The 288,358-nt window shown below is 39.9% G+C and overlaps 1 protein-coding gene across 1 annotated transcript; it reads right to left on the minus strand.

The window, feature by feature from the left end:
- Positions 1-23,505: 23,505 nt before the first annotated feature.
- DIAPH2 (diaphanous related formin 2) lies at positions 23,506-207,256 on the minus strand. Its single transcript, XM_082289626.1, has 27 exons — positions 207,006-207,256; positions 189,498-189,530; positions 186,940-187,116; positions 185,979-186,083; positions 178,043-178,182; positions 177,589-177,663; positions 177,438-177,507; positions 176,319-176,455; positions 175,412-175,523; positions 172,925-173,035; positions 170,968-171,086; positions 169,904-170,020; positions 169,228-169,346; positions 168,874-168,938; positions 167,973-168,077; positions 165,699-166,346; positions 162,583-162,697; positions 144,288-144,389; positions 142,779-142,873; positions 138,558-138,659; positions 132,961-133,200; positions 126,013-126,142; positions 115,327-115,452; positions 97,188-97,351; positions 87,625-87,760; positions 78,286-78,381; positions 23,506-28,036 (listed from the first exon to the last, which is right to left on the minus strand). The coding sequence occupies exons 1-27, from the start codon at positions 207,126-207,128 to the stop codon at positions 27,972-27,974; spliced, it is 3,627 nt and encodes a 1,208-aa protein (XP_082145752.1). The 5' UTR covers positions 207,129-207,256; the 3' UTR covers positions 23,506-27,971.
- Positions 207,257-288,358: the final 81,102 nt, after the last annotated feature.

A 288,358-nucleotide genomic window follows, 5' to 3' on the forward strand; every position in this document is an offset into this window, starting at 1 on the left:
GTAATTTAAGCGAGCTGAAAACCCCAGGTACTCAAACTCGACGCTTTCAGCGGGAGGAACTTTTTAAATGCTGTTTTTTCTCTCTTTCTCCAACAAAGCTGGCTTTGTAAGCTCTCTGATGACTATTCTCAGAACAGATTCCTCCGAAGAGATGCGATGCTTCCCTCCTGAAGAGTTTTGCTGATCACACCTTTAAACTCCCTCCGCTCGAGAGGAGAGACCGTGCCAGGGGAAGGAACTTTCCTCGTGTCCTTCGTGTCAGGATCTTCCTGCACAGGTACCACCAGTGGGATGAAATGGCACAAATTATTCCTTCCTGTTGTTGACCACCAGGCAGCTTTTCCAGGTGCCAATTCCTCGTCCCTCTGGAGGGCTGGGGGTTTTGTTGGCTTGGAATGACAAACTGGGTGATGCATCTTGGACGTCTCCAGAGCGTTCTGAGCACGGCCCTCCTTTCCTTGCCTTTCTTCCCATCTCTGTGTGCTGCAGAACTGGCTTTAAAAGCTCCCCACAACCCCAGAATTCAAAGAAAAGAAAATTTCATTTTGAGAAAGAACAGCCACCATTTTATACATGACACATAAAAACAAGTTCTACATGGAAAATATTGAGCAGAATTTTTATATTAACACCTTGGGCTTTCTTAAAGATTGATTCACTTCAGTGACTCAGTATATCAGGGTTTTCTCTTCATTTTTTTTCTCTGCTGTGAAATAAGCTTGGTTTATGTAGCAAAAACATTATGATTTCACATTTAGCAGCATAAAAATTGCCTTCTGTTCAAATTCATGCTTCTCTGGAAGAAGCAAGAATACCTTCCACTGAGCAGTATTTTATTATCAGAACAGAAAAATGTGTTCTGTGAGCAAACTGAGCTCTGCCATCACAAGCTGGGACGAGTTTGTATTGACAAGATGTCAGAACCTAAAGAAATTTTAGGTTTGTATTTGACATTTACTAAATCAAATTATGGCAATCAGCTGAGATCATATCTAAATGATTTTACAGTTTTGTTCAGTGATTACTAGAATTTTGCAACTTGGATTTATATGTAAGCAACCTCCAGGAAACCAAAGTCTTAAAGTACTTGCACAAAAAGTAGTCAATACCATCGCTCAAAGTAGTGTTTGTTGTGCATACAAAATTAAATTGTGAATGTGTTAATGAGGTTATATCACATATTGATTGAGTTTAATGGCAAAATGGAAAAATTCCAGTTAATATTTACTTCGGGTTAGAATGGAATTCAATGTCAGTTTTGCATTTTGAAAAAAAAGGGATGGAAATCTGAGAGAAATCCCAAAACCTTAATAATGTTGAGCTATTAAAAGGTTTCCATATTAATATTCAAGAGAAAATTCAATAATATTCAAATAGATCACAAAACAGAAAAAAAAAAAGATCAAAAAGGCACACAGAAAGCTGGATGAACCAAAAACCAAATATTTAAACATTATCAACATTCAAATAAAAATATAAATATCTACAACATTTGCTTTAGCTTGATTTAGTTAGTTAACAAAATGAGCATTCCTGTTTTCAGGGAGTTGCTTTTTTTGTAAAGAACTTGGCTTTTTAGACAAAGTTTTTAACAGTTCTATGCATAAGATTGACAGTTGTGTCTATATTATTTGTGATTACAACTGTGATACATGGATATAAAATGGTGAGTTCTGTCATATTGGAGTCAAATATGGAATCTTACTTAACCTATAAAATTAAAAAATAATTCCACCTTGGGGTTCCCCTCTTTGGATAGCATTTCTATAGTTACTACTTAATATTATTTCAGTTTTAAGAATGGCCTCCAAACATTCTGCTTCACTGTTATGAATGAAAAAAACCCCTAAACCATATCAGTGGATGAATGCTCAGAAGAAAGTTTGCTCTTTGTAACCTCTAAGACAAAAGGTAGAATTCAAATGGTGCATTCCAGCAACACAAACCCATTTCAGACTTTGGGAACCTTACCCGAAAACATGGGTCATATCTTCATGCCCATTAAAAATAACATCCTATTTCCACAGATTTCAGAAGAAGCAGAATAGTTTATTACAAGGGAAGCTAAATATAAAGCTTGTGCTAAAGTCCATTCATTAAAATTGCATTCTGGAAGTGAAGCCTTCAAAAGCTGGAGCTGTGCTTGGGAAACAGCAATGACTGAGGAGTACAAACCTCTCAGAAATGTCCCTGCCCTGGTGTCTGGAGGTACCAGAGTGAGCATTCCCAAGACATTTGCTCCTCTGCGTCACGGCACGATGATGAGCAGTTCCTTCAACACCTTCCTACAGGGATATTTGAGCATCCAGACGTTTCAAAACAGATGGGAAGGGGGAGAGGCAAAAGTCATAGTGTGACCAAAATAGTAATTTTTCTTAGGAGTTTCAAGAGTTCGGAACAATCCCTCTCCAGGTCTGACCTAATGGGCTTGAAATGACACCCAGCACTAGGCTGGGAAATAAACACATTTTGGGCTGCATGTTTGGGCTGGGATGCTCTGAGGAGAAAAATCACTGCCTGAATGAGTTTGCATGTGAGGTTTTATTTCTTTTCAGTGTAACCTTTACATATTACAAACCCTTCTGTAGGTGGCAAGCAGCTCACTTAAGATGTTTCTTCTACTTGATAGAAAAAGCCTTAAACCAAATACCAGCAAAGTGAATTCTTTGATTTATTGGTAATAATGTTCTGGCAGTATAGAAGGCATGTAAATAATGCTCTGCTTTTCCCCACTCATAATCTTCCACAGTATTTCAGTGTTGTTTAACAGCAAACAAATAAAAGGAACATTTAATATTGTCTTGGGGTGACCTATGACAAATATGAAAACAGCTACTGAACTGATAACCATGATTCTGTAATTGAAGAGTATTTTAACTGTTCTTTTTATTTGCCCCTTTTCTCATCTGCACCACAATGGCATTATGACCATCTTCAGTAGCGTGGGAGTGGGAAAATGCAGCAGAAGTGCACGGAAATTAAAGCAATTAGCAGGCACATGCTATCTCTGCCATTCCTATAGAAACCATATCCATTTATGCTGCGTGCTGGCATTTATTTAGTGCTGAATATGCAATTGCAAAAGTGGCCACTGCTAAAGTTCAACCTTTGGAGCATCCGAACTCGCTGAAGCCGAGTGCACAAGAAAGGCATTGGAAAGAATGAGGCAAGGACAGCATCCAGCCTTATATCCCAGGGAGTGAGAGCAGGACAGTGGGGAAGCTGCTCCTTGATCAAAGCCTCCTCTGCTGGGGACAGGCAGCAGCCCCTGCCCGGCTGGGTGAGCTCAGGGCAGGGCACAAACAGCCCCGCACCGGCCGCTGCTCTCCAGCACAGCCAGAGGCTGCAAGAGGCTCTCTGGTGTCAGCCTCACCGCAGCCAGAGTGGTTCTCAGGCAGAGCTGCAGCTCTTCCCAATGGCTCTGCAAACTTTCCCTCTCCATCTCTTTCCAGCTCTCCTGAGAGCGCTGCACAGAGCCACGCCCTCCTTCCCTGCCCTCGCTGATCAGTACCAGGAGGCAGAAATGAGCCTGGGCTGCACAGGAAATCCAACAGCAGGACCCAGCCCACCAAAGTACACACTCTGACTGGCACTGTTTTCACTTGGAATACAACACAGGCATCACACTAACCAGATCTTTATGTCTAGCTCGGATTTTACTGATTGCCAGAGTGGTAAATGCAATAGTTTGACAAATCCCCCCAAACTGTGTCAAGAGTCCTCTCAGCAATGCCTGAGCATTGTTTCAATGTCACTTGGGCAGCCTTTGCAGAAAAAGGACCATGACAAGGGAGTGTCTCACTCCTTCCTCCCAGCTGTAATGACATTCTATTAAAAAAAAATTACATCAGCATCCATCGTTAAAGCATCAGTCCCTGGCTTGATCTTTGATTTGATTAGTTTGAAATCCCAAAGGTTTAAACTGAATCCTGTACTTTTGCAAAAATAAAGCGATGCCTGATTGCTGTATCAAACACAGATGTTGCTGACTTGCACAAAGATCCTAAAATCACATTTTGTTTTCCTTGTTCAAAAATTAGTGTGGTCTTTAAATAGCTGCTTTGTTGAGTCCATAGGTAGCTGCACTTTATTGTGAGACAAATAATTCCTATATATATAGCATCCCTATGTTTCCTTCCTTTCAATGGCTTAGTGGAACTTAGGTAAACAAACAAAAAATCCTACTTCCAACTGCAATGTATAGGGCAGGCTCTGCTTCTGTAGAGTTGCCAGAAAGAATTCTGTAAAGACCACATCAAGTCCACGAGTGGCATGAAGGTGGTAACTGGGGTCAGAAATCTTTCCATCTACTGCTGACCCTTGGTTAAAGCCAACAGTGTTTGGCTGTGTTTAAACCCTGGCACCTGGAGAAGAACCTGCAATTTTGGGGCCTTCAGGTGGGAGTTCAGCTTTCCAATGTGTTCCCACATGAGCAGTGAAAATGTAGTAATGAATTGAAATAAGACTTTTACCTCATTCACATCTGCATTACAAAAATAACAACAGCTCCCAGACTGTGAACAACATGCATTTGAAGAAATGGGGTCAGGAATCTAATCACCCTGAGTTAGAGATCACCTTCTCTATTTTTCTCAGCACATTGCCACACATGCTGCCAGATAGTATTTATTTCATACTTACACAAGTACAAAAGAGGCTCCTATCAAATCCCTGCAGTTCAAGTTTCAGCTTCTACAGTATTGACTTGGTTTCTTGCATTACTTATTTACAATTTTTGCTTGATTTGATTCTTATATTTGTGCCTTGTCAGAATACTGTAAAATTCTCTTCAGTTTATGATACGGGCAAAAAAAACTTTGATTCCTCTGATGTTCAATCCCAGCTTAATTTGTAAGTGATAAGTTGGAAGGTTTAATCTCAGTGCCCACATGCCACATCTCAGAACCAGATCACACTTTGGCATGAATGGCAGGCTCGGCTTAGCAAAGCCCTGGATTGACAGACTGCAATGGGTCTGGGAGATGCTCCTAGGAAAAGCTTATTCATCTTTTATCACTGGTGGAAATATTCATGCTTCGGTTATCTCATATGGAAAAACAGCATTTTCAAATCAAAGGATTCTTATGGGCAACTATGAAATCAGATTTTTCTTGTAGCCACTGCTCTGTGTGTAAGAATCGTTTTTACCTGAGCCAGTGCTCTGAAGAACAGGGACTGTGTCCATCCAGCATTTCTGGGTCCCAGAGGTATGAAAACAGAATATGGAGAAGTGGGTGCAGACTTCCATGTAATTATTGGCATAATAAAATAGACACAGCATTAGTTATCTAATACATCCTCACCATCAGCACCCTTCACTGCAGACAAACCCGTCAGTGGCCTTTGTTTTCTATGTTAGGAGGTCAAAAGAACAGAAGTTCTTTAATTCCAGCTCTGCAGACAGAAGGGATCAAGGCACGACAGCTGGAAAGGGAGATGTTACAAGATCTGGTCTAATGGACCAAGATAAACTAGAAAGTGCCAATATGAAACACCTTCAAGGTTAAGAGAAATATACTTTAATAGAATTTTTTTCTCTGTCTTTTCTGCAAAGAATGAAGAGCTGTAATAGAAAAGTTATGAAAATTCAAAGGAGAGCCCACACACCATGGCTCACACGATTCCTGGCCAGTGTTACCTGGTGGCTGCTGGGTTCCCAGGCCAGGCAGTGCCCCTGCCCTCTGTGCAGCACTGCCACAGCCAACCACGGAAATGAGAGGTCTCCACACTGCACTGTGGGTGACTGCCACCATTTAAACCACAGCAGCCTCGATTTGTTCTGATATGCACTGGGATTGAAATTGGGGCTGAGATTTGTACAGTATTTACCATTCCAATTCTAACCTTTGCTCCAGTCCTGTGACACGTTCAGCATTTCACTCTGCTTTGCAGAGACTGAATTTCATTCTCTTCTTTTTTTCTTAAACCCTTCCCTTCTACTTCCTGCTGAATGAAATCTGATGCTGCCTTCTTGTTCCCTTAAGCCTGGTAAGGAACTGTGTCCAGCCACTGCAGAGCTTTCAGGGATTCTGTTCCAGCAGCTCCCAGCTCGGTACAAAAGCACTCACAGATGTAATTTTTCACCACTTCTCACGTGAGCTCAGCTCTGTGGAAGGAGATGGAGAAAAGTTATTCCCATGGAACGTGAAACAGCGACTGGCTGGAAGGAGCTGCCTCTGTGGATAATGATCATCCCTGATACTTCTTCATCATTCCTGAAGAGCACAGCTATCAATCCATGCCTAATCTAGACAATGTATTTCTAACATAAAGTCCCCATATAGCAGGGAATGACAACTGCAAAAGCTGATTTATCCAAGCTGCTCTGCTGCTCCTATTCCATGGCAGAGCAGATAATATGCTGACAGACAGACAGCTTAAAGCTGAGCTCTCACTTGATCTCATTATGTGCCAACTGATGCAAGTTAGGAACTAAAGTGGTAAATTGTCATGTAGCAAACAAAACTTTTGTAGCAGCTCACAGAAATCGTTTCCAGATAAAGCCAATAAACTTTCATTCTTTTGTATTCTTGAAAAGTAGCCTAGATGTTGACCTGTGACACTATAGCTTCTCATGGAATAATTCCAATAAAAGCTGCTCTATCAGAGAAATATTTGGAAAAACAGCAGTTTACTAGTTCTGATGTATGTTTAAATTGAAAGCAATTAGTGACTGATTAGAGCCAATTACATCTAGGTCAAAATGTTAAATACAGATGTAGCCATTTACCTGAGAAGTGGTAGGAGTGATGTTTATTCCTGTTTGTTGTGCTAACAACAAACAGGGTCTGACTTCATTCCCTTCCAGACAAACAAAGCAGAACTGGGTTTTCCTGCAGTAACACCACAGCCTGTCAAAGTCTGGGGGCTGATTCCACAGGAGCAGGGCTGTCTGACTTCATCCAGGAGACAGTCAGGTCTATCTGAAATGTGAAATCTGACAGAAGCAGAATAGTAGAAGAGCTCTCTATTTGAATAATATTGGGGGTTGCCTATATTTTTAAGCTTTCTCAACATGATACAGTTTCCAACAAAAATGTTTGGGTTTAGATGAGCCTGTTCTGCAGGCCTGAATTAACAAGAGTAAATAAAAAAATAAGGAATCCCAGAAAACCAATAAAATATTTACCATTTTATTTTTCCTTGTCCATTTCATTGACTTTGAAAGTCAGTCCTTTTTGCTGGCTTCATTTTGACACTTCATTAGCTGGTGGGTCACCACCTTTTGCTCCACTGAGTAGTGGTTATTTTTCATGCCAGCACAGATAGAGGATTCAGACCTGATTTGTCTTGCAGGTAATAAATGGCAATTATCTGCACCTTTTTTCTGATGTGAATCACTGTCTCTGTATTGGGGAACTAAATCTTTGTAACTTTGATGAAAGTGGATTAGAGGATAACCAGTCCTTCTCTGGTAACTTGCTGGGGCAAACGCTCAGAGGTCATGCATTCAATTTGGTGTAATTACTGTCAGTTTAATGATGAAGATGAAAGAAGATAGTGTATACTTAATCAAGCAGATAAGCATATGAAGCTTTTGCATTAAAGATTTAATGGAACAATAGACAGAGAACTGGAAAATGGACAGTGGCTAAGCATGGCCCTGCTGTGGCTGCTCTCCTTTACTCAGAGCGCTCAGGACAAACAGTAAACCCTTTCTTCTTTTTCCTCCATCCTTTTTCTAGAGATGCTATAACAAAAATCAGGGAAATAGGAGACCAAGCTCAACTTCAAAAAATGTGGCTAAATTTCACATTTTTCCCATAGATGACAAATCTGAAAGGTGCCAGAGTAAATGCACAAGAGTTTGAAATTCCCGGAATCACAGAGTGGGTGGGATTGGCAGGAACCTTAAAGGTCCCCTAGTGCAAACCCCCTTTTGTGGACACAGCCTCCTTCCACTACACCAGGCTGCTTAAGTCCCATCCAGCCTGGCCTTGAACACTTCCAGATTATTTCTAGAAGAGATACAGCACTGCCACAATGGCATAAGCTTTGTTTTCTCTGACTGTAACATCACCAGCAAATAAATCAGAAACAAATCTGTCATAGTCCATATACTTAAAATTCAAACTTTTATTTTATCTATCTTCAAAACACTGGTGCTCACTGGGATGTCTGCAGTGTGTAAAATTCTACATTTCCTCATCCTTGCAAGGAACTGGCACTCAAGGCTGCCTCTTTCTGGGCTGAGAGGCTCAGCACAGGCATCATATCCAAACCCATTCTGCTGTGTGTCCCTTGGATGCAGCACTTCCCAGTGGGCTTTTCCTGGCCATGCTTTACATGCATTATCATGCTCTGCAGGAAACTCAGCAAGCACAGCAGCTTGCCAGAGTAAAAGCAGTTAGTTGGGGCCTCTTGTAATACAGCAGTTCAACAGTTGAAAGGATTGTCTGTACATTTTGCAGCAAGGAAAAAAAAGGTGTTGAATAAATATATTCCATGGAGTGGGAAACACGAGCATGAGCCTGGAGTACTCTGAGGAATGCTAACACAGAGCCAGGATAATGCTACCTCCTGCTTCTGGGAAGATTATTTCCCCAGCCTGAGAAAACGATTGGGCCATGAGGTTATATGAAAGGAGATAGCAGGAAGCAGAAATACATCTTTGTTTAGATGGGTATTAAGAGAAAACAGTGATGATTAATGAGACATATGACACAGCAATTCAACTCCAAGGTCCTGGTCTAAAATATATAACCTCAAACCAGGATTAGGCTCCTAAAGTCACATGGAATTTAAGTTTTAATATACACCCTCCTCTTCATAATGTTCTATTGACTAATGTGGAAGTCCCTTCCTTGCACTACTGCAAATTCCATTTCCTAATTCCTCTCATGGCACAGGAGGGAATTTTCTCACCTCAGAGCTGTTGATCTCGCAGCACCAGGTTGCAGCACACCCAGACAGCCTCTGTACCCAGCTCTGAAGTCACAGATGAGGCTACAGAACCACAAATTGCATCCAGGTCTCTTGAATCTCAGGCTGTGTCTGCTTGCTGGCTTATTTATCCATCAGAAAGCAGCCCTGGCAGAGAGTGATGAGTCAGGATCTGACTGGATCCTCAAGGTTTTTATATTTTCTAGTTTGTACAGATCAGACCACTAAAGAGGTGATGGCAATTCTCAGCTATATTTGAATACATGAAGTGGAAATGCAAAGTTCTGTCACTCACTTCTCAAGCTTACGAAATTCCAGGGGGATACAGTTCTAATTACCTCTTGCATCCAACTTGCCAAGATAAGTAACAATTTCTACTCTTCTATGAAATGCAGATGCAAGGACCATGTCGAAGAGCTCAGCAGCCCAGTGCTCCCCAGATGTTTGCCATGAATCACTTCCTGTGTTCCACCAGTCCCGTTTACCAGGAGGTTCTGAACCACAGCTGAGCTCTGCCACCAGGGAAGGGCAGCCCTGAAAGATCCTTGTTACTTATTACCACTATTTACTCACGGTTTATTAATGGTCCACAGGCTCTACTCAGGATGTAGCTTGGCTAAACTTTATAGAAACACGTGGTGAACATCTCCTGCTGAACATGCTAGGAGAGAAACTGATGACAGAAATGTTATATATGGAATAATAATGAAAACTGGTTGACATCTGAGTTCCAGTTTCTCTGGAATTATCCCTACTTCTAGAGATTTATCCACAAACCCACATTTTAGGTTTTACTTCTGCTGACATTTAGGGTAAAATGAAGTTAAAAAACCAAAGGAAAAATACAGGGACCAGGATGACAGAGGGGAAGTTTGGTGAAAAAGTGATCTCAAGAGGGGAACTGCTTTGGACATTTTGCATCCTTTGGGAAGGAGCTCCTTCCCCTGTTTCTGATGAAGCTACACCAAACTGTGTTGACACATTTATTTATACAAATACAATGGATCCCTTGTCCTAGAATTAGGAACAGCTTCAGCTATAAATTCTCCCTGGATCTTAGATTTGTCAAGATCCCCATAGATTTAGCAGGCTTCAGATCTGATGTCAAGATTTGGAGTGGTCTTCTACAGAAGAGATTTAGTTGGATAAAGTCTGTATTAGACCAAAAGGTCAGGACTTTACAGTCACCATAATTCTGTTCAGACTGATGAACAGGAGGGCCTGATACACAGTTCTGCCCAGAGCAGTATTTAGAGCAGTATCAGTTACCTGCTGCATCTGCTTAGAGCCTCTAAAGGCAGTGGGACTGAAATCCCAGAGACAACTGAAGGCAAACAAAGGAAAGGGACACTGTAGTTTTTCTAAACCTCAGATAATTGTAAGATGAGCCTTAGTAAAACATCTCACTGTGTCATTTCTGTTTGGGAATGCAATTCTTCACCTTCTGCCACGACAGCTCTGTTTACCTGTGCAGCACCACTGGTTAAATATCTCCTGCCTGCAACATCTGTTAAGAACTGGAGGGGTTTCAGACTGTGAACTGTAAAACTCTGATAACAAGACAGAAAGCCTGGCCCAGTGACCCAAAACAAAGGAAGCAATGGATGTAAAAGGGTAATGCTGAGAGAAAGAAGGGAAGTTCTGAATTAACCTGGGATGATGATGTGTTCTGACAGAATGAAGTAACTCCTACTCGCAGTACTAAAGCTGCATGGCAGCAGAATGGAACAAAAACAGATGTAGACTTTGCAAGCAGTAGATAATAGAGTCTCTTCTCTCATACGTGAGTAAAGAGAGCTGCTGGAATAAATTCTGTCAACAGCCACTAAAAATACAAGTAATTAGACATATATTTAATATGCTAGATTTAATACATATTCATATGAAAAGTCCATAAAGCTATAGCATAAAATCACCAAGGACCATGCATGCTTTCTGTAAGATGTTTTGTTATGCTTATCCACAGGATATATTACCCCTATTACAGCAGCTCCTGGTGCAGCTCTGTTCCATCCACATATCACTTCCATTAAAAGCTCTGGAACAGCTGCATGAAGGGTTTTGTTTGCTTTAATCTCCCTGTGCTCCTGCTGGTTCTTCCAATCCATACCCCTCATAGTTGGAGGGTCCAACAGAAGCCATAACCCTCATATTCCTGGATTCCACTGGGCAGGGAACTCTTCCTTCTCCCAGAAGGATGATTACTTGTCTGCCTTAGATTTCTCACTTTCACTGGAGTCTCCTGGCACCATTAAACAATTTTATATTTCCTTTGTAGTGGTAGCAGCAACACTGAACTGTGAAAATACCCCCCAGTGCTCCCCAGCTCCCTCTCTCCCCTGGCCTCTGACCAACCTCACCCTGGTGAAATGGATTGCAAACAAAAACCTCTGCAAGCACCAGAAACACAGCTCCAGCGAGGGAGCCCAGCCCCTGGCTGCTCTTACAGCGAGTATTGTTGGTGCCACTGCTGCACAGACAACAGCTGTGCCTGAAAGCAAGGCTCAGACATCACAGGTTCAATGTCTGCACTGGGAAAGCCTTTTCTGTGCACTTAAAAGTGCATTAAAATCTTTTCAGGCGTGTACTGTCCTTCCAGACTGAGAGTATTCCATTCCCCTTTTCAATTTTCTAGTTAATTTTAGTTGTTAGCAGCTGTTGGACCCAGACAAATACGGTAACAATAGTTGTACCTTTTCGTGGGGAGAAAAAGCTCTGCAGCTTGTAAGATCTTTTTCTGTTCTATTCAGGAAATTATTAAAACTAATTTTGAACTATGAGAACCTTTTCTGGGTTCTAATTTGAGCCAAGTCTCCTAAAGGACTGGTCTGTGTCACGTACTAGTTTGGTTTGCACATTTGAGAAGAGGGAACTGATGCTTCCCCTGACACAACAGTCCTGTGTTGGTATTTCAAGATGATGGTTGAAATTCTGGCCATTACTGGATCCCAGAGAAATGATGCCTGAGAATGTCATGTTATTGATTGAATATGTGGATAGTCCCATCATGTTTTGAAAGTCACAGCAAGTGAAAACAAAAATAATAATTCCCCAAATGCCAGTGTAATAAATAACATTACAGGAGTCATTGAAAGAGATTGCAATGTATCCTCTGAAAATTTCCTCTTGTGACATTCAAGACATAGAAAGGTGCTTTTTCTAGGACTATTTTTACAAACACTTCTACATAAATATCCTCAATATGTAATACCTTCCTTTTCTCCCATCCCTCAAACTGCTATCATTCTGCTTCAGAATACTTTCTGTTACCAAGGAATTCCTGACGCTTGCTGGCTCCCTGTAATGGAAATTGGTTCCCAGGTTTGTGCCTGAAAGGGATCCCAACAAATCTGTCATGCAGATGAAAATCTGACAGTTGTCCCGTTATCAGTGTAATTACACTGCTGTGTTAATGTGGGAAGAAAAGCTGTGTTTACTTGTGTGAGGAGCTCCTTTGGTTCAGCAGCTGTCCTCTCCTGCTATTACTGCATCTCCCAATATCAAACGCATGAGCTGAGCCTTGGTTTTCAATACAAGTGCACTGCAGCAAGGTAAAATGTTAAGTTAGGCATACATAAATGTTTCTGATGTGAATCTAGTGGAGGATGTTTGACTGACAGGCAGACAGAGTAAGGTCTATTTACATAAAAACAGGCTGATGGAAGGTTCCTGCTCTGCTGCCATTTCTTCCCCAGTGCCTTGCCAGCATTTACGTTTAATTTGCATGGCCTATAATTGCAGACAACAGAGCAGCTCAGCCTCCAGTCCATTCAGACTTTAACATCTCTTACAAAACTGCAAACAAGCTTGCAGATGTCTCTGCAAGCCATTGGCTTCTCAAATTCTTCACTGAGGATTTTCCCCTAAGGCACCCAAGGTGTGTTTGAGTGCTGAGGATTTGACCACTGTCAGACAGAAGGATGGAGACCCTGGTGCCAGTCAGGGCAAGGCAACGATCAGGCCAAACATCACCTGTCCAGAGCTCAGGATTCTCTCCCTGCACTCAGCCTTGAGCAAAGAAAATCCCTTGCAATGGCCCTCAGCCTGAGGATTGGCACTGCTGTGCCCATGTTTCCCTCTCAACATTTGGACAGTGCTCTCAGGCACAGGGTGGGATTCCTGGGATGACTGTGGAGGGTCAGGAGTTGGACTTGATGGTCTCTGATTGATGCACTTGATGGATTCTGTGATTCTGTGACTGTTCTCCAGCTGACAGGACAAATGCAGCACAGAAACTGATAATCCACGCAGGGAAGGAGAACTGCTCCCCCACAGTGACAGACCTTGGGATTCCAGAGCCTTACCAGAGCAATTCAGAAGCCACTTAAGAAGAGGGGGACTAACATTAAGAATCTTACTTGAAATTTTATCCTCTCAATTTCCTAGGCAAGGAATGTACAATGCCAAATGAGTTATGTGTTAAAAATGAAAGTCCTTATGTGGAAAAGTAAATTAATATTACTGCCCAGCACACCAGGAACACACAAATGTAAAAGGTGTGGTTTACATCTCTGTATTGTCCTGAAATATGTGTCACTATCATTGCAACAAACAGAGCTGGAACACTGCAAAAATTAGAAAGTTGGTTTCCTCTATTTGACAATTCTTAGAGGTTCTGCCTGCCATGAGCCTTAATGTCTGCTGTTATTATGTGGTGCTTCTGTGTGTTGTACAAAATGTCTGGCTTGAAGCAAAATATTGCAGTATGCCAAATACAACACATTTAATACCAATCAGCTGCACTAATTGGAATGACAGTGACATTCTGCACTACACTTAAGAGTGGAAATACCTTACAGACAAGATCCTGACATTTGACTGAGATTCCCTGTTCAGGCTAATGACATTGTTTAGAAATGCAGCCCCTGCAATCACAGCACAGAACTCAAAATGTATTAACACAGTTACAGGATTTACAATATGTCTTAAGCCTTGACAGAAGAAATTCCGCTTATAGAAGGACAAAGTAGTTCTCTCTTAGTCTGTGAAAGAAGGATCTCCTTTTAATTTAATAATGTAAATGCAAAAAGAAAAAAAGCAACCACGCTACTGACTCAAAATTACGGGTTTCCTCTGATCCTGGGTTGAAATTCAGGGTTCTTCTCAAACACAGTTTCAAAAAATGGGGATTTTTTTTTTCCTTATTTTTTTTTCCTTTTTCTGAGCCCAAGCAAGAAATTCTTTGTGTCAGCCAGAAGAGAAAACTGGTAATCACCCACCTGCAGGAGGAGTCCTGGACAGTTTCCACACACCTATTTAACCTCCTCAGCTCAGGGAGATGAGCTTGGCACTGGGTATAGAATCCCAGTTTAGCTTGCATGGTACAATCAGTCTTCTGGTAAGACTGAACGTGTGGTGGGATTTGGATAGTGGAGACACTTGTTCACTAAAAAAATACCAGTCAACATGAGCAAGGAGAATTGCATAGGAAATAAATTATGTGATACATATCTTATTATTGCATAAGAAAGGATTAACAGCTGGTAATAACAATTAACTGGATTAAAAGCTGCTTTGGGATGGAGGTCGCTCCCTTTTCCAGGTAACACCCAACTCAGAAGGTCAATTTATGGTGACTCCCAAGCACTAGAAAACAACTCATTCTGGAAAAAAGAGTGTTTTCAAAAGTCAGGATTTTGGGAATAAAACTCTGGACTTCTTAATCATCTCTGGGCAGTAACCACAGAGCACACTTCCAAAGCAAGCTCTGGAACAGGCACCTTGATCGTGACACGACTGACGGGGATGAATAACTGCAACACCTCTGGCTTTCCAGAGGGATCTTGCAGGCTGAGATTCCCTGAAGCACCCAAAACTGAGAACAAAAATCAACACACCTAAAATGAGGATGTTTAAAATTCAGATCTCAATCTTTCTGCACTTTTTTCTTTTCCTATCAATTAAATAGGATAAACGTTTAATTAAGAAATGTTAAAAAAAGCACACTCCACAGAGCTAGGGACATGAAAAACTTAGAGTGACAAAGAAGCTCGGAGTACTTCTGCCATGTTGGTTCACTGATGATTAAATTGGTTTAAATATTAGCTATAGTTAGAGCTGTACAAAATAGACTTTGTTTTCCAGAAATTACACAGAACTTTTCAATTTCATAGAATTCTGCACTGCCTCAGTTATGGGCTCCATTTGCAGTGCCGATTAAGTAGATTTTTGCATCAAAAATGCAAATATATACACATATTTGATGCAAAACACTCTTTGCTTGAACACGGTTATGTCTGCTCTGATACTGGCTTGTTGGCGCTCAACAAATTTTTCTGTTCCTGGAACTTCACAGTACATTATGGGCTCAAAACAGACCCACTTGGGGATAAAGAAAACATCCTTAAAGTTATGCAAAACATTCATAACAAAATGCAAATACTGTTTACAGCTTTCAGCATCTCAGTATAGCAACTCATATTCTAAATTGCAACCAGCTACCAGCTACATGGAAAACTTTTTAATCAGCCTCTGTGCTGGATATCTGTGTTGTCATCTTGCAGGAAGGCTGGGCCCAGCTTTAGGTGTGAACCCAGCATCTCAGAGATGGTGGGTTTAGATCTCTTTAACTCTGACACCCACAGAACGAGATTCATTTCTGCTCAGAAGGTTCTCTGGGAAGGACATTCAGCCAGGCAGGGGCCTGTCTCCTCTGGGGGAGAGAAAACCAATAGTCAACAGATTGGATTTTAATTCCACCACTGTTAAAATGCACCAAAAATGAACTGGGGCCAAAATAATTATTCACATCACACACTGCTGGGGGTTATAGATTGATGTATTTACATTTTGCCAGGACAAGCAATGTCTTCTGAGGAATACAAACCTCTGCTTCTTTCACCCTTGCACCAGTGATGGATGCAATCCTTGTCATTGCTCCCTGACAGAGCAGCACACATCCCCTCATCCCTCCACACATATTTACCCTGCACTAAGGAAAAAGCCCTCCACATTCAGGACTCAATATTCCATTTCCTAGCATGCTGCATCAATAACCTAATGGCACTTCTGTCACTCTTTCCCGGTCAATGCTGCCTCCTCAAGAGATGTCCATAAAACTGCTTCTGTCCACTGGAACGAACTCACAAAATGATTCTGGAGAGTGAGGAAGAAAAAAAACCACTTGCACTGCAAAAGAACGTCAGCTCATAGAGAAAGAAACACAGGAAGGCACCTGGATGAGAAGTCCAGCAGAGAGGGAACCTTGTTCCAGTGGGTAGCTCAGGTAAGAGCCATTTTCCAAGGAGCAGAGAAATGCTCATCCTGGCACACAGGGCTTCCTTGGGTGACTCCTGCAGGAGTGAAGAGGCTGCTGCCATGAAAACTGGGAGAACCTCCCCTTTCTGTTTCAGTTTGCTGAATTTTGTGTCTTTAGAAAACTCTCTCACCCATTCTCTTGGACATTCCTTGCTTTTCCAGATGGAAAACACAGATGGCCACTGAGAACTTCAATTTTCTGCTCTGCAAAGGGCAGCCCCCACAATGGCAACTGAAATGGTGTGGAGAGGCACAAACCAGCTGAAAGAACACTGCACAAAACACACAGTGAAAGGAAAATTGGCTTCACAGGTGAAAAATATCTAAGGTTCAACAGAAACCTTTTGGTTTAAACCAGCCGTCAGATAGTATCTGATCTTTCACATCTGCTCCTTTCTAAACTCAGGCACCTGCAACTGATCCCCCGTGAAAGAAATCTGATTAAAATCAAAATGAAAGAAAATTATGACTGTGTTGGTACTGGATTGTAACAAAAATTGCAGGCTCTGCCTTCATTAGGAGCAAAACAGTATATTAATGTAGGAAAAGTAACATACTTTGCATGGAAAATATCTTCATGATCAAAGATCTATGTTTTATATAATTTGCTTCCTTGATTATACAAGGAACTACATGTAAAAATATAGTTTTGCTATAGAGAGGAATTTACATTAAAGGCTTCCCCTGCTCATCTCCTTCAGTCCCCATCCACCCTGATCAATGCACCTCTCCTCACTGCAACAGCCTTCATCAGTCTGGCTCAAACTGAAAGCCAGTAATGGGGCAATTAGTGAGCAACAGCAAAATCCTGGGTAGTGAATAATCCTAGCAGTTTGCAATGCCTAAAATTAAACTGGCATAACTTTTCTATCAGATATCTTAATGATATGCATAAATAAGTCCTATTCAAAGGCCACAATTTTCTAACATTCCAACCAGACCAAGACATCAGAGCTGGTGTTCAACAGATGCATTGTTGTCGCCCTCCAGGTTCTGTTTACTTTGCATTTGGTGTTTTAGATTTTGCTTCCCAGGAAGCCATGCCTGACCCTCAGACTGGAGCCTGTGTGGCTCACAGATAAGTAGCTGCAAGTCTGAATCACTTGTTGGGCCACACAGGGGAACAGATCAAGAGACCTTTTATCTCCTGTGTCAGTCCTTTGCCAAATGCAGGAATGAGGAACATTCAGATTTCACAGAGCAAAACACATGGTGAGCTCAAGGCAAACACAGGACTGAATGAATGGCAAAAGACAACACTTCCCTGACAGAGTTCACTGAAACCCAGAAAAATGAAGTTTATCCTTTTTAAATTGTTCCTTTGTGTAAAAGGGATTATACCACCTGTGATTTAGTGCTTCTTTAAATGGCTGCTGCTGTAAAAGTAAGATTACCAAAATGAAATGATTTAGGAAGAAAATAGGAAGGCAGATGCAAAAAGGCCCCAGAAGCACCTGAATGAGTTTCTGCTGAATTATTTAGCACAGCTATGTTCTTGTCCCCTCCTGTAACTCGTGTCTACTCCGGTTTATGACTATCATAGTCTGGAAAAACTCCAAGTGAAAAAAGCACTAAGCCCCCTCACTTCAGCAGGTATGGGACTCTTGCAATAAATACAGAAATATTGCACTGGCAAAACAGTTTCTTCTGATTCCAGATTTTTAAAAGTTAGGTATCTAATTCCACCTTATAGTTAAGAAACATCCTCTAAATTAACTCCATCTTTATATATGGTAAAGGAAAGCACTGCGTTAGATAAACTCGTTTTCTAAGCTTATGGCGGTTCCTAAGTGATCTCTGAAGAGAACACTCCACCTTAGAGGTGGGGACTGAATTTTGTTAGTGCAGTGCTGAGGATGGCCACCAAATCTCAGCAGGCAGGAAAAGAATGGTTACTGTTTGAAAAATGCAATTGAGACATTTGGAAGGCAGTTCTGGCTGAGTGAGTGAATTAACCCCTGCCCTTTTGCCCTCCCCACTGGCACCTCTCACAGGCTGTGCAGCAGCGTTAACCTCATGGACAAACATTCTGGCACTTCCCACTGCAGGCTGAAGGATGAGAGCTGAGCAACACCTTGTGTTGGATGATAAAACTCACCATATGCTCTGAGCCTGCTCCCTTCCTCCTTAACACAGCAGACTTTGCCTCTCTTGTGCCACCACTCCCATGTTTTCTCTTTGAGGCATTTCTGTATTTTCATTGCTTTGCGAAACACCAGCTTTCAGAAATCACTTTGTTACACTGTTTTGGATGCATTTTGTTCTTCCTCATTACTTCTTTCTGTCCTTCCTGGCATTATGTGTTATACCAAATGCTGCTTTCCAACAACATTTCCAAATGTGTAAATCATGAAGTTCCTTGAGATATTTTTGCCAGCGTGATTGAGAGCTCAGACTGACAGCTGATTATCACCATCCCGATTCCTCCTTTTGTTGATCCTTCACTATTCAAAAGTCAGATGCTTGTCTCCCACTCTCCTCAACTGGAGAGAGCTCTTTTCTACCAGTGTATGCTTTAAATATCCAATTGAGTAGGAATGCTGTAATAAAGTGATTATTAAGTTATGCTGTTATGAATGACTGCAGATTACTCACTGTTGTTATGTGCCTGTACTGTGCAAACAGAATGTGGATGATTCACAAGGCACTTCCATCATGTCTGGTTAAACTCACAGGAACGAGATACTTGGAAATGCTTTCTCCCAAACAGAATCCATGCCCAGTTTTGTGAAAAACAATTTCTAAAATAATTTTTAACCACCTGATACCACAATTAAGTGTCCTTTTAAGTTTCAGATTATGAGTATTTAAAGGCAGGGAATCAGCCAGCTACTTCCAGGAAATAATGAGATGAGAACATTAATGTCATAAACCAACAAATACTCTACCAGCATGCAAAGGGTGCTAAAGAAGCAAGGAAAATTTTAATATACACATACAATTGATACTACCCATTCTTTAAAAAAAACACAATAATGCTTCAAGGATCAAAGCTAACATAAATTTAAATATTTATGTGGGCACTTGCAGAAGGTTTGGGGGAAATTGTTGTATGAAATACCTTAGCTTTTGATGGACAACTTACCTCATTAAAGATGTAGATATGGGTAACTGTAATTCAGCAGAGAGATGGGTGTTGATCCTGAAGTCCACAGAAAAGCTGCCATTATTTCATTGACTTCGGAAGTGTCAGGCTGCAATCAGCAGAGCCAGGCTTAATGTGAATAACCTGCAGATGACTGACTCCAGCACACATAAACACGACTGTAAAAAGCCAGGTAACTGCTCTAATCATAAACTGAGGAGCATTTTGGATGTCTGGCTTAGCATATTAACAAGACCTAAAGACCCAAATATGAACTAATTAAGGCTCTGTATAAATTATACAAGCTACATTTTTTTATCTTATCACTATTTAACAAAAATTGATGTGCTTTTGTGTTTACCAGCTCGTGAGGTAGGGTTTTGTTTCATAACTCATTGTTTAAGCTGCTGGTTCCAGTAGGTCATAGGAGGCTACAAATTACCCTCATTACCTTATCAATTACAGCATTGCTGAATAAGCTGCATTCCATCATAACATAATCACATTTCAGCATTCAGGCTTCAGAGCTTCCTCCTGCTTTTGAGGAATGGTGGCCAGAGCCAATGAACACGGGAAGCATTAACGTGGTCCAACCTGTTGTGTGTGTGACAGACACTGGCAAATCATCACAGCAGCCCTGCCCCAGTGACAAACTTGTGCATCTAAAGGGAATCAACGAGGATTTTTACCTTAAATCACACATGAGGATCGTAGCAAAATGTGTGCTTGCTGTATTTCATCTGGGGTCTCAGTGCCCTGAGCTGAGAATGATCAACTTCCAGCCGACCCTGAAACTGTGCAGGATGTGCTGCTCCAGCTGGATCCCTACAAATCCATGGAGCCTGATGGGATTTATCCAAGAATCCTCAAAGAGCTGCTGATGTCATTGCAAAACTCAGTGATTTTTGAGCAGTCTTGGGAATCCAGGGAGGTCCCAGCTGACTGGAAGGTGGTGAATGTTGTCCATGTTTTCAAGAAGGGCAACGAGGAGGACCCCAGAAGCTACAGACCTGTCAGTGTCACCTCCTTCCACATCCTTCACATTTGCCACTTGGAGAGTTTTCCCCTGAATATTTCTCAGCTATAATAATTCATTGCCATTTTTTTTCCGCTTTTCATTTGATGGTGAGATGTCCTACATCAGCAATTTTTCTCAGAACAAAAGGAAAACTAAAAGGATACAGCTAAAAACATCTCAAGTCCTCTCTGACTACTTTGTGGGGGAAAAAATCTCAACAGCTTTATCAGAACTGTAGAAACTGTTTAACCCCACCAGCTGACACTTCTGAATTTCATCCTTTCATAAGCAGGGAGTAAAACATTTATTTAGACCTGATGATGCTGTGACTACTGGCTCGTATTGCAGTGCTGCTTTTATGCCTTAAGCTTTATTCCCAGCTGGCAACAAGATCCTGCGATGGGCTAAAACTCTAAAATTTAAAAAGTCGCCATCGCAATCATTATCAGCTTATTCTCATGTTCAAAAAGCTCTGCACCAAAGGCTGTTCAATTGGCAGAGAGCTCAGAGCAGGGCAAGCTCCTCTCTTTCCTGAAATATCATCAGCACTTCCACAGGTAGAGATTAAAAGTACAGCTTTTTGAAGAGATTCCAATTAGTTCCAGGTAAAATACATATTGCACTTACACATACATTGCCTATGATTAAATTAGATCTTTCTTGGCTTAACAGAATTTTGAAATATTTCTGGAGGCACCATTTTCGCTCGGCCATTCCATGTTACCACAGCTTTCAGAACCCCACAACTTCACTGCAGTGTGACAGACCAGTTCCAGAATCTGTTACACACAGTGCCAAATGTGCGTGGGCAAATTTGCCTCTCTTCTTTTCTGCTTGTTTTAGTACTCATTACATGAAGTGCAAAGGACTTTTTGCAGATTTGTCACTACTTTTTTGCCTTTGCTATCTCATTTTTCTTCCTGGCAGGGAATTCAGTCACTGAACTCCCATTAGGTGTTTTTATTTATTCTGTTGGGTTTTAATCTGCAGTTACCGCTGTTCTTTAAGCTGACCTGTCCCACACCACTTAGGTAAAAGAACTTCACGGAATGGGTGTGGAATCAAGCTGTGGTGCAGTTAAAATGCTATTTCTTTTATGTACAACATTATTAGTAGCTTATATTATATATACCTTTTGATGGCTCTTGGTTTTATCTCTTCAAAGTAGTAACTTTCTTTTTACTGCTCTAGAAGATAAATAATGTTAGAGAAAGTGTGATCACAAACAGCTTTTTCCACAAATGGAACAGTCCTCTGAGCCACATGAGGGTACTTGCATCACCAAAGTGTAAAACAGCAGCAGCCTGAAATGGATCTCCACCACCACTGAACTGCTGGTCTGGTAATTATTTATCAATAATAATAATACATAATAACAATATAATTATTATTTCTCAATGATAATATCCTTGTTCTCTCAAGGACTGTTAAAACACACACCCATTTCTGAGCGTGGCAGGACTCACTTCTCCAGGTCAGTGGCCTGACCACAGGGTCTGGTGTGAAGGCAGTGGAGAATTAGAATTAGGTTGCACCAAGCCTTCTCTGTTTCTTCTTTAGCACTCGGGCCCTTCTCAAGCAGATCAGCGCTCACAGGGCTCTTCAGTCATCTGTGCTGATTTGCCCCCTAAGACACAGAGATCAATTATTTCAATGGAGCAAAGTTGGGCACTCTGTCCTCATCAGACCTGGCCCCACAGTGAGCTCCCCCCCAGCAGGCAGGGACAGAGCCCAGAAGTGCTGATTTTGTTAGCATGGGGCCTGAGATAATATCCTCTGCCTCAGAAGGGTTTCTTGGTTGGCCTCGTTACTTCACTGACACAAATAAACACCTTTCAGCACCTGCTGAATTTACTGGACTAAATTAGTGTTTGCTCACAGGCTACAGGCGAAAAAAACCCCAACACTTTATTTGGATTTTACTTCTTAATCTTAGCTTCATATCTAATGAATGGGATTAATTAAGGCCATTAAGTGCTCATCAAATAACTCAGAGAGAATCAATTGAATGTTTCAATAATTTTGCTAGAGCCCAGCACTATTGACTTCTCTGCAAAAGTGTGGGAAGGCCAGTGTTGAGATGATGACTGGAGGAACTAACAGAGGGAGGAGTGCAGCTCAGATTTACAGAAAGCACCCAAAGGTGAGCAGGAAGTGTGTCCCTGAGGCAGAGCACCACACCCTGCCATGAACCTTAAGTTCACGAAGGATTTCTCAGGCAAGTGTGGGAGGAACAGAAACAATTTCCATCCAGGGAGGCACCTGCTGTTTGTTTCAGGACAAAGTCTGCCTGCAATCACCCAAAGGCAAAAAGCTTTAGGAGGATGATGGGAACCCCTGACTCCCACACTAGAAAGTCAAAAACATTTACCTAAAAAGAAAGAACAAGAATATGGTATATGTAGGACAGCATTACTACATTTTCCTTAATCAGGACAGAGAATTTACAAGCTGGTATTTAGAAGTTTTCATTTTTTTTCGTGTTGATCCCATAAGAAAATAAACCTCCACTGCTTCCTTGTGTATCAAATAGTGCATTCCAACTGTAATTCAGTTAATTAAAAATAAAATGGTGCCTTTGACCATCCCTGGGTACATCTTCTCCACATATAAAAAGTTACTTAAGGAGGGTTGTATCAACATGGCTGCTCATACTCATCAGGGTTATATCCAATTAGAATTTTAAGTAAGATTCAGTGCTCTCTCTCTATACTGTTGTGCAGTTCAGTCTGTTCTGGTGACATCATTAACTTGTTTAATGTGCAATACACAATTTTGAAGGCAAGAGTCTGTCAAGTTTCTGTTCTGATAAGACCATTCTAGGAATGAATTAAATAATTTGGAAAACATCAACAATAGCTGTCTGACTGTGTATCTGTCTTAAAAATTCTATACTGAAATCCAGCCTCTTAAAATAAATATGGACCCATCTGATTTGTTCAATGATTCCCCTTTATTGGCATTTTTGTAAGAATTAAATGGTATCACCATGATTTAATGTTGGTTTTTTTTTTTAAATTATGTATTTTTTTTGATTATTTGGTTTTTAAAGTCCCCCTTCATTGGAAAAGGCATCTTTTTCCCCAAATTCACAAGTCAAGTATAATTGACACCTCAGAGGAAAAAAAAGACAGAAACCCATGAAGTGACAGTAAGCTAAAATGGAATGTAATTTCAGCATGACAATTTTATACAGCAAACCCAGGCTTTGAGGTGATGGTACTCAACAGGAAATAATCATGATAATCAAGTAAAACATTGGTGCATCTACCAGAATCATGTTATGTATATCTTTATTACAGTTTTCAGAATACATGGATTAACAATGGCCAGGCTGTGATTTCATCAAATTCCTATTTTAAACATTACATACAAACACAGAGCTGTTTAAAAAATAGAAATGCATGAGTTTTGTCACCTTTTTTTAATCTTTTTTTTTTTTTTTTTTTGGCATCAGGAGTCCTATGACTTCCAAAAGGGAAATCAAATGGTGCATGACAGCAGACTGAATGACCTGTAATAGGTTATTGTTCACATTCTGTGGCATATGTATCACCTCAAACAGTGCTAAAAGCACTCCAAGAACAAATCCTTCTCCTTTCCCACTCTCCCAGTGACATCAGTGGGTGCTTGCAGGACTGCAGAATGCACAGGCTCACACAACTCCCCCCCTGGAGCACAAAAACAGCACTATGTGACCTGGACACACCTGAAGCTGAGGCATTTGGCTGCATCTGCTTTGATTTTTTTCTAAAAATTTTTTATTTACATTTTATGTGCATGCGTGGGCGTGTGTGGAGATACCGCGGAAGAAGAGGTTTCTTACAATACTTATTTAAAAATGAGTAACTTGCAAGTACAGTATGGCACATCAGAGGTGGGCTGGACATTGCTGAGCACTTGTCCTGCCCGACCTTGCAGCACTTGGAAGGCAAACAGCAAAGTAGAACTCAGCCAAGCCTTGGTTTAATGGAAAAGAAGCAATTTACATATATAGGTAAGTTTGCTCCCACAGAACTATTACCAGCTTTAAATATTTACTAGCTAGATCATTCATCAGGGTAGGAAGGACTAAAGTCACCCATCAAAGCAGGATTTGCCTGAGGGATGCAAAAGCTGAACGTTGCAAAGTTTCCTTAACAAAAGCTATAGGAGGATTTCCAGAGCCAAACCTAAAACTCAGCCGGATTCTCAGAGTTTTGGGTGTTGTGGGATGAATTTAAAGTAGGTTACTAATGAATTGTGGCTTGGATAGAAACCATGAAAATACTATGTTTTTTACAGCATTTGTCTGAGGTAGTACATATACCACACACAAAAATGCAAAAATATACAGATATTCATGATTATTTGCATATTACAGAAGGGAACTACGGGAACGCTCTTGTATCTGAATTCTCAAGAAGAACAGATAATTTTAGATCACGTTTCTCATACTGACCAGAGTCAGCTAAAACCAGAACAAACGACAACAGCGTTCCTGGGAATGCTCCCTGGAGCTGTCTGCCAGTGCACTGTGGGGCACTGACCCTGTTTTGGCTCTAGCTCTGCTCCCTGATGGGATTAACACAAACATCACCGGTGTGCTGGGACAGGCTCCCTGCTGAATCACAGACAAACATACATGACAGACCGTGTTGCACTTGATTTCTCAGTAAACTGCATAAAACTGGAGCAAAAGGAGCCCAGTGCCTTTACATTTCTGATCTGTACAGCCAGGAGTTCAGCAACAGATATGTATATTTGTGTATGATTGAAACATTTCGTTCCCATGACATTTGGAGATTTAGTTCAATTCATCGCAAAGGTAAAATTATCTTCCTCTTAAATAAGCTAAGAAATGTAAACAGTGTAACATCATTAAAAAAAACTCTCTCAGTACTTGTAACTGGTAAAATGTGAATGCAAACAGATGTGCTGGTATATTGTTAACGTAATGTCTCAGAGGACAGAGAGTGAAACATAATTAGCAAGAAATTTATGTATGAACCCTCCAGTGATTTTCTTTCTGGGATTACTTTGAATACAAATATAATTTAACTGATATATTTCATTTTTTAAAATTAGAAAATAAGGCAAGTGCATTTCTGAAAAAGGTGCTACTCTTCTACACTTCTAGATAAACATGTGACACCTCTGAAAATTAGATCAATAATAAAAACATTAAAAATATCTGCAATTTAATATAGACTGAAAAACTATCAAAAGACAAAGTGACCAGCATCAATTTCAGAAAATATTTTAGACTTCATAAATACGAGCACCCTATATTTACATAAATTATCTTCTAAACTAGTTTTCCTTTGAAAGACACTTTTGTTCTAACAGATATGTCCATTAAATTATATAAATGTTTCAAATATGAAAAAAATAGTAGTAAAATAGAAGCATCAGATGATGTTGTTATTTCGGATTTGCCTTTTTTTCCTAAGATTTGGTTGTTGAAAATCTGCAGCCAGCTTTCACAGAGCTTTCCAAACAAATATAACCCATGGAAATGAAAAAAACTTGTGCACTAATAATTACTGCTATCGTATAAAGATTCTGTGGAGAGCTTTTGAGTTTTCACTTACAAAGATTATACCAATACTTGTAAATCCCAGCAAAATGCTAATTTCAAAATCGGAATTCTAAGACACTATTGATTTATAGAGACATTATGAACCTAATCCTTTAAACTGGCTTTGTACATTAAGCACGTTTTTATAACTGTAAATTTAATAGTTCCATTTAAAGAAGCAATGCTTCAATACAAGGCTGAAGTTGACCTTGCACAAAACAGGATATAATTCTTTTTAGCTCTTACTAATAAACAAGGAGACAGAATCCTGTTGCATGCTTTTTTTTCCTTTTTGTTTTGTTTTGGTTTTTTTTGGTTGCTTTTTTTTTTTTTCCTGAAGTACCATACAACTCTTCAGTTTGTTACTAAAACCCCCAAACAGTTTAGGGAGAATATTTAGTTGACAGCAAGCATTTCACTAGGCTTCAGTGGTATTCCTATGTTTAGAGCTATGGGCAAACCCCCTGTATTCTTTGAAGACAAGTTCTGAAAAAAAAAAAAAAAAAAAATTCAATACTAGATTGAAAAGGAGCTGTATCTTTTCTTACAATAACTGGATATGTAGTTCGAAATTGTGAGAATTTATCCCAAACTAATCTGATAGTTTTAAGAGTATCTCACCAGAGAAGCAAAAAATCTACTGTACAAAGATGCTTGGCTCAAGCAGTAGTGCAAAGATCCACTGCCCCAGGAGCAAACCTCCAGAGCAAGCAGTGTGTGCACAGAAACCACGTGACACCTCACCTTCCAAACAGTCTTTACAGAACACTAAAAAAACCCCAAGTTCCCCACAACACCAGGCAACAAAAGTATTCATAATAATTTCACCAATCAGTGATACGCATTAATAATTTGAGAACAAGTGCCAGCTACTACAGAGCGTCCTGATTCTTTAAAAAACATCATAGCTCAGCAACTTATGCAGTAGATCCACTGGAATTCCACTTCAAAGCTTCCACCCCATCAAGGTGGACCTTCAGTGAACGGGGTGGTGCAGCCTGGCCTGACTCCAGCCAGGCTGGACATTCCCCTGGGGACAACGGGGACAGTGGCTCCCCAGGGAGTGGCAGAACAAAGTGCCAGCTGCTCAGCTGGCTGCTCACCTGAGGAACTGCAGTGCAAGGGCCTGGACACAAAGGGGAATGGGAGGAGCTTCCCAAAAATCAGCCTGCTGCAGTCATTGGTCACTGCTAGCCAGTGCTCCAGGTAGAAAATTTGTTGTTAGCTGCTAAACTCTCAGCACTAAAATCCACCAGTGGCGATCCCGCTACATATTTTACCTGAGAAACGGAGGAAAAACTCAGAGGCAGTTCTGAAAAACTTCATGATGTAGCTTGTCTCTAAAAATCTACACACAGGAATTTTAGCATCATCAAAACAGGACAATCATATTTTCCCCCAAATATCTTTATAAAGAATATATAAGTGCACAATTAGAAAAATCCCGCCTTAGATACAGTTAAAAACATATTCTGCCCTTGATATCATTTTGGAAAAAATCCTATGCTCTGTTTTATTTGATTTTTTTTTTCTTTTTAGCAGTGATAAGTAACTACACATCATCGTATCACTAAAAGTGTAGATATGTGGTATATCCTACTGGCAGCTAAAACAGCTGAATCCACCAGGCTTTACACTGAGATAAGGTTTTCAGCAACCTCACTGGGGCTATGTGTTGCTTTTTTATGGTTACAAAAAAGATTCTGATAATGTAGACCAGCTCATCTCTGAATTTATTAACATACAATTTTATTATTTTTTCCTTTCATGTTCAAATCAGAACTGCAAATGGAATCCACGGCTGTACTCTTCCAACAGAACTGTATTTTCTTACCCATATAAAACAGAACCTAGAAATCCCCAACTCCTTTCATGTGAGTTGCCAGCTTCAACAAAAAGGGGGGCAAAAAAAGAGAAAGAACGTAAGAAAATAAGATATATACCCTACTGTTTAACACTGTTTACAGATCTTGGTAGTTGGGGTAATAAGATACAGTATGTGGATTTTTTTAGCAACAGCTTTAAAATTACATATTTTTACACCGTCTCATTTAATCAATACCAGCATTCCTCTATGATCATTGCCAATTTGGATGATAAACTCTTCCCAAAGCATATCCATTTCATTGTAAATAAAACAATTCATTAATTCTTTGGCATCAGAAGAATCATACAGCTGCAATTGCTCCATTGTGTCGAGAACGAGACCTTTCCAAAGTTACTCGTTTGTTATCTGTAACAAAAAGAGAGGAAAAAACAAATCACCACGAGATTTGAAACACGGATAATGCAATGTCAAGAGGTTTTCAAACAGCCCTGAAAATCATTCCGAATGATATGTAAATAAGTAAGTAGGAGACTGGATCAGAGAAGTTTCACACTGCAGCTGCCAGACTGAGTTCAAGAGTTCTGCAATCAGCAATAAATTACTTTCTTGATCAGAGAAGCTGGTGATAAAAGCATTAGGAGAATCCTGAAACACAGTCCCCTTGGAAACAGCACACAATAAATAATATTCTGGGTAAAAATCTTTCAAATTTTATAAATAATTTATGCACAGAATCTCTGGAAAAATACATTTCAAGTTTCATGGGAATGCACTGACCAGTGCAGTGGTGAAAACCTGGGAGATGCTCCAAGTCTAAAAGCCCAAACACCGCTCACTGTAATTTGGTAGAGAGTTAAAAATAGAACAGTTAAATCAGCCACTTCCTAAGCATTTCCTGATTGTGCAATGTGAACAACTTTTAGTATAAAATATTACTTAATAATTACTGCAGTGAATAATAAATATGTCTCTATCACAGGAAAACAATCACCAAGTACCAGCCACGCTCCTAAATGCCTTCACAATAAAATTTTAAAGCAGTGAATACACACACACACAGGGACAGAAGATTAACCCCCACTTAGAGATCTGCAGGGTTGCATCTTTCTTTTTCACAATGAGTTCCTGCCATGCAAACTTTTTGGGGTTTTTTGGGTTTTTTTTGGTGGCTGCTTCCTTTTGACCTTGCCTTATCCTCTTCCCTCACGTCCCGTTCAGGTGCTGCTCTGCATCACTTCAGTCCCTACATTGCTGCAGCACCAGGACGTCCCAAAATCCACCTGGAACTTTTCCACAGGACTGGAATATCATAAAGAAGTCACTTCAGAAGCAAAACATCTGCCAGGCACACTGCAGGCACTCAGGTTTCCTCGGCTTCTCCCAAAGATTCAGCTCCCTCTGCTTGCCCAGCCCACCCCTGGCAGTGCCACGCTGAGGTTTGGGCACAGAGCTTGGGACCACAACACGTCTGGGGGTACAAACACAACCTGGAAACTCTTCCTGACTGGGAAGGGGACTGGGCACTGCAATGGGCTGCCCCAGGAGGTTGTGGAGTCTCCATCCTCAGAGATATCCACCCCTGTCCTGGGCAAGCCAACCAGCCCGAGCAGAGGGGGTGGCCAAGGTGACCTCCAGAGGTCCCTTCCAACCTCAGTCACTGCACACTCCGCTCCAACCCAGCAAAGCCAGAAACGGGCCAAGCAATTAAATAAGACAAAGAAAGTCATCTCTGTGATCTGTTTCTGGACAAAGAACAGAGGCTGCCCGTGGAGACTGCACGGGCCGGCAAAATCAGCCTCTCTTTCCCCTGCTCAATGGAAGTGTCTCCAATGCTATGGGGAATTAACGGCTCCTTTAGCAAGATTATTAGTTCTTTTTATAGTTCTGCCTTGCCTCCTTTTCCTAATGAATCTAGCCATGCATAAAGTATTCAAATTACCCTAAGTCAATCTGTTTTGCATGGGAATAAATCTCTCCACTGGTTGCAGTGTCACTAAGCACTGGCAATTACAGCACAAAAGAAGGGAAGTCATCAACTCAAATGTGCTGCCGCTCCTCCAAGACTAAAGAGTCCAGTGATACCTGCTCTCAGTGGGGACAAGTGCCTTCAACACCAGACTACTTCTTGATAAAATTTCAAGCCCATCAACTATACAGGTTAAAAACAGATTAAGAAAGTCTAAGAACTGTTGCTTTTTGGTGGGTTTTTTTTGTTGTCGTTGTCTGGTTTTTTGTTTTGTTTCTGGTTTGTTTTTTTTTTTTTAATTTATTTTCTCCTTTCAGTTTTTTTCCATCGTAGTAGAGACAAACATTTTCTGCAAGTGACAGTTCAACTTCTCCTGTAATTGCACAACTGGGCTGGGACCTTGGGAAAACACAAAACCACAAAACAAAATCATAAAACAGTATCATTTCCTTCTTCAGTAGTATTTCCTTAATACCTATGTGTTAAATTAGAACAAAGGGTTTCATATTAGATATGAAACTAGATTGGGCTGGCATTTCAAGTTACTTAAGCAAGAATTTTGAAAAACCATTAAATTTATATCACTTTCCACATGCACATTCAGTTATCTCCAACATCTGTATTCACCTTTTTTATGTAACAGACCACATTGAATACAACACAAAGCAAGTCTGGCTTCTAAACATGACTGACTATTCTGGCATAAAATTAACTATAACATCAATAAATGGTAAAACTATTTCCTTGTATTATGGGGGGGGGGGATGGAGAGGGAAAATAAGAGTAAGTTAAAAGTAGTTAAAATGAAGTAAAAAATCATTGTCCAAAGGCTCAGGTGTACACTGGAAACATGCAAACACGACTAGAAAACACAGTAATCAGTTCTGTGTGTACCAGCCAGGCCTTCTGGGTAACCCCACCCACAGGGGAGAAAATGTTATTTCTCACTTTAATCTTAGAAGTCCATTTCTTTTACAAGCAGGCACACCCACGCTGCTCCTGTTACAGACATTATAATCTATCTCTGAAGTGAACACACGACCTTAAAAGTGGCCTCTCAATCTGCTGAATGGATCTTTTCTTAGAGCAGCGAAAGGTAGAACAGTGAAGGATTAAAATGGAAAACAAAGCAGATTTTTGTATCACAAATTCATCTTTGTCTTTTAGCTAGCTGGATCAGATGAAAATGAAGTAAATATAAAATTAAATGCTGAGAAATCAAATCAGCAGTTCCTTTTTAGTACACATAACCCTGGAATGCAATGGCGACCATGCAAACTTTGCACCCCCACTGGAAGCAATAGATGGACTTTGTTATAAAAACAATTCCTTGCTCAAGTCTTGCACTCAGCATAGTACCAAGATGGGAATAAACCCTGCAAAATGTATTTCTCCTTTCCTTAATGCTCCTCCATTAGCTCTGTTATTAAACGAGAAGTCTCAATAGCTGCCACAGATTTATTAACTCAGTGGTTGTTACCAACATAGAACTCAGTTACATGAGGAGAAAAATAAATGGTACTTTGCAAACTGCAGTACTAAGATTAAGTCACTTTTTCATTTCATTTTCTTCTTATCCACTCTTCCAGGTAGTAAATTTATGCTCTCCTAATTATAAACCCTATTTTTTATGAGCAATCAATGCTAATAATAATATAGATGTTGTGCAGTCAAATGGACTGGTCATGACACTGAGATACCTGATAATGGAAAAGACAGAGTCTATAAAACCATACCTCAAAGGTACCTGATTGGAATTCACATTATCCTGTAACAAGAAATAAAGTTCTCTTACATCATTATCTCTCAGTCCTGATATTAAAATTATAAATGTATTACAAACTGCTGCCTTGGGCTTGGTACCTTACTTGGCTCCTTTTTCCCCTCCTGAATAACCTCCCCCAAGGTGAAAGAATTGACCTTTCCACAGCTGACAATAATAATAAAAGCTGTTTAGTGCTCAGAGAAAGGAGGTACTGGTTTGACTTGCCTTGAAAATTATCTCAGCAATTAATAATATATTTAAAATCTCATCTTTTTGAAACAGTTTTGACTATGCAGAAGAGACAGAAATGCACGCTGTAAGGGAATTTGTATGGCCCGTGCCTTTGGGAATCAATGAAAGCCTTTACATCAAACATTTATTTCTTCATTCATGTAAAATCTTGTTCACTAGGAAATCCTACTGAAACACATCTTGTTTTCATGAGCAACCAGAGGAAAAATACTCATGCAGTCCCAAGCACTGCAGCAAGTGCCATAGAAAACAGGGAAAACAGTCAGAAGAGCAAGACAATTTCCTACAGGTATGGAATGATTACAGAAGAAATGAGTAAATTACCAATTGAAGTAAGTTTAAATGGATGAACTGTCACAACAGATGGATTCCAAGGATCAAACAGTTCATCTGTAATAATGATGATGTTGGCATTTACTCTACAGGAAAAGGTGAAAACCTGAGCTTTACAAGTGCCACTTTTTTCTGATCAGGACAACTAAATATTTTCTCTCTAGTATCATTGATTAAAACTGTGACAAGTTAGGTTAAATTCAACTCACTTGAGCCTGGGTAGCCTCCAGTTTTCTGCCTGAGCTACCCAAGCACAGGGGAAACCAAAGCCAACTTCTCATGTGCTGTAACAGCACATTACGAACTCCTTGAAGGAACAACCCTGGACAAAACCCACCTTTATTACTATTACTATTATTATTACTATTATTACTACTATTATTATTACTGTTATTATTACGATTATTATTACGATTATTATTATTATTTTCCTTTATGGACTACAGGCACCTTCATCAGCTTTAGCTTCCCAAAAATGAAAGGTAAATCTTTTTGGAAAATGGAATTGATAGAACCTAAGGCAGAAGCAGAACTGGTCCAGAGTAAACCAGCAGGGAAGTCCATCCATACCCAGCACTCTTCAGACTCTGAGCACTGCCTGTGGTACTGCCTGGCCTGTCCCTCTGACATTATTGGGGATCCCAGCTGAGAAAAAGCCAGGAAAGGAAATTAAGAGCTTCAAAACTGCTGTTGCTGTCTGGAGCAAAACCCTTTTTGAGAGAAAATGGCTCTCCTAACCTCAATTCTGTTATGATTCAGTCCATCTCTGTGAGATCTGATTTCAAATTGATCTTTCAGAATGTATGGCCTATATAGAAAAAAAATAGCAATAAGGTAAGAATCAGTTATGGGAGAAATAGAGCCAAAATAGTTCAGAAATAGCTCTTTTCAAGAGATTGTTCTTGCCAAGAGATGAAACAAGCAAATAAAACACTTTTCTAACTGGGCTAAGGGAAACTGTACAGCTAATATGTTTTTTATTAATTGTTAAGTATTTAATCCACTCTTATTTCAACCTAAACAGGCACCCTACACATGCCTGGCAAAATCTGATCTACACAGACCCTTTATGACCATCACACTGGGGCATCTGGCATTCACTTGGATTTGATATTTGTGTAACCAAAAATGAGAGCAGATCGAGAGGTCCAACATTCCTGTTCTCAGCTTTCTTTTTTTGCTAAACAGTCTCAAATTCTTGACAATCAAACTTAAAAGGCAGCTAAAAAGGTTATTTTAGCATCAGTTTCAAAGAAAACATTGAGATTGCAAGCAAACCCTGGAGCTGTAAGGTCAAATTCTATAAATCCTGGTTTATTTTGGTTTAGGTCAAGACTTTCACGTGAAAGCTGAGTGATAACCTGGGTTTATAAATGTTATGATTGAGAAACAGAAACTTACCCTTAGGCCAAAGAAAGAGCAGGTTTTTGGTGTTTGCTTTTTTTTTTTTTTTTTAAAGCCCCCAAAATCAAGATAGCGCAGCTGAACACATTAATTATAAAGGCATAATTTGTTGACCTTATAATAATTTAAAAAATATGTTCCTGGCCTGGTTACTGGGATATTTACAGATATATTGACCTGCGAGGCATTAAGGAGTAGGAAAAGGTTTTAGAAGAAATAAGGAGGAGGAAAAAGCACAAAGGAGAACTGCAGCACTTAAAAGGACGTCTCTGAAGACTGAATGGTTCCTCCTCAGGTAAAAAGCAGCAACACACATCTCCTGAGTTATCTGCAGGAGTCAGGAGTGTCGTGTTCTGTTCAAAAATAGTGGCTACAAAGCTGTGAAGTCATTTAGGTAACACACAGCACCTTCATTTTAAGGTTTCCAGACTATTCTGCATGAACCCTTTCTCGTGGAGAAGATATGTGGCTGTTTGGATTCTCTTTAGCTTGCTAAATAGATTTGTTAATACCCACGAGCGCTGTACCACAGAAGCAGGTCTAAAATACAGAGTTAAAGAATTTAAGCCCTGACACAAAAGAGTTTTACTCAGATTAAAAGGGAACAAAGACACGTCTAATCTTTGTGCTGCCACTCAGACCCAGCTTGCTGGGCACTGTTAATTGTAGCCTTTGAGTCGTATGAAAATGCAGAACACCAGTAGAAAACCCATTTGTTTATGGCCTGTGTGCTAGACACAAAAATGCTTTAAAATGGAATATTGTGGGACATTTTAATGCTAAGTGGCATGTGTGATGACATTTACCAGCTCAGCGCAATCCAGCTGTGACCACAGTCGTTACAGCATGGCAGCACAATAAAAGTCACACTTCTGCAACCAGAATTGAGGATATTGGCCATCTGTATCATAATTCCAATAAAGAAATAAATACTTTCCCTATTTAGAGATGAAGTTTAGTATTTGTAGGATGAAAACGGATTTGTAAACCCTATTTTCAAGTAATCAGTTTAAAGTAAATTTTACAATTGCTTACTCTGGGCCTTAAGATTTCAAAACAACCCAAAAAACAAAGAAAGAATTGGCCCAGTAAGATAAGAATCCTTAAACCTTAAAATGATCTATTAAATATTTTAATTTGACTTTGCTTTCTTTGTTAATAGCACCACTTGGGATGTGCAGTGAAAGCTCTTCCACAAGAGTTGCAATGGAAAAGCCTTAGCAGGAGACAACACATGCCTGCCTCAGGGGTTACAAGACAAATCAATCTATTTTTCTCCTTTCCTCCAAGGGTAATTGGCCTTTAAAATTACAGAGAAAAATAGGCCTTCATGTCAGTACAATGCAGGCACATATACAGCCATTTCCCATTTCTTTTTCAGTTTGAATTCTCAGCTGAGAAGTAAACTTATAAAGGTGCGAAAATAAAAAGAAGATGAAGAGGAACGATTGCATCAGTTCAAATCCCCTCCAATAACAAGCACCACTGTGACCAGCATTTGAGGCTGGAATTGACTGAAACCTGCTAAGAATTGCTGCCGTTTTCCTAGGCAGTAATTTTTTATTCTTGATTGTGACAAAATTTCCTCAAATTTTTGTGACAGTCTGTACCACCGGCGTTCACGGAGATTTATCACGGAATTTAGCTAAACTGAGGAGTTATAATTATTGGTTCATTTCCCACAAAATCTTACAAAGTAATACTGATTTTTACCTCATTCTTATGAAATTGGATTTTTCAAGGAGCAATCATGGCTATGAATATCCCGACAATCCTTCTGCTGTGCTGTACACATAATCACGTAGAAACTCAGTTCCAGCCTTTGAATACTGTTAAATTGTATACAGTGCATTTAAATTGGCTAATAAATTGTTTCATAGCAGTGAAATCCCGATGACAGTCTTCTCAGTTTTCTGATTGCTATTAAATCTGATTTGCAATACATTAATCATATCATGCTTTTAATAAGAGATTGTCATGTGAAAATATTTCCCAGTGCATAAAGAGGAGTAATCAGCTAAGCTACAACTGATATATAAAAACAAGAACAAAGTTGAAAAAAGTCAAAACAACTTAGTGTTTTAAAAACAGAACTAATATTCCCTCGAAACAGAATATGGAAACCACTAAAGCTTTCATGTGAACTCGCTCACTGGGAGTGTGTGTACAGGTGTAAAGCAATTATTAGACTTGATATCTGAATGAACTCAGGTTCCCATTAGAGCCTGAATGCTTCAATGACCCTATTATTTTCCTTCCAATGCTCCCAGACCTGATCAACTTAATTATTCTGACTAGTGAAACATTTAGGACATGAACGTACGATTTGTTTTAAGCCAAATGAGACAAAAGAAAGTACTTCATAAAACAACTCAAAGAATAGAATAAGACACGTGATATGATGTCGAATCCAGCAAGGTCAGGACTAAATAACAGTAACAAAGAAAGAAAGATCCATGGCAATAAAACTACATTTATTCAGGTATGTTTTCCCTTGAACCTCTCATCTGTAACCTCCCCTGTATAGTGAAAAGATTTAGCTTATGAATCAGAAGGGTGAAGCAAATTTCAGAGAGTATATGCATTGTCTGCTTCAGCACTGAGAGAATCCAAATCTCGCAACACAGAAGTTGTGATTCTTCTTTCATGACTGCACACACACTTTTAGTAATTGTCCAAAAGTAAAAGTAGAGCCTCTACTATAAAAGACTTCACGTCAGAGAGGACAGATTTGCTGATGTGAAAGATGTGTTTCCCTGTTTTAATTGTCCCTACTATTTCACTGCTAAGGACAAGTGTGTGACACTGCGAGAAACACGTATTCACATTTTAAACAGATTTGTCAGATGCTAATACCCTGTATTCTTCATCAATAATGTAATTTAAAATGGCTTCCAAAATGTCCTATTCCCAGCTCCCCTATTAACACTTCCACTCCTACAATTTGTACTTGCTTTGAAAGTGAGTTGACTGTAAGGTTACAAACCAGGACAAGGAGATAAAGACAGTAATAGGTTCTGACCTCGAAGCACACAGGGAGCCCCGAAGTTCACATCCTCTCATCCCACTGCACTTGTCCTTAAAAGAATCAGGCTGACACCCAAGTGGTCCCCTGCCCCTCGCCTCCTCCCACTAACGAGCTGGAATGGCTGCTGAGCCTGCACTAAACGTGTTTCTGTCCAGCCACATTGCCATCACTTCCCCATCCAGTCTGATACTTTCAAGGAGGAAGGAAGTCGCCAGAGACCAGCACCAGCTTGTGCTGAAGGCACTTCTTGACATCAGCCTTCACTTCGCACTTCAAACGGAAGGATTCGATTTGACAAAACACACAAAGTCAGGAGAGAAGGCTCCTCACCTCCTCTCCGAAACTGCCTGATAGAAGCCAATACCAATTCCTTCCCAAAGTTACACTCAAAAGCTGACAGATCAAGTCAAAGGGGAAGCTTCCCACTATTCCTTCCAAGATTTTATTACAGAGCGGCGTAGGGACGCGCTCGCCTCGCCAGGATCAGCCCACCTGCACTGCTCGTTCCTCTGCCAGCAGCTCCAACACTGCAGCCACATCTCCCATGCACAGCTGCTTTGGTGTCTGCATAGAGCAAGAAAGTAATGAGCTCAAAGACAGTGAGGAAAGGGAAAGCTCTCCTTGCTCAAAAGGAAATTCTTCCAAAACAGGAGTTGGCTAACACTCCTGAAAAGCAAGTATTTCCTCCTGGTTCATGTAAACTAGTTTTTCTCCATGCCCAGACAATGACAATATTCCTTGTAGCCTGCAAAAGTCAGTCTCCTGTATTTTTTATGCATCAGAAAAAAGTTCTCTTTATCTATAAATGTATATATATATAAAACCCACTCTGCAATAACTTGTAGCCTACATGTAAAATGAAATATTTTAAATAATACAATAAAGGCAGAATATCCATAATTATTTTTTGATTAAATAAAATACCAGCATTTTTTATTCATGGCTAGGCTAACATTTACAATTCAGCAGTTTGCAATATTTAAATGGAATTGAATATGCTATGAGAAAACTTAAAACTACATCACTCCTGTATGACCGGCTGGCACAGGCCACGGTCTTCTGTGCCCATCTGCATTTTACCAGAGAACATGAAAGAAAAGCCCCTGTTCCAGCCTGGCAAGATGATCTCACCACCACCTGTTACCTCTCTGCACACCCCAGCTGAGAATAACTTGATCCTGAAAGTGACTTTTAATCTATATTATTTGCATGTGCAGGTTATGTGAATGTGAAGCTGTTACTTATTAAAATAATTCATACAAGAAAGTAATTTAGACTACACATGGCAGGCTCTGAGGTAAAATATATAACTTTGAAGAACTTAGGAGTCTAATTTCTTTCTTGGCTGAGCACGGACAACTCCATTATGATTCAACATGCGAACCCCGGGCTCACATAAAGCAGAATTTGACCCTTTATGTTCATATAAAGAATGAAAGTCCAGAGGCAGTTACTGCTGGGAGAGGGCAACAAGGTGTCCCTAAATAGCTCAGAATAGTTTTATTTATCAATGCTTGCATCTGAGGAGTGTTATTTAATGTGCTGCTCCAAATCCTGACCAACCACGAGTCAGACATTCACGGAGTCCTTCTCTCCTGGCACAGTGGGATGAAGCCAGGCCACTCCTTCAGCTCACACAACCCGTGGGAATGGAAAGCTTGAAGGATATTCCCATTCACCTGGGCTGCAGGGGAAGCAGCAACACCACCTCTCATAGAGATGCTCAGGAAGAGTTTGGAATTTAAACTCTGCTCTCCACTCTCCTCCAGACTGAAGTGAGATCAAAGGATAAGGCAAGGGGAGCTTGGCTGTGTCTGAGAGAGCAGAACAGGCTCAGAACAGGTCACTGCTGAGAGTGCAAAAATGAGCAAGTCATCTGGGGACAAACCCTGGCCTCGAGCATCTCCTGAACACACAGGACCTGACTGGCTAATCAGGATGAGGCTTGCTGGGTAATCTTTGTCACTGTCACATGGAAGAGACTTCACAATCCCCCATCACCTCTTAGGTGCCTTTAGACCCAAAAATAATGCTTTGTGCCACAAAATAAACATTATTTTTCTTTCAAATTTTGTTCCCATTTAGAGATCTAGTTTACAGCCCCACTCCAAAGCTAGTTCTACCATACAGACAGGGAAATTACGAATTTGAGTGAAAGAAAACAAACAGGAGTTTCTCTCTGGGGTAGGAGAGAGTAGGAACTTACACAAATTTTGCTGCTGGATGAAATGATTAGGAAAATACATCCTTAGTGCCACTAAAATCACATTAATCCATCAGATATTTTTTGCCTAAAGCTGGTAATGTCCTTTAGAATTACGTTTTGCTGTATATAAACACTCGTAACTACAAGCTCCTGCTATCTCATCTGAGGGAATATTTTTTCATGCCTGAACTAGTTTCATCTCCAGAAATAACAAAGTCAGTGTGTTAATAGTTTACACCTATTTGGGATTCACTGGGCACAGTGGCCTTTTAACCATCAGCCATCCCTTCCTTGTGCTTTCTCAGAACTCCCAAAGCCAAGGATCCTGTTTGCTTTTAAAGGCAAATCAATGAAACCATGAGCAGCTTGGCCATTGTGCACGGAGCTGAGTGACTCAGAGTGCAGAGCTCACAATGAAAAGCCCATTTTGTTGAATTAAACGTTTGATCAAAGGACATGGTACCTTTTCTGTTTGTATCCTCTTTAAATAGATGTTCTAGACAGAATTTTCTATAAAAGAGGGCTGAGACTTTGCTGCACTTTGATAACTCCTACTGCTGTCCAAGTACTTCTGCACTGGATACTCAAGGAAACAACTATGTAAACTTATAGCGGAAAATAAGACATTTTTGATGCTCTTGAAGTGCTTCATCAGCTGTTTATCAAAAAACCCAGAAAGAGGTCAGCAAACTTCTCCAATCTTCCAACCTAATATTTCAATAGAAAATAGCAAGAAGCTGCAATAGTAAATAAAAGAGAGGCTGTACTTCAGCTTAATGACTTGCATGTTTTCTAGGCCTTGGATGCAGAAAGCTGTCTCTAGAGACTTTTTTGGTGAGGATGGGAACTTTTTAAAATATGGGGTTGTTTTAATTCTATGAAATTCACATCTGTGATTTTGGAATTTCCTACTCAGCACTAGCAGAAAAGCAAACTGTAGATGAAACATTTTCAAAAGGTTTACTACAAAGTTTGTTACATAGACTTTTTTTTTCATAAACTATGCAAATCTGGTTACTTATATTCCAAGAGTTCTACTGACTCAGTTTAAGGCAAATAACTATTTCACAGAACAGCATGCTTGCAGAGGGCTGAAAATGATATCTCAGTACAGAAGGGAAAAAATGCAAGGAAGAGAAATACTCTTAAGTATGCAAAGTATTTTCAGATGCCTTTTAATTTTTTTTTTACAAGAATACAGTTAAATACTCTTGGAATGCCAGTATAAAAGAGTCAAAGTGCTAACTGCAATTTGATTTATTGGGTTTGAGTTATAATTCAAAGCCAAGCCTTATGCACTTCCAGTCCAGCACAGCATGAGAGAGCCACAATATCTGCAAAGTCCAGTGGGAAGGATTAGTAAATGTCACAACACCTTCAGGGCACAGCAGATCCTTAAAATAGGTGATGAGTCAAGAGTCTGAACGGGAAAAGTACAGCAGGGTGCCTTTAAAAAACCTGCATCAGGCTGGAAGGTCTGTAAACCTCACCTCTATAAAAAGATCATCCCTTTCCTTCTGCTTTCTCATCCACGTGAACAAACCTGGCCACAGAAGGGACCTCACAAAAGTTAAATAAAAATGCTTTGTACAATTTAAAATAAGTTTATATATGTGTACATAAATGTATATTTTAGAGGAACACCAACTTAGGCCTTTTACCAGGCAAAGTTTCACTGGAAAAATGACGAATAGCTGATTTCTGCTTTTTCTTTAACGTAGGTAATAACTGCTGGCATGGTGTCTGGAAAGTCAAAAGCTTTGCCATAACTCAGTCAAAACGGTTGTCACTCTATTCCTGGCCACATGTGGGGCTTTGAACATTGATTAGCAGCTGAAAACAATTCTGGTTTTGCAGTTTAAAGACACCACTTAAGACGTTACTAAATCCAGCAAATTTTAATATTTTAAACTCACTCTCAGAGCATTTCAAACGTCTTTGCCATCTCAAATCTGAATAGAAAGATAAAGGTAAAAAAATTCTCAAAACCCAATAAAATTAAATTATTAAATAAAGAATTAAATAAATAATAAAGAATTAAATTGATTTAAATGAATTAAAGTATCAGAATTGAAGTTATGATAAACTGAGTAAATGAAGAACCAAAACTTTTTTCCTTTAAAAAACAATGGAATGTAATACTGAACTACTTTCAGCACTTTCCCCAAAGCATTTTTGAAACAGAGAAGTCAGGTTTAGGGCAATTACATAGAGCAATATGGCTCCAGCACACTCTAAATTTTCTGAAAATACATTATGACACAAGTTATTTTTAAGTACTGACATAATTTTCATTTTTCCTGGATGCTCCCTGTCCAGGGCCATCCCCTGCAGACGAGGCAGGGGCGATCAGGGGAGCATTTTGTGCTGCTGACAACAGTAATTTCATCCTCATTTGCCTCCACTAGATCTCTCAACTTTAGTAAGGCATTACCAGCACACTGCAATATTTTATTATGAAATATCTATGTACATTTGCGGATTATTTTGACTTTGCACACTTCTGAGTTACTCTGGGTTTGTCTCAGTTTCTTCTGAGTTTGCTCATAATCAAATTATTTTTTCAAATAATTTTACCTCCAGTGATTATTTCTGCTTCACAAGGTGAAGTATAAAAGGTTCAATCTACTGCTAAGGGCCCAACTCTTTAGAGAGTAATAAGGAAATGTGATATAAAGTTTCAGAATCCTTGCAAAAAACAAAGCAAAGCAACAGTAACCATGAGGGGTTCACGATTTTTGTGTGTGAATGAGGATATTTAACAGGTTTATCCTAACTGCAGTTTGCCAAGAGCTGTCTGGTGAGATTCATGACAGAGAGAAGACTGTTTTGCATATTAAATTGTGTCACCAACAACCCCTCAGGTTTCTAAAAAAACAAAATAAAAAAGGGAGGATCTTCACACCAATTTGGTACCGAGAAAAGTAATTTACAGCCCACCAAGTCCCAATAATACATTTGGAAGCCTGGAAGAAATGCACTGCACTCTTATTTTTGTAAAGAAAACATTAGCTAACTTCACAGCTCACTTACAGAGCAGTAAAATCCACAGGTACAATCTGATTTTCCCCAAGCTGTTTTACAACAACCCAGCCACTCCAGAAAAAGAAAGGTGAATATATGGAAAAGTGAAAAATGGGAGAACCAAAGTGAGTGTTGCAGTGGATGGAAGGGTGGTACCACTGCTGGGAGCGGGGCAGAGAAGGCTGTTCTGAACAAGCAGGCATCCTTCCAAAAGCTCAAATCTTGTCTAAACTAACCCAGCCAAGCAGCATGATCTTTGCATCATGACTCCAACACCCAAAAATTCCCAAAGCCAACCCCTGACAAGAAGGAGCAATGCTATTTCCACTGCAGCACATGAGAATGGATAAGAGCATAAGGGTTTTTCAGTTCCCTCCCTCCCAGTGATAGATGTCTGGCAGAATTATTTCCTGGACATCTCAGTGGTGCTGAAAATCTCAGTAAGGATCTTTCAAAAAGCCACAGTCAAATACAGAGTCAGCATTTAAGCAAACCACTTAGCCCTGGATATGCTGGGTCTAATCCTCGTCGTTTAGCCACAAGTTTAAGCTGTCTTTCCCTCTTTCTCTCTGAAAATGGCTTAATCATCCAGCCTGGCTCTAGGCAATTAAAAAGCTCCCTGCCTGTAATTGACAACTGATGTAACCAGACATTAATTCTCACCCGACAGAATTTATATTTAATCTATAATACTAATATATTGCCCATATGCAGATAATTCACTAAAATCATTGATTCCTACATCTCAAATCCCCTGCCTTTGCAAAGATCTACTTTTCATACAAAACCCCCAAAGTAATTCATGTCATATAGGCTCTATCTGTAAGAAAGGAAGAAAATTCAGTCTATTAAGATGTTTTGTCCCACTTTCTTCTTTCAGGTGGCCTGTGAGGTGACTGTTCCTGTGAACTACAAAGAGGTTGAAGGACTTGGTCTTGTTGGCTCTTGTGAAGAGAAGGGCAGAGAAGGGATCTAACAACAACCTTCAGCTGCCTGAAGGTGCATCACAAAATCCCAGTCAGTGATCTTGGTCACAGCCAGAAGGTAAAACAAGAGCCAGCAGCCCAAAGCTGCAGCTTCAATGGTAGGAAAAAAAGTGTTCTACCCAAGGAATGCAGAGCTGGGATGGGGCAGCCAGGAGCTGGGCAGCTCTGCAGGAGCTGCTTTGACAAGTCCCAGCTGACTCCATCAGTGTGGTGCTAATCCTGCTGCAAGCAGGAGCTGCACAAGATGAATTCCAAAAGCCCCTTCAAACATTTCTCACACCCTATCAACTCACCGATTCTTGGCAAGCACATGTCAGGGATTCAGAAATAATAAGTATTAACATTTTTTATTTTTGGCCTGTCATTAGTATTTACATCCACACTCTTAGCAGTTCTAAATGCCAAGACTCCAGTTTCAGAGAGAAAAGGGCCTTTTTTTTTTTTGCCAATTTATCATTTCTAATCTGTTCAAAGCTTAAGCCAGAACTCTTCAGTGAGACTTCTTCATAAATAACTGTACAAAATTAAAATAAATTAACATCTATTATTTAGCTTCATTCTCAAAATAGTTAACATATGCCCACAGGCTACAGCATATATTGAAAAAATAAAGCAAAAACTCAGATAGGGGATCTTCACCCCTTTCTGAGGACTCAGAAGATATGGTACAAGTAGGATTCCCAAAACTACCAGTAATGACCCCAAATTTAATTGATGTGAAATAGTATTACTACTGTATCCACAACTACAACAGCCATAATCAGGTTTATAGAACCCCTAAATCAGCTCTCGAGATCATCTCCAGTGATCTTCAGCAGAACACCCAGAGAGGAAGCTGGGCAAGGGTAGGGAAGGAGGGGGGGGAAGCAAAGTGGAAGACTGGGAAAACGTAGTTATGCTTCCTTAATTTGAGTAATTAGATTGCTGATGGACTTCACCAAAGAAACACGAGGCTGACAGAATCTGCTCTGTAACAGCAAGTAAGGACATTCCAAGAAAAGCAGCAAGTTTTGACAAACCCTTGAGATGTCACTGATTTGTGAATGCGTGTACCGGAGGAAAACGACATGTAACTGAGAAAAGTCAGCACAGAAAGCAGAAGGAAATTCAGAAGTTAGAAGAAACCAAAAGAAAAAAAAAGCCCATCAGACTGCTTTGTGATGTGGTGGCTTTTTTTGTGTTGTTTCGTTACTTTTTGTGGCCCTTTTATAGCAAAGATGGTGTTTGCAAGGACTGAAGTGATTGACAGGTGTCATTCAAGTGTGCGTGCTCTGAAAACGCTACGCACAAGCAACTTTGGCTCTGCTTTTCATGACACTTGCTAAAATTGAAAACAAAATAAATTACAGGGCAGCTTCAAGGAAAGAATAAACTAGTTGGTGTACATTGTCCTAATCACCTTTTTGCTTCTTTGAGTTGTGGAGTAACTGAAAACTGCATCTGCCAAGGAAGCCCTTGTTCAGGGTAGAACCTTTGTCTGAGAGATATAATGGCAAAAAAACCTATAAATCAGTAAAAGATTATTAAAAATAGCTCTTATTCTAGAAAGTATAAAATTAATTTTTATGGAAAGACTATATATAACCAGCAGGAAAGCAGAATAAGATAAACTAACTTTCATGATAGCAAACAGGGCTGATTTTAACCTTCTGACTAAATAATTACCTCTAGCTTCTAAGGAAACCTGCTTGTTATTTACAAAAGGATTCATTGCCACCTAATTAATTAATTAATGTCATTAGATCTAGAATTTAAAACACTTATTCAGATTGAATTCGCAACACAACTTTGCTTTTAGTTCATGGCTTTTTGAAGCTGGACTAGAGAAACTCAAACATGACTTAGATTCAGAAAATCCCTGAGGGCTGAATATTGTGTCCTCAAGCTCGGGCTAAACACAGAAGGAACAACAAAATGCAGGCAAGCAATTTTATTTCTTTTCGAAGGACAGACGGGATGACATATGGGTTCAAAACACTGTAAAGGCTCCAAGCCTAAAGCTATAACCACGTCCATAATATGTGGAATATACGTACACTTCTGATGTGAGCACTGTGTGCATATCTGTACACAAATATCCATGGGATAAATCCGTGGCATTTAGAAGAGCTGATCAGAAATCTGTCACAGCAGGAAAAACTAGGCAGAGAAATTAATTAATTGGAATACCAGAGATGAGAAAAACATTTTCGCATATTCAGAGAAGACACTAAATGCTGAGCAGCAGCACGTGTAAGTGAAATAAAAAACCAGAATCAAGAAAGCAGAGAATGAAATGACCTCCTGTATCTGGTGAATACAAAGCCAGGCCACGAGAGGATGAATGTTCTGTGCCCACAAGAGCAGCCAGTAGAATAAAAGCTGTCATCAGAATAAAAGGTGTGGGACAATATGGCTCTATAGGCACTGATGCCTCAACCCAAAAATACACAAACCAAGGAACAGACCACAAGCACCTCTGAAATGTTTGTAGCTTCACTGATTTTCCTTTCAGAGGTCCTTGTGATCGAGAAGTGAAGCAATATCTAATTAATAAAACCACAGCCATTTACAGTAAACACAAAAGAGAGAATGACCAGAAGCACAGGCTCTCAAGTGGCAGTTCCAGTAAAGCAGTGCCACAATATGGAAGTCTTCCCTTTACTTAAATTTTCCTTATTTTGAAAGTTGACCAGTTCACCCAGAAACCAACTCTTACTTTATTCTACTCAGCTGATTTTTAAGATAGCCTTATATATGATGCATGCACATGGCTACATAAATTCTATGTTAGAATGTGCATGAAACTAGCATCTAAACACAGGACACTTGAGCAGCAATCCTCACCCAGCTGTGGGGGTAAAAACCAAAATATTAAAATGCAAAGAAGGATTTATGAATTGAATTTGTTTTTTATCTACCGGTAAGCCTAAGTTGAAATATGAATAACTGATTTAACACTGAAATGATATTCAAATATTTGACTCCAATCCCCTATTGCTTCTAAATTCATTCAGAAGTCAAGATTATTAATTCTTCCTGACAGAAAATCAAGATTTAATGATCATCTGATAACCCTTAGGAATTACAAAGTAAACTTAGATGATAATTCAGACAAAATAAAATGATTTTACATATATATATGGAAAACATCATGCAGAATATCCATTTAGGCATTTCCTATGGGGCAGTAACTAATTTTTAAGAAAACACAGAGCAAAAAACTGTGTCTTGGTATGTACAGTAAAAAATTTAGAAGCAAAAAGGGGACCTTCATTAAAATCTGCAGACCTTTAACCCTCTACTCTGATCAAACAAACTGAGCCCCTCAAGCACTCCTTCAAAAAAGCTCAGAATAGGAAAATGTATGGAAGAATTTTAACCCAGTGACCTTGTGGAAACAGTGCAGCTCACTTTAAGACAACATTGCTCTCAAGATCAAGCTATCTATTCACCCAGGCCCATCAGGCCAAAATAATACATTAAAATAATGTGCTTTGTGCAGTTAGATAGAGCAACTGATTTCAGCTTAGCAAAAATGATATGCTGTAAATGATTTTTAGGTAAATTTTTAGCTTTCAGGTCATGTCTGCAGGGAAGTAACATTAGAACTAACAGTGGTGTGAAAAATGGGGATGCAGAAGCTGTACAGCCTGTGCATTGATTTTTTTTTTTTCTTTTTTTTTTGCTCCAGAGCTCTCTCTGGCAGCAGGAACACTGTAAAACCAAGTACAAGCCAATGACAACCTATTTATACACAGAATCCTACAATATTTCAAGTTGGAAGGGACCAACAAGGATCAAAGTGTGACTCCCTGCTCCTTGCAGGATTACTGAACACTAAACCCCTGCGCTGAGAGCATGGTCCAGATGCTCTGTGAACTCTCACATTTGGAGCTGTGCCCATCCCCTGGGAGCCTCTTCCTGTGCCTGAGCACCCTCTGGGGGAAGGACCTCTCCCTGAGTTCCAGCCTGACTGCTCAGCATTTATTTTGTCTATTGTTTGTTGACATTTATACTTCAAGGCAATTAAAATTGTACCTGTCCAATTAATGTAACATTGCCTCTCCTCCATGCAAAGTTCCTGTTGGCACAAAGAACCCAACCAGGGCAGCAGCTCAGTCCAGCACTGAGTAAAAGATTACACCAGAACATCTGAGAGCCAAAGTGAGCTCCAAAGGCAGCTCCAGTGCATCCTGACTGTAATAAAAAACCCTGGCAGGTGCTTCCCCGAAATCCTTTAGTTGTAGAAACCTGAAATAGGTTTAGAGGTTGCTGCTAATCTGACCTCTGAAGAAAACTCTTGCTGATGCCAAAGCTGTTTGTTTTAGCCTGACCATCCCAGCAACACACACCCAGTGGAAGCAGGAGGAGTGGGAACATGCCCTGCCCTGCAACACCAGGTTATGTCTCAGGGGAGGAGACCAAAACAGCTGAGAAACCTTCCCTCAGCTCAGGTGCCAGCATGTAAGGGGCTAAGAGATGTTAAATGGTTGAACAAAAGCCCCAGCAGAATCTCAGATTTTTGCCTTCCATAAAATCTTAAAACCTATCCCTGGGGAATACAAAGAAACTTTTACAAAGCACAGTTTGATTTTATGTTGTTTGCCTTAACTCGCCTGTACAGCCATTGACAAAAGATTTTGGAGATCATCTTTCCATCTGCAGAAATGATGGGTGAAGATGAAAGGTAAGAACAGCATTTCCTTTCTTCCCACTGCAATTTTGACTCCTTCAGCATTTCTGCCCTGTCATCACGTATTCCACCTAAGAGCAGTTTTGTTTTTAGCAGTACACATCCACCACTGGCAAAGGGGTTCCATATACTTCTGTGACATTCTGCACACATTTACATGATGCATTTAATCCATGTAATTTTTTGATCTGTATCAAAGCAGTTCTTAATTTGCATACAGCACTCGTATTAAGTGGCTTGCAGAATGCACACCGAGTTAAAGGTGAATGACTTGTCCTTCATGCTAACTCTATATGACTTCTGGGCTCCCCAAAGATGCCATTCTTATCTCTAAAATCCATTTCTTTGCTATTTTCTACATAAAACTTAAAAGGTGCCGTGAAAAGTGCTGAATATCTTCAGTGGCATACGAGGAACTTGGGATTTGCAGGAAGTAATTAACCCTCTTCTGCCTTTAAACCCCTGCCCATCTCAATCTTCCCATTCTGCTTTGTCAGTTTAAAAAAGTATTGGGAGAAACCATCTCACTATTAAAGAGAGTGGAAGGAGGAACTTTAAAAGCAGCACAGCAATGATAAACCTCACACAGTCACCCAGGACCTGCCCCAAACCAGAATGGCCAAAATAATTCCTTGTTCAATGTGCCAGTGCCTTTTTTCTTCACTTAGGGCTGACAATAAAAGCGACATAAAAGCTGTTTCAAAAGTCCAGCTGGTATTTTTCTTTCATTTAGGTGGTTTTGGTAGGTTTTTCAGTTAGTATGAATTCCCAAAGTTCCATGTACTTGATCTCATCTTTGAAGTTTCCCCTGAAACTTCCTCCTCCCAACCCCAAAACAGTCAGACCTGGATTATGTTCTCTCACTGAGCATTAAGCAGTAGACTGAAACAAGACAAGATTTGGGTAATAAATTCTTATGAAAACTCACATAACAAAATGTCAATCAAAAAACTCCCAACAGAAAATCTTTTAGAATGATAATCTGAATGTATTTGCATACTAATCAAGTACCTCTTCAGTAATTACTACAAAAAGCAGAGATTCATGTGGGTTTATATAAAGATCACTATTACTGTTCTACTATGCCAGTTCTGATTAAGGACACAAATTCCATTAGACAAGTTTTAGTTGGGAAGGTGAACTTTTGAAAGGAAAGCAAATGTGTTCCAAAATAATACAAAAATAAGTTTCAGTGCTTTGTCATATGAGATATTCTAGCAAAAATAACCACTTTCCATATCTGTATTGAGCCATGAATTTCCTCTGTCATTTCGGCAGCAAAGTTCTTGATACTTTTCTCTATGAATTCCTCCGTCTCCAAAGTATTTTATTTGTTCACAGATCTATAAAATGCAAGGTAATTATTTTACCTGGAAAACTTTTGTCCAGGACACCTGAATTGAAATCCATATTCTGTTAACCACAGACCTGAGATGGAGAATATGTGAAGCAGAAATAACCAGGAAGTGTGTGGGGAGTTTAGTGAGGAATATAAAAACCCAGGAAGCTCAAACACACACTGAATCAGGCCTATAAAAGCAACCAATTTTATGACCCTCTACAGACACAGAACTTGATTTCAGCAGCACTACTGAATGGGGACCTGAGTTCCCAGGAAAACAACATCACTTGGTTAGATTTAAGACTGTTTTCACATTTTTCATACAGCTTCTTATACCATCCATGTGAGTGAGGAAAGGCAGGTAAAAATATAAAGATGGGAAGTGGCAACACAGGCAAAAAAAGAAAGAATCTGAAAATATATAGGTCAGAGTGAAAAACATGAAATAAATGCCAAGATTTCTTGAAGAGAATAAAGTAATCTCTGCTACTCAGCAGCAACACACAAGCATCATTTTATCATCAATATGCTCCAAATAACTCGCTTGGATAACATTTTCCCTTCAAAAAGGGTAAATATCAAACAGTTACAGAAGGAATTGGATAAGCTTAACCAAATACAGAAACTTAAAAACAACTTAATATTTATTCAAAAGCAGACATTTTCTTAAAGTGTTTTCACAAAATGCCAGTTTTCCCCTAGACACTTTCTCTATAGAAATAACAATCTATCCCAATTATGAAAAATATTTTTGGCTGGCAGTATATTTTCATCTTCTATATCCTTGAATATAGAAACAATTTCTTCATTAAATTTATCTTTGAATAGGGAGCAAGTTTACACCAGTTTTAATCACTGGATGATGTTGTTTTGCCTGCAAGCTGCTTTCAAGTATTTAATTTTCTTTTTTATTTTTAATGTAAAGCATAGAGAGTTCATATAGTGAAAACTTCATTTATTAAATCTAAGCTTTCGTGCAGAAATTGTTCATGAAGCCTCTGACTCTGCAACAGTTTGGACTAGAAACACAGCGGACAGATCCTTTCACATTCTTTGCCAGAACCTTTCTTGTTCCACCATAAATCTTTATGTGCTTTAACTTAAAATTGCTACCAGTTCACGTCAAGAGTACTGGAAAATGAGCAGGAAATAAGTTTTGATGTTTATTGTGCACTTTGGCAGCTGCTCAGGAGAGCTCAACCCATCCATGTGCACCCACGGGCAGGACCTTTTCTGGAGAAAGCACTGGTGGCACTGTCACCTCTGAGGGGACACAGCTCCTCCATGGTCACCTCTGAGGGGACACAGCTCCTTCACAGTCACCTCTGAGGGGACACAGCTCCTCCATGGTCACCTCTGAAGGGACACAGCTCCCTCATGGTCACCTCTGAGGGGACACAGCTCCCTCATGGTCACCTCTGAGGGACACAGCTCCTCCATGGTCACCTCTGAGGGGACACAGCTCCCTCATGGTCACCTCGGAGGGACACAGCTCCTCCATGGTCACCTCTGAAGGGACACAGCTCCCTCATGGTCACCTCGGAGGGACACAGCTCCTCCATGGTCACCTCTGAAGGGACACAGCTCCCTCATGGTCACCTCTGAGGGGACACAGCTCCCTCATGGTCACCTCTGAGGGGACACAGCTCCTCCATGGTCACCTCTGAGGGGACACAGCTCCTCCATGGTCACCTCTGAAGGGACACAGCTCCCTCATGGTCACCTCTGAGGGGACACAGCTCCCTCACGGTCACCTCTGAAGGGACACAGCTCCTTCACAGTCACCTCTGAGGGACACAGCTCCTCCAAGGTCACCTCTGAGGGACACAGCTCCCTCATGGTCACCTCTGAAGGGACACAGCTCCCTCACGGTCACCTCGGAGGGGACACAGCTCCCTCAGAGCTCCCTCAGCCCCTGCGCTGCCTCCCCAAGAGCTGCTGTCTGCAGTTTGAAATGCCAAAGTTGTAACAGGAATTACAGATGCCGGCATTTGTGGAATTGATGTCACTGCTGTCTCCCATGCGGTAAACAGAAGCGAGAATGATAAATGATGTCAACAATTATGCTGTTGTGGTTTTAAATGAACCGCACACCCTAAATTTCCCTTTGGATTAATGTTCCCTACAACTTTTATATGAGACTGGTCCAAATCTCCTAACATCGCGAATATTTTAATTAAAATGATTACTCTCCTATTTTCACTTTCTAGGAAATACATACACCTACTGCAAGAGCAAAGGCTGAGACCAACGTTCACAAAACATTTCTGCACATGATGAGAAAAAAACGGAACTTCTTTTCACTAGAAGCCTTTTCCCATCTCAGTAGAGTAGGTAAAATCCTTTGTTTTGAAGATTGTTAATGAAAACTTTGAATAACACTAACTCATACCAAGTAATACCTACAATACAGTCTTCAAACACGTTCCCTACCATTTCTTCATTAAACTCCTGCCCACACCTTCCCCTCTGTTCCTCCCCCCTTCCCCTCAGCTGTGCTGTGGTGCTGTTTCACTGGAACCTCCCATCCTTGTTTAAATCCATCCACCCCCACACAACATCAGCCCAAGCTGTCTGTGGCCAACAGGCCAATGTCCCATTTCAGAAGCCATTAATATTTTAAGGAAAGTACTAAATTATGGAATCTTCTGTTTCCAGAAGATCTGTGACCGAACTGCAGATTCCTGTTTTTCCAGCACTGTATGCACAGACACATTCTAGATCCACACATGCAAAAGTGGGGCTGCGTGCACATAAAAACTTCCTTTATTCTGCCAGACTTTATCCAACTGGTAACAAGCCGGTTTTAAACACACATCACTATTAAAAGATGCTGAAGTGACTTTTTTCTCCTTCAAAATACAGGCATACCCTTTGTTTCTAACAGTAAAATATATTTGACATTTAAAAATCAAGTTACCCTAATCTAGAGCTCTACCACAACAACACTGATAAAGCAATGAAGCTTTCCAGAGGAGAAACCCATTTTTTTAAAAAATTCAAGATAATTTTAGTTACGAGTAATTGAAAACGTAATTTAGAATTCATTACTTTGCGTGGTTAATTACAGCAGAAGAGTTTCAAATGATGATGATGATCCAATAAAGTAATAATTTTTTCTGAAACACGATATCAGAGTAAATAAAATAATAAAATGCAAATTAATGTGACTATTTGAATTATGTTGGAAACATTAAATGCATACCAATGTGTAACCCACTCCTGATGCTGAGGCGTTACACCTGCAATCATCTCCTCGGAATTTAGAGAATTGAACAATGTAGACAAGTCTCCAAAACTTCTAACAGGCAGTTCTTCATCTTAATTCACCCTAAGGACAAAATGGTTTTGTTCAGTGATGACTGTGCAATCAGTCCCCAGCTCCTCTGAAGCCCAGAATGGATTTCCCAAACTCCACACCTACAGGACACAGCAAAGCCAAGGCTTTGTCTCCATTCCACATGGATTCTGCACTTCTTTCTTCAAAGGGAAAATAGAGGGCACGTGTTTAACCAAAATACCTCATTTAGGGAGAGAATGAAAGTTCCTTTGCAGTGACTGTCTGCAATCCACCTGCAGCTATGTAGCAGCAGAAGAATCTGTGACCTTATTCCATTTTCATAAAGGGCACTTAAGCTAAATGAACTCCCTGCCCGTGTTCCTGAAAAACAAAAGTCTGGATTTGACCTCAGAATTCTTGCAGCAGTCCCTGAAGTCGGTATCTTTTCCCTGTGTAGCTCCAGCAGATTGGAAGGTCAGCGGTGGGTACACGCCTGATAAAATTACAGCTTTCTGAACATTTTTGTCTGGAGATCTTAGAATAATTTAAGTGGCTTGAGTATAACTGAGTGAAAAAGAACTGTCATGCATGAACCACTTAAGAAATTTCCCATGCTGAGGCACAGGGCTGATTTTAAACTGCTACCATAGCACCTGGAGTCCAATTGTCTATTTTGGTAATGCAGGATGTCTTACTCTGGCCTGAAACATGGATTTTCCTAAGAATTTTGAATCTCTAAGGCACAGATAATTTTCAACTCCCAATATCAGCCTCCCAAGGCTGCCTGTCCCTGTGGAAGGAGTGTGGTCCCTGTGGACTCTAAAGGGTTGTTTCCTGACAGGTCATACCTGACAGAGCTTAGTATCCCAAATATTGGCCAATAACGTGCAGAGCAAAGGCTGCAAATGTCAGGATCATACCAGAGGTATCACAACACTAAAGCAGAGTATCAGAAACATTTGCAGAGCCACTGCCACCACAGCAGCACCAGCAGAGCTTTCAGGAGAAGTTTATTAGGACGCCTGTAAGTACCCAGCTTTACAAAACGTAAATACCATGCCCCTGTCTTATTTTCATTTGTGCATAACCCAGCGAGGGGATGGCAAAGTCAGGCTGCTCCTGGGTTTTCTCTCCGAGTCACCTTGACTGGAGCAGCACATTCCTGCTGGAAGCAGGAGCAGGCAGTGCCACGGAATAGCCCCACCAGTGCCTCTCAGCACAGCCCAACTGCTCCTTTTCACCTCCCTCTCCCCCCAAAAAGCCTGAAACACTTCACTTCAGAACTGCAATATTCATTTCATTATGGCCACATTCATACTTTCCTTCTAAATAGCTCTTTCAAGAATCAGACTACATTTGAAGTTGCACGAAAAAAACCCAACCAAGGTATTTCCGTTAACTGATTTTGAGGTTATGTCTGAAAAAAATCAACACTGCCTTAAAGACAACTTGCTGCCCTTTAGAAAATGTGGATTCTGTTAGAATAAAAGGACACATATCACAAGGCCTCTATAGCTTTATCTGCATGGCAATCACTTCCAAACTGAACTTCCTCCAACAGTATCTAAAATCTGCACTAATTTGCTCTATATTTGGACTATGAATTACGCAACCAGCTGGGAAACTGGACACCACCTTATCATCACACCCTGCAGAGCCAAAAATGCAGCTTCAGATACTCTGAAAACAACAAAGTCTCTAAGATACAAGTAGTTTTCTTTGGTTGCTATCATGAACTCTGCTTTACTACTGGAAAGTATTATGTGAGGTAGTTTTTCTTTACAGATTGACAATCCAGTGGAACTACAGGGTTCTAACCACATCATCCAACAGCACTGCACACACTAGTGCAGAGCAAAACACAGGAAAGCATTGTCATGTTGTTTTGGCTATTTCTAAACCTTGGAGAAAGATGCAGAGTGACAAATGAAGGCTATCAGAAGAGGGAAATCACTTAAAATTATCCTTCATTAGTCATAAAATCTCTGTTTCAACTATGTTTGTGGGAGATACTGGTAACTTATGGTCAGAGATGTGAGCAACTATTACAAATTATTCTAACAAAGAAGCTTCAGGCTTTAGTGGATAAAAATATGTTTTTCAGATACAAATATGTGACTGTAAAGAGCAGATAATTAACAGTAAATAAAAAGATCTGTGAAGGCTAACAACTCAAATGGCCAACAGTCCTCCCCTGCCAGCCTTGGTACTCGTACAGGAATTTAAGCAGCAGAATTAGAAGTAGCAGAGCTATGCTGGATGTGAAAAGGTGTCTGGAGTTGCAAAAATCCTTATTTGCACCTGAGAAAAACTTATCCTTGGGAGAAACTGGGTTATGACAAGAAGTTTCTTGGAGCCATATTAGCACCAGAAACAAACACACAACACAAAAGTAATTTTCTATTCATCTGCCCTAGAAATTATCTTCAGTTTTGAGTTATATAATTTGATTGTTTTTAATTAATTTACTGTTTCTTGGTATTTAATATGCACACTATTCAGCAAAAAAAGTTGACAGCAAAGAGGATATTTAAAAAGTGAAAACATTTTAGATCTTTGCATCTTCTGATGAAGGGGAAAGGAGGGGTTACTGCTGTGGGAACTCCAATCAGGCTGCATTTTGTGAACTCTCATACCCTTTACCTCGTCAATGGAAGAGCTGAAGATAAATTGAAATTTAGATTGCTCTGCCACCCTTAAAAACTATAAGTAACACATTACTCAAGAAAGGTCACTAATTAAAGCTGTGTGAAATAAAACATTACAGTTTACACGATGATAAAAGCATTTTCTTACTTCAGGAGTATCTGTTTTTTCCCTGTGCTGTAAAAATAAATATCTCATTACTTTTATATTCAAACTTTTGAAGGGGTTAGTAGGATAATGATGATTCTTACCACTTTTAAAGGCAGAAGAAGGTGAAGAAAAACAACTTGGATTAACTATAAATAAAAAGCTGTTTACCTGATAACGCTCCTCAGCACAATCTCACCCATTTTGTAACAACTTGTCACCTGGAAGCTCATCACAGGAAAATAAACCTGAGCACTGAAAGGGTTGCTACCATGTGCAAAAGCCTTTTGTTAAAAACTGACTTCAGAGCTGGGAGCACAGGGTGTGATTCAGGAGCCCCAACAAGGTTCTAACAAGCAGATATTTAAAATTAATATTCATTCACAACTATTTGACCAAGCAATCATATTTCCATTGCTCATATAAATATTTCTTCTTAATGAGCACTGACTATTTAACAGTGACATGCCTGACACAGAAACAATTACCATCTTTGCACTAGGAATAAGACTGGCAAGCTCAGCGCACATATTTAATACACCTAACAGCACTTTATCTTGTACTTGTCCCAGGACATAAAGCCCTGCTTTTGTAAAAGAAATTAAAACATAGTTAAAAAGATAAATATTACAACTAGAAGATATTACAATTATCTTGTCCACTGTGTAGACAAATTAGAAATAAACTCAAAAGAAGAACAATATTTGTGAAGATATTTTCTTGGGGTTTGGTTTCTTTTTTTTTTTTTTAGGACACAGCCAAATCACTTCTGGACTCACCTAAGTCTGCCTGAAGTACACAAATAACCTGGAGATGAAGATGGAATCAGATTACCAAGCATGGGAAATCACTTGAATGGAAAATGTCACTCGATCACTTAATCTTTCACTAACAGCTGAGAAAACGCTCAGTTAAAAAACCTCAAATCAGAAATTCAGCGAGGTAAAATATCCTGAATTAGCTGCTGCTGGAGAGGAGTGCAGACAACTGAGGGACTGATCCCAGAGAACCGATGTGGGCTGAACACTTCCCTTGATCAGTCACTGACAGCATGGCAAATTCTTGATGCCTGCCTAAGTGACCAAACGTGGGGAACACGAGGAGACCCCTGTTCCCTTCCAGGTCCTGCCCCAGAGACAAAGGTTTAGATCCAGATGGAACTTCAGTCTTAAGGCACTCACAGACATTCTATGCACTATTCTGTGAAACTATTCAATAGAGTTTTCCCTTCCCTTGTCCCACTGGCATCTCCTGTCCTTAGCAGGAATAATTTGATCTCACTAATGCAACTACTCAGGAAAAAAAATGAAAAATTGGGAGGCAATCTGGCTAAACCACTCACCTTATGTTTAAAGATTCCTTAAAAAGTAATAATAATCCTGGTGCAACGAGAGAAGACAGCTCTCCAATAATCACAGACTACTGCAGCAACAGGTTCTATACATTACATAAAAACAAGTTATATTTTTTACTTCAATATGGGCTACTGCTTCAGATAAAAAAATGGGAATGAAAATGGTACAGAAACTTAAAAAGGGAAAAGTATACAAATTGAACATTGCTGCTTAATAAATTTTATAGCAAAAGAGAGAAATAGCATCAAGATCCTTTTTGCGTAAAAAGTGAGGAATAAAGACAAACTGAACTAATATTTAAAGACAATTATTCTGTAACTTAAACATTTTCTTCAAAGCACGATGAGAAGCAGAGGTAAATGGTGAAGGACACAAACTACAGGCAGTATGGATTATCTCAAAAGGAAAATCTACAAGTCAGCTAAAATAAGTTTATACACTGAAACTACATATTAGCTTTCTCACAGAAATTATTGGGCATCTTGGGTTATTTCTGCATGCAGAGTCAGTTTTGAGTCAGTATAAAATTTTATAGGTTCATGAAATATTTGTGCCAGCCCAGAACTTTTTACACACATACATAGGTGTCTGCATGGATTCACCCATGCACAGTATCTACACATACACAGAGCTTTTGGTCTCATTTTCTGCACAGCAAAAATAACTTCTAAGCTCTGCACGTTCCCCCTTATACAGCACCAAGAAGAAGTGACTGATAAAAAAGACACGGTGGTTTTTGAATGATAAAATGTTTTGACATTTACGTTAAAAGTGTTTTACCTCTCACATCTGTAATTTGCACCACAGACAGGTTGTCTAAAATATGTTCTTAAATACATCAGTCCTGCTCGTGGAGCATTTTACTCAGAGATTTGTCTGCTCCATTCAAATACTGTCTGAGGTACTCCTGTGTGTGACATGCCATGAAGCATTTCTTCATAATTCCTGCTGAAAATTGCTGGAATCAGGACAAGGGCACACTGACAAACATCACAAGGATCAGAGTCACTCTCTGTGATTCTGAGGTAGACACAAAAGAAAAGGCATCCAAAAATCCTAAATAATGAAACTGAAGTATAATAGAGAGGAGACGTGACATATGCTCCACGACAAGGTTGTGTTTCTTTTTGCATTACCACAAACCTCACAACACTCTGAACAAATGAATAAATTATTTCATGCTTGACACTATTTCTTCCATATACTTCAATTACAAACCATGAAGGCTTTCACTGTAAGCCAAACATCCTTTTAATTGATAAATATTCTGCACAGCTCTAGGGCCACACTGGGCTGGAGCTGTGGCTCTCAGGGTTAACAAACTCTCATCCTTGGACCTTGTTTGAGACCACAACTGCAATGTGCCCTTCCACCAGCACCATTCAACACAGGTCTGTGAGAATTACTCTGCTGGAAGGCCAAGGTTTAATATTGCCATTAAATGATGGTGTTTTTACATTGTTTTATAATGAATTTCAGGCTTGGGTTTTCTTGTTATTTGGTTTTTGTCATTTGTTTCCTCTTACTTGGTACTCTAATAGCCCCATCATCGTAGAAGCAGAGCATTTTATTTCTGGACAGCTCTGTTTATAAATTTCTAGAACAATGCATTTTTAAAGAGTAAGATAAGTACTGATTCATGAAGCAATTGGGGTAACACTTCTAAATAATTCACCACTGGGCAGAGGTAAAAAGTCAAATACTAACTCCTAACTTCATCTTCCTTTTCAGAGCTGGATTTTTTGACTCCATCAAGTGTTTTTGAAGCCTGTTGTATTTTTTTTTTTTTTTTTTTTTGAAACTTGACATTTGAGAAGCTAAATGCTCAATAGATTGGAATGTTCTACTAAAATACACCTAAATAATGCCCTGTGAATGACTGAGTCCTATAAAATTGTGCAGTTCCTCTGGAGTTCACATCTAAAGAGCAGTGCACTCCTCTTTAAACAACGTCTAAAGATACCACAAGAACTTTACTGCCATTCACTGAGTGTGTCTTGCTTTGATATATTTATTGTTGATAGATAATTCTGAGGTTGATTTGCTTTCTAAACCCACAGGTAATATACCACATGAATTAATTTAGTTTTATGTCAAGATGCACTCTGCTGTTGTAACAGATGTTTAAAACAGCTCACAGGTGAGAAATTCTGTAAGAGCTAAGTACGTCAAAACTAATAAAAAGTAAGTAAAAGTAAATTACATCTTCTAAATTTTGCCCACATAGCTTTGTAAAAGAAACACAGAGCTCTTTTTTCCCGTGAAAGTGAGTGCATTCACAAAACCAAGCATAAACCCATATAAAATATGAACAGAACAAGCCCATACTCTCCATTTGTTTTAAGAGATATGGCCCCAAATTTTCAGTGTACTCAAGTTTTATTTCTTGGCAAATGCTTAGAAAAATCCACCAGACCTGTGTGAGAACAAAAAGGCTGTATTTTCAGCTGCATTCCCTTGTAAAAAGGCAGGACTTTTAGAAGAGAAGGCTCCAGGGAGACCTCAGAGCCCTTTCCAGAGCCTAAAGGGGCTCCAGTGGAGCTGGAGTGGGACTCGTGACAAGGACATGGAGTGACAGGACACAGGGAGTGGCTTCAAGCTGACAGAGGGCACGGATAGACTGGATTTTAGGAAGAAATTCTTTGCTGTGAGGGTGGTGAGACACTGGCTCTAGTCGCCCTACGAGATGGTAGATGCCCCCCTCTCTCCACCTGGGAGTGCTCAAGGCCAGGTTAAAAAAAGTCTTTGAGCAAACTGGGCTGGTGGAAGGGGGGGCAGGGGTGTTGCAATGGTTTAGGGGATCTTTAAGTTCCCTTACAACCCAAAGCACCCCATAATTCTATGGCTGTCCCTTGAAATACGCAGGTTGCTGTTTTCAATATTGGTAATATATCGCAGTACCCAGCCCAGGAAGAAACTCGGTTTATGACTTAAGAGCTACTGACTTTAGTGTTTGCAATAGTGAATGTGTAAAAAACTCCTGTAAAATATTATTTCCACTTAAATCACCACTGCACTGTTAGCAAGCTAATAAATCCTTGTGAAGATCAGACATTGGGGAGGATGGATGATTATCTTTCTGATGGAAGGAAATGGCACGGTTAGGGAGGATGACTCTGTCTGCATCTTGAGGATGTGTAAAAAGAAAGTTTCTGCCTTAATTTATGCTGTTTGAAAGCCCTGAACTAGTTTTTTAAAACTTTATCCTTCAAAGGCATTCTTAATATTCAAAAAGACCTTGCTAATTAAACTCCTAAAACTACCTCAAGTCCAACCTGCTTTTCCTGCTCCTTAGAAAAGTTTTAATTACACAGCTTAAGCACTGGAATTCCAGCTGTCACCTTCCAACAGCTTCTTCCTTTTTAAATAAGGTGCTTTTGTGCTGATCTCTCCTCTGCTTTGAGCAGAGCTTTGGACGGGTTGTTTTTATGATGCAGCACTTCCCCATGACTATTAAAAATGATGTGACAGCACAGAAAGCACATTTAACCAGTTACAGGACATGTGGCAATCACGTTGGGCTTTGCCTAACACTGAGGAAGAGCTACCTGAATCCCTAAGTGGTGCTTGCAGGAAGACCAGGCACTGCCATCACAAGGGTGTGTGGTGGCAGGGTAAGGGACAAAAGGGCAGAGCTCCCTCAGGGCGAATTCCAGCTCCACCGTGGCAACCATTAAACATCACAGGCTTCCCAGACCAGTGCTGGAAGCTTTTTTACTAGCAATAGTCAGGACAGCTTGGCAGGAAAGCAGCCCCTGATCCCTGGCCCTTTTTTTGGCAGGAGGGTGGATGAGATGACCTCGAAGCCCCTTCCAGAACAGAGCTTTCCATGATCCTGTGAACACAGGCACAACATAAGTGACCACTGTGGGGAGGAAGATGGCCACAGGAAGAGTATTTCAAAGGATGGAAAGGGTTTTACCTGTGCTACCCTCACTCTATAAAGAAATTACAAAACAGAGTGGAAAACCCACTTAGTTGTGAGAAGGTCTCCTGGTTTCCTGTGCCAGGCTCCCCATTCCAGGCTCCACGGCAGGGCCAGCAGGCACACCAAGGTGCACATAGGGTCAGTGAGCTCCTGCAATATTCCATGTGCAGGCAGAGCTCTCCAGCCTGAACACCCAGCCTGGGCCATTCCCTGATGTCCTCTGGCCTCCTGCAGGTGATGACCAGATCTGCCTGAGAGGCACGAGCGTGCAGTTAGTGAGGCATGGAGATGCTGACCAATTTGAAAATAGAATAAAATTAATTACTAATCATTACTAACACACCACAATGGCTCACACAGAATTTGCAGTAAAAATTCTAAATGACTCAAATTATCTTTTAATCAAGGTCTGACAATATTTACTACAGTGTGCTCAACAGGAAGCACTTTCCTGGTTCCAGCTCAGACAAACTGACCAGGATCCATGTGCTTAGGAAATACAGTAATTTGTCACAAATGTCTTCAAAGCACCCTGAAAAGAATCACACACTTCCCCACAAACACGGGGGAGCATTTGCACGTTTCAGAGTAACAGAAAATTGACCTGTGGTGCAGATCCAGACTGACTCAGCAGCGATGTACCAGTGATCCAGAATCAGGTTAATCCAGGCATTCTCCTCTCAGCTGATCACTCTTCCTGCTGCCACCTTCCCGTGCTCTGCGTGAATTCCCACTGGATCAGAACTCTGCAACTCCCACCTGTCCCTCCTTCCTTGCAGCCCCACTGGAGCTCCCTGTGACCAAGACACGCGTCCCACCTGAATTTCAGCATCACTTCAAACCAAGGCTTCTCAGAGAAGTTTTCTTCTGCACAAACAGCATTTCCTTTAAGCATAAGCATCTGCCACGTGTGATGTTCCCTATCCATCAATTTAATGGAGTGTTTTGGTACTTAAAAAGAAATTTTACAGATAAGTAGATAGAAAGCAAGAAGAATTCAAAGGAATAATGGAGTACGGGGTTATATCACTTTCAGATGCTTAATGGCTTATGAAGCTCTGAACTTCTGCTTCCAATATATAAAAAAGGCATTCTAAAAATCCTAACATATAAACAAGAAAATTTGATATATTCTCTAATAAATTAGTATGCTTTTACAGAATCTTGTCTAAGTGTAGGATGTATTGTGTGCTTACACCAACTATCATCTCATGAAAGCAGGAAAGGTCCTTCCGAGCCCTGAAAATCGGAGAGAGCAATATTCATGTATGACCTGGAACAGCACACTTACAGCCTCCTGCTACTTCATCGAGCTCTTTTCAATCTCTATTGGTATACTTCAGTTACTTCTGCTTTGCCCTGGATAAAAGATTCAGGACTATGAATAAAGAGTTCAGCAAGTTGAAGGACCACACTGGTTTTGCAAGTAGATAAGCATCACTCAAAAGACAAACCAGTTCTGATTACAGTTTTGTGTTTCAATAGCACAAGTCTTATCTGGTTTTGTTTGGGTCTTTAAATCGATGAAAGGGTGCTGGCAGTTGTGATTAAGAGGTTAAGCACTGAATACAAAAGTTTTTTAATCTACTTTTTTCCTCAACTATCACTTCAGTGCCCTGAGTTACTCATATCAGCAGGAGGCTGAGGGTGAACAGTGCCCCATGGCCAGAAATACAGGGACAAGCCTCATTATCACCCATGCCTGAAGTAAATAAACCCAATGGGAGTTCACATAATCCAAGCACACATATTGCCTTTCAAATTCAATAATTGCATTTGTTTCCTTCTTCCGAACTATCAATTCCTCTTTGAAAAGCTTAAGAAAATTAAACATTGTTTTTTGGGTGCCTTTTTTTTGCATCTGTGTTTCTAGGAAAGGGAGCCTCTTTTGTTGTTACACAAAAAAAGAAGCAAGAAAGGTACTCCCTTGGACAGAGTCCGTTAAAAATCAGATTATTTCCACAGCATTCTCCTATTATTCACCTGCCAGTAAAATATGTACACTCATTGTCTCTCTCTGAATGCCTATTTTTATCTGACTGAGGCTATATGGTCATTTTTGTACTTACTACTGAGTTACTAAGTTTTGTTCTTCCTTCTTCTAAAGCATGTTTTTCTGTTCTCAAAAACTGGGCCACATGCCTCTGAGGAGAAAGTAGTGCATTATTTCATTCCCACCTTTTCTTCTTTTTTGGCATCTCTGAGGCCTGCTATGCCCAGAAGTGCTTCCACTCAAGCTGGACCATCAAATCAATTATCACAGCAGTCTGCTTCCTAAATATGAATGGCAATGAATGACAACAGGCAAGGCGAACTTTCAGCTTTGATTTGTCATTGGTAATGTAAATTTTTTTGGTTTGTTTTATAGATGTTTGTTGGAGTGGCAATTTGACCAAACTCTTCCCCCTGCTGTCTGCAGCTGCATTCTGTGGGTCCCCACGTGAAAAGCTTCCCCTTTGCTAAGCCAAAGACACAAGAGAAAATAAGACATAGGGAACTATTCTCACCATAAAAGTTCTCTTTCCTGCTTATCTTTTCTACAGTCACTGCTGCCAGTGAAAAATAAAGCACAATGACAAACTACCGTTCCCATTCCTAGATGTTCCCAGTTTCAAGGTGCCATTATTCTGACTGCTGTTGCATCATTTCACAACAGATCCCCACTTCCAGCAACGTGTCAGGGCTCTGCAGTTGGAGTGAGCACAGCCTTGTGACAGCACTAAAAGATTAGTTACTGTATGGAAGGACTCATGTATAAGAGCTACAATATAGGACAATGCAAGCAAACATAGGAAATTAGAAAAAAAAAAAAAAAAAGAAGTTTTATCCCTTACTCAACAGTCATATTTCAAATTCATGTTTTCCCTAATGAAAAACCATTTATTCTTTTGCTAAGAGAATTAAGGCATATAAATACAAAATGTGATTCTAAAAAATGTCTTTCTCGTGCTCTCCGTCACTGACACTACTCATTCAAAAACCTACAAAGGATTCAATTTATATTAAAGCTCAGCTTAATTTTTGGAGAACTGATTGTACACTATGAAAGGGGATTTTAGACAGGAACTGGGACACATACCCAAAAACTCTGGGGTGAGAACACTGCACAGTTTGCATCACTGCCAGTGTATATAATCACAGTGGTCATACAGAAAAGATTACAATGCCTATTTCAGTAAGAACTGTTTCAGCCACAGAGGGAGCAGTTTATTTCTTCCCTTGATGCCTTTTCCTGGTCTTAAAATCAGGAGTCATACATGGTTAGAAGGGGAAAAGGGATTTTACCTTGGTATTTATTTTAAGGATCCTTAGGTGCACACGTCCAGGTCGAATGCACCGAAATGCAGCCCCCAGAATGTCCACCCCAAAAGATCTGGTATATCATTATAGGTGTTACTAATTAGCAGATCTATCAAAGATTCCCCAATGAGAGGCTCGAGGGAGCCCCCCCTCCCCAAGGAGCCTTCCCCTGGATGGTTCTATCTGAGTTTACAGAATGTGTTCTGGAGAGGACCTTGGGCTCTGGGGCACACTGATCCCCAGCTACAAAGCTTCTAAAATGTTGAGTCTCTCAGCTTGACAAGCAAGGCCAAGAATGTAGGCAAAAAGCACTGAGAATACAGAAATTGTAAAAAGGTATAACAGGGGTAGAAAAGAAAAGGCAAAACTCTTCATGGCATCACCCTCACAGACGCACAAAATAATGCAAAAAATCTTTACTTACGTCCTTTCAAAAGATTCTTGAGTTGAGAGCGAGCTTTGATGCTGTCAGGAAGGGAGGGTTAATGGTTCCATCTAGTGGTGTCCATGGACACACGGGCCCAGTGGGCAGCACACGGACACCACTGGGAAAAGCTTCCCAGGCCCTTCTGCCCAGCCCCAGCACTTCTGGTGACATCACTTCAATCCATTACACTTTTCATGTGCTTACAGGTCCATCAAATATTTAAGGGATAAGCTTTCAGTTCGTACAAGTCAGTCAGTTCAGTTATTCATTTGTTGAATGTTAATTTTCATTGCAAACCAGAATCCAGGCAGTGCCATTTTCTCCTCAAACCATAAGGGCTCTTCCCAGGAGTGCCCTCCAATATATTTGTTTGCTAGAATGAAAGAATTTCTGCAATGGATTCTCAGAAAATTCTGTGTACAAGACGACATTTGTGGGTCCTTTTGTTGTTTTTGGGTTTTTTTTAAACGACTGCTTTTGTCTATGGCCAAGGAGCAAGTTCTTCCTGGGTCAGACTACTCGAGCAGCTGAGAGAAAACAGGGTTTTGCTGCTGGGGGCTTTGATGCTCTTTCATGAAAGCTGCTTTCATCCAGTGCCCAAGCTCACCCCGCAGCACAGGAACCTGAGGACCATCACCCTGCTCTCACTGACTTTTATCTCCCCGCTGACAGGGACAGTCTTTAGTAAATGATTGATTTAAACTCATCCTTCTGTACGCCTGGGACTACAACAGATCCTCAGAAACAACTCATTTTCCTGCCAATAAACTACCATCCAGAGATACTGTAGATTAGCTAAATAAGGTCTGGGGGTTTTCATTCGTCTGGTAAAGTGTGAACACCTCACTTGTGAAGACACTTCTGAAATTACCTTTTGGAATTACACAGTATCCCAAAAATGCAAAATGTTAAAAATGCTTGCAGAGTCTCATTTGTAACAGAGCATTTCTAAACACACATATTTCAGAATATGCAGGGCAAAGAGAGTTTACAGTAACCAAAACCCCAAAACACACGAAGGGGAGTTACAGCCACATCTACAAACGATTTCCTCCTGCATGAAAGAAGGAAAGGAAGGCTTGAAACATTTCCTTGGGTGCTCCCCACTTCCCAGCTGCCAGTTGTGAATTATGCTCCATAAGATAAATGACTAGTCAAGAGTGAAGAGCTGAGCTGCTCTGCAGCACATCCCCGGGCCTGACAGGCTGACTACCTGTCAGATAATGTTGAAAGTAGGATTATGTCTGAAAAGGTTGACAGATCACAGATTTATCTCTCTAAATCAAACACTGTATGTTTAGCTAAACTCAGTGAACTTTAACTAATTAGCCCATCATTACAGTAAATTCGTATTGAATAATTTTCAAAAGGCTAAAGCCAGAGCCCACAGTATTTACACTTAACCTGAGGTACTGATAGTAACAGCAAGCTATTGTGAGAGATTTCTTCGTAAAAAAATACCAAGTGCAACCTTTTTATGCCAATTGCTCAAGGTGAAGCCCCTTCGAAAACAGACGTTAAAATAAATAACTAAAAATATACATATATCTAAATAGAGATGAGCTCAGCTGGTGCTAAAACACCAAAGTTGTGGGTGCAATCCCTGTAAGTCCCATTCACTTAAGACTTGGACTTGATGATCCTTGTGGGTCCCTTCCAACTCAGAATATTCTGTGACTTCTGTGAGATATCTATGCACAGAAAAAAGGAGTTTAAAGTGGAATCAAAAGGCTACACAGTCCCATAAACATCGCATTTTCCAGTGCTTCTCTATTTTATATCATGTTTTAAAGAAAGGAAAAAAATACTAGGGAACAGGAGCTACACTTGAAGTCTATTATAAAGATATTCATACCTGTAAGAAAAATCTGGTAAAAAAATTAATCTAAAATCATAACTGCAGAAAGACTTTTAGAAAACAAACAAAAAAAAGAGATAATTTTAAATTTTAAAACCCCATGTTTATCATCCAGTTTGCAGCAGTGTGAAAGTGCTCTTGTTGGAATAGGTGATACATAACAAGGGCAAGCATCGTTAAGGGCGAAGAGGAATCTCCAGTGCCTGGAGAGTCAGGGCTGTGACTCTGCCTTTGACTCCTCGCACTGTTCTCCTTTGTCTGCACTGATTTGCAAATCAGGTTCTCAAAAAAGAGCAGGAAATGTAATACAGGAGAGGTGGAGCTGCTCTTGGCCACACAGGGAGAGTTTCCAAACTGGACTGGAAACAAAGAATGTGATGGGAGTCTTTGTCCAATTGACAAGTTCTGTTCCTGCTCCTCACTGATCAATATTTGTACAGAAAGGAGGAGGGTGAATTGCAGCCTCCTGCTCTCTCTGCATTGCAGAAAACCCCAAAAGCTTTCCAAGCTATGGAAAAGCTTCTCCTACAACACCACCAGCTCCAGGTGTGGGTCACCCAGCTCACAGTATCAGATTGACTCGTACTCATCCTCTCCAGGTGATGATGCACTCGCCTGACAACACTTACTGGGCTCTCAAACACCCAGAGCTGCTGTTCCTGTTTACTATCACTCCAGCTCACATCACTTCACCACCCACATCCATAAAACACACTGCTGAGCCCATTTTCAGTAAGATAAACCAGAGCCCTCTATGCATTTCAATTCCTGATACAATCTGCACTGAACACCAGCTGTTAATTTGATTTGTAGATAAGAGATTTTTTTTTTTAACAGAACTTCTGTTCAGATTCACTCTCTATTTGCCACTGCTTTTGTAATCAAATAATTGAGTTCATGTCTAAACATTCCTACAAGTGTTTCTGGTTTCCATATTAAATGCAACCTCTTAATAGCTGGAGCTGCAATTTTTATTTCTTTCTTTCATTCAGAGATTTCTGTTGAGATTAAAGTGCCTTTTGTTCACTTACAAGTAAAAAAAAAGATTTTAGGAAGGAATATATCTTCATGTGTTATAAATGGAATAATGGACCATTAAATACTTTGCTGGAGCAGAAGCAGATCCCAGCTTCCATCTGGGTTCATGGCACTCCTTAGAACATCAATGAAGTTAAACACAAGAACCTGGTAATGTGTTGTCACTTAAATTTAAAAGTATTGTATAGTTATTGTCTGAGGAAGTCTAATAAGAAGTTCATAATTCTGCTTTTTGACATTCATTCTACTGTATTCCTCCTTAATCCTTGGAAATAATAGGGAAAAAAAAAAAACCAAAACACTCTTTTTAAGAGCTCCTATTTTCATTTACAACAAGCTGTGCCATATTCCAATTCTCCAGTCCTAAACCCTACAGAAGTTATTTTATGCTAGAAAACAACCTGTTCAAACAATACTTTTCAAACGTACTCTACCCTCTATCCTTTTAATAGGTTCCTTTATGAGTTAATTTTTTTAAAGTCCTCAGCAATCTAAAGTTGCAGCCATCGTGTTTAAAGACGACAACACACATTTGAAATCCACAGATTCTCTTGCAGGGATGCACTTCTATACACGTAATTCTCAGAGTAACACTGCCTTATCATCAATATTTTGCAGAAACTTTTCTCTCAGATTAGTATTTCAGTGATCCTTTAAGACTCCTCTTGCATCATCTCTGAGATATTTTGATCTTGTGGCAGCTTTAGGATAATTTCTCCCTTTTTCCCATCATCCATGAGCCTCTTTGAAACAAAAGACATGAATATGCAAGCATGAATTTGGTCTCTTTGTTCTTCAATACACAAGAACTGCAAAGAATCTGCAGGGCATGGGAGATGTGCTTGGAAAAACTACCAAACACATCAAGGTTTGAACTATTTCTGTCCTGTTGTAACAATCCTCTTGGGTTTGCTACCAACTCAATTCATGACTACGTGAGTCAGAGGACACTTCCAGGAGCTGAAGGCCCTAAACAAAGATTATGGGTGGGTTTGTTGTTGTTTTTTTTTTGTTTGGGTTGTGAGGTTTTTTAAATAATTTTTTTAAACTAAAATTTTATCTCCAGTTATAGAGACTTTAAACAGATTAAACCTTTGCTTTCCTGAAAATGTCAACAGATTTTTTTGAAGTCAGGGATTCCCAGCCACACAGAAGAATTGAAAGTTGTCTGGAAGATGTTTCTGCTGACATCTGGAGGGCAAAATGTGCTCCAAAATCAGGCACTGGACAGCAAGCAAGAGAAGAACTGCCCCAGCACAGTAACTGTGGTGCTCCAAGGGGTTTCAAAAAGAACAATTGCTTAGTAAGAAACACAAGGTGCTTTTTTTTTTTATTACTCATCTCCCCTGCCCTATAATAATTTGTTTAATGTTAAGTCTTACTTTTATTTATGACAGCTTATTGTATTCATCCTGAAAGGAAATAACAGGGCAGGTGTGTAGACAAAGCAAGGCTGAAACCATCCCAGGAAATTGCAGAGCTGGAGCTCTGCAGGAGAAAAAAACCTCCCAAGGATGGCAGGCAATGAGCTGTATCTAGAAAACCATCAGTGATAATTCAAAAACAATCTTGATAGCATGTGAAGCTTCAGTGCCAAAGAGTCACAGACACCATTTCAGAGAGCTCTCTGAACATTAAATGTTCCTGGGAAACGCCAGCAAAGCAAAAACCCACAGCACCTCCCCCCAAGGCAGAGCAGCTCCTCTCCGGGCTGTGTTCCACTGCACTGCCTGGCCTCTGAATGCTTCATCCTTGACTTTCCTACCACTAAGGGCTTGAGCATAAATGCAATTCCAGCAAACTGCTCAAACAGCTTCTTAAAGGTTCACACATCTCCCTAAACCCTCCCCACTCGGTGCTACAGAACTTCCTGATTCTTTACCAACACATTTTAAGAGATTTTCCTAAGAAGTTTAGTTACAACTCAGAATTAGATTCAGATCTGCTCACTTAGATGATAAGTTGCTACTCCTTTAAAACAAAATCATGACTGCCTTCAGTGAAGAGAGAATTTTTTTTGAAATATATATTCCTTAAGTAATAGTGTCTTTATTATTTCAACAAAGTAAATATTCAAAAGACTCCATAAACATAATTCCAGCTTCCCTCTGAGTGGTTATCCATTAGGAGAAAAGAGTGAAACTTCTAATAAATCTCCCTTTAAGGTTTTCACTCTAGTAAAGTAGATTTAAAAATAAAATAAGCTTTTGTCAAATCCATCCTGCAACGAACAGATTTCACATGCAAAGAAATTGCGAGTCATCTTTGGAATGTCTGACAGGAGTGATAAAGGATTTTTTTCAGGAGTGAATCATCAGATCTAGGGTGGTTTTTCTTGTTTTGGTTTGAGTTTTTTTGTAAGGAAGTAATTAATTTCCAAATTGTTGATTCAACATCTTGCTGGTTTTAATCAGCCCCTACTAACAATGGAATTTGCTTTTGTTCTCAGACTCAAATTCTGCTCTATGAAGTCATAAGGACCTTTTGGGTCCTCCATCCCATTGTTTTGTACATAATTCTTACAGAGCTTAAAGCCAGGTGAGCTGACAGTGTAACCTGATCACAAAACAGAAAACCCTGTGTCCCTCAAAGTTGAATTATTTCTCCCTCTCCTGAGGGAATACTGGCAATAATGGCTTTTTTTGGCTATCATTTTAGAAATGTGTTCCTTCAAAATGAAAATAAAATCGCCCTCACAATGACTGAACATTTTCCCTATTTCAGTGTGGTATGTCTATTTTCATTTGTAATTTAAATTTGTAGGGAAAAATGCAGAAGGCTGACATTCCACTCCAGTAATATATTCATGGAATTACAGGCACATACAGTGTTGTAAAATTTTATATACTTGCCTTATAATTATTTAAATAGAATCTTCTTCAACAACAGAAGAAATACCCAATGCAATAAAAAAACAGAAGGAAAAAAACACAGAAATCACAGAGAAAATGAGAAGTGAATATAATACAGATCTAAAGAACTCCAGTAACTTTGTTATTTTTAAACATCCATCTGGAAGACACCGTACAGTATGTACAAGGATTTTAAATACCAATATTATGACATTATATACTTCCATGAGAGGGTAAAGGAGATGAGCTAATGCACACACTAATAGATAGATTAGTGATAATGTTCTTACAAAATCTTCTATCAAAGCCTTTTATATCACTTTTTCCTCCAAAAGAGAACTCAGGTGTGCAACATGCAGAGAACTTCTCCTGAGACAAGCACAACAAATCGTATCAAAGGTTCCCTTCTGCAGTGTGTTTTGAAGATGGCTAAATAAAACCAACTCGTTCAAGGCTGGTCTCTGGTTTTCACAGAATAGAGGCAATTCTAGGATTTGAAACTACTTACTGAAAATAAAGAGCTATTAGAGTTATTATTAATGTACATCATCAATATCTCACATCTGCTTTTAGTCATCATTAAAAATAACTTCACCCTAATTGCAGGACCCTTTAAAATATAACAGCATTCCAACTGAAACAACCAAGCAATGCAAATGTCCTACAATTAACCAGCGTGGATGTGAGAGCAATTTTGGAACTACACACATTACAAATGTAACAGCTCAGCTACATTATGGTGAGGCAATAATGTGCAATAATTAGATGAACCACCTGTGCTGCAGTTTCAGAAATGCAACAGAGATACTGACAGGAAATTGGGTTTGAAATGATGATTGACCAGGTCTCAACACGGCCAACCTGCCTGCAGCACAACACTGGATGCACCCTGACAAAGTGCATCGTCATGCAAAGTCAGGCCTGCAGGCTTTTAAGCCAAAGATATTGTGAATAAATGGCCAGAGATGCTTTGTAAAAAGATGCAAAAAATCATATTACAAAACCAGCCACCAACCCGCCAAGACACAAAATACCTCCCTAAAGTTACCTTCTCCAAAATTCATAGAAGCACAAAAGCAATCAAACTGAGGTCGAGGTGATGCTACAAAATCTATACCACAAAGCTGGTAATGTTTTCCACTGGTAATAAGCTGCAAAGATGAAGCTCTGGTTTTGGGCAGCACACCTCTCATGAGCACCACGATAACAGCAGAGCTCTAAGCACAGAGCACGGGCTGCATTGTCCAGGGCACGTGTGGTGTCCTCCTCTGCAGAGCTTCTCCAAAGGGACTGCTGACCCCAACCTGTCCCCCTGCCACGGGACACCTGTCTCAGATTAACTTACCCTCTCACAGGTGATTAAACTAAAAACAGCAGGAAAATAAAATTACTTGAGGCAACCGACTGAGGTCCTGGCTTCTCACGGAATGACACGAGAGCCTGACTATCGCTGTGTATCTACTGCTAAGATGGTGTCAGTGCTCTCCAGCTGAGCATTGTTATTTTGGGGGTGTTGAACAGAGAACCTTATTTTCTCCTGCTAATGCAACAAGAAAATTAGAAGTTTCATGATTTTCTCTGTTACCTCACAACCCACAGGGTAAATATTGTCTTTGCAGGAAGGAAACTAATTAAGTTCTTACAGTTCAGATGACAGCCACAATTAAGAACTCTGGGCCAGTCTCTCTGTGCTGAGGTTGGGGGACTGTCAATTCTACACCGTGTGCCCAGAGCAGGATGGAACAGGAAGCCTTCCTATCTACAAAATAACCATTTGGACCTAAGGTCACTCAAATTAATCCCCTCCTAAGTCACACACTGCAACAGTAATTTTCATCTCTTCCCTTTCCATTCATTATGTATATATTAAAATATTAAAGCCAATGTGCTTTACCTCAGTAAACAGTACTGTGGGAGGAAATTTTTCAAACAGAAGTGTTTCACAATAATTGCATGATAACAGTGTCAGCACTGACAAAGAAAATTCAAATGGCCAAATGCAAATTAAGTTAGCCTTGCATATCGTTCATTACTACTCATGTAGTTGGTAAATTAATGCATGAATATCCTTTCTCTGCATGTAAAAGAAATTCCTCTAACTTCAGCTACTGCATAAAGATGTAGCAAAAACTCAGCAATCAATCTTTGGAAATGGAGGCCTTCCCATCTAGCAGGACATAGCTCATTAAAATAGAACAGTTTTCAGATTCAGTGTGAATTAAAAAATAAATAAATTCACAACGGTGGGTGACTTCCAGCTCATACAAAATCCTCCCATGTCACCTTGGCAGCCTCCTCCTGGATCACTCTTTGAGAGGCTGCTTACTGTGCAGAATTCCCCAGTTCTCAGAAAAGCTTTGTTTTATTTCTAAAAATCTATTTCACAACACAAGACATTCAAAAAGGCTTTTGGAATTCTAAGGGATTTTAGAAGGTTCAGAAGCAACAGTGCCAAGTCAACTCCAAGAAAAAGAAGCTCCATAATAAACCCTCTCTGTGACTCTAGTGCTGTTCTGGGCATGAAGAGACACGTGCCCTGTGATGAAACAGACACAAACAACCCTAAAGAAAAAATATAAATAAATACAAACATGTATCAAAACTTAAAATGAAATATAACACTCAATTTCAAGGTCTGGAGCAACTGGCACAGTCCCACAATGGTCTGGCACAAGCTGAGCTGTTCTGTGGTACAGCCTGCAAATGCCACGAGGCTGCAGGAGAATCCTCAGTGCTTCCATGAACTCCCATCATCACTCATGGACAATGGGTTTTTACTTCAAAAAGCACAAAAATTTAGAATTATCTATTTTTGGATCTCAGGACAATTTGATGAGTAAAGTAACACCAGCGCTGATTTTTGAAAATGCTGAGATTTGAAAAAAATATTCTGATACTTTATAGGGAAAACTTTCCCATTACACTGAAATGCACTCTGAAGCACACTAATAAAAACAAGGGGTACAGAACTCTCCTCTGCCTGGGTAAGTGATTAAATGCTTTAGTCAAACAACAAACTCAGAGGTAATCAGCTCCAATTACATAGCACAGTAACTTTCTGAAGGACATTTTGCAGCACATGCACGGGGCTTTCCCATTGGATGGCCCATTTTCATATATTTGGGTAAAATTCTTGTCTTGGAAAAGAAGAATACATTAAATGGCAAACAACAACTTAGAGCAGCAGCAATAGATATGAAGTCCAGAGCTCACAGTCCCATTTTTCTGTGTCTGTCTAGTTCACCAAACATTTATAAACACTTTACATGCTCTAGGTCAACACACAATCTTGTGCATACCAAGATCAGAAAATCAATTTTAAAGACAACAAATCAATCCTCAGCACTTGCTTTGGAGAAGGGTAACACAGCAACAGAGGTGAAAGCAATTATGCAAATGCACAGAATTCTCAAATTTCTGTCTTTCTGTCCACCCAGTCAGTGGTCCTGAGGTGTTTCTAGAGCCTCTTCACTCCTTGCATGCTCAGAGGTGCTGTCCATCCAAAAACCTGGAGAATGCAGCCTGAGCAGGCTGAAGGCTGAAGCCTTCCTTAGTCCCTTTTTCACTTCTCCTCCATCCTGCTTGTAAGGAGAATTCCTCTGAAATCTCATAGAAGGGTTTGGGCTGCAAGGGACCTTAAAAATCATCTATTTCCAACCCCCCTGTCATGGGGAGGGACACCTCCCACCGTCAAGTGAAATCTCCACATAGTAAAGCTGTTTCTGTCATGCCGGGCCACCGGAAAAATGTATTATCTAACATTACTCCTTTAATTACAAAAGCCATAAGACAAAATGCAGAGACAGTAAAAATAGATTATACCACAAATACCCTATTTTTAAACAGCTTTGGGACTGTTTATGGAGCTCTCAGGACCCAGGTAATTTGCTGAGATTCGATTTGAATGGTGCCCATATTTATATTTAGAAATAAAAGCAAACTTAAATCCACAGTAATGCCGTGAAAGCAAAATGAGTAAATTTATTATTGGTGATCTTGTTTAGCTGTTGCTGTTATAGATGTGGTAATTTTGAAGCACTCGGATCATGTGTGAGTCTCATTAGTCCACATTACCTGACTGTAAGCATAAAACCTCCATTATACAACTGAATAGCAAACACATTTTTAAATATTCAGCTCCTAAAAGTAAAAATGTTTGAAAAGATGAAGAAATAAGTGTAAAATACAAACTGATTTTTAAACTTGAGACTAAATTTTTATAGTCCATTATGGATATTTCCAGCTTCATAACAGATATTTGATGTTAAGGATCATGGCACTCTGATAGATATTTTATTGAGCACAAATTCAGTGCACCTCCCACATCCTTGCATTCTAATATTTATCATATTCTCATCAATTCACAGGTGGAAACATATCAAAACCCAGCTGATTTAGACAACTGTCACATCCAGAATGACTGACAATGCTTTCAGGAAAGCAAATTTGCTTTGACTGAAGGTTTTTATTTGAATGTGGTTCAGGTAAATGAGGGTTGTGCACTCAAACTTAACTACCCCTCAAGATTTTATTTAATATAATCATTGCAAAGGTAAAATTAGTTTAGCCAGGTAGACAAGCAAGAGTGAGTCTTTAAGCATAGCTGTATGTCCAAGCAGAAGACACAATATTCCTAAAACTAAAACCTTTAATTAGAATTCTGATGCAATTTAAAATATGGACCTTCTTAAAGCTATATTTTAAATTAAAATGTCTGAATGCCATATGAAAATTAACAAAAATCATTAAAATCATTACCACAACTCCTTTTTCTCTTCAAAAAGTTAAAACAAGGAGTGGAAGCCCTTCAGATGGCTCCATCAAAGATTCAAATCAGATGCTGAAACTGAATCACGGAGGTTCTTTGTGTCCCTTTCACTCTCAAGGTGTACTCTTAGTTTGGAAATAATGACAGGGTAGCAACGGATTTGATTTTGATGCATAAATTAAAACCTAATCCAAAATGTGTACTAAGAGAGCACAGGAAATACTCGATAAATCCAGTGAGATCTAGTGCAGAAGATCCTGCTTCCCATGTCCCTTATAGCACTGCATTCCCAGGAGAGAAAGCCACAGAAATAACAGCCCAGAGCATCAGGGAGGTTGCCAGAGTTTGTATATAAGGGAGAGGGCACTGGTTATGAACATTTCTCAAAGAAATTAAATTCCATGGCAAAAAAACTTTGAAGCTGACTAGAAAGACCCCTAGCAGAACAGTTAGCTCTGTGCAGAATTTGCTTAATCTAATTTAGAGAAAAATTATTCCTGAATTGGTCTTTTAATAATTTCATACCCCAGGGCCAGGAAAAAGGGCAGTGATTATTGTGCAGCAGTAATGCTGGATGCAGATTTTCAGTGATACCCTGTGATAAATGCCACCTAACAGTGCTCTTTGTTACAACAATATTGGCAAACTTGCGAAATGCAAGTGGATTTTTGGAAGAGGAACCAACATTTCTAGAAACTGATTTCTAATTATTATTTTATAGCCTCTCTAAGCAAAGCAGTCTACTGAATGGACAATCTCTCCACCTAAAATCCAGTGGCTACAAACAATAACAACAGCTAATAAGCTCAGGAGAGAGAAACCACACAATGTTTTTGCACACTGAGAGGTCTGCAGAAGAAAGAACACATAAGAGCAGAATGAAATGAAAAACTAGAGGAGGAGGCAGGAATTTATTATTATTACTTCCATGACCTGGTAACAAAACCATTTTTACTGGAAAAGTCTCGGGTTGTAATGCAACCCATTAAAGTGTAGCTTTTCATTTACAGGCCCAGCAAACAAACAGAACGCAGCTCAACATATTTGAAATGAGCTTTATTTTTCTGAACCTGTGTGTACATTTCACCATTTGATTCTTCCCCAGCAGGAGAACTGCAATGCTGAGCAGTCCCCCTGTGCAGGGCGGCTGTTCTGCAGGAACAGAGCACCACTCCCTTCCCTTCTCCACCTCTCACCCAGGCTGAATCTGACTCTGGAAATATTTTAAAGACATGACCACGTAAGCACAAACATTATTCTACAAGGCACAGCAGCAAACTCTGTAAAAAAGGCAAACTAAAGACGTAGAATGACTGGTTGTAAGCCTGTAGTAATTGGAGCTCTGTTATCCAAATTAATTAATCCCTCCTAGGTCCAACCCACTCACCTAAAGCTAGCAGGGAACACACATGGGGATTTTTTGTCTTGTTTTCTTTTGCAACGTGGGGTTTTAGGCAAACTGATCAAAAATGCCACTAGTAGTGATACTACAGTTTGTTCCTTTTGAGTTAAATTTACTTTGTGAAACCACTGGAAGAAAATACAACAAAAGCCAAATTTCCATGATCTTCTGGTTGCAGCCATTGTGGGGGTGTGGAACCTGTCTAGTTTTAATTTTCACCATGAGAAGATGCAAACAAAGTAAGCAAGTTTGGAAAAAGACAGATCTAGAGCACGTACATGAAAAATGTACAAAAGTGAACTTAATGTATTGGTGAGTGCATTTGGGGGGCATTTTCTTTGTGGGTTTTTAAGGGGTTTGGAGAGGGTTTTTGCCTTTCTGTAGTGGCCACCTGTGACCAAGTAATTAGCAAAACTACAAAAAGCAAGCAAGCAGAAGTCGTTCTTTCTCCTTGCTAAACTACAACCACAACTGACACAGAAAAATGACATCTGTGTCCAAACAGGCAGAAAACAAGAGACTTTCCTCTCAGACCATGATGTGTAACCAAAACAAGTTCAAACCCAAAACTTTGCTGGATAAGTCTAACTTTGGAAATAGCAGCACCTTTCTCTTTTTTTTTTCCTTTCCATGAGTGTCCCAAATCCAGGCTGAGTGAGAGGAGTTCAGCTCTAAGCACGTACAGACAACTCCTGCACTGGGCACTGCCCACAGACTGCATTACTCCATTTGCTGCATGCCTGCCAATCACAACCACATGACCCAGCAAGCCCAGAAATCCCCCAACCTCTTCTTTCCATGGCTTTTATTTCCTTTTTTTTTTCCCCCTTCCACTGAACCAGAGGAGTCATGGAGTTCATTGTTTATTACAATGTCTCTGGATGGAACTCTGCAGGACAGAGAGGCACCAACTGAGGGAACTGTCACTGCTCCTTCTGTTTTTGAAGGAGAGATGTAGAAGTTTGTAAATAGGGTACCAGGTTTTTAATGCTGTAGTTCACTGCTTAGAAATGTCACAGCCACATTTTTGGGCACCTTTTGGTGTGTAGACAAGTTACTCACTATCATGTATGTTGCTAAACCACATGAGAAAATTTACATGAAAGTTTAAATTAGATATTTGACTGGGACTAATGTTTATTGCCTCCTATTCTCAATTTTTAGCTACCCCTGAAAATTTTACATCATGGTCTTCTCTTACAGACCACTTACAGCTGGCCAGAGTTTGGAAATGGAAGACCCAGCCCTTTTCTCACAGTGAGTTCCCCAAGGTCAATCAGCTCCTTAAACTTAAAAGCCAGACCCCACTGGAACATCAACTGAGCCAATGACATTTCAAACACAGAAGTCAAAGTAACTACATAAAACAACATCAGTAAAAGGGATTTTTAATTAGCTCTGTTCCCTGTTTTTGCTGAGGACTCCCTGGTTTTGACTCAGGTTCAATCATCTTCTTGGTTTCCTCAGCTGCAGCAGATTTTGTGCCATCTCCTCTGGTCCCTGGGAAGCTTTGCTTTGTCACCACTTGGGGACAAATGTCTCCTCAAGTCACAGCACAGATAAACCATCTCTCAAAATGATACTTCTCAAGATAGGGGAAAAATCAAATTTTGATCGAGGAGCTCTTTCACATCTGATCTGAGAGCAGAAACAAGCCCTGAATTAAGAATGGTACTGGAACTGTAGCAGAATTCACTTCATAGTGTGAACAAATTAAGTCACTTACTTTTAATTTTTTCATAAGATCATGTGTTCAGCAAATTAAAAATAGTTATGCACTATCTTTGCTATCTAAAGAGGGTAATAGAATTTGCCTTTACTCTAAAAAAATCATCAACCAACATGAACCTAACCACAGCTCACTGAGGATTAGGTGGATAAACATGGCTTATTTATGACTATTTTGCCAAACATATCCAAACCAAGCTTTTGATTTTATGTCAAATACCTTCAACTGTAGATTTTTTTTAAAGCTGTATTTTTTCCTGTAAGACATGTTTCAAATGAAAAATTGCAAGAGACAGTTACCATGAACTTTGATGAAAAGTAAAAGCAGAGTAAGTGCATTTCACAACCTGTGTACTATAGGCATATCATAAGCAGAGAAGTGAACAAAGCAAATGCTGCCACTGATTAACTTCTGAAATTTTCTCCAAATCAGCTTTGCAGGAAGAAGCAACTGCTCAATAAACCAGACTAAGTTCAGTCTGATACTATTGTCTTCCTCAGCAGAATGAAGCTACCTTCATGTATTTTTACTTTTGGAAGTACAAACACTGTAAGTTCCTACCAAAGCAGAACACAACCAAGAGCAGTGCTTGGAAACGATGATCAGCTGAACACTCAAATTCTTATTTGTTAAGAAGCTAGTATTCTTCATGGCACCACCTACAATAAATTAATTATACTTACAGTTGTAAAAATTAAGCATACTTAGTGCAGGGATGTTTAAATGCCATTTCGAACACAACAGGAGCCCTTAGAGCACACAGTTACCTGGAGACAGAGCTACAGGTTAAAAATGCATGATCACAAAGACCATGCTGGGTTTTCACAGGAGCTCAATGCCCAAGAGCAGCCCAATGGTTCCCAGTGAAAACTGTGGGTAAATCTTTGCCAAACAACTTCAGCCCGCTCGGTTCAGAACCCCAAGTTGACAGAAATTCTCTTACCTTGCGCTCGTGGCGTTCGTTTCCTGCGGTCTCTGAAAGCCGCTCCCGACTGCAGGGCCTCCAGCAGACTGTCCATCACTCCTGTCTCGTCACCCTCTGCAAGCAGCAGGGAAAGAACATTCCAATCAGTGCAACTGAAAGCAGACTTCAGAAAGAAAAAGCAGCAAAAGTGCTGTCACGTTTCCACAACGCCTCCGAGTCAGAGACTGCCACATCTCAATGCCATGGCTGCTGCCAGCGCTGCAGGTATCACTGCCTGATTTGGGGATGATGCTCCATTAGGCAAAATTGATGCCAATCCTACTGTTCTTTCACTTGGAGATGTTATCCTGTGCATTATTGATGACATCTTCAGCATGCAGACAGGCAGCTGCTGCTGAATGGCGGCTGCTTCACTGCTAAAATATTTGAAGGCTTTTCTGAAGTGGAAACAGGTCAATTTAATCAGTGCACAAGGAAAAGCTGATGACACTGAATGGCACAAAGTTCAATATTGCAGTCCAGAGAATATAAAATATGCTGCCTCCCGACTTCATGATTCACTAAATCTCTGGAAAAATTATCTATACCATCAGTAGCATGGATGCTCTTCAGGTAACATAAGGGAAGAATGAAGAGGGGATAATCATGCAGTGGAAGCAAATGGTGTAACATTTCCTAACAGCTGAATTTTACTTCTGCTAAATTTTTTATTTTGCTTTTTTCATATCCACGCTAACTTGCAGCCTTTAAATTGCTAGACTTTATGGTGCATTATGGAAATCTGGGTAGAAAAATTACTTTTTATATATTTGAGTCTTTACATTCCTTTGCATTTCAGTCTGCTAATAACAGTTGATAGCAGCATTCAGCAGCATGAGAAGTAGAGGTCAAAGTACTCCAAGGTTACAAAACTACTGATGAATGCCTTTTTCTGTTCCCATATCTATGTTATAACCCAAAACTAAAATATAGGTTAGACTCAGCAGGTAGGTGGACATTTTATTCACATCGCTCAGACGTCAAACTAATATAAATTTCCCCATCTGGGAATGGGAAGATCATTACTTTATGCAAAAAAATTACATTATGGTAAAAAACTTCTGACTCACACAAAGTGTAGGAGGTTAAATGCACATTCAAGCTCTCAAGTGTTCACGTTTAAAAGCAGCCTATTAATGAATAAGCTGTTCTGTCCTGGCTCTCTATTACATCCACACTTATTAGACTCAATCCAGACCTGATGTAAGAGCACAGCTAAAACAGTACCTGGTTCAGATTTCTACAAGGTGATCATTGGAGTAACTACTTGGTAACTTCAAATTATACATCAGCCTAAACTTCAAATTATACATCAGCCTAACGTAAACCATTATATACCCACTGTACAACACATCCATAAAGGTCTCTCCAGTGGAAGAGGAAAAGGAGCAGTGTGCAGAAACCAGCTCTGAAACACCAGTTTTAATTACATTCCCTCTAAAAGCCTTAAACAACTAAGCTCCTGCAAAATAAATAAGCAAATTAGCTTCTCTCAATTCCCACTCACATAAAGGCCAGAATTTTCTCTAAACTGTACAACATAATTGTTTTTCTTTGTGCTTCTTATCCTACCCCATGCTTACTCATTGATTTGTTGTTGGCTCTGTATTAAATTTACCTTCAAAATCAAAGGTCTGTGAATACACTTTGTCCAAATTAATACACATCAAGTTGGTCTGAAACATTCAATAGAAGTGACTGCAGACCCAGGACTAGTTAATATATCTTAGAATATTTAATGTGTAGGAAAACTACAATATTCTTCAATCTTCATTAAAAATAAGAGTTGGCAGAGTGTATTAAAAAAGACAAAATTCCTTCAATACTTCATGAATGTTTATGCAACCTTCCACTTCTTTTTTGCTGAGTGAGCTGCTCTACCTGCTAATTACTGCAACTGCCAAAACCCACCCTGCTTTTGGGATGCCAGAATATACAACATAAAACACATATTCAGAAAGCTGTAGGACACAGGGATGAGATTTTTAACTCCTCAGTAAAGCTCCTGGAAGGTCTGATCTCAGCACTGCATCTTAAACAAAGTCTTCAGGCGGTTAAGTAGGAGCTGGACAAAAAACTGCATTTTCAGGGAGCCTCAATTAAAACTGATAAATAAAATTCACCCAAAATTTCAGTATTTCCCTACAGTTCTTGCTGCAGTTCTTCACACAGTACCAGCTACCTCCTGCATTTGTCTTTTTTATACCACCCACAGCAATTTGTAGACACAAAGAAGAAACAAAAATTGCCAGAAGTTTCCAAACTAAGAAACTTATTTCCAACATTTCTGTCAGCAGAAATAAAATGCATAACCATTATTTCTCTTTTAGATATCTTTCTTTGTACATAAGGACAGGAGTTTCATCTGGAACAATCTTCTTCCTCATTGTTTCTTCTCCAAGTAGGCCCGACATATTTAAGAGAGAGCAAATGTGTGGAGACAGGCAAAAAAAAATTGACAATTTGCTTTGATTGGCCTTAGCAAAGAGTCAGATCCATGACAGGTATTAAAGAGGAGCACAAAGGCAAAAGGATGCTCCATCAGTAATTGATGTGTTAACTACAAGCCCCATTTGTTTTAACTTGGGTTTCACACTAAGGTTCTATTGCAGCTTTGGTTTAGACATCCAAACTGTGGGTGTGGGTGTTTTTAGGTTACAGAAATACTCATCCTCTTGCAGGTCCCATGGTTTAGGCCAGTGCTACTCAACAGATTTCGGCAGCTTTTAATGATAATAATAAAGAAAAAAAATCACTTTCTTCTTCCACAGAACAATATTATTGCTCCTTGCACTGCTGAAGAGACCCAACATGCCTAAGAGTTGGAATAATAAAATCCACTGAAATAATGGAACGAGGCCAGCCAGGAGCTCTTCCACAGGGAATGACCAAGAGCTCCAATCGAAAGAGCTGACCAAAGAAACTACAATGACCCAGCACAATAAACAATCAGGACACTCTGTTTCCAGGAGCAGTGATACACAAGCTTGATTACAGCATTCACAGAAGAGAAATCACAACTGGAAAAGCCTTTCATATAACCAGGGGAGTGGATTCCAACATGAAAAGCCTGAGGCAGCACAATTTCTTTAGACTACATAAAGCAGCCACTGAAAGGATGTAAGACAACCTCCTTCTGTGCTTTAGAGCCTGTGCAGTCCCAGCAGAGCAAACTCATCCAGCAGAAACCTTCCCAGGGGCCGGGACTGCTGAGGAACAGCAGCACAACATCGAGGCTCAGTCACTGCAAGCATCTTTGCAATCAAACCTGGGGATGCTGGGGTCTCTTTCTGAGGTTTAGATGAGATTTGTCAGAAAGCAATATTGACTAAAAGGATCTGAATCTAACTTGAGGATCATATTTCATAAGGTGCCAGCTGCTGGAGTAACTTGGGACTGCAGAAACTGCACTTCAGTTGAAGCCACAGAGCTCAGCCAAGCATCCAAAGCATGGCCCAAAGCATATCTGCTTTCCTCAGTTCAGATGCACAGCTCTTCAAGGCCCTTGGAACATGCTCTTGTTTCTGGAGCATTTTGCTGCCCTCCCTTGCTGTTGTCTGCACTGATTACTACAGGAACACCCATAAATTTTGCTGGCACACTTTCATTTTCTGTTATTTTCCACGTGCTCTTGCAGAACATCTCGTACTCATTATTACAAATATACTGATTGCAAACTGATATAAGTTAATACTAAGTGTAGATATTGCACAGCCATTTGGGCAAAGGTTTACAGGAATTCTACAGGAAATTTTTCATAAATTTGGGACCTTACTGGAAGAGTCCAGTCAAATACCACAGCAGGTAACACATGCTGCCTCCTGCTGCTCCAAAGGGTTGTTAAATTATGCTTCTATTCACATCTCACACTACCCTGTTTTGCTTTGAACTTTTAAGCACTTGTCAAAGTCTAATGTGTGTCCTGTAAAAACTTTTAAACAAGACTTTTTATTCATAACCATACCAGCATTTTTAATTGCAATATAGTCACTTAAAAAGGTCAGCTTTCAATGTCTTTGGGAAGGCGTGTTTTTGTGTTCTCCTCATAGATTTGCATTTTATTCATTTGCTAAATTCATTTTGCATGCATAATAAGTATCTCCAGGAAGCAGTCTTCCTCGGCAGTTTGCAGCAGAGTGGTGTCTCATGACTCTTATTTACTTTTTAATTAAAGGAGAACAAGTTAGGACAGTGTGACTGAGAAGTGAGCCCCTATCTCATGGCAGTTTACAACCCAAGGCAAATCCTTGCTTACACGCCAATTAGGAACATTGTTTACATTAACTTGATCCCAGCCTTACATGAAAATAATAGAAGGAGAAAAAAAATGTGCTTTGTTGTACTGGTAGGCTACTGAAAACAATGTTTGAAATGCACATTTTTTTCTTATTGGCAGAAAATGTCACAATGGTCAAGGTTTGCTGTGGCTTCACTGAGATGCAGCCACACAGCCCCTGGAGCCTCATCCTGCAAGGACCACTTGGAGCACACCTAAAATAGGCTGTAATGGGAATTACCTGGAACAAATGGGAAGAGATTGCCTCTGTGTGGGAAGGAAAAGATTGTGCAGCTCACCAAAAAAAAAAAACCAACCCAAAAAAAACCCTTATGATACCTGACTAATTACACCTGTAAATAAAGTTGTGCTGCAGCTTCAAGGCTACATTTAGGCTATGGTACTGAGCTACTTTTAATTGCTGTGATGAGCAGACACACAAGGCAGAGCAAAATCATCAATGCTTTTAGCACTGGTTAATAATTTCCTGTTAAAGGTTCCTTATAATTGAGCAACTGCTCCCACATTTTAGGGAAAATACCAGTTTTAGGAACTCATATTCAGGAAAGGGGAGTTCTTACATATTCTTGATGACTTTTGGGGGGGGGGGGGAGGGGGGGTTTGGTTTCTTTGTTTTGTTTTTTTTTTAATATTGGTGATGGCTTTGACTGGGATAGAGTCAATTTTCTTCACAGTAGCTGGTGTGGGGCTGTGTTTCAGAACTGGAAACAATGTTGATAATTCACTGTTGATAACTGCCCTTATACAGAGCCAAGGGTTTTTCTGCTCCTGACCCCATCCTACCCTGATTCTTGAATGAGCATTATACTAAAGTGGATTAACTAATTATTTCTGAAATGCTTTTTAACACTAAGTTCTACAAAATATCAACTGTTATACAGCAGTTACATTGAGCTAAACAAAATTACAGCTACTTTCAAAATTAATAACAGTACCTACTTTTTGAAACACAAATAATTTCTCTAAGGAAAAGCAAAGTTGAATTTGCACAGACAACTCCCCAAAGTTACTACTTGTTACTGTTCAGTAAATAGTCCCCAAGAAACCTACTTTCAAAATAAAAGAATCCAACTGTTCTGTCTTTCTTCCCTGCAATTATCCCAACCTCAGATTTGGCATCATCATAACAATTTTTCCCCCCTGATAAACTATCTCAATTGGAAGGTACCACATGGGCCATATTCATTATCAAAACCAAATTTTTCTGGAGCAAAACATTTAAAAGTGAGATTAAATTTCAAGCTGTATTTCTAATTTCCTGCCCATACTCACTTCTATGTGCATTTCTCTTGAGCTGCTTCTGACCCATTCAGCAGCAGTTCAGTAATTCTGACACTCATCCCATTCTCAAGACAGCTTCAAACTCCTGTATAAACAGGTCTTACAAAGTTTTTTAGCAACTCCTGCAGAATTGCTTTGAAGGAGAAAACTCAAAGCTCATCCTGGTTCTGTAGATGCTCATCTTTAAGCATAATGCAAAGTTCAATCTATTTTTTGTTCTGTGAATATTAGATTTCAGGTGGTGTGCAGCATACTCAGACCATCCACATCAATATGAAAAATAATGACTTCCCAAAGGAATTTGAACATTTGCCTCATTGACATCCAGCACCACAAACTAATAATCTTTAAAATGTAAATAAGACCCAAGTTTTACCACTCCAGGTACCCCATGCAATCACCAGCCAATAGATAAATTCAAAAGAACATTTACAAAATAACACGTAACTCGTAATAAGCTTAGTATGGATTTCTGTTTATGCTAAAGGACGTGGAAAGAAGACAAACCAACCAGAAAAGCACAGAATCATTGGAAAACTGCAGCAAAAGCAACCTCTGGAATTATATCCTGCACCAGTGGAAGTGAAACACCAGTTCAAGGAAACACAGCAGAATTATTGCTCGCACTAGAACACAGCAGTCTGAACAAAAAGCACATGAACTCTCATATAGGGGTTCCTGAAAAGGGAAAGGAGGAATATCCATCAACCACCAGCACAGAATGTCACTTGCATTATCTCCATCTGCATTAGGGGAGATAGTTAATACGTCTTCAAAACAATTAATTCAATACTAATTGGGACTGAGGAAGCTCATTCTATCTTTTATCCTAATACTGGTAGTTAAAAGGTGATTTTAATTGCCATAGTAATCAGATATAATGAAGAGCAAAACTGTTTCTGATTAAATAACATTTGCATCAGAATTGCTGTTAGACACTTTGCAGCTCCCAGAAAGCTGAATTCTCCAATTCCTTTTCTCTCTCTCTGCTTCAGACATGCCCACAGAAGCAATGCTGCAAGAATGCTGCAGATGTTAAATCAGGTGGAAGTCATGAAAGGCTTCTCCTCCAGAGTCATCTCCCATAAGGAGAAAGAACGGTTCACGACGTGAACTGTGATACCTCAGACCTGTAGGAATGTGCCTAAGGCACTTAAACCTTTCTGGGCCTCTGACCTTCACCAGGAACCCCAGACTTTTCACCTAATGCCAACAATTTTGATAATTTTTTTGAATTTTGATTTTTATAGCACCTTTCTTTATTTTTGTGTTCATCTTTCAATGTTTTGGAATGTTCAGCAGGTTTTTATCAGTTTACATGTGGTGCTTATGTGGCAGCTCAGTTATACAAAGCACAAAACCACCAAACTGAGTAAAGTGGTCTCCAAAATACTGGCAAGTGTGAGTTACTTCATCACGAGGAATTATTCACAACAAGTCTTGATTCTGGCCACACTGTGGTTTTCTACAGTTGCACAAGAAACAGATATTAATTTTAACAGTTAATTAATTAGAACTAATTTAATCCCAATTCTCCAGTGACCACTAAAAAGTTGCCACTGAACAGTCAGATAACAGGAAAAATACTTACTATAGAACTACACAAAAAGCTGGAAAATGCAGGAACCCAATTGCTCTGATCTCAAAGGCTTCAGCACTGAGTTCAAATTTGACTCTGGGAGATCCAGAGAAAGAGCTGAGAGAGGGTGAGGTTAAAACAAGCCTTTGGGTGAAAATCACCTTGTCAAAATGACAGCTTGAGAGGACATCTGCCTCCTTCCTCTGAGTCTTCTGTGTCACATTCACTTAGACAAATTTACAAACTATTTATATAAGCAGCAGTGAGCACACAGAAGTAGCTGCATCAAGAAAAAAATTAGTTATTTGGCAAAAAAAAAGTCAATTGACTATCAATGTCATGGTATCCAGGGGGGAAGGAGGTTTAGCCCTCCTCCTACCACAGCAGCAGAGTTGTAATATGTGAAATTGATATTTCAATATATTTAGAAATAGGAAAAAAGTATTTTAGAAGTATTAAACTAACTTTGTGTCTCAGGTTCACAAACATTAGTTATTTAAATGGCAGTTTTGGTGCATTGGGCCATGTAAAGACATCCATATATTTGCATTTTCATTAAGACAGGACTAAAATGCAAGATTAAACTTTAATTGTATCAGGAAAAGGTTTTCATGATGGAAAAAAAAATGCTGTCAGTGTAGTGAGGCATCTGTGCCACTGCTCAGAGTGGTCTCCCCTCAGCTGCTCGAAAACTGAAGGGCTGCAGAAACATGAAGGTGAGCTCTCAGGACTGAGCTGAGGCAATTTTAGAAGTTGTGACTTCAAACTGAGAGCTGCAGCCCTTAACCCAGCCCAAGTCACTGACAGCAGTGCCTAAGTGGGCTTTCCACACTTTTCAACAGCTCACAAAACATTTTGGCTTGCATTGGCTCGAGTGGTAGCTCAAATAAACTCTCTCTCAGTGTGTCTTCAAGCACTCTGGCAGAAGGAAGGCGATCAAGGGATATTTGGCTGGTTCTTTCCCACTCATACAAAAAAGCCTGTCCAGATTACTATGGACTTCTTTTTTTTGGGAGGTGGCAGATATTAAAAAAATATTAATCAAATGCTGAAAGAATGGATTAGAAAAGTCTCATTAGAAGCCTTCATTTAACCTCACAAAGGAAAATGTATTTATGCATCCCCTGTGTTTGAATTTTGTGTTTTGTTTATACTTATACTGAAACTAGATTAATCTTTATATGATCTGATATTAAAGTTTTTCATCTTCACAAAACAACAGATTTGTTCATTACAACTTCTGCTACAGAATGCTCCATGCAGTGACACTGCCAGCTCAAGCAAGGCCAAAGATAACAGGATTTGTGGTACCATTGCAGAACTCTCCAAAAAGCCAACAGCATTTTTCCCTGAGCAGGGCCTGGTGAATGGATAACAAGGACAGGTGTTTTTATAGCTGGGTCAGATTAGCAGATTAACACAAACTCATAGAAACTGAACAAAACCCGCAAGTAATCTCTTGTCTAAATCCAATTTTACCACCTCTACTTGCCTTCTGGAGCCAGACAGGTAGAGAATAAAGCCTGTATTTTACAACCTTCTGGAAACCTGCACAGCAACAATATCAAGCCCATGCCATTCCTTCCGCTTTCTTACCTTCCTCTTTCTCAGGGTGGCCTCATGTGAAATACAATATTCTCACAGCTGACAAGCTCAACACATTGCTTTTTATCGTGCTGAAATGCCACTCTGTACTCAGGCTCCAAGCTCAGCTAGGTTTTCCAGCTCCTAATAGGACTACTGGGAGAACATCCATTCTAACACAGACCCCCAAGCCCAAAAAGAAAGACATTAATTACCACACCACCTTGATTATAGAGACGTTTACAGAATGAAATTAACAACAACACAAGTGAGACACCACTTCTTGGAAGTCAATCCATAAGAAAAGAAAAATCAATTAAGTACTACAAATGCAAAAAAGCCAGTAATTCACACCAAAACACCTTGAAAGGAACTTTACACATAGAAGTGGCAGAGATGGAATGACATGATCAGGTGGCTGAAACAAACCAGAATTTTCCATTCTGAAAAGTGAATTTTTTCTGCTTTCAGAACAGTCAGCAAGTACTTCCCATATTGATCAGAAATAGCCTTCTGTTTGTTACTCCTGACCTGGCTTTGCCTTTAACAAATCTCTCTGCTAAAAACGCTGCCTTACCTTTGTTCATGTCAATCAGCTGCTGCTTCTTCTTCTGTCGCTCCAGCCTCTCTCGCTCTGCCTTCTCCTTGGCCAGCTTGGCTCTCTTCGTTTTCTCCTCCAATTCTCTTCTTTTGTTGTTTTCTTTTAATGCCTCCTGCATCAGATGAAATGAATGTGAGTGTCTATCCACCAAGGAAACCCGAAATAACCTGGTTTACACAGATCCTGTGTTTACATGCGATGAGAGGAAAAAAAAACCAGGGAGCTGACCCAATACTTGGAGCATCCTCAGAAATCTTGGAGGGAACATAACACACCACATTATTTGTACACATGAGCATTACTGATCAGAACAATGGAAACTGAAATAGCTTTGCATTTATGGTGAAGGAAAAATAGTAATTTGTTTCAGCAGCAACATGTCTGTGTTTTTCCCTATTAAGATTGCAAATCTGCCTTAAACCTGTGCCTTGCTCTTGGGAGGGATGAGTGGGGATGAAGCCAAACCTCTACTATGATGGAAATTCAATTACAAGTGGCTGAAACTCAGGTACTAGAATTTAAGTTACAATTTATCAAAATTTTTTGTTGACTAGCCAGTCTGGATCACTAAAATACAGAAAACACAGGAGAAGAAATGAAAAATAATTTAGTTTTTAGATTATGACTATAAAACTGAGACAGCAGGTTATACAAACTAGCAAATTACAAATCCAAGACTCCCAAATGCTTCCAAATGCAGAATATTCATTCAAGCAAGCATCTTTCAGTGTGCAAATGCCATTCCAGGAGCTTCCTGAGGTCCAACACCACATTTCAGCCCTTCCCTCACAGCTGACCCCATTTGGCAGTGTCCTGGGTTGCAGTGTATTCTATCACCATCCTCATGAGCTGTTGAAATCAGGTGGGGCAGTGTTTCCTTGCCTCCTCCCCCAGACTATCTTGCTGTTCATGGCCCATCATTGTCCTGCCAAATGACTCCCAGATAACTCCCTCCGGACCATCTTCTGTTAATGAGCCCAATCAACACTTGGCCTCATGACTCATTACCCCATTGTGAGATGCTCCACCCAGAGGGAGGAACCAAGCATCACCTCGTGGATATAAGCTGGGACTCTAAACACCAGAGACAAGGCCTTTCCACTGGATTTCCAGAGGACAGGAGCTACACAGGCACCACTGGACCTTCTGAGGAAGAGCAGACCCTTTTCCTACAGGATCACCGCTTCAGAGGACTGCAGCCACCATTCTAGCAGACTGCTACCACCACCCTGCCTAACAGGGACTCAGGTTGTACCTTGACTCTGTCAGTTTGAACCAGTGTTTTCTTTTAGTTTTTTTTCTTTCCTTCTCTTTAACTTCCCCATTAAATTGTTATTCTGACTTGGTGCCTCCCACTGGTTTGTTTTCAAACTAGTACAGGCAGGTACTGGTGATGGTGCCCATGGCCTCACTGCAAACTGCACCAAGAACTGCACTCAGTGCCCCATCACAGAGCCAGCTGCACCAGAAGCACCTTTTCTTTCAGAAAAAAATGGAACTACAGGGCAAAATCAATGTTGAATCCTTTTTGGTTTTGGACAGTTCTGTCGCTGCACATTCAATCACACTTGACAGAGATTTCATTTTCCTGCAACTTCCCAGGCTGTAATGGAAGTAAATGCCCCCAGTCGTGGGAGAGAAAGCAAATATGAAATGTCATGGTTGCCCTGGTAGCTCACTGCCATTGACACGCTGTGATTAGATCATAGATTCTGTCACATTTTCTACCAGGAAGACTACAGCAGACTGAACTAAACAAGCTCTGAAGTCATTTTATCTGGAAATTCTCTTTGAGCACAACTGTATGAGTTTTATCTGAAGGAAGATTCTGGGGAAATTCAGACTGCACTTCATAAAATACAATGGATATTGAACCAATGGTGATTAAGAAAACAAAAAGCCATTCAAAAGAAAGGTTTAATCTTCCTGAAGGACAGTAAGATAACAAAATACTGATAACTGTGTGAGAGTACCCCTTTTATCTATCTACACCCATCCACCACCTGGAATGTACTTGCTTGTTATTACCCTCCATCAGGCACTTGGACTCTTAACCATTTCATATTTGTTGTGTCATTTACTGCTCTACATTTAGTCAGAGTTAGATGAAAGCTGGAAAAAAATATCATTGGCAAGAACATACTCCCACCTGGTAGCGAATTCAGTGCAGAAAGCAAAATAAATCAGAAAGCAAAATAAATCTATATTCATCTATATTTATAAACATACTTGAATTAATGTCACTAACAAAATTGATCACAGCTTCTCAAAACTGACTGATGATGAATGTAAATCAAGAGAATTCTGACTCAGGTGTACACTGGCTTCTACAGCATTTGTGCTGCCCGAATTACACCACCAACCCTCTCAGTTTCATTTTCTACAGTTCCACTGCAAAGGGTTTTTTTTCTTTCTCATGTGGCTTTGGATACTTCATTATTCAGTATTCCTCATTCTCCACACTGTGGAAAAGCCCAACAATATCCAATACAAAGGGGATGTGATTCTGCCCCTGCCTTGCCACAGTGTCATTTGGGCCCCCCAATATGAACTTAAACATGAAATAAAATTTTAAAAAATCCCATGCTTTCACCTCTTCTTCCTCTGGCATGCTTTTATATTCCTCTAGACCTTTTCTCTTCTAAACATTTGAGTTGCAGTGAACTTCTTTTAATACAGAACAGTGCTATTCCAGATTAATTGGGTTTTTCTTAAGTATCAAATGCCAGTGATCCCCTTTCTGTGTAGTTTTGCAGGTTAAATTGGCTCAAAAGGTAAAGATCAGTTTGAAGACTGAAAAAAACAGCTCTGTAATCAGCCCTGCTTTTAAAAGAGGGAATAAAAATCAGCAGTTTTGTTACTGCAATATAGTTCCACGGTGACTCAGTACTTGCTACTGTTCGTAGGTATTTACTATACAACTAAATTTATTCTCTAATTAAACTAATCCACCAGTTATAAATCAGACAAAGAAGCAATCCATTGGTAAGAATAAAAGCCTTCTCAACAGCTTGAGAACACATTTTGAAAAGTGCTCATCTAGACACTGTCTTCTGAAAATATTTAAGTGCATGCAAAAAGGGAGATCATCTCCAAGTGAATCTCAGAGCTGACAAATATTTGACTGCATAAAACCCTTTTATTGATGTGCTGTTCATGACCCTCTTATTTTGGTTTCTGTGTAAGGGCAAGCAGTTTTGCTAATTCAACAGCAAATTAAAAGTTAGAGGAAGTTTGGGTGTGGGTTTGCTTTGTTATAATAAAAACAAAACCAAATTATTGTCTCTCCTAGCAGAGAAATAGATTCAGCAAGGAATATTATCTCTTTTTAAGTGAGTTAGTTGAAGAGGCACATAGTTTGATGTTCCCCCTTGTGTTTATTAGGATTCACTGAAGTGCAGCTCTTGTACTCAGGATTGCCAGTTTACAGCTTGGCTTCCTTAAGAAGCAAATAAAAAATTAATGCATCTCTTGCATTCTGTACATATCTTAAGTTTTGACAGACAAACATATTCACACATCGACACAGTTGTAAATAGACTCTCAAAGGTAAATTATTAAAAACAAGAAGAAAGAAAACAAACTAATGCACACATCTCCCTGGATATTAAAGATGCAGTTGGCTACAAAGCGGTCATGCACCAATGGTGAGGGCTGCCTTTGATCCCTCAGGCCTTCCCAAAATTTGCCTTGCAACTGCAGAATATGTCAACTGAAGTTCCAGCAAAATAATCTTCTTCAGTCATAAGTCATTTGGAACAACAAACTCAGATTAGCTGGAAGTTAATCTACAGAAATAGAATTGAAATACAGCAGACTGAGCAGTGGGTGTAAAAGAAAGATCTTTCATGGGTATTGCTTGGAGGGTAACACATTTAAATACACTGTTACCCCTATGAAAAGAAGGGAAAAGAGATGTAATGAGCTGACATTAAGCAAGAGCAGACAAACTGAATTTCCTGATGGGTGGCCATGAAAAGTAAGTAGAGAAGATGAGGTTTTGGACAGTGCCCCATGGCTCGTGCAGCATGGGCCAGTGGCACAAATGTCCTGGGCTTGCCAGGACAGATGAAGGGCTTGGCCAGTGGAGCTGCTGCTGCCTGGGCAGGCAGGGAGAGGGGTTTCCTGCTGCCTTTTCAGCTGGGATGCAAAAACACCTCCAACTGTCCAGTGATGGAAGGCAGAAGAGGTTTGCAGGGCTTGCTGAGCCAAAGTTAAGACTACCAGTGAAAAGGTGCATGGTGTCACTTAATTACTCAGCTGTGTAAGTTGGAATCATCACTAAATAGTCCCCGAGTGGACAGGTTTGGGACTGTTTTTCCACCTCCCTTCAATCAATATGTGGGTAACAGAAAAAAACCACCCCCACCCCCCCCCCCCCCCCATATACAGGTTATTCCTGAAAGAGACACAGAGCTGAAGTACACCCCCACACAAACTAAACTGTATCATTGTCTTTACCAAAAAAAAAAAAAAAAAATCACACAACAACTTGAAAACCCCAGGAAAACAAATGCTGGCTGTTTGGGTACAATCGTAAAAGAGAAACCAAGGCCCAGGGCAGACCAGTTATTGTTTTGTTCCAAAAGCAATCTTTCTGGATCAAGGAAGAGACAAATCAATATTCTGGCACACCACCACGTGAGCACAATCCTTTCATCTTCTTAACAAAAATTCACTCTAAGGTAAATCTGTAAGAACTGTTCATACAAGAGCCTGAACCCAGAAAAAAAAGTAAATTACTCTTTTTAACAGCAGGACCTTGAATGTGATGTGTTGAAAGGTTTCAAAGTTTCTGAGTAAAAATTCTTGACAGGTTTTAAAAGAGACTGTGAGAATTACACACAGTGTAGTATGTAAAGACACAATGTAATCAAATAACAAAATAAAACTGCCTGGGCTGGAAAGATTTTGCAGGCTTCCGTAGAGACCTGGTTGGTGGACTATGGAAGGAAGCATTCCAGAGGGTGTGTGTTGTTACTCCAAAGAAATAACAAATGTGAACAAACAACACTGAAGGCACACACTCCCACAGCTGCAATTCTTTTCTTGAGGTTTCTTACACCTTCCACTTGGTGCTTCACTCTGAGTTCTGCCAGGATTATCCAATTCCATTAGCTTGCCTGGATTTCTCTAAACGTGCTAAGCAAGCAAATATGAACTTAAGGAAGTGAATGAGCTGTAATTTACTCCAACATCAGCAAGCTAAATGAAGCTGCAATAATGCAGTGATCAATCTGAAATCACAATTAAGACAAATACGGATTCCAATTATCAAATTATCTTAATAAGATATAGGAACAAACAGAATGATGAGACGAAGGCTATATATGTGAAACAAAACTGTGGAGATTTTAGAGAGAAGTCAGGTTCATTCCAACACATGAGAGCTTTTCAGGAACAGTTAAGTGCAGGTGTTGGCATCTGTAGCCTGCACACATCACCTTGGAAGGGTCTCTGATGGACTTGGGATCAGGCCAAAGGGACTCAGGGCAGGTAATGAAGTCACTGCTTTACAGGAGCTTTTCAACAGCTTCAGCTCTGCCACAGTCAAAATCCCAAACTGCTTTGCTTTCAGAGTGCAATGAGGATTCAAAATCCTCATTTAAATATTATAAACTTCCAAGATAATGCCTGGAAATAATGACATTTCTCAGTTGGACTTACTGCTACCAGCATTGAATATAAAACAAAAGAAATCTAAAGAAAACTTTTTAACCTTGTTCCTTTCAAGATTAGGAAATTTAACTTCATGGTTTCCTTTAGACCATGTTTTCCCCTATTGCTTTTGAAAATATTCCTTAATCAATGCCATCTCCACCCTGAAATATGACATCCAGTGCTTTTACCCCATCCACAAAGGCAAGTACCTCAACAGAGAAATGGGTTAGACAGGTCAGAACAAAATCCCAACTCCATCTGTGCAGTTATTTCTACACTTGCCAACACAGTGTACTTGAACTCAGTTTGATTTCCTTTATTACTATTTATTTTTACATCTTTTGGGGAGCTTCCAAGAGAAATGTCATCCTTGTGTTTCACATCATGAATAAAGCACTTATCTAGCAGCACTTGTAAATAAAGCTGAATTACTGCTCCTACATGAATACTTTTGCTTCTGATTCTACCACCTATATCCTTTCCTAGCCTGGACCAAATTCCTGATTTGCTCAGTATAATGATTAAAACCTATTCTGCTCAGCACTAGGTGGATGTATGCACTCAGATGAGAATTTAGAGAGCTTATAAAAGGTTTGTATTTCGGGTTTGGGGCGCAGGGAGGAAGGGCTCACCATACACTGCCTGTTAATAAGGACAGGGTTTCGCTTTTGATATCACCTCTTGGGAAATTTCAGTGAAGAAAATACTTCTTGCTCATTATTCTTTATTCTTCCATAGCTTCCTGCTAGCTGGAAACTGTTCTCTTTCAGCCTGCATTAAAGAACTGTTACTTTTTAGGCAGAAGGGACGAAGTGTATTCCCAGACAAATAACCAGGGAGAACAATGAATAAATAGAGCTTTTCTTTTAAACCACTCCTGAATTACAAACTCAATTTATGAGTTTGAAAGCTGGGAATTTAGCCTGACTATGCATTGTATTTCACAGTAAATCAGATGTTTATTATGTATTTATTTATGTATTGTATATTCATTGATTTCTATTACTGTAGCAAATGACCTGCTGCATTCTAGGGACATTTCAAAAAAGCCACAAAAAAACCCATTCCTGAGTCACAGAGCTTGAAACTGACTTTGAAGCAAGTTATAAACAAACAAATACGAGGAAGAAGAAAAAGTCTCACAGGTACATTTATACTCAGGACACTGAATCCACTCTGGTAAAATCTGGTTTTTATGAAGGCAACATAACAGATGTTCTGTGTCCTGTCTGGTACAGGGCATCAATCTTACAAAATCTTAAAAGCCCCGAGTAGTGGTCACCAATAAGGAGTGTTCAGTTTGCTGATTATTTAATGTGTCCTCTCTTTCTGGGGAGATTTTCAGTTTGTGGATGTGGTACTGCAGGGCACACAGCAGCCATCAATCAATACCAGTGTTGATGCAAAAGGACAATTGATTTCACTGGTGTTTTACCAAACCCATCGCTCACTCTGCCAGCTGATGAGTTACTCACATCTGCCTAAACACTGACTGAGCTAGAATACAACCCTTCTTCCCTAGGTACATTTCTCATGTACTTGAAGATTTAATTCCTTATTCAAAGAGCTGTATTTACACAAATGTGAGGGAAGCAGTCAACACTGATAAAACTGCCTGCCAGATAAAAAAATATCACTGCACTGAACAAAACAGCCTCTCTGCATTTCATACAACTACACCCACAAATGCCTCTTCCTGCTTCAGAAACAACTTTGGTTTTTTTAGACCCTAAATTCACCTTTAAGACTATCTGCATTAAAAGGAAGCCCACAGAGCAAACAAATATAAAAACATTTAAAAACTCTGTAAGGGAAGAGAACTGTTCCTATCCAGTGCTGAGGTGCACATTCCATACAACTTCCACAACACAACCACACTGAAAGCAAGTTTATGTCTGCTTGCAAATGTAGGCATGACAGATTTGGTGGATGTTTTTAAATCCTCTACCACCACCAAAACCAGACATTCAGAAAGTGACAGCTTGAAAATATTACAGGTCACTCGATATAAAGTATGAGACAGCAAGTTAAAGAACACAAATGGAAAAGAACAAACTGGCATCTTGCTCCAGGCAACTGATTAATCACTATTTGATAAGAGCCTGATCCATTTGGGTTTGATGTTGTATTGGATTGCAATTGTCCTCAAGGACAATCGAAATCTGTGTTTACTTTCAATGGAATAAAGAACTAAAATCAATAAAAATAAAAAAAATATTTCTTCTTCAGAAGAGTCCTAAACATCCAAGGGATATTGTTATCCAGTGGATCTTTAACTGCAAAGAGGAAAAGAAAAAAATAAACATAACAAACCCCTTTTTGCTAGTTTTTATTCAATTTCTCTGCAGTTGTCAGCTCCTGGAGAATAATACACCTTTTTCTTTACTCTTCTCCAGGCTTGAATTTGACTTGTGTTCCACTGGCAAAGGAAAGTCCTGCTGAAATACTTCACTTAATTCCTGTGATGCTCCAGCAATCTGAAGAACCTTTGAGCCTCTAAACTAAACTGGCTCATGGCACAAGAAAGGAGCTCTACCAATAGACAGGCAATGGCAAGAACATAAAAGAATGATGAACATGAAGAAATGAGTTATCAAGATTTATGAAATATTTGGAATTATACTTCAGCCAATTACCAAAATACTAAAAGAAGTTAATGGGACCACTTAGAGAAAGCAGGAAGGTATTACAGCAATCTGAACTGGGCAAATTTAATACACATGCATGCTCTAGGGAATGTTTGAAGATGTTCTCTAGCCTCAGTCTTATCTGATTGCTCCTGAATTCTTATCAGCAGTTATTACTTTTTTAAAGTAAATCCCACAGATTAAAGGAGTTTCTGCATATTTTTCCTCCAGGGAAACTTCTTGCAAGCATCAAAATGTTGCTGAAAATCTTGATTCTTTTTTGTAATTTTTTTTTCCCTTATAGAAAAAAAAAGCTTTACTGTGAACTTTTGATGTTCGCCTTAGGCCTTCCTCAAGTGTCTGGAAAAAATCAGATCCCTGAACAAGAACCTTTGTGTCACTAAAGTCTACAGGGTTCTGCTCCAGTGAATAAAATAAGTCAAGAAATTCTCCCAAGACCTAATTACAATTACTGCCACTCCTGAGCAAGTGCAGTGACCGAAGCACAAGTGATGCTGTGCAAAAGGAGGTGTCTCCTCAAGCTACACAGGCCTTGGATTTCACCATTTTATACTGGAGCACTACAGGTTAAATATCCATCACACTTATGGTCCAAGTCCATTTCATTACAGAGTAACTTTTTTAAAAATAGGCTTAGAAGATAAAAGGACAGATAAAATGATAAAGACCATAGCATCAGAGGGATATAATTAACTATTTAGACTCAACAGGTAGCATTACAAGAGTATCCTGGGAAAGTATTTTGTCCACTTTCTAAAATTATAAAGGAATGTCAGAAACCAGCCCTACTTCTCTGGGAACTCAGAAAGACTATTGATGGTATGCATTTTTCTATTGAGAAAATCTTTTGTCTACCAGAAAGAAACCTTACACAGTTTGTCCACTGACAGCCCACGTATCCAAATTTTAAACCCCAAGAAAGTCCATTAAAACTGATTCATTCTATAGCTGAAACATAAAAGTTGAATTAAATTTGAAAATTTTAAAAATATTTTCTAACTACCCACATGTCTCAACCTCATCCACAGTTGAGTTGCCAAGTTACAAACTGGAGGACAATGTGTCATGACCACAATCTAATTAATTCTGGAAATGTTCACCCCATTTCCTGCCATGGAACAAACCACAAAATTAAGGATAACAGAAAAAAACAGAGAGACAAGGAAAGAATTAAAATTGGGAGAAAAAAAGATATAAGAAAATATGTAACATTTTGCAGGTATTACTCACCAAAAACAGAGTTCTGAAGTTGCTCAGATCACCAAAGAATTCTTCGATGCTTATTGCTTTGGGATCAAAGGTGAAGTATTCTCCCAGATTTTCATACAATTTCATCATGTTGTTGTGCATGTTGGACAGTTTCTCATATTGCTCTCGGGCACTCTCAGCAAAGCTGTGAGGTTTTGTTAAGGGAAATGACTCAAATGCACAATCTCACAGTACATGAAGGAAACAAAGCACACAAGTAAAGAGAGCTCAGCACAAAGGTCACAGCTGGTGCTGCTCTGTTTCCAAACAGGACATGTTTGTGCATTAATATTAACATGTCTGCAAGTGCATACCAACATTTCCATTGAATGGTCCCTTTCCAATGGTGAAGATTTGCCCCTGACAGAGAATACAACTTGCTCTATAAAGTTTAAAAATATCGTGGACATTTCTGAGATGAATAATTTTATAAAATGCATTCTACAAAAACACACGGTGAAATTTAGTTTGCTGTGAGAATCTGTGATCTCTCACTGCTCAGGTGATGTCCTGTCCCCCACCTCACATCTGTATATTTTATATGCAGAACGTGCAGACTATCAATGACAAAATCATACAGTATGACAGCTAATTTTCTTTGCCTTTTATTAGGAAATTCTTCTCTGTGGGTTCCTCCCTGCCCAGCCACACCGCTCGTGCCTCAGGCTGCCTGTATTAGGTTCACTTTTTTGAGGCACACTCTCAACTCTGTAATTTCACAGAACTTACAAAAATGAAATATCCACCCACCTGTCCCAGCAAACTGACAAACAGCTTTGAAAAATTATTAGTGAGAAAAACACCACGGCACAACAAAAGTCTTCTTTTTTTCTTTCCTTAGGAAGTGTGGAAGCCTAAAAATGAGACTGAGATTGACTTTCATCCCAGCAGCCATCATTAAAAGTTTCACATAATGCTTTCAAATAGAAAAATGTGGTGCTTTTTTCCCTACAAGGAAAAAAAAAAAAAAAAGAATTTTTTAACAATTATTTTGCAAATAGGGGAAGGGTGCAAGCTAGTAAGGGAAATATTAGTTTGCCTCAAAGCAAGTACATTTCACTCTGCTCTTTTCTTCTGTGGGGTTGTTTAGAGCCACAAAGTCACAAATCACTGGGAAAAAAACACAGCTGCTACAGGATTAAACCAGTTCTGCTGATAGTGAATTGAAGCTGATGAAAGTGCTTGCTGCACATATCAAACCCCAAGAATCAAAGGCGCGAGTTACTCCGTGCACCGCGGCAGCGCTGCAGCCCGGCTCCCCGCGGCTCTTCCCTGTAACAGCTCCCATCCACACGGGCTCTGATTGTTAACCCAGCAGAGCTCCAGCCTTCCCCAGACCTTCCCCCCTCATTGGAGAGCTGCCTGCTATCACATTTCTAATTACACAGCACTTCTGAGATCCCAGGCTCTCTGCAAAGCAACAAGCAGCCTGCAAACTGAACAGGGGACAGAGACACACTGAGAAATTGGGGAAAAAAATCCATTTCTTTTTGACACTAGACTAAACCCAAAAGTGATGCTCCAGGAAACAGTCAGCAAATTGCAGAATAAAGCATGGAAATGCAGGTGGATGTTCTATTGATAACGTTTCTGTAGCATCTGGATGCTGCTGAGTACCTAAAAAGCTGCCACTGCACAAGCTACAAGCAAGCACACAAAGCTGAAAAAAAACCTTCCACTGGAAAGAGACCTAATATTCCACCTGGATTTTCCCATTTTAACTAATGGGAGAGTACATAAATAATCATTTAAAACTTGGTTCCTAAAAGCATGATTGAAAACTTTATTAATACAAATTTTTCCAAGCAATCCTCTCTTCCTGCCTAAAGCCTCAGTGGCATAAGAGCAAAGCTGGCAGCTCGTAATGTTCATTTAGGGACAGAAACCAACACAGTGATGGATATTAATACCTAAAATCAAGATTTTGAAAGAGTAATACCTGCCTGTATAGTGCCACAGCAGTGGCAATACCTCATTCTCACTTTACTGAAAACAAGTTTAAGCTGCTTGATCAGAATTTCAAGCTTGGACTGTTGAGTCGCTCATCTCAACAAGATAAACCTGGTACGGTTCAGTCTTCAGTGACATTTAACTGCACCAAAGGAAATGAAAGTTTAATGGCAAGAATACATTAAATAGGTAATAATGGCACATTACTGAATTATTGAGCACAGTCTAAAAATTTCAGAAAAACATGAATTGCCTTAGAGTCAGCAGACTGCTGTCGTGAGCAACTCACCAAAAATACTAAAACCAAATACAAATACATATAAATGCACAAATTGATTTTGTGGATCCTTTGAAAACAATCTTACATAATATAATACAAAACCAAAAATGACCAAAAAGTCTGAAAAAAAGAAAAATACTTTGACAATTCCAGATTTGCTGCCAATTCTTGGAGACAAAGCTCCCAGTTTTCCACTCACGTTGCACATTCACATAAGAAATAACAACAGTAAGCACTAAAAAACCCCAATACTGCTACTGAAAGTAGAAGATATTTTAAAGCACCACTCTAGAAATACACACTGTGATTTCAACATTATTATTTTTTATCTATTCAGTACCAAACCACAAGTCAGAAATATCTTTAACACATGGCCTGCAAGACAAGGGGATGCCAGCAAGACAGATGAATGGGATGAGAGCAAGGAGAGTATTGAGTATTTCAACTATGCTTCATTTTGAAGAAGACAAGTCAGAGCTGTAAAGACAACAGTTCCCAGTCACAGACCATGCAATATGAACAAAGTTACTGTCACACTCCATCTGCTTCACCCAACCTTCCTTCTTATAAAGTATTAGTAGCTTAAACCATCCTCTTGAAATGCACTAATTCAGTCAACAGAGCAATTCCAGGGGAGCAGAGCCAGATATGTCTAAACTGTTTCAGGAAAAAATCAGTGAGGAATCAAAGGTATCTCGACTCTGTGTAATAGCAATACTTAATTCCAGCAGTTTTCCTGAACAGAGATTGAAGCTTTACTGCGTGTTCATTTAAAAACTCTAAACATGGTTTCTTTCTCACCTTTCCACACCAAACCAAAAATGACAGATTTTTTTCACTAACAAGTCTAAAGGTGCTTGTTCAATTAGTAGAAAGTACTTTATTGAGAAGCTGGTTTTTTCCACATAACCATATTTCTTAGTTTCTTTCATAACCTTAAGAGAATTCTATGCCAATACTTGACTGCAAAAGCTATCAGATACCCCGTGCAAAGCCTAAAATAATGTAAGCAATCAATGGATGAAAACCTTAATATGCTGCTGTGCTACCACTTAATGTCAGAGATGAAAAATCACTAATCACTAATTATAGGAGAAATTATTTAAGTCCACATGAGGACCCCTACCTTTACCCTTCCATGTTTTCTACTGTTTCTCTCCATTTTCATAGATGAAAAACGAGATCAGAGAAATCAAGGTTGAAGACCTCAGTTGAGCTGGGGGTTAAGTCATCACTTCTACTGTAATATCTGCTGTGGATTTCACATCAGTGTCTCAGTAACTTGAATAAAAGTTAATACAGCCACAGCTGTCAGCATGTGCAGGGCAAATGAGAGGCAGCACCAACAGCTGGGCACCCATCAGCAGTGCAGGAGCCACAGCAGGAGCCACACTGGTCACTTAGCCACAGTTCCAGGAACCCACTGCAGCACCTCCAGCAGCTCAGGAGACCCTCTCCAGGGCCACAGGCACTACACAGAAATGGAATTGAAGGGATGTTCACCACAGATGTGAAACAGCACAACAAAACCAGGCCACCCAGCTGATGCCTTTGATAGCTCCAGCAGATGGAAGAAACCCAGAGAGCTGCCAGAAAGTTCTGAGCACTCTGCAGGGAGGGACTGCAGGTTCTGTGTGCCACGGCCCTGCAGCTGCTGCTCACAGGAGAACGGGGAGCAGCATTCCAGGGGAACTCCATTTTCATGGAATGCTCAGTCCCCCAAAGTTTGTGTTGACACAAAAGAACTCATTTCCAAAGTAGGCACCTGGGATCATGCTCTAGGTGGGTTCACTCCTGGTGGAGGGCAAAACCACGAGAACAAAAGGAAACCAAGGCCCTCTGGGACTGCAGGGAGAAGTTGTTCTGATTTATAAACCTACTCAACCTAAAGGGAAGGAATCAGTGGATTTAGCATAATCTGCGCATTAACACTGTAACAAGGAGGTAAAAGATAATCAGCCTGGAATTTTCTACAAGTCTGGAAAGCAAAGGCACCTAAACTTTATTTATTTAAATATCTGATCTACTTATTTTCCAGTTAACTTCAGTTTTACTGAATGTCTCGAGGTTTCTTATTCTGCTCTGTACACTGAAGCTAATATTGATTACAAACCCTTCTCAAAGATAGCACAGCATCACTAGGAAAACAGAAACATGGCTTATCACCACTCTCCACATGATTTCCTTTACATTTGCTTTTTAGGTACATTTCTAACTGATTCTACAGATTTTATGACTCACCAGTTTAAAAAAAAAAAACAACCAAAAACCAACAATCACTTATAACTTACAATAAGAAAATTGGTAATTAATTTACTATTCCCAATATAAGTTCTTCTCTTAATGCATTTTTCAAAAATACAGAGTAAAAATATAGATATAGTAGAGAAGGCACACTTATCTACACTAATATAAAAGAAATATACTTCAACAAGGACTCAAATACTTTTTGAATGATTTTTAATGACAATTACCACCAAGTGTATAAATTTACTACAAGTATTTCAACCACACCAACTGCATTCCTGCACTTTAAAACTCTTGCAAATTGTTCAGAGCAGGACTCTGGCCTGAGGAACCATCCCTTTTAACCAGTTAGAAGAGAAAGTTTGATTCAATAGTGTCATCTTTAATGAAGGATGCACAAGAGCTCTTAGTTTCTCATCTCCCAGCTCATTCATAATACAGCATTCTTCAAATTGAACTGTGGAAATACAAACAGAACTTACTAACTGAAGACAGAAATTCAGCTTTAATAGCACTAAGTCATTTACACTGATGGCTCTATTTTCACCTGCTATCAGGATGTAAACACATGCTAACAATTTTATCACTCACACTACATCCATAATGCATCTCTGTGACTGCACAGCAGCCAAAACTTCTGGAGCATACACAGATAATTATGAATCACAATTATATCCCTAATCTTTTCTTCCTGTTGGACACCTTTGCAAAAACAAAACAAAAAAAACCCCAACAACAAAAAAAATAAATTGCAGAAATCTTCATTGCAATGCACTCCACTCTACCCAAATAAGAACCCAAAGAAACCAAGATCCATAGCAGGAGCCCCACTCCATCTGTGTACACAAAATCATGTACTTCTGAAAAGCTTAAAGATTCCCTAATAAAATACCCATAAAAAGCTCAGTGTGAGAATTTCTTTCTCATTATGGAGCAAATTACCTCATCATTCAGCATTTGACAGAACAGCTCAGAAAAAACCCCAAACAAACCAAAACACAGAAGAACAGTGGATGCTGAGCTGTCTTGGAGCAAGGAGGGCTCTTCCTCTCCCTTTGTTCCATTAGTACCTGAAATCATCATTAACCATCAGAACGATGTAACACAACTGCTCTCATTGTAAAAAGGCAGGATTCCAGTGGGTTTTGTGTTCATGGAAATGAAGCATAGAAAGATCACCCAGCATCCAAGAACCACCCTGGCTGTGACCTGCTCCCTGTCCCAAAATCTCAGAATCCCACTTAAGTTCATGTTATTTAAGATGAAGCTTTCTGACTTGTCCCTTAATGGCTGTAAAACTTTCATCTTGGTAAACACTAAAAAATCTGTCAGTGTTTGCTTACTCCCAGCTCTAAGCAAGCACATCAATTCCTAACTTTGCAGCATTCAAACTTCTCAATCATGAAAAGACAATTTCCATTGATTCCACCACATTGCTGTGCACAGGGAAGCTTTTGTCAACATCATTTCAATATTACTTTTTTATTTATGCTTCTGTTAATGAGCACACAAAGATCACTGCTCATTTCTCTGAAAGTCCCAGAGGAAGTCTCTGGGTAAAACCTGATAAACAAGGGCTACTTTATAAAATATTCAGTCCAAGGAGCAAACTCCACAGGCTGATTCTCAAACTGTTATACTGGGAAAGTTGGCTCAAAGATTGAGGGTGGCAATTTAGGAATTTCCTGTGGTAGCCAAAAGAAGAAAACTTGAAAAGTAAATAAGAGCACTTGGCTCTCCAAAGAGAGCACAAAAGGCAAAATTTCTAAAGCTGCAGGCTAGAGAAGGAAAGATCTTACCTCAAAAAAAAAAAAAAAAACCAACCAAAAAACCCCACTCCAAAATTAGAGCTAGGCATTAACCTAAATTAACCTGAACCACTTCTAGGTTTTATTATTCAAAGAAAAAGAAAGTTGATGACTTCAGACAGTTTTTTTTCATAATTATGACAGGGAAATATCTCCCAAATTCCATACTCCCCTTTTTAGGGGAGGACAGAAAGATCAAAAGTTTTTAAAAGCTCTAAAACCCTGAGAGCAACCCCAACTTTTCATCCTGGAGAAAGCAATGCTTTATTTCCACTGATGAAGGCACCTGAACTTTGAAACTGCCTTCATACTGCCTGATGATAGAAACCATCCAGTTCTTAATTCTCATTTGTGGTATTTTGATTTTTAAATAATTTGAAACAGTATGAAGAGCAGTATTTGTAGCTTTTGGTCCAAACTCAAATCTCTTATTTTTTTGTGGTGGCAAACAATTAATCACTATTCCTGCATTAATTAGAAGGCAACACAGAAAATATGATAGTCAAGCACATATCAAACAGAAAATGTTGCCTGAGTAATGGATTTGTAGCATCCCTTCCCTGGAGAACAATTAGATAAAAATCTCTTTAGATGAATAAAAACAAGAAAGAAAACAACAAAAAAGCAGCTTGTACAAACAAAAAGCTGCTGTAAAATTTGTTTTGCATATTATATTCAAATTAGTGGTGACTGTTTCAAATACCACAACGTGTTGACACGTTCTAGCAACAACGAACAAGTGTTAATAGGTACTTCAGCAGAAGCCTGGCAAGGTGGCCACTCCTAGAAATATTATATGAGCTTTGGATCACACAATCAGATGCCTTAAGCAATAATTACAGCTCTGTGTGCCCTAAATCTTTCACAGGAACTGCAGCCACATTCCCTCTCTCTTTGATCAGGCAGCTTTTGCTCACCTCAGCCGGGTTTAATGAAGGGAGGGATGTTTGAGCTGTCAGTTGCACCCGGTTTGCACAAGCTTCAATCAGGAGATCTGATGGCTCCTTCATCGAGAGAAAGATTCTGGTAAAGGTTGGGGATGGAAAAGAGACATGGCTCCCTGTATTTCTGGGTTTCCTTTAGTGCTGCAATGTCTCCAGTCCTCAATTTGTTTTGGGAAATGTGAAAAACTGCTGATTGGATAATGTTTCAAGAGCCCAGATGTTCCAAATCAAGGAGGAAAAGGAATTTTATGTCACCTGAGGAAAAAACCCAACATAGAATAACTTTATTCAAATTTGAGAGATTTGCTTAGTGCAAACAACTGCTCTAATGAAGTGTTCACAAACCCAAGCAGAGGAGAAAATGAAAGCGAAAAACTGCACTAAAATGAGTTTATTTTGCACCTAAGTAACATTTTGAATACCAGGTGCCTACACAAAACCACACATCATATATGGTTTGAGTGAAGTGGTGTAGGTCCTTCCACTCCTCTTTTCTCTCCAGAAATGGTTCCATGGTTTTGGGATTAATAATTTATTGGGCAATTATTTGCTAGAAGTTCACCACTGCCTGTACACAAACAGCCTTGTCCCCAGCAACTGGGATTAAACCAAGGAAAAGTCAGGAAAGTGAAGTCACCCCTCAAAATTCCATCTCAGACAACAGACACTTGAGAATATTCCTTAAACAACTGTTCTGGCCAGAGGGAAAAGCCGAGAGCAGAACCACAGGGCAATCAGCATCTGAAATCGAGGCTTCCTTTACTCACAGGCACCTCTTGTTGCTCAGTGACATCCTTCCCCTCCAAAACACTTGAGCTTTAAAAACAAATTTTCTATTTGAAGTGTGGAGAAGTGTGGAGGGCAAAAAGCAGCTCCATCAACATCAACATTTTGCTAAAGCAGTTTCTCAGGACAGTTTGATTTTGGTATCTAAAGCTGCAGCTCCAGGGATTTATAGAGAGCACTCTCCCTTCAATTTCTGATTTTAAAATAAGCATACAATAATTAAAGGATGGATTTCAAATAGATTATCACTCTAATAAAGCACAATCCTTTACAAAAATATCTTTCGGTGATCTGGACAACCTGATTTAATACAAACTTAAAGAGGAAAGCCCCTCAGGCAGTGATTCACAATCAAGGAGCCATTAAATTTCTGTTAGATGTACAGAAGTAGAGTTCTGTTCATAGAATTTTATTCTTTGGAATCTTGCACATGATTTTTTCTCCTATATAATATTCACATGCTGCGCACACTGCTGTCAGAAAGTTCTCTCTCCCCAGCCAGCCAACACAAGCTCTTTTTATTCTCTCCTCCTTCCCTGTCCCCAGTCCTCTCTCCATCTTCCTCAGGCTCTGCAGCACAATTTTAGGTGCTGTCCTCAAGGTGCAGAACACAACAGAGCTCCCTCCTGTGGCACAGCCACATCATCTTAGGGACTAAACCAAAAATCCAACACAGATCTCCAATCAAATGTCTGCAATTAAACGTACAAAAGTTCATGCTATAAAATCTACAGAATATATGTTTTTCAACAAATAAAAGTTAGAAAAATAAGCAACTGGAGGTTCTTGATTGTCACCTGTTGCCATCATTGTGCCTCCCCATCTGACATTTACCAGTTTCTTCCTCTATTCACGCTACAATGGAATGTACAGATTATTTGTACACCTCTGTTCACAGAATTCTTACTATAACCCAGTATGAAAGAATCAATATCATCTTATGTCTCCTCATATCAGGCCTTTCCTTCGTAAAAAGGAATGAAAATCTGAATGTAGAAATGAACTGTCAAAGAAAATTGATACTGTGCTTTGCATAACACAATTTTCCTTTATAATGTTCCAAAGTTCTTGTGTTTTAAACTATTACCTTTATGAAAACTCTGCCTTAGTCCAGGCCAGTGAAAACACAAAGGATCATTTTCCAAAGGGATTTGTCACTTTTTTTTTTACTGACATCAAATAGCTGTGAGAGAAATGAACATTATGCAATAAAACATGACACATTATTAGGTGCTTTTCAAATTCAATCCAAGTAAAGATTATACCTATATAATCCCATAGTTATCACCTGGAACACAGCGAGCATTTTCACTTTGCTTTAAGATGGATCAAAGAGGAAAAAAAATAAAGAAATATTATGTGATAGGGAGTGGAAAGCTCTTTAAAAAGCACTGTTGAGTATGGCAAGGAGAGAGATTTAATTCTTTCTGCACACATCTGAATGAGGGGGAAACAAGAAGAGAAAACCCCTTTAAAGAGCAACATTAAGGTAACAAAAAAAAAAGAGTCCCAGCTGACCCTGAAAACCCAGATGAACTGGGGAAATTCACCATCTGGGAAAGTTCAAAAAAAGCTTCTTTTAGACATGACTGAGGGCATATAAGCACAGAATTTTAAGTTAGTCCATGGATTCAGTATTTCTATTAAAAAACATAGGATTTTTCATGAAGATGAATTACTAGCATTTTTCTTTCCTTTTTTTTTTTGTCTCTATATAGTTCTTTTACTTTTGCTCCCCCCAGGCCTGCTCATTTCTGTGAGATCCCATCACCCTGCCAGCCTTACTTTCAACTCTGTCCAACAATTGGCAGATTGGCCTGACTTCTTTGGTGTATGGCATCTATACAAACATAAAAACCATGAAATCAACACACAATGCCACCTCTACACACCAAAATAAAGAACACCCCCTTAGCAAATATTCAAATTAATTAATTTTACTTTATGAGAACGTACTGTTTATGCTGCATTTCCTACTGTGCTTACCTTCTGGATTTTTACCTCAAAGAGCAGGCAGTGCACGATTTATCTTGCCATAAACCACATCCTCCCAGATGCACAGTCCATTACTGGTTTTCTCCATTATAGTATCCCACACCTCTCCAAAGTTTCTCCCACTGTCAGGTCTTGATTCCTGATCCACAACCCTTCAGTATTTCTCTTTGTATGTGCATTATTTACTGATTCTTTTGTCTGGTAATTTAGCTGATAGACTAAATTTTGTCACAGACTCTCTCTGAAGCAGGTAGATAAAAATGGATTTCCCACCAACCCCTGAAGGACCTGAATGATCCCTTATCCTACTGAACATATTGTTACCTCTCCTCATGCTGTGTTCGTACCCTTAAGGCAGCCTGTAGTCTGAGGCTCATCTTGTCTCAAAGCAAATCAGCAATTTTCACATTACTGGTCAAGCACTGAAACACTGATTTACTAATGTCTCTCTGTTGGCTTATATCGTGTTTTGTTCATAAAAGAATGGAGTATCTCATGATCAATTATGCAGGCCTGGGTAGAATTCCTTTTCCAACAATGGATATAAAGATATTAAAGCACATAGATATAATAAAGGGAATAAAGCCAGGTACAAAGCAAAAGCCCAGCAAAGTACTGTAAAAAAACTCACATTAGGATAAAAATAAACATCTGAAATCTTGCCAGATGAGACCTGACCAATTTAAAGTTTTTCAAATTCCATTTCACTAAGCAACACGCAGGCTTCATCAAACGAAATAGTTCACATGAAATATCTAAACAGCACGTCTGGTACTTGATGGTCTGCAATAAAACCAGACTAACAATTCTTTTGATGCTTAGTGCACCACAGAGGAAAATACAGAATTTCAGTATACCTTAAGGAAAATTTCATACTTGGTGTGATTAAAAAACCACACACACAAAGAATCACCCACATTCATCCCAGAAAGCTTCACCATGGCTCGTTAAAGCTGAGAGAGAGAGAGGCAGTAAAACAAAGGAGGTCCTTTAGGTTTGGAAATGATTGTGTGGTGCTCTGGTCCAAGATAAACCTGCCACTCCACACACCCTGCAAGAAACCCTTGTAATCCCACACTGACTTTGAAACCTTACAGACTGAACAGCAGACAGAATGACAGTCCCTTGCACCACTACTTCTCATGTATCTCTCAATATTTCCTCAGAATAAACAAAGCAGGGGGCAGAAAAACGAAGGCTATGACTGCTCAAACCTTCATTCCTCAGCCATCTCCTACAAAGAAGTGTTCATGCTATCCTGTCTTTCAGCAGGGAAACTGGACCTGGCCAAGCAGAAGGAGATTAAAGTTGTTTTTCCACAAGGTTAAACTCATCTTTAATTGGGAAGTATCTAATTCTACAAGGGTTACAGCTTAGTAACCATGCATGCTCAAAACACCAGAGTAGATGAAGGGAAAGCATTTCCCTTTAAATGGCCCAGTGTAAAAATCTGCACTGCAATTCTGCAATTAGGTTGGTAATGGGATCATGACAAATTGATTGATCTTCCCCCCCCTCCCCAGTTTAGAAAGATGATTATTTGGGACAATAATTAGCAACAGTGCCATTTACTGTATTACATCACAAACCAAACACAACTGGTTTCAGTCAGGACCAGAAAAGGAGTCATTCTATTAGGACAGCAAAATGATTTGCCTTTTTTCAGTGATATATTTTTATAAGTTAACTTTGTCCAAAGATTCACAGCAATCACCTGCTGCACATCCCAGCAAACACAAGGGGGTAATGAGCTGCAGCTCTGGAATATTTATCTGCAGCAGAATCAGCACATTTAACCTCACCTTAATTCAATTATGGGTGTTGACCTTCATGACAAACATCCACTCACACCAAACGTGACACCGGCCATGCAAATACTTCAAAGCCATTTTAGTGGGGGGATTATTGTTTTTCTTTTTATTCCAGGGTGAAAAATTAGGTAAGTGAAGGGACTAGTCAATGCCACAGGGCCACAGAGGACATTTCTCAGTGGAAATCAAATTGAATGGCAACAGTTCTATCATGACTGTCAGCGAACAACAGGCTTGCCAAATAAATAAATAAAATTTCAGCTCCTGGGGTTGTTTGCATAAGTGTTGTTGAGGACTGAGATTTCAGAATGTGTTGCTGATGTTGTGCCCTCTAACTGCAAAAGGTCCTGGCCATATTTCTGACCCGCTGATTATTTTATTTTTAAGCTGGTACGTATAAAAAGGCAGCTCAGCACACAGGATCATTTATGTGCTGGGGAGACACACTCTCTAAAGACTAAGTAAACAACTTAAGTACATTTGAGCTCAACAACATCAAATACTGGTGTTTTTTCCCCCTATAGCTTAATAATGTCAATTGAATATATGTAACTAAATATAGCCCAAATTGCTTGTAATCTGATTTTTAACTTGGCTGGGTCAGTTCTTCAATAGGATTCAAACTGCTGAGATGCCACGAGCTTAAACAATTAGCAATGCAAAAATGGAGAAGGAAAACTCTGTTCATTCACCAATGCCCTGAATTTTCTAAAAAAGCCTCTAGTTTGGAAAAGAAAAGCAGATTATTTGTACAAACTAATTCTTCCTATCTTCTATCGCCGTGCTTTCAGCAGGGGGATTTTCTGCCAGTGCTGATGAAATGCTGCAGCCCCTCAGATGTACTTCTCAGAATTACAAGCACGAGCAGTTTAATCAAGTGTGTCTTGGTTGCTGTGGCAGCCCTATTTAAATATCAGGCGAGTGTTCAGAGATAAAAGGTTTTTAAATGTAACCTCTCAGAAAATGATACACTGTCAATTTCCTTTTCAAAAGTGCATTTTAGGGATTTTTTTCTTGCATTTGGGGCAATACAAAATAATGCAAATCTGGGGCATGCAGACTCGGGGGCTGTCAAACAGCCAAGCAAATCACTGGAATCTCAAATCTAATACCCAAATCACAAATTTAGCTGTCTTAGAGCTACAAAAACTTAGAACAGAGCGTCCTAGATGCAAAATGTAAAGTACACCACCCATGTGATACTTTTTTCTTTGCTCACGTTAATCAATTTGCATAAGACCCTGCAGAACACTAGTACAAGGTGGCTATTCTTAAGAACATTTTATTAACTCATTACCAATCACTTCAAATTGACATAAGTCTGTAGCAGGGCAAAAAAAAAGGTATTCCTGGCACTTAAATGCATGCTCTGCTTCAAAAAGTTCCTTGAGACATGAACAATTTATATACTAAAATTAACTGTAAGGCAGAAGCCATACAGCATTACAGGGCTTACTTAGGAAAAGTATTTTATATGGATAAATAACCATAATTCTCCTTTAGTCAAGAGTTGCACTTGCAAATTAAGCTGTTTTCAAATGTCATTTTTGTAGCTAGCAAGAAAGAAAATTTTATATATATATATATATATATATATATATATTGCAAGAAAAGGCAGGTATATCAACCTCTTCAAAGGTTTATACGTGACCTGGAATTGGAAAAATCATTGAATGGTTCTCTCTTCCAGCTCCCAAAGCACTGAGAAATGCCTCTACCTTTAAACCACATTTAAATACATTCAGGCAGAAGATACTTACTTCAAAGGCAGGGACATATACAAAGGCCCCAGAAATGTTTCCCCATGGGGTTATTTATGAGAATCCCCTGTTCATGAGCAACTTCAGATATTAATGTACATTTTCCTACAGAAATGAAGGCACTAGTACATTTCAAGCTCCAAAAAAACCCCAGGCTTTCCTAAAAACAACACCTCCAAACACTTGAAGGGAATTATTCCTCCCTGAGAAGCCAGGAAGAAATCCCAAGTGCTGAGAGATGCCAGGAGCGTTCCTGCCACTGCCATTCTCTCAGCACTCTGGGGCAGGGTGGAATTGCTGTCCTGCTGCTCAGTCACAGCCAGGGGCACAGCTCCCAGCCCTTTCCAGATGCCCAGATCCTGCTCTGGGAACATTTGCACCTTCCCAAGGAGCTGCTCTAAGAGACTCTGCAGTGCAGCTCCTGCAAGAGAATTATCAGTTGATGTTTAATGCACATTAAACACTGAACATTCCCACTGCATAAAAGTCACCCCCCCATAAAGCAGCCTTGTTCCCAGACCATTTCTGTACAAGTGACGTCCATCAAGGGAGGAAATAAACCCCTCGTATTCAGTTGTGAAGCTGTAATGGTTATTAGATAGAACTAGGAGCATAAATGCACATCAAGTGAGGATACATGCCTTTCAGGAAGGCAGCTTTTTAGTCCATAAAAAGGATTCTGTTCTAATGAATGGTGTTCCTTACTGGAAATTAAAATTAGTTCACAAATTGCTGCTGTTCCATTTAATGATAAGATGAATGCACAGTGCTTTGAATTTTTTTATCTGCAGTAATTTTTGCTCTTTCATTCATCGTTCTCTTAATTTTGCAATTCTTTAAAAATAAGCTTTTAATTCTTCACATGTATGCAATCAGTTAGAAAACCCACGTGGCAGCATTTAGTGCTCTGGTAGGCAAAAGATTTTAACAAGTTTAGGCACATTAATGTCTCTTATTAGGGTGAACGACACAGCTGAAAAGAGAAAAGCCATACAAGGTCTCTGTTTAAGGATACACCAGGACATGAAGGACCCTTTGTAGAAATAAATTCATGTCAGATTTTTCATAAAATATACACAGCCAAAGTCATTCTTCTCCAGGCAGTCGGATAAGAAAAAGGATCAAACCAGGGACCAAATACGCTCCCTCACTCACCCCCTTCTCCTTGGAACAACGTTCAAAGCTCCTGTTTATTTTCTAGAGGAATAAATATTTTCTAGAGGAATAAACTTTTGTCATAGAGTGTGTGTGTGATGTTGGAAGGGGGAAAGAAGTGGTATTTATTATTCATGTATTTATAATTCTAAATCAATATTGATGTTAACTCTGCCCAACTTTTCATTCGTTCCCTCTGAAATTGCTTTTCATTCTGTTGTTTTTCATCTTTGTTAATAACATTTACATTTGAACTCCATTAATCTGAGTATCTTTCTCAAGTCCCAACTAGACACTCATGTTTCAACATCACTGAAATAAGTGCATACACCTACAGCAAGTAAATATAAAATTCAGAGCTCTGCACCTTAGAAAAGATCTTCAATTAGAGGCACAAACTCAAGTAAAACCCTGAGCAAAAGCCAGACTTGGCATAGTCTGTAATTGCTTTTCTAAACTGTTGAATCAGACTCCCCAGTGCTCCATGCAGCAGGGCTAGTTATAAAAGAAACCTCTCCCATTTAAAGCTGAATTATTTACAAATTCATCTTCAAGTAAAATACAATGCCAGCCACAGATCAGATCATAAAGTTGTTTCAGAAATCACACAAGTTGTTTATAATATAGCAAGAAATAGCTATAATATACTTATATATATAATTATTATAGCAAGAAACTCACAGAAGGAATATTTTATTCCCATTATTTTCTTCAGCCACACTACACCGAGATGAATAACTGTATGTGCTAAATAAAAAACTGATTAAGTGAAGTAAAAAATTATCTTGCTTAGAAACTGACCAAGAAAAGATCCAAAATGAAAACATAGGTAGAATTTCTATTCATCTTTTTGTCACAGTACCAAAAGCTTGTTCGTTAAAAAAAAAGTTGGGAAGAAACTAGAATTACTTAAATTCTTTCACAGAATTTGCTTCTATATCATGAATATTAATTTCATTATTATGAATTAGTATTATGGATGGTATTTTTCCTGTCAGTTAACCTGATTATTTGATACTTAATTATTAACTTATTGACTTAATTTACTTAATTTGCTACTCCAAGCAGTATTACTTTCACACCCTCTCAAGAAAGTCTCATCCACAACTACTGGTAAACAGCTTTGTTTATGGCAGGAACAGGAAGGAGAAACTATGCCTTGAATATTATAATTCCTGCATGCTAAAACTCGACTGAGACACATCTCAAATTTGCTGACACACCCAGAGATGTTCAGCCTGAGATTCTGTAACTTTCTAATCTCTGTATGTGCCACCACCAACAAATCTTCAGGCAGCTGACGAAATCAAAGAAATACATACTGCAGACTAGGGTGTCACTTTTACACCCTCAAAAATTATTCTTCAATCTAATAAAAATATGGGAGTGTAGAAAATTTTAAAATATTCAGTGATAAGCAGAAACAAACTTGATCACTTGATATAACAGGAGATGACTTTCTAAAGAAGAAACACACCCCTTATCAGGTCATCTATTAATTACGCAAACATAAATCCTGAGGTAGAATCAGTTCATTTCTTACAGGCTTATCTCTTTTGTCAAGCCCTCAGAGTCCCAGGGATGATAAAAGCTGCCAGGCATGCACAGTTCTGGGGGCTGTTTCAATTACAGGGGTTGGTAATCTACCTGGGAATCAACGTTCACGCACTGGAGCCAGCCTGCCCAGGACACTTGGAACAATTCATTTCCAAACATGACATGGGATCCCCTGGTTTTGCCAATACAAAGAAGCATTAGTACATACTTTCTTTTACTCTTTTGCATTGTCAGACAAACTTTCTTCTCTAAGAAATTCAAGTGATAAGCTGCAGAGAGAAAAATGTTAAATATTACCTACTTGGCTCTTTCTTCTTGCCAAATCATTTGGGTGATGCCAATCATTTCAATAAGGAAATACATAGGTAGCAAAAGGACAATGCAACTGGAAAATAACTCCTATAAGCTGGAAAGCAGAGCTGTCCAACTTAACAAGCAGCAGCAGTGGTAAAGGTGCATTTCAGAAACTGGTTTAAGTCATGAACAGAGCGGGGCTGCTGTGACAATGCAGAGCCTGCACGGGGTGACAAGGCACAGGACAGTTACAAGGCAATTCTGGAAGTTTTTCTGACGTGAATGCACCTCAGGGAAATAAGAAGCTTTGTTTAACAGCACAACTGATAAACGTGATTACCAGCAGCAAGTCTCTTACCCTTGCACGTAAGACAAGGTGAAAGGGAAGATGTAGGGAATAAGAAACAATTTTCCACTTAGTCAGGAGTTGTCTCCCTTAAGCTCCTTTCCTGCAGTCTTGTCAGGAACTTAAAATAAATCCATACAGAGAAGATATTAAATATCTTCTGTGAAATGCTGTCACTGACTCCATTCAGATGGTAAATCCTGCAAAAAACTGACTTTCCACAGACACAGCAGTGGGGAGAAGCTCTTCATTACATCCACCCACCGAACGTGATGAGCAGCTGTGAACAGCTCTGAACATCAATCGCCCCCTTTTTCTTTCCTCTGAAAAACCCCAAACCCCACAATTTCTGTCATGACTTCTGTTGCAGCAAGAAAGGAAAGATATCACAGGAACTATTTGAGCTTCTATAATGCACAAAATGCCTTGCACTTGCCATGCACTGCACTCCAAACGCTCCCATATCCACACAGGGGTGGGATTTGTGCACAATAAAAAACTGGGGGTTTCTTTTTTTAAAAAAAATGCCGTTTTCTTAGTCTTTGCTGCAATTTTGTGAACTTCTTGTATCTACAGTGTGCTTTTTACTCAAACTTTTGAGCAAAATGAAAGCTGGATATACAGAAACAAGCTAGACAGATACCATATTATAGTCTCCCACAGATTTTACTTGGTAGTGCTTAAAGGATCCAGAGTCTCTATTCTCTACAGAAATTAAAGGACAGAACACTTTTGTGTGGAAAGAAACGTAAATATTTCTCTAAAATGATGGTAAAAAATAACCAAAAACCATTAACAAAATTAATGCTCTGCCCTTCAAAAAACACCACATCTGGAACTAAATAATAAGTATATCAACTTTGCCACTGGTATTTCTCTAAAATTGATTCAGTAATTCTTTCAGACAGAAAAAAAATGCCCATACTGAGTTCACTCAGTACAGGCTGCTCACTGTAACTACTTCCTTCCAAAGAGCTTTCTGGTTGCCCCCTTGAAAATCTGATTATTGATGCTTTCAGCTCTCCTCAGTTGTGTTTGCTCACATTCACCATGTTCACCGATGCTCTTTGCTCTGCTCTAGAAGAAATGTGTGAAAGAAGAGACTTAAAACCGATTTTCAAGTGCTGTAAATACTTAAGCAGAGGATGAGAATGTTCAGATGATCAGTGAGGACGTGCAAAAAGGATATGCTCATCTTTTCTACAAACTTATCGTGCTCATCCTGGGTTTTAGGGAAATTCTCAATGTCCTTCTCCAGGCGCTGGATCTGCTGGTTCATGGAATCAAGGTTGCTCTTCAGAGTCTGGGCTGAAACTGAGGGGGAAAAAAAAAAAGAAAAAAAAAAAAAAAGAGTATAAAGCTTCCAGATTCCAGAAAGGGGAAAAAACAATGTCAGTATAAATAGTCTTAAAGAGAATGATTCCATTAAGTAGACTCACATTCTTCTGAATTACTGCTCATAAAAATCCCTCCCTTCATAAAAATGAAGTGAAAATATCTCCTGTAATAGACCAGATCATCATATTTAACATCGAAATGTCACCACTTAATTCCACCATTAGTTCAAATTACTCCATTTCTATTTAAATTTATGGTAAAAATTCCAATATTTCTGATATTATTATTTCTAATATTCTTTTAAATCTAATTTAAAGATTAAAAACTAACTAGAGTTCAAAGATATTTCATCTTTTTCATGCATGTAGTTGGTTAAATGAATGATCTTATTATTAACATTTCTGTTACAGGAATGATTTAAGTAACAGACATGGGGGAAAAAAAATTAAATATTTTTCTTCTACTGAAATTACACTGATTTCTGGGACCCAGAGCTGTGTAAATGACAAAGGTAGGTCTGAATAATAAAAGCTGCTGATAATCAAAAGGATGTAAAGGACTCAGAGTACAGCACACTCATTAAAAAAAGAGGGTACTGTAAGAACCCCTGCTTGCTGTGTGACAAGCTATTCTAGTGAAAACCACTGTGATGCTAATTTGGATTAAACAACCCCTAATTGATACATCATGTGAGCAAAAAATGACAGCACCATTGTGACAGCGAGGCAATCCCACATCACAGAGAAATTCCAGACCTGGAAAGTGAGAGAGTCTCTGCAGAGAAATTCCTGGTCTAGCTGGAGAATTAAATCTGAACTGGTAATATTGACTTTTATGCCATAACCCACGAGGGTCCATTTGTCATTCTCACTTTTATCATAAGAACAACTGGACGAGCACCTCCTCTTCATTGAAAGCTGCCTTTTGGCACCCAAGCCTCTCTTCCACTCTGTCTCCTCTTGCACAGCTCACAAACCAGTGCTTCCAAGGAAAAGCAAAGAATCCCAAGACCCCTTTCTCCCTAGTGCAGCCAAGAAAAGCAAATGACTCCATTTTTTTTAAGGGGTTTTTATTATCTTTTGATGGCAAGCAGTTTGCCCAGAAGTTCCACGAAGTACTTTCTAAAGAACCATTTATATTTCTGTTTTCTTGCTATTTAAAAAAAAAATGGTGCCGTGACTACATGAGATTCAAGAGCAGAAGGAAATTGAGTCACGGTGGCCTGAAAAACAGCATATAGGAAATAAAAATCTGGTAAATAAGGAAGCTGTTCCCAGAAGAAAATCAATTTTCTATTCTTTCTATGTAACGACTCACATCAGCCATAACACTGATTTCACGAGCGTGTTCAAATACATAAGGCACCAATAGAGCTGTCTTTATAGCAGCCATTGTCTTGATTTTATTTTCAATTTTATCCATTTTATACTGGGTACCAAAGGAACTACTAATCATGTAGCCCTAGAATTGCAGTGAAAGTTTTTTAAGCTTAATTCAGCTGGGGTAGGAATCTATACTGACCACAGAATCCTTGTAGCTTTTAAATTCACATTTGAGAGTTAACCTTGAAATCAACCACTAAAACACTCAGAATAACATTAATTATCAAAGCTTTTAGGTTCTGGTTGCCTTAGCTTAATCATTTGATATCATGATCAAAGCACACATTTCTGCTTGAACTGAAGAACCTGAATTACTGTAATGTTTTTATAGGCCATTGTGCAGTTGGATGGGGAGAAACAACACTGAAGGAAAATGCTGGAACTGAAAAATAAATGAGGAGGATGCAAATAGTGGCTTGGTTCATAAAAAAAATAGCAGCTGGTACGTAAATAGGCAACGTAACACAAAGTTTAACTGTTTGCAGCCATTTGAAAATATTTAAATGCATGACCATGTAGCAAGAGTAAAAGTTTCTTTTTGTCTGAAATTCCAAAGTGCAAAGAAATTCAGCAAGCAATGACAAATAACTGTTAGCCTTTGTGATTAAGATGGATGGAAAGTGTTTTCAGTAACACTGTTCTATAAAATTAAGTTCAGAAAGCCCTAGAAGAGGTGCAGTACTGGCTTTGAAAGGATGGAGAACCTCTATCCAAGCAAGAAGGCTGCATCCTAAAGCTCTGCTTCCCAGAATTAACTGCTATATTCACACTCAATTAACAAAAAGACATTGTAGAATATGCAATTCTGTTAACTTTTTTTTTCCCCTAGCCCAGACAAATGTGCAAGTTTCTGTTCAAATAATTTATGAAGTTGTTGTTCTGCAAGACAAATTTAAAAAGACGACAGAACAGGGAACATATATATATAGACTATAATAAAATATCTGCATTTCCTCCCATAAACCCTTTTATTAGAGATTTACTACTTCAGTAACGTGCAGAGGAATCAGCATGAATACCTTTTACTTTCAGGGAAATTCATATAAATTTCTTCAAACTCTTGCAAGGTTTTAATTTATGAAAGCATAAATTCTACTTGCAGCACAAAGCCATTTCCTTGAAACCATTTCAAAATGCACACACTGAACAGCCTGTCCCCTGCACTCCTCAAAGACAGAGGCTTGTTCACCTTCCATTTGCCCATCATTCCATGTGAAAATTAGGTATCTTAATAGAACTAGTCTCAAAAATGGACATGAAAGGCAGCATTTGGCCTTCAGTGGCACGCAAGCACTGTGCAAGGGCTCTTACTGAGAAAGCCTCTCTGGAGCAGCCATTCCAACATTATTCCATTTAATGTTGCAACAAGAGAGAAAAACCAACTAAATCCAATACATAAATAACTGATTTGAAGGCAGGAACATGAGGCAAATACAGAAAATATGAAGAAAAAATACCCAGCACCAAAAGCCACCACAAAAAAAAAGCCCTGTAACCCCAAACACTTGAGGATGAGCAGACCCCCAAAAAAAGGAAGCAACCTAAAGGATGCCTGGCCATTTATTTCCTTGGATTAGCAAAGATAAAACGTTTGCCACATTTCCAAATTAAAACAAATCAAAGTAGCAGTAAACAACCCACCTCAGCCACCCTCACAGCTTTACAGGACAATTAAGACTCCCATCCCCAGTGGAAAGATCAGCATTCAAGAAATGGCGAAGTGTGAGAATTCAAAAGTCAAATGCACTGACACGGGGAACAGTAGAGACAGAGTATAAATGAGTTTAGACAGGAATGATGTGCATTCTTAGACAACAGGTTCAGAAGCATATCAAGAGTAAGGGGTGGGGATGTAACTTTTAAAGTCTCTGAGAACATGTGCAGATGGTGGGGAAGCCTGGAGGAACTGCAGTGGTCCCCCCAAATGCCCTGTCCAAAAAAACAACATAAACCCCAAAGCCTATGTATGGGCCCATCTTCAAGGCCAGTGAGAGGAAAAAAGGCAGCACAATTTCTCAATCTGCTCCAAATTGTGTCAATCTGGCCCTTAGCTTAGCCCTAAGGAAAGGTGAGCTTGCAGGGGGCACCTGAAGCTTGAACAGGGAAAGAAATAGAGCACCTTTAATGTGTGTAACTCAAACCATGGTGATAAAAGGATTTATGAGACAAAGAAAAGAGCCAATAGCAGGAGTTAAATGTGCATGTTTCAACTCACTGCAGGATCACTGTAACATACAGAACTAACATGAACAAGGTGAAGTCATGTGTAATTATGTATTGTCCAGATTATTCCTCTCAGTGGCAGACTAATACAAGCACTTGGATCTATCAGTATTGTCTCTGCACAAATACTGAATGCAACTCAATCGTACATCATTAAATCTTGGACTGATTAAAAGATTATTTTGCATATTATTTAATTATAGTAGAAATTCACAGTCACTGAAGAGAGGGCACAATATTATGTTGACATGGAAGGTAATAATTTCCTTCACCTTATTTTTTCCCTGTATTAATTGCTCCTCAGAAAAAAACCCCTCAACCCAATCCTATCTACTTATTTTGGAGAAAGCAGTTGCACAGTCTGCACGCTAAGGAAGGCTTAGTGAGTGTCTGGTAGAGCAGTTTAGTCCCAGAAAAATGCTACAAGCAGTTAATCTCATGTTGATGTCGAGCACTAGCTGGTCCCTGTAGTCAAGCTAAGCATTTTGTATTTACATTAATACAGCAATAGGACCAAAGGTCAGACTAATCCTTTCTAAAATAAGATTGCCTCAGACTGAGAGTCCTCCCCATAACGAGAGGTGAAATGATACAGAACTGGCATGGCCATGTGCACAGTTCGAAAAAACTCTGAAGTGAAAGACAACAACATAAATTACTTCAGTGAGCAAAAGCAAGTCTGTATGAAGCAAATGAACTCATGGATTTTTAAGTCTAGACAGTATTTGTACCATAACTACATTGTAAGCATACTAATGACTATTTATTTCTTACTGCCTGAGGGCAGATGGAAGTAGTCTTCCACAAAAGAATGAAAGGCAGTTTGGAGGGAAATGGGTGAGCAAGTACATAATCTGCAGGAATTACAAGCATTGATTACTCAATTCATACCAAGTTAGTTTCTATTTGTTAAGACAATAAATGTTTAAACACCTCAGGGTCAAAGGAGAAGAACAGATGCTATCTTACCCAGCTAGAGGAGTCGCCATCCTTCTCTTCCAAAAACTGGGAAAGCTTTCTGACACAAAGCCCTTGTGTTTAACAACCAGTACCTCATGCATAATAGACTTTTTCCCTCGCAGAATCTTCCCTGCACCTTTTCAAGTTCAGGAGTAAGAGCAAGTCTACCCAAAGAGCAATGATCTGTTTGTATCCTATTACTATGTACTGGAATTTGTTTGGAGGAGCCTTCAAAACAGAATTTTTGAACAGATGTCACACATAGATGTGCATTTGCACTTTTGATTTGCATGCTAAGATTTCCTTCCCCAGGAGAGCCTCAGCATCTCAGCTGCCTGCTCACAGCACTGCTGGGGAAGGTGAGGGAAGGCAGGGGCACAGCTGTGCTCCACCTTTCAGGCTGTTACAGCAACTCCACAGCCTTGGCCAAACACAGCACTTGTGCACTGCTGTCACTGTCCCTCCACCTGCAGGTGGAGGTGAGCACAATTTGAACATCAAACACTTTGTGACAAGTCCAAGCCTCAGTAACTCTTGGTTTAGTTTAGTGAGAGATTCAGTCTCAGGCACTCCGTGTGTGCCACACTCCCAACTTTCCCTTGTCAGGAACAGCCTTCCCCCTCTTACCCTTCTCATTTACTTCACTAAACAGCAAACAATAGCCTGTCATAGAAAGTTTTTTACTTGAACTGACTTTTCATATTACAACTGCAAATCTTCTAGAAAACAGATGTCCCAATTTTAGAAAAATAACCAGGAGCACTGGAGCTGATGGGTGAGAACAGCTCTGCAATCAGCAGCATTCTCCTGGCAATATGGGATATCACCTCCAGAGCACTCCAGAAACTCGCCGTACTTTGATGTTGATTTAATTACAAATGTCTTTCAAGATCTCCAAAGTTGAGATAATTTTTAAAAGAGAGCTTATAATTACAAAATCAGAATGTATTAAATGAGCATACTGAAGCAAAACTGCTGGCAAGAGTGTAAGACAAATTGCAAATGAGGCACAGGAGACAAGTAAACAAAGTAAGGAATGCACAGAGAAGGAGCAAAGCTGTTGTCACACAACCTGCTGTTGATATAAAAACCTCACAGAGCTGTTGGGCAACTTCATCCAACTGATCTCCCTTCATACTCCCAACCTCTAACTGGACCTGGCCTTTCTGACTGCCTGACCCACTTGCAGAGGTGCCACAACCTTCCTCACAGCCATCGAAGTGCAAAGTCAACCACAGATAAGCAGGAAAAGAAAGAATAAAGTGCCATTTTGTAGCTTCCACCTCTCTCTAGTGGCTTGTGTTAAGGAATTCTAAATGGATTACACAACTTAAGACATTTAAAGCAATCTTCACTTCTGAATTGGTTTAACTACAGCCAGATATTCTTAAATGCTTTAATTTCTTTAATAAGCAAGAGCCCATGAGAGTCATTTGGGCTGCTCTTTCATTTTGCCCTTGATACTTACACTTCAGGGAGAGAAGCGCAGCCTTAAAATGCAAGCCATACAAAAAGCTGTTTAATGGGGATTCCAAATTATAACTTCAAAATGTAGCTTCAGAATGCAGAACAACCACAGCTCTGTACACCATTTGTTACACACAGACAGCAACTAACAAAAATCCTCAAAGTCTTCACAGACTGGGAAAATTCACTGAGCAATTTTACTGAGTGTAAGGCAATCCAGAATCTTAGCAAGCCTCCAAAAGGATCTCCTACAGAAACTGCTCCTTGGAACTACAACACAAGAAGTGCCTGTGAGGTTTCTGCCTCCCTGCCTTCCTCACTGACGCCTGCCAGTGAAGGAGAAGTGACTGGAGGAAACTTTGAATGAGCTGATGCATCTCCCCATCCCCGGGGCAGTGCTGGGCGCACACCCAGAGCGCCACAACAGGAAGGAGTCCCCCGTGTTTTATCCCCCTGTGTTTTATCCCCGTGTTTTATCCACCTGTCCTACAGCCAGGAAAACACCCAGAGAGCTCCTTCCACACCACTACTGCAGTTTATGTGAGGGAAAACAATGACAGAAGTCTCTGTACAACTTGTGGTTACGATGCAAAACGCCAGCAGCTTCAGATGCCATTAGAGAAAAGTCCCAGGTGCCAGAATTAACTGTTTCCTGCCACAAAACACTGTCTGCTTTATACTACTCATGTGCCAGGTTGGGCAGAATCTGTTTCAGCAATTTAAACTGTGCAAGGTGGAATGCTGCAGATCTCTACGCTAAAACAGTTTTTTTTCTGCTGCAACAAACTATAAAACTTTTGTTTGACAGAAAAACGGCTGCTGCTTATGAGCATGTTTTAAATTGCTATACTTCAAAGTGACAGTTGCACAGGATGTTTTAAAATATTTCCCCCATTCTAAAATTATGCCATTAAATCACAGTGAAGTACCTGTATAAAATCTTAAAATTAATATTTTATTACACTATTTGTAATAAAAAAAGTATACACACATTTGTATTCCACTGCGTTTCTGATTGCTAATGGCCCTTCTAGAGAGATGCCTCAACCATCAGAACCATATGCTTGCAAATTAATGAAATAAATTTCAATGACCACATGAGTGACAAATGTGTGCTGGTGCTATTGGTACTTGTTAGTCCACTGCACAGACCTAATTCACCCCCACAAGGCCCCTTTCACTTGATTTTACTTTTAACAACACTTTAAAAGAATTATCAAGCAGCACACCTTTATGTCAGGCAAAGAATTCAGAATGTTAAGTGCTCAAAAAAGCCCTCATTATTACTGAAAAAGACTAAGATATATAGATATATATATATAATATATCTACACCACTTCACAGTTAATCTCAGCTTGCTGTGACTCTGTGCAGCCCAGTGACTCTCACTGCTGGCAGACAAAGCAAGCAGGTAACAGGTACATCAGGAACTGGATATTCAACAGACGAAGACACAGCTACGGTTTGTTTTTATGTTTTCTTATTTACAGGCACAATGTTTGAATCATGAACTGGAATTTAAAACTATCGCTCTTAATATCTAAAATTAAGTTATTGTTATGAAATACATGGCTAACTTATTTTAATCATCTGAATTTTGTGTGTTACCTATTTCATTTTTATGATTTCCAAGAGGCTTGACACTCAGGAGAGACCTGACTTAAAAAATACATTTCTTTTCTAAGTAATTTCAAACTATACTTTTTACCACGTGATTGTGTCTAGAAATTCTGATCTCTTGCTTTTATTTGGATATTTGACCGCACCCCAATATGGGATGGGAATGAAAGGGAATTTCACTGACATCAAACAATGCACTTCGTCACAACCTTGTGAGTTTTGATTGGTTTTCCTTTCACAGTCTGCTTCCAGGAAGAAGAAATGCTTTTCCAATGATCTCTTGATCGCTAATCACTTTGACCTCTGCTCATATTTTCCAGAATAAAACTGTTTCCTAATTTATTTTTAGTTTTCATAAACCTCCAGGTTGATCTTCCATCTTTAAAAAGATTAACTATTTTATTATACCTTCTATCAGATTATTGAAGATTTTAGTACATGCATGGGCAGTTCATCTAATCCCATTGACCTTTTCATATTAAAATCCAGTTTTACGCTTTATCTGCTCTTCATTAAAAAAAAAAAAATCAGCCATTGTTCAGATGCTGATTCTTTATTCTTAGATGAAAATTAAAGCTGAACAGGAGTTTTTTTCTTTACATGGAACTGAGAATATGCAGCCAACATTTAAAAGAAGTTGCAGATGCCAAGTGGAAGGTTATGTACAGTCCTAACTACAAGGCTGCCTCCTGACTGAAAAGTACCAGCATCCATCTCAAGTAATGACACTCACCTGTCTAGCTCATATTTCCTTATTTAAAACTCATGCAGAGATAATATTTGCTGGTAGGTTTCTTCCTATTTTATGAATAACTAACTGATGCCAGCATCCTCATATCCAGTCCATTTTTTCAAAAGAGGCTTCCCACAGGAAAAATAAACCCAACTGCCCATCCCTGAAACCACTGGTTTATAAAACACCAAACAATAAATAGGAAGTGCAATATCTCTTGCATGCAAAGCACTTCAACTTCCTACACAAAAAAAGCACCACATGTGAGAGAGCAGATGAACATTACAATTAATGAACCCCAAGAAGGACCATGGGGAACAGCTGAAGCAACGTGCACAAATCCCGGTTATTCTGCCAAAACTCTGCTTTGCACCAGGAAGCAAAGAAGGGCCAAAAGGGAAGGTTTGGTCATTAAAAATGAACAGTAATTTATGCTCTGCTAGAAGTCATTGCAGTTTATAGGAAATGCAGCTTTTATCTTACAGAATGAAACAAATCTAACTGCAATAAAATCTTTTTCATATGTGTTCTAAGCATCAGAATTATTAGAGGCTTTGCTCCCATTAACAGGCTTTCTCTGTTTAGGATGCTACAGCTTAACTAAACTTTACTGACTCTTTCAGTTTAATTCCTGAAGTCAACTTACAGAACATCAGAGCCTTTGAATCAAACTATAAAAATCTCAAAGCTGCAAGGTCAAGTGTCAGCCACAGAAGAAAATTCAAAAAAGATCATCAAAAGTGCCTGGTAAACCAGAAGACTTTACAAAGAAAGGAAGAAAAAAATTAAAAGTCACCTCAAGAGAAGAATTATCAAGTGGTAGAAAACATTTTTGGAATTTAGATAAGATACCCAACTGCTACTTGCATAAATAAATTAATCACTGCATTAGTCCACCATAGAAACACAGAATATCCTGAGCTGGAAGGGAATGACAAGGATCATCCAGTGCAGCTCCTGGCCTTGCACAGACACCCCACTAATCCCAGATCAGTCCCATTTTGTCCATAGGCACTCAGGCCTATGAACCACCCTGCAGCAAAGGGTGGCAGGGACACATTTCATCAGTACAAATAAAATACAATTTATATACAGAAAAAAATAAGGAAAGGTGCATGCAAAGTTCAAGAAACAGCAAAAAAATTGTATGACAAAGACAGACACATAAAAGTGTGAAGAAGTCTGAGATGAAACAATGGCAAAGTTGGGTTGATGGATGAACTGTTCCCCAGGTCCTCGGGGAAACAAGAGCTCTGCTCTCACCAGACAGGTTAAGACAGAAGAACACAAACTGAAAGCAAATGATGGCCTAATTAATAAAGTATCTGTCTAACAGCTAATCACTGCTCTGAAGAGAGACACTGACTGATAACCCTGGAAAAAAGGAGAGAAAAAAGGAGAGAAAAATTTCCGAGAGCAAACCTGGACAGAGCTAATGGAAACGTTTATCCAACTATTTCTCCCCTCTGTTTTCCTTGATATTCTGGTGCTACCCAGGTATTTCTCTTCTGATGGACCATTAATGCCCAGGCAAATTAAAAGTTTGTTATCTTCAGCTACCACCTACCTTTGCCACCAATAACTCAGCAGCAATGGGCCAAGCAGCACAGCCTGTGTCCCATGAGAACGTGTCCAACAGATGAACTAAGGTACCACAGCCACCAGCCTGGGCTGCTGACTGACCACAAATAAAGTATTAATTTGTGCAGGGCAGCACAATTAAACTCTATCTATTTCCTGTGCAGCCTGGGATTTTTCCAAAGCATGTTTGCTATTCTCTATCAGGTGTGGAAACGAGGAACTCGCTGTGTGTGAAGGCTCACGTGCACACACAGTGCTCACTCTTCAGAGGTTTAATGGGACACTAAACACCATCACTGCCCTGCTGGCAACTCCTGAGCCGTGGTTTTTCAAGCACCTCACTGAAATACACTGTTTTATTTTCACAGCCCGCTACAGAAGAGGAGGAGTTGCTCTATTACTGCTTTTCCCTCCTGACTTCTCAGCTCAATAAATACCAGAAAGGCACAATCCACGTGGATTATCAATGCTTACAGTTTACATAATCCTACAACCTCAAATGAGATGTTGGAGGCATTTAATGTCAAAGCAAACAACTGTTACCTTTAGGTGCTTTGTCCATTTGCTTACCTTTACTTGCACTCTCCACATGCTGCAATTCATCTGGAAATTTTAAGATGTCCCGGTAATTCTCCTCACAGATTTCTGCCAGAAAATGCAACAGGGTTGTTTTCTGATCTGATGATTTTGTATCTCGAATCTAAAAAGTGAACACAGGTGAAAACAATGAGAAAAAAATGCTTCAATAAAGTGAATATTGTAGATGTCGACTCATTAGCAAAAGGTTGCCTACACGGGTTGCCTGCAAATAAACACATTTAAAAAATGACATTTCTTGAATTCTGCATAATTTAGGACTACAAAAGGAATCTACCTTATGAAATATTTTAAAAAACAATGATTAGTTTTGATGAGAACAAAACCTGAAGACAGTTCATAAAGTTCTGAGATTTTAGCATTGCCAGTTCAGAATCCCCCCAGATAAAAAACCAGCTGTGAACAGAGATTAAACAGAACAGAATTTAGAATATTCCTTCAGTGCAAATCCCTGAAAAGCTCCATAGCTGAACATTGTCCTAACAGTCAGAATTTGTATTTTGACCAGTCAGGTTAAACTAACTCCTTGTTGTAAATCCACAATTTTTTCTTGAAGCAAAATCTAAACCACGCCACTTTAGGTTGAAGATTTTGAGACCAATTCTATACAGACACAAAATAAATGCACCCTGCCTTACTGGAATACAGAATGACAACAAAAAAAGCAAAGGTAATCCTGACTGTAGGTAAAGGAAATATAATACATCCAGCTGTATTTATGAAAAACTGCAGGAAAACTGTGCACAATGTGAAGTAACAGGTAGCTGTGTATTTTTGCTGTTCTTTCAACTGCAGAGGCACTTTTTGGTGGCCTGAAATACATCAGTATTCTTGGAAGTGATAATACACTGTTCTCTGTTAGCCTGAGTGCATGAACTGCTGAAATGAGGTTTTTTTAGTTAAAAAAACAAAAAAACCCCCAAAACCTGAAATAACTGTTAGAATACAGGACCAGTGGCATGTTTCCAATAAGCTCGTGGCTAAATTCCATGGCAGAGTGCACGTGTCCAGGCAAAGGAACATCAGGAACTTAAGAGAATGAGAGAATGAATTTAAGACCAAATTTCTTAGTTTGCCCATTTTTGTGCAGATGTACAGAAGGAACGTGTGAGTTGATGGAAGATCCAGCAGAAGCAGAGATTTCCTCTTATTCACAACAGCAACAGACAAGAGTAGGTGTAGGTAAGAGATTGAGACGAGTACACTTCACGTGACAGAGAGGATTAGTAATACATCTGGAAAGAATTGTTTTAACAGCATTTCCCTTACTCATCCAGCACAGTTCTTACACAGAAGCAAGCTGCAACATACACAACAAATGAAATAAAGGATTTATTTAAGAAGAATACATAAATGCGTGTGTAAAATCTCCTGTTTGTTTTCTCATTCTCTAAATCACTTGAAGTTCTAATTCTATAATCCTCATGACAGGCTTGCCATCGATGTTCAATTTAATAGAGGCCTTTCAGCTTTAAGGATTACCCTGTTAAGAATAAATGAGTGCAGTGGAAAAACAGGCTTTTAAAAATATAAGGTATTTAGGCAATTAAGAAAGCAATTTAATTCATACCAATTCAGCGATTAAAGACTAAACAATGCTCAGTAATGGTATGCAGTTAAAGGGCTTTCATGTGTTACATACACAGAAGTTCTTCTGACTTGAAAAAAATCGTAGATTTAGTGGCTAAACATCTGCATGGAAAAAAGAAATTGCATTTCAATTTGTCTGTGAACAACAGTAGTGGGATTTGCAGTCTTTGATCTCTCTGACATCATCAAGTGGATAAAGCAGGTTTTTTCTAAATGGACAAAATTATTTTGCTTTCAAATTACAACAGAAACATGTTTTGCCACCAACAGCAACATCATAACAAGAGTCAGTATTAGCACCTTGTAGCAGACATTTACTCAGACCTTGAACAAATGTATCAAGTTCACTTCTTTGGCCCAGTCATAAACAAGTCTCTGCCATGTGCATCCTTATGTTTAACACAATGGATACACACAGGTCTGCTTGATATTTAGAATCAATATCTGTAATTTAAAAATCAAGTCCTAAGCCAGCTCATATAATGAAAAATAAGACAGGTGTTGTTTGAATGTAGATTAGCACACCCTAGTTAAATAAAAAACCAGAAATGAAAGGTAGGAACTGGACAGGTGACACCACGGCTGTGTCTTTACAGTCTCTGTATTCCCATACTGTACTTGGATTCCATATATACTCATATTCAATAACCTGCTCACCATTTTAATGCAGTACTTTCTATCTTCAGTTTTTTACTTGCAGGAATTTTGCCCAACAGATATAATATTCCTTGGCTTGTGAAGAACCTAATGGCTTAGCCTGATTTCTGCTGTTCTACACACTACAGCCAAGTGGATGAAAAGAAAAAAGAGCCCATTAAGTTGTGCTTACAAGACCAGGAGCTGGACTTTGATGAACCTCATGGGTCCCCTCCAACTCAGGATATTCTATCATTCTATCATTCAGGATAAATTTTTAACACTGTGGCGTTAAAATTTTAAAATACAGGTTTTTGAGTCTATGGCCTTTCTTCACCCGGGAGACAGAATTTGGAAATAACACATTTAGTTTAAAAATAAATTAAATAAATTGGTAGATCAGTGTGGGCTACAGAAAGCAGCTCCAGCTGAATGCTGAAGCATCAATTGGAGGGTCAATACCATGAGAACCACTGTTTGGGAAAGGATTAAAGGCCCAGATACACAGAGCACAACACAGCACAGCCATTCAAATCAAGGGAGACACAGAGTAAGGTGTTTAATTCTGTAAGCCAAAAAACATCAGCATAACAAAACTCTCCCCTTATGCAGAGCAAAGCACTTCAGCCATGCCAGTGACACCTTAACCCCCTGCCAGGATGGGTTTGGGTTCACCCCAGGTGCTTCTGGAAGGCAGCTTGCAGGTGTGGGGGTTAAACACGACAGCCAATGCAAGGAAAAATTTCTGCATGAACCATCACTAGAATGACGCCTTATTCTAGCTATAAAAATCTCTCTATTGATTTTTATCAGGCTATAGACCTTCTCCTACCCGAGAAATCTTTCCCCCCTTACCAGAACAAGGGCTGCTGGGCAGTACATGTACCCTCATCAGTAATCCTCAGACTGGATAAACAGCTCGTCTCACACTATTTGCACTATGAACAGAAGTAACATAATAGCACTTCACAGATAAAACACACATTGATCCAGCCAGAACGCTGCAAAAGCTTGATTAAAACTGAGCTGTTGGTCTTCACTTTAATTCAGCACCACAGGACCAGGAGCTGTACCTGCACATTCCTACAGCAAACCTCTTTCCTTTCAGTTCCACTCCCCTGGAGCAGAATTTGGAACTCCTGAGGAGGCTCCTGCCGCACTGGGGGTTCCAAAAGCAGCTGGATCCTTTGTACATGTTAACAAACAGCAAAAGATTTACCTGGAGTGAATTACTGCAGCAGCCTCCCTCAGCCTGAGCACCTCTCCTGTGATATTTCTATTTTTACAGAGCATTTCATGCTCAAGCAGTGAAGATGCTCCAGTGCATACATGGGAATAGCTGGTCTCCCTTGCCAGGCTTGATACATCCCATAAATTCTGAGGGTGATGTCTCTTATTTGAACAAAATTAAGTTCTCTGCCTTCTGCCACAGGTCGTTTACAAATCATTTCTACCTTCAATAACATCATATGCTGCAATATAACACCCAGAGAGATAATCTGTTTTTAAGGATTTGCAATTACTATTCAGTCATTAGCCTTCCAGCTCAGACCAGACAGGCTGGAGTTGTGCTTTACTTTCTTTACCATGTTTTAATAAAAGTTGTAACAAAAACAGATTTCTGTGTATGAAATGACCAGCTCTGTTGTAAAAACATTTATTTTCCAAAACCAAATATCTACCCAGATCAATATTTGCCTTTTTACTTCTTTTTTTTCAGACTGTATAATGTAAGTACTACATCTAGTAAACAGACAATTAATTTTAAGATTGTTCAAGAAACAAGCAAAAAAAATCAATACAAAACTCTGGTTTTATTGAAAAGTGAATTCATCACATTAGGATTCCTCATCATGAAGTGTGTGTATTCTGCACATAGAAATGTGCACACAGACATCATCTACCTTGCTGACAGCTGACAAAAGAAAAATATAAAATTCTCTTATCATGAGCAGAAAGATCACTAAATGATAGTCACTGGTCTAAAAAAGGAGTTATTAGATCAAAAAACAAAATAAAGGCTCCCAAATTCTGCTAGACAAGCTTGAAGACTGAAATACATTCCTTAGGAGCAAAAAAATAAATACACCTTAAAATTACCCAAGGAAAACCTCTAGCATGGTTGCAGTGCCTTCTCAAATTGATGTCACACACAATTAAAATTTTAAAAATCCAAAAAACTTTCAATATTCACACAACTTTAAAAATTTAGTAGCATCCAGATGCCCCACAAAGCACACACATGTAAAGCACATGACACTGCCAAGGAGACCTTGCTCTTGCTGTTAGATGTCACTTATTTCTATCAGAGCCTTCTTCAGCCAAGAAATATAAACTAGAAATTTTAATTCCCAGCAAGGTGTCAGCGAACAGGACCCCCTGCCATGCTTCCACATGCCCAAGTTTTCATCTTCTCAGTGAGGGCCAGTTAGTGACCAACAATCATAAATTCTGAGACTGTTTGAATAATGAAAAAAGCTGGTGGGTGGCTGTAAATAGATATTAAAGCTGGTGCTTGTAAAAGATATCCCCACCTGATAGTTCAGTATTTTACACTCCTCACAACAGTTAAAAACCATAGTCTTAGTTCAGAAACAAAGCCAATAAAGTCATCTTACTCTTCTGAGTGGAAAGGGGAGGACAGAATTTAAATGCTTTTAAACAGAGGAACCAAATTCAATTATCACTTGAAAATAATCAATACACAAAGAAATCCATTACCCAAATATAAATTTGGATGATTAACAGTAATTTTAAAAAGTGCTGAAAATACTACGTAAACACTCATTTCTAAAATTAAACACCAATGGAGTGGAGGGCAGCCTCTCTCAATATGATACTAAAGGATATGTACAGGTGCAAAAACATCTGAGAAAAAGAAAGTCCTGCAAAAGCAAACTATTATACTAATCTAATTCAAATTAGAATGGCAAATACATAAACCAATTATTTTAAATAGAAGAAAGTATATTTTAACATGGAAAATAAACAATAAAGTTCAGTTGTAAACAATGCACGTGTCACACTGTCCAGGGAAACTGATCCACATTTCCATAACTTCCTGACATGCTCTGAGTTTGGAACTCAGCACTGGTAATTCATAAGGTTCAATCAATACATGGAGATATTAACGATACAATTTCATGTCTGGATCTTGGCAGGATCTTTTTTGTTTCAATCACCATCAGCGTCTGTGATTATTTTTAGCCATGACCTTATCACAAAACATACCTGGTTACCTAAATGCAGCAGCACTGCCAGCATTTGATTTCATTACGCAAAAAGTTTGAGTATTTTCTCCAAATCTCACAGGGAGGGATGAAAGAAAAAAAACAAAACAGAAAAGAACATTTCCCTCAGAAATATCTACCTTGAAAACAAATTTTTAGAAGTTAACAAACAGATTTTGTTTCTGAGGGTAATGCTGAATTAAATTAATTAAATAGATTTCTGTCTGCATTATTTCCAGAGGAATTTACTGGTAAGCACAGGTAACTTGGCCTCAGCAACTGCTCAGTTCAATAGAGAACAGTTTGCAGGACGAGTCAGTCTGCATCAGCTGTGCCAACAGGCGAGATGTGCTGACAGCAATTCAGAAATCCATCACCTGCAGTGCAGGAGCTCCTGCTCCCAGCCCTGCTCTGCTCCAGCACCACTCCTGCACACTCATCACCTCCCCTCCCACTCGGTAATGAGTGTTCTACTTCAAACATTCATTTCCCTTTAGATTCTGCTACTACCACAAAGAAAACGCAGCAGGAGATCGATGACAAAAATCCTTCAACTTGGCTTCTCTCTTAATAGACTTATTAAAGAATGAAAATTTTTCTCAGGTGATGATTTTTACTTTATCAGAAGTTGGCAACATCTTTGCATTTAACCACAGCAAGCAGAGCCTTTCTCTGCTGAAATGTGCCAGATCACACTTGCTGTGTTTGAAATATGATTTTCCCCCAAGTTGAAATCTTGAGGTTTGCACCACATCTCATGGTGCCCAAAACCAGGACCTGAAATCTGGATCCTCTGATCCAGAAGAAAAGCCTCTGCAAGTTTTATGCTATTTTTTTTTTTGATCCATTTACAATCATTGCATGTCCTTAAAATAAAGATACTTTCAAGTGTGCTTTTTGAACTGAGACAGTGAAGTTTGGATCAGTACCTTACACACATTTATTTTACCCCATACCCAAATAAGCACTGCACACTAATATCTCACTGCTCTGGACTCTGGAGTTCTTGGTGCATCCCACATTTTGCTGCCACAATTGAAGTCCAACTTTGGTTAAAGGTTAAACCGTGTTCATCCTTAACACAGCTCCTTATTTCTGTGAAAGTGCTTGAAGGACAGCTGGGTGGGAGATGCAAAGACAGAGGAGTAACAAGGTATTTGACACACACAGGCTCTGTATATTCTATTGACAAGCTAAGTAAACAAAGTCAGATTGAAAACATTTGTTCTACTTCGCAGTCCAGAAGAGACTCACAATGAAACTGCCTTAAATCCCCACTGCACCAAGACAGCTGGAGCAGGGACCAGCCTGGGAGCACTGACTCTGTAGTTCCCTGTCCATTATTAAACACAGAGGTGCAGTCAGTAGATTACCCTGATTGAGAGCTTTTCCCTGCTTTGGGTACTTTCTCCTGTGTCCTGAGTTTCACAGAGCTGCACTTCAGTGTTTTATGGCTGCAGCTTACCTTGCAGAGAAAGCTGATGTTGAAGCCAAGGGATTGTGCATTTCTGGAGCCAGAGTTCATGTAGTTCCCAAGGAACAGCACCAACTCGAGGAGCTTGCTGAAGCTTTCACTCTTCTTGAGCTCCTCACAGGCCAGAGTCACTGCCATGATGTCAGGTTTGATGTTGTTCACGTGCTCCTCAAACATGAGCCGGAACAGGATCCCATTGAGCCGCGCCCGCAGCATTTTCACTGAGCTCATCTGCAAAGTGCCAGACATTACACCCAAACATAAAAAACCAAATGCTTATTTATGCAAAAAGCCTATATTAAAACCCCCAATGCTGTGCAGTCAGCAAGCCTACAGTTTCTGTATGTTTTCATTGCCTATCTTGTATTTCCAAGCATCCCAGGGCCCTACCACCTTTCTGTTTCAGACATTTGGCAAAAGAGAGCACAGCACTAATTCCTTCCTGCTCTGATAAAGAGATGGGAGGTTATAAATCATGAAGTTGTAACACGGTAAATGACAGAGATACTAAAAATAATCTACAATCCTGATTCATTAATTTAAATCCCCAAGACCAAATTCACCAGGCTAGATAACAAAATATGGCTTTGTCTTTCATACTTTGCACAAGTGATCAGAGTTATTTCCTCCCACTTAGCACACTGTAATTCACAAGAGAAATTTAAATTAGGAGAAAAATATGTACTGAGAATTTTTAAACCACTTAAAATTTTTAATTTAATTGCAAGAGTGAATATGCTCCAAATCTATCTCATTTTACTTAGCAGAACACAGAAAGATTTCCTCCCCAATGGATTCACCATCAGTGGTGTTCCTGAAGCACTTAGCAAGAGAAGCTTTGTTATGTGACAAAGCACAGATCTTGACTATCAAAACAGAAAGATTTCCATGTGCTCCTGTCTCTGTTGGCCAAAATTTTACCATGGTCCTTTGAGGAGCCACGATTTTTCTAGTGGTGTTATCCCCCAACAGCTACCAGCAGCAGCAACTTTCACAGGAAGGACTTGAGTGGTCTGAATAATAATGAATTCATTCTAAAATGAACATAAACATGGAAGGCGCTCCAGATGGTCTCAAACAATTCCTATGATCAGGCTGGAACAAGGGAAAGGAAAGGATCAGACAAGAAGCATTTCAGCATAGCTAGTGATCTTTTTTTATAAATCTCCATTGTCACAAATTTCTCTCTGAGCCTCCATAAGTCAAAATCACTGAAAGTCTTGAAACATTATTCTTCTAATCATTCTGTATTTCAGAAATATCGTACTGAAAACATCTGCCTTGAAAGGATCTACTTACACTAATCTGCAGTAGATGGAAATTAAAATTAATCACATAATTTGCTTTAACTTTTGTAGAACAATCTCCAATTGCTGTTTTTACTCAAAATGGCACAGAAAAAGTTGTCGAAAGCTTTAGATCCCAAAACCAGAGTGCAACAAAACATGGATAAGCTCACAGGAGAGTGTGACAAACATTTGTGAAGAATAATCCTTTACAATACTTCAGAGAAGTGTTCTTTCTTCTTTTAATACTGTGCAGTGTCATGGAACACTGATCATTTATTAGCTTTTGGCCACCAAACCAGCAGTGAGTTTTAATTTCACTCCCTGACCTACATAATATTTTAAAACTATCTTGATAATTTCCTAAGAGCTGTTTCATGTGGGTTGTTTCCTTAAAATCCAGAACATTTTAATACACATAATGCCCTTTAGGTATCAGTAGATGAAGGCCACAAATGTTATTTTAGTTCTTCCAGCCCCACCCTGTTCTGGTTTTCCCTTTTGAGTGCCTGCTTCTAAATCCACGTGTTCAGTGGCTCAGAAAAAGTGAACACATTGAATTTCGAGGAATCTCCTAGAATTAGGTATGGTGCAAAGCCTACATTTACTTGGACAGCTCAAATTCTTTATGGCTCTAAATAAAATTAGTGTCAAAGGCATATAAGAAATAAGACATTCAAACAGGTGCATGGACAGCAAGCATTGGCTTCTGCTGCAAACAGTTAAAGAAGCAAGGACGTGGATATTTTTTTTCCAGCTGACTGTCAGTGCTGGACTGCATGTCATTATTTCCCCTTCTGGGCTTTTATAAAGGTCTTGTCTGAACTCTCTATCCAATCAAGTTCTTTATGCTTTATTATCATCATTCAATTCTCAAGCCCTGTATTAAAACAGGGATCAAAGGCTACTGGAGAAAGGCAAAAAGCACAATTAAATTTGCCTCACTTGCTAAGAAAAAGCTGACATTCCTCTAATAAAAATTTGTCAACTTACTAAGACAACTTAGCCTCTTACCTATGTTATACTGAAGTTGCCTTTTTTTCCCTAGCAATGTTCTAGGAAGATTCATTCTGCAGCAGCTCACGAAATTACAATGAGGCCAAACAAGCAGCCAATAAATTCAATTTAAAAGACTGAATGAGTCTAAACCAATGGAGGTGCAATAAACTTGTACCATTCTCCCCACTTTGTCTGCCTCCCAGCCAGGACTGCTCATGACAGCTGAGCTGGTTAGACAGGAAAAAAAAGTGTCACAGAATATGCAAGTTTATACAACTAAGTTAGTCAAATTTAGGCTTTTATAATACTGAAAATGTTCAACTGGCACAGAAATGGAAATGCAGTTCCTTACTGAAGTTGCAGCTGTTCCCATACTAGAAAAAAAATTAACTCTTGACCACAAGGCTTACATTTAGAGTTCAGGTAACATTCTGCCTAGTGAGTTCATCTGTTTTCCTTGCTCTACTTCAACAGCAATGCAAACTTTCCTTTACAGGAAGTTGTGATGCCTTTTTTGATCCCAGGATGTAACTTCACAAAGTCCAAGTAACTAATCAGAATATATTATTGATTTTAACATGTCATCTAAATAAAAATGCAGTTCTAATTTTCATTTACAAATCAGCTGAATATTAAGTTAATCGGTCTCTTTGAATAAGTTAATCATTTACTAAGTATGGTTTTTCTACACAAATTTTAAGCAACTTATTCCAACCTTTATTAAATTTGATGGGCAAAGCGATTATCCAATTAACATAGCTTAATAATTAACACACCTAAATTTACATAAAAATAAGGGTACACACTATAAATATAATTTAAGACAGTCTATCTTCTATTCCTAATATCAAGGTTAAGATTATTATTAATGCAAAACTCCAAAATGTATTTGACACATAGGAAAAAAGAACTTCAGTCAAGTGAAGAGTTTAGGTTCAGCTGCAATTCTTCCACTTTAATGGACAGTTCAATGATATCAAAATCAGAAACAAACCCAGCACTTGAGCACCAGTAGTGCAGTTAGAGGCCTCTAGAAATGAGACAGAAGCAGGACCCATAAGGACAAGCACTGCTTTTTATTACCCCAGATGGTAAAGCTGAATAAGCAAACAAGCTTCAGGAAACTTGGTTCCTTCATAAGGCAAACAGCACCATTTGGAGATGTTTGATTAAGCAGTTTCTGCTAATTAATGTCACATTAAAACTTGGAAACTCTCTCAGCTTCCTACAGTCAGTGTTTCCTCAGGAACACGAATCAGTGCCACAGTGATCGTGGCCATACTGGGACTGCTGGGCAACGAGGGCACTTCTGTGGCTTTTTCAAGAAGCTAAGGGAAAAGCAAGGCCCATCCAGTTTTAGTCCCGCAGGAATCCTAACTCAGAGGAATCCTTGAGCCCCAGAGATGGAAAGCAGCATGTTAACCCAGAAATACCAGACAAGACAAGCCAGGGATGATGCCAAAAAAGAGAATGTGTGTCAGGAGGAGGGATCAGTGTGGGAAATGATCCAAGTTATCAAGACCAGGGTGAAACACTAAGGAATTTACAGCAATAGAACAGAGGAATGTCTTTAAATCAAGGTCATTATGCACAATTTGGCCAATTTCTTGACTGATTTTAAGCAGGTAACTGAATAGAATTCCCAGACATCAGAGGCTTCCTTTGTCCTGATCCCTCCACCCTGCCTGCTTCCATTGTGCATTTCCCTTAAACACACTCCAGATATTCCCCCTGCACAAAACCTGAGTAATTTCTCACTGTCTGACAATATCTAGGTAGGGGGGAGGATACACATACATAGGTGGGTGTGTATATATATATATATGCATATACCACAATATATTCACACACACAATATCTCCATGGATAAGTTTTGGTCTGTCTAAAGACACAATAGATTGATATGTTTCTATTTTAAATATATATTGCATGCTATTATTACTTCAAAGAAAGTAGCAAATATGTATTTATAGAGATTTTTAGATTGTTACTGATCAATAAATGGTAATGTTCTACTACTGCAGTTCTTGCAATGAGACTAACTAGTGTATCGCTTCTATCAAAATTCCTCATCTTTGTTTGGAAAGAAAAGATTTTTGGAACTTCAGGCCATTAAGTATTAAAAAAAAGGAAATCAATAGGCTAAAGTTTTTCAGAAGAAGCCGTTGATATCTTTCATTTTCTAAATCCTCCACCAAAATCTCATTAGGACAAATCATATTCTGTTACTTCCCCAACTGAAAAATAATTAAAAAAATCACTCAAAAGGCACTTCTGAAGCCAAATTACGCTCAAATCAGAGCTTTTTAGAAAAAAAAAAAGTCTTTTAAGAGGCCTCTATTTCTGCTTTAATGCATTTTAATGTACATAATGCCTTAAAAATCCAGCAAGAGCAAACGTAGCTCCTGTGGAGTTGGGGATAAGTCCTGAGCACGTTACAGAAGCTCTCATCATCATTCTAATCTCTTAGGCTGAGGAAGGGAAGTGAAAACAGGAACTCATTTGCCTAAAGACTTAGGAGGTCTTTGGAGGGCCAGGCAGAAAGTGCTTCCCAAGGCCTGGCAGTGAGTCAGTAGCTCACCATCAGCCAGCAGCGTGGATTGAGGAACTTCTGCAAATGCTGCCCTTTCCTTCCAAGAGAGGGCCCAGCCATTCTAACACTGGACAGCCCTGCTCTTGAACAGATCCAGGGACTGAATGCTGCTGCAAAGAGCAGAACACCAGCTCCAGCTCAGTTCTCATGTAAATTCACACCTCTCCTCGAGCTGTTTTGCAGGTTTGTGTTTGTATAAATACAGATATTTTATGTGTATGCATACATACATATCAAATATGGATATGGACACAGTAGCTCTTTCAAATTTATTGGAGTTGTCAATGGCATGGAATAACTGGGTCTTTTATGGACTCTTGGAAATTTATCTGCTTGAAGCCAGAGGGTTCTTCAGAGCTGTTTAATAAACATTCAAGGCAAGACATGCAGACAAAAGACTTGGTCTGGCACAGGAGTGCCTGTTGCTTTTAATGGCTTACTGTAATTCCTTCCAGAAAACCACCCAGAATCATGGAATCAGAGGGGTTCACATTGGAAAGGACCCTAAGGACCATCTGGTTCCAACCCTGGTTGGTCAGGGCCCTGCCCAGGTTGGCCTAATACATATTAAAGAGATTTTTTGATTATTACAGTAACTTTTTCCTACTGCAGGTCTTGCAAAACGCTAACAAAAAGATTTTATCCCTAAATTTGTTTCTTTTTATGTGACAAAATGTAACTCTGAAGTCAATCATTGCACTAATACATACCACAACTCCAAATTGCTCTGGCTCAGCAAGATCGTTATATTCATCCTTTAATTCAGCTAAGGCATTGAGTTCTTTCTGCTCAGGAAGATTCTTCACCAGGTTCTAAAACAAACAAGGCATTATATCAAATTTGTTACATTAAACTACCTCAGAGATTAAAAATAACACACCTAAAATACCACAACATGGAAATGCACGAGGAAATTAGGGGACGCTTATTTTATTTATGCAGCTTTAACATTATATAAACATCAAATCAAAGCAGCAATTATTTAATACAGACATCAACTCCTCTGCTACAGTCTCTGATTTGAAGAATGTATTAAAAGGTTGGAGTATAATTTTTCAGGGTCTGACAGCATCAAGGAGTTTTTTTCTGTTGACAATCTCTTTGCCCCAATGGCTGCATCTCACTCATTAAATATTAATCAAGAAATAACTGGTCTGTGTAAAACATGACAAAACTAGCAAAAAAATATTACAATCATTAGACATTCAAAGTATTTGTGCACAAAGTACACTTAAAAATACCTTACACAAAAAAGGTCAACATCCCAAAATTGTACAGATCTTTTGGGTGGCAAATATACAGGAGCTCAGGAAAAAGCTGAACTTGCTTGAAGTCTTATTCATGTCCCCAAAGAAAACTGTGAGTTATTAAATGCTCAAAATACAGATATGCTAAAAATATAAAATATTTATATTAAGACTGAAGAATAGTTTTTTAATAAATACTCAGTAAAAGTGTAGATTGTGTTTAAATTTTCATATATATACCAGTTAAAAAATTACATTATTGTTTTGATTTCAAGGGAAAAAAACCAAATTTATATTCAAGCAAGCATCAATAGGAAAAGTTATGTGCCTGTTAAAAAAGCAACTAGCACTGCAAAAGCACTTTTTTTTCAGCTATAAAAACCTTAACTGGAAAAAATCTGTACTATTAGAGGCAGAGCTGTCTTTTTAGACCAGCCCAATCATGCCATCACTCTTGCAATATTTCTTATTTGTTTTGAGAATTTGATTACTGATCACTCTGCCAGGCTTGAAGGAGACATTAAGGCACAAGTTGGAAAAAGGCACCAGTCTAATTTGTCAAATTTGCAAGTGATAACAAACTTAATTCTCCGAGCTGAAAGAATCAAACATTCACCCATCCTAATAAAAACAAAATAAAGATGACAGGCAGCCTCATACAAAACATCCCTGTTACAGAAAGAATTTTATACTCGCACTGAGGAGCTCCTGATTGTCTCAGCAAGCAGAGTTCAACACATGTGGCACAGAGAAACATCAGATTCCCCTCCAGGTCACACAACTGAGCTGTAGCTCTGTGCTTAAACTAAGCATGTTTTCCTTTCCTATTAAGCTAAACCCATGTCCCACAGATGTCTACTTGCAAAAAAAAAAAAAAAAGGAATGATCTGTAAAACATTCTTGCTCATTTGATTAATTGTTTAATGCTGGTAAAGATCAAAGACATTAACTAATGCAATTTTCTTAATCTATTTTGATTAGTTGGACTGTTTACCAAATGTTGTCCTCCAGAATTTCACAGTATTTGTCAGAAATGTAGATTTCATTGCAAATTAAGAAACTTACTGTACAACACTTTTTCCATCAATGCAGAAATACAAGTACCTACTACTAACCCAGCTGGATTTTCAGCTATGTAACCAATATCTGTTAATGTGCTTGATTGTTTATTTTTCCTCACCCACATCCTTTCTTGGGCCAGAGCCAACAGACCAACTCATCTTACCCTTGTAACAAGGAGAATTTGGCTCTACTCACTGCAGTGCCTTTTTTAACACATCTGTATGTTTACATTCACTGCATGTACTGAATAACTGAAAATGAAGATAAAGCATTCAGTGATCACATGTTCAAATCCCTGTCAGTACTTCAAGAAGCAGTTTCCTGCTGTGTTCACTGTGATGCAGGTTTAAATAAAAATAAGGTAAATAAAAATGGTTTACATGAACATTAAAAGGAATCCAAGGTTGACATTAAGAGGCTGTAACTGTCGCTCACTATTCCCTGTCACAAGGTCCTGAATTCTGTCAGACATGGTGCTTGACAACTGGTTACAAGAACTTACTCCCTCTAAGACACTCTAGGAATGGAAAACATTTTTTCCTAGAGTGCTTTCCCCGAGGAAGAGTTACAACAGTACATTGTCTACCATGTACTTAAACTCATTAATCCAATTTATTTAAGTATTACACCGTAAGTCTAAAAAGCAGCAAGAAGCAAGTGCCTGAGAAGCAAATGGAAAAAGCACTTTGCTATCTGCTCATTATGCCATACCCATTCCACTTCCACACCTTGACTTAGAACAAAGCAGTTTCTACATGTGCATTTTTATAAAGTGTGAGTTTTGCTAAGCACAGAAAAAAGCAAGCTTTGCTCTGTACAATTTTTCCAATCAGTAGTATTGCAAACTGTTGAACTGGTAAATTAGTTAATAGCTCAGTTAGCAGATTAAGATAAGAATAAACCAGAATAGAGTGAATACGAAATAGATGATACAGCCCATTTACCCCACTGATTTCTAGAATTATCCTGTGAAATACAGAGGAATCTCTTCCAGGTTATCAGCTACATGTCCCTGCTGCTGGAAGCAGCTTCAGAAAGGGACCAACCTCCAAAGCACCCATTTTCTGAAGATTCCAGGCTGCTGAGTTCTACATAGCTGCATCCATGATCAATTCACAGCCATTTATTGTGGAGCTAACATCACCTTCTGCTTACACACCTCAGCTTTTCTCCCTGATGCTCACACACATCCCTCTCCTCCCCAACAGATGTGAGGTGCTCATATCCTGCCAGCTATTTATATTGCTGAGCTAATCAAGCCAATCTCTTCTGCTTCCTTCTGGAGACTGTTTCTCTATCCCTCAATCATCTTAAGTAGTTTTTAAGTTCAGCTCCTCTATTTTAAATTCATTTTTGAGAAATGTACTGAGTATTTTAGATAAGGTTGTACAAGTAGACTATTCAAAAGCAATAAAATTATCCTCCTGACTGGAAACCCTTGACCCAACAGACCTTGCAGTGACATTTTGTGGTCACCCAGGTCTGGCTGGGATGAAGATCATTTACTTCATAGGAGCCCAGAGGGTGTCACTTTAACTTGTGACCAAAACAGTGCTGAACTATCACTGGTGTAGCTGCTCTGCTGAGCTACATTTGCAGTAGAGGAGATCAGTCTGAAACTACTCTGCACTTCAGCTGACCAAGGTGGCGTTGTTTCCTCCCCCTTGATTTCTGATTTTACTAAACCTGTAGGCTTCTTAATCATATCATCTGACATTTCTGATCAATAAAGTCCTCAGTAAAATTAGGATTTTGCACTTATTTTCAAATACTGAGGCAACTCAGTTTAAACCAGAGTCCCCAGAACAACCATTTTACAGGTCCAAAAAAGGAAGAAGAAATTAATTTAGAAAACCTTGGGGGAATGGGATGAAGGTGCAAACAGAAGACAGGGAAGGATGAAGGGATAAATCGAGGCCAGTGTGGTAGCCAGAATCCAATCTGTATGATATTAAATGAAACAACAACAGTATTGCTGGGGAGCCAAGTCTTTGCAACTTTTAGGCTTTCCAGGCTTCCCTGTTGGACTGTCACTCCTCAGAGACCACGAGGGGCCATGAACACCCTCCCCTAGACAGAGGAAATCAGAGAGGGATGTAAAGAAGCTGCACTCCTATCCTTTCTTCTCTCCAGCTGAGAGAGATTTGGGGCTCAAAATGAGACTAAACCAGTTTGAGAGCAGGTTTGATTTACAGATAGGTTTGGAGTTGCAGCAGGATCCTGAAACGTTCAGGGAGTTTCATCTCCCACTAGAGACAGGCAGAGTTGTTACAGAGCTGCTTCTTCCACTAGAAGCCTCATGAAACTTCATTATGCACCAGTCTAAATCATCTTCAGCTTGTCTTCAAAGCTGAAAAATTAGAATTCTCAAAGACTTCCTATTGGAACAGGAAACTCCAAGGTTCTTTTGTTAACAGAGGCTTTGAAAGGCAGTTTTACTGCTGCATGTGACCATATTCAAAAGCAGAAGTGAAATCAATGAAACAGTGAACACAACTCATACACTCACAGCTGGGACCTGCAGCAACTCCACACCAGTCTGACTCTTGAATTCTTACACCTTTCATGCCATTTTTACGTGGAAAATGAGCTATAACCAAAAGCAGAGGTATTTTCACATACCTGAATCAAGGATTCACTCAGCTTCTCTTCATCAACCTCTAAAATGATATTTTTTATTTCTTCATAAGGCAAACGGAAGGAACCCAAAAATATTGCTGAAATTCAGTAATACATCATTAGAATCAAAAAGGGCAAAAAGAATGATATACAAAGGCAAACCATTTCTAGCAACTCAAAAATCGTATCTTCATCTAAATTGTGTTTCACAGTTAAGAAGTCTTCCATATAAAACAAATGCTAGATAGGCACAATATTGTAGTGCGACTTAAAATGAATTTCCTTTCTACAAAAAGAAACTATGACAACATTTTTAACTTTTTATCAGTCTCAGTTGCTCCCTAGCAATGTTACTTAGCAATAAAGCCTTATCTTTATGAATGACATCTGCATTCCTACTTAAACAGACATACTCAGCCAATAGAAGACTTGATCTATTATTATTATGGCTTCCATAACCACGTGTGAATAGCTGTACTGCATTTGCAAGTGGATAAATGATATTCACATGATATTCTAGAAAAAAATTCACATCAAAGGGGCAATGAAGAGCTGGGCAAAGTAAGAAAAAACGTCCTAACTCTACCACCTTTTAGGGTATCTGAACTTATACAACAGACACATATAACACAAACCCTTCAAAGATGGAGTTCTCAAAGCAATGTGATGTCAGAATGTCATAAAACCTCAAGAGAGCCCCATTCAGTAAACTACAAAGAATTCTTAACAGATGGATCAGCATAATATTGTAACAAAGTGCTTTATACTCAGCCTAACTACTGTGGCTGATTATCCTGCATCCATGTTTTCAAAATGTGAAGTCTCCTATCAATTGTGTCCTAGTTCATGTTCTGCCCATGAAAACGTGCTCACCAACGTGGTAATGAGCAGGCACACACTTGGGGTTACACACTTACTTGCCATGGGCACAGTTGGACTCGTGACATTTATGGTGTTTCTGATTCAAATAAAAGACTCTACTACTCTTAATGATTGATTTCCCCCCATAATCAAAGAGGGAAGAAGCGAGTTAAATAATACAAGTGGGCTGGTTTTGTCACAATTTGCAGCAGTAGTACTCACACCTATTTAGCCCATCTGGTAATATCTTCTCTTGAACCTCTATTCCTTCCTTGCTCTGACCAGAAGGAACAATTAGGAATGGCCTCTAAACCCCATCGACAAACTCCACCAACACTGTGCCTTGCCCATACTAATGATCATCATTTAATTGTACTTTCAGCCCTGAGCAATAACTGACAGAATCAACTGACAAAAACCCCCAGTAGCTCATTAAATCTAAATCATTTTTCATGTTACTTTCTCTCATTTTCCCCAAGTTAGAGTGAATTCAAAACATGTGTATTTAAACACTTCTGAATTTCAGGCTCATGCTCAAATTAGCAGTTCTTAGAAAAAGCAATTGCACATGTAAACAAGAAAAGAAAACCTATGACCAGCGAGATGTAGATGCTACTTAGATATTGACCTAATGCCCTTCACATCACTTACATAAATTTTGTGCAGATTTTCCATCCAAAACTCTTAATTCTTTGATCTTCTTCTTTGACTGAGCTGCTTTCTTTTCTTCTGATTCTTCTACAGGCTTTTTGGCTGGAAAGTAGGTATTTGTTAAATTCTATTCATTATTACAACTGTTCAATCTTAGCTAACAGCAAGTCCATTAGGAAGCCATAATAATACATTTTTAACAATCAGTTCAAGGCAAAATGACTGCACTGCCTCAACCTACTGTAAAATATCCAAACAAACAAAGCAAACATCCAGAATTGAAAGGAACAAGAAATAAAAATAAGACAATAAGGAATTTTCCCAAGCACTATCAAATAATATTTATGTATTTTTACCCAGGAAATGTCACTTGAGCTCCAATTTATTGCAAGCATTGTTAAGAACATGGAGATTTGGTGTTACCTCAAAGCACATGAGTGCCCTCTACTGAAACATTAATAATATTAATAAGTTCTCCATCCAAAACCAACATCATAAATCACTTGATATTTATCACACTGAACAAAAGTATGTTTTTATTAATTACTTACACTGCCAGTTGTAAAGAGCAAAACTAACTAAGAAAAGAGTGTATATTTTAAAGTGATTTCTTTTCAATTAGCAAGATTGGCTAGCCTTATATTCAGCACTTTAAATTATATGGAAAGAATTGTGGTATTGGAGTACCTAAAATATAAGCTGATTTTTTGCATAACTTAAAACAGTCAATTTCCACGGAATTTTCTTAAGCATTAGCAAACCCATTAACAAGGATTTATTTCCTTTTAAATATCACATAACATAGTTGGCACTGAAGGAATAGAATCTTGATGTGCTTAACATTAATTGAACTTAATGAATATTTTAAGTCATTCAAAAGTAACTGAAAAACTGGAAAGTCAAATTAAGATGAAGTTTCAAGCAGACTGAATATGGTTCTGCTCTCTGAGCACTATTTTTTGTTGCACTGCAATGAGCCACCACAGGTTTCCTTACAGGCATCACCTAAGAAAAAATGTTAACTTTTAGCATGAAGAATAACAAAATCTCTGTTTCAACCTCTTTAGCAATAATAAAAGAGAAAACAACATAGAAAACAGGTATTTGCCTCCTTACACCCATTACCACTAGGAAAGCATCTGGCATAAAATAATTCTGCTGGTTTATAGCCCTGAATAATCAGTTTACCTTGGGCACAGTCATGCCAGTGCTAACTGAGCCAGTCCCAGGCAGTGCCCTCAGCCCCAGCTGCCTCTGAAGAGCCCAAGCAGGGAAAGCTGAACACAAAGGATGCTTCAGCAACAAACCAAGCCTTGCTCTCCCCTCGCCTTACGCTTCCCTGCAAGCTTCCCATGAGCAGCTGGCCTGGTGCCTGTACAAGCCCTGAGCTACACATCACCAGGTAACCTCCGAATTCCCACCAGCACTGACCCCTGAACTGTAATGAGCTCCATTTAAAATCCTAAAGTGACACTTCATCAAGTAATCAGACCCTTATCACTAATTGTTCTCAATTAAATGAGGAAATAAGACCAGGTGCTCAACAACACAAACAAAAAACCACCCAAGAGTTAAAAATTAGCTGTCCCATGGGAAGGCGACAAACATTACAAGTTCTGTTTTATCACAGGAGACGCTGCAAAGCCTGGATTTGTGTCTGCTGAGACAGCTGAGAAAGATCATTCAAGAAGATGAGTGACCTATTGCAAACTTGATCTGTTTAAGAGTTAAACCCTCCAGATCTCCACGGATCAAGTCTTTAAAGCACTGAACACCACACCCCCTCCCAACCCACTGCAGGGCACCAGACTCTCTCCGTAGTTGGGAGCACCAAAGCCAAACCTGCTCTGTCAGCACCTACAATAAAACACACAGGTCCCAGTCCCCCGGCCTGCAAAGTGCAGAGGTAACAGAGTTAAACAGAAAGCAGGAGCAACAAATGGTTTTGTTAGCAAATATCACCTCACAGAAAGGGAACTTCCTACAGTGATAACTCACGTAGATCAGAAGGATTTGTGAGAATCTACCAGGTGAGAGAAACACCTCTGTGAGCAAGAGTTCAAGGGCAAAGGTGCTACACCAGCCCAATGCAAAACAGGTGCTAAGTTATTCAGCTGCTACAGTACCAGAAAAGGAAGAGTGGTTTGGGGTTTAAACACATTTTATAAACAGACACACAGAGGGTGAGCTGAGGCAGAATGCACAAGGGGAACTCTGCCTGTACAGGGCAAAGAACCAGTTTCCCTTATTACCCCTCCTAACCTGTATGCAGGTGCAGTCCTCTACTGGTTGTAAAATTAGAAGCTATATTTAGACCACAGCAGATCACACATTCAAACATTTCATAACAAACCACAGCCACTCTGACCTACTCAAGCCTGAAGGCTGTAAAACCACTACTATATATATGTATATATGGACCATCCATTTAATAAATATTAGCTGTCTGGGTCAGATTAAATTTTTTCTACTTGAAAAAGACCAGAGAAGATGTTCTTTCCAAAAAGTTCTTATCCTTCCACACACAACTTCAAAGATAACTTCATGACTATTCACAAAAACCAGAGAAACACTAGAACCAGATGCTTATGTGACTCTTAAAGTCACAATACAGGATCAACACCAACCTTACCAAGCCCAAATTCATAGGGAGAAAGAGACACTACCAAAATTTCTAGATTAGACAGCTCCTACAGTCTCTCCACCACTTGAGCCACGCTTGACACAGAGCATCAGAGAGCTCTCCAAAGCCATGCTCATCCCTCTCCTGCCAGAGGCTCTGATCACACAGTCCATTTCAGCAGTGATTCAGCTGTAACACAGCCACAGATTATGGCATTTTGAAAAATAATTAACTCAATTAAAAAGATACTTGATACTTTTCAGAATCCAATACACTACCGCTGACCAACCTCCGGCCCCTTGTCAGGTTCTCCTTTCACAAGTGCCTGGTTAAAGATAAGACACTTTCTGGTTTGATGCCACAGAACCAAAGGGAGAGATGAAAGAAGGATTTTATAGCAGACAGCACAGGGTAGCTCAGAAAAGCAAGATGAAAAATCAATCTGGAAGCTAAAGCAGCTGTATTACTTCATACAGACCTTGGAATTTAGTGCTGTGATTATTCATTACAGCACTTTGATAACAGTACTGGCTTACATCTTCATTCAAAATGAGCTTTTTTCTCAAACCAACGTGCCTTGCAGACAGCACTGAGAGCTGGTGACTGCCACCCCCAGGTTTCCATGACAGAAACAGTCAGAGTTTAAAACAAAACGAGCAGCAGAGGGGAAACTTCCTTACTCTGACCACACCTGGTGAAGCAATAGAACACTGAAAGGAACAGGTCAGCTGCCCAGCTCTGCAGTCTTGTTCCACAGGGTCCAGCTCCTACCCAACTCCCAGCTGAGCCATCCACACCCCAGCATCCTGTTTAAGTTTGCTGTTCTTGTTTCAGAGCATGACAAGCTTTTTCCACACCTTAAGTATGGCTTGATGCAAACTCAGCCTTCCACAGTCACGGCTCAGAAGTTCCACTCCCCAGAACACACTGACTGCTCAAATCTCTATCAGTCCTGCACCACATGAGCAGCCCTGAAGGATGGTAGAACCCTCCAGCGAGTGGCTGAACCTGTCCAGACCCTCTAGCAAGTCATTCTTTGCAAAAGAGACAAGTATGTCCTTCACAAGTCTCAGTAAGAGCCCACAAGTCCAAGTATTTGGTTCCCCCAGGACAGCAGCACATGTATCAGAAGAGTTCACTCTTCCAAGGGCCTCTCAGGTTGTCCTCTGGTATTTCTGATCCCCATGTCTGGGCTAAGAGACCAAGCCCATGCACGTCTGCTGTGTTTTATGCAAAGCGTTTTAAATCCCCTACCCTACATCTCTGTGTTTCTTCAGGATGGTTAATCCCATTTCACACACACTTACTGAGATGAATATTTGGACTTATCTGGAATGTGTGTATACACACACACAAGCAGAGATACACGTGGTGTTTCTGTTTTGAAGAAATGAAGGAAATTCTACTCTTGGTTATTTAAAGCGATATCCCCATTCATTTGGGAGAAAGTAAGAACTAACAAGCATTAAAAAAACCCAACAAACCAACAATTAACAGTCACTGAAATGGCAAAATAGCCACTAATGCATATTTATCTCACACTAGTTAGACCTGTAGAGGTTTTGGCTGGGCTTTTCTTTATAATTTATCTCAGGCAGACAAAAGAGGGAAAGGGAGCCAATGTGACAAAGCCAAAGGAGAACACACAGACCAGAAAACAAAGATGTAAACACCAACACCATACAACTTTCTTTTTCCTAATTTAGTGCTCTATTAAGTTAGTAATAATACATTTGTTTATCAGTGTTAGAGGGAAAAAGCTGATGCAAGATGCTGCAAGGCATTGTTTGCTGCTGATCTCCCATTACCCAGAGCATGTGCAGCTCCAGCTGTACCTTCAGTGAGACCTTCAGCTGGGAGCTCATCTAATCCCACTGCTTGAAACCCTTAAAACCCATCCAGGGTATACTAAACAAAATGTTATGTAAGTTTAAAACACATTAAGCAAGACTAATGATAATCATGGCAAAGAACATACACAAATGTGTTGAAATGCTTTTGAGCCCTAATTAAGAAAAAAAAATCTACCATCAGTACTTTTGCACTTCTGTAGTAAAAAAATAAGTGTATATTATTCTTGAAAATTATCATTTTACACATGTTCATTAATTTAGCTCCTGAATAGCATTAGAAGTGGCCATGACTAATTTTTTAAAATATATATTATTTTATTCAATGATATAGAAGCTGTTAAAGCATTTTATTATGAGCTGAAATGTCCAGTTCATATGAAATTCCTTTCTTTCATTAAATTATCAATGAATAATTCTAATAAAGAATTAACAGCAAAAACTGTCAGTCATGACTACAATGAGGATGAAAATTAAAGGGAGATAAAAAGGAGTACATTGAATTACAGTATGGAGAAAGCAGACATTTAGGTGAACTTTAGCCTACCTTAGCCTGAGCCTTAATCTCCAATTTCTGTCAAGTGTGTACACACAGTGAACAAAAACATCCTCATATTGTCATGGGAAATGAATGAGCAATTTCATCTTATTTCCATCTGGCAAGCGGCTTCCAAATTGCATTTACCAGTATTTGGCAGGAAAAGTAAACATACAAAAGAAATTAACTGCTTTGTTATTCCCTCTACCAGAGAGAAGAACTATGGCTAGTACAGGAGTATAGGAGAAAAAAATTAAGTGTACATACATTGCAAGGGATGTAAACTACACACAAGAGTAGACTTGAGCAGCTGAAAGTAATCATTACACTGAATTTACCGCCCTCCCCCCAAAAGACCCTGATGTGATATGACTTGGTTGAAAAATGAAATAAGGAGTTAGGAATGCCACTGAAAGATCAGAAAGTAATTTGTAGCACAAAAGTTCAGTAAATTCTGTTGCAAAATAAAATTCCTTGAAGTCTGGCTAAATTGATCATCTTGGAATGCTACTGAGAGTCTTCCATTTCTGTGTTATTCCTAGAGGCACTCAAAAACACAAATAAGAGTCAAATGAAGGGGGAGAAGGAGGAAAGTCAAACAAAGTAGTCTAAGACTTGCTGTTCTTTTCCCTCAGCAACAGGTGCACCCTGAGTGTGCCCCTTGTGTGCCCCAGCATTCCCAGGCTGCAGTGCCCAGAGCTGGGCGAGGCAGGGCCAGGGAGCACCGCGGGGCACAGCCCGGCCTCTCTCCAGCCACAGCACATGAACCATGGCCAAGCTCTGGCTGCAGGCAGCAGAATGAACTCTGACCAAGGTTGTGTGCTCCAGCCAAACCACACCAATAACCTGCTGATCACCAACAAGTGAATTGCTCAGGCTGGAAAAGCTGTCTAAGGTCATGAAGCCCAACCAGCAGCCTAGCACCACCACCATGGTCAGCACTAAGCCACCTGCTCAAGTGCCACACCCACATGTTTTTGATCACTTGCAGGATGCCCGTTTCCCTGGGCAGCTTGTGCCAATGCCTGACAACCCTTTCTGTGAAGAAATTTCTCCTGCTGTATAATCCAAACCTCCCCTGGTGCAACCTAAAGCCGTTTCCTCTGCTCCTGTCACTTGGTAGCTGGGAGTAGCAGAGCCCTGACTCTGGCAGCAAGGAGAAAGCAACAATGCAGGCTAAACAGAGCAGTGACCAAGGAGGAACTCCCTATCCAGTCCTGTATCCAGTGCCACCAGAGAGGATGCAGTGGATCCCAGAGGAGAGACTCTGGGAGATGCCACAGTTGCCACAGCTGAAGCCACAAACTCCCCTGGCCCACAGCAGCTCTCCTGCAGAACGTGTGTCATGCAATTCATGAACTGACATTGCAGTGGTTTGGCATCCAAATTCATTTCTAGCCTTTACTCTGTCATTTGGGCTCTAACTTGGAAATCCAGCAAACAGTTTTCCCAAATATCCAGAGAGAGACGCAAGAGCATCAGCAGATGCCAGCCACGCCTCCTGTCAATTCAGGCAGCAGCTGGGGGATCTCATGTTTATTCCCAATGCCACCTGGCATTTTTCAGTTCACCTAAAATCACTCAGTTACCAATTCCTGAAGCAAAATTAATTAAGTACTCCTGCTGTCACTCTGTCCTTTCTGCAGTCGCAAGAGCTGAATACCTGGTACAGCAATAAAAAAAGAATTATTACAAAGCAAGTAATCTAAAAGTGAATCTTACACTGAGCTCTTAAGATAAAATAAAACTAACAGGGAGAAAAAAACATGGAACCTCTTGCAATCTTGTATATTTTTTGCCTAATTAATGTAATCAAGCTGAAGGAAGTGGCATCAACCCAACAAATTGTGCTCTGTGGAAGAATAAAAAAGATCGTAACTTAGTTTTACAAATTAGTTTTCCAAAAATAAAAAGTAACAAGGGATCCATATTCCTATTAATTCTTCTTATAATTGATTGCTACTTTATTTGACCACCACATTTAATGACTACTATTAATTAAACATGAAATATTCCTTGTTCTGTTAAAATTGCCCTAAAATGGTTGTAAATAGTCTAATTGTCAATCTCTAGCAAGAACTGGTGCAGCAAAGTTTACAGTTAAAGTGGACTTAATTAGCCACTCTGTATTGTGATGGCTTTCAGCCTTCTATCAACAGCCTCAAGGAGATGCCTGGGCCAGAAATATTAAAAAAACAAACAAAACAAAAACAAAAACCAAGAAACAAACCAAAACAACAAATCAACAACCAAAGCAACCCCTCCCCAGGCACACACAGAAAATCCCAAATACACCCAACACCTGGTTTCACAACTGATTTTGCCCCTTCTATTTACTGTGAAAGATGTTGCTTTTGCTGTAAGACAGTAAGCAAATATTAACAATTCATGACACACAAATGGTCAGAGAAATACAGATGAACATTAGAAATGAAACAACAGCAGGCAAACAAGGATTAAACTGAAAATATCCTCCATGGGCCTAATTTACTGTGTTGTAGATGTGCTGGAAGAAGCTGGAACAAAACCCAGTAGCCTTTTCCATGACCTCTTCTCTCCCGCTCTCTCCATGAATACTGATGTGGAGGAAAGCCTCAGGGCTGTGCACCCCACTTGTCCCTTTGCCAGCATCTCCAAGCTTTCCCCTGGAGGTGCTGGGAGCAGCTCCCAGGGTTTGCTGATCCTTGGGGTGTGGTGGGCACCGAGGTCTGCACAGCCCCAAGAGCAGCGCCTGACCAAGGAGATTGGTCCCTGCATTTTAGAACTCACAGAGGAAGTGTTGATGTGGGGGAGGGAAGATGTTTGCCTATGGAAATAACATTCTGCCTATAATAGCATTTCTAATTTCAACAGTCACATGGCCCAGTTATATTTTTTCCTCTGACATCAGGCCACCATCACCACCAAACCGAGACAGGACAACTATAATTATTTCCCAGATTATAACTGGCATGATTCTTATCCATACAATTTTCAAAAGTAAAAAAAAAGTACCAAGAATCAGGAAAAAAACCCAAACTAAATGTCGTTAAACTGCTGTTATATTTTACCAAGATTCTAACAAACTCATTTTCCTTCATTACTGTGAGAAGTCTAATCAATAGATCTCTTAATAGTTCACCTACTACTCCCCTTGATTAAGGCCATAAAAGGCTCACCTTCACAAACAAACACACCTATGGGAATCACATTTTCTAAAGGAACTCTCCAAATTATAAAGCTAAGATCCCAAGATCTAAGAATCGTTCTACACAGTCAAGTTAATTACATATTGGTATTTAATGGAACAGACTAAAATATTAATAAAATGAAGTGATAAAATGATTTCTTCTATCACTGTGATATCTGACATTTAACAATCCTGACTTAATATTGAAACATTAAGTAAAATACACATCTCCAAACAGACATTTTAGTATTCTCTTCCTTTTTGAAGTATTTCTCTGTCATTGAGGTTTTAAATAAACACGCATGCAAAACTCTTCAACTTAGACATAACTAATTCCCAAATCGCTCCATTTTTGAGTGTGATGTGGCACATCCTGGTTATACACTCTGACCTACACAATGTTACACATCCATTGACTTAGTACCTAAGAAATTTGATTTTATGTTTAATTAAAAGAATTCTATTATCCTATTTAGAGTAAAAAAGAAAAAAATATTGGTGATTAGCTGGTATTTCTGGTTATATTAAACCAGGAGAAATCAAAAAGAAGCTTCCATACCAGGTCCAAAGCAAAACTTCACAGGGTAAAAGGATCATATTAAAAGTAATTGGGAAAGGATCTGTCTTAATAGATCCCATTAATTTCAATAGTAAGAGCCCTGTGAGGTTGACTGGTAATCACAGCTTTGATAGCTGATCAATAAAAATAAGGATAAAAAAGATAATATTAGTCAGTCTTCCATAAACAAACACTTCAAACTCTGGCTTTGTGGTGGATGGTATGAAACAAATCTAAGTAGTTGCACATAACCCATCCTAATCATATGCCAACACAAATGTTTTGGCCCCATGCTGGTGCCAAGGCTCCTGCAGCCTTTGGAGCAGAATTCCTTGGTTTTAAGCAGACACATCAGAGGGCAGTGGCCAGTTTGGAGCAGGCCCCACATCTCACAGGGGATGCATTGCCCATTCTTCCCATCACTCTCACTAATGATCACTAAGATCATCCCAAGAGTTTCAATATCCTGGGACACTGAAACGTTTCTGGCATTCTAATGAGACTCAAACAGCAGGGGGGAACATTTGGTGACAGCCAAACCTGTGAGTGCCCCTCAGTAAATGGGGCAGATGCAGTGGTATTTTTTGGGTGATGGCCAGCATGGATGTGGTACTGTGTGACTTCTATGGATCATGCACAGTTTTGGTCTGCCCCTCTGGGCAGTCTTTGAAAACACAGAAATAAATATAAATTAGCTATTAATGAGACTTTCAATGAGAGAAAAAGGAGGCATCAAACCAGGAAGACTAAAAGCAGCAGGGCTAAAACTCTGGAAAACAGCACATCTTTTTGAAATACAGAGAAGTACAATAGCACAGATCCTGAGTTCACTGAAGACAAAACACAATGAAGACTTGATTATATGTGTAAAGATATGACCTCTGGCTTAGAAAAAACACCAACTGCTGGCAGCTGAGAAGTATCTCTGTTTAATCGAATCTGTGTACATCAAGCAGCAGACATTTAATATATATTAACATGTACTTACTCTTTTGACTGAGCACCTGCTCTCAGTCACCTGCTGAAGATAAAGACAGGGCTCAACCAGCCTGAAGTCAGCCCTGGATGGTTGTTTGTGTTATTACCAACTTAGAACAGATTTACCTTGAAAAAGCTTTCTTGGGGTCCAAGCATCCCAAAGTGTTCTGAACACACCCAGGTGCTCACAGAACACACGGGCAATCATTATCTGCCTTCAAGAGACACACAAGATAAATTAAGGACACATTACAGGATTAGTTTTAGGGGAACCTACAGAGTAGTAAATTAAGCTGCTTGCGTTGTAGCAGCCTAAAAATAGTGCAGGAACACGCAGCTCCAAGTCCCTCACCTTCAGCAGCATCGCTGGGCTCCACTGTTCACCTCAGCACATTCTGGGTGCATGCACACACAGGATCCACTGTCATTCTAAATTTAGCAGCTGGAACCTATGCTCTGCTGACCTTTTGTATTACCAACACAAGCAAAATTTGGCTAAAGCGATTCGTTAAGAAAGCAGTGAATCTGTGCTAATGATCCAAGTCTTAAATGAAACAACAAAAAAAAAAAAGCCAAAGAAAACCTTGACATTTACTCCACAGGTACTCCCATTCAGAATATGCAGCTTAACGATACTTCCACACTGACTTTTACCACGTGGATTCTTTTTGCTTTTAGAAAGCCTTTAAGCTGCTGCCTCTTCACAGTGGGGAATTATTCTGTAGTAGTATTCTACAATAATTACACATTCCCACCTTACAGAACAGAATAAAGCATGTGAAAGGGAGAAGTTTCAGAGACATTTCAGTTTCTCGTTTTGCACACGACAAACAACAGTCACACAATAAAGTTATAATTTCAGCTTTACATCTTTTCGAGATGATTACTAAGTAACTCAAAACCTGGTACTTTTGTTATTATCAGTACTAATGCCTATATACATAGTATTTTCAATTTCTCAATGAATTCAGAAACTTAACAGCATGATTGTTAACTTTTAATCCTTTAGATAGCTTTTGAATGTCTCTTTCTCCCAAAAACCTTTATTCATGTAGGTAACAGAACTATCCTTACTCTACTATAAATAGCAGAAATTCTTGCAGTAGCAGATATTTTGTCCAAAGCATCCTGGAACAGCATTACAGTAGAAGCAACTATTACTCAGAGACAAGCTCCGTGTCAAAAGCAGATGACACATTTTTGGGGAATATTTTTGGTGAGCAGTAAGAAAGGCGTGTGTGTTTCAGCCCATAAAACATAAGACCCATGGAGAAGGCATCATTTTTTTACAAATACAGAATCACGGCAGGTCAGCACAGTGAGCAATGGAACCAGGCCATGAATCAGACACATTTTGTCAGTTTACACTTTTGCAGAAAAAAAAAAAATCCACATTCTGTTTCTTTTAATAGAAAGTATATTTAGGAGGAAGTGTAGGATGTGCAAACCGTGGTTCTGCTGAGAGATGCAGGGGACATCTCTTTAATACAGACTTGAAAGAACTATTTTACAAGTAAGACCATAAATTCTGGTTATAAGCACGGCTTTGTTTACAGAGGGGTTTTATTTATTTAAGCAGATACATTGTTATTCCTAGAACTCTGCTGGAAGTTTTAAGGCAAGTGAAATATTGGTGCATAGTCTCTTTAATAGTCAGCACCAGCTGTCCTGGTAAGTAGCTGGTCTGTTCTCCACCCTTTCCTCTACACTTTTTTATTCTCCCCCTGCTTCACTTGGGTCACAAATTCCCAGCCAGTGTTCAGCTGAAGAACCTGCACTGGAACACTCAGCTGGAGTTTCCTTTACCAACGCTGAGGAAGTTGCCAGAAAACGTATCTACAGCTACAAACACATCAGAGGGCAAGAGGAATTGTTTTAAACCATTCAGAACTACTGAACACAGACCTAGAACTGACAAGCAACTGACCTCCAACTCACCATCAGTGTATTTAATACACAGATATAAATTGTTATACATGAAAGAGAAGCCACACTTTAGGAAAACTGCCACAGTGGATAACCTTAACAGTTCATTGACCAAAGGATTACTGTGAACTCCAGAGAATGACTCAATCACAATCACAGAATGGTTTGGGTTGGAAGAGACCTTAAAGGTGATCTTGTTCCAACCCCTGCCATGGGCAGGGACATCTTCCACCAGCCCAGGTGGCTCAGAGCTCCATCCAACCTGGCCTTGAACACTTCACATTGAGAGGAACTAGCTTCCTATTAAATAGATTTTTAGAATACCTAACCAAAATTCCCATAAAAAATGCAGCTGCATACTTGAAGAACATCATCTTTTGCAGGTTATTCTTTCTGTTTTGACATTAGAGAAAGCATTCTTTCCAGTCTATTCTCTTTATTCATACAGAAGGGGGTTTATTCCAGGAATATAGATTTCTATTTGTTTAAAACCAAACAAAACCCATTTCTTTTTGCAGTTCAACATATTCTTTTTTTCAATTCAACTTCTGAATTTCTTTTTCATCGAATTCACAGAAAAAATACTCTCTGTAAGAGCATTATAGATCAAGACTACTTCATGAATGTATTCATATTTCATGCTAATTAGTCTTTGTATACAATCCCTCTCGCTGCTGTGCTGAGTCCATGTGTCTCTGTCCTCAGCTCCTCGTTAAATGTGCTGGGCTTTATTTGAGCACTGCATCACCCAGACTCAGACAGACAGGTCGGAATGCAGCGCTGCCTTTCTTCCCCTGCTGGATTTTATCAAGCTGATAACACACAAAAGCTCCAGCTCCTTAGAAAAACGAGGCATGTAGGAGGTACAGAAGGTACTAACTGCTACCAGTTATCACACAGCAGGCTGGAATTCCAGACTTCTGGAATACGTGGGTAATGAACATTTGTCTGCGTGTCACCAGCAGTGATTCTTACACTTCTCTAATGGGAACCTCCAAGACCTTGAATGTAGGAAAAAGCCCACTGCAACAATTTCCTTTGTAGGAAAAACCCAATGCCTTTGAGAGTTCACCTTCCCTTGGCTTTTTTTTATAGTCACAAGTGCTCTTCCATCTTTCCTCCTCAAGATTTTTATTTTCAAGTTCTGAGAGCTCAGGTACAACAAATTAATACATGAATTCTGTAAGTAACCACCTAAAATATAAGGCATTATAACTAAGACAGCTCAGTCACACACATTGTTATAAATACACAGAAGAGCCCTTTTAAGACAATACATGTCTGTCCTCACTCCAATTCTATTTAAATTCTTCTGGTGAAGCTTTCTGACAAAATTACTAATTGAAACTTGCAGAAAATCTGAGCAGCAGGGGCTTTGTTACTAATATTTTTCAGCAGTTTTTCAGTGCCAGAGATGTCTTAACCAAAAGATGGCCTTGCAGCAGGCACACACACAAGTGACAGCCTCTCCAATCTCAGTTTGCCACGTGGCACTAAAAAGGCAGGTGGATAATCAGCCTGTACCTGCAGAACTGCTCCAGTCGCCCAATAACCAGCAGGATTCCTTATTTCAAGTCCTTGCTCCCCCAGTCTCCAGTAGGGAAGACCAACCTGTCCCTAGTGATGTTCCAAAAGGGTTAAGCACTGCCAATTAAACTAAAACTGAGGGAATGGCCTCCACATTAGAGCATCTGAGCTGGAACCAGAACAGACAGAATGCTGATTCTGAAAATGAACTCCATTTCTATAGGAGTTGTGTGGAATACATTAAGCCGTACCTCCAAGCAATCCATGAGTAATGACAGCAGCTTTCAAATAGCCCAGACCTGTCTCAATCTGGATATAACTGCGTTTGCATACAGACTGTTGTATTTGATTTTCTGAAGGTGCAATTGTTGCAGTTCTTTATGTACTGCTGACTAAGATAATGTCCAAACTTCTCTATCAGAACCCTCTTATGGAACAACAATGCTCTGAAAAAACACTAACTCTGCTGCACAAGTAAAGAAAGCGAGCTCCAGGAATAGCAAACTGGAGATCAGGATAATTGCATCTATCTGATCCATCCCTCTTTGTTTTTCCCCCTTATGAGTCTACCACAAAGCTTTTAAAAGCAGAGACCCAAGAGACACAATCAAAACATTCCACAGCCTGGGACCTCCAGTGAAATTCCTGCCTCTGTCCAACCCTAGGGCATGAACGTTCTGAAAGCATTATTTATATAAGATTTTACAAGAAAAGAAAACAATAAATGAAAATAGCACAACTGAGACTGAATCTAACTTCTGAGAAAGTCTAAATAGCTTTTTTTTTTCATCTGTGATATTCTTCATTCACTGTCACATGATGAAAACAACTACAGTTAGTAGGTCACACCAACAGGACATGTATTCTACAGTGTTTTTTTCAAAATAAATGGTTTTCTTAGTGATTCCACATTACAAACTACCTTTGACATAGAAATTAAGTTATTGAAAAGTGTGTTAAAATGCCATTTGAAATAAAATATTAAGAATTAATATTTACAATCTTTACCTCCTAACTGGAACTTGTTCTTTTGGACCCTTCAGAACACTAGTCTCACATCAGTCCTTTTGTCCCATGATGAATGAAATGGGTCCTGATGCTCTTGAAATAAGACTTGGACTCTAAAAACAACTCTAAGATCATTTAGTAATTCTAAAAAATGATATAAAATATATACAGAGACATACATATATAAATCTATACTAGATGGTAATAATTTCAGGCAGCAGTTTATTTAAACCATGCAAAGCTTTGTTCACTCCTGACTTCGACAGTTTATCTACTGGATAAATCCAGCAGAGAAGAAAAGGAAAGAGTGAAAAATGGCAAACTAATAACTCACTCCTTTATGGTACTTGAATCTATTCTGTTGCTGAAAAACAACAATTTCAAATACATTCAAAGATGAAAACAAAGCAATCTGCTGCACTTCTGCGTGAAACAGAAGGGAAGACTGATGACCTGCATGTGCAATGCAAGGACATGAAATGCCCCAGCACACAGCCCTGGGTGACCCTACACTGCAGAGCTGATCTTCCTCTGGTTTGGATTCCCAGCCTTCTGCCGAGGAGAGGCTGAGGAGGGAAAGGAACCAAACAGACACAGCCTGACTGATCAGCAGACCAAGGGAGCCACCTGCAGTTGGCAATCCAGAAGCAAACCCATGCTGAGTTCAGAGGTTTTTCTTCCTTTTTCTGTTGACAAAGCAGTGCAGGGAGCTGAACCAGTGCAACACAGCCATGCTTAACACCAGAGATTTCTGTATTAAACTGAGTCTTGCTGCCTCACACCTACAAATACAGGTGTGTTAAAGGAAATTTGGCCAAAGCTGAATCCATTGAAAGCTTGCAAATGTGACATTCTCTGATGAATTAGATTTAGGCTTCTCAGCACACCAAATTCAAAGCCATTTTTTACAAGTACTAATTGCTGCCCCTTGTATTTACAAATACCAAGTGCAAATAAATGCCAACAGTTTTCCTTCAAGTTTAAGGGTGCACTAACATATACATTATACATCTAAAAATCAAAACCTGAAATTTTGTTCATATTTTGTTCAATTGCAGCTTACACAAAAGTTTGTATTTTCTCTTGTCCCTTCCCACTCAAAATTCCCACCATGTGAAAAATACAACTCAGCTATTAAGACCTTACTTCAGTTTGGAAAACATATGAAAATGATTGTTGAATTGTGTTTTAAAAGTCTAATTGTAAAGCAACAGAACCCTGATCGAGAAGTTTTCCCTTGAGGCAAGTTGGATGGATAATGAATTCAGTATTGGAACAATCCCAGTAGTTACAGACTATTATGTACTAATTACTACCTTTACAGATCTACTGTACACATAATTAATTTCTTCAGAGCACTACTATCATTCTTGACTGGCAAAATACACAACCTAAATTACAAGAGCCAGAAATTAACATGATCCTTTAGGGAGAAGGCATTAACTTGCTTTGCAGTGTTTTGCAATTAGACAATCAATCAAACAATGAGGAGTGATCCTGATAGCAGCAGGCCCAGTCCTGAGCATTGTCACAAAGTTATCTGAGGCCCCAGCATGGGCTGTGTCACAACCTGGCTGCAGAGGCACAACACTGCAGGCCTGCACCTCTTAGGAGACACTTCAGCATACAATTCTACATGGATTTAACATCCCATAAATGAAATACCAACACAGGGAGCTTTTTGACATCCTATTCCACAAAACACTGAAGGCATGACAGTGCTGTGGGTGCTCTCCCTTCCACTGGTGGCCAGAGAGAAAATTTCCTATCAGTTAAGGGACAAAAGCAAAGTTCAGTAAAAGAATGCTCAGCATAGTATGACCTGCTTAAATGATTTCAAAGATTTCAGTAGGTTCTTGACAAGAACACTAACACTTTAAACTGCTAATTTCAGTTGTTGGGGGTTTTAGAACATTCTACAGAATTAAATCATACACAACCCAAACTCCACCAAAAAAGCAGTAGCCCAGGTTTCCTGAGATGTATAACCACACTGGATTACTAATTAATTTACTAGCAAAAATTACTGTTCAACTTCATGGCAATATTTCCCCCAAAAAGTACCACTTCCCTTCAGCTCTGGTTGCATTCCTCTAGACCAGACAGCACTCAAACTGCAAGGCAGCTCACAGCTTAGTGGCAACCAACATTAAGTCATTTCTGGAGTATCCTAAAACAAAACTATGTTAAATGAGAAAAATTCACCAAGTTATCTTCTCGTTGGGCCAAACAATCAGGAATAGAATTCAGAGGTTTCATCAAATTTCAGTGCTGCAGCTTACATGGAATCACAGATTTTTAATAAATGTCTACACTACCATTTCTTTTCCTTCAGTTACTATTCCCACTGGCATTCCAAAATTTCACGGAATACAAGGCAGTAAACACTAAGTCATCACAACTGCTGCTGGCAATTGTCAGTTTGCTTCCACTCATCCATTTGTTTGTTTTACACGCTGACTGTGCTCCTCAGAGAACACCACACACATCTTTATTTGGCTTTTTATCACTCTCCCATAATGTACTAGGAGACCACCTCACGAAATGGGACTAGAGCAGAAGGGAAATCTGATCCCAGATGATGCTTGAAGTTTGTACTTGGGGCATTACTGAGCTGCTTGTGACTCTGAAGGCAAAAGGGGAGGAAGAATGGTGAACATCATTCCATGTTTCTCCTTGCAGAAGGCAGCTTTTCCCACCATGTAGCATGGGAAAATTTCCTTTGCTAACACCCAGTGCAAAAATGCTTGCTTTTATGAGACAGAAAAGTAAAAGTTGCCTTTGGAATGCAACTATTCGGGTCTGTGGTGCAAAACTACATGCTCCAAGAGTCTTTTTGACTTCTAGTGAGTTTTCAAGTTTAAAAAAAACCTTGAACTCAAAGACAGACAACTCTGCCTTTCTGCAGGAGTCAGCCAAGTAAGATTTTCACATCCTGAGTACTACACAGCAGCACTTCTAATGTGCATCCTTTGCTATGGCCTCTTATTTTCTACAATCCTTACCTGAGAACTACACAAGGAACAACAGGAAAAATATCTGCAAGGCTATCACTACACTCCTCACTACTTGAGGACTTTCTGTTGTTCCTAGTTTTAGAACTGCGTGACTATGTCAACAAAAATTTCTTCTCATAGGAAACTGTCAGCTATACCAAAATTTCAAGAGGGTTTATTCAGCATTTTTAATGAAGAAGCTTTTCAGGAATTCAGAAACATTTCTTCAGATTTCTGATGAAAGAATTCAGCTCAAGGCAGAAGAGCTTGTCCTTTTCACTAAGAAGGGGCTCATGCCATTGTGTCATCTGCTGCTGGGCAGTCTTTCCCCTAAAGGTCTTCCTGTCACACTGAAAGAAGTGACCAATTCCACACCATTTTACCCTCACTGCAGTGCTAGGAACCAAGAATCAATCCAGCTTTGGCATGGAAGAGAATGTTAAATTACTGCAAAGGATGCTTTTGTATTACTGCATGGAATATCTGAACATTTAGATCAGAAAGTGGTTCTAAGGTGCGTTGTAAAAGGAGAATTCTAATGGTTTAAATTCAGTGACTGCTCAAAGGAGTGTGAGCTACAGCAGAGTGTGTATGTATTTTATGAAAAACACAGCCATGACCAACTCTTTGAAGAGGTTTCAGAAGAACATGGAGAAAAAGACATTCAGAAATAACTCACAGAAACTACTAAAAAATCAGTTCAAGGAAGTTACAGTCATGTGAGAGCCCTTCCTGAGTTAACCTTTCAAACACTGCATAGTAAAAACTGTTGTTCTTATTCCTGAAATTCTCAGCTAGGAACAATAATGCAAATAAACATGAGTTTAGGATCAGAAATTAAATTTAATGGTAATTTCATCAGAAGAAAATTCACATCTATCTGCAACATATAGTGCACTTTTAAAAGGTATTATTGCAAAAAGGTTCCTCCCCTCATGCTGTAAAGTGAAGGAGGAGCAATTCTTGTAATAGACTGTTATGCTTAATATATGTTTTAAATCATCTTCCTGCTACAAAACCATCATATGAATTCCATGGTATTGCACAAAGCATAAAAGAAACTGCCACTGCACAGTTTTAAACTTAATAAAAGCACAATAAAGAGTAAAGTAAGAATGTACCTTTCATTTGGGTTCCAAAGGTAAGTGCCAATTTTGCAAACAGCTCCGGGTCTTCAAATTTATCTTCTTCAGCTTTTACCCAAAAGCTGTTTTCTCCTATTTCTTGAGGTTCAATCTGAAAGAAAAACAGCATCTCCAAAGTCAATAAGCAGTGTTTTCAACAGCCAAGGTGAAGCAAATGCTGCAGAAGTTCTGTGATAATCGGGCTGAATGAAGTTTAGTCCCGCTCTGGGATGTTCTCACTGCTGCTTCCTGCACAAACACCACGGGCTGAGCTACCCCTGGCCACTAATGGCCTTTATTGTACTCCATTCAGCAAGTTTTCTACACAGGCCTGATAACAGCACCTGGCTTTGAATGTGTTTTAGCTATCTCTCACAATTACTTTCCAGAGTCCCCAAACTCTTCAGCACTGATATGCACTCTGCTACCTGAGAACTCTATGGAACAACTCATCAGGAAATGAACTGACCTTGTAGAGACTCAGAATTAAGTCTGTACTGGCTGTACCAAAGGAAGAAAATGGTCTGCAATACAGAAGCTGAAAGACAGCTTGATTTTTCATGTATGACTCAGAACTGCTATTTGTTTTCCAAATATATTCCTCTAACATTATTAACGATTGTTTGTAAGTTTGTTTAAATGCCAAGTAATTTCCAAGGGCTATTTAACTCCAAGATGACATGCAGGGAACTCAGCAATACTACATTTGTCAGCCTCACTCCAATTTCCCTGCAACACCCTGGTCCACCACCCTTCAGCACTGCTTTACCACCAGCTCCAGGGAAGACATTTTAAAAAACCACCTTAATCCAGCACTAATGGGGAAGACAGTTACAGCAAAAGGGACTAAATTAAACAGTAAGAATTTTATTCCTCAAATGATGGCTCCTTAAAAGTGATGATCAGACAGACTTTGCACTTTCTCAGTAGGCAGGAGATCTCTGGCACCGTTCCCAGAGCACTTAAGCAAAGCGTCCATCTGCAGTTCCTTCCCATTGTCACAGCCAGCGTTCACAGAGACACTTGATAAATCATTCCTATAAACTCCCCAATGGAGCTGATCACAATGGAATTGCCTGCAATTACCAATATGTATAGTAAAATAAAAGCTTGCTTTTCTGTGTTTACAGGACAGCAGTCTATGTCTCACAGTTACGAAACTCCCACAGTGCATCCTGACCCAGTCTTTTCTCCCCAAGATACAGTTAATTCCTTCTCCCACAATAAAGAAGGAAAGTTATCCTTTTATGCACATTATTTTATAAGAATTACAGACAAAAATATTTTCAAACTGATTTTACAATCTAAATTAATACATTAAAAACATGGTTGGCTGTTTTCACTATCCTTCTAGTTAAATATACTGAAAGCCTGCTTTTAAACTACGACTGCTAGATACACTTCCAGATTATTTTAGCACATCTCCAAATATTTTGAAATCATTTGAAATCACTAAAGCATTAATTCTTCTGCCAAAAGAAGCTATAAATTGGCATGCCATGCATTTCCACACAGGTTCTCTCTCAACCTTCCGGATTCCTCTTGCAAAATTTGTGGGATTATTCTGCTGTTTTGTTACTTCAAAGGAAGAGCCATTTCACTACTCAACACCTCAGAATTTAGAGGAAGCCAAAACCTAAACCTGTTTCTTTAGAAAGACAATTACCATCACTTATTCAAAAAATATCAGAGGGCAGTCTAGCTCCTCTTCCAACAGTAAATTTGTCATCATTAGTTCTTGAAAGGTTTTGCCTGAAGTGGTGATGGTATTTACTCAGAAATTATACAAAGCAACTTGTATCCAGCATTCCACAGCACCCAGCTCCATCTGGGAGAACATGGTATAACACCCAACTCTACAGAATCAAGTTGTGTCTAAATTCATTTAAATGACCAGCTGTGAAACATCCTGAAAAAACTGCACTGCTGCTTCAGAGTGTGATTTAAATTCCAAAACTGTTCGGTGTTAAATTGCAGCTTATGGTCAGCAATGATCACCTGGTGCTCCTTAACAGCTTGTTTTTCATCAGCAATTGGATTTTACCACATTCATGGTACCAACAAACTCCTGAGAGAATATATGGTTCCCAAGGCAAGTGTCAGGCAGTAGCTGGGAGTGCCAAGATGTGCACTGACAAATGAGAACCAGATATCCAGTGAAGCTACACTGAAATCCCAGCTAGAGCTCAACCCACACAGCATGGAATATACAGAGCTCCTCCTTTCATTTGCCTGGATGATTTGGTCATCTAGGTACTTTTTCCTACACCTAACATCAATATATCTGTCATATTTTATACCACTAAAAAGCTGCCAACCACAACTTCAGAATGCAATGATTTAGTCTTGATAATAGATATAATTATCCAATACTCCACATCTATTTCCTTGATATGGAAGGAGCAGTGGTTACACTGATCAAAAAGGGGTTTTAAAGCAACACACCCCGGCACAGACCTGGATGTTTGCATAACTTCTCTTGTTAGAGTGACTGCCTATACTGAGAGGTAAATAATAACCAGTAACTGCTTTAAGGGTTCACTTGCAAATCAGATTGTGCTTGCAGTTTACTGCTCAAGTAATGTTTATATTTTAAGATGGTTTTAAAAATGAAAAGCAATTAAATACAACCATGTTAAGACACTGGAAGCTCATGGTGCCCAAACCTTTCCCTTGAGCAGTCCCATGGCTCCTCCCAGTGGCCACAGCCCTGCTCCAGCACATCACTAATTGAGAACAACCAATAAATACCTTAGATAAGTAATCAACAAGTAACATTAAGGCCTGATATCAGCACTCTCTGAACTTACAACTGCATTAACATCATGACTTTAAAAAGCTTAAGCTGGTTTGTTTTGCTAGGTATGTGTAAAAGCTGCTTTAAAACAGTTTGGAGATAAATAATATTTATGTACAACTTGATGCAAAGCTGCAATTCACATTCACTGCACCTGGTACAATGGATTGGAAGTAAGGTGGCTTCCTGGGATACCTGGTACAACAAGTTCTGTCAAGATGAATCTCATTTAAAAATCCATCCCACTGCATGGTACCAAGCATATGTGTGAAGGGAAGGAGAGAAAGGAACATCAGCTCCACAACTCTTGTCATACCTTTGACCAGTTGATTCTCTTCATCGAGACTTCCAGCTTATACTTCTTCTTCTCCTTCATCCCATGTGGCAATGCTGGCATCACCATGAAGGGAGCAAAGGGAGCCCCTCCAAGAGGGGGTGGCATCGGAGGCCCCCCAAAAGGCGGTGGAGGAGGGACTGCTCCTCCGGGCAGAGGAGGAGGCGGAGGAGGCCCTGCTCCCCCGGGCAGAGGAGGAGGGGGAGGAGGCCCTACTGCCCCAGGGAGAGGAGGAGGAGGAGGTGGCCCTACTGCCCCAGGGAGAGGAGGAGGCGGGGGCACACCGGGCAGAGGCGGTGGAGGTGGGATGACTCCCCCGGGCAGAGGAGGCGGCGGCGGAAGAAGTGATGCTGCACCAGGTAATGGAGGAGGGGGAGGAATTACTGCTCCACCAGGCAAGGGAGGAGGAGGAGGGATTGTTGCTCCTCCAGGTAGTGGAGGAGGAGGAGGAATTGTTGCTCCACCAGGTAGTGGAGGAGGAGGAGGAATTGTTGCTCCTCCAGGTAGCGGAGGAGGAGGAGGGATGGCTCCACCAGGGAGTGAAGGCGCTGGAGATGGTGGGGCGTTCTCACTTGAGAGGGCTGGAGGTATTGCTGGGACTTCTGTCAGTTGGCCTGTCGGGCCTGGACCCTGAAACAGAAAAGAGGAATTCTTTTCATTGGTGACAGGAGGCTGTTTGATACAAAGCTGAACCAACCAGGATGGTTTGCAGTCAACTGCACCTCAAGAAAGTGAGAAATGCAACTGTTCTCCTATTTAAATGAGAAACAATATCAATAGATTATACCACGTAGCATAAAACTGCCAAGTAAACTGAATAACCTCACATTTTTATAAAAACAAATTGTTTCAATTTTAAAGAAAATTTAATAGTAGCAGTAACATTTAAGTGAACAGAACAGCATTTTATTTCTTACCAATGCACAAAACATTTATCCCACTTAGGATACCCCGGCAAGCTGGGGCATCAGAGATGAGAATAACCACGCTGAATTTTAACAACACTCATCTGCTGGTGGAACATTCTCCCCAGCACTCAGTGGAGCAGCTATTGCAGTGCAAGAGGTCCCAGGAGCACAGCTGTTCCTAACTCTCCTGACATCTGGGGGTGCAGGGTGGGCAACAACCTGTCCTGCTGCCTTCTAAATCTGTCTGAGGGTGCTTCTTTGGTGAGAAGAAGAAAGAGCAATTGCAATATCCATTCCAATAAGTTGTAAAAGGAACAAGGAAGAGAAACAGCAGCATGTCAAACCATCAGAGGGGTGAGTGCATCTAAAAATAAGTGCCATCATATTCTGTGGGGAGCATAACACTAGAAAAGGGAACAGATACTAGAATTACATGGTTAATTAACCAATGGCCACCATTACTGGGAATGCCCTGTCACCTCTGGATAATCTGAATTGTGTTAGAATCACTAAAACAGGATTAATAATTAATTAGACTAAAATACATTTTTTACTTTGCACAAGGCATGTGTTTCTTTGGCCCACAAGTTACAACACAACAATTGGTGGAGAACCCGTTCAAACAGAAACTTCAGTGTAACACTGGCTTGTAGATGTTTGTAATAAACATGAAAATTGGCGAGAAGGAAGTAGGAACAGGAGTGTCTGAATCTCTACCTCACTGCCCAAATAGGAAGTAGACCACAGGCATTAAGATACCAAAGATAAAGATGAAAAGGCAACAGGCAGACCTTGCCTGGCATTGAAGGAGTACAAAATAAGCCAGGCTGAGGCAAAAGCACCAAGTCATAATATCTGTTATTTCCTAACAGGTATAAATGACCTGTCTAAAACCTGAAGGTGGTGTAAAAACAAAAAATAAAAAAGGCTAGGCTTATATGAAAATATAAGAGTAAAAAAATATATAAAACCAAAAGACTTTAAAAATAAAGACTTACAAAACAAAAAAATTCCTGCAAAACATATGGAAGCAGCAATGTGAAAGCATAAACAAATACTTGCAGGAAAAAAAAAATTGGGCTGGATTCAAGATTTTTATAGCCTAAGGAACATTTTTTCTCAATAAAGCAGGTATCTGTGACAGGCTGAACATACTACTATTTGAAAAATGTTACCTCCATTAACTATCCTTAGTAACCTGTGCTGGCTGCAAACCAAATCAATACACCTGTAACACATTTCAAACCCCAGAGAGACAAGATACTCCGGGGCAATTTCTTTTCAACTCCTCCTCCTCAAAAAAAAATTCAACTCAGCTGTGGAACTTCATGTGATCCAGTTTTATTACCTGGGTCCTGAGCTGTTTGACTTCTGTTTCAAGTTCTTTGATTTTCTCTTCTCGTTTCTGAAGCTCAGCTTGTGCCTCTTGTCGAGCTGTGAACTCTTCATCAAACTGTAACGATTTAACCACAACAGGAGAGTCCGTGCAGTTATGGCCATGCCAGAGGCTGTGTTGGCAGGAACTCTTTGAACAGTATCACAACTGGAGCAATTGATGCACTTCTGACTTTTTCAAGAGCATTTTTCTAATATGCTCACCTTTAGTACCACATTATTTCTTCCATCAGTAAGTCAATGACAGGGAACCACCCAGATCCAGCTACTCAGTACAGGTTTTTTGCCCCAAGAGAACACTGCAGACTTCTCACACCAAACTCGAGTATACATCTATTGCAGCAAGCTTAAATTCATTACAATTAAATCTGCAATCATCATGTTCAAGAACATGTACTGTCTTATGGCCTGAAAATGCCCTCTTAGACCAGACCAGCAAAAAAAAATCAAAATTCTGAATGATTTTAACACACAGCTCCATAATACATGAACATCAGTACTACTGCACCTAATGCAGCACGTTCATTCATTTTTTCAAGCTTATACCTGCACTTTAGGCATTGAATTATGACTATTTCAGGACAGAAGAGCAACAAATGGAATTTTCCCCAGCAGTTACCTACAGCAGAGGAATACAGCTGAGGATATGTATAGTTGATACCATTCAGAGGCTTTTGATTTCAGACTCAACTTGCACACACACAGGACCACCCAAAACCCCCAGAGCTTTAAATATGAAGGCACATCCTGCCTGGGAGATCCACTATTTCCCAGTTTTCCCTGGGAAACAAGCTGACTATATTCCCATTAGGATTCTGTTCCACACCTTAAAGAGAACCATGAGTAGGACTGACCTTTCTGGAAAATTCTGCTGCTTTCTTTTCACTCTCTTCTACTTTAGCTTTGTCCACACACGCATCTAGAATGTCAATAAAATACCACACACCAGTCAAGTCAAACATATCACAGCTCTGAGGTGCCTCCCAGCCATCATTGCCCTGTGAGCCCATGACACCAAAGCAACAGATACTTTTTCTTGTGACCCTGTCTCATTTCATTAAAAGCTACAGCATTTGCTCTGGTGCTCCTCAAGCACACCTGGAGTTTCCATGCATATTTCCAGAAAACTGAAAAAATTCACAGTCGATAAAAGTCTAGACAGAAGAACACAAAGAAAAACAAGGTAAAACTGCTTAAAGTGTACAAACCAACTAGATGTGTAAAATTAATGTCCATCCTTCCTCTGTATTTAAAATCTGGGTCCATGCCACTGCAGTGCAGCACTATCTGTGACACACATTCTTCTATGATCTTGTAATACTGAGGTCTAAAAGAGAAAACATTCATAAGACAATAAGAACACTAATGAGCCTTTATGCAATTGGGGTTGGGGGGCAACTAACTCCTAATATCTGAATTATACACCTGCCAGCAGAAGTATCAAGTTCAAAGTCTGATTTGTACTCTTTATTTGTGAATATTTTGGATGTGGTACCTGGAACCTGCTAAGACACCGAGCTGCACATAAGAGAAGTTTACACTGAAGACCAGACACAAAGCATGTGGGAGTATTTCCAATTATCAGCTGTACAACTTGCATGTTCTTTGAAGCAATGAAGGTACCAAACTTGAATAAAGAAAAAGTGCCCAAAAAGTTAAGAGCTTTCTGGGATGAGGGCGTTGGACTAAGGGTCAAGTCTTTGCATTAAGCATTATTATATTTCCCAAGATCTTTTTAATACTAACATTGAGTAGAAAGACAAATAACACATTCTCAGAGAGGCATTTTAGGCATGATTATGAGCTACTCAGTTTACCAGGGTCTCGATTTCTCTTCTTGTCCCTACTCCTCCCAAAAAATCCAACCTGGCAGCTGGCACTTACCGGACATAGTAATCATTCCTGATCAGAAGGAAATGTTGGAGAATTGACAAGAAGTAATTTTCAGAAGAAGTATCCTTCACCATATTATACAGCAGATGAAATACTTCGCTGACATCAGTGCAAACATTGTTAAGAAAATACGAGTCCTTAAAAAACTACAAACTTAAAGAACAAGCAAAAGACCAAAAAAGCCCACTGCACAATAGAACACCCACCCCACCCAAACACACCTCCCCCAGACATTTCCCATATTGTTCAAGTAAAACCCCTCCTAAAACTTCTAAAATTGTGAACTCCTATCCTTAGCAGCAAACATTATTTTTCCACTACGGCTGCACACAGAATCTCTGTGCCCTGTTTAAAAGTCAGGACATGTTTCATTATTAGTCAGAACAATCATACTGTACAATTCATGTTCTAGAATCCTGTAAAAGTACTGCACACAAAGCTTAGTTTCCACTCTGAGCTGAGCCAGGCTAAGGGCAAACACACACTGCTCAATCACTTTCACTTCCTAAAGATGACCATTACCTGGAATTACCTGTTCTGCAAAACAACAGCATTACAGAGGATTTTACAGTCCTCTCACTGATTGCCTCCACCTCCCCCTGCTTCCACCTAAAAACTGCAAGCAGCCATTCTGAACCTAGGTAATTTTCAATTTACTGCTGCTTCACAGCTAGAAAAGGCACACATCTGAAGTGCTTCAGAACCTACGAAAAATTTTGTTCCTCTTATTACCAAAACTCATTTTTCTTCAAACTTATGATCTTCCACGGGTATAATTTTATCTCTTCATGTATTATGAGACAGAGTTTAGCTTAATAAATGTTATTTATGAAAAATTAATTCAGTTCCCAATGACTTACATTTGACATGCAAATTTAAGCACTAATTATCTAAATATTTTCTAACGAAAAAAGCAACTGGAGAGAAATCTGCTTGACAAAGCCCCTGGTAAGACATACAACTGAGACAAATAACCTGCACACAGAGCACTGTAATTTCCATTTAATAAAGTTCTGAAACAACACAAGTTACAACAGCACTTCCTTAAAGGATATTCCATTTCAGCTTTGATATCATTGAGACGATGTGACAGTTCAAAGTGGTCTTCATCTTTGTTCTCATCAAACACCCTCAGCTGAATATCAAGCTCATCATTTTCCTTATCTTTCAAGGCCTGTTTTTCAAGGTAGAATATATCTTAATGTCTCCTTTTTTAAAGCAAGAATTCCCCCCCTTGAAGGATTGTATCATGATGAAATATATGACATTAACCTTTAGAATAGGAGAAAGTTTTAACTCAGTGCCTGGGATTTTTTTTATTATAATGATATAACTGAGAAAAATTAAAGGTAAAATAGCAGCTCAGAGCAGGTATGGGCTACAGAACAAATGATTTCCAGTTGAATCAAGTTCTTTAGGGGACACAGCAGCTCCTGCTTGTTAATGTCAGAGCTCCTTTAAAAAAGCACAATAAGTACTTATTTTGAAATAAGTATATTTCAAAACATTAATTGAAGTCATCTTAAGAAGCCTAAGAAAGTGTAAAGACAACATGCTTACAATTTCTATTACTAAGTTAATCTAGACCATAGCATGAAATCAACCACAGTACAAGAAGAAATACAGAGGAGCAAAAAAACCCCCACAAGGTAGCATTTGGAGCAGGGGAAAATGGGCTCTTCTTTTAAGAAACACAAGCAGTTGCTCTAATTCCTGTAAGAACCAAGTTTAGCTTCCTAGCAGGAAAGCACATTAAAGCTCCCTCCCATCCACTCGTGTGAATGCATGATCCCATGATTCACAGGGAAAGTGGCCTGCATTTGTCAGACCTGGATGCAGCCACGTGCCTTCCCCAATACAGCAGGAACTTGTGCCACTTCTAATGCTCAAAAAGCACAGGAGGCTGCTCTGAATCTGAGCAGATGAAGAGCCACATCTATGGATCCCCCTCCTGACTCTTTTTCAACACATTGGCAGTTGAGCATTTTGAAAAAAGACTGATCACCAAATATTAATTGCTTTTACACTCAGATCTTTATGGCAGATGTTGGCACACTCACAAGTTTTCTATCATATCATGATTTGTTACAATTCAGTTTCTTTGCTACCTAACCCATCCCTAATTCTTAAAATTTTTAAGCATTTATTGATTCTGTAAAATATCTTTCAGTAGATTAAAAAAAAACAAATTAAAAATCTTGAGGCTTTCAGATGTTCCACAGCAAATAAAGCCAGTAGATCATGCTAATGTATCTACATGATACAAACCCTAAAAATATACCCCAAGAAAAATTAACATCACATCAGGAAGAGTCTCGAGGCTGAATGAGCCAAAAATGGAAGTTTTTGCTCCTGACAAACTGACAATCTGAAACTTTGTATCTTTAAAGTCATAGCAGAATAAATTCTGTTTCAGACAAATACAAGCAGGTACTCTAACTTCTCTCATCTCTTGAGAGAAAGTGATGAGCACCTTAAATATACATATTTTTGATACAAGCATCAGAACAGTTTCTTGGTTAAGAGCTACAGATCTCTCCCTGAGTCAGAAATATTCCAGTCTGTGCAGCTGCATGAAGACAGACCTGCAGTCTCAGAGAATGAATGTGTCAATTTGATTTTTCTTTGAAGTGTCCCTCTGCATTCTCAGCAGGCAGATTAAAGAAAACCAGATTTCACAGAAAACAACAGGAACAGCATATACAAAGAAAGTTAATCCAAGATTGGTTCCACAGCCAGATTCACATTCACTGCATGAGCTTTGAGCTCATTATGCAGAATCCAGCTACCTTAATTTAATTTCTAATACACTGACTTGTTTCAACTCCTATTCTGGTTTACACAGCTCCTGAAAACCTAAATTTGTAACTCTGTGGACTAAAATCAGGTTTGGATTGACAATCTGACCTTCTGCACCCCCAATCCTTCCCTTCTGCTGTTCTGCTAGAACAGTTTGGTTATCTTCAACATTCACAGTAGACAGTGATCAACCTATACACACAAATAACTTACAGGCAGTATTTTCTTCAGGCCACAACGTAAAAACTCATTTCTCAAGTGTATCCTGAAATCAAGATCTTCTGGAGATGTAACAAGGGCATTGATGAGCTGCATACATGCTACCTGTTGTCAGAAATACAGAATGAAAATCAATATTGCTTCAGTCACTGCTGCAGTTTAATTATAAAAGCAAAAAGATGGATGTTATTATGCAGCACACATGCAACACTTGGGTTTATTTTAGCAACATCAAATACTGCTGTGTCTGTTTCCATACCAGGATGCTTCTGCTGTGTCAAAATAGTACCATATCAATGACCATCACAGAATAATATCAGGGAAGGGTTTGAGCTGGAAGGGACCTTTAAAGTTCATCTTGTCCCACCCCTGCCATGGGCAGGGACACCTTCCACTGCCCCAGGTTGCTCCAAGCCCCAATGTCCAGCCTGGCCTTGGGCACTGCCAGGGATCCAGGGGCAGCCACAGCCGCTCTGGGCACCCTGTGCCAGGGCTCCCTACACTAAAATCATACACCAGTTATTCCCAATCTGAAGTTGCCCACTGCACCTCCTTCTCTTTCTCCTCACTATTCACCAGTTTGAAAACTGTTTCTACAATAATTAAAAACTTTAAAAAACCCCACATCACAACCACCAAAAAACACCCATACCCAAGTAAGTCACATTACCAGGTGTTTTTTCTATTCCTGCAGATCACTTCTGCAAAATGCCTGAAGTCTCAGGATAGTGGCTGATGCTTTAATTGAACAGCTGTGCACTTTAATTGATTTACTTGACAACAGGTAGACAAGAGCACAACACCAAAAGTGCTGATCCACGTTAAAAGACTAAAGTGGGACTCAAGGGAAATACCAAGTTTGGTAAAAGATGTTAACTGCAAACAGAAGTAGCATTAGAGTAGGAAAAAAAAAAATCAATAGCTGCAGAGGAAAAAAATCAGATAAAAAGCACTCTTCCTGTTTTAATTACACTCACTATTTAGCTTTAATAGAACACCTTATGGAGTCTCAGATTTCTATTAAAACACCCTTTCAAAGGCACTCTCTTGATAGAGCTGCATCTTCAGATAATGCAGTATCATCGTCCTTGCTTGAATGATTCTTGTTATTTTACTACTATGACATGACTTAACAAGCCAAAGTACATGTCCAATCTGAAATTAATAGAGAGAAGAGGTGCCATCTGCTCTGATTGCTGCTGCCAGAGAGACTCTGGCTTAATGGCTTGTGCTAATACATTACAAGTAAAGAATGATTTTGTCAGAAACAAGGTAATGAGTCTTGCAATTGTGCCTTCACTGGGGTATCAGAGAGCTTTGGGAGGGGGAGCTTGGCAGGAATGGTGAGTGGTTGTTTTTATTTGCCTTAAATCAACAAGGTCATAAAGAAGGAGACAAGCTCAGAATGAATTCTTCAGTGATAGCACTATTAAGGTCAGAATGTCATTTATAGAAACTTACTGAACACCATTAACTCATCAGCCCTGAAACAAGAGGTGCTAACAGCAAACACAGCATTAAGGCAACTACAGCTGATGTGTATTTGATCCAAGACTGGGAAAAGGCATCCCAAGGATACCTACCCAGTTCACACTGTACTTTTCCACATCTTTCAGCCAAAATAGCTGAAATACAAATTCCAATACAAAATGTGCATCAATACTGTACTGGGAGAAGACAGTAAGTCAAACTCATCCTTTAATAGGGTATTCAGCCCTTGGCCTCTATGCAAACATGGCAGTACCAAAAAAAAAAACCCAAACCAACCCCAATTAAAAAAAGCTTGCATTGTAATAGCAACCAAAACTCTTAGCTAGTCTGGTGCCCACAGAGAATTAAAAGCCTCTATCCATTGACCATAAGCAGCAATGAACATGATCTAAGTCATGACTTAGTAAAAACCACTGGCAGAGAATGTTTATTTTATTATTTTATTAAAACAACTTTAAAAGCTCACTAGATCACCCTTAGAGAAGCACTAGTGGCTGATGAGAGGCACACATTGAACACACCAAGGAACACAGAGTCCCTGTTGGCAAAAATACCAATGATATTTTGCTGCACTTCATTCATCCCAAAAGGAACAGTGCCAAAACTGGACACAGCCCATTCTACACCTGCCATAATTATCATATATCTGAATATTTAAGAGGCAACAGTCAAAAGCCCCAGTACCAGGAACAGATTTATTACCTGAACATTACATCTGGCATTCAAGGAAAGAAATATCACTAATTACTCTCTTTACTACAGTCAAGACTTCTTAATCCTTTTTTTGGGACAAGAACTGAGCTCCTTGCTCTCAAACCACTAACAAGTAGAAAATCTAATACCAGTGGACCATTGGTGTTTATTTCTCCTCTTTTACTGACCCCTGGACTAACAGCAGCAAAAAATTTTGCGTGTAAATTATTTAAAGGTCACAAAGCAATCCGCCGTGTTCCAGCCTTCTGGCTGAAGCACACAGAAAAGCAAACTCACCTGCAGCTGTATGAACTCGTGGTTCTCCAGGCCTTCAACAATCTGAGAGAAACGCTCTTCCCTGCTGTGCCTCTCAGCAGCAGTTGTTATAGCACATAAAAGCTTGTCCAGACTAAGAGAAAGACAAACTGTCAAAAGGCACAGCACAGCCAACTCGCTCATTTTAAACATACTCAGCCCACTATCCACATGACTCAAGGCTTTAGGGCACTGACAGAGTTTAAATGCATTTATCTACAAAAAGTTGAAAACAAATCAAGAATCAAGTGTTAAAACTATCTACAAGATTAATGTTGGAATAAGAAAAAAAAGGGTGAATAAATCTCTGGATTATTATTTCGGCTAAAAAACAATCAATCAGTGAGGGAGAAAAAATCCTTACCTCTCCAAGGCTGTGCACTTGAAAACAGATGACATGTTTAACATTTCTAATAAATTGTCCTTTCAGAAATCAAAATGTTTTAATCTATTTATTGCATAGTAGATGAAGTTTGCCCATCTGAACCTTCAGTAAATAAATACACCGATGAATTTACAGGAAACATATGCCAAGTGATCATCTTTGTTTTAAAAATCTCATGGGCAAGTGCTAAATAACTCTAAGTTCAACTGTTGCAAAGCCCAGCTGTAAATGCAAACTTCTTGTTCCTGTGGTAGAGAGGTGATTTATCCTTTCAGACCTTCCACTTCAGCCACAGTGCACGTGAGCCACAGGTCTCTGCTCACTTGCTTTTCTCTGATTTAATACTGAATTAGGGCAATAGAACAGGTGAAATCTCTTTAATTTTAAACCACATTAATAAAGACTTAATAGGCTACATTTGTTTCACTGACAAGGTTTCTCACCTGTGTCCAAGTTAACAACTCATGAGCACAAAAAAAGAGAAAGCTTCAATATCTCACTTACATGTTTTCCTCTCCAACAATGCAGATGGCAGAAAGGATTTTCACTGTCTCAGTCATCATGTGTGGTTGCTTTGGATCAATTGCTCTTGACAACAGCAAGAGACTCCTTTCATCTCCTAGAATCCTTTGCAAACCGTACTGAGAGAAACAAAAAGCTCCTGGTGAAAAGGGTGCTCTTGCCTTGGACACTCATCACAAGCTCTGGGATGAGATCCTGAGGGATTCTCCCAACCCCTCCCTCCCATAGGAGGTTTGGCAACACTCTACTAAAAGCCTCAGGCCACAGGTCAGTGTCCCCAGGCTTGCATCTGAGGCTTTCTTCTGACAGAGAGAGATTCAGCTCTTCAGGAGGACACTGGGACCTTGTAAAATCAGTACACCCACCAAAAGACAAATCAGGTTTTATTTTCTATGTCTGGAACACCCCAGAAGTATGAAAAATCTGCCTTTCTCCCTCTTCATTAGACAAGCTCATCTGTGAGATTTTTCTAAACTGGGTAGAAGTAGTTATAAGTAATTTTTATGCAGTTTTATTTGCTGGGGAGGATACATAAGTAAAGACTTCAGATTTTGCTATGCATTAAGCAAAATCACAGGTTTAATACATCAGCTTCTAGAAACAGTACTCATACTCTGTAAACCTGAGTAACCGCTGTTAGAGAAAATTAGATCCAACTTAACCTAATCCTTTACCCACAACCTACCAACTTAAAAACCACAGCTAAAAAGATATCAAATCCTATTCAATTTAAATCAGGTGAAAAGTACATTATATTAACAATCATGTATTGAAATCTGAATTTATAAACTTTATTTTTTCTAATTTCCAAGTAATTCATTTCCAAATTCACTTACCTTAAATTTATATTATCATCCTCCCTTTATCAAATAGTTTACTGCCAAAAATCAATAGTATTGAACAAAACTAAGAAAAAAATGCATATTCTGAAAGGCTCATGAAGAAGACTCTTAACAGAAGTCTAAGACTTACACTTCCAAAGAGTTAAACACTGGATATCCCAAAGCTTTCCTTCCCTCACCAACATTTAACATGCTACATATATCTTGAGATAAGAAAAATCAATTATGCTAGAAGTATGTGAAGTTAAAATACACTTACTTTATTGTTCATAAATGCTTTGAGGCACTGGATAAGTTTATGTTGATTCTTCTTATCAATACTTTCTTGCCTTGAAAGGAATGAGGAAAATAAGATAAGGAAAATCTTCACAACTTCCCCACCCTTCCCTTCAAATGATCCAAGTCCTTACTGTTTCTTGTCCAGAAGCTTTTCCAATGCATCCAACAGAAGTCCGAGACCTTCATGTCCAAAATTGTTAACCCAGCTGGAAAAAAAAACCAAAGAAAAATGCTTTTAATTATTTCTTAACCAAATGCAAAACTTGCAAAGTTACTTCTCCATTACTGCTTGTGCATCCCTTCGTAGGCTCCACTTTCAGTCTCATTCCCAAAAGACCTGATCAGCCACAAAGGGAAACATTCCAACAAGTACAAATTGCTGAAAGCCACAGTGAAAGGTGAGGAGATGTTGCAGACAGCTGCAAACATTTCACTTATCCTTGTCCATGGTGCTGAGAACACTGCTCTCCTGTCAACAAGCACTGGCATAATTACTCTGTTTCAAAAAAACCCCAAAGCCCACAACTCTCTCTTGCTTAGCAAAAACAGCATGATGAAAACTACTGCAGAAATTGCTCTGCTTACCTGACTGGGTTGCTGGTTAGAGACACTCTCAAAGACTCCAGGCAATTAAGAAGTTTTTCATCTGAAATTCCAGATCGCAGCTCATGGATATATTCTTGTGAGGACAGTGTGCATTCGTGCTTGCTGTTTTTGAGTCCACCCTATCACAGAAGGCAGAATGCTGCTGAGTGTTCTATTGATCAAGTAGTGTTTAGATGATAAAATAGAAGAGTAATACTTCCATGTGAATTTTCAAGTCACAGTACAAGTATTCAAGACACCTGACTTGACTTGGATTTGTCACCAGTGTTTAATACTTCTGGTTTTGCATCACAAGGATAACTATTTCTGCTGGAATCTTTTTCACTTCTTTGAGTAAAAGTGCATGTACTACAAATTGAATATAAAAATTTAATTCCATCATTCAGTTGTATTAACATATTTAATGAGAGTAAATTAAACACCTACTTCACAACACTGTATTAGAAACAATCACAAACAGAGACACAAAAAACCCCCAGTTCATGCAATTTCATGAGCCAATTTTTTGCTGTACCATAGTCCATGTTTGGCCCCTAACAGAGATCTCTACAGGATGTTGTTTGCTGCAAAAAAAATGATACAGGAGATTTGACAAAGAGCTCTCTCCTGCTGAAGTGCCACTACAGAAGAATAACCACTTACAAGGTATTTCACTATTAAAATCCCTGAGCATCAGTTTTTAGAGCTATAGTATTCAAACCCATGAACAAGACACAAAGCACTTTCCAAAAGGTGCAACTAATCTTTTGTACAGCTCTGACAGGTTGCAGTAGGCTTATCTCAGAAGAATGCTTATGATTCATTTGCAGTTCCTAAAGCTCCTTAGCTCTGAAGGATCTGTTGAAGAAACCCTGATAAAGATGCCCTGCGTGCAAAGGCAGTATCAAGTGTCTGACCTGAAGAAGATTTATATACATTTGGTTTTAATTGTATCAGAAGCTTCCACCGCTAATATTCATATTAGTGTCTCTTTCATAAAGGTCCACTTCTCATAAAGTTTCTGGTTTGCTCTCTTCAAATTCTTACCATTCATTTTCCAAAAACGCACTAAGTATGGCTGATGACAAAACGACTCGGCTAAATTTAAGTGAATGACTTTGACCTAAAGATTCAATGCATAAAACAGAACTAAGTCCACATTATCCTTTCAGATTAGAACAAAAACATCACAGACTGTGACTGCATTGAGACAACAGTGTCCTCTGCACTCTGTCAGCTTTGAAGATGCTTCTTGCTGACATGCAAAAGACCTTTAGCTGGACATCACCTGCCAGTTACATATCAAAGGACCAAGGCAGACAAAGATGAGTAAGAAGGATATAAAGGGACTGGAATCAGTCACCATCCACCTCCTAAACAAAGAGATGCTCTTCCACCAAAAGAAAAAGGAATAAATGGGTGGGGATTATCTTTATGAGAGTAGGAACTGATTGTAAATCAGGTTGATATATCAAAAATCATGAAAATTCTGAAAAATCATCACTCTGAAGGACCATAAGACAAAGAACTAGAAAAAGGAACAGCTTTATGCCACTCATTGAACAGATGGGAATCAGAAAAGATTCTACGTGTAACTAATGCACATCAACAGAATATGGATCTAACTGGGCACAAATTGTCATTTCAGCCATTCCCCTACTGGTAAAAAGAACAGAAATACTGTTGAGAGCCACAAAATGTACAAAGAGATGAGACAATGGCGACTTCAATCAAATGCCACTGTCTGTTAAGCTAGACCCTGAAAAGCACTCTAGAATGCAAGATATAGTGGCTTTTCCCAAGAGATGAGTTTGCCCTTCCACTGCAGTCTGCTGCAAGCTCCAAAAGAGACTCCAATTCACACTGGGGCAACTGGAAATCTTTGCTACTCTTGGCTTCGTGTTCAAACCAAGATGTGATCTTGCTGCCTCCTCTTTCTATGCCATCCCGGCCATCAGTGAAGCACCTCTGCTCTGCCTAGTCCTTTATTTTCAGAAGACCTATGACCTCCTCAAAAGTATTTACGATAGGTCAGAAGTTCAAAGAACTGGCAGTGTGCTCTGCTAAGGCTCCTTCCCACGTCTCGCAGGACAGGCACATTTCTTCATTGATTCTTTGAAAAAGCACCTTTAACTGCACAGCAGTAAGGGACCAACTCCTCTTCTTTATTCTCCTCCCTCTTCAAAATGGATGGTCACTCAAGACAGGTCATAAAAAGTCATTCTTAAAATCTTTCAGAGAATTCTCAGCTTACCAGGGTTACTTTCTGTTATTCCCTGTAATCAACATCTCAGTCTCAATCCACTCTTACCCCTAGCCATGCTACCTCCAGTGCTGAACCAGGTGCTACTCCTTTTATTTCCCTATTCAAAGTGAGTTTGATTGGAATACTATTTTTGAGTAATGCTACGCCTTTATATGGATCAGATCTTAATATAAACATTTCTCATTACTTTGAGGTACAAGGTCCCAGTGAAACACACATTTTACAGGAGAACTCTAATAAAGGTGAAGGCAAAAGTGAAGGAGAAAAACTGAGATGGTTGGGTCCCACATCAGAATGTTCAGAGATTAAACCAATGCTTATGAATGAAAGTCTTAGAATTACTTTATGACCAATTACCTTCATACTATTACAATCAAGGCAGAGGATGATTCATGGATGCCAACTCAAGTGAGAGCCTGGACCACAGAGCAATTGCACCAGTGCTGACGATCCCATGTAAAATTCCAAGGAGTTCAAGCTCCCAAGTCCCCATGAACAGGGAAACCTCTTCTCTGCAATCTCTACAACCCAGAAGTACTACTGGGAACATGGCAAAATTCCTCTCCTCCCTAACCACAGTGAATCCATAAACCTCCGAGGAAATAGCTCCACATGCTGGCAGAAACAATCAGTTCCTAAAGGATGAATCCTGGGAGAAGCACACTGAGGTGCAAGCGCTCGTTAAGCAATAATATGCAGAAGCCATACTCCAGGCACAGCATTTCTTATTTTAGTATTTAGCAAGTTATTTGCACGAAACCATGCTTTTAATGCAGAGCTGTTCTTGCTCTCCATCAGACCCTGAACTCAAATGCATGGGGAGGAAAACATCTTAAAGTTTCTCCCCTACCCATTGTGGGAATATCAGCTTCCTTTATAAAATAATCTCTTCACAAAGCAGCTGTTCAGGCTAATTCACACCATAAGGAAATTACATGGCAGCAGGGATTATTTGAAACTGGTTGTAACACACTGAACTGGAAAATGAGTCATTTTTCCCCTCAAAAATCAAATACCTTTAAACACATAAGCACAATTTAGGCACTTTTCTCAATCAGGGGAAAAACCAGTACTGTGTACAGAACTAAGAAGTACTGGTGAACACAAGAAGAAAAGTCTCTTTAAAGGCCACGCTGAACAAGACAGAGCCAAGAGAAAAATATACAAGAATATAGTGTGTAGGAAAAAAACCTAACTACGTCTGAGGCGATGATTAGACAGTTCTAAGTCATAGATTGTTCTCTATTACTTACTACAGAATATAATTATAGAGGATAAACTAAGCGGAAAGCCTTGCTGTACCTGAAAAGTCTCTTTTGGCCGTAATCAAAAATAAAGTCCATCCATAATTAAAAAGAACACCTTTGCTTTCAACCACTGTTTTAAACATGCATGTAATTATTTCCCAAAAAATCCTTTTTTCCAGGAAACTAACTTCCTGAACTCGTTCCCACAAATTAAATCCCAAGTATTTGTTTATAATATTTGAATTTAATCACGACAACATAAAATGTAGATGAGTCCTTAGTAAGACAAAAGTTATGCTCTCAGCAATCTCATCTTAAACTTATTGACCTTCTGAATACTCTAAATTAATCTTATTCTCACACTGATCTGCTGCAGTTGGCATTTCCAAGACAAGCTATGAATAATAACAATTAGGACATAAAAAAATTCCTTATCTGAACAGAATGAAGTAAGCCAAATACTGCCAATTTAAAATTTCAAGTGCCTGCCTTCAATAAAAAGCAAGACAAGCACAAATTATATTTGTTGCTCACAATGAAGAGATGAGCTCAGTGAGTCTGAAGTATTTGGAAATAGACTCCTGAAAACTTGAAGACATCCCTCAAAAGTGTAAGCAATGATCTTATACTGGTAAGATAAACATGACTGAGGTGGTTGACAATTATTTTGTTAAAACAAGGATTCAGTTGTGCCCACTGAACTTTTAAAACCCAGATTAAAGGTCCAAATTATTCCAGCCTAATCTCTAAAAAGGGAAGTTCATAAGAGAAAACAAAACTCTCGTGTTCGTACTCACCGGAACTTTACTTCCGACTATCTGCATGCAGTGGTCAGCCAAGAGAGGTTATTGTGTAAAAAAGATAACAATAATACATAAATAAACACAGCACAGTACTTAGTAGGATGTAGTTGCACACACATTTTTTTCAGTGTTTAACCATTAGTAGTAGTTACATTCTTTTATCACTTTATCAAACTGTTTAGGGGTTAGAGCTTCTCAACAGGAAAACGGCAGCTCTACTGTAGGAGCAACAGTTTCAAATTCTTATGTTCTGCTGCTAAATCATCAGTATTTGACACATTTACCAGCACATAACTAAATACCTGGCTTGAAAGCTACATCTTGAAAGACTAAATGTGCCATTTTGCTGAAATTATCAGGTCAGATACTTTATATATGACACTGAGAACCCTACAGAACATGCTAATGGCATACTGACTTCCTTGCATGTATAACAACTGCTTTTATTATGGAGCTTTTGATCTGTTTAGATGATGTCACCACTGAATTTAATTAAGTTTTCGTAATCAAAAACATAGCCTACAGTTATAACTCCAACTTGCATTTCAGAAAATCTCCCATGACATTTTTATTCAACTGCTCGGTATGGATGCTTTTAATTACATGGATAATTAAACAGTGATTTTCAGAATGCCATCTTCTCTTTACCATGGAACAGCATCTCTCTATATTCATGAACAAAAAGTTAGCTTTCCCCAGAGGAAACTGCAGGAAGGCAGCACATCTGTGCCCTGTTCTGTCACCTTGCACAAATGCCCACGTTCCTGGGAACACCAGGACAATGGAGCTCTGCCCAAACACCATGGGCCTCTCCTCCTCAGCTCACCTGCTGCAATCTGACAGCAGCAGCCAGTTTATTGAATAACCACTTTCATCTGCTCAAGAGCTGCTTTGGTTCTGAGATCTGAATGTGACTGCATCTGTTCAGCCTCCACCTGCTCCATTTTCTACTCTTATCTCTTCTGTTGCTCCTTTAGGGAGGCTTTCAGAAACAGAAGTCCCTGCAAGTCTTTCACAGTCAACACTTCTCTTCCTGATGAAGCTCCCTCTAGAAGCACAGGAAGGGACTGCCATCACTAGACAATCTCTTCTCCTAATTTACTATTTTCTTCTCTCACCAATGGTTCAACTATTCAGTACAGCACAAAATGTCACCACATTCAGTTCTGAAACTGAATTCCAATCCTTCACCAGTTCTCAGGTTTAATTTCCATGGTCAACAATCTTTCTCTTCAAGGGAGAGAAGGAATGAGGAGCACAGAAAATCACTTCCCATGAAAGCATCCAGCTCATGAGCTTCTACACATCCTCCACCCCCAAGGAAAACTTTCTTCACACAGTGAAACCCAAAGTTCCCTTCCCACAACTCTGAAGACAAGTGTTTCAGAAAAGCATGGTCAACATGCTGCAGATGGCACACACACAGGGGAAGTGAAGCACCAAATTTAAAATAATTCGGTTAAGACAACATCAGCAAATGAGAGTGATATCTTCACATGAAGGGAGAGAGCTCAAAAGCCTAATTAAACAAACATGAAATGAACTGCGAGAAAAGTCACATCAACTGTTAAGTGTGTTTTGTAAGAGCTCTAAGCAGAAGGTCCAAGTGTTTTCAGTGTAAAAAGGAAGACAGGTAATTATCTATGACAAAAGAAAAAGGTAGAAAATTTAAAGACAGATCATTTTGAATGCAACCAGCATTTTCATGGAAGACAATCCTGAAGAAAAGAAAGTTTGACAATTCGTGATGCAGTAAAGATTGATTAGGGCTTGAATTCATCTGAGCAGAACAGTAGTTGCACTAAACAGAAGATGAAATTACAAGTGAAAATGAGATTTTGCACCATTGTAAGATCCCAATCAACATTTCAAAATTAAGCTCAGTATTTTAGAATTTTTTAACAATCAAGATGCTAGCTATTTAGAAGTTAAATTAGGATAACATGCTACAGAAAGGTAATGTATATTTCTGCAAGATTCCATTCAAATGCTGTGATTCAACTGCAAGAAGGACATACTGAAGCACACAAACTTCAATATGAGCCATTTTTCCAACAGGAAAAACTTTGCATACGTGTAAAACATCCACACTGGTGCTGACTTAAGCCCAAAGTGCACATTCATGTACAAGGATCTTTTAGGATGACTTGGTTTTAAATTGTTAGTACATTTGGACAAATATATTCCCCATTCTGTTAAGCTTCCCATGCTGCAGCACACATGGGGAGGAATGCAATGCATTAAAATTTCAGCAGGAAGCCATGCAATGGTAGCCATGCTTTCCTTACTCAGCTACACAATTCTGGGGCTTGAGGCAGCCACATTTCAATAGCAGTGTACATGAGAGACATCACCACCGTTCAACTACTCTTTGGAAAAAATTGCAAATACTTCCAGTTTCTACTTTCACTTTCTACTCCTTCATAAAGTATTTTTGCGTACTAAGAAAAATTCCAGATTTAATATTGATCATCAAGTGCAGATAAAAATCTTAGAGAGCATAATTAGTCGTTCCCAAGGACAGTCTAGTTCATAGTTCATAACATTCACTGCGTAAGCTTGAATAATTCTCCAGTAATTTGTACATTTAGTTAGACCATGCTTAAAGCACTGGATTCCTTCCAGCACACACTAAAGGGCTGTGGATTTTGTTTAAGATGAACTCATGCAGGAACATCACTCCTCAGAAACTAGATCACCATTTTCATTACCATTTCATCACTGTTATAACACAAACTTTTCCCCACTGAAGTTCATAATGTTTCATGCAATGCATTTGCATAATAATTGCATGTCATTGTTGTCTTAACTTTTTGAAATTTAACTCTGCAGAGCTGATTTTCAAGGTTAAAAAGAGACAAGTCAAGTGTACTGCTTGCAGTCCATGCTTACAGATTCCTTAGGCAGACACCAACATAATCTATTTATTTCTGTATTTGCTATAGTCAACTTTTAACACACACAAAGCACACTGTTGTATTTTATAACTAATTAGTACTAACAGTTCAACTGCAGAAAGTAAACTGCAGCTTTTCATTACTCGAAATTGTATTTCTCCACCTCAAAAAATGCTGGAGCATCCAGTCATTTCCTTACACTTCTTGCACCCTGAGGAAGACAGACTTCAAAAACTCTGCATGAAGGGCTAATCAATCAATTAAACTACAGAGAATAATCAACATGGATGAAAGATCAAAACATTTTTTCTATTCAAAATGTAATCTGAAACTGGTTTTAAGACCATCTCTTCACTAAAGGAGACTAGTACATACATTGCTACTGAAACCACAAAGTCAAAACCTTTTGGTACCAAAAATTCCTAAGATGAATTCCACAGAAATATGCTCAGGTTCCATCCATGACCCTACATCATGAAATCTGCAATTTCTTATAGTTTACAAGAAAGGCTCAAGTTTTCACATTGCCCAGCAGGGGACACATGAACTAACTGTCCAGATGCAGCTGCAAGCATTTAAAAGTGCGTAAGTAAATACACATTTATTTTTTCCTACCACTCTTAGATAAATCCAGATAAAAACTGTCAAGTTTCAAGCTTGAAAAGCATCACACTCAAAGCTAAGCTTCCTCCTCAGGTGTGCCTCAGAGAGGGGAGCACTTACGGATTTGGCAGTTGCAGAAATGTACTGGACAACCATCTCACGCTTTGTGCCCAAGTCTTTGTCTCGCAAAGGAGCTTTACGTTCCTCATTCAGGTTCATGTCTTCCTGTAAAGAAACAGACCACACCACATCAGCAATATATCTCAGGATTTTTATTAGTCTTTGTTCTTTTTAAGCTACTTTTGTTAAACAATTATCAAGCAAACAGAAGGTGCTTTCTCCAGTTTATCTGCGCCCATTTTGCCCTACCTGATTTTCTCATTTAATTCTGTCACCTCAAGTGCTCACTGGTTTTGAGATTTAGCCAAGATTCAAATTGCATCAAGGGTAGTTAGCATTTGTGAAACTTGGCTCAAGAAGTAAAACTAGAGGGCAAACAACAATTCTACACTTCAAGTTGACACTTAAGTGTCAACTCTTGTGATGTTCCTGTGTTTTTAGGGAAATCGTATCACAGTGGGCACCATTCCTGCACTACCTAATCAGAAGGCTCTTATTACATGGATTATTAGCTTGTGGAAGGGGTAGATGTGAAACTCCTCCAACTCATATTTAAAACAAGCCTAAAAGTCAAAATGCTCTGCTAGATTAAATCTAGTAAGACACCTGTTTCACTAACTGATTAAACACAATGCAGTCATTACTAGCCATGACTAGGCTTGCCATTAAAAGTCAAAGTAACTTCAGCCTAGCACCTAAGAGCAGGCAGTGTTACTGTTATAACTACTGGTGAACAGCTTTGTCAAAGAGCTGTTAGTCTGTGAGACAGACCAATATATACTGTCTGCTTCAATAAACATTACTTGGAAAAGTTTAAAACTAATCCCTTAATCTAACAAGCAAATCAAGCAAGTGTTAATTAACACTTATCCAATCCTTCAAAAGACACTCACAGCTTCACTGAACAGAGCAGAACCACACAGTGGAACAGGGCAGATCTCAGGCCATACCCACACCTTACCATCATTTTTTCGAAGAGATCCATCACTTCCTTTTCTGATAAGTTCATGCAACGCTCATCAACAAGTGCCTGGGCATGTGGGATCTCGCTAATGGAAGGCTGAGAGTCAATAGGATGCTGAATGAGAGGCTTCTCCTTCTTCACTGCCGATTTTCTGAAGCTTGTAATTCTGTCACGCTGCAAAGACATTCATTCAAAAATAAGCAGAAATAGAGAAAAGCAGCCAATTACATGGCAGCAATGCACATGTTTTTAGTTAATTCAAGCAGCAGAGTTAAACTGAGCTGTAAGTAAAAATACTCTAATATTCAGAGATTACTTTGCACAGAAAGACAACATATAAGATAAACTCGTGACAGGTCACATGCAAAAGGGATTTTAATATTTCCCATTGATTTAAAATTGCACCAGCTAGGTTCAACTCTTAGCATTTCAAAATCTTCAGCTCATCTTCTCACATTACACTCCAATTATCCTGATAGTGAATAAATATGGTACCACAAAGGTAATGTCCAATGTTCCTTCACCTGAAGAGCTATAAGTCTTTGGAGGACAACTGAAAAAATCAGCATTGGGAAGGAGGTACTCACAAGTTCATCAGGCTTACAAAAAAATCCTGCTAAAGTAAAATAAAGTTTGTAGAGGAATTAATGCTCCAAGCATAGTTCATAACTCCCTGAAGAGTTTTTGAGTAGGAACTCCTGAAATTAGTGCCAAACTTTAGAAAGCCAGGTGCTGGGTTACTCACACAGAAGCAGCCACCCATGGTTAAATACATGGACAGACTTTGGTGAAAGCATCAGACACTGCCAGGGTGTTTCTCTGGTTAGGGCTGACTGCTCAGGGCTTACACCAAACCCCCACTCCCTGGGCTCTAGGCATGCTCAGTTACTTTGTTAATACTGGAAACAACCAACACCAGCACCCTCCTTATAAGGCCATTTTTTATATTTGTAAATATTATCAATATATATTTGTTATCACTTATTTATTATATTTGTTATTTATTATAAATATCATTATATTTATATTATTTTTATCTTTATAAAATGTAACTATTCTGAAGACAGCCTGATTTTATTTAATAACTGTTCTTAAATTTTTTAATATATATATTCATTTTGAGAACATTATGCCTGTAGCAATTTTGCTCAAGGAACTGTTTGCATCCACAAATACTCCTGTATTTGTTTCAGGCACTGAACAGCCTTATAAAGATGTGCTTTCATCTAACAGCAGCTTATGTAGGGTTACCAGGATCAGTCATAGCACTTCGTCACTCCACCAAAACATGTCAACCAAAACTTATATTGGCTACAATTAAACGGCCTCGGTGAGGTGTGAAAAGTTTGATGGAGTATTTTATTTGCAAAAACTTTGATTCCTTTTAGATTAGCAGGTCCAGAGTGGAGACACTGGAGCAAGAGCTGTGGAGTATGGAGAAGAAAGATTATTTTTCTGTTGTTTTGTTTCTTTTTATTAATTTTTGGTGTTCATTGTTTTTGTTGTTATTTTTGATATCCTACAAGATTACCTGAAATTTTTGAAGGGAAGTGCCCCTAGATAAGCTGCATTCCCTCTGAATTTTTTAAGCTTTTTTTCTTTGAGGGAGGGGTGGTAGGGGGGCTCTCTCCCTCCTTAGAAATTTTATATTTGTGGACAGAAACACAATACCTACAAGGATACTGTTAATGTCTTTGACAAAGCAAGAATATTACTTTAATCCATTTTCTACCTTACTAGAAGAGTTTAAACTACGTTTTTGGAAACAAAAATTAGGGCACAGCCTGGTGAAAAGGCCAAGGATACAACATAATGCCTGAAAGGCAGTATCCAAATTTAGCCAGTACATATCAAATGCAGTTTCATGTTGACCACTCACCAGTCACAAAAAGTCATTTCAGATCCAATTTCACCATACTGCCATCTGTTTCAAGTACAACTTATCAACAACAAATTTGTTCAATGAGATTGCACTGGTGAGACCAGGTACAGTTTCCTAATTTCAGATGTGCAGACAATCATTAACTAAAGAGCCAGTATGGCTTTAATTTATATATATATATAATACAAGGCTGTAATTTTAATAAAATCAATTTTTCTGAAAAAATACTTTGGAGCCAGTTTCAAAGTATTCAGGTTTATCAAGTTAGTGCTACTGAATCCAAACTTGTTTGGCCTTCAGTACACACTCATTATCCAAAATGGTTCCACTTGAATCATGTGGCAAACAACTTTGAAGAACCACTTCAGATCATTTACTGGTAAAGAGAAGGCCAAGAGAAATAACACTTCAACTGTTGAGTAACAGTTTCAACATAGCCACAGTATTTCTAAAGTACTTAAAATGTGCTTAATGAAATCTCTCCAAATAGAAATCATTATTAATCTTCTTCAACTGAAATCACAAATTAAGATCTTTAGGAATAGTCACTCAATTTTCTGAAATCTAATGCTTAATATCCTTATAGGAATGTTATTTTGTCCACAACATTTGGAGTAAAGTAGCATGCAGCGTGGAGTTACCATTGCAAATTAAGATGCTACAAAGACCTTACCACATCATCTGCCAAAGTTTTTATTTGAATATTCTATTAAAAAAAAAAACAACACACACAAATCAAAGAAAAAAGACAGCGTTACCTACTGCTTCAGAATAAAGAAGTTTATTTCATGTATTTAAAAAGCATTTGAAATTTCACCAAGTGTTCTAACAAAACTGCAGACAAATGAACATGGAATCTCCTGCCTTTTCTGTGAAAAAGCAAGCTTGCATCCCATTGCACCCTATCTTTTGAGTATTTAACTCATGAACCCGAAGGCTGCACTGCTGCAGCACCCCCACTATTGCACAAAAGAGCAGCCAGGTCTCTCAGAAGGGTTTCCAAAACAAACACGGCCTCCTGGACTCCCGAGTGCGTCAGCAGAGCCACGGGACACTCTCAGTCCTGACTCAGAGCTGAGCACTGCCCAGGCACCTTCCTGTGCCCAAACCTCTGCAGCCTTCTGCCAATTTCTCCTTCCCGGACACTGAGTAATGTCAGGCTGGAGATGAACTGGTTGCAGTCAGTGAACTGAAGATGCACAAACCTATTATTGTATCCTGCAGCCGTAGGGAGGAGGAGAGAAGATCCAGCAGGCAGGAATTGTGCAGCAAGATTGATTTATTTAATTATTTTACAAACTCTTTTATAGACTTTTTTCTTCATCGTCTAATTGGATAAAGGACCAGCCACCCCTTGGGGTGATTGGCTAAAATCCTAAAACATCCATTGTCAAAATACTTTCCTACTGTACCATAAGCATAGTTCTACAAGCTCACAGGTGTTCACGGTTTATAGAACTTCTGCTAATCGCTTTGTGAGAAAGAAAGTATCCCAGGGGATTAGAAAGAAGCATGAAAATTCTTGCTAGCAGCAATATTGTATCCACACAAGCCACTCACTGTTACCTCTCCTCCCTTTTGTCCCACCACTTCTTCCTAAGCAGGAAAATCCTGCTGACAAAGGTCACCAACATTACATTTTTATTCACGGCCAAAAAAGCCACTCACATTGCACACCAATAGCAATAACCATTATCAAGGAAGCATTTGACTCATGAACTTTGCTCAGTTGACACAAAGCAGTCGTGAATAGGAGTTAAGGTCTAGAACTCACAGGGAAAAGAATTCGAGAAGCATTCAGAAGTCCATGGTACAGTGGAGAGGACTGATCCTGGTTCCCAGGTCAGTCCCCACACAGCCACTTGCTCATTCCCTCCCAGTGGGATCATGTGGCCAATCAGAAGTACAAAAGCAAGAAAAACTTGACGGTTGAGATATAAAGACAATGTAATAACTGAAGCGGAAAAAAAAATAAACAAATGATGCAAAAGCCATCAGCTGGCACCAGCAGGCCAATGCCTACCCAGCTTCTGAGCATCTGCTGAATTGTAAAATCTCCTCCTCCCCACCCTGCAGCCCTGCCTTTATTGGCCTGCACGATGTGCTATGGTTTGGAATCTCTCTGGTCACTGTGGATGAGCTGTCCTGGACGGATCCCCACACAGCCTCCAGACCAGCCGTGCTGCTGCTGGGTGGGAGCTCACGGGAAGCAGTAATCCTGGAGACTGGGAAGGGCTGCTCAGCAAAACCTGAAGCACTGGGGGTTTTTTTCTGTCAATGCTGTTTTGGTCACAAATCTAGGACACAGCACCAGATGGGCTGCTCTGAACCAACTCCACTGAGCCTAACCCAGTACAGACATCTGCGCATCCAGATGTTGACACCAACCTTTGAGCTTCCAAACCACTGCATCTCAATGCCCTTCCTTGCACCTCTCCTGCATTTTCATTACCTGGACTTGGTATGGAATTTATAATACTGAAATCAAAACTAAGATGTCCACTTACTGCTCTGGTAAATAAACTTCTTTTAATTGAGATTACAGAGAAAAATGAACTAAAGCCTAACCTTGTTTTCAACCCAGAGACAGCCAGGCAATCGAGAAGTTCTAAAACTCCACATTCATTTTAGGAGCTACTTGTACTAGATTTTTTTTCCCCCCCTTCTCATTTAAGTACTGTCAATCTCTCCCAGAACCTGGGACAAGATTATCTACCCCATCTCTACACTTAATATTGCATTTGTCACTCAAACTCCCCTGGGCAAAATACAGAATACTAAAACAAGATAGCACACTGCATTTTTTCAGACCCTGCAAGCACTCTTCCCAGAGATCCTTCTGGTGCACAAGCTACACTGCTGCCAGCAGCCACTCAAGATAAGCAGCACATTTAACAGGTAGGAGAGACACTGCAAATAGCTGGAGGCAAAGTCAAGGCAGTTCTGTACCTGCAGATCCTCACACAGTTTTGACAATCTCTTGTACTAAGAAAGAAATCGCACTTCCAGGCTGATTTCAGAACATAACCCAAAAGCAGTTTACCTCCCTAGAAGGAAGTGTAAGATATTGCAGATTTTGTAGTCCTCCAGCATTATTCTTTCAGCCATCTATGAGACAGCCAGAGCAACACAAGGCAGAAAAATTGACATCTTCCAAGCTTGTTAAAGACACTGACTCCCTGTTTTCAGGAGCAGCCCAAGGGAAAAAGTTTGGCAAAAATCTCTATGACAAAACATTTCCAGATAAGGGACATCAAATTAACATTTATATGTATAAATACATATACAATTTAAGACAGTTGTATATCATCTCTTAGTTTTTAATATCAACACAAACCACAGAATTTCTTCAGCATCTATACCAAACAGCTGTTTCCTACTGATTGACTTAGTTCTTTACTTAGAAGATTAAAGTGATAGAACTTCTCCCTTTCAAACACCACCTTCCCAGTCTATCAGTAGTTAATACCATTTTCTATTCACTCTTCCCAGTTTTAGTTTCCCCTATGTATCTGGCTACTTTCATAAGTACAGACAGATCATGACAGTGAGGCCCACAAAAATAATAGCATATACTATTGCAACTGCACCAGACCATCCTTTTATCTCAAAAGGTCTCAAGCCACGTTAATATTCAGAGTAACTGAAATCTTGCACATGAAAATAGTAGAAAGATACTCGTCATTCACTACATTTCTTGATAGAGAAATCACTACTTCCTCATGCAAACAATGCAGGCTGCAGCAGCAACAATGTCACATTCACAGAATTAAATTACTCATGGTGATTGCATCAACTTTTAATACAAAATCCACAGCAAGTCTACTTTTTTTAATACCTTTTTCTAACTTGTGTTTTAATAAAACCTTCCAAATCACTTAAGCTGGCCGCGAGTTGTAAACTGAAGTACATTTACATGGATTGATGATAGTTAAGTATTATTTTGCCATGCTCTTGTTACACTCAGGAATCTCACTCTTGCCACAAAAATCAAATTAGCAGTAACTCCCAGTTCACCACATGCAGAATGAACAACGATCAGCTGGGTAACTTCTAAACTTAACAGCATCTTTCACTCCACTGCCCAGGCAAATCGTGGTGTGCTGGGACACCCATTCCTGCACACAGGCTGCACACTCAGGGAGGAGCTCCCACTGCTCTGAGCAAAGCCCATTTTCTAGGGGTAACAATCAGAAACTTGACCTCTTAACTTTCATGGGTTTTTTTTAAACTGAGCTGATACTGCTGTTTTCTAATATTTACCTCAATTTCAACACCTGCAAAAGCCATGGTAAAGCTTCACTCAAAGACAAGTGCTTTTTAATTTATATACAAGCAGGAGGGGAATAACTCCCCATATGAGCATCTGAACCAAGGGAGTTTAAAGGGACAAACCCAAAACTGGTTAATATTTGAAGTACAAAAAGTCGTCCGCAACTTGAATCTAGGTCTTAGTCACAAAAGAGAATTCACTCCTACAACCTCTGTTCTTCAGTTCAGAGAATGAATAATGTTCCCATCAGACAATTTAACCATCTGTTAACACATTCAGTTTTGCAATCAAATCTAAAAAGGCACCTAGGAAATTGTGAAGATACCTCAGTCATAAAAGCTGATGTGCAGAAACCAGGGCTACATACTCATTTAGGCCTTTCAAGATCTTTACCCATGATGAAGTATACCTGACATTTTGTGAATTATATTTTTACTCATTTTATTACTAATGTCTGCTTTAGGATAATATTTTTCACGCTTCAAGGAGCATTCACCACGCTTTCAGAAAAACCTTGAAATGACTGTTGTAATCCATCTGGCTGTCTCAAAAACACTTGAATTGAGCAATACCAATAGTTTTGTTACAATTGTTGTACATTTACATTCGGTCTATATGACACCATATGGAAAAAATCTCATTTGCCTTGCAGCTGTTTGCTTCACAAACTCCTTGAATATGCATTATTTAGATTTTTAAACTAAGGCTTAACCTAGAGCCTGAGCATGAAGGGAAGCATCCCCTGGGGTTGTACAAAGCCAGAGCAAGGAGCACGTGAACACCTTGCCAAAATGCAGATGGAGAACTGTCAGCAGCACGAGCCAGGGCTGTGCCAGTGCAGGATGGCACCAACTCCCACAGGGAAGCTGCCAGTTTTCCCCAATTGCTCCACTTTCCCCCCCAGGAGAGTGACCACCCACAAGTGAGCAACGCTCCAGAAATAAGTTTGACAATTCCTCATGCTAAATAAAGCCCGAGGGTCACCCTGGCTGTAAATGATTAACAGCAGAGGGCACCAACTCTTTATAATCCCCTGCTCCCAACCAGAAGGGGAGGGAACGCACGCCAGAGGCACGGCAATCCTATCGGGAATCCTCTGGGACACCTCCCTCGCAAATGCCACGGGCTGATGCCAAGGGCCATCTCCACACCGCGTGTCTGTGCAAGGGGCATGGAGAGACCCCTAAGCAGTGGCCTGCTCAGGTCACACTGAAAATAGAGGTTGAGAGGAAGTGAAACAGCTTTTTCAGTTTTCTCTGACTGGCACATCACCATCACACTCCAAAAGCTGTTCAAAAAAACTGCACTTTCCCAGGCGACTTCAAAGCAGCTTTTACAAAACAGCAAATTAATTCAGAAATTGAAAGAAAAAAACCCACTGTAAACAAACTTAGTCAACTTCATCAGATTTGTAACTGAAGACACAAAAGGAGTTGAGGAAGACAACTGAACTTTTATTACAATTTGAAGCTCAAATTGCCATTACCGCTTTGAAAAATTTGTTTCAGACAATGATTTCTTGGTGCTCACTGATAAGTGAGCTTTAAAAAACAGAACAAAATTAAAAGCTTTTTCCAAAAGCTGCAGTTCCAGGTCAGTTTAAGCCAACAAAATTGCTGGTTGTGAGACATGGCACGGGTGGCAGCAGGACAGTCAGATCAGGTTAGACAACTGCAGAAAACGTCTGCAGGAAGCCGATTAGAAGAGACAGTTCTCACATTAGCCAGTGCAGAGGCAAATTAAGGAAGTTCTGGCATTTTCCAGAGCACAGCTGAAATCCAAACATTTTCCATCAGTCTCCACACCATCCATATCAGATAAGCTGCCTCTCCAGCAGCCCAGCACCAGCAGGGTTTATAACCCCACTACACAGCTGCAGAGTTCTCCATGCAGCCCCTGCTCCAGCCAGGAGCTGGGTCCTGTTCTGCTCTCTGGTGATCCTGCAAGGCAGGTTTTGCTTTGGGCATCTTGAAAAAGCACCTTGTGACAGTGCAGCATGCTTTCCATTACAGACACACACAGCCTCTCCTCAGAATGCTCTACAGCTTTTTCATTCCTCAGTTCAAACTATGAAGCAGCAGTTTGCTGTTAAAACTTTTACAAAACAGACTTTGGAAAGAGTCATAACTCCATTCATGAGTTTCACAACAAGCATTCCAATGCTGCTTTGATGAAGTGCAGCTTGCTGGCCTCAACGTGCAGGTTTAATGTTCCAAGAGACATTTAACTTACCGGGATCTTTACAAAGGTTAAGAGACAGGGCAAACCCTGGTCTTACAACAGGCATTTAAAGCCTTTTTAGTCTGATGCTTCCATTTGTACTGAGAAATTCTACCTGTGGATTTTAGTACTTAATTTCAAAATGTGTGTGGCATTGCATAGCCATTACCCAACAGAAGGTTTAACAAGACACCACCAACCAAAAACCACCACCCACAACTCACAAAAACAGGCAGGTAGAAAACTCCATGTCAGCCCAAAAAGGTCTAATTAAGAAACTTGCCCTTTAAATATTCTAATAAATATATATAAAGTGTAGCAACAGAAATGAAGAGGTTCTGCATGTACCCCCAGGGAGGCCTCTCGTGTTACAGGCAGTGCCTCAGCTGCACTAGGACAGGTAAGGATTTGCATAAAAACACGAGAAGGAGGAAATCATATTTGACAGTATGCAGACAGCATATGGGACTGCACCAGCTGCCAGTGTGAATGGGGAAATAAGGACACGACTTACACTTCTCCATGTCCTTGGGTCGTCAGGCTAAGCATATACACTGTTGCCATATACATTTTAACTTTGGCCATCTGCACACCAGCACTGCATTTATTTTGGGCTTAAATTATTTCACTTTCAAATCTATTAATCCTGGTAATGGAGACTTCAGTGGTCTTTCTTCAAAAACACTGTGCTTTAAAAAAATAGGATTGAGATAGTTGAGTGCCAATTACGTTTTATGCTTTGCTTGATAAGAAAGCTCATTCAAAAGCTGTACTTCCTAAACTTCCTTTAGTAAAATGCTAGTAGATTAGGAGGGCATTGGAATAAATTCAAAAAAATTTTTGCAGCTTTCCATGCATATATTTGGTGCCTTTAAAAAAGTGTCAGATACACTTTATCAGAGACAAAACCATCTGTCCAAGTACTTGCTACTATACTGGTACTGGGCAGGACTGCTTGGCAGTGTCAGCATAATCTATTTCCTGCACCTACAGCAAGGATATCAGTGGGTTTGGAAGAAAATTAGAAAGTGCTTTTTCCTAGGAAAATAGCCTGAGGTCGCTTGCTAAACTTGTCACTCAAACAGTCACTGGATCGACTTGGTTAAAGAGGAGCTCAGAGCAGTTCCCAGTGTGGCCAGGGGATGCTCTGGGTGCTGACTGGACTGCCTGTCTGCTGCTTTCCTGCAAAGCGTGCCTGGCAGAACCACGCTCAGCACTGGATCTCTGCCACTTGCTTTTCAAAAATGTGGTTGTTTGACTTCTGGGCTTTGAGTTCTTAGGGAACTTGGCTTTTGTTTTTTTTCAGAATAATATTATTGTGAAGTGCTTTTGAAATATTCTGGAACAGTTAAACTGGAAAAAACTATGTCAAAACAATTCCTGACATGGTAAGTGCAGACTTTATCTCAATGTTATGCTTAGAGACAAGCAGTGTGTTTGAGCTCTTTGCTTCCACCACATTGGCAGCACAAAGCAGTTTTGCTGGATAGCAATACTTGATGTGCACTGAGTTGCTGCTCATCTCTTGCCCCTGCTCCTGGGTCTCCTGAGTGCAAGTGCTGAGCTTTTCACACCGTGGAGCTGCCAGGACTGAGTGAGAGCTGTTCTAAAGCTCTGAGTTGGGTCAACGAAGAAGAGTGAGAACAGGCCTCCTTTTATGCCTCACTTCATCAAGAGAGACACCTTTTTCATCATGACAAGATTCACCTTTGCTTACTGAACTGCAATAATAGTTTTTACCTTTTCAACTACTATCACACACTTTGAACCTGTAATTAATCTTTTGTTGTAACCGAAGTATTTTCCCTCAAGAGGAGCAACTTGACAGAGTTGGTTTGAAATTATCCTAGAAAACAAAAGAGAAACTGCTTTGAGAAATTTCTTCACTCTAATAGTTACACACTTTTTTTTCATTCCTGCTTACTTGCTTCCTCTGTGACAGTGTAGGCAAGTACAGCCTAACACCCCTGCACAGGGAGAGGCTCACTTTCTGTAAACTTCTCTTGCTGTGCTATGCAGAGATAGCTTTGCTAAGATCCTTAACTGCATGCTGGTGGTTGTGTAGAACATCTCTTGCTCTTGTGGGTACAGTAAACACTGAAATAAGTGTCAGACTCCACTTGGATTTTCCTCTGAAACCATTTGAGAATTAAAACTGGCAGAATACATCTGTTAGGAGAGAACTGACACACTTAAAAATAAAGCAGAACACCCACAGCAAGCTGCAGGAGCTTCACTGGATACTGGGCAGTTCCTTGAAAATGGAGTATACTGCCTTTGATAGACTTTGAGAGAGTGAGAACATGTGTATTTGCTTTGTTTGGGTTGTTTTGCAAGTAGTAAGAAAATCCAACCAACCAAAACACAGCCCACAAACAAGCTGGCAGCAGCAGGGATGCAGCGAGCCAAAGGAGCTGGAATTACTTGTGAAGACCATTCATTTTGTCTGTACTCAGCTGACTTGGAACATGGTCAGAGGGATCATGTCAACAACTTCTTAGAATAATCTTGTCTGTCTTCCAAGACACAGACCTACTAGTAAAGAGCAAGTATTTAATCAGAGCAGTATTTGATCCCTACATTACAATAGGTTGATGATAAAGTCACTTTTTTCTTCCTCCATAATAAATGATGTGATACTAAAACTTGGAAAAATGAGTAGTGCTGCTGTCATAGCAGGGAACACTGGCTTTTCCTCAAAGAGCAGAAATTCAAGATTGAATAATCTCCACAGGCATGGACCATAATGTAACTCAATAGCCGAAGAATATTGGGTTAAACAATGTGCAGCTGCTGTGTCACATACGAGGTCTTTGTGCTCTTTTCCCTATTCTTTCCTGTTTATAACAGCATCCTTAGAAGATTGTTTGTCCTTTGGGGAAGTAGGAAATGAAGCACCATGTGAACAGAGAGGAATTACACTGTACTTAACAACGAGGAAGCCCATAGTATCATTTGACTTCAGTACAGGTGAGAGTCCCTATTAAGAAGAAACTGGAATTCAGGACAATTACAGAACCTTGTAATAGATTATGGAGAATGTTACTTTCTGCTAAAGGAGATAAGCAAAAAAAGATGGTTTATCTTAATATTCAAGTGTTAAATATGCTTTGGCTACCACAGAACATTAATTTTCTAACAGTTTTCCACAAAACAATAGTTTTGAAATATCAAATGTTAACTGGCAGGATTACTGCTTATCTTAGAATTCATTACAGGAATTAGTTTGAATCATAGCATACTATAACTGTAATGGATTTAGGAAGCCTGTCCTATCCACCCAAGCTTTGTCTGAAGCTCCAAAGTGAATGCATATTAAAAATGAAAATTGCCTTTCTGGTTTACAGGCAGAAATTTTACCAAAGCCTTCTGCTGTACTCTGCCTTCCTAGTTTGGGAACATCTCCACCAATACACTAGAGGATGGAAACAAAATCCACTGCTGTGAACTTGTTGCTGTGAATTTTCCTTCAGTGTGTACAAAATCAGACCCTGAAGCTACTGAGAAGCTCACAAAGAAGGGCAGACCCTGCCTGAAGAGCTGAGCTCATGGGTCAGCTTTGGAACTTGGCCATCTAACATGGGGTTACCCTTGGAGTTCCAGGTTTTGTACTCAAAACTTCTGTCTTGCATTTGCCCACTAAATGTGGCTGGCACAAAAATTAAAGCATATATGGCATCAGTGTATATTCTTAGCCTGATGTGCTGTTGTTTTCCTTCTTCTTGATGGAAATTCTTACCTGTTCTAATATACCTGGAACATACAACCACTCCAACTATTAATAACTGTCAAGTTCTCATCTGCTCATGTACTCACACAATTACAAATGCAAACATCCAGCACAGCTCCATTATGAAACTGAAGTATTTCAAAAGTTACTTTAATAGACATAAAAATAATTCACAGCAAGAGAAAGAACATGAAGAACCAAACTGCAGACAGAAAGCAGAAAACTTTATATGGCACAAGAATTAACTACTTGTCTTCTGTTATTAGAAGCTAGAATCTAATGAATCTCATGTTGGCTTTGTATCTGTTCCTGACAAAGCTACACTCATTAAAAAACACTAAACCACAGGCATCTTTAAAGGTCATTATAACAACCATCATTAGCTCTTACCATATTAAGAAGGAGTAATGAACTGCAGAACTAACATTCTTCCTGACCAAAGTACTTATTTTGTCTTGTTCCACCACCCCTGAGAGCCCAAACTGAATTTATACAGAGCCACTTGAGAACATGGAACCAACTAATTCCGACAAAAAGGTGTCCACAGGGACATTTAAGGTCTCAGGTTCTTTCCTCTCATCTTCATGCCTACACACGCAGCATGGTGCAGTTTTGTTTATGTGACTCCAGCCAGGACAAAGTTATTAATGTTTGACCAGCTAATCCCTGAGCAAAGAACCACCAGGCCTGTGCCCCTCAAACCAACCTGCACCCAGCAGTCCTGCAATTCTCTTGGCCTTTGGAACCTAAAATTACAGCTGCTGCTCTCCTGGCTGCAGAGCCAGGGGTTGGGATTATTCCCCAAATATCTCAAAATTTTTATTTAGAAACTTGTTCTGAACTACAAGGTAGCATGCTCAAAGCTCCACAATCCTCAAGCAAGTTCTCCTGTATTTATTCTCACTCAAAGGGACAAACTAAACATGTTAATGGGGTCTTGTTATAAGAAGAAAACTACATATTTTCACTGTAAGTAGGACAGCATTAAGTGTGTTAATATATATATTTACACACACACAGAAATCACTACAGAATACATGGCAGGACTTTTTCCGATGACTTTTTTTAATCAATCACTTTTACACCTACATTAACCACCTCTGAAACAAGTTTAAACTGTTATAAATCAAAAATATTTTTTAGTAACACTATGCAAAGAACACTTGCAGGCAGCAGACACATCAGACATTCACCATACTCATTACTTTCTCCAATACCACTTCGTCTCCAATGATTTCTCTGAGGATCACTCAAAGGAAGGGAACCTTACAAGAAAGCTGCCTGCCACAAGCACCACCCTGACATTCCCCTTCTCTCACTCTCCTTAGAGACAGTTTCCTGTTTACACAGGAGGAGCCTGTATCCATTAGAAACTCTTCAGAACATTTCTGTCTGATGTAACACAGAAGGTGTGGTGACATTAGACTACGCACTACACCTTCAGGCCAAATATTACCACACCCAGGTGAACCAAAAACCTTGAGGAGCTGTATCAAACCATAAAATTCCCTATGTGTGGCTTGTTCCAGAATTGAACTTCCAAGGTATTTCTCCATTTTTATAAATCAGACGAGTCCATGATTTAGCTCATGATGTACATTACAATATCCTTTCATTGCCACAGCAGATCCTTCTCAGATCTGTGCTGCTCTCACACCACATCCAACTAAAGAGCTGTCGGGAGAAGAGGGCTGAACAGCAGACACAACTTCATGGAACTGGTGGATGAACTTTAGACATATTCATACAAAAGGAAGAGTTATAATGTGCTGTAACTCCAGTCTTATTAGTTTTAGCGAATAATCAGAAAAGAGCAAATACTAAAGGAGTGGTTCTGACAGGTTCATTTTCATGGTCTTGTTTGTCCCACTGTGACACAAAACTCAGCAGAGCACCAAGGGGAGTATGGAGAGTGCTGAAGCCTCTACAGCTCCCTAAAAAAGCCAATTCTTTAACTGTCCCACCTTTCTCCCATACAATTATCTGTTACCAGGTATATTTGCTTTGCAGACTGTGCTAGTGCTACTTTTGTCACACAACATCCCACTTATCTACTTGTTAGGAAGTTACACTTCAAAGTGGGAATCCTAGAGGCACTCACCCCACAGTGCTGTAGCAGAAAGCCACTTCATTCACAAGATTTGAGGATCAGTTTGATATGAAAACAATATGCAAGTGCAAGCCAAGGTAGCTCTGTCTACCTGGAACTTTATCAACTGCTACACGAATACTAAAGAACATTTTTCAACTGTTAACTTCTCAAAACTTCTCTTCTACCATAGCCAAGTTTAAGAAAAAAACCCCTTATTTCCTCCTAAACAGTCACTAAACTATTTTTTTAAAAAAATACTGAACGCAAAGAATGATGATACACAACTTGTAAGCAACTGCATAAAACCATTCATTTTAGTAATTTCCTAACTTCTTGTGGTTTTAAGGTTGAACAAGCAAACTGATGAAGAACAAACCGAAACTGCCAGTTGCTTCAGCAGCAACTGCCATTGCCTGTTTTACTCTGAATCTGGACAAGGATGAAAAGAATCAGAGGCATGTTATTGGCCATTATTGCTTTATAGTTTACCTCTAGAGAACTGCAAGTGCTGCAGAAAATATGAACTCATCTTGTAACCCACTCCAAGTTTCTAGGCCTATCCTTTCCTTCTCCCAGGTCACCAGCAACCCCAAGTGTCACTGGCAAGCTCTACAGGCTACTTGTGACACCAGAACCAAAGTTCATGCTTGAACACTTGGATATTCAGCACCACGCTGCCTCAAGTCTCAGGAAGCACCACTTCCACTTGCTGTGCACACTGTCAGCTCTCACAGCTGCCTTTCACTTGGCCTGGGTGGAATCTGCTTTGTTTGCAAAGCTTCCTGTAGTGTACAGAAGTGCTCTACAGTTTTGTCTTACAAGGAGTAGTTCAGGAAGTTTAATTACCACAGACAGATAGGCTTATCACTGTCTCTATCACCTCACTCACACAGTGTCAAAGCAATTCACATTAAAAGCTAAAGCATCTACCTAAACATCAGCACCAAGCACACCCTACCCTCCCATGTCAGCAGCAGCACCCAACCAGAATAACTCCAAGCAACAGAAGCTTAGTAAAACATTAATTTTATTCTTCAGTAATGGTTGCACTGTGATAACTTCACTTGCTGGAATATCATGACTCTGATCTAATAAGACCAAGACACTTTTACAACACAAACATTTTGGGGCACTTTTTCCTCAAGCATACACTTGAAACAAAAACTGTCGGCAGGCATGCACAGATTTCACTCAGACACACCATGATCTCAAATGTAATACATTTGATTTGATTGCCAAAAATCTCTGCTCAACCTGACTCATAGTTCATGTATGCAGTACACAGATATCTAAAGGAGTTACACAAAAAGCACACAGCTTTTTTTTTGGTGGGTCCTGCAGCACACAGTCTGACAGGGATTGATAACCACAATTTAAATCACTCCTCAACTCCTGAACTGATATGGGTGGTGCAACACAGCTGGGAAACCTCTTCCCCAGCACACTCGGCTTACTCCTGGTTTAAAGCTACTTCATAAAAGCTTTTATCCCACTCTTTGAGGCTAGGTTACAGCACATTAGTCAGAATGTTGAGTTGCTAGCTTTTGATTCATCCCAAAGCTCACGAGGTTTAAAAGACTTCAGTGTTAAGCACAAACAACTTTTGCTTTTAAAACAAAATATGAGATGCTCCTTGTTGGGTGAGTCACCAAATCCACTTGCTCTCCAATTAAGGGAGCTCTCTTTTCCCTAACGATTTGTTTTTCAAGCTACACAACGTCTTCCTCCTAATCTGCCTTTAAAGGCCACATCACACTCAGAACGCAGCCCCTTTCAGAAATGTTGTTTGCAGCAAGTGGAGTATTCCCAACTGAACAGCTTCCATGCACACCTGGAGGGAACCTGGGGGCAAAGCAGCATGTGTTAGCATGGCACTGGCCACCCCATGTGCTTCTGCTAATCCTACACTGACAAGGGATATTAGTAACTAGAATTAAAAACACCACCAAAAAACACTGGCCACGTTGATTTCTAGTTAGACAGTGCTCCAACATTCCCAGAGCACCCCAAATCCTGCTACAGCACATCTTTCCAAGTGCTGACTCACAGGTGTTTGAAAGGATCTCATTCTTTTCTCAGTGCAGTCTAAATTCTTGCCTAAAAAGCAGGGTCACCCACCAAATTCACATCAGCATGCCAAAGACTCTGTCCAGGTTTCAGAACTTGAAAATCTCCAAGAACAGTGATTTCAGTGTCTCTGACCAACCAACACTTAATCATCCTTCAAATTATTTTCCCTTTATAGTCTCCTCTCCAGCAACCTCTCCTGCTCCTTTTTATGACCTCTGTCTCCCCTTCTTCAGCCACGAACTTCTGTAAAAAGTCTGACTTCAACCTCTCAGCCAAAAAGATGCTCCATTTGCCAGGCCCTTGGTGAGCTTCACCAGCTCTGTCAAACCAGACCTGACACTCTCAAGCACTTCCCATTTCCTAGGTACCCAACAGAATTATCTGTTTCCCAAGTGACACTGAAGCAACGAGGAGAGCAAACAACATCTAAGCTAAGCATTAGCCAACAGAGGAATCCCAGCAATCTCCCTGACAACCTTAATTTAGTCTGTTTGCCCTAGCAGAACAGGCATGCTTTAAAACAAGCAAAACAAGCATGTTGCCAAACCCATGGAACTGCTCTCTGCCACCTCACGCCAGCCTATTCTCGGAGCTGACGTGAGATCAGATGACTGTTTGCCAAAACAATTTGGATTTTTTCTGCCCATTTGACTGTAAACAAAAATGACGACAAAAATACCAGGCACTTATTCCAACCTCTAGTCCTTGAGCCAGCAAAAAATGAGGAAAAACCCCCCAAAAACACCAACCCAGAGCTCCCTCAGCAGCAGTTATGAGTCCAAGTGCTCATAACACAGACATTAAACTTTAGTAAAATACTCCAGTTTACACATTACTAGTATAAAAACCAGAACTGAATTCCCGTTGTGCACTTCTGTCACGTTCAACAAATTGCATGAAACCTGAACACCTCTCCCAACTACCTAAAGCAGAAAATAACTGCATTAGTAGCTCTGATACAGCTCACCTTTAATTACTCATGTGCACACATATTCATCAATTGTCTTACAGAGAAGTACTTTAAAGCATTGCTTTCTTTCCCAGCATGGATTCTCTCTCCATAGCCCAGTCCTACTTGCTGTCAATCAGGGAGAAGTGCCATTGATCAAGCTCCAGCCCTTAAAAAATCCCAGCCAAACAAACCACTGCACTTCTGCAGGCCAAGCACCACTGCACACCTTTTAGTTTCAGATGAAGAGAACAGGGAAATAAAAACCTTCCACCTTTCTATTCTAGTTTCCCTTCCCTCAGGATAATGACTTCAGTTCCTAGCCCTCTGTCACCCAGAGCCATTTTTATCATATAAAAATCATTCCTCTGGACTTCTTCCCAAGGATTTGCCTAATTTCAGCTCCTGTGCCAGGAACCAAAAATACTTTCTCCTCTCTGCGTAGCTGCACACCCTCTCCCACCAAGCCCTTGCTCAGCACTCCCCTGGATGTGTGAAATAAGTTCTGGGGAAGAGACACACTCCTGTCAGCACACTTGGAGCTCCTTGAATTATACCCAACACATGACAGAGCACAGGTTGATTCATCTCTGTAACTCCACTGAAACTTATTGAATTATAAGTTGCGAAGATGAACTAAGAAAATCTCCACACCCAGCTGTGAGGAACTTTGTCTTATGAACTCAGCAACAACTCAGCACTGGCACGGTGTGGCTTCTTTGCCACCAGTCCCAAATACACCTCCATCTCACTTGCACAATGAAGAGAACAGGGATGAGGTGCAAGTAAGACTGCTCTCCCAGTGCCTGAAGACATTGCCAGCCTCAGCAGAACCAACTCCTCATTCAAAATTAAAGCCAGCAAAGTTTAGTAGGATTACTCTCCTATACAATGGATAAAGCCTTTCCCTGATTACAGGCTGCTTCTTCCCTGACACACCCATGGTAATAATTGATATATCTGGCTACCCATTCACACCAACTCAATTTAAAGCACACCTGAATCCCATCTCTTTTTCTCACCCAGCAGTAAATCTCTGTTCATGTCAGGTTTATACACCATTTATGTACATCATGTCCACAGTGAGAAAAATCTGCTTTCCCATTCAACCCACTCACTCAATTTTATCACCAAAGGCCAGTCACTTATCACAGGGCAAAACAATCTTTCAGAAGGCTCTGATTTGAGCACCATATCCCTGCTCTGATCCATGGTGCTGCTGGACTGTAATCATCCACCCCCTCAAGAAACAAAAGCATATTGCTGCAAATGAAGTCAAATATTAACATTATTTTCTTTTTCTTCCCTAAATGTGACACTAAAAATTTATTCTAGTGATTCTAGAATGACTGAATAGACCATGCAATGGAAATAGCCATCCTGTTCAATCCAATTTTGAGCTCATTTCACTTTGATTTTCAAATTATGTGTTTCTACCAGAACAGAGATTTCTCTCCTGCTAGAGCAAGATTCAAATTCATGTTCACAGCTTCCAATAAAAGCACTTCCCTGAGCGATTTTTGAATCAGTTCCCTGCAGGAATCTTCAGGCAGCCTTCTTAACTACTTTAGCAGGAAATAGTAAAGGCAGTATAAACACACCCAAACTTGTTGTTTATATGAAGTTCATCCTATGCAAGGAAACACGAGTTTGTTTCCAATAACACCATGAAACAAAACAAGACACCATATTTGCTTATCTTTTGCCAAGATACACATTGTCACTTTTAATACAAAAGCACTTCCAGTCATACAGGGTTCTGACTGTCATCCTCTGAAACAAATATAACTTTCAGTAACTTTTCTGTGCCTCACTGTTATATATTTACCAACTTCCCCATATAAGCTCTAACTTTGTTACCAGTGATTAAAAAAATATATATATCAGGAAAAAAAAAACCCAAAAAACCAACAAAACCCCAACCTGCAGTTGTCAGTCTGATCATTCAAAAGCTCTCTAGTCGCTGCAAGGAACACAAGACAGGAGAACTTCAATACTGACTTAGTTTTACCAGTATCTGGGAAAACCCCTGCAACAGATTCAATAGAGTTTGTAACTAGTATTCTGCAAGGAGAAGACTCCGGATGTTTTAAAGGCCTGCTACACTGTTGCACTTGGAAATACAGATAAAAGATGAGCTAAAAAGGGTGGATTCAACATTAGGCCACGTGTAAGTAACAGACGTAAACAATCGAAGGTAAACACTGTCCTATTAGCTGGTTTTGCTACTACAGCATTTATGAAGTGGGATACAACCCAGTGATGTCGCTTTGAACTCTCCCTGTATTTCAGCTTATCACGTCTGCCACTAAAAAAACCAAAGAGCACAGCTCTAACAAACAAACTGCATTCCTAAAGAGGATTTATATTCAAACCCGTGTCAAATCTTTCCAAAACAGCCTAGAAACCGCCCAGCTTTTACACTTGTGCTCCCATTCATTGAGAAGAAGTTGCATTGGGCAGCACGTGGCTCGCATCACGGCCAGCAGCGTTCTGGATGGTTCAGCCGGAGCCGGCCGCTCCCCGGGCTGCGGGAGCAGCGCCGGCCCCGTCCCCGCCCGAGCGTGGGAACGCGCGGCGCCCGCGGGCAGCGCCCACCGCCGGCGGCACCGCCTGGGATCCCCCCCGCCGCCCGGCCCTTCTGGGACCGCCAGCGGCCTCTCCGAGGAGCCCCCCAAGAGCCCCAAAAACCCCGGGGGGTTTAAGCGCGGAGCCTTTAATGCCCGAAAAGGCTCTCACGCCCCTCCGCGCGCCCCGCACTCCCCGCTGGAAGCAGCGCGGCGCATCCGCGCCCCCTCCTCCTCCTCCTCCTCGTGCCGTTCCCTGCCCGGCTCCCAGCGCGCTCACCAGCTTGGGCTTGTTCCGGCTCTCCTCTTCCGCGGCGCGCCCGCCGCGCTTCGGGTTCATCCTGCCGGAGCTCAGCGGCTCCTCGCCGCCGCCGCCCGCGCCCGGAGCCGCCTGTCCGTCCATGGCGCCGCGGGCCCCGCGCTGCCGCCGCCGCCGCCGGGCCGAGCGCTCACGGCCCCATCGGCCCCACGGGCCCCCCGCGCCCGCTCCGCCCGGGGCGGCTCCGCTGCCTCCCCCGGCCCCGCTGCGCGCACGCGCACGGCCCGCCCGGCCCCACCGCGCCTGAGCAGCGCCGCGCGCCTGCGCCCTGAGGGGAGGGACGGAGGGAGGGGCAGGAAATGGCGGAGCCCCGCGGGCCGCACCGGAGCTCCCCGGCAGGGCGGGGTGTGGGGAAAGGGCTGGCCCAGCTCGGGCCGGGGGTTTATCGCACAGTGGGGTGGGCTGGGAGGGGCCTTGGAGAGCGTTTCCTTCCAACCCCCTGCCACGGGCGGGGTCACCGCTCGCTATCCCAGGTGCCTGCAATCTCCGTCGCACCTGGCTTTGGGTGTTTGCAGTGATGGGGCAGCCACAGGTGCTCTGAGCAACCTCACAGTGAACAATTCCTTCCTGGTATCTAATCTAAGCCTTCGCCCTTTCAGTTGGAACCCGTTCCCACCTGTCCTGTCGCTACGTGCTCTTATAAATAGTCTTGCCCCATCTTTCCTGAAAGTTCCTAGCAGGTTCTGCAAGGCCACTGGTCACCCCAAAGCTGGCTCTCTGTTCTCCAGGCTGAACAATCCCAGCCTTTCCTCCCAGCAGAGCTGCTCCGTGCCTCTGCTCATCCTGGTGTGTCCTCTGGACTCTGTCCAGCAGCTCCAGGTTCTCCGTGCGCTGGGCCCAGGGCTGGGGCAGCTCTGCAGGAGGGTCTCACAGGGGCACACGGGCACAGTGCCCATCCCTTTCCAGCTGCCCAGGCTGGGGCTCAGCGCAGCACGGGGGGTTCAGGGTGCCCGGGCCCTCGGGCGGGCCGTGCCCGGCTCCGCTCGCCGGCAGGGGAGAGGCAGACACTGGGGCTGCCCATGGCCGTGGCAGCCCGTGATTCCCAGCAGAGCCTGGCTGCCATCGGATCTGCCTCACTCTGCAGCCCCTGGGCTGTGAGCAGAGTGCCCAGACCCTCCACATGCAGGATTTGGGAGCTCTGACCGAGGTGTGTTTCCCTGTGTTTTGTTTTGGACACCCACAAGGGACAAGGTGATCTTAGACACCAGGGATCGCACAATCACAGAAGTGTTTGTGTTGGGAGAGATCTTAAAGATCATAGAGCCAAACTGCCCTCCCATGGGCAGGGACACCTTCCCCCACACCAGGTTGCTCAGGTTGTCCAGCCTAGCCTTGCTTGGATAATCATGGCGTTTTAACTAAAATTGAGCTACTGCCACAAACAAAAGAGTTATTTTTTCTCTCTCTCAACTTCCAGAACTCCAGTCCCCAATATCTGAGTCATCTACAGGTGCTCACAGCTTACAACAATGAAAAATTGTTTAAACCATTTCTGTGGATTCCAGAATCCCTTTGGCTGAGCCTCGCTGTGTGAGCTGAAGGTCTCTCAGCATGGTCTGTACCAGCATGGACAGTGCAAAAATCATGGGTCACATGTCTGCTTATTAAAGGTGTCATGGTCACAGATGCCTTCATATCAATATCATTGTTATTTTTAAAAGAAAAATACACATTTTATGTTGGTATAGCTGAATCTGTGGTTGCTAAATTATGTTGAGAAAACAGTCATGAACACCGCCATGGTCTGTTGTTCTGCTGGGACAATCCTTTGGAGTTCACATTCAGATATAAATGTATCAGTCTGTTGCCCTCTAGGAGAAGGTCCCAGCTCAGCACTGCTTCCGCAGGGGGGTTGTTCTTTTGGAAAGGAAAGCAAGACACAGAGTGAGTTTTCTGATCCCTGTCTAATACATACACAGTGATACAAAGCCTGAGATTCAGGTGTCTCTCTGCATTTCTTGTAACTCTCTGAGGCTTACCTGACTGCTGGGGGAAACATTACTCCTTTAAATCCAGCAATGAAAACCTGTTGGTAAAATCTGACAATACCAGCTTTCAAATAAAATGACAGCTCTAAAACTGGCAGCGGTCTTAAAACCAAAGTAGAATCTTGGCAGCAGAAGTTAGGAGGTTATAAAATGAGATGCATCTCTTTCTTCTAGTACAAATCTTCCTTTTTTTCATTCTGTTGATTTTAACAATATTTATTTGGGCATAGTTTATGATACCAACTTAACCATACATAAGCTGGAATTACGAAATCAATCAAGTAATCATGAATTTAATCACTTGTTTGCAATGTCAGGCAATGTGATGTTATTTCCAACTATATCCATTTATAGTTTACAGGGTATCATTCTACAGCAGCAGTTTAACAATGGTTAGTTAAAAGAAATGCTCCAATCTGCTTTTTTCTTCCCTTCAGTTAGGTCTAATGACCATTTTGGTTTTTTCTCTGCTGTCTCTATTTTTTGTATTAAGCAGCCCCCATATCTACAGCACAAAGTTCAGTCAGTCCACATTCAGAGAAAACAGAGAATAATTTCCAACGGCTGGACATCTCTACGCACAAATTTAAGAATTTTTAATCCAAATTCAGTAGCACTATTTGTTCAGCATAACTCTTAAGTGCTCAAGAACTTTTTGTCCTCAAATTTTCTAAATTTGCCACAATGCTGCTTGTACTGCATTAGCCAAGTGTTCTTTGGTAAAGCCTTTACAAGGAACTGACCTCTAAGATTCAAGACCAGCTGGCACGACACGCCAAAAATAATTTATGGTACGAGTGAAAGCAAGTGCACTTGTGAGAAATGGAGAAAATTGAGCAAATGTACAATCAGACCTTGAGTTAATTTAGTTTTGATAGAGTAAAACTCAGTTCACATTCCTGGTTTAAGCAAAACACACAAAAGAAGCACTGAAATCAGTGTGGGGACAATGCACATCACACTGGAAACACAAGAGATTTGCCATTTTAGTGCTGGTACCCTGTAATAACTGTACCCTTGTCTAACTGTACCCTTGTCCTGATGGAGGAAAGATGTGCAACCATCAGGCTGCAGCTGCATCATGTGATGAAAAGTCACCGCACAGCTGCTCTTGGTTCCCCTTCCTGGGTTTGCCTGCTCTCCTGGGACACACGGCTGCTTGCTTAGCAGAGTTAGGTCATTTTTTAAACTCTAATTTACAAATACTTTGCAAGTCTCCATACAGAATTTTCAGCTGTGGCTTAAAATTGTTGTTTGCGTTGTACAAAACATTGCTGATTTGCTGGAGACCTGCTTTTGAAAAGCTTCCTATAGATCAATGTCTTTAGATCTACTTCACAGCCTCCTCAGCAGAAGTTAAAGCCTGTTGTTTGCTTTTTGAAAATGCTTTTAGTCATACTGCTGCATTTTAGTGTTCTTCCCACACCCCACTCCAGTTTCCAGGACTGAGAAGCAAATATTCCATGTATGAACTAAGGACCTTTATGACCATATAGACTCTGCAGGTAATTCCAAGCAAAAGGAGTGAAGAGAAATAATGTAGCTATCCCAGTTAGGAAAAATTTAGATGGAAAAGCCCCTCAACACCAAAACAAAACAAACAAAAAACTCCCCAGAAAACCACAACTCTAATTAAGGCAAGCAGACAAACCTCATTTTGGCAAACACTGCAATGCAATATTTTGGCTCAACTCCGAGAGCAACAGCGTGGCCTGAGGGTGAACAAGTAGTTGTACAAACTGTTCTTAATTTGGCTTCATCTCTGAAGCAAATGGATTTCAGAACTATTTATTAAAAATATCATTTCACAACACTGCAAACATGGAACCCCAAAAAGCCACTGCTCTGTAGGTACTGGCATTTCTCCTCATGGTTTTGTGTGTAATCAGTCCCATTCAGTCACACAACCACAGCAGCTCACAGAGGTCACACAATTATCTTACAGCAAAATGATCAGAGACTGGTAAGTGTGAGGTATTTTGAGCATCCCCAAATGTGCATTATTTTCTATCTGAACTGGGACAAAATAGGCCTTTGAGGATGACTGGCTAGCCCAGCAGTATGAGACCTTACAGCTCTAACATCCTGCCTCTAAACAGACCAAAAGTTCAGCCATGCAAGGTTGCAGAAGGCACTCACTCCAAGTATATCCAAAAAGGAAAATGATTCTGGATTTGTGAGAATTCATAAATTCAGTGGTAGAATCTCCATTTGCGAGACAAGGCATAGGCTTCTGGTTCACAGATCACCAAAACTGCCATTCGGTTTTCGGTCCCTGGGAAATATTCTGTTCTCCACATTTCTAGAGCTGAGGAAGAAATTTAACACTGTTGAAGTCTTTGTCCTAACTGCACTGGAGGGGAAAAAAAAAGAAAAACGTAATTGCTCTGTATGCTACCAGAAGAGAAAACACATAGTATTTAACTTAGCCACAAACAGGAAATATGTTGCTAAGTCACCTCGTAGTACATTCCCCAGCTCTTCATCCAGAAATTCCATGTCATTAGCACAACCACTGGACCGCAGAAAACATACCACAATCTTCACTGCTCCTCTTGGGCTGTAAGCGTCTCTCTCTTCCTGGCCAGTGTCATCACTGCACTCAGTGTTTACTCTCCTGTCTCTTCCTCCTTTTTGCAGTTTTAATTGGAATCTATTTACATTTAGGAATTTTCAAAAATTCCTGAATTTATCTTCAGAAGCAAATCAGTCTAAGCTTGTTTACAATGCGTGAGAATGTAGTAAATGACAAAAAGAAAAGCATGGGGTGGAATAGCTTATCTTAACAGGTGGGAAAATAGGATTAGAAGGATTAACTGCTAAGCAATTAAATGAAGAGCGTTAATTGCATATGAATAGATAGTCTCTATCGACAAGGTTACCTCACTTTCTAAGAGATACTCTTTGACTACTTAATAAATGTTATTTATTTGTAAACTTAAATCCACAGAGAACCCACTCACTGATAATTCCAAGAACTACTTGTTTGCTGAAGCTTTGTTTAATCTAAACCATAATTTCCTGACTTTCTAGAGGCAATAATTGAACATTCTATAGGGTTTCTGTAAATAAAGTCACAAGAAGTTACTATCATACTTGTATAAAATTTATTACTGATTTGAAGGTACATTAAAACATCTTATATTAACCTTTAAACAGTGACATTTCACATAACAATCATGCACAGTATCACAAATGTTAATTAAAACCACAGCTTCTGGACATTCCTTTAAATGGCTGAGGATTACGCTTCAGCAAGGTTAATTCTCCACGGCTGCAGCTACTGTTTGTTTTTAACCAGCTGTGAGATGGCTGCACCAGAGCTCATTTATTGGGCTATAAACTTTTCAGTTCCAAGGTAACTTACACGTTTTGCTTGTCCTCAGTTGTAGGAAGAGGAAATTGACAGCTTCCCACCTATTGTTTAGGAAAGTTTTCACGCTGAATATGTTGGGGAGGTAATTGTGCCTACAGCAAACCTGCAGTTCAACCTGACTTACTAAATCTAGCTCTGACCTAAAACCTAAAGCTGGACGAGCTATACCATTATTAAATGATGATACTGTAAAAACATGAAGTTTCCTCGTGTCAAGGCACTTTTTAATTAAACTGAATAATTGTTTTAATCTGAAAAAAATCATTAGTGATTTTAATTTACTCCAGGCCAGGCTCCTCTAATACTTAAGAAACAAAACATCCATACAGGTTTTAGGTTTATATTTTCCAATGTGTTACTTCTTTGTTACAAACGTTTTCCCTCCTTGAAGCAATTAACTGATTTAGGTGAGTGCTGTTGTCACTCTTTTCTCCATTTTGACCACTTAGTCTATAATTCTAGATCACAGCCAGATTTATCTTCTCCAAAAGATTTTCTGCTTTTAGGTTTCAACAGAGCAGTAGGAAACCATAATTCTTGCTCCATTCATGATTTCTAGAAACAAGGCATGTATAAAAAATTGCACAGGATTACTTCAGAGAACAATGTAAAAAAATAAAGACATTATTTTGCTTGATTTTGGGCTTTCCCCACAAGAAAAACTAAGCAAACAGCTTACATATGATGTAATGGTAATCAGTTAATAATTGATTATCTTTTTTCTCTTTACTTTTAAAGTATCCTATTCCATAGAATAATCAGAACTTTTTGCATCAGTACTTCTATTTTTTTCCCAACATTTTATGTTCTAGGACATAACTGCTTGATGTGAATAAAATGCAGTTATGTCTCACAATACTGAGTTTTCTTCCAAGCCTGAAAGAACTGGAGATGATCTGTACAGAGAGAAAAAAATGCTAACTTTGCCACTAAACACTGTATTTCAGTTTTTAAACATACAATTATGATTACTCACATGTGCTACCCTACCTTACAATTTTTAACAATGTCGTACATCTTTTTGATTTAGAGTCAAATCCCAGTAGTAATTGTGGGTTTAAATAGAGTATTTGAGGCCTCGGTAAAAGCTACTAATTTTTTCCTCTTTTTCTGTCATCTCTGGGTTTTAGACACGCAGCACCTCAGTTTTGTCTCTCTCTGACTGTGCAATTCTATCACTGCCTGCAGAAGGAAGCAGAGAAGCTGTTTCTTCACACTGGGACGTTTTTTCCCCGTGAAGACTCCTGGAGGTTCTTTCTCTCTCTTCTGCACATCTCCCCACAGCCCCATGGCTGAGTTCACAGCTTATCTTCCTGTGGGATTTTCCCCAAATTGTTTGGAAAATATCTTTTGATGTTCATATCTCACAACACAATTCGCTTCTCAAACATAACTGAACAGCTCACTATAAACTCCTTTTATTTACTACAAGGCTTCCCATGACCACATTCAGCACTAGAGACCTTTCTGTTTAGCCTGCCTTTGTACATCTTCACAGCTCTTCACAAAAACTAAATACCACAGCCATTCTCTTAACAAACCACATTTCTGTAGCTACCCAGGGCTGCTCAGAGCAGGACAGAACCAAAATGGGTATTTAATGGTCAGGCTGCTCTACATGGGAACTTTCCTACTTTGTTTATTTTGTCTACAAAGAAAGCTCTATCATGGGCAAACAGTGTTTATCATTTCTGTACATGATACAAAACCCTAACAAATAAGAATTCTACAGTGCAGGAAATGAATAATTATCAGTGGAGTAGCCTTAAATGTATCTCACCATAGCCCGCACTTCAACAGGCAGATTTCTGGGTGGAAATAAAGTTCATTTCGATGGAAATAATGCACATGGTGAAGGCATTAGTAATGCTAATGAAGAGCTTCCAGGCAGATGGACAAAAATAGGCCTGATTAAAGCTAAAGATCATGTTAAGAAATCTTTGTTCAGGTTGTTCAATGGAAGAATAAGATAAAAACTTGCGGAATGTTCAGCCATGGTAATCACTTGTTCAGCATATAAATAATAGTTTCACTTGCTAGAAAGAGTTGGATTTTTGTTTTGTATTTTCCTGTTCTGCCCTTATGTGTAGCACATATCATTTACTGGTGGTGTATGGAGGGACTTCCATCACCACATCTGCGTCAAAGGTTTTTCCATAGCTATGCTAACTCCATGAAAGGTCATTTTTGGGGAGGGTAATGGGACACATTTTACAAGTGTGTCCTTTTACATGAGCCAACAGTGGAATTATTTGAACAGCTTCTTTCAAGGGGGATTAACCACTTATATGATGCAGTTATTTAGTATATAAACTTATTTTATTATATAAATCCATCATGTTATTTCAAAGAGTGACCTAGTTAAATATCTTGAAAAGCAGGTGTTGCAGCTTTGAGGAATGAGAAGAATTATGCTGAGCAGGAATGTATTTGTATACTCCCCATGTTGGTTTTGGTTCACTCAATATTTGTGTTTAACTTAAAAGGGTCTTTAGTAACTTTCACTGAAATCAACTGTATGTTTCTCTTTTCTGAAGGAAAAACCTAGCTCTGAAGTCTAATATGCTTCCTTGTCATCCAGCACAGTTCTAGCAGGATGGGACTGTGTGAAATACTGCAGAAAACAAGGTTCTTCTCTTGTTCTACATTTTTGGTTTGTTCTGAATTATTCTTCCTTTTGTGTCTCTTAGTTCCTTAAATTTTGCTCACACTGAACTTACTTGTGAAAACCAAATTCTGCAAGCTATGCTAAGAATTCTTTGCTTGTCCGCTCAGGCCTTTTTATAAATGAATGAAGATGGCATGTGCTAAAGTAAAGACAGTGAGAAGCAAGATTAATGCTGATCTTCTCCTGCACACACAGACTTGTCTATTTTTAGCCAGACAAGTGGCTGAAGATGAGTTTGAGGCTCGGCCCAAGAGAATGTGGTTTTTCCCATGGTGAGAACACACATTAGGCTTCATTTAATGTAAGAAGAGGTGACTCTCAGAGTGGCAGTGGTTTATATTTCACTCACTTTATCCATATGCAAAGTGGATTTGTTCAGCAGCCTTAGCACTTTATGTGATACAAAATTAACAGGGGGAAAAAAAGAATAGTTTTCTGCCAGGTTAGTGTGCTGAGCTAATCCACACCTGTAGAATCAATCCCTAGCTCTGGCATAAGGAAAGGGGACAAATGTGGCAGTGAGAGATTACCAGACTAACAGGGATATTCTCTCAGCTTTAACTCTGCACTAAAAGTGCTCTGCTTCATGAGATGTGACAGTTTATACTGTGAACTGTGGCAAGGTTTTTATCCTTTCCTCCTGCCACATGGACTTAGGGACCCACACTGTGCACCCAGGCTGCCACAATTCTCAGCCATGTGTTTTAGGATCAATTGAAATTGTGTAAAGAGAGCAAAGTCTATGGGCTGAGGGCAAGTTAAGCTCGTCGGCCAGATCAGTGGATATTGCCTGTTTCTGGGTCAGAACTCTTTGTCATCGCATTCTTTATTGAGCCTTCAGTGAAGGGGAGTATGAATCCAAAGATGTCAATGCAAAACCCTCTCCTGCACAGGCCTTTCTGGAGGAATATGAGCACAAGCACGTGGCAAATGCTTGTTCTGTTGCTTAATGCATTACAGGAAGGTGACACAATGTCCAGTGATAAGGACAGAACAAAAACTGCAAGTTTCTTGTGTAGGAGAATATAGGTTCAACTTGCAGGAATGGTTACTATCCAGGTTTTTTTTTAAAAAAAAACCCTGAGTATTCTGACAATTGTACAATTTCAGAGTAGAAATGGTATGGAGATCTGTGGATGAAATTGTCCAAGGAGAAGATAGCAGGAGGAGAGAGTTAAAGTCCGGAGGAGAGAGGTCTGTAATTTTCACAGACAGCTGGACAGAGGTGAGACTGTCCACAAGAGGGTCTGAAAGAGAGCCAGGAGCAAAAAGAGGACACGAAGGCAGCCCCATGAGGTAGCTGTGTCAGCTGCTAAAGGTGTCTGATGGCACAAGAAAGGTCAGGGTTTCCCAGCTGGACCAGAAGGTCGTTCCAGACTTGAGTGGTTTCCCTGCAGTCTAAGGAAGGAGCAGAGCCGGCATAGAGCTCCATGATCCCTGTCTCTGCAGGAATTTGGGGTTCTGTGATGTAAATCGTGGTTACTGCTTGTTGGGAGGGATTTGTCTCTTTAAATTCTCCAAAGGACGTTTGAACCTCCCACCCCCTCATTAAGGACACAATTTTAGCAACCTGGGGGCAGTGGGAGCATTCAGCGCCCGGGGAGTGCCTCTGTGCAGGTAACAGCTCACTTGGTTCTGAAGCCTTTGCTGTAAAGTTCCTCTTTGCCTTTTCTATGCGTACTTTTTATAGTTCTGCTAATGGAATATTGTTAGCTGGAAGTTGCTTGAAGTTTTATTTAGACTTTGGTGTCGCCTTAAAACGTGAGGGCTGCTGCAAAAGGAATTTTGTTCTTTTGTTGCTGCCTGTTACCCTTTCCCGTCTCCTGGTGCTTTCTGTGTGCACACCAAACGTTCATGTGATTGATGTTAAGTGGATTGCAGAAGTGATCTAGGTTAAAATTTACCTTGTTTGAAAAAAATGGCTGATTTTAGCTCAGTTTCTTGAGCTTGCCTGTCATGTGCTCTCAGACATGCCCGCAGAACGGAGATTGCTCAGAGAGAGGAGTGAAAAGCCCCTTCACCTCCCAGCAGCCGCGCTCTGAGCTGGCCCAGCTGGCTCATCTTGGCTGGAGGAAGTTGCTCCGTTTTGAGGAACAGCTGTGAGAAGGCTGCAAACCACAACCACGGCAGGGGAAAAGGCAAAATTACAGCCTGAGGCTGCCTTTTGGTGGCTTAAGGATTAAAGAGGGAAAATGTTAACGTGACATCCTAAGTGAAGGATATCCACACAGCCACCTTAATGCTGCAGCTAGGGAAAGCTCGTTTTTATCTCCTGGGCGTTTGCTTGTGTGGCCAGCAAGGATTTATTTTTCAGGTATTTTATCGGCCTGGTGAGTGTGCTGCTCTTAATGAAATAACTTGGTACACCCAAGTTATGCTTCTGAGTTACTGCTTTATGTTTTCAAGCTGCTGGCATTTCATGTAGTCTTTATTCATCGCTGAAGGTGCCTACGAAGTGCCCCAGGCAGTGATGGAGGCTGTGTTTTAGCAGCACTGTTTGCTTGTATTGTAGTTATACAAAGGGACGTCTTTTGACACCCTTAGATGGAGATCAACATACACTACTTTTAGTTTCATGGCAGCAGAAGAGCTTTTCTGGATTTAATTACTTTCAGACCAATCAGTTGAAATAAAGAGGAATGTTTTTGTTTATTTCTGGTCCTTTTTGCATCTTAATGTAGTATTTTAAATAAACTGATAGTTTTAGGTCATCCTATGAGTTCAAAATGGCATTTGTGGTTTTGTTAGTTATTTTCTTTCCCCTTATTTAATGAGTCTATTATAGTGGTAAAACACTTAATTTTTGGAAGCTTTTAAGTAATTCATAAAGTCCCATGGTGTTAATATGACTCAAGTTTCCCTTTCCATCCTTTGTGCTCTACTAATTTAATGTTAGTGTAATCTGCCCAGCCATGGTTAACCTGTTAAATTGACTCTTGAAATTATTTTTCCAAAGTCAATCTGTGCTTTAACAAACCCTTTAATTCTATCCTTAATAACCAAATGCCTGTCCCAAGCCATTATCTACAGTTAATCTACTTAAAGCTTATTCTGTAGGTGGCTTCTAGAACATCATGGCTCTTCTGTGTAAACCACAGTGTTCCTTGAATCTTTTCCTAGCGATACCAAATGCCTTTTATTTCTAATTGGCAGCTGGTTAAGGAAGCCCTGGCTGTAATGTGCTCCAGCAGGCTAAGGCAGAGTAAGTGTTGATGCAGAGTAGTGCCCAAAGTTCCTCTGAGCTCAAGAAGGCGTTCCTCAGTGAGTGACAGCGCGGTGCTCAGACTCTGGACTGCTTAGGCTGAGCTCTGTGGCTCTCCTTGCTATCAGGGCACGCCTAAACAAACAAACTTGGCGGTGGAGTTTGGGGCTTTGGCAATGCTGTCTTTGGAGGGCCTCTTCTGGCGCAGAACTTTTTTTTTAAAAAAGCTTCTCTAGATTTGCTTTCTGATAAAAGATTCAGTAAAACAAGGCCACAGCGCTCAGGTCCTGGGTTTGAGGAGTGTTCGGAGACCTTACCTAGGCGAGGTCACCGAATTCCTTAATGCAATTACACGGGCACTTGTTCATGGGTGTGTAGACTCGGGTTAAAAATGTTTTGACTCTGAGTGTTTAGATAAGGGAGATGACATAATTGTGAACAACTCCCAGTTTCTAACAACTGAGACATTATTTTAAGTTTTATAATGGATTCTTTGGTTAATTGGGGACGTCTTTGGCTTTGCATTCGTTATGTAGCACTCACTGAAATCCTTAACAGTACATTCCACAGATTTCAGTAAAATCTTATTTATTGTTATAGGAGAGGTAATCAAGTAAGCATTCCTCTGCTGCTAAATATAGCAGCAAGCTGCTTATGAGACAGAACTCTAGCAGATAATTCTGCTGCAAGTCAGTGAAAACTTTACAGGCTCTCTGTCATGTTCTTTATGTGAACAAATAACAACTTGGATCTTACTTGTGCTTCCTATTCCAAGAAGCAATTTTCAGTGTTCACTGTAGTGAGTTCGTGTTTGTAAGGGACTTGAAAAAACCCACAACTACATCATGTATTTGTTCTGGAGCATAGCACACGGCAAACTTGGAGATTTACAATGTTATAGCCATTGTTGATTAGTAATTAGGCTTTCAAGTATTCATAAATATAATTTCCATACACAACAGCAGTTAGGGACAACTTACTGGACAAACACAGTTGTATCCAAAACTAGAAGTATATAATTTTTACAGCAGTTTTGAAAGTCTTTGGATGCTGTTACAGGTTTTTAGGTGGGAAAAGTGTATTGTAAACTCATATTAGTAAATAATGGGGTATATAATATTAATTAATATTCATAATTTCTTCCCAACAACAGTAACTTGGAAGAAAAACTTCCAGTTCTTTGTATATCACTTGCCTTGTATATTTTCTTTTTTTTAATCTGATCTCTAAAATACCAAGGGAGCTGCTTGGCAGCAGTTTGTTAGAATTTCTTAAGTGTGATTGCTCAAGTATGTCCAATGCTTGCACTTATTTCTGTATAAATATTTTTTATATTAAGCTAGCATAATGATAAGCTTGTTATTATCTCAGCTTAGTGGATCAGCAGTACTCTGTGTAAGCAGCTGGGCACTTGACTGAGGTGGAAACAATTGAGGAAACAATTTTTGCTTGTTCTGATCAGCTGCTTGAACCTCGGGCTTTTCCAGCGTGCCCGGCCTGGCAGATGAGGTATATTCTTCTAAGAATCTTTCACAGAAACAACGGGAGAATCAGAAGCGATTGGCGTGTTTAGAAAGCAAATGACGGAGTTTCTGGTGCCGAGGGTGTGCGGGAGAGTGAAACAGCCGGTTCCGAGCGGAGCTCCAGGGCTGCCCCTGCAGCCGAGCGCTCCCAGCCCGGGGCTGCCCGGCACCGAGCGCTCCCCCTGAGCACGGGAAGCTTTTCCTGCCGCTGCTGCATCTTCTCCAGAGCCTCAGCCCTGCTCGCATCCCCATCCCAGGCGGCTCCCGGCAGGTGGGAGCTCTGTGCTGCTGCAGGGGCAGCACCCCTGGGCAGACACGGGCACAGGGAGGGGCACTGGGCGCTGCCCCTGCTGTGCCCGCGCTCCTCTTTCCACCCGGGGGCAATAAAGCAGCTCGTCTGGCATCTTGTTCATTGATAGGTCTGATTTGCTCTGTTCAGCTTCACATCTGCAGTTCAAATGCACAAGTCAGTGCCTTTTACTGTTGGTTTCTGCATATTTATTTACTAATTAAGTATGGGAGACACAATGAAATAACTATTGGAACTATTAAATAACTTAGTTATTTAGCATTAGGTCCTGGGCTAATATACTTATTTAGAACTGAAGCTAATGAGGTGCTAAAGGGATGCACAGCAGCCAAGATTATGCTAATCTGGCTTTAGTGACACAAGCATGAGAATTTTAGAGCTTCTTTTTCAAAAATTGGGAATCCTGTTCTAACAACTGAACAAAGAAATAGAGGAGTTTGATTCTCTAGAATGAAATATATTAAGAGCATTAGCAGTTGCCTATAACGCATTCATATGATGGCAGCTTTTTTGCATAAAAAAAATGGCTTAAATTTTGCAAAAACTATATTGCTTGAAATGAAATGCCTGCTTCTAAAACATACACATTAATTATTAAAAATATAAAATATTTTTGATTGTAGAATCATTTTGACGAAAAAAGTGGACCAGGAAGTTAGCATACCTAGCTTCATTGGGTTTTTTTTTTCCTACAGAAATGTCTTCATCAACAACTATATCCTGTTTGTATGTTGTCCTCTCTGGAAGTTAAAGTATGATTCCAAGTAGTTCTTTTATTAATTAATCTTGCTCCGATGGCCACAAGTGATATTCAGATGTACGGGGTTGTTACTCCTGCTTGTCTGTACCTTAAACTCGACTAAACTTTCTATTCAGCAGGCAAATACATGCCTTGTACAAATCAGAACAACCTGAAGCAATAAAAAAAAGGTTAGGATTAGTAATTCTACTGATAAAAGACTGGCTCATTTAGGAGGCTCGTAAGCAGTGCATTGCTGCAATGTGCTCAGATATGGAACTAGGAGCAGTTCACAGGGCAGAGACACTTGTAATGAAAGTCTTTGTGGTTTTGGATGTTAGCTTCCTGCTGCAGCGCTGCCGGTTCTCGAGAGTGTTGTGGTGCTTATTTTTCCTGTGTATTCCATAGCCGGCAGCCTTGAATAAGCTGAAATTAACCTGAGTCATAAGTGATAACAAGGGATCTTTTGCCCTCCTATTGGTATCTTGTTTCAGAGGTGGTTTTATCTCGGAATTTGCACGTGTCTGACATGACGGATCTGTTCCTTTCAAGGGCTGTTGATATTTCTCCAGAGTGAAGGAGAAGCTTGTTGCACTTCAGCAGTGAGTGTGTGTTGAGTCATGGTGGGGCAGTGCTGGTTTGCCCTTTAGACCTGTTCTCCCTTGGTTCCCAGCAGCTGCCGAGCTTTGGGAACAGTGATGGAAGATGAGGGACGGGATAACAGAAGAGTGGGAAAAGCTCATCTTTGAAGACTCAGGGATCCGGGGAACATGTGGGCTTCCCACCCAGCCCTTCTTTTTACAATCTGGCTGCAGTTCACTCTTACTACCTCAGAGCTTTTCCAGTTTCCTCAGAGTTTTTCCAGTAGTTGCTCCTAGCTTTCCCCATTTACAGTTAATCAGGAAATTCACGGTGTTCTGTCTTTCATGAGGCCAACTCTCTCATCAAATGGCAGCAGTGATTTGGAGACTTCATGCACCTGTCACACCAATTCATGTGGCTGGTGTCATGCTGATAACATCCCCATAGGGGCAGAGAAATGCGGTATGTTGGTTGACTGAGAAGTGCTGTAATCACAGGATAGACCTATGTGAACAACGGTGATCAAGTATTTACAGGAAGAGAAAGCATATGGATTTTACTTATGTTTTCCTGGGTTTCTTTTTGTTTGTCTTTGGGGTTTGGGTTTTGTTTGTTGGGTTTTTGTTTTGTTTTTTTGTGGGCTATATCAGTGTGTGTAGCCAAGCGGTTTCTGTGTAGACAAACCGAAGCTGTTGTTAGTTACGGATGAATAATGTGGCCACACAGCTGGCAGAGAGCAGGAAACAGCTTTTTGTCCCACTTCCTTTGGGGGCTGCTGCATCGTGACGCGTTAAGGGAGCGCTGATGTGCCGGCTCTGGGACGCGCCCAGGGCTGCGCGCCGAACAAAAGCGGGAGAAGCAGCTCAGTTCTGGCTGCTGGAATGACAAATAATGGGGTTTGACCAATTATTCCGTTTGTCCTTGTGCATATGCAGGACTAACAGGAAGCTTTCTGTAGTGCCAATGATCTCTTTATAGATGTAATGGTTGCTGCATACCAGGTCTTTGAGTAATGCTGCCTCATGGGGAAAGATTAAGTGCTCTATTTGCTGCACCATCAGTGAAGATGTTTTTGTTTTAACAAAAAGTAAATATAGACAAAATATATCTTTTAAAAATGTGGGCCCTTAAGCAGCAAAATAAGCATAAACTTAATTTAAACTATTGAAGTGACTCAGTCTGCTTAAAACAATATTTTCCAATTGACAGACAAATAAAAATTCATGGAACACTTCTTTAACTTAGGTTTCTGTGGTAGCAAATACTTGTGGCTGAGGGCCTTTGAGTCATGCTGCAGATCCATGGTGAGAAACAGTCTGTGTAATCTCGATGGAAATTTCTGAGTTCCCTTTGATCCCATTTGGGCATCTCTGAAGTGACGCCTCTGGCTTTAAGCTGTGTTGGCAGCAGTGGCAGGGCCACGATTCATTGTCACTTTGGGAGTCCTGCATGGAGCTCCAAATGAGTGGTGAGTGAAAGAGAAGTACTCAGCACTTACTGACAGGATCCTTTAAACATTTAATGATAACTAGTATGTTAATTAAAACCTGAGTGAATGCAGGTAATGATGTCCCACTCTGTATTTCTGGAGCTGAAACACAGACCAGACTGACTCATTATTAAGCACTCCAAAAAAACCTGTTGAAAGGAGCTGTACTAGACCTGTTGCAGCATGGAATTCTGAAAAGACTTATTTGGGGGGGTAGGGGGGGGTGAGGCAGCAGGCCTAGCTCCAAGGAGAGATTTTGAAAGTCTGATGGTATTTAGAGAGACAAAATTCTAACAATGGAGTATTCAATGAATGGTAAAAACCACTGCTTTCATTATTAGAAAATACTGCATGTATGTATTTAATCTTTTATTTCATTTCTATTTTTCTGAACACTCTCCTTAATCTAATTCCTTCTCACATTAACTCTGAATAAATACTTTTCTTTGCTTTGGAGAAAGGACTGTATGCACGCTTCTTTCTACATTGGCTTTTTGTAGATAAGGCTTTTACTTTCCAGACCTCATTAAGCAGTCAGTTGAGCAGCTAAATGAGTGTTCCATGTGGTAATGGATACTTACTCCATGTAAGTACAACAAGATTATGAGATACTGTAAAACTGACTACTTAACTGCACCGGATTATTTATATTACAAATAAATGCATCAAGTAAATAACTCAGATGTTCATGATAGCAATGGGATATCCTACCTGTTAATAGAGTAGATCTGGGTCAATAGATGAGGGGTTTTGTTTTCTATTTTGAGTTATGTATCTTCCGTTCCATATATCCAGCAGATTTTAGCCTTTTCCAAAAGTAACGGCCCTCTTTTAAGGTATTTAAGCCTGGATGGAATAGGAGTAGGCAGAAAGCATCTGGTCAAACATGTTTGTGAAAATCAAGTTGTGTTTTATCAATCCAATCTGCACACACTTTAAGTTCTTGTTTGGATTTGTAACATTCAGGTGGTTGTTATGATGCTTAGATAATATTGCAAAACTTGCTTTGATTTCTCCAAGCTGGGATTGCAGATATTCAAATATAAGTAAGTGGAGATTCAAATAGTTCATGCTTTGGGAGCTATGAAAGGTCATAAAAATAAAAACAAAACTAAGGCTGTAAAAGGATAATTAATATGAACAGAGGAGTTCATGGAGCCTGACTTCCTTAAATGCTTTGCTCAGGTTCTCATATCTAAGGTGTAAACTCTGAAATCATTGCAGCAGATGAGGTGCTTGCCTCTTTCCCACACAAGTTCTCTGGTGTATAAGGGATATAAGTTTTTGCTGTTGCTTTTTCCTTTCAATCCAGAATGTACAATGGATCTCTCCTCTACACTGCCACCCATCTTCAAAGAGATTTCAAAAGCTGTCTTTTGAGATCTCTGGGGGAAATTGGGTTAAAATGGGGATGGAAAAAAGATAAGTTATGTGTAACACGGGTAGTTCAGAAGCTTTGTGAAGAAAGCCTCCAGGTTACAGAACTTTTTGTCAGAATGAGCAAAACATTTGTAACATGAACTGGGGAAGGCTTTAACTGTCCTCTGTCATCTGCTTATATTGGTGTTCTCTAAATAATTAAAGACAACTTTGTTTTCCCTGCCAAGTGACTTGTGGAACAGTAAATAAGCACTGGCAATGTGTCACACTGAGTGATGAAGGTGATCTGATCATCATCATTCTCCCTGCTGCTCTCTGAAGCAGATTTTCTACATACAATTATTTTTCTCTCAGTGATCCAAGAACTGTTTTCTCTGGTTATCTCTCACAAACATTACTGAATGTACCAAGTCATCAATAAGAATGCTTCTGAACTTATTTTCTTAGCTTTGGAGCATGTCCCCTTCTTTGCCCCTGCACAACTCCCACCTCCTTTGCTTAAGATTTGGAAGGGACAGCTTAGGGATACAATCCCAAAATATTGGCACCTTGTATGCCAGGGTCCCAAGCCATATTCCATAAAACCCAAAAGAAAAGGTGATCAACTCTGTGCTTGCCCTCAGGTACATCAGTGTAACCCTGAGGTACTGCCCCACCTGGTGCTGTGCACCGCTTTTTGAGAAGTGATGGGGGAGCTGCACAGGTCTGATACAGGAAAATGAGAATTGCTGCACTAAATGAATCCCTGAACCATATTGATCATGTCTTTTTTTTCTTTGCAATAACTCATTTGCATAGCAATAAAAATATCGATCATTATACCTGAAAATAATAAAGATATTTGTTATCTGCTCTGGGTCTGAATATAAGTCACCTCTGGACTATCTCTAGTTCTTTGTAATTATTAAATAGTGACATGATAAAATCTAAGATATGCTTACTCAAAGCAAGTTTTACAGACCAGAATATGTGTTCTGAAGAACAAGGTGTGTTTGTGATGTCTTTTATACTGCACTCAAAAATAAGGTTGCCAATCCATGGCCTGTTAGAATAAGATGGAAAGAAACAAGGATAGATCTTGCTGCTGGAAAATGATGTATACCTAGACAGTCAATTCAGTGGCAAAGAAAATATTTTCCAGGACAGATACTGTGTATATATCTTTCATTTATGGTTTTAAGTAGAGAATAACCAAACTCATCAAGTTGTTGCTGGGTTCCTCATGTGATTTCTGGGGCAGTGATTAATACCTGGCTTGCAGGCAGTGTTTAGAGCCACACTGAGTGCAGTTGTCCTCTCAATGGGCTACTCTGAGAGAGCCTTTCCCAGTGAAGTAACTGGGTAATGTGATGTCTGCTTCAAGATTTGTTGCACTTGTGGGCTCACTCATTTTGTTTGGAACAATTTCCCTTCCTCCCCTGCTGAGTTTCTAATGCTAGCTTGTATTTGCATCTATGTTTATAGAATAAAATTACTTTAAAGACATGGAAAAAGGGAAAAATTGGGGGAAAAAAATCTCTTAACATTTATGATTGTACTCACTCACTGGCTCAGTTCCTTGAAGGAGATACAGTTGATGATTTATGCTTATGTATCATGCATTTATAGTCTGCACTGGAAAAAAAATCTCAGGTGCTGTAATATTCCAAACCAGATCTGTCAGCCATATGGAAATGTAAATTGCAAATTCAGTGCACAACAGAGTAATCCCCTGGTACAGAGCAACCAATTGCATTAAGCAATCACAATTAAATATGCTCAAATCTCCTACCAAGCAGCTTTCTATCTAACTTCAAGTAGCAAGTAAAAATAATTCTGCAGTTAAAACCTGTGGACTACTGAGCAGCCTGTTGATATGTCCAGGCTTTTGTTACATTTCCCATGGGCAGGGATGTTATGAGGGAAGCTGTGGCTGCTCCCGGTGAAAGGTGGCCAGGATTCAGAGCCACTGCTAGACATTATAGAGATTATCTTGTAGAGAAACCAGCTTGGCTTTCAAGCTGGCTTTGCCTGGCACTAGGAAAGAAACACTAACCCGCCCATTCCAGGCTGGAAAAAGTGCCACAGTTGTGGCCACTGCATCAAAGGTAATTCTTCAGAAAGAGAAGGCACAAACGGTGCAAAAAGCTGATTTTAGCACGGAATGAGGCTGATTTTGAAACAGGCTGCTGAAAACCAAACCAAAGCTTTCTACCACCTCAGCTGGCTCTGCTGTCTCTAAAGTTACCTGCTGTTACCTGGAGATTTGACAAGAGTTAGTGGCTACAGCACTATTATAATTTTATCCAGAAGAAAACCAATTAATAGCTGAGTCTTTGCTAATTATTTCCACTCAGCTTTGTTGCATGCCAGAGTTTTTAGTAGTATTTAATGTTGTTGCTTGTTGCTCTGGAGATAATCATTAAAGGGAAATGGGTCACCACCACTGTACACTGGTAATTCTGTGAAATGCAATTTTAAAGAACTTGCCTTTTAATAACAATGCTGAAAAGCACCAAATGCTTTCAGTTACAGTGGCATAATGTAATTAAGTGATGAAGCTTTTTTTTTTCCTGAAACCATAGTAGAAACAAGACACAAATTAGTGGTACAGGACAATATTACATCTTTAGGTATTTGAAAAGTCAACGAGGTAACTGAAGATGGAGCTGAGACTGCAATAAAAGCTTTCTAGAAATTATCTCTGACACTTGGAGAGTACCAAGTCATTGCAGTTAAAATCTGTCATTAACCTGTAGACAGGATATAGAATTTTGGAGAGGCTGTGTATCTCTGAATGGGGAGGTACCTGTGGGTAACCAGAGCATCTTTGTTCTAAAGAGCAGGATATGTTCATGATTTATCCACATGTATTTATCCTCTACACAGAGAACATTGATTGCTGTTGAAGAAATTCAGGTTTTGATCTTTACCAGTACAAAATGGAAGCCCAGTTTCTGCACATTTCTAAGTTGTACATTTTGGAAATAGGCCCATGAGTAAGAAGAATGTTTCTGCAGTGCTGAAATCAGCTGGAAGCACAGACCATGTGGAGACAGAGCTTTTCCAAGTGCCAGAGGCAGACAGTTTTCTAGTCACCAGCTGAATTTCCTTTCATACTGTTCCTCTTTGTGTTTTAAGTCCTTGAGAAATTCTGCCACGATGTAATGCTGTTGTTGTATTTGAATTTATAATTTAGGCAGGGAGTAGAAGCAAGGCTGTTGAGGCCTAACTTAAAACTAGAAGTGGATCTGTTGAGTCTCATTGGTAGTCCTCCCCTAGTTGTGCTATTCCATAATTCCCCTTCATTTTTTGTTATGTAGTGCTTAGGGATAAAATCAAGGTCTTGGTGTGTGCTTAGATAGTCTCTTCTGAAACCTGAGTGCATAAGAGTCCTAGAAAGCAGAGGTGACTGTGTGCAATAGCACAAATGCTGGGTATTGGGGTGATTGTGAATCCCACATATGAAAATACTGTGCTCCTGTCACTGGGATGTGTCATGACCATGGTGGAAGTTAAAGTTCAATGGACTTTACCTTAAAACCAGACTCACTTGTGTAAGAGAAATCAGTGTTCCTGCAAGGCAGCTGAGCCCTCTGTAGCACAGATCTGCACAAAGATAAAGAACAGCATGAATTGGGAAGTTTGCATAAAATGATGTATTTTATCACCATTTCATGTCTGACTCTAAGATTTCCACAGTTTTAAAATCCAGATGATGGCAGTGTCTAGACTTCCCAGGAATACAAAATTACACAACAAATGAGATGATTTGGTGTTTGTGTTTATTCCTACATGTGTAAATCCAGCTTGTATTTCTGCAAGTCTTGGTGTTCTCTTATGGATATAAGGAACACTAAACCGCCCCACTGTTTCCTGAGTCTACAGAGAGGACATTGGTGTTAACACTGATTCATGGATTGCATTGTGATTTATGCCCTCTGGAGCTTTGTTAGATAGGAAGTGATGATGGAACAGGAAACCAGGCATTGTATGAGAACATCCATAAGTATGTAACTAGAGGAAAAAGCTGCAAAAATAATTTATGCAAGATACTGCTGTGTATTCTGTATAAAAATATATTTATGATTGTGCACAGCTGGATATTGTAACTGTTGAAAATATTGAAAGTCACTGACTTGATGTAAACCTGACTTCCATGAAGGGAAGAGTCCAGCATAGTGTTTGAGCAATGTCAGAGAAAGCACTGGAAGGACTAAATCACCCCTTAATCAGGCCTTTCTCTGCCTTACTGCCATTTTTAAGTTCTGTTAATGAAAGTTTTCTGAAGAATACTTACGAAAGTACCTCAGAGATACAATTTTAAAAACTAGTAATGAATTATTCATATTGAAGGCTAGGGCTTTATTAACTTAAACCCAGATTTTCTAAGTTAACAAGTGACTGTGGACTGGCAGCAGTAACTGTAGGAGTTGAAGTCTCAGATATGGGGTGCAATTAATAACCAGTTAAGCTTCCACATATACCAGACCAGAAGCAATTTGAGCTTTCAGTGGCCATGCTCAGCAGAGAATGCCTCACAGTCCAAGACAGGATTACATTTGAACCTGTAATGTCACTGAAATGTGATTCAGGTCTTGTTTGTTACTGAAGGTTTGCAGCAAGTTGTCACCCCAAAGGGACTGTTTGGAGACTGTCTATTAGCAGAGTAATAAAGAAGTTATAAAGGAGTCACCTGTCTGATAGGTGAAGATGGTGAATAAGGTTAGAGAAAATTGCAGGTAACTTGATCTGCCCTTGCTATTTTTGAGCCCTGAGAAAGGAGGGTATTGCAATGTTTATTGTATTCCACGTGGTAGATTGAGCAGGCACTGCTTTATTTGAAAGGAAAAGAACTGAAATAGGGGAGTAGGTTGAAGAGAAGAAAGATTATTGCTAAAATTGGTGTGGCTTTTTCCAGTGTTCCCAAACAAGATGCTGCAGAGAGTACTCGTGTTAATTAGAGGAATGAATGCGAACCAAAAATCTGAAGTCATAATGGATTACAAGAAGGTCTTTAGTACGAAAATCTGTCTTGATTTTTATTTTTTTCCTTGTGTGAGGACCTCCCAGTTTGGCCTTGTGAAGGAGCCAAAAATCAATATGCTACGAAAAGAAAGGATTTCCACAAATCTGAGAGAACCATTGCAATGGTGCTTCTTTCAGTGTTAAATGTCAGGTGTTGTTTTAGAAAACAAGTGTGTCACTAGGGCACATTCTAGCAGTTCTTACCTTGATGCGGTTTCTAAGCAGAATTCCCTGCTTGAATTAATTTTAAAGGAATTTATATACCTTCAACTTGGAATACAATTAAGATGAAAACAGGAAAGTAGCGAATAGATATGGATTTGCTTCACCAAATGCTTCTAACCGCCACTGTGATCAGGGAAGAACTGAGTTTTATCTAAAGGGAAAACACGAAAAACTACCAACCAGACTGAATCTGAATAGAATGCTGGTGCCAAAATTAAACTGCCCCTCCCAGATGTTGCCTAATGAGGATCCTTCCTCACGTGCTGTACTTCAGACATCATCTGGCGAGAGAACCGCAGCCTGCTTTGGTATTTCCGGCGTCTCTGCTGTCCTGTTCTGCTTTCTGGGGAAAGTACTTTATTGGAACTTAACCATGAAACGTTCAGGCTCGTGCTGGTGCATTCCGGGAGCATCGTCCTGTGTCAGATTTGGGAATGTGATGCTTCCCTCTACCGGCCACACAGAGGGGAAATTTTATCGTCTCGTCAAACAAGCAACGAATTTTTCTTTTCTTTGAAAAAAGCAGTCTGTGCTTCGGGGGGAGGAAAGGGGATTGTTATTGCAGTGTCTTACACAGGGCAAATTAAATCACTTACCTGCACCCCAAAACAGCTTTCCATTAAAGTCACTGGCATCTGTCTGTTTTGGGAAAAAAGGAAATACACAAGCATTTTAAGCCACTTCATGTCTACCAGTGATGCTACCACTAAATATTCTCAGTACAAAGAGCAAGCAATTAAGTATTTGAAACAGAAATCAAAATGAGCATGCACTGAGGGGTTGCTTTGGTTTTGTTTTTTTTTTTTCCAAAATTAGTAGGCTAGTTGGTATTTTTTTATTCTTAGGTGAGGGTGCTGCATTGATCTCACCTCAAACTTTTCAAGGCATGAAAGAGAAAATGGCTCAGTTTCAGCAGTGAAATGTTTTTAAAAAAAGATAAATGTTTGTAAAGGCTTGGTTGATGTTATGTGAGGATGTTACCTGAAAGTACTGAGTTTTTTGAGTTTCCCGTTACTCTTGTTCTACATGGAAGACATGGCTGAGTAGACTGAGGAGCGTTTTTGGAGGCAGTTGATGAGAGGTTAGAGCTATTTCATAATACACCTTTTAGCCCTGCTTGATACAAATCAGTTCAGGCTGCGAGGAGCTGTCAAAGTGCAGAGAGCAGGATGCACTCAGATTGAAGTGGGGCAGAGGAACTGTCCCAGTGCCAAGGAGCTGCTGAAGCCCTGCGAGCTGGAACTGCCTGCAAGGCCAGCTACACAAGGTGTGCTCCTGAACTGTGACAGAAAATTCCTGCAGCAGTAAATTTAGGGTCTGAATTGCAAATACATGCTTGAAATTCTTCAAGATGTTTTAGCCCTTTAGTATTTTTCCCTCCCCTTGTGTGATGGTTTTCATCTTTTTGATGGATGCATTTGGGTTGAATTGCACCTTTGGTAAATGTCTGGGTGGTTTTTTTCTTCTTTTTAAATGATGTCTCCCCCTTCTCACTTTAGTTCTTTTGCTTTAAAGATAAGAGTGGGGAGAAGAAAGAGTCCATAGGACTTGTACCAAGCTTCAGAGCTGTATGAAGGGGAATAATTTATTACTCTATAAAACTATTGGGAAATTAGTTAAAAAAAAGGACAAAACCCCCCCAAAGAAACAAGGAGGAACACCTCACACCCCTGTCCCTGCATTACTGAGTCTCTATATCAGTTTTTTAGCACTACAGTTGCAGCAATTAATTGGCTCAGTTTTCTTACAAGTTCTGTGCTTTTTGGAGTGTAACCTTAGCTAATTCACTGATGTTTCCTCCTGTGAGCTGGCAGCTTTGGCAAGGGAGGTACCAGCTGCACATGAGCAATGACAACACCTGGATTGGAGTGGTACTGGTCAGATACAACCATGGATAGCACTGAGGAACACGGGGAGATCTCACAGCTGCATTCCTGGACCCACCCAAAGCCAGACTTTACAGTGGAAGCCGCCTTTGGCCAGGTGTGCATGGGCTTTATCAGCTTCCATTAGGGTGGCTCTTGATTTCCAGTGGAAGTTTTGACCTTCAGCAAGTCACTCCGAGCCTTTGTGCTGCAGGTTCCATGGAATAGAACCGGAATCTGAGTCCCAGGAGTGTTGGTGTATAATTTTCCTAGCACTCCTCAATAGCAGGATGAAAGGAGGTGTGTAGCTGCAATTAACACTGGATGAGGCTGAATTGCACTTTCAACAAAGAGAAGTCTTTCAGTTAGTCTACAATAAAATCATAATTATATCCCCAGTATCCTTGGCAACAGATTAAGGTCCCAAAAGGTGATTTTACAGTTCAGTATTCATTGCTGATGCAGAGATCGAAAAGAAGGAAAAGCATAATCATTTAAACAGTTTCTGGGGTGTAAACAAGCATTATGTGAGAAACACTTAATGCATCACACTGAATATATAGAAGTATGATCTCTGAGGAAACAAGTAATTTTTGTAGTTAGGACATGAAATTCAAAAATTTGTATGCTTGATGATTTAAATTCATACAAAAGGATGGTGCTCATTGGATATGGATTAGTTTCTCAACAGGGAATTCTATCCAATTTTCATTTTAAGAAAGCCAGCCCAGGAGACACAAGGATTATCAGCTGATGAACTGAAGATAACTTGCTTTATCAGAACTGTTTATAAGGAGGAATTACCTGATTATAAATTCTTTTATGTGGCTATATTTTAAACTCTGTGCAGTTTTCTGCAATTAAGATTCCTTTTCCTAAGCTTGATCATTAAGGCAACATATAGGAATATAAGAAACATATTTCCTTCCCTTACTGACCCTTCCAAAAAAGGTTAATGTTTTAGTAAATACTTGTACAGGTACCTCTTTTTGAATGTCCTCCTGTTTCTATTTAGTTTTTACTCAGTGCATTTTACTGCTATATTTCTCATCAGCACATAGTGAATTTTCTTTTCCTTCCCCTCTTCTCCCTATTTTCTTTGAAATAAGAACCAATAAAAGTAATAACCTTAGAAGGCAGGGTTCTTATGTTTATTTTTGAAGAAGTGATTCTGTCATCATCTGGATGACAAGCTCTATGCATGAATTCCTAGATGTGCCATCAGTAAGGAAGATGGAAATGGGGGGAAGTCAGCAAGGTGCGTGAAGGTATTTGTGGAAATAAGAACTTGGAAATAGGACAATAATGAATAGAAGGAAAGGGTAATGTAGGCATGTGAATTCTAAATGCCTTCCAACCTGAAAAAACATTGGCTGCTGGGAATGTATTTTAACTGATGTTTGTGTCGCTGCTGAGGCAAAGAATAAGTCATAATATAACATATTGGAGGTATGACATGGTTTGTTTGAAAATGATGCTGCGGACTGCTTTGAAGTGACTGAGGTGATGGAAATTCCTACACCCCCCTTCCATTTTGAGTCGACAGCTGGGTGATGAGCTGTGTAAGTTTGTATATAATAATACATCATCTCTCTGACAGATTTGGTTACTAAAGTTTATTAAAGTACAGTTGGTACTAAATAGCAAGACCTGGTTTTGCTTTCATTTTAAATAAAGGCCTTCTTAGGAGAGGGAAACATAAGACGACAAAATAGTTTTGTGATTATTACTTATAATTGCATGGTTTGGAGAAAGACTTTGTAGCTCCAAATAAGCATGAGATGTGCCTGTAAGGAAGAGGCCAGTTTTACAGCTTTGGGGACTGTAATTCTTCTGTTTTGTACCAACAAGTCCATCTGCAGTGTAAATGCAGTCTCCTGAAATTCTGCAGGATTGGGGGTCTCCTGGGTTTTCACAGAAATGTTCCGAATTTAATACCAAAGAACAGTGAAACAATATAAAAGAGCTAAAGACCATGGGGACTTGAGCTGGAACTGTGCTCACATTCTGTTCACAGGGAAGGGCCAGAAAATAGGAATTGTATTGGCCAGTTCAGGTCTAAGTGAATGAGTTGCTGTAAGAATTTAGTAGTAGCAGGTAATTTGAAGACTTTATTTCTTCTGTTTGGGCAAATTATTAGTACAGTAATTTCCTTTTGCTGTTAATGTACTGAGGATTTTCCAGTTTACTGTAACTCTTGCCTCGTTACCTGCATTAAATAGCACTTAATGCAGAATTTGGTTAATGGGTGAATACATCCATATCCATAATGCTGCATTTTCTAATACAGTTTTTGTTGAGGCTCGGGAAGCATCTGTTCAGGCACAAAACATTGGCTGCAGTTGGCCTGTGTGAAGATAGAGCTGAAATAATTCTTATGCTTTCCTCTGCTTTTTGGAGGACTCCAGGGATAGGGGGTAGGATGGTGTGAAGTGTTTGACCCTGCACTGACAAGCCTTATTGAGATCCTCAGAAAGGGCAGGCAGGGAATCAGAATAACTGAAAAACCTGATTTTTGCTGAAAGTCTATTACTCACTTTACACATTAGCATTAGATAGCATGGGAAGAACAGTGAGAGGAAAGTAAAAAATAGCTTAGCTCTGTAGAACTGCAGAATGTTACTATAGATAGGCTGCAAGATTAAAGAGCTGTCTTGGCACATTACAATTCAAAGACCAGCAGCCTCAACTGCCTTCCTGTCCTGAGGAATTTTTCTTAAGAATTTTATACTTCAGATATCACATTATAATGTGGGTTAAATCACTGTATTTTGTCTTGATTTTCCTCAGTACTTTCCTTTTATCCTTTTGTTCTATCATTATCCCTTTTCTATCTCTTGGCTTGGCTCTAAATTCTCCCATATGTGGTTATTGGAATAATTTGAGAAGCAAAGCCCAGAATTGGTTGGTTGGGTGATTGGTACAGAATAGCAAGCGCAGAGGAGATCTCAAAACTCAGATGGTGAAGTCCCTGGGGTTGGTGGTATCTATCACTGGGGTGACCACCCCTGCTCTGAAAGTCTCCAAGCTAATTGTACAAAATCTGCAAGTCATGGCGGCTTTCATGGAGCTCTGGGAGGCTTCAGCAAAGAAGGATGTAATGTCTGGTGTGATGGAAAAACAGTGGGCTGTATCTTTTGCATTTGGAAAAAACATAGCAAGATCTACTATTCAGATTATTGTTTAGGTGTATTAGATAAAGTAAAACCAAACCAAACTAACCCCTGTAATTTGACTTGACCTAGGAACACTGTAATACTTATGAAAACCTGTTTTAATAAAGAGGAGAGGAAAATAATTGCTTGTGTTCCTCTGAAGTAGAAGGGCAATCAGTGGCTGGTGGTGAACCAGGAATTCTATTGTGGAGAGACATTTTTGTTTTAGTTCCTATTATGGAACTTATGTGGTAAAGCTGCTGGACTTGCTTGTGGTTACCTGTAGTATTTCAAAGGATTCTTGAAGTGCAGCAAAGCAGAAATCTTCTGGTTTGCGTTGCAGCGTGTGTGTGTACTCAGGACTGAGCCTGCTGAGAAGAAAAGGGAGATTACACCTTGGTTAAGGTGAACTGGACAAAACTTGTGTTGCATGGCAGTGTTAGTTTACTGTCTAAGTTTGGAAGTCTTTGTTGTTGTGCTTCTTTATGAGGAGAGTATCCCAGTGTTAGACAGCTGGATGGTGTTAAAGAAGTAGAAAAAGCTCCCTGGAGGAGAAAAAATCATGTACTTAAGTACATAAGTGAGAATATTGTGCTAGAGTCACTACACAGAACAGTGAGAAAGTGGGGCAGTGTGTATGAGGAACACAAATAGCATGACTGTCTAACAGCTCCTATTTTTGAAGCCATTGATAACATTCCAGTTCCTGTTTACTGTATATTTTAAGTAACTGCCTTCACGTGCACAACATTTTAGTGCTTTCAGTGAATGTTGACAGGGAGCCTGCAAGTATTGGTTAAAATGTGTCTGTCCAGTGGGTTTTCTTGGGACTCTTGCAAGTGTCGCCTGTGCTTAGCAAGGAGTAAAGCTGATTGCAGAACAAAAAGATGAGTTCCTGAGCACCTTTCTACCTTCCATGCCAGTGCCCTTGCATATGTACATGTCTTTGGGCACACTGTTCAGTGTCACCAGCATGCCCACGATGCCTGGCTGTTCTTGTGTCCACGAGTCAAAACTTACCCCACAAACCAGCTTCACTGATGGTGCTGGCATTCTGCTTCTACTCTTCAGCTGCTGCCTAGAACAAAGGGGTGAGTGTGTATATGGAAAGGTCTGGAGATTCTAGATTATTTTATTTTAGAGAATCTGAGTGTGATCTAATAGACTCACTCTTGAAAATCTACAATTAACTGGAAATCGTTTTTGTTTGCTCCTTTTATCATAAAATCACTGAATGGTTTGTGTTGGAAGGGATGTTAAAGATTATCTTGTATAACTCCCCTGCCAAGAGCAGGGACACCTTCCACTATCCCAGGTTTCTCCAAGCCCTGTCCAACCCAGCCTTGGACACTTCCAGGGATGGGGCAGCCGTAATTTCTGTGGGCAATCTGTGCCATGACCTCACCACCCCCAGTGTTTAGATTTAGAAGTATTTCCTTCTAACCTCTGACCTAAATCTTCCTTTTTTTTCTTTAAAGTCATTGCCCCTTGTCCTGTCACTATGTGCCTGTGTAGGAAGTCCCTCTCCCTCTTTTTAATCCCCCCTAAGGCACTGGAACAGGCTCCAGTCTTCCCCTGGAGCCTTCTCCTCTCCAGGCTGAGCAACCCCTGCTCTCAGCCTGGCTTTGTAGGGAGAATTATGCTGTCTTGCCTTCTGGAAGCTGTATGGATTTTTAGTAAGAGTTTTTACTAGGCTCTTGTTTTCACATGTCTGTTATTTATTTAGTTTGCAGGTTTTTATTTTATTATTTAGCCTGCAGTTTTTTATTTTTTATTTATTTTATCTACTACAAGGAATTTACTGTTCTATTTTCAGAAGACAGTATAGCCTCTTCCCTGGTTTTAAAAGTGTTATGGAAAAGAAAACTCTGAAATGTTTTTTCAAATTATAAGTAGCTGAACTTCTCTGGTTTATGAATCAGATAATTACAAGTATGACTTTTATCAGACCTTAGTGCTTGTTTTTATTTCTGTAGCCTTAAAAGCTTTAGTTAATCATTCTCAATAGACTGAAAAATACTTTCCATGAAAGCTAATAAATTTGGAAGCACATCTTCTAAATCCTCTAACTGATCCTGCAAACAGATGTTTAGGATAAATATTGCTCATCTAAAAGCAGATATTGCTAATGAATATTAAGAATGGCATAAAATGCTGGAAACTCTTTTTTGCATCTTGAGAGAATCAGTGTTAATAAGTCAGATCAGTCATTTTTATTTAGGCAATACAAAAAAGCATATGTCTTCCTGCTTTGCCAGCTGTCATAAAATTTTGGAGGAAGAGGTTGCTTCCAAGCTTTCCAAAGGGAATATTTCTCAGAAGTATTTTGACCTTTATAGCTTACAAAACCAATTGACTTCCTTTTTCCATAAACTATTTTCTGGCTGAGATTCTTCTACAGCAGAGCTTTACTTGTGAGGAAAAATACCAGCTCCGAAGATAATAACTGGACTGCCTTCTAGTGGTTTTAGGTATCATAAATGACTTACTATAGAAATCCTTTGAAGGGAATCATTGTTCCAAATTTAGTATGTACCCCCTAATATTTCTTAATATTCAATAATTATATGTGCACTTCTAGGATACTTTCATTTTAAGAACCACAAGGCAGATTGTACTAGTCACATACATTTTTTTTTTTTGTGGACAGTGATAACAAAAATAACCATCAACCGAAAAACCAAAACAACGACAAAACCCTCCAAACCAAGCCAACATCATCTTGGGGCCAGCTCAATTTAAAGCTGTTTTTTATCATCTTACTTCAGTATTTGCAATTGCTATCCTTTTCTCTGTAATAAAACTGGATTTGCTGTTCCTGTTCTCCATGTAGGAGTTACCTGAGAAAACCACACATAAATGGGAGTTGGTGTTTGTTATGTAGTTTCAGTATTTCCCTTAATTCAGCTTGATTCCAGATTTCTGTGGAAGATGGATTAGGTCCCTTGTACATTTTTATTTCTCACTGATACCTCTGATTTCTTCAGAGGTGCTGCTCTGAATGTCTTCGGAGAACGAAGGTAAAAAACTTTGCTTCCCAAAAATGTTCAGCCACTTGGCAATAATAAATTAAATACACAAACTGGAGGTAGGATTAAGCTAACCAAAAAGTTAGTTTAAAATATGAGCTTGAAAGGACTGAAATCATTATTGACTAGAAATCCTTCAGGGACATTAACAAGTATTTGGTAGTTGCCAAGGAAACACAACCTTCCCAGTGACAGTATGCATTGCACAGAATAAGTAACTGAAGTCATTCTAACAATGACTGATCCACTTCAGCAAACCTGGCCCAGAAATTGCAAATGCCTTTGCATCCAGCTAGATTAATATCCACTGTCCATGCTGGACCATTAATATTTCTCATTTGATGGTGCAAATAGATTCAAAACCAAAGCAGGATATCAGGTTTGTCTGATTGAAGGAGTGTGTGCCTGGCTGGCCCGTCTGGATGAACCACAGGGCGTCGTGGAGAATGTGGAGGTTAACACAGGCTCAGAAATTGGATTATGCTTATTGTACTTGTTGGCATAATACAGACATAGTGGATTCAACTTAGAAGAGCAGCAGAAGGTTTTGCAGTGTTTAGTGTCCATCAGCATGTAGAACTCTCTGAGGCCCTATAGCAAATGCTACACTTTCTTTATTCTTCCTTAGGAGGAGTGGAAATGTTGAGAAGAAGTAATTCCCTGTTGAGATGTAGCACAAGTCCAGTGATCAACCTGGGGACTAACCCCAAACTGTTTGAAATATAAAGAATTCAAACATTATAAACAGTAGCACGAGGTAGCAGATGGCAATGGAAGTTGTAAGAGTTGTCCAAGCACAACTACCAAAATGAGCAACCTGGATGCTTGAAGTGGTTTAGTAAGGTCTAGAAGAAGACAAAATACCTGTAACAGAACATGAGAATTTCCAACAATACATCTTCCTTAGAGCTGTAAATGATTTAAGCAAACCTAATCTGCAAACGCATTTGTTAGCAAAATGAATGTTTTAGACTCAAAACGGTATTAGAAGCTTTTATATAGTTACACTTGGATCAGCCTTGAGGAGGCTCATGTTGGGACAATGAGCAGCTTGGAGCACAGGTTACAGTTGGGAAAATTTCTCTTTGAAAACTTGGATTTCACAGTGAAACTGCTGTAACTCTAAAAGCTGTGAGGGGCAGAAAATCTCCCACTGCTACCATGTGAAAGTCACTGTTTGGTGAAGTGCTTGAGTGAGCATCAGCCCAGATCCTGGGATTTATGAGGTGAATCCTAGAAGTCACCTTGCTACTACTTCAAGGGAGGAAAAACACAGCTGAGCAAGTATCATCAACCTATGTGCAGCCACTGCTATAGAGGTCACTTGTCTGGAGACTGAATTACAGGAATTCAAACAAATATCTAAGTTTAAACTCTCCTGGGAAATATTTAAAAGACTCAATAATACTTATTTCTTGCCAAATAGGCATTTCCACAAATTTCTACCTTGCCTATAGAACTGATTTTTCTACATTAAGGAGATTGTTTTATAATTTAGCAGCACATAATTCTTGTTTCATTTTGATGTTGGCATTTGGATCATTTTTCAGTGGGTTGCACTAAGAAATGAAAGCTAATGACTTCATTCAATAGTGGCTGAAATAATCCCCAGAAATGTCTTTTTACATTGTAAATTGATGCACGTTATTGTCATTATGTTATATAAATGATGGTGGGGTTTTGCTGCACTTTCTAGGCTCATCTCTGTTTTAGAGAATAAATCATAAGGAAAATTTAGTGAAGGCCTCGCTGTTCTGTGATCTGCATGAAATATGCCTGTATCCATTATCAGGGTACAATTTGGGAATTGATCACAGCTCTTGCTCACTGCCATGTTCCTGGGATATTTGGCAGCCAAAATGTCATTTCTAAGGTGGGGAAGGAAGTGACTGAGAGAGACTTGAATTAAATATGAACCTCATCTATATGGAGGAGGAGTCAGGCAGAGACTGGAATTGTATAAAGCCTATCCTGAGGCACACAGTTGAGCTGGAGCTAAATTATTTGGAAAGCCATGACTTTGTCTGAAGTTATGAAATGCAACAGGGTTAACTTAACTTAAGTATCTGTGTGGGTTTTGATGTTCTTTTTATAAAGACACAAGATAAAATATGCCATAATTTGGGACTTTTAACTGGGGGTTGTAAGAAGATGTTGCACAGTAACGATTTACTTTTATGGCCTGTAAGCAAGCCCATGGCTCCTCTGGAGTCTCCTACTCTTGCTTCCCAAGCAGTGAGACTATTCAGCCAAGTGAAGCTCTGCTCTGTGGAGGAGTGGGAAGTAGGAAAACTGCAATTGGAAAGCCTGCAGCATATGAGCAATCTCCTCCTTCAGCAGTGTTCTTGAGCTTGAAGATAGCAAGCTGCGAGGAAAGGACAACAGCAATGGGCAGCTGTCAGTTTTACTGTTTAGCCACAGTGATTTTTATCAAAGACAGAAAACAGTACATCAAGAGTAAACAGCAAACAAATAGCTCCACCATCTGCTGTGGTGGGAGTAGCCATATGGAGTGGAGTTCAAAGGGTGCTGTGTTATGGTTGTTAACTCTTTTATTGCATCCCTGTTGTACTCGAGTCAGGAGCTGAGATGAGAGCTACTGATTATCAGTGGCAGGCTCTGAGTGGGACGGAGCTGATTTCCCCACTTTATCAATAGCGGCAAAAGAAAAATTTCAATGTAGTACACGATATCCAGGGTCCAGCTCTTCTCATCCAGCGAAAATCGGGTGTGGCAAGGAGGTGCAAAAATGTTTTTTCTAAGGGTAGGTCGCAGGTGTTGCAGCTGTGCTTCCAAATGCTGTGTGTGAGCAAACCCAGACTAGGAGCAGAGGGAGTAAGCAAAGGAGTGACTTTCTAAATTAGCAGCCCTGAAGATGTGGAATACACAAAAGATGATAACTTAGCGGGTTTTATACTTTTTAATCCTTTATTTTATGCTTTGCTCATTTTTCCAGTGCTGCAGCATTTCCCTAATGGAAGAGTGACCTCTCAGTGGGAATGGAGTGTGGCTGATCTGCAGTTGGTGGGTGGCTTGGGAACTCCAGCTCCCTCATGTGCTTTATTTTCATTCAAATCTGTCCCCAGGTCATGGCAAGAATGGTATTTCAAATTCCATTCTTACTATTTCTTTCTGGCCATCCTTCTAGTGTTTTAAAATAGCAGGTACTGGCTCTTTACTTGTGCTTGTAAAAATTCATGATTTATTTTGTAAAATAGATTTAAATCTAACATTTGGTGTAAGAAAAGCTTAAAAGAGAAAGTTTAAGGGATTAATCCCTTTAGTGCATTGGGGTTTTATTTTGTTTCTAAAACTATAAAGGGTTGGGCTTCAAATTAGATCAGAAATTAAGATAAATATTGATGAAATTTGATCTGTAAAAGCAAGTCTTGCCTGTAAGATTCTAAGCTGTGAGTTTTACTGTTATACATTTCAGGGTTATTGGGAATCAAGCTAATGAAGGTAAGATTTATGAATCCAGAAGATTTGGAGGCAGCTTTAATCCAGTGATATCATGAGCATGCCAATAACTTGGTCTGGTGTGCAACACAGAGCACATCCTTGTGCTTGTGGGTCTCTTTTTCCCTGGATTGCAAATTTGTCACTGAAAGAAGTTGAAATAGTCATGTTTGATGTCAGAAAGGTGCATCTAACTGCAGATCTGATCTGCTCAGCTCACTTTTGGCATCCCCGTTGTCATGGGAGCCTTTTGTCTATGTAGGAGTGAGGGGAACGCTGCAAATAAATGTTTTGAATACGTGGGATGGAATTTCTTTTCCACCAGAAAGGTCATTTGTGAGCAGGAGGACAACTGAATGCTGAGGACAATTCTTGGGTTGGGAGAAGCCCAATTTTAATTCACTGGAATGCTTTAGCCATGGTAGTTCCTAGGGAGTGTGTTGAATTTTAGAATTTTTAGGTCTTGTATTGGGTTCTGTTTTTTTGGGATTTACTTTAGTCTTTGTTTTAAATGCTAATGAGCAACAAGAGTTTTCTTTATCCTGTTCAATACAGAACAGAACTGATTTCCTGGTATCTCTTTTATTTCAGGATTGTGGTTTTTCCTGGCAGAAAAAACCTAACTGGTTTGTCAATGAAATACAGATGTATTAATTTTAGTTCTCTTACGAAAGTGTCATAGTTTTGCATCTAATGGTCTTAGAACAGATGCTTCTGTTTTTCTGTCTGCCTTCTTTTCTCATAGAAAACCCAACAAAATTAGTTTTAAAAGCTTGTATTGAAGTGCTATACTGAAATAGTTAATATGCAGAAAAACTTAACTCAAACCTTTGTAATGAACTTGAAATATCAAGGGAATTTCAGACAAAAGGTAATCAAACTGTGCATCAGGACTGTTTTGCTAACTAATGATAATTAAAACTTTCCCCTTTGCCTGCTTCCCTGCGTTCAGAACATAATTGATTGTATTAAAGTTTCTCAGAACTAAATACTTCAACCCTGGGTTAACCATATTTCTGGATACTTAATCACATCCAAAGAAACAAGGGAAGCAAAACAAGACAGAATGCCAGCCTCTTTGTGAAATAGAAAATAATATTGTTTGCAACAATTAATTCTCTATCTAGGGATGCCTCTGAAATGATCAGTTAAAGACTTCAGATAAATTGAACTAAAGTAATAAAAAAATAATTATATAGTAAACAAAATCTTACCCAGGTACAAAAATAATTTAGTTTTTTTTTAACTCCAAATTAATTTTTGCAGGCTAACGAGTGGTGTGTGCTTTTAGAGCTAATACTGCAACAACAGGTGATGTTATGGGACTTCAAAACTGAGGCAAAGAAACCCATGGATTTAAAACTGGGAAAGAACTGCATTACTTTGAGATGATATAAGCATTCTGTCATAATGAGAACAGTTATAACTTCAAAATATGAGTTATTCCTTCTTTTCACTAGCTTTGCTTAAAGAGGGGGATGCATGTAATGTAAAAATCTGTTGTTTTTAAAGCCAGAGCTAAAATTCAGCACTCTCTTTCCTTCAATCCCAACTAACCAAATGGATTTGCTTCAGTATTTATCAACCCTGCCTGTATTTTAACTCTGCATTCCTGCCTTAGGCTGCTGGACCCCAATGAATACATTTCCAGCAAGTTTCTTGAAATTTGGGTCTTGGTCTTTGTAAAACTGTTCAAAATCACAGTTATAAACTGTGTGACAACAACTCATATTGAATCTGTGTATAATATATATTCTCCTATATTCTTCCTTGCTCAGAATAATTCTCTTTTGTAAGCTTTTGTTTGGTCACTTGAATGTATCTGATGGGTTTTTCAGCCTCTTGCTTTCCTGTAAAAATAAGGTATTTTCCTCACTACAGTTACTAGAGCATCAGACAAACTGGCTGCAAAAATATCCGAATAGTTAAGCATTTTAAAATGTGTTTCAATGTGATGGAACACTGTATGATGTGCTAGGAACAATGTCCTCTGGAATGTATGGTGGGATGATTAGGTTGTTGGGTTTCTAATAGGCAACAAATGTAGAAATTCTTTGGTTTAAATTAATATTATTGCACACTTTACTATTATTTTTTTCAGTCTTCCACATTCTTCTAATGTGAGAGGGTATCCGTGCTTATTATTAATACATTATGCTGATCTGTAGTGCTAAAGCTCATATTTGGAAAATTGAGTTCATCTTTATGAAGCTGGAATTGCAGTGAGTGGTTCTGGAAGCAGTTTTGTTACTTCTCAGTACAAGAACTTTGTGATGCACCTTCACTCCCTGCAGTTACAGTTGGTTTTGGATACACCCCTTCCTACAGAAACTTATATAAGATAGCTCCTGTTCTCCTTGACTTCCAGAGAACATCAGAAGCATCAAAGAGTTTAAATGTGAGGTAATTGTGAACATAGTGACTACTGAAAAGCAGAGAACTGTGAAATGCTGCTGAATTCTTCCCTTCTGCAGTTATCTACGGCTACATTTTTTCAGAGGTACCTGATGGAATTGGGCCCCTCTGCTGTAGCATATGGAATATTTTTGACTTATTTTTGGGGGAGCAATGGAATGGCACAAATTACAAGGGAACAAAAATTTAGGGTGAGTACAATGTTGAAATTTCCTGTTATTGTGCTGTTTATTCGGTAATATCGTGTATGATGTGGGCTGTGCTGAAGCTAAAATTTTTCTGCAAATAGTATCTTTTGTGGCTATAAGTAGAAACAATAAATGTTTATTCATTAGCAGTGATACTTATCTGAGTTTAGACAGCTGATGTTACAAGTCCCATAATTCAAACAATGTTGATGACTCATTTTGTTAATTGCTCACTCTGTGACAAAATACACTGGAATTAGTTTCTTTGTTTAACAATATGTGTTCCCTTGAGCAGTGAAAGCATTAAGAATTAAACATGTCTGTCTCACTGGAATGGTAAAATCCCTTGAATGGAAACCTAAATCAAATTTCTGCCCTGTTGAGGACTAAACATTGTCCTAAGATCAAGAGCAGATGTTTGTGTAAATGGAGGATTGAGATCAGACGAGAGAGGCTGAAACTGGTCACAGGGAATGGCATCAATACACAACCTCGCAGTTCTGACCAAATTTGGAATAATTGTTCCAGCATCCAACATGCAGGAACAGTCAGGGCTCTTTGGGATGTGCTTGTTAAGATGCAGAAATCATCCTGGGTAAATAACAAAAGCCAAGGCCTTTGCTTAGGCAGTTTCTACTTGATATTAACCAGCATGCAAAAGAAATCTGAATTTTTTTCCAAGTCCAACCCCAAATACCGTTGCTAATATTTAAGTTGATGTAGATGAGGGACAATGAATAGAAATTGCATCAAGGCAAATTCCAGTAGTGTGCTAAAATAAGAATTGGCAGTGTGGGTCATCAATAATTGAACAGGTATCCAGGATGTGAATGCCTGCATGTTGGGGATAGTCAGAACCTGGCTGACATTTCCTGATAAACCTGCTTCAAAACTGAAGCCAGACGAGTTTGGAGCACACTGTAGGAGGGGAAACAAGCCAGGTAACCCTCTGAGGTCACATTCCAAAGAAAACAATTCCGTGATTTTTATGGGGAGGGGCAAAAATTGCCTGAATGGTACCTAGGTTACCTGGTATGTTGCTGCCTTTTCTGCATTAGAGGCATAATTCAATTTATATCCTTAAAACCCTAAAGGGTTAACACTGTTTTTAAAGAGAGTATACAAGTACCTCGAATGGTAGCCTATTTGTTTCTTAGCAAAGATCTGCTAAACTCATTATTGGAAGTAGATGTGATGAAAGGCAGATTTAGCTATTTTCTTTCATCTCTAAAGCAACTTGGATTCATATTTATTGGTAGACTACTCATGGAATCATAGAAAGATTTGGGTTGGAAGGGACCTTACAGATCATCTTGTTCCACCTCCTGCCATGGACAGGCACACCTTCCACTATCCCAGGTTGCTCCAAAGCCTTCTCCCTCCACAGGCTGGGCTGGGGTTCTGATTTTGCCATGCTTTGAGCCTGGTTTATGTGGTGATGAAGCCAGGCTGGGGTTATGATTTTCCCCTTCTTTGGGCCCGGTTTAGGCAGTGATGGAGCCGGGCCGAGGTTGTGATTTAGCCCTGCTTTGAGCCCGGTTTAGGTGGTGATAGAGCTGGGCCAAGGTTGTGATTTAGCCCTGCTTTGAGCCTGGTTTTGAGCCGGGTTTAGGCAGTGATGGAGCCAGGCTGAGGTTGTGATTTAGCCCTGCTTTGAGCCGGGTTTAGGCGGTGATGGAGCCAGGCCGAGGTTGTGATTTAGCCCTGCTTTGAGCCGGGTTTAGGCGGTGATGGAGCCAGGCCGAGGTTGTGATTTAGCCCTGCTTTGAGCCTGGTTTTGAGCCGGGTTTAGGCAGTGATGGAGCCAGGCTGAGGTTGTGATTTAGCCCTGCTTTGAGCCGGGTTTAGGCGGTGATGGAGCTAGGCCGAGGTTGTGATTTAGCCCTGCTTTGAGCCGGGTTTAGTCGGTGATGGAGCCAGGCCGAGGTTGTGATTTAGCCCTGCTTTGAGCCATGCTTTGAGCCGGGTTTAGGCAGTGATGGAGCCAGGCTGAGGTTGTGATTTAGCCCTGCTTTGAGCCCGGTTTAGGCAGTGATGGGGCCGGGCCGAGGTTGTGATTTAGCCCTGCTTTGAGCCTGGTTTTGAGCCGGGTTTAGGCAGTGATGGAGCCAGGCTGAGGTTGTGATTTAGCCCTGCTTTGAGCCGGGTTTAGGCGGTGATGGAGCCGGGCCGAGGTTGTGATTTAGCCCTGCTTTGAGCCGGGTTTTGAGCCCGGTTTAGGCGGTGATGGAGCCGGGCCGAGGTTGTGATTTAGCCCTGCTTTGAGCCTGGTTTTGAGCCGGGTTTAGGCAGTGATGGAGCCAGGCTGAGGTTGTGATTTAGCCCTGCTTTGAGCCCGGTTTAGGCGGTGATGGAGCCGGGCCGAGGTTGTGATTTAGCCCTGCTTTGAGCCGGGTTTTGAGCCCGGTTTAGGTGGTGATGGAGCCGGGCCGAGGTTGTGATTTAGCCCTGCTTTGAGCCCGGTTTAGGCGGTGATGGAGCCGGGCCGAGGTTGTGATTTAGCCCTGCTTTGAGCCCGGTTTTGAGCCGGGTTTAGGCGGTGATGGAGCCGGGCCGAGGTTGTGATTTAGCCCTGCTTTGAGCCCGGTTTTGAGCCGGGTTTAGGCAGTGATGGAGCCAGGCTGAGGTTGTGATTTAGCCCTGCTTTGAGCCCGGTTTAGGCGGTGATGGAGCCGGGCCGAGGTTGTGATTTAGCCCTGCTTTGAGCCGGGTTTTGAGCCCGGTTTAGGCGGTGATGGAGCCGGGCCGAGGTTGTGATTTAGCCCTGCTTTGAGCCCGGTTTAGGCGGTGATGGAGCCGGGCCGAGGTTGTGATTTAGCCCTGCTTTGAGCCCGGTTTAGGCGGTGATGGAGCCGGGCCGAGGTTGTGATTTAGCCCTGCTTTGAGCCCGGTTTTGAGCCCGGCTTAGGCGGTGCCGGCGCTGCTCTCCGGCTCTCTGCCCGTGCCTCCGGCGCCATCTGTCGGCCGCGCTCGGTGGCTGCAGCTCCCGCCTCTGCCCAGCCGCTCCCTCCCGAGGCTCCCTCTCCATCCTCCTCCTCTCCTCCAGCCCCGTTCCCGCAGCTCCTGGGAGCTTTCAACATCGCCGGGATGTTCAAACCGGCACGTTCCTATTGCTGTGCTTCCTGTCCTGCTTAGGGTTAAGCAGCTCTTTAACAATACCAGCCCAAGGCTGGATGGTTATGAGTGATAGGGTGTGGGGGATAGTAAGGGCGGGTGTCTAGGACAGTGATCACCTCCAGCATTTTGGAATTTCACCCCATAGCAAGTGAAGAATCCTGCAAGCCTAGTAAAATGTTTGGAAAAGTGTGCTGCTGCCCTGACAGCTCCTGAGGGACAGGAATCACTGCAATGTGCTGGGGCCTGGTGTCCGGCTAATGAGCCCTGTTCAACACTATTCGGTACTCAAAGGGAAGAGAATGTCCCTGGATCTGCCAAAGCACAACAGGCACAGTGCCTGCTCCATCCCTGGCTACAGGCACTGCAGCTGCACCAAAGAACCAACCTGGGCCATTGTCAGTCACCCTGTACACAACAGGCAACACTGAAAGTCAGATTGCTTAGTAAGGGATAAAGGTGATGCCTTTTCCTGGTCTTAAAATCAAGAGTCATACATGGTTAGAAGGGAAAAAGGGATTTTTACCTTGGTATTTATTTTAAGGGTCCTTAGGTGCACATGTCCAGGTTGAATGCACCTCCATGCACACTGTAATGCCCACCCCAAAAGATCGGGTATAACATTATAGGTGTTACTAATTAGCAGATCTATCAAAGATTCCCCAACAAGAGGCTCCAGTGAGCCCCCCCTCCCCAAGGAACCTTCTCCTGGATGGTTCTATCTTAATTTACAGAATGTAAATGGGAGAGGACCTTGGGCTCTGGGGCACACTGATCCCTAACTACGAAGCTTCTAAAATGTTGAACCTCTCAGCTTGACTAACAAGACCAAGAATGTAGGGGAAAAGCACTAGGAATACAGAAGTTGTAAAAAGGTATAACAGGGGTATAAAAGAAAAGGCAAAAAATCTTCATGGCATCAAAGGGAAGGGTGCACAAGAGGCAGGGAGGAGGCAGAGCTGGGCCACCTGACTGAGCTGGCCACAGGGATGTTCTGTGCTGCATGGCATCCTGCTCTGTGTAAACTGGAGGAAAAGTGGCTGGGGAGCTGACTGCACATTGCTCAGTTGGTGCTGAACAATTGCAGTGTGCTCCACTTGTTTTCTATATTCTAATTATTTTATCATTATTAATTTCCCTTCTGTTTCTGTCCTGTTAAACTGTCTTTATCTCAAGGCACAAATTTTGCTTTTCCCCCCCTTCTTCTCTTCCCCGTCTTGTTGGAGAGGGGTGAGGGAGTGAGTGGCTGGGTGGTGTTCACCTCTCTGCCTGGTGAAACCACAACAATGATAAAGTAACTTGCTTCTTTAGAGTAGGTAGATGCACAGTGTGATCCATCAAAATGGCACACTCTTAAAAATTCATTCTCTTTCATTTTCGAACTTCAGTGGGTGTTCGAGAGGGTGGGAGCTGTTATTCTGCACAGTATGAACCTCATGGAAATGCAGACAAAGTGGAACAGTTTAGGGCTGGCTGGGTTAGATGCAAACCCCCACGCAGGTGGAAATGTAATCTCACCTCTAGTACCTCCTGCTGAGTTTTTTCTTTATTTCTTTCTTGTTTTCCCCTCTCTGCTTCCAAAGTACACATTGGCTAAGGTGAAACAGCTCTTTCCTCACAGCTGACCTGAATGGTGGGATCCACATAATTTCTTGGATTCAGTCTCTGCAAGTGACTTCTGTTAAATGAAGAGACTCTGTAATGCTGTCACAGATCATGTCCTGTAGCTAAAAGGCAAGGTGTTCACCAGAAAAAGGAATTTAAGGAAGAATGGTGCTTATACTGTTATATGTATGACTGAATACTTAGTCTGTCTTTGATTCGATTTCTTTGGTTTTTGGTGTTAGTTTGTTTGTTTTCCTGTGAAGACTGGAATTTTGTAACAAGTACAGTTTTCTGTACTGCTGTATGGCAAAAGAGAAGAGCAAGGAGCAGAGCAACTTCTCTTCCTTGTGCCAGCTGTTAGAACAAAACAACTGAAATTTGTCAGCTTGGGAACATTGTAAATCTTCATTGGGCATTCTGGTGATCTAAAGGTGCTCACAGTGTTCTCCTCCTGAAATGACCTTACCAAGAGCTGCCAGGAAGGACATGATTTCATTTTGTTTTGTGTTTCATTTGCTTTGAAGATAGTCTGTTGTAATATGTGTTGTTTTAGTGCTCTAGTGTGTGGACGATTTGCAGGTCTTGAAAGCAGAATGTTTTTCAAAAAGTAAATTAAAAGCAAATGTGATTTTTTTAGTATTACTTTTAGTTGATGTGTATTATTACTGCTACAGTTGTCCTTCTAAAGCTGATGAAGTTAAAACTAACATATATTACTCAGATTGCTCGTCAGAGCACCTTGTAAGGCCATTTGCAATGGTTTGATCCTGAACTTTTCATTGTTTGTAATAGAATGACATAATCCTGGCAGCATCTTTTCTCTGTGAATAAACACAGCCTTCTCCTGGCTGCTCTTGTAGCACCCAGCCCCATCCCTGCTCTGCAGGCACAAGGAGAGTTTGGTGAATTCCAAATAACTTCTCTAATAAAAGTAAAGCAAAAATCCCCCACAAAGTAAAACTTGTTCTCTCTGACTCTGTTTAGGCAAGAACTAATAAGATGAAGTTGTGTGATTCAGCAATGTTAGATTTTTTTTGGATTTGTTCCTCAAATTGAAGACTGTAACAGAATTTTCAGGACTGGTTGTAAAGGCTTAAATGTTCTACTTCCAAAATGACTGAAATGCTGTTCAGTCTTCATTACTTTGGTTCATTTGAATCTGCCAAGACAGGTGCCAATTAGTGCTACAGATGGTGCAAGCAACCAAACGGAGCCACCAAAGAGTTCTGTGTGCATCAGTGGAATATCCTGACTTGATAATGGCCTCCTGGTACCTGTAGGGATGGTGTGACTCTACAACGAGTTTTACAGAAGTGGGAAGCCCTGTGATTCTGCTACCATCCCGAAAATTCCCTTTTGTGTTCCTTGGAGTTAATGGGCTCGTAAGGATCCCTAGAAAAGGAAAACTTTCAAGAAGTTTGCAGATGTCTCATTAGTACATTATTATAATGATTCCTGACAGACTATGAATAAAGGGGTTCTGCTTTCTTAATCTGATATCTGGTCACTTAAAACAGTGTTTACTCTTCAGTGATGTGTCACTAGATGTGCAGGACTGTAATTTTACACTTTTTTCAACAAGTCTTCCAGTGACTGTACATTTTGCTCAGCCTTTACTGCAAAGATTTAAAATTGAATATCTTTTCCTTGTTGAATACTTAGTGTTATTTTTTCTCCCTTTTAATGATTTTAATGAGACACCATCCCTGGTAGCTGCCATAGTCTCCTACACCTCTGTTGGGATGGAGAGCTAGGCCAGCTTCCCAGGCTGAGCAAGAGGTCTGTTTTTCATTTGGCCAATCCAGCCCTTGTGGCTGAGAGTGATCTGATCGTTCTGTGCATCCATTCAGGTGCTGTTTGTGGTTGGCTCTGTCCCAGCCTCCATGGAGCAGTGTTGAAGCAACAGAGCTCTCTGTTTCCTGACTCTGCAGCTGCTCAAAACCCTCTCCAAGACCAACTCTTTATCATTTGCTGGGACTTATCTGTTGCTAAGGCACCCAGCAGAGTGAGATGGTGGGTTTATGTCAGTGTTTCTGAGGTGCCTCACGACATCGTGGAGAAAACCTGAAGTCACCCAGGATTGTTTTTGTATCCCTGAAGCACTTAGAATGCTGTATCTTTTTGGTTAAGCTGGAATGGTTCTGTTTCTTCCTGTTTAATTATCACTACTCCTGTCTGTTCTAAGCCCTGAAGTGGATTTGTGTTTCAATGATAGAATGAGGGCAGCAGTAGAAAACTACAGAGACTTGTTTTTTCTCTATGGACTTAAAATAAACGACCACATGTTTGATAAGGGAGCTGGTTCTGTCTAGAATTTAAAATCACCTGACAAGAACCTGTAGAGCTTAATTTTCTTTAAACTGTTAAATGGAAATCAGAACATGGGGAGAGTCTGTGCAAGAGGCATTAAATGAAATACTCACCAGCAGAGTACCTACAAATTTGGGAGCTAATAGATTGTTATCTGCCACAATTTAAAATCCTGAGACCAAATAAAATTCTAAATGTGGATTCTTATTCCTGTGTGCAGCATGAGCAGTCTTTGCTAAAATGTTCTGTGCATAATTTAATGTTCATCCTTTTAACTTTGAAGGCATATTGCCAAAGAATTACTCATACAGTTAAAGAAAAAACTGAAAATCAGTGAATGCAGCCCATAAATAAGCTACACAGTCTTACTTTCCTTTCCAGATTTTTCAACAAATGGTAAAGGATATACTCTTCAAAAATGCATTTACCAAAAAGAATCTTTTCAAATAATTTCTCATACTTACAGCTCTGGCTTTTAATGACTGCTGCAATAAGCTTGGGAAATTGCTTTCACTCTATTTTAAGAGCATTTTTACCTAAGTGTTCTTACTGTGGAGTCCATTGGTGCCTTTGGTCCTGATTAGTGGCACTTAGTGGTTCAGGTGGAAATAATGCACTGGGGTTGGAAAGCAAGTTTAGTAAAGTGAGAACTGTCACAAATGGTGTCTGTATAATTAATGTGATTTGAGAGTATCTGTGACAAGCAAGATATCATAATTAAACCATTCCTTGCAAATTGTTGAAGCTGTTTACTCAGGAAACTGTTTTTCTTAATGATAAAGGCCTCATCACTGGACAGCCAGTTGTGCTTGGACTGAAAGTTGATTTGTGAACTTGTTTTTGTGAGTAAGTAGAGATGAAGTCTTCACAGCATTGTAAGTCCTTTATTTCTTTTTTTTTTTTTTTTTTTTTTTTTTTTTTTTTTTTTTACTGTGCCTTACATTCTGCTATTCCTCTAAAAAGACATTTCCATTACTGATTATGGTAGATTTGGGGCTAAATTTTGTGCTGCTATTCCTAAAGTCACTTTAAACATATCCAAAAGTGAATTTCAATGAACAACCCCCAAAATGTCAGCCTTTCCCTCTAGGGGCTCGGAAGACACCTGATGGCAATTTCAGTGTTTGTAGGTGCTGTAGGAGTGGATTATCCTTAGCACTGGAAGGTGTTTCCCCAATGTGAGAAGAGAAATCATGCTTAGAATCACTCCAATATCTCAAAAAATTCAACAAATAGATATCAGAAAAGAACTGATACTACAAATACTACAAAAACAATGTGTGAATAATGAATATTATTGACTTCATTGAATTTAATTTAGATGTAGGGGAGATCTTAAGCACATGAATAAAAATACTTATTTTATGGAGAGAAAAGCAGCAAAATAGAGGAAATGGTTCCTCTGTTTCTCTCCATTCAGAACACTAAAAGAATTTAGGATTGCTGCAAAGAGACAGTAATTCGGAAACACAAAGCTTAAATAATTTCCAAAGCCTACACATTTCTCGAGTTTTGTTGTAATTCTTCCACAACCACAAAATAGAAGCCTACAGAGGCAAGATATTAAACTACCTTGAAAAATACTAAGCAATGCTCCATATAGTGGAAAGTGAAATAAAACTGCAATATAGAAATTCTGTATTGGCTGAGATTGGATGTTGCTTTCAAAAGCTGCATAAAATGGAAGCCATTAGCTTCTATTTGCATTTAAGCAGTGGAGTTATAAAACCAGAATGATATAAAATTGTAAATTATAATCAGGCAGGTAATGTTACACGTTGGAGGAAGATCGTTCAGTTTGAATACAATGTTTGAGGAAATGCTTTAAAAAAGTATTCATGGCAAGAGTAATAAAGTATTGGACTGTTGAGATATAAAGGCATTCTTGTCAGAGTACAGAGATTGCCCCTGGAAGCAGACCTTTTTTTTTTCCCTTGACATTTACCTTCAGGAGCTCTAAAACCTGTTCATTCCACTAACCTATTGCCACTTCTTCCTTCTTCATAGAAACTCATCCTTTCTGTCTTTTGTTTGTAGGTATTTCTCAGTGCTTGCTATTATTTACTTGAAAAATCAAGGGAAATCAAAATTATACATAAACAGTCATTAATACACACTCAGATGACAAGTCCCTCTTTCTTTCCTTAGCCTGTAGAAGTTTTCTTCTGAGAAAATGAAGCTTCAAGCATTTGCTTCTTCTAACATAATGGGGCTTTTAAGTTATCATCTGAATGACACGAACTGCTGGAGAACTGCTCTGGGGGATAGCAGAGCATCACTCCCAGTGACAACAGAGCTTCCAGCAGTCGGAAACAGCGAGGCAGGAGAGGTGGGTGGCACTTGTATGATGAAATGTTTTTGAAGTGTAGGATATGCTCCTTCTAGTTCTGTCTAATCCTGTCCAGTGGGGTTTAGGACAGGGACAGTTGGTGTTCAGATGATGTCTGTGTGAGAATGCTGTAGGTGTACCTTTGTCACCATCAAATCAAAAGTAAGTAAATACCCACGGATACATTTAAAAGAAAAAAATATGTCCAATCAAGGGCACAGTACTTTAGGTTTATCAACTGAATGAGAGAGTTGGGGCTGTTCAGCCTGGAGAGGAGAAGGCTCTGGGGAGAGCTTGTAGAGATGGAGAGAGACTTTGGACAAAGGCCTGGAGTGACAGTGGAGGGAATGGCCTTAAACTGCAAGAGGGTAGGTTTAGATTAGAGAGTCGGCAAAATTCCTTTCCTGTAAGGGTGCTGAGGCCCTGGCACAGGTTGCCCAGAGGAGCTGTGGCTGCCCCATCCCTAGAAGTGTCCAAGGCCAGGCTGGATGGAGCTTTGAACAACTTGGGGTAGTGGAAGTTGTCCCTGCCCAGGGCATGGGGAGAGAAGTGGCTGATTTTTAAGGCCCTCTCTAACCCAACCCATTCCATGATTCCATATTCAGAGCTGCAGTGCAGTGACACTTTGCACTTGTCTCTGCTTTCCTACAGGCACGTCAGCAAGAACAGGCTGAGGGGACAAGAGCCAGCCACAAGGAGAGAGAAAATCAGATTTTCAGGTATGAATAGTGGGGAAATGGGGACACAGGAGTTCAAGCTGTATAAATGATAATCATGTTTGCAGATTACTGCACTCACAATTCCAGTTATGGTCTAGTTTCCCACTAAGTTTTGATGCCAAGCAAACGGGATTAAATCGTTCTTTAAAAGTATCTTCACCACGACTGACAGTGAAATGTTCACGTGTGACTAGAGTCAACTGGAAAATCTTTTTGCTAATGATTAAAGTAGTATTACCCGAGATAATTAATAAGGTTGGGGTAAAAGAGGTATCTGATTCCTAATAAACAAAGTGTTATAGCCCCATTGATTTTATTTTATGTTCATATTTTATAAGTGCATTCTGAATATGCAGTCCATGATTCAAACATCACACTGTTTTAAAGCTGTAAAATCTTATGCAAAGCCAATAAGTACAAAAATATGAATCTTAAAATTATATTCTGATATTTGTGTTACAAACTTGAGAACTGATAGACCTGTTAAACTGAAATATCAGCCTTTCAACAGCAAGCACTAGTAATAAACTGAACTATTTCAGTAACTGTAAACATAATAAAAATCCTCATGATGAATCTCAGAAAAGTTCATTTAATGAAACTCATAACAAATACTCTGAATCCAAGGGAATGAATAATTTTGCATTACTGATAAAACCTAGCTAACTTTTTTTTCTTCAAGTGGCAAGAAGATGTCATTTTTTGCTAAAGAAGTAACAGTAAAAAATAATCACAAGCATTTTCCTTACTTTTAACTCTATTAGCATCCGTTGGCAATGTACTGATGGGGTCCAGCCAGATGGCTGAATCCTGAAATCCTGAGCTTTGTGCCTGCTGAAACAGCCTTGCTTTTTCCTTCCTCCCCGCCCCCCCCCCCCCCCCCCCCCCCCACCCCCCAGAAATTGTGCCACGGTTCTCAACAAGGAAATTCAATTCTGGAGACATTCCAGGAGACAATCAAACTTTGACTGTGACCATTAGCAGCTATTGTGGTGAAGTAGGTATAGCTCTGTGTAGTAAGGCACTGCAGTTGATGTCCCTGCATTTGGGGTGGGAAGGCAACAGTTGCTTAAAACTAGTTCTGGATCCTGTAGGTTCAAAAACCTTACTGCAACGAGGGTACATCAGATGGGTTAGTTGAGCACACGGTGTGTCTGTCTTAATTTAATCCAAAAGCGTCCTGGGTTGCAGTGTATTCTATCACCATCCTCATCAGCCGTTGAAATCAGGTGGGGCAGTGTTTCCTTGCCTCCTCCCCCCAGACTATCTTGCTGTTCATGGCCCATCATTGTCCTGCCAAATGACTCCCAGATAACTCCCTCCGGACCATCTTCTGTTAATGAGCCTAATCAACACTTGGCCTCATGACTCATTACCCCATTGTGAGATGCTCCACCCAGAGGGAGGAACCAAGCATCACCTCGTGGATATAAGCTGGGACTCTAAACACCAGAGACAAGGCCTTTCCACTGGATTTCCAGAGGACAGGAGCTGCACAGCCACCACTGGACCTTCTGAGGAAGAGCAGACCCTTTTTTCTACAGGATCACCGCTTCAGAGGACTGCAGCCACCATTCTACCAGACTGCTACCACCACCCTGCCTAACAGGGACTCAGGTTGTACCTTGACTCTGTCAGTTTGAACCAGTGTTCTCTTTTAGTTTCTTTTCTTTCCTTTTCTTTAACTTCCCCATTAAATTGTTATTCTGACTTGGTGCCTCCCACTGGTTTGTTTTCAAACTAGTACAGGGTTACATCTGCCACTTCAAGGGAGGTTTCTGCCTTCCTTAGCAGACACCTGTCTTTCAAACCCAAGACAAAAAGGAATCCAGATTAAGGTACTTGAATATCTTCAATGATTTAAATGTGTCCACTGCTGGGAGTGACCAGGAGGTACAGTTCTCACTCCTGTGAACTAAATGCACTAATACAGCAACTACCCTGGTATCTTTGGTGTGTGAGACATCTTTTCCCCTGGCCAGAGTCACGAATGATAAATGCAGTTGATCCACTGGCCGTAGTTTGGGTCTGCCAACAGCGTGGATAATGCTCTGCACCTCAGCCATTGGCGTGTTTTAATGCAGCGCCTGCTGTCACAACAGTTCAGGTAAAAGCATCACTTGCTCGAGGTATATTTGTTTTGATAAAAGTGCTATGAGCACTGTGTCTTCCTGAAGTGGTCTTGCTTAGCCAAGCACTGTTTAACTGAGCCCTGCAGTGCAGTCCTGGGCACATGATCACATTTCAGAAATCACCCCAGTGCATCAATTCCTTGAGCTTACCAGCTGTTCTGTTAGTGTTGAGCTTGGTATGTGGCTACTTGCTTTTCTGTCAGAAGAACGTTTCTTAATGGGTCATGTGGCGATCTCTGAAAGTGAGCTGGTCATACATGCAGCTTAGAACTATTTTAATAGCAGAGATTTAAGTCTTTCTGGTGAGAACATATTCTCCTTTGGTTCATGTCCTTGTTACGCATCCAGATAATTTCTTTGGATGAAAAGGAACAAAACATATGAATAAGTAAATTCCTCTTCTCTTATGCTTGTATTTGCTTTCCTAGTTCTACTCAGTGTGGAAGGTCTGAGGAACTGCCTTGGAAACTGAGAGCTAAGATGCCTCTCTGTATTCTGTAATAGAGTAACATCTGCCCACTGATGACAGCTCCATCAAACATTTTTGTATCTGTTTGCTTCAGTTAGGCAAGTTAAAATTATCAGCAATGGAATGTTCTTGTTTGTGTTCTTTTTGGTCCTCTGTAGCAAATACTAAATGTGCCTCTTCCTTCCCGGGAAGCTTGTTGTTGTTGTGTTAATGAGATTTTGCACATTAAAGCATACGGATAGGAGAATGGTGGAGCTAAGATTACACACTTAAAGTTGTTCCTGTTGCTAGGAAGTGATGAATCTGCTATCTAACATGTTGATTTTCCTTCCAAATCCATCCAATGTATCCCATTAAAATTTTCCTTCATTTAAGCGATAAAATCAAATTCTCACTTTACAGAGCCAAAAGCTGGCGCCCATTAATGCTCTGAGTGAGCTTAAACCCATACTTTCATAATTGAATTAACTTAAAAAGGTAAATATACTCATTTTTCTGTAGTTCACAAGAGGTATTTTTCCCCTACTGTAGTATGTTATCTGCAACATAATTTAGAAGAGCTGATTGCTTTGCCGCTTTTCTTTAAATGACAGATGATTTTGTGCAAGCTCTCAATTTTCCTTCCCAATTTCCCACCTTGAGGATTGTCATACCAAGCCTTATTGCCTTTGCAATGAAATTTTTCCTTGGGAGGTACTATTTTGAGCACAGATTTTCTGTAACAGTGGGAATTACTATCTGTGACTAATAACAATCTCTGTGGAGCTTGTTATACAACGAAGACTGATCATGTGCTTGAATATATTCATGTGATTGCTTGCAGCTACGAGGAGCTTAAATTTCTGTAAGTTGCTGCTTTATCAAAAATGATTTTTTCCCTACTGAAATAAGGTAAATTATTAAACTACTGCTATTTTAGCTCAAGTTCAATAACACTTACGTGAACTTTCATGCAACAATATGGAAAAAAAGTATGAATTAACAGTGGTTAATCTGGTCCTTGAACTGTTCTAACAGAATTTTAATTGTAATTTAAATGGATCTTTCTATAGCTAACCTATGTTTCTAAAATAACACTTCTTCAGAAGTGCCCCATAGATGTGCAAATTATAAGATACCAGTAGGGAAGATTTTACTTGGAACCCACTTTTATCCTTGTTTATTTATTTTTAAACATCTCTTGTTTGTTATAAATGTTCTGAGAATTAATTATCCCTCTGGGCACAGTGTGGAGGTCTCTAGAACATCCACGTCTTTGCAGGAAGATCAGAGTCAGGATGTTCTTTCTTCTAATGTGGCTGAATTTCATATTCTAATACTCATTCAAGTATTTGTATTGGAAAAAACTTGAAGGCAAGGCAGTCTGTAGTAATAGAGAGTACAAGACTGGTGGTTGTGTAAACATGATGTTTCTTACCTTGTTTTCTGTTGATTTTTGTAGGTGACAAGATGGTCTTTAAGGCCCCTTCCAAGCCGAGCCATTCTGTGCTTCTGTTATGGCAGGTAAATTTGTACAGTAGGTAATTTGCTTCTATTAAGTCTGCAGATGTAAAATAGAAGTGTAAGTGAACAACAGGAGCTTGTTACTTGATAAAAGCCACAGGTGAATTGCAAAAAGTGTCAGCAGTGAGAGCCACAAGGAATTTTTGTACTGGGCAAGTCCAAAAATGAGGATGCTGGAGGCATCCCCAGTACTGGGGCCATGTTGGTTTTCTGTAGAAATTGTGCATGGGATGGATTTGATGTATTTTGGAGGGCCTGGAATGAAGAAGTGCTTGGTTACTTGTTCAGTAACATTCACTTATGACCTTGTTGGCTACAAGTTAGGGCAGGAAAATTGCCTGGGCACTGTCACCTCATTGTGTACCTGATGCTGTCCTGGGAAATGGGGCACAAGAGTTTGTGTGCTGCTGGGGAGGGGGGTGAAGGATGGGGACTGCAACCAAAGTAGGGAAAATCATTAGAAAATAAGACATTTTTTCAAAAACTCTGTAAGGATTTGATTGCCATTTGTGAATGTTTGAGTTGTGTCACTTCAGACTATAAACACAGCATGATTATTGGGAATGAAAGTGTGTTTCTACTGTGGAGCATGAAGCAAGGTCAAAAAGCAGAGTGTTTGAATTGTGCAAATTAGACAATAATTTTGAGCAATACTTCATGACACAGAGCTATCAAAAAATGGGAATTGAAGAAAAGAGACCAGGGAAAAAGTTGTAACTGTATATTCTTAACCATATGAAGTTGTCAAACAGTAGAATTACTTAATTTTAGTGAAACACTGTCCTGTGGTTCTGTCACACTGCTGTAGAGTCTAAGGCGAAGAAAGCTCTTCAAGCCTTGACAATTTATTCCAAAGTAGGATGATGATGATGAATTCTACCTCGTGTTTTCCATACTTCAAAAGCTTTGAGCCAGTCATAGGATACATACGGATCCAGCAGTGCTGTGCCAAGACTTGGTTATGAGGCATCTGCTGTGAGTCACACTTGCTTCAGTAAAGATGAAATCTGACATCATCTTGTGCTCCTCAAAGTGACTTCAGAGATGTTGCTATAGGCTTCTTTTCACAGGGTCATCCACTAAAATAACTATAACTGGAGTGCTGAGATGATTTTGATTATTTTTTTTTTTAATACTCTTTCAGTTGCCTTGATTGAAAAGGGAATGGCTGATACATAATCTTGTCAAGCAAAGATAAGTTTTAGTTGCATTAATGCCAAACTGATGGCTTTAGCCTGCTGGTCCTGGCCCAACTGGTTGAAATTTAGAAAATCTTTGTACTTTCACAAGAGGACAAAGTCTCTGTTGACTTGCAGTACTAACAGGAGATAACGGCAGCTAAAATTTATTTTGGCTTTGCGGGACAGCAGAAAGGGGGAAGGCCCAGGGGAATTTGTCCCCTTATTCCAATGCCCTTTTTTTGCATAGATGCCTTGCAGAACTGTACTGGTTACGAATTTAAGAGGGAGACTGCTCTGGCACTCTTGTGACTTGAGTTTCATTTATTATGTGCTACTTTGATAAATTACTCATTGATGTCCTGAGAGTATTTCCTTTGATCTCTGTCTGTTCTTTTGCATTGTTCTAATTATTTATTTTACCTTCCTTTTGTCTTTAAATCCTCAAAATGATAACACACATTTAAAGATTAATTCTTTATCCCACTGGCTGATAAATAATCATATTGTCAAATCCTGCTTGTATTAAGATTTTTTGAGCTGGTGGGAGTACTTTGGATAGCTCATTAAACTTAATATATAGGAAAATTTATTATAGATAAAGAGAACAATTACCAGAAACTACATTATGAAATGTTTGTCAAAGTTGAGTAGCTTAAATATTGATGAAGTCAAACAGAAGAATCAATGACAGTTACTGAGCTGGATTTTAAGCAGCAGAATACAACTTCATTTAGCATTGTAGTCTCTCTCGCACATCCTGCATAAATCATGGAACTCATTCTAGTATATTGGGCTTGTGTCTAGGGAACCTCACAACATTTTCAGAAAACCAGCGAGTTTATCAAGTCAATGCTTGTGAGAGGTCAAAGGCCAACAACAGCATTCCTGATTTGTTCCACACTTGTGGGATAAACTCTTCTTACCAAGCAGTGATTGCACTGGGTTCATGTGGCTTTGTGTGGGTTTTCTTTTTTCCCTTCCTAATTCAGCCTTAAAACAGAAGTCAACTTTTGTATTTGATAAATGAGTCCTACTGCTCTGAAACTCTCAGCTCAATCAATGTGCTTGTGTTTGATTCTCTCCACAGTTATATCTTGTGTTATTTTCCTTGTGTTTTGCAGAGGTAAACTGCAATTTTGAAAGGGAAGAATTCCCTTCCCACTTCCCCTGCCTCCAGCCCTGCAAATGTCTTAACTGGGAATCAGATGACAGCTTGTCCCCATATCTGCTACCTACCACTTCTGGATTTTTAGGGCTTGTAAAATTTATTTATTTTACTCAGTAATACCTGATAATAAGATCTTAATTTGAAATAAAACATGAGTTTGGCATTGTAGGTATCCCAGTGTGTTCAGGAGTTACAGTTTCAAGGCTGCATGCACCAGGTGGTCGGGTAGTTCTGAGGTGTGTCAAGTGTCCTCCTTGGGTATTCGGACAGATACTGGACTTTTTTATGCTTGCATGCCTGAGAATGAAAAGATGAAAGTTTGTTTTATACAAATATATTTTAAAAAAGTTCCAAGTTCCCAGTATGCAGCTGGGGAGTCTGGTGTGATCTCTTTGACTGGTGTGTGGAGGGATGAGAACGAGAAAAGCAGAGAACACTGGAAATGCATTTCTGCATCCTGTTCCCAGCACCACCCACCCCCCAAAGGAAAAAAATATAACACTGTTTCCATGGAAAAATCAACATGATAGAGGACTGCTGGATAGCCAATACCATTTTTTAAAATCCAATTGGTTGCAGCTGTACTGAGAGGGAACAAATGTTTTGCTGCCTTTGCTGCCAAATAATAGATTATATTTGGAAGCATAAGACTAATGAAAAAATACAGTTCAGAAACAGAGTGATTGCAAAGCTTCAGGCATAAGAAAGGAAACTGTTAGCTTGCTTTGTAAAGCAAATCTCCGAAATATCGGGGGTTTTTTTTAGATGCAGTGTAAAGTTATACATAATGTTGTTTCCTGAGGATCCAGTTTTTCAGCATGGCAGTGATGCCAAGCTTCCTGCTGGCTATAATTTATCTACCTACCATCAGCCATCTGCTTGGGAAATCATTAACTCAGATTGGGGTAGAGGAGGGCAGCAAGGTGGGAGCAGTGACTGGGAGAGGGAATTGTGCTGTGGAGGGAAAGCAGGCACGGTGCTCCTGCTTCCCTGGGTGTGTTCCACACTGCCCTGGCTGAGGTCTCCTGTGTCCCCTCCAGGGTCACTGTGTTTGGCACGTGGAACACTCCTGGCTGAAGGTCTAGCAGAGGATCAGCAGCTCTTACAACTATGGTGACTTTATCACAGGTGACCAAATAATTCAGATATGTAGAACCTGTAGCTTCACGATTTGAAATGATTAGATATAAGAATCAAAAACCAAAAATAGTTATGGTCTCCAGCTCCTTATAATCAGACATGGAAGTTAAGTGTGTGCCATTAAATCTTGTTAAAGCCAACAAACAGGTTATTTACTTTTCAGTCATCTTCTCATTGTCCTGATAGAACCATGGATTTGTATCTTTTAGAGATCTCTAACTGCAGGCTGGAGCTCAACTGGCACAGGTGGATGGAAGCACTTCTTCAGTGCTTCTGTGAGAATCAGGTAAACTGAATCAATAATGCCATCTGACATAAAGGAGAGAAGAAATATCTTTACAACATCAAGCAATGCAATCTGATCCATGTTCGGGGTATTGGGTGACTCATCAAATATCTGTGTAACAAGCAGGAATTGATCTTACAGTCCCTGCCCACCTGATGGGAATGTGTGTGTGCATCACTGAGGAGCATTCATGCAAACTTTTGTCTGCTGAGCTGGTGGTAAGATTTTACAAAAACATGCTGTAGTTCATAATTATTATTTTTTACAGCTTGCTAGTGATGAATGATTCAGGAATTTAAACCCTCACCTTTAGAAATCACCATCTGTTACTGATGTCTCCTTTAGCAGCTTAACTCAATATAATTCAAATTGCAGTTACCTCTGACCTAAGAACTGTGTGTTACTACACCAGTAGTATCCTTAAAAAGCCTTATGTGTTATTTTCTATTGGGAATATGTGCATTAGGGATTGTTAGAGTGAGAAATTAAGAGTTCTGGAGTGCCTGGGAGTTGGAGGTCAAAGATGCAACTTTCTTCATCCAAAGAAAGATGGGATCAGCCCCTTGCCAGATCAGCATCTGTGGTCAAGCTGAAGCCTATTTGGCAGCATGGTTTTAGTTGAGTTAATGAAGAAAACACACACTTTCCTCCATCATAATGAACCATGTTTTATACCAGATGTTGTTGGGTAACATGAAACATTTGTTTATATATATAAAAAAAAATATTAATGGGAAAATGTGCTGCTGTCACACTTTTAAAAGCTAATGTGTACCTGGATTCTAGGGCTTATATTGCTTCTAATATGTATGGAATTACTGCAAGTTGCATAAAATAACTGTAAATTGTATAAAATAGATACAATAGATATATTCAAAAGAGCAGAATGATAAAGAGAATTCCAAGACTTTTTTCTTTGTTTTTTGTGGGTGTTTTTTGTTTGCTTGGGTTTTTTTTTTTTTGGGGGGGGGGGGGGGGGATGTTTTTGACTTGGACACCTTTGAGTATGGACATCATGCTAGATTTTTGACTTTGGACACAGTATTTCCTAAACTAAAATTCAGGTGCTGAAAGCCTGCTTGTTGCAAATACTTGATTTGATTTGTCACCTATTCATTGTATATTTTGGAATCAATTAAATTCTACTCAGTGAATGTTCACACAAATTGGAATTAGTTTAATGATATTTTAATTTTTTCAAAGATATCCTTGGCCCTGCTGCTACAGGGCCTTCAGGCACAAATAGTCCTAAACGTGCAGGTGTTTAGCAGAAAGAATAAAACCCCCCCTAAAAGCGCAGGTGTGCATAGCAGTTTGTCAAGTAATGCTTCTGAAGGACAGAACAAACTCTGTTTTTCTGTGACTTAGGAGGGAATCACTGGTGCTGTGTTTCTCTGGCTGCCTTTCCTCCATGGCTCTCTCCAGCTCCAGGGCTGTGCCATTTTCTCAGGGATGCTGTGACTCATTCCCTGTTTATTTCCCCTCGCAGATGGCATCGTTTCACCTCCACGAGTGACACCGTGGCACTGGCTCGGCTGAGTGAGGCTGGGACGAGTGCAGGATGTGTGGTGCAGCTTTCCTTGTGTCTGCCTTGTGCAGCAGTGGGTGAGGTAGGCAGGGAGCACGGGGCTCTGGGTGCTGCTGTGAGTGCACAGCCAGGCAGGAGCAGTGACCCCGCTGGGGTCCCACACATTCCCTCTGGTAGTGGCTGGTTTTCCGTGTGCCAGGGAACACAGGGCATGCAGCCGACCCACGGGCTGACGTTGGCATTCTGGCACACAAACAGTTTGTGAAATGCTTCCAGCTCTGTCTTACTGTGCTGCATCTATTTGCCCAGAGCTTTTAAATTCCTCTCCAGTGCTGGCAGGTTTGGTGGGACTGTAACCTGGGCGTCCCACAGCACTGGACTTCTTGAAACTGTGAGATGGGGAAGTGTTTGAGGTGTTGCCTCAGCAAAAGATATTCTAAAACCTCATGTGAAAGGTTTGTTCTTTTCATTTTTATGCTGGTGTTATGATAGGCAGAGAGGGAAAAGATGTGCTGTGAAAGACCTTCCCACCACCATCACCACACAGGCTATATTTTATCTTTCCTTGGGATTTGCTGTAGGCAGCTGATTCAGACCTGGTTTCTTGGGTGATAAAAGATCTCCGTTAATGCTTGGTAAGTGGGGACATCAATTGTGTCCACGTGACTGGGTCTGACCTTACCTGTACTGCACAGTAAAAGGGTTGATAGGTAGGAATGAGGCCTCAAAATAAAACATGCACACAGTGGTCACTTGGGATGAAATTCGGCCTCCATTTTTTGCTGATGTACTTGCAGGTGTTACTGGCCAAAATCTGCTCTTCAGCTCTGCAGCACTTTGCTGTATTGTGTTGCCTTTTCTACCATTATCCCTGGCATGCAAGTCCTGAGGCTAACACCCCTTGGAGCTGCATGAGAAATGTTGAAAATATTCATACACAAAACATCATTGGCATCACAAGTTTTTTTTTTATCCTTCCCCTTCTGTAAGGACCTTAAAAAGTCAATCTTCCTGCCCACACAGAGTGTTATTTTTCTGAGCTTGCTTTCTGTTGAAAGGACATTTCTGTGGGAATTTTGCTTCCATTTGTGTGTCTGCTCTGTGCAGTGACTTTATTGACCACATAAAGAATGATGATTTTTTTTTTTCAGTAGTTCCTTCAAGAGGCTCTTCTGAAGCTTGGTTTGATTTGGAGAGAGAAAAGGGGTCAAGACAACAAAAAACTAGCAGGTAAATAAGCACATGTTCTCGCTTGCAGTAACATTTCTCTAGAATTTCTCCTGATTTAATAAAGACCTGGAGTATGATTTTTTGTATCTCCTGAATTTAATAGATATTTTTAAGCTTTTACTGCTCTATAGTAGATCTGAAAAAGCAGATCTTATAGATTAATTTGAGAGCCTATTTCCCTGGTAGAGTGTAAGGAAATGGGGCACTCTTAATGTTTTAGGGTGAGTTGGAAATTCACCTTAGAGTTCAATGACTTGAACCCAGAGAGTTCAACTCACAGATGAGATGTGGGCATTGTTCCACTATTAGTTCATGTTCTTTCTCTCAAGCTCTCCAATTAAGCTTGTATAAAAATATTCCCTGGTACAGAAAAAAACCCAAACTCTTCAGGCATTTGAAAGGGTTATGGCAACTGGAAATGCCACCTCCTTTTTACATGGCTTTTTTTTTTTTCCACTTCCCACATCCTCAACACTGCTGCTCAAAGGTCTTCGTCCAAATATATAATGGAAACAAATTGCCAAGGCATGGAACACACCATCAACCAGACTCTTTTTCCTGGGGGCTCTGAGAGATGAGTGCTGAGCCTCCTGAGAACAAATGCCTGTCTCAATTAGCCAGCAGCCAGAGCCAGAGTGCAGAGCAGCCCCTGGTGCTGAGGACCATGTGTTAGCAGAGAGCTCTGCTCTGAGCAGGAGATCTGCTTCCAGAGTGCTCTCCTCATACAAATGGGAATGGTAATGAGAACACACCCCTGATATGAAGAAATGTATATCTTAAGTAACTGTTTAAAGAAATTTTTCTTTTGTCAGTCTTTAAATTTTTTGGTCTTGCAAGTCTGTTACCACTAGCTGCTGGTGATGGTTGCAGATAGTGAACAGCAGATAAATCTGTTCCTCCTGCATTTTCCAGGCAGACAGGAATGTCTGCCAGGCCAGCCCTGAGCCAGGCAGAAGCTGTGGCAATATGGGCAATATGGAACAGAATTTGATTTAATGTTAGCATGCCTTTCAGGAGGTTTATTGACTTGATTTCACTATTGTGCTAACTAAATCCATGTGGCTTCGAGTTGATCTGGAGTGATGACTGCTTTTGTCTGCAAAATGCTTTCCAGACAGATTCCTAAACCTGCCAATAAACAGAGCCACAGGTGAAAATTGTGGCTGCTGAAGGAAAAGAGTGGGTGTAAAGGTGATTGTTAGAGGTTGGAGCCCTAGAGAAAAGACAAAAAGAAAACCTAAATCACATAAAAAGCAGAATTAGACCAACACTGGGAGAAGATAACCAATTCCAATTTCCAAAAGGATGCCAATAGTCTTACAGTTGCTCAGTGAGAGGGCTTGGCAAATTGAAGTTCTGGGAGCAGAAAATTCCATTGTTTACAAGATGCATTTGTTATTCAAGTTACTGGATATTGAGCATTCTTGAGCTTATACAAGGCTAAAAATTATCTTCATACCTTAATTATGAAATAAGTCTTAATTCAGCTTTATAACTAGTACTTCAATACTGCACCATCTCTAGGCAAAGACCCCTACAATAGTCCAGATTAAAATGATAATAGAATCAAAATTTTCTGTGCCCAAAGCAGGGTCATACATAAACCTTTCTGCAGCAGGAGTCTGTGGTGCTTGTCAGTGATGCCACCTCTGTAGCCTTTTACCAGTTCCACCATTTCAGAGACATTCATGTGATGAATGGGAACTCCTCCCTCCCTGACCCCATCCAGCAGTTATTCATGAACCAGACAACTTCTTTACAGTATGAGATTACTAGAAAATATAAATAATTCTGACCCACAGATTCATAGTAATATTTCAGAAAACATCCAGAATTAGCAGCATCATTGGTATAAAGATCTGGCAGGAAAATATTGTTTTTTGTGTAGAAAAACTACACATAGAAAATACATCTTTTGTGGCCTCATTTCTTAATATACATATAAAAACTTTGTTTCACTGTTTTAATTGCTTTGAGCAACAGGACTAAACTAGAGTTTTGCATAGCTTGTTCAATTGAATGTTGTGTAAGCACTATCACAACTGTAGCTCTTGCAATAGTTGGAGGGATGGGGAGAAAAATGTGCAAGTCAAACCTATCTTCCTTGGACAATGGGGAACAAATAGATATAACAGAAGTAATTGATAAATTGGTCTGGGCAATTGTGTTAGTGACAAATGACAGTTGAGTAGGAGTCATTGCAGTCAATCTAGAGGGACAGTGTTCAAAATATCGTCCTTTGCCATAAACACTTTATCAATTTCTCCATATTTAGGTATAACGCTGAATAAAACCAATCTATATTTGTAACCTTGCATTAGAAGCATAGAGATAGTGCTGTTGTCACCGTTTAATCCTGGTAATGCCCACACAGTAAGAACTTTGAGATGTGTCTGTTCAGCTCTTTCCTTATAGGAAGATCTTCAAAATATACAGGAGAGAGAGCACAACAAATCTTTCTCTGTGTTCTGCTTCTTCTATTGCATCCTTCCAGGACAGGTCCTTGCTCCAGGCCTGTTTTCAATCAACTTTTTCATTTTAGAAATAGCAGCAGACTCCACAGAACCTGGTGTAGTCACAGGGAATTGTCCTTGTCCCTGCTGAGAGCTGTGTCTTTTACCCTACCTTTCCCAGGAAGGGGAAGGCATGGTCCCTTCCCAAGCTGCAGGTTCTCAGCACCACGTTGTGGCTTTCTTTCCCAGCAGAAGAAAGCAAAAATGAGAGAGTTTCTGGCATCTTGTTGTTCAGCTGTGACCCTGGAGGCCTGCCCCTATGTCCTTGGAATGTAACCCAGGCACTCAGGACAAACTGTACTGGTTTGGTCCATTTTAACATGAATCCATCTGTTGCTCAAGAATAGGAAGTGGACAAATTGATATCTAATGAATGGCAGTGTCAGATATTGGAAGTGAATTTTAAATAAAAGGAATCTGAAACTAACTAGGCATTGCACAAACAGCAACTTAAGATGAATCATTTTCTCTTCTACGAGAAAAGACACTGTCTACAGGGAGAGCCTGGCCTCACTGCATGATAGGTTTGAACCAGAATGGAGAGAAGAGAGAAATTCCTCAGGGTGTGCTTTGGCAGAATGATGAAATAAATAAAGAAATGTACTGGGTGGGAATACTTTTCTCTGTTACAAATGGTTTGAAGCATTCTTAGGGTTTTTGGCCAACTTAATACATAATCCTTTAACTACAGTGTTCTTGGCAAAGAATGTGCTTCAGCTTCTGTCTTGTTAGAATATGTGGCTCCTTTCAAAACTGCATTACTTTAGTTTGGTGTGACATTTGCAAGGATTTTCAGCAGTGCAGGAAGAATTTGGTTGTTGCAGGAGGTGTCTAAAACCCTGCTGTGATAGTGAGCAGGTTGAGATGGCAAAGCATGGTAGAGAAATGCAAGAGAAGGAGGAAAACCTGCTGAGAGGGAAATTCCCATGTTCATGCTCTGCACAGAGTGAGAGCTTCTGGGACTATCCCCTTATTCCCACAGCTCTGGCTGCTACTGCAGCTCCCTGAGCCTTCCCTGGGAGCAGCAGCAGTGCCTGCCTGACACCTCAGTGCTCCTGTTTGGAACAGGGACACTTTGCTCCTGTGCTCCCCAGCAGCAGCCTGTGCTCTGAGGTGTTTGATGGCATTGCTCTCACCAGAGCTTTAGTGCAGAGAGTGCAGGGGCTTCGTCTTGGCTAGGGAAGGACTGAGGCTTGGCCTGAGTCTCAAGTTGGTTAAGCAACTCAACCAGGAGTTTATTCTGGTCTCCTGTTTTATCACCAACAGTTGTCAGTTCTCTATTGCTGAAGTTTCTGACACTCAAGGGAAACATGCTTAAGATGTCCCAGGTGTGAACAGGATTTAACTCCATAGTAGCTGTGTGTCTCTTCAACTCCCTGAAAGGAGGTTGTAGGGAGGTGGGGGTTGGCCTCTTCTGCTGGGTATCAAAGTAAAGGATGAGAGGAAGTTGTCTCATGTAGCACCAGGGGAGGTTCAAATTAGATATTAAAAAAAAAACCAAACAAAACCAATCACTGAAAGAGTGGTCAGGCATTGGAATGAGCTGGGGAGGTGGTGGAGCCACTGTCTCTGGAGGTGCTCAGGCATCTGGGTATGGGGTTGTAGTTCAGGGGTGATTGTGGTGGTGCTGGGTTATGGTTGGACCAGATGTTTGAACCTTGTTGATTCAGTGATTTGTAATATGTAAGAGTGATACATAATGACTTTATAATTGTGGGTAGCAGTGCACTCCATGACAGAATTCTGCATTAATACTAGCTGTGGGTTTAGTAGCTGCCTTATTTATTGATGTATCAGTTCTTTAGTACTGTGTTGTTTAATCCATAAGTATTGTGGTCCTTTAAATTAATTGCACCTTGGGGCTGTAATTGCAGAGGAGGAGCCAGGCCATGAGGAGGGCTCTGTGTTACTTGGGCTGAAGCTGCACCTCAGGAGCCATGAACCCCCACAGATCACTCACAAATGGCCAAGGTCTCTGAAAGCAGATGGACACCACGCAGATAGGTAGGATTAAACCAGTGTATTTCTTTAACTCCCTAGAGAATGATGAAGAATGATGTTTTTAGAGTGGCAAGTGGGAGCTCAGTTGGAAAGGAGATGTTGCAGTTTTAAAGACTGCAGTGTTTGTGTGCTGATGTCAACACAGCAAAAGGTCTCCAGTCACAACAATGAAAAATCACACTGGCACTGTTGTCTCAGTTTTGCATTAGCATCTTGGCTCATCATTCAGAGATTTTGAGTAGAGAATAATAGTTTTCTCCTTCAAGTTAAGGTTAAAGAGCAAATTCTTAACACAAAAGTTTCATATGAAATTGATTTGAGTCTGGTAAATCTGAGAATAAACAAATCCTATCTCTAGCTCAATGCCTGTAAATAATTTATTTGAAAGCATTTACACAATCAGAAAAAACTGGGGCTGAAGGAGGAGGTCATCTAATCCATTGAACTCTCTCTTAAATCTCTATCTCTACTTAAAAATCTCAATGCAGTGCTGGAAACTCTTTCATTACAGTGGCGTGATGCAGTCCTTCACTAACTTACAGTGAAGAATTGCCTAATTCTAATTCATCTCCCTGGCAGCTGGGAAAAGTCACCAATTTAGTCTTGTTCTGTGGGCATAGAAGTGAGGCTCTCCTTTTTCTCCTTTCACCTTGATGGGAGTTTTTCCCACATTTTGATTTTTTTTTTAACAGTAATTTCAATCTAAAGGCCATAAAGACTTTTATATCTGCTGGTATTTGAACATTCTGAGCGATTTGTGTTGGTGATTTTGTTTATCTATGCCCAACTCAAGCTGGTTTTCATCTTGGATTAATTCTTTTAGCTATTCTTCTGTAGCACTTCTCCCATCTGTGCAGTCCAGTGTCAAGCCAGCCCTTTTGGAAAATGATGCAACTTGGGTGCTTACCTGTACATTATAACCACTTCTCTGGAGGTGTGTTAGGAGCAAAGATGGAAGCAATTTCAGCTGAACAGAGAAGATGGAAGAGTCTGTGGAAGGTGTGAGTATCCTCAGTGCCTTTGCTGTGAGGGAAGAAGGCACTGTAAATAGGCTAATGTGTGGTCCACCTACTATATCATCCAAGAAAAGTGGGGAGATTATGGTAGAAAGCTGCTCAATATATATAAAGCTCCAACAAATGGGGTTGGGTTTTTTTTTGTCTTTAAGACCGGTGCAAGTTGAAAACTTGCTGAGCAAAAATATTTAGAAATAAAGGCAATAGAGCTGACAGGAGCGTTGCTACTCTAATCAATAATAAAAGGATAATCTGTCTTTCTTTGTGGTACACAAAGCAATAATCTGTTGTTCAGATTGATTAAACACCTCAACTCTGCTTCGATTATTAATCAATCTCTAACATAGCTTATTGTGAGTATAATACAAAGTACTAGAGATTATGCATAGTATTGATGGTGATAAGAGCAGGGGGGTGGGGGAGTCTTTGTTCCATCATGGGAAAAAATTGAACTGAGGTGAGGTGGAGGCTTTCCGTGGATGAGTTTTTTGTTGATGTACCTATGAGAGGTTTGACTGCAGAATTCTAAAAAGGGGTCTAAAGGTTGAGTTTACACAGGTCATGGTGATTTTGATCTCTGATTCACAAATGTAGAAAGTGCCACTGGCCAGGCAGAGAAAGAATGTAAAATATGAGAACCAAGCTTCTCGGCTAGAAAAAAACCTGTCCTTCAGGAAACATGCTGTTATCTGGTATATTCTTTGCATTAAAAACTTATTTTATCTCTTTCTTACACGAAATCTTATTTGAGCTTTGGGCTAGCCTAGGCTTTCAGCTTTTGAGCTTTTTAAATTATGAGGAAAAAACCCTCCTTCCTCATCCTGTGCCTGGGCTTACATTATTGCCAAAGTGGTTTATTTTTTTTACTGGTAGGTTAGGAATTGGTTTTACTTCAAAAGGCAGGCAAAGGGTTAAAATTTTACTTGTTCAAATGACTTATTACTGTCTGAAAGGGGCAATTTAGGTTTTGCTTTTTCTTTTCTTTTTTTGACTTCTCTTAAGATATTCAAATACACCTGTTTGACTGAAATGTGTGAATCACACTTTATGAATTGCAAAATCACTTAAGCATCTGGGCAGTAACCTTTAATTTGTCTCTCCTTTGAGTCCAGAGTTGGGCTAAATGACTTCCAAAGGTTCCTTTCAGCTTTTCTTATTCTGGAACTCGATGGTTCAGTGATAAGGTGTGGAATAAAGCATGCTCAGGATGTTAAAATTTAGATCGATTTGGTTCAACTGGTGAGAGAAGTTGACTTGATTCTTAATTGTCTTTCTCTTTGGGAGGGTTCCCTTTCACCAACACTTAGGACTCCTTGTGACACAAGCTCCTCCACGGTGCTGCCAGTTATTCACCTTGGTCATCCCAGCCCTGTGGGACTTGGAGGAAATAAACAATTCTCTGTGATGGGAACAGCTCCAGTCTCGGTGCCCCCTGTCTGAGGACTTGCACACATGCCACAGATGCATCTTTGTCCTGTTCCATTCTTTTAGGGTAGCATTGAATACCCATCTGTGGTTTGCAAACTCGTGCTGGATATTCAGAAAAATCTTCACCTTTTGAACAGTACTGACCTGCATGATTAATGATGGATTATGCTGACAGTATAAGCTTAATTGCATTTTCTGTCTTGATGTTCTCCAGTTGCGTTTGGGGTTTCGATTTCGGGTTTTTTTGTTTGCTTGTTGGTTTGGTGTTTTTTATAATGGCAGCATGAAATAATGAAGCTGATGATAAAAATGCCTATAAAAATTCTGGCAAATTTATTATAGAACAACATAGCTTGATTTCTTATTTTTCTATCCATCTGGTCATTAGGCCTTTCCAACTGTCAGTGTCTAATATAATCTCGTTTAATAGCAGCATATAATTAGCTTTATGTTGATCAGAGGCATTTGGGATGGTGGTGGTAACATTCGAATCCAAATAACAAAATCCCAAAGAAGATAACTCAAAGACACATATGTCCAAGCCAGCATTTATGACTTTTAGTCCTAAAGTCTGTAACCAGTGATTTAGGCGTGTGAGCTTTGAACTGTGGTATGGAAATTTATCAATTAAGAATCCTCAGGAGTTCTGGAAGCAAAGTACAGATGTCTCTCCAAATGGTAATGTGGTAATAAGTCACTTCCCCCCCCTCTATACAGTCCTGTTATTGCTTCAGATATTTAATTTCTTCTTACTTGTCTAGCTTCTTATTTTAAAAAGGTAATGAAAGCTATGTCTTGCCATTGTTCCACGAGGAACAAATTGTCTCCATTTTTAAGCCTCCTCCAGAGCTCTGTGTATGCAATCTATACACACATGTGTTTCCTTAGTGGCTCTTACAGGAGTGCAATTTCCTAGTGGGTCTTTTGGGAGGTGATTTTGTGGTGAATTTGTGTTACTGCACCTATCCGATAAATGTTTCTCAAATTTAACTTGGTAGCCATTGCTAGGCAGGCCAAAGAAGGGTGTTGATGTTCCTGGAACTTGGACTTCATCCTAAAAGTACCTGTTTCTCTCAGTTCTTTAAAGGAAAACTTGATTTGAACGGCTGTCTTGCAGAGATGTTCTTGCATATGGAGTTGGACAAGTCAGGTATTTGATCATAAAAGACCTACTTATAGGGCAGGATTTCAAACACTACAGAAATATATTTATTGACTAGATCTAGCAACTTTTTTGGTTCATTGAGACATATTGGAGCATCAAGCTCTGTACTCTGCTCTGCAGCCAGTCAGAATAAACCAAGCAGGGCTTCAAAAAAGGAAATACACCTTGACAGGTGAAAATTACATCTCCTGCATTACGGTTCTTTAAAGCTGGAATTGTCTTTGAATTTAGGCTTTCAGTTCTTCAATAAAAGATCACAGTTCCCTTTTTGTTCTCTGGCACTGTAACCCATTTGAGGATTCTGTCAACACCCCTTTCAAAAAATGCAGAAACCTGTTAAGATTTGTAGGAGAAAAAAATCTATATAAGTTACCTTTTGCTCATAACTTGAAGTGCACAGCCAGAGCTTCCTCCAAGAAATATTTCAGTGCTAGAGAAGGAAAAGCAGACCTCTGTTTCCATATGGTTCCTTGTTGAAAATAAGTAGTGGTACCACTCTGGGGTTTATTTTTGGCCTGGGTGTTTGCTCAGGTATTATTTTGGTTGTGCACTACTCTGCTCTAACTGACCAGAATGTGAGGACACATCTAAACTCTGACAGGGTGCTGGGACAGATACCAAGAGAGTCCGTGCAGCTCTTGATGACTGGATGTGAAGCACGTTGACTTCTCCTCAAAGAGGTCTGCCAAGATTCATTGCAGGATCTGTTCCTTACCTTCCTCCTTTAATTTCCTGCATCATTTAACCAGTGTTTTCTGTGGCAGAACTGCTCTGCACATCAGTGCTTCCCTTTATGTTTGTTAATAAATTGTGACTTCTGCTACATGAGGGTTTTTGGCAGGTGCTGGTGAACATAATCTCTCCAGACTGCAGACACGAACTAAAGACAATTCCCAGATGTTTTAATAAGGAACCAGAACCTGTTAATGATGCATGGGAAGCAGCCATTCATTCACATGATGCCTCCCCTTTTCTCTCCCCCTTCCCAATGAATGTAGTTTAAGATTAAACTCCTTCTCTATTCTTTATATTTGTGTTTTCTGGCTTCTCCCAGGAACTTACATCCAACCAAACTTCCTCGTACCTCAAACCACCTTTGGACAAAGTGTAATTTTGGTGTATAGAGTGGGGAAAAGGGAATGCTACAGTTGAAAGTAAATTGAAAAATTATACACCAACATAGAAGAGCAGGTAAGAATGTTTTGTGCAGAGCTGAACTCTTTAAAAATGGTACTAAATATTTTGGACTATTTTAATACATGTACTAAGCTCTATAGACAAAGCTATTGAAATATTGAGACCCTACAGAGATCCTAAAAAGCTTTCAAGCTAAATTTAACTGAGTTAACTCCTAATTGAATTTGGTTTTCTTTTTTAAATTCTCAACTATGAAACAAAAATTTAAAAAAATATACCTGATGTTATATCTTAGAAGCCTTGAAAATATCCCCAGAGCTCAACATAGATTTTCACTGTTAACATAGGTATTGATAATTTGAGGCATGTGCCCTACAAGACCGTAAGGGGAAGCTGTAAGTTGGGTAACTCATCTAAACAAGTCCATTCTTATTCAGCAGAAAAGAAAACTTTCAGTAGTGTAGAGATGGCACGAAAAATTCTTATAACAGAAGCATCTTCAGCGCTAGCTGGGAATGTGATGCATTTTAGGCTTGTTCCATTAACAGCTCTTTAAGAAACAAAAAAACCTGAACAATGTTTCAAAACTCCACTCTAGCCTCTTTGCTGCTGTTCTTGGCATTATCTCTGATACATTCGAAGTAGTTTTGCACAACTATTAATTGGATCTTTTGGGGAAGATCAGCAGAATTTTCACTTCTCAGCAAAACCAAATGGCTATAACTTAAGGCTATCCTAGATCACAGTAAGAATATCAGCCATGGGAATTCCACCCTGAAGAATAAGACCTCTGTGAACCTTTATCTCGTGGCTATCACATTTTGTCAGTGAAAGGCACCTGGAGGGATGTGTGACAGAGTGTTACGTGGGGCAGAAACAGGGCTGGCAGAAATTAACCTCGATATTGGTGGAAGTGAAAAGAAGCTTGTGTTTTGTGAATTGTGCACGTTTGAAGAGAATATTATTCCATTCATTCCTTTTGCCGACATTGCCTGAATCTAGCAAGGTGATTTGCAGTACCTGGAATATTGGGGTTGGTTTGTTATTAGTGGCTGCTTCTACATTTTGAAGACCTTGGCTGTGCTGCTCTCGTTAGCGCCTCTGCACTGCTCTGTGAGGAGACTGCGGGCTGCTCTTGCCTCCTGCTGGCAGAGGAGGTTATTTCCCAGCCATACTGCTTCAAATTCCTTCCAGAGTTGAATTCATGCAAAAGAGTTTGTCAATCCACTGAGCAAATAAACAGAAAACTTTTTGCCTTGCAATTTAAGTAGTTTTGCTCTTTTAAGTAAGGTGAAAGACCTCCTTCTAGGTGAATTATCAGTCAGCTCTTTGAGCCACCTGGGAAACAACCCTGTTCAAGTTTGTCAGTTAAGAAATGAGCTCCTGGAGTGATTCTGAGCATCTTTGCATTTTTTGTTATGGAGTGGAGTCAGCTTTTTTTTTTGCTAGTCTTAATTGCCTTCTCCAATATATCCAGTTATTGGACATTTAGCACTTCAAGGGGAGTAAAACTGCTGGAAGTACTGGCCATGCACTCTTTTGTTCAGTAGTTTAGCAACTGCCAGAATTGGAGAAGGAAAGAGTTTCACTTTTGTGCCAGAGAAAATAAAAGCAGAGAGAAAGGTCCTTGATAACAAGGAAAGTTTGGGAAGGTTATGGGCATGGGTTAGCATGGAGAGAGAAAGATTGTTCATGTGCTGTTTGGAAGTTAATGTATTTGCTCACACATTAAAGGTGTTTTGAAATGCCTTCACCACTTCCATTCCACCCCCAAGAGGAAGCAGCTGAGTCATAAATTTGCATAGAGTGTATTAGTTGTAAAAAATAGATATTACACCCCAAAATTCAGGAGTGTTGTGTATTAAGCCCAAGTGCAAGACATTAAATGCTATTGGAAAGCTATGAAATTGGTTTACAAGTTAAATCACTAGTATGGCTTTTTTAGGATATTCATCAAAATTTACTTATACAAATTAAAACAAAGAAACACATTTGTTGAATGATTGCAATTCCTGCTGCCTCCGATTTTTTTATATTCATCCTTGAAAGCTATTTACTTAATTTTTTGTTCAATGAGATAGTTATCATAACTGATTATGTAAGATAATGATTTTAAGTTCTGTTGATACATCACTTAGAGAATGTAGTTGTTGGAATCACTGTAAATATGGCAGGTAAGAGCAGAAGAAAGGAAGAAAATGGACATAAACATCCGTGAGCTCCAGCAGATTGATTTTTCTTGAGTGGTTTGACAGATAAAATGGTAAAGCAAAATGTTCAACTTCAAATGCATCACTTGAAGAAAGTAGGAGAATGTGGCAGGGAAGGAAGGAGATGATGAATGTTACTTTGTTAGAGAGGAGAAAATGCAATTGTTCTGCATGAGGTGTTCATCACTTTCCTTTTTTTCTTCTACAACATTTGATAAACGTCCATTTAGCTGTAGTAGGCAAAAATCATGTTTAAAGTCTTGGTTCATGGGTCATCTTTCAAAGCATTACATCTTAATAGTTTAAAACTTTTGTCTGGTTCTGTACAACAGTTTAATGTCTGAGGCTTCAAGCAATTCTCAGAAGAAAGCAGTGAGGAGTTTCACTCTGAACAAGGAGGGTGTGATGAATATGCATTCCCATCAGGGCTAAGCAGCTTCTCTAGAAATTCCAATTTCTCAGAGGAGAAACACATTACTCCAAATACCCCTCTTCAGAATAACAATGGAACTGCCCTCTGAGGGTTTCTGTGATGTTACACAGGACTCTGGGTGTTGCTGTAAGGGAGGAGAACAGACACGCTTTATAGTGTTAAGTCATGGGCGAGCATATACACACAAGTGTTTCAGGTGGAAGAACAAAGGGACTAAGGAAAAATGCTGCATGTAGACTTTTTTTGACTTTAAAAAACGCAATCTAGCTTATTTACAAAGAATTTACCAGTTTTGTCCCTTAAAAATGTTGGTGAAAAATGAGGTGCCAAATGAGAGGTGGAGAAAGACTTTTGCTGGGAGATGCCAGCCTTTTTACCAGCACCTTCACCCACCCCTACAAAATGCTCAGTTAGTCTGAATCTCTTTTGTAGTCTCTAGCTTTTGGCTCTAATACACATTTATATGCAAAGCACTATCCAGCAAAGTTTTTCCTTGTTTCTGAGTTAAATTGCCATAGCAGATTTCCACGTGTTTTTGGAAGGTGACAGAGACAGCGGTTCTGTTCTCAAGGCAGGTACTGTTTTGTGAAAGATCTTTACTATTTATTGCATCTATTCCTGGTGGAAGATGGCAATTACTATCCCACTTCCAGCAACTCTTTACCTGAATCCTGACAGCTCTTAATTATGTGTGAAAGAAGTTATATGCAGAGAAATTTCTCAGAGTGAATTACCTGTGAGATGTGTTCCAGCTTAGAACGTCTGCAGCACCACCATTTGTCTTGTGGTTCTCATTTGGTTGTTTTTGTTTCAGGAGCTGGGAGACTTTGCCTGGCTTTTGATACCAGAATTTGCATTGGGAAGGAATTTCTGCTGCTGTTTTCCCAATGTTTCTCTCCCTCTTTTTATTTTTTTTTCCCCTTTTCTGTTGGATTTGGCTCTATGTTTCTTCCTTTAAATGAGCCTCTTGCAGTCAGCTGCTGAGTTTGTCTACTGCTGAGTGTACTGCTCAAGGAAACAGAGAAATAAGTAACAGGCTTTCAAATTTCTGATCAAGTTTAACATTAAATCTTATTATTCAGCTACCTAACTTCGTTACCCTTCAGTAATAAATGTTTTATTTTCTCTTTAAGTATTTATTGGCAGAAACATATTTATGTCTATACTCAGAGAAACGTGCCATGATGGCAGTCATGTTGCAGTTGATTTCCAAAATAATTTCAAGCCTGCAGAAGCTGGCGTTTAAAAGATGTCCTATTCCAAGTCATACTAAATCCAAGATTTTAAATGATGCCCAGCTTCCAGACCAATGTAATGAGTAAAGATAGCTGAGCCAGGACAGATGTACTGCTTCCTGCTCCAGAGTAGCTGGGTGCTGGCAACTCTGCCGTTTAATGCAGGAGAAATCTTGCCACACGAAGGCAAGGAAATTCCAGTCCTCTAGAAACATCTAGCTGGGCTATTGTGACAGGATTTTAATGCACAATCCATCTCACGAGATTTTTGTTTCTGTGGGAAGCTTGGGCTTTATTGCATTGATATTTCCAGAGAAACTGTTTTCCCTGAAAACTTCCAGGGAGCTCTCAGTGTTTTACCACAATTAAATTGCATTTATGATGGGTTATTATTTCCTGCCTAGTCTTTCATCACAGATGTTATTCAATTATGGATGGTCACTCTCTGTTTTAATAATTCTTTCTGGATTTATATTTCAGCATGAGATTTAGGATGGCTTGAACTAAACCTCATTTATTAGAGGTAATATTAACAGCACAAGGGATGTTAAATTATAAAATGCAAAGAGTTCCAGGAAAGAGATGATCATTGGGGATTGTAGTAGTAACTTGATTTTGTAGATTGACTGCCATTGATGACTTCACCACTCCCTAATCAATGCGCCAAAGGAAACAGCTACATATGTGACTGTAGTTTATCTTTGTTTTCTCTTTCTGCTATTAAACCATCAATATAATTGTCAATAAAGGAGCTTGGCCACTTGTTGGAAAGCTCCCATCTGTAGTATAGGTAGCAGAGAATGTTCCTGAAAAAAGCCACCGGTCTCCCAGCAGCACTAAAAGTTGAGTTTCAGAAAGCCAAGTAAGCATTTTCCACAGTAGGGCCAAGCTTTGTAGGGACAAGGTCACCCTGATGCCCTCAGTGGAAGGGGAGTGCCCAGCTGCTTGGGGGACAAGAATTGCAGGGCTTTTTTCCTGCCTAATTAGCAATATCGCTTTATATTTTGCACGTCCCTCTGCATGTGTTCGGAAGAAGTCTGCAGGGAGCTCATTATGTTCCCAGCCTTGTAGTTGTAGGCTTGCAAAGTTGTACCTTCAGGGGGGTGGGAGGTGCATTCACTTGAAGGAATTCCGTATCCAGAATGAAATGCTGCTGAAAACCTGTAGGAGCTCTGTTGGATGTCTCCTGTGGGGCATGCTTTATCCTGCCCTGCGTGTTCCTGCAGAGAAGCTGTCCAGATGAATCTTCTTGACATATTTTCTCTTTGAGATAATGGCTGAGGGCAGAATTTTGGCTCAGATGACATCTGTTAATGAGTCTCTAACCAAGGAATGGGTTTGGGTAGAAAAAGGAGACAATGAAACCTTACTTATCACCTCCTTGTAGTGAGTTTTGAGGGCCCAGTGTGGTTCCAGTTTCTATCAGTTTAGTGTGGGGGCTTTTATTTTTCCCCTCTTTGGAGGAATGTGGGTGAAACATGACAGAATCCCATTCCCAGCACACTGCTGTGCTAACACACTCCAAGCAAGACAAGGAGTTTTCAAAGGAAGGATGTAGGGCAAGAGCTTATGAAACCCCTTTGAGGACAATAACACGAGCATTTGTTGCAAGAATGGCTGCCTGAGTCCAAACTCGCTTCTCTTTGAGCTTTCTTCTTCTGAAGGCTGCATCCCTAAATCAGAAAAGATGGCCCCACATACCTCGTGGAATTATTTTGCGCAGCCAAAATAAACAGTTTAAACTGAAGGAAGCATTGTGCCATTATTTCCTGGCCGTCATGGAACTATGCCAGAAGCTGCTCCTCAAAAGTTCTGTTAATCTTTACTCAGTGGGGATGTCACTGTGTGAAGTCCCAATTGCTCAAGTTGATCAGCACTTTAAAGAGAATTATCAGTCAGAGGCTTATAAAAAGTTGCAATACTTTCCCCTGTGGATGAACTGCGCCTTTCTTGCTCCCACTACCACAGATTTTGGATCTGTATAACCATTTGTGGGCACACACTGCACCCCATAATCCTGTGGAAAAAGTCTAATTTAAGTGATCACAGATGTAAAATGGTGTTATCAACACACCCTTCACTGAATTACAACTGCACAGACCCCAGGATAATCCAGAACTAACAGGACAGTTTCATTTAGTGGAACCTAGTTTGCAAAAGAACAGTTTTTAACAGTTGTAGTTGAAATACTGACATTCATATATTTCTTGGGACATCAGCAGCCCTGATAGCTGTCTAGTAGGAATCCAGATGGTTGACAAGGAAAATTCGAGTAGCAGGTGACAATTAGCACCGTGCTCTCCCTTAGACCACCTGCATACCCCAGGACTGAAAAATTCACTAATCAGGTAACACCCAGTGTTGCTCCTGGAAGATGCTTATTGTGCTTTAGGAGAGAAAAATGAAAATTTATTCACGTAGGGAAAAATAATTGCCACAAATCCATTTTGTTTGCTCACAAATCATTTGATTTGGGGCTGATCAGCCTTGGTATTTTTGTTTTTGTTAATACAAAAGGCTTCTGTGGGGTGTAGAATAGTTTGGGAAGCTGGTGAGAAATATGCTGTCACACAATCCCTGAATGATTATGCAGATAAAATTTACCAACTTCCCTCCTCCAGTTTATCCTATTTGGAAAGACACAGGAGAAAAAAATGGCTGGTTTTAGTGAAAGTAAATGCTACTTCATCTGGAATAAGCATCCTGTCATTTCAAGATTTACAGTGGTAGCCGTTCTCCACCGCTGGTCGCTTCTGCTCTGCCTTTTTCACTCTGCTTCTTCTCTGCTTTATTTGCATTTTTGAGCCTTTCTCATTTGCCTACTAACTTGTTTTTTTGTGTTTTTTTTTTTTTTTTCCTAGATAATCTGGAAGGTGAAGAATGACCAGGCAGAACTCAAATGCCATGTTGTTATGCTTAATAGCTGATTAAAAACGAGCTGGCCCCTCTCTGGTGTTCACGCGCAAATGCTCTCTCTCTCGGGTTTTTGAAATTGAGTCATAATTGCTGATGCCAAAAGCTGTCAGTACAACAGGATAGAAAGCAGTCAGCTCTTCTTAGTGTTATATAAAGTTGTCATTTTGGAAGAATGAGCAATGATAAAGAACTGTTGCAGTGCTTCTGCCCATTTTCACAGTAAACCATGCTGTTCATGTTGCTTGTGTTGGTCTCTTTTCTAATATATTAATTTTCTCCTCTAAGGAAAGAATTCAAAACAAAGCAATAGGAATTTAAGCACAATTTGCAGGGGAAATAAAGCTGCATTTTTAGAAATATTTATGTCAAACATGCTCATTCCTGCATGCAGTATAATAATATGTAAAAAATATTTAAGATTTTAATGTAAAACATGAAATTGAATGTACATTTTTTACCATGGCAGGCACATCAGCAGCATCTAGCTGTACATTTAAAGGAAAAAAATTCTGTAAAACGTTCTTAGCTCTGTATGTAATACATACATTTACAAAACAAAATGCTGGCTTCCCTCATCATGTGTGATTTAGTGGGTTAATATAAGGTGTATTAATATTTATAGTGTCTGAAATTTTAACAGAGAATCCTCTTACTGGCTTCTGCAGTATCGATGTTTTCAAGTGGACAACAGCATCCCTACTCTGAGAACTCATTTCTTTGCTTTCTCATTAACATTCAAATTACTTGTAGGATGATTATTAACGAGAATGGACATTGCACAATCTAACTCTGCAGCAGCTATTGCTTTTCAGTAAGCAGTAATTTACTTTTGGCTCTCTGTAACCCCCGAGACGATGCTTCTGAAATTCTGCATTTCATATCTGTAGCTGAGAATCAGCCTTCAGAGTCCCAGCATCTGTGGCAACATGTGCTCATGCTTTAATTTGCTGAGTCAATGTTCCAGTTTTCTGATTCACCTCTTTTGCTGAGGGGATAACAGCTTTTCTGAAGCTGCTCTGCACCAGAACTGGCTGCTTTCTCAACCAGTGACTCATTGTTGTGCATATTATGCTTTAAAAATTTCACAGTGGACAACCTGTGCCCATTAAATAGACATAACTTCCTAGGGCTGCTCTTATGCCTCCTCGTGCTGTTACTTTTCTGTTGTTATCTGACTGCAGCTATCAACTCTATAGACATTAGGGTAAAAAAATATGTTCAGCTGACACACCAGCAGAAATTCACCTGACTGCAGGCTCTGTAAATCTGCCTTATAACTGTCTCTTGCCTTTATAAAATACTGAGCAAAACTGAAAATGAGCAAATTCTTCTGCAAGGCAAGAAATGCTAAAGCAGAGGGGAGGAAGGCTCAGAGAGAAAACATTGGATGTACCTGTTTACAGGAGCTGAGACTTTGTAAATTAAATAGGAGCACAGAGGCAAGGGTGTTCTTAGAGATGGCAAATTCTCCACATGGAAATTTATTCACATCATGGCGCACCAGTTTGACCAAGCAAACTTCATCCCAAGGGCCTGACTTTCAGCTGTGGGCTGCTCTTCCTCTGTGTGCCAAGTAGCACAAATAATATTTAAGTGGTGCTTTTTTGTGCATTTATGTTTGTTTTTTTCCCCAGATAAGCAAAATGGTGGAGACTGGGCACCACAAATTTCTTTCAGCTTTGTAAGTATCCAGGTTATGTTTGATAATTTGAAATTTAGATTTTGTGTCTGGGCAAATCACAAGTTTGGAAGCAAAAGAGAGTGATTTCTGTGTATCATTAACCCCATTCCAAATACCACCAGTTACAATTAGATCAGACATAAGAAGTCAATTATCCTTGGCATGGGAACTTTGACATACTCAGTAGTTTTGGAGATAGATTAATGAAAGTCTGGAAAATTTAATAGCCTTGCTCTGTTGTACCTGGGAGGAGATGGATGTTGGGATAACAATAATATCTCGCTTTTACTTATGAATGTAGTTTGGCTCGATGCCGTGTAATTTCCTGATGAGAGGACCTTGTTGTGCTCAGTGCTTTGAATTCCACAGAGCCATTCCTCAAGACTTTTCTAAGGCAAAGGTTTTCCTTTGTCCTGGGCTTCTGCTGTTTCCTTTAGCAGCCTGGAGCTCATTTAATCCAGGAAAGTTCGTTACAGCCCTAAACCTACCCATGTAAACTGCTGTTCCCATGCAGGTTCCTTTGCTGGTGCCACAGTCCCTCCTTCCCCCCAGCAGCCTGAGGGAGAGATTCTGGAACATAAATCCAAGGATAAACCCTGTGCTCCACCCTTGGGTGCTCCAGCTCCAGCCATCAGCTCCGTGTTTCACAGAGCACAGTGCTGATCTGCCTGCCTTTGGCATGGAAATCTTCCTATCTGGACAAATTTCAGAATACTCTGATTGCCACCACGGCCTTGAGCTTATTTAAAAAGGAAAAGGAAAAAGCATCACATGCTGTTCAAGGGGGACAGGGGTAAAGGTCTTCTAAGCAAAGGCTCGACAGTTTTCTAGTCTATCAGTAGAACAAATACCACATCAGGGTATTTTTCGGTTGTTTCATCTGTCATATTTCAGATTTAACTTGATTTATTTGTATTTGACTTCAGTTTTTATTTTTAGCTTGATTTAAAGATTTTGGAGGGAAAATATCTTCTAAGACATATCTATTATTTCGGTTGTTTTCCCAAGTTGTATTCTATTTTTGATTAATCTTCTGAGCAACAATATTCAGTTTTTCACTGTGTACACACTGTACACATGATTAAAACCCCTGGATCTGAGATGTTAATATTCAAAGCCAGAATTGTATTACTGTGTTTATGACATAAAGATATTTTCAATATGTTCATACCAGTATCTGATTTTTAAATTACCCCTATTTTTGCAGGGTAAATAAATATATAAAATAAAGAATTTTTTTGTACTTCTATATTTAGCAATAATGATTATGTGCTTATTTATATTCATAGATACTATATAAAGTTATTACTATTGCTTTATGAAAAAGCAAGTGTGCTTTTTATTTTGTAGGAGGATACAGAGCCAACTTTTTTTAATGCCCCCTTCTTAAGGGGTATGGATAACTAAGATGCGAGGAAGTTTTCAAAACAGGGACTCTGGTGCTGTGACTTGTGCAATTTCAGCCTCTAAAGGTCAAACAGTGTTGTTTTTGCAGAATTACAGCCATGTGCTTGGTTCCCATCTCACCCATGAACATTCCAGGGCTGAAATCTTCAGTTTTGCAGAAAAAGTAAGCGAACTTTTTGCCCTTCATCCAGTGAGAATATTTGATGATGCAAAATAGATGTGCTCGAGGGTAAACGGAAGTCACTCTTCTGTCTTCTTGCTCTTGATATGAATGAATTTTTCTTAATAGCTTATTTACCTGTGTCCTGGGTTGCAGTGTATTCTATCACCATCCTCATAAGCTGTTGAAATCAGGTGGGGCAGTGTTTCCTTGCCTCCTCCCCCCAGACTATCTTTCTGTTAATGGCCCATCATTGTCCTGCCAAATGACTCCCAGATAACTCCCTCCGGACCATCTTCTGTTAATGAGCCCAATCAACACTTGGCCTCATGACTCATTACCCCGTTGTGAGCTGCTCCACCCAGAGGGAGGAACCAAGCATCCCCTCGTGGATATAAGCTGGGACTCTAAACACCAGAGACACATCCCACTGGATTTTCAGAGGACAGGAGCTACACAGCCACCACTGGACCTTCTGAGGAAGAGCAGACCCTTTTTTCTACAGGATCACCGCTTCAGAGGACTGCAGCCACCATTCTAGCAGACTGCTACCACCACCCTGCCTAACAGGGACTCAGGTTGTATCTTGACTCTGTCAGTTTGACAGTGTTTTTCTTTTACTTTTTTCTTCCTTTTCTTTAACTTCCCCATTAAATTGTTATTCTGACTTGGTGCCTCCCACTGGTTTGTTTTCAAACTAGTACAACCTGCAAATAAATATTTGGTGATGCTGGGCTTTGGTAGAGCTCTCCCTGTATTTAAAGGAGAGCACCAGGAAAGACCCAAAAAAAGAAGGGAAAACTATTTTTCTTTCCATAGAGAAAACAATCTCTGAAGCTGCATGTCACTTGTGGGCCCATGGAAATCAAGGTGAGATTTGACTTCCACAAAACAAAAACATTTCAGAAACAGAATTAAACAAGGAAAGTCATTAGGTCAGTTGATGCCTCAGACAATTGTCTCTTTAAACTGAGTATTGCTGTCTCTCAGTTTGAGGGTGCTTCCTGGTTTCTCTGTGGCTGCCAACAGAAGAGATAATGCAATAGTTGAAGCTCATTTGAGCTTTGAAGGCTTAGATGGATCCAGCTCTCAGCTCTCCAAGTGTCCTGTGACTCAATGGCATTTCTTGGGGTTTGATTGCTCTGCTCTCAAGAGGCTTCTCTGCAAACCTGGCAGTAGCAGAGCAATATTCACAAGGAATGGAAATTTGAACTCTATTTCTTTAAATTTTTCACTTGACTTTTAATATGTTTTCCCCTCGCTCATTTAATTCTTTTCTCTGTAAGAAGTTGGACAAAATTCTAAGTTAAGACTTCTTATTTTTTTGTAACTGCTTCTTTTTGGCTTGCATGGAAATAATTTTCTTAATAATGCTACAACGCAGAGCACTTGTACAAATTAGCCTGAGAGAGATGTGTTGAAATCATTGTGAGACTCTTGCATTATTTACATCATGACATTCTGTCAGTGTACTAATGCTCAAAAGTGTTTATATTTCTGGACTTAACAAATATGTAAATCAGGTGCGCATTTCCCTAGGAATGCAAATGTCTCTAATGAGGAAAGACAAACTTCAGAACAAACAAACAAAAGCAGAGAAAATGTTAAATAGCTCATGTGAAAGTAGGGATAGAAAGGGAGTGGACTGGAGATACTGGGCTGTAATCCTTGCAATCCTGGGATTGTTTAATCAGCTCATCTCGAAACTCTGACAGATCAATTGTTCCTTAGCCTGGAGAGAGCTGGGGAAGGATGGCAGTCAGACTGAGTTTTCCCATAAGAAGGCGTGAAAATCTCTGGTTTTGCTCTTTGTGGCAATCTAGAGAGCTGAGAGGATTGAGTTCCACAGGCTGAATTCGTTAACTCGGGCACAATACCACTCCAAAGGGCCCCAGCTCTCTGAAACACTTGTTTGTGTTGCAATAATTAAAATAGCTGTTTGATTTCAGTGTAGAGGCACAGAATGGGAATAGCATCGTGGTGAATTGGGTTTGAGTATTATAGAAGGATTTGAATGTCCTTTAGAGAAGCATTCAGCTCAGATTTCATGTCAAAACTTTGCCCTGATTTATTAAGGATGACTGATATCTTTGAATCACAATGCTCTGGATTGAGCATATGCATGGTGGAATGGTTTTTATTGTGCTATGTTTGTGCTGTGCTTTTTATTATGCACTGCTCACTGAAAACTTTATCTTGCATTACAAGCTGAATTCCTTTCTGAAGAGCAATTAAACAAAATTTGCTTACTAAAATAAGACATTATTTATTTCAAGCTGGTTTCTATTTTGAATTTTGATGGCTTCCTGCTAAATATGCAAGCTTTCTTTTCTGTGAAATTAGCTCAGTATCTAAAAATCTGAGTTATGTGGTGTTTTGTTTTTCATCATGTATCTTCAGCCCCCAAAGTTCTGGTAAGCATTATATTTCCCAATTATCAGCCATCTTTAAGAAGATCATTATGGTAAAATTAGTCTGAGTTCTCAAAGACCTATGAATTATGGATAGTGCCTGAGTAATAAATGGGGTAAAATGTTTTAATTAACATTCTTCAGTAATCCTTTAGCTGCATATTGTATGTAGCTATTGCTTTCTCTCTCTAATTCCAGACTTTTAACTAAAAAATGTGCTTTGTGTCTGTTACAGTCAGTTGGATTCTGTGCTGTGACAGCCCCACATTCATGATGCTTCTGTCTCATTTGTCTCTGTCATTCCAGATCTGGTCCTGCTTTAGCACACCCTCATCAGTTTGTACTGGCAGAGCTGATGGGGAGGGATCATTAGTAGCAGAGCAAAACCATCTTGAAAAATGCTATCTTGAACTTCCCATGTGCTGCTTAATCTGTCATGCAGATATGGATATTAGAGGCTGGAGAACAAGTTCTCTGAGCAAAATTATTTCCTGATCAAATCTGTCCCACAGTTATGCCAAATCTGCACACTATGGAATGTCCACCCATGACTTAGAGGGGTGACAATTCCTCGAAAGGAGGACATGAGGAAGGCTGTGTTGGCAACATTGGCCTCTCTTAACTTCCCTTCCACCATAAAGGTGGAGCAAAGGTCTGCACCAATATCGGCCAACACAAAATTTATTTCTCATTTCTTTCTCAGCATTACGCTTCCAGCAGCTTTCTACTTTCCCTCTGCTAGGAGGTAACATCATGTAGGAGGTGCTGGTTTTGTGCTGCATGAACTCTGAAACCTCATCTCTGGAAGAGCGAGGAGGCCGTAATTACTGTGAACTGCTGGGCAGAGAAAACCTGCTATTCACTAAACTCTCAGTAGAAGCTGGACTAGGATCTTATTAAATTGATACCTCTAATAGCTCTAATTAATGCCTTGGCTGGGTCTCCAATAGAGCAGGAGTTCAGTGACTTTCTTACAAATTATTCTTCACTATATAGGCATTAAACTGACTTTTAAGTAGTGTACAGTTGCTGTCAGCTAAAATGCTGCTCAGAAATCTGAACGGGCAGGTGCCCTTAAGTCCTGTTGATTAGGATTAATGTTTTAAGTACTACCAGAAACTACATTTACAGTGCATAAAAGCAATCTTCAAGTGTAGCTGCAACACAGAATATTATTTAAAGGCTCAGACCCTCCAGTGGAGTATTTATGTTTTACCCTAATTTTGTAGAAAAATGTAAGGGAAAAAAAAAATGTGTGACAAAATAGCAGATAAATGCACTAATAGTTTATGGTAGCAAACTTGTCTAGGGAGGAGAGTTTATCCAGGCTTTCCTTGGGATCTGCAACTTTACAAAAAAGAATTTTCATGTCAGGAATTTTTAAATTGATATATTAGGAACATCCTTCACCTTTTATGTTCTCTTCTTGTATTTAAACTTCTCATTGTGGATATAAAATACATCAAAGCAACCAAAATGGAAGATTTGGAATGAAGAATTCAGGAAAGAAAAAAAAGTCAACTTTAGTAAATAGCCTGCCATTCCATAATCTTTGAAAAAAGCTTTGACATGATATGCTTGTTAATTTTTATTTGAAATACTAATTTCTTTTTACCAAGATTTTTTTATCAGTTGATTCATGTCCTTTGTGCCAGAAGTCAATGTGAATTGTCAGAATAAGACACAGGTTCTAAAACTACAGGAGTGAAGAAGAGATGAACATCTTTGTTCCTGTTTGATTATTTCAGCATATTTTTTGGTATAAAAATATCTATTTGATTTTAAATGATTTGATCCTCTTATTTTTTTTAACTTTTTCCTCTTTTTTTTGTTTTAGGCTTCATTGGCAAAAATAGTTCTGTAGTTCTCTGTTCTTCTCAAGGACAGTGGAAATGAGTTTTTTATAATTTCTGAGTTTATGTTGTTCTCTTTTTAGGACTCATCCTTACAACATGAGTCTGACTGGCTTTTCAGATTTAAAAGTTTTCTGAGAGAGTGGAGAGAAGAAAGGTTATGTGAGAACAAGGATTGCATGTTAGTTTGATTTCCTTATGAAATAATGATGATTTATTTTCCTAGATACTGCCTGCCACAAAGATTTGAAGAGGTACTGAGCAGCAGTAAATAGAAACTCTTCATGGATTTCAGTTTTGCATGTTTAGAAAGCCTTCACGTGAAGGTGCAGCCTGGAAAGTGAATGGACAATAATTGGTGCCAGAGAACCGGGAGGCCGAGTCAAACTCTCTGGTTTGAATTTGATAGTTAATAGCTTGTTTTTGCAGCTGTT

The sequence above is a fragment of the Coloeus monedula genome, assembly GCF_965178545.1.
Source record: "Coloeus monedula genome assembly, chromosome: 12".
Taxonomy (NCBI): Eukaryota; Metazoa; Chordata; class Aves; order Passeriformes; family Corvidae; genus Coloeus; species Coloeus monedula.

Excerpts from the sequence above, each read along its gene's own strand:
- DIAPH2 (XM_082289626.1), bottom strand. The coding sequence starts at position 207,128 with ATGGACGGACAGGCGGCTCCGGGCGCGGGCGGCGGCGGCGAGGAGCCG. Across the intron at positions 170,021-170,967 it reads GATATCAAAGCTGAAATGGA|TGATGTCAGCGAAGTATTTC; the intron begins ATATCCTTTAAG and ends CAATGTTTGCAC. Across the intron at positions 126,143-132,960 it reads ACATCAGCTTTCTCTGCAAG|ATTCGAGATACAAAATCATC; the intron begins GTAAGCTGCAGC and ends TTCACTTTTTAG.